The sequence below is a fragment of the Stegodyphus dumicola genome, chromosome 1 (genome assembly GCF_044657685.1).
Source record: "Stegodyphus dumicola isolate Sdum_Otavi_A_Nest chromosome 1, ASM4465768v1".
In the NCBI taxonomy this organism is placed as follows: Eukaryota; Metazoa; Arthropoda; class Arachnida; order Araneae; family Eresidae; genus Stegodyphus; species Stegodyphus dumicola.
Window position 1 is genome coordinate 194,255,350 of NC_140768.1, and position 288,358 is coordinate 194,543,707.

The 288,358-nt window shown below is 32.7% G+C and overlaps 1 protein-coding gene and 1 pseudogene across 8 annotated transcripts; both read right to left on the minus strand.

Moving 5' to 3' along the window:
• Window positions 1–27,095: 27,095 nt before the first annotated feature.
• On the minus strand, window positions 27,096–231,626 carry LOC118198053 (uncharacterized). Of its 8 annotated transcripts, none has more exons than XM_085824477.1 (16): window positions 231,486–231,626; window positions 196,984–197,148; window positions 178,760–178,933; window positions 171,587–172,011; window positions 151,743–152,053; window positions 144,689–144,810; window positions 112,633–112,716; window positions 109,755–109,865; window positions 83,663–83,767; window positions 71,059–71,166; window positions 65,941–66,048; window positions 58,523–58,872; window positions 47,674–47,975; window positions 43,778–43,935; window positions 33,106–33,551; window positions 27,096–27,972 (listed from the first exon to the last, which is right to left on the minus strand). In XM_085824477.1, the coding sequence occupies exons 2-16, from the start codon at window positions 197,140–197,142 to the stop codon at window positions 27,849–27,851; spliced, it is 3,087 nt and encodes a 1,028-aa protein (XP_085680603.1). In that variant the 5' UTR covers window positions 197,143–197,148; window positions 231,486–231,626; the 3' UTR covers window positions 27,096–27,848. The 8 variants fall into 8 exon arrangements, with proteins under 8 accessions (XP_085680603.1, XP_085680586.1, XP_085680605.1 ...); XM_085824460.1 differs by having other exon boundaries at window positions 231,505–231,527; XM_085824479.1 differs by lacking the exon at window positions 231,486–231,626 and adding an exon at window positions 231,259–231,283.
• On the minus strand, window positions 131,592–131,669 carry LOC146999430 (small nucleolar RNA SNORD36; annotated as a pseudogene).
• Window positions 231,627–288,358: the final 56,732 nt, after the last annotated feature.

The following is a 288,358-nucleotide window of genomic DNA, read 5'->3' on the forward strand; positions in this document are numbered from 1 at the left end:
AAACAGGCTCATGTTGAGACATAGGGCAGGACTGGAAAATATTTTTTTTTAGAAATTTGAAAAAATATAGAGTGGTAAGACACAAACGTGTCTTCTTTTACCACACAGAGTTGTAAAATATCCCTCTATATATTTCAAAGTTGTCACGCGAACTCTGTCGAATACACTTCTTGAAACCCTTCAGGAATATCGTATCCGCTACGAGGAAACAATTATCCAGGTTGGATGTATCTTCCGCAGCTTGGATGTATCCTTCTGAAGCGAACCTCGGAATACTTCTACAAATAATGTTGAGTGGATTCTTGACCCATTTCTAACGGATCTCAGAAAAAATTTGAGACACGTGAAGAAAATACAAATGTGTCGTCTTTTGGAAAGGGTGAAGCAGGCTCATGTTGAGAGATGCGGCTGGAAAAAGAATTTTTTTCTTAGAAATTTGAAAAATATAGAATAGTAAGACACAAACGTGTCTTCTTTCGAAAATGAGTAATGAGGGTCATTTTGAGATGGGGTGGAAAATATTTTCTGAGAGATTGGAAAAAAATTTCTAAGAGTATATAATATATATTATATAATATGAAAGCTTTTTGTTAATTTTTACAATGTCTTCAGACATTATAAAATTAACTATACTCTCCTTTTTTGTTCGAAATATATCTTAACATGTCTCGTCCTGTTTCTAAAAAACAGACCATTCCTTTCTTGAAAATCTATTTTTTAGAAACATAAGATAACAGATTGAGACATCCTTCGAATAAAAAGGAGAGTAGAGTTCATTTTTATAATGTCTAATAAACAAAATATTTGTATCGATCTTCGTTGTACACTTTTTCTATAGTTGAGAAACAGGTCTCCATTGTGCTCAGTGGGCGACCCTTTGTTCACCCGTAGACAAACTCAGATGCTCTAAACTTTCTGCTACCTCAACGGTGTCGTGTGAAATGAATAGGATAAACAAATCGTCACAGCTATGAAATGAAACACAAAAACAGTGGACACTTTCTAGAATAAGGACACTTGTACCCAGGTCGGTGTACAGAAAGGACTGAACGGAAACGAAACGGGAAAGGCTTCCATAGATAACAGAGAGTTTATTCTTAAAAATAGGGTTATGTCTCGTGGATCGAGTCAGCTGGAAAAAATTCCTAAGAGCTGAGAAAATGTTTACATACCTTTACAGAAGCTCTTTCTAGGAGAGAGAAGTGTGTATCCAGGTGAAATCCAAAGCACAGAGAGATTTGAAGTCGAAACTCGAGTGGTTTAAATAGATAAGCGTGAATTCCTTCCAGCAACAATTTGGATATGTCTTGTTTTGATCATCAAGTCGACTGGGAGAAATTCTCAGAGCACAGAAAAAAATTAACTACTTACCCTTTTTGTCTGGCAATGATGTCTCACCTTTTCTAAAAATAGACCGTGACTCATCATTTCTAAGAATAGAATTCCAAGAAAAGAATGGGTTATGGTCTAATTTTAGAAAGGGTGAGGCATCATTCCTAGACAAAAGCGGTAGGTAGTTAATTATTATAATGTCTAAAAATGTTATAAAAATTAAGAAAAGTTTTTTTTTTTGTTTTTTTTTTTTACAACTCAGAATTTTTTTTCTGAGCTCTGACAATTTTTTCCCAGCTGATAAAATTTCATATTTTTACTTTCACTTTCAACTCTTCTCTTTTTTATGAAAGCATTCCGAGTTTCTGTTCAGAACAGTGTGGACTGTTGAAGATGCAACATCTCTCTCTCTCTACCCAAATCTGCACCCATGATGTCCTTAAGAAGAATTCTTTGAGAATATCTTACCATTTCTCAACTTTAAACAAGCTGGATCCGTAATTCGAAGCTATTTATTTATCAAAGAAGAAGATTTCGATGGAATGACTTTTGAACACGTCACCTATTGAAAATTGTGGGGAAAATATATATCCTTTGAGTCGACACCAGAGCACCCCGAAAGCCGACATCGTTCTAGGATAAGAATGTTTTTCGAGATCTCTTCCTGCTTTCGTCTACACAGAAATGCTTTTCACGAAAGGTAAGTCATCTTTTACATTTCCTTTTTAAATAATTGCTCAAAGTATTCTTTTAAATATTTTCGATTTTTCTGTTACTAGTCAAACGTTTTCTGTTTGTAGTGTTCGAGTAAAGCAATGTAAGATTTTGTGTTTGTCATGAGCGTTTAAAAATTTTAGTTCCTAGTATGAATGCTATACCCGACATGATTTATATGTTTTTTCCTATAACATTTTAAATGAGACCCCTTCTTAAACATGAGTTTCCTATAGAGAATTGAAATGGTTTTTCTAAAGGTATGAGGATTTTAAAAAAAAATGGACGTGTGTAAGTATGTGTGTGATGGTTAGCTCTCTCTCTCTTAGGAGAGAGTCTTCCTCTATTCTCCTCTTCACGTGATGATTTTAATCTTCTCCAACATCTCGTGGTCGTTGAAATGGGTCTCAAGCGAAATGGTTAGTTTTTTTTTTTTTTTTTTTTTTTTTTTGAGTCAAGTGATTTTCGTTCTACAGATCCAGGGCGCCCCACTTCACGTTACCACTCCAAAGCTCTTTTTTAAACCATTCACATATACAGCCACGAGGAAACCGGATAGTGCTGATCTAAAGCGGAATGTCTGTATAAATTACGTTGACAAACCCATTTCTAAAGGATGTCAGTGTCTTTGTGTGTCTTCTCAACTGTGTTTTTTTTTTTTTTTTGGATATCTCAACGTCTCGCGGAATTCTTTTCCCTGAAATGGGCTGATCAGAGGAAAAAAATTCTCTCAGGCGAAACGAAAGTGGGTTGGTTTTTGACTAAAGTCATTTCCGTTCGGTAGATCCAGAATGGAGGCTAGACCCCTCTTTTACATGAACACCACACGGAGTTGTAAAAAAAGTAGCCATCTGCATTTCAAAGCTGTCACGCGAACCCTGTCGAAGAGTCTTCTTGAAACCCTTCAGGAATATCGTATCTGCTACAAGGAAACCGTTATCCATGTTGTAGTATTTTTAGCAGCTCATGCTCTTTGAAGTGTAGCTCGGAATACTTCTCTAGATCATCTTGAGTTGATTCTTGACCCATTTCTAAAGGATCTTAAAGAAAATTTTAATCACCCATGAAGACGATACAAACGTGTAGTTTTCGGAAAGGATGAAGTAGGTTCATGTTGAGAGATGGGGTTGTAAAATATTTTTCCTTAGAAATTTGAAAAACAAAATAGAGAGTAGTAAGACACAAATATGTCTTCTTCAAAAAATGAGTAAAGAGGGTTATTTTGAGATGAGCTGGAAAATATTTTCTGAGAGATTTGAAAAAATATCTAAGAATATATAATATATATTATATAATATAAAAGCTTTTTTATTTTTTATAAAGTCTTCAGACATTATAAAAATTAAACATACCCCCCTTTTGTGTTCGAAATATATCTCAACATGTCTCGTTCTGTTTCCAAAAAATAGAGTATTCTTTCTTGAAAAAATCTATTTTTAGAAACCTAAGACACCAGGTTGAGACATCCTTCGAACAAAAAGGAGAGTAGAGATCATTCTTATAATGTCGAATAGACAAAACACGGGTAGCAATCTCCGTTCTATGCTTTTCCTATGGGAGAACAACGAGTTGTCATTCTGTTCCGTTCGCGACCCGTTGTTCGCCCATTGATAAACACTTATGCTCGGAACTTTCTGCAACCTCAACCTCAACGGTGCAGCTTGAAATGAATAGGCGAAACAAATCGTCACAGTTATTAAATGAAACGCAGAAACAGCGGACGGTTTCCAGAATAAGGACACTTGTACCCAGGTGGGTGCACAACACGGACTAAACGGAAGCGAAATGGGAAATACCTCCATAGATACCAGAGAGAGCATTCTTAAAAAACGGGCTGATGTCTCGTCGATAAAATCCACTGGAAAAAATTTCTAGGAGCTGAGAAAAATGCTCGCATCCCTTCACAGAATCTCTTTCTAGGAGAGAGAAGTGTGTATCTAGGTCGAATATACTGCACACAGTGATTTCAAGCTAAAACTCGAGTGTTTTAAAGAGCTAAGCGAGAGATCCTTCTTTTCTAGAAGGACACGTCTGGGTTTTCATTCAGCCGTCTGGGAAAAATTTTCAGAGCTCAGGAAACATTTCTGAGTTGATATATGGAAAAAAATTGTTAATTTATATAATGTTAGACATTAAAAAAATTAACATTATAAAACTTTAGACATTATAAAAATTAACTACCTACTCTTTTTGTCTGGGAATGATGTTTCACCCTTTCTAAACATAGACCAAGACTCATTCTTGGAATTCTGTTTTTAGAAAGAATGATTCATGGTCTATCTTTAGAAAAGGTGACACATCATTCCCAGAGAAATAGGGTAGATAGGTAATTTTTATAACGTCCAAAGACATTGTAAAAATTAACAATTTTTTTAATAATACTGACTCAGAAATTTTTTCTCGGCTCTCAGAAATTTTTCCCAGCCGATAAGATTTCGTTTTTTTACTTTCACTTTCAACTCTTCTCTTTTCTATAAAAGCATTCCACGTTTCCGTTAAGAACAGTGTGGGCTGTTGAAGATGCAACACGTCGCTCTCTCTGCCCAAATCTTGACCAATGATCTGGTCTTAAGAAGAATTCTTTGAGAATCTCTTACCAATTCTGAACCTTAGACGAGCTGGATGTTTCTCTTCTTATTTCGAAGCTATATATTTATCAAAGAAGGAGATTCCAGTGGAATGACTTAGGAATTTTGAACATGTCACCCGTTGAAGATTTTTGGGGAAAATATATCCTTTGAGTGCATACCCGAACGTCCCGAGTGCCGACATCGTTCTAGGATGAGAATGATTTTCGAGATCTCTTCCCGCTTTCGTTTACACAGAAATGCTTTTCACGAAAGGTAAGTCATCTTTTACATTCCCTTTTTTAAATACTTGTTCAAAGTATTTTTTAAACACTTTCGAGTTTTTCTATTAATAGTCAAGTGTTTTTTGTCTGTAGTGTTCGAGTAAAATATTGCAAGATTTTCCTGTTTACCATAAACTTTTAAAAATGTTAGTTCCTAGTATGATGGTTATACCCGACCTGATTCATATGTTTTCCTATACATTTTAGATGATTTTAGATGAGACCCCCCTTCTTAAACATGACTTTCCTATAGAGAATTGAAATATTTTTACCAAAGTCATGATGATTTTAAAAAAATGGGCGTGTGTAGATATGTGTGGGATGGTCAGCTTTTTCTCTTAAAAGAGAGTCTTCCTCTATTTTCCTTTACATGTGATGTTTCTTGGATATCTTCTCCAACATCTCGTGGTCGTTTAAATGGGTCTTCAGCGAAATGGTTAGATTTTTGAGTCAAGTGATTTCCGTTCTGGCGATCCAGGTTTCCTCCGCTTCACGCTACCAATCCAAATTTCAAAGCTCTTCGCGAAAAAAATAGGATCGCGAAAAAAATAGGCTCTCCAGCATCCAGTGAACACAGCTCCAACGACAGTTGATAGCTTTTTTTGTTTTTCAAGAGATATCACAGCTTACCGATAGGTTGTTCAGCAACATGGGTGTCGCGAAAAGGCACACCATGCCCGTTTCCCTCCCAAAATGTTTCCTCAGAAAAGGGAAAGTTTTTTTTTCCAACCTCTTTCCGACTCGATACCCAAACCAATCGGCAAGAAAAATAAATTTTTTAAGAACTTTTCTACTCTTTAAGCCCAATATAAGATACGTATTAATTCTAATATTTTTAATAAATTATGTATACATTATAAAAATTATTATAAACGAACTTATTCATTATTTCTTACAATGCTTCGTGAATCTTACGTAAAATAGCTTGGAAGAACCGTATTATTATTTCTTTTTTCTAACCTCTTACAACAATACTGTTTAAAGTTTCTAAGGAATTTCTAATACATTGTATATACCATTTAGCTAAAGCCTGTGACAGGAATATATGAATTTAATTCCCCAAAACAATTTATATAGAGCCAGTTTGAGTTTGCTAGATCCGTGGAAATAATTAGATAATATTTATGTCACGTAAATATTTGCTAGCATGTGTTTCCTTCTTATCATGGTATTTTAACCATTTTGTTTAGCAATGATCCATGTCAAATAAAAAGGATTTGACGAGAGACAAATAATACTTAAAAGATTGATGAAATAACACTAAAATCTCATGTTGTTGGAATCATTTAAGAAATTTAGAGTTTACAGATTAGTTCATCCAATGAAGGTAAAAATATTAGAATTAATACGTATGTTTGTAATATATTTCAGAAACGGTAAGTTCTTAAAAAAATTATTTTTCTTGCCGTTTGGTTTGGGTATCGAATCGGAAAAGGAATCTCCAAAGGTTGGAAAATAACATTCTCTTTTCCGAAGAAACATTTTGGGAAGGAAACGGGCATGGTTTGCCTTTTCGTGACAATCATGATGCTGAACTACCTACCGGTAAGCGGTGATATCTCTTGAAGAACAAAAAAAAGCTATCAACTGTCGTTGGAGCTGTGTTCACTTGATGTTGGAGAGCCTATTTGTTTTCGGGATCGATCTCTCTTTCAGCTTTCTCTGAGATCTTTTAGAAATAGGTCACTCCATGGGATCTATATAGACATTTTCGCTTCCGATCGGCACTGCCCGGTTTCCTCGTAGCTGCTCTCAAGAAGAGCTTACAAATTTGGATTGGTAGCATGAAGCGGAGGAAACCTGGATCAGCAGAACGGAAATCACTTGACTCAAAAATCTAACCATTTCGCTGGAGACCCATTTAAACGATCACGATATGTTGGAGAAGATATCCAAGAAACATCGCATGGAAAGGAGAATACAGGAAGACTCTCTCCTAAGAGAGAAAGCTGACCTTTTTGTTAAATCATCATGCCTTTGGGAAAAGTATTTCAATTCTCTATAGGAAACTCATGTTTAAGAAGGGGGTCTCATCTAAAATGTATAGGAAAACATGTGAATCATGTCTGGTATAACCATAATCCAAGGAACTAACATTTTTAAAAGTTTATGACAAACAGAAAAATCTTACAATATTTTAGTCAAACACTACAAACAGAAAACATTTGACGACTAATAGAAAAACTCGAAAGTGTTTAAAAATACTTTGAACAATTATTTAAAAAAGGGAATGTAAAAGATGACTTACCTTTCGTGAAAAGCATTTCTGTGTAGACGAAAGCGGAAAAAAATCTCGAAACACATTTTTATCCTAGAACGATGTCGGCACTCGAGACGTTCTGGTATCGATTCAAAGGATATATTTTCCCCAAAAATCTTCAACGGGTGACATGTTCAAAATTCATAAGTCATTCCATTGGAATCTCCTTCTTTGATAAATAAATAGCTTCGAAATACGAAAAGAAACATCCAGATCGTCTAAGGTTCAGAAATGGTAAGAGGTTCTCAAAGAATTCTTAAGATTATCATGGGTCCAGATTTGGATAGAGAGAGAGACGTGTTACATCTTCAACAGCACACACTGTTCTGAACGGAAACGCGGAATGCTTTTATAGAAAAGAGAAGAGTTGAAAGTGAAAGTAAAAAAATGAAATCTTACCGGCTGGGAAAAATTTCTGAGAGGCGAGAATAAAAATTCTAAGTCAGTATTATTTAAAAAAAAAAAGAAAAACTGTTTTGTTAATCTTTATAATGTTTTTAGACATTATAAAAATTAACTATCTACCCTTTTTGTCTAGGAATGATATCTCACCTTTTCTAAAGATAGACCATGACTCCTTCTTTCTGAAAAATAGAATTCCAAGAATGTGTCATGGTCTATCTTTAGAAAGGGTGAGACATCATTTTCAGACAAAAAGAGTAGGTAGTTAATTTTTATAATGTCTAAAGTCATTATAAAAATTAACAATTTTTTTTTTACAACTTAAAATTTTTTTTCAGAGCTCTGAGAATTTTTCCCACTCGACTCGATGATCAAAACAAGTCAGATCCAAATTGTTTCTAGAAGGAACTATCGCTTAACTATCGCGTTTCAGCTTCAGGTTAGTCTGTGCTGTGTATTCGACCTGGATACAAACTTCTCCCTTCTAGAAAGAGACTGTGTGAAGGTTTGCGAGCATTTTTCTCAGCTCCTAGAAATTTTTTCCACTCGATTTGATCGACGAGACATCAGCCCATTTTTTTAAGAATGGACTCTCTCTAATCTATGGAGATATTTCCCGTTTCGCTTCCGTTCAGTCCGTGTTGTGCACCCACCTGGCTACAAGTGTTCTTATTCGGAAAGCGTCCACCTCTTTTACGTTTCATTTCATAGCTGTGACGATTTGTTTGTCCTATTCATTTCAAACTGCACCGTTGAGGTTGAGGTTGGAGAAAGTTCCGAGCATAATAAGTGCTTATCCATGGGCGAACAACGGGTCGCGAACGGAACAGAATGACAACTCGTTATTCTCTCATAGGAAAAGCATAGAACGGAGATTGATACCCGTGTTTTGTCTATTAGACATTATAAAATTGATCTCTACTTTCCATTTTGTTCGAAGGATGTCCTAACCTGTTGTCTTATGTTTCTAAATATAGAGTTTTCCAATAAAGGAATACTCTATTTTTTGGAAACTGAACGAGACATGTTGAGATATATTTCGAACAAAAAAGGGGGGTTATATTTAATTTTTATAATGTCTGAAGACATTATAAAAAATAACAAAAAGCTTTTATATTATATAATATATATTATATATTCTTAGATTTTTTTTTCAAATCTCTCAGAAAATATTTTCCAGCTCATCTCAAAATGACCGTCCTTACTCATTTTCGAAAAAACAGATATTTGTGTCTTACTACTCTATTTTTTTTTTTTTTTTTCAAATTTCTAAGGAAAATCTTTTTACAAGCCCATCTCTCAACGTGAGCCTACTTCACCCTTTCCGAAAACGACACGTTTGTATCGTCTTCATGGTGTTTCAAATTTTCTCTAAAATCCTTTAGAAATGGGTTAAGAAACAACTCAACATGATCAAGAGAAGTATTCCGAGCTACACTTCAAAGGGCATGCGCTGCTAAATATACCTGCAACACGGATAACGGTTTCCTTGTAACAGATACAATGAGACCCATTTCAACGACCACGAGATGTTGAAGAAGATACAAAGAAACATCACGTGGAGTGGGGAATAGAGGAAGACTCTCTACTAAGAGAGAAAGGTAACCATCACACACATATCAGCGACCACTAAATGTTGCAGAAAATATCAAAGAAACATTACGTATAGAGAAGAATAGAGGAAGAATCTCTCGTAAACTAGAAAGCTAACCATCTCACACATACTTCCACACACCCATTTTTTTAAAATTCCTCATGCCTTTAGAAAAACCATTTCAATTCTCTATAGGAAACTCATGTTTAAGAAGGGGTCTCATTTAAAATGTATAGGAAAAAACATATGAATCATGTCGGGTATAGCCATCATACTAGGAACTAAAATTTTTAAATGTTCATGACAAACACAAAATCTTACAATGCTTTACTTGAACACTACAAACAGAAAACTTTTGACTACCAACAGAAAACCTCGATAATGTTTAAAAAAATACTTTGAGCAATTATTTAGAAAGGAAATATAAAAGATGACTTACCTTTCGTGAAACACATTTCTGTGTAGACGAAAGTGGGAAGAGATCTCGAAAGACATTATTATCCTAGTAAGATGTCGGCTTTCGGGGCGCTCTGGTGTCGACTCAAAGAATATATTTTCCCCAAAAATATTCAATGGGTGAATGAAGACACCATGAAGACGAAATGTTCAAAATTCATAAGTCATTCCATTAAAATCATCTTCTTTGATAAATAAATAGCTTCGAAATACGGAAAGAAACATCCAGCTCGTCTAAAGTTCAGAAATGGTCAAAAACTAAGAATCATCGGGAGCGCGATCCGTTGGGCTCCGGCGCAATTTAAGCTCTGATCGTAAGGGGGGGGAGTTTTCTTATCATCTCAAAAATTAAATATACTTAAAATATAGCTGATGAAAATTCATATAATGCTAAAAAGAGGGCGAAGCTGAATGAAGGCGTGAGGGTATGAGTGGATGGAAATAGAAAATGAGGGGAATGTTGGTGAGAGAGAACGTTCTCTTTGACCGCGCCTCTTTGCTGATAAAATTATAGCCATCCAACGGATGTGTGTCAGGGGTAAAATGAGTTCTGAATCTGACTCCTAAGGATGAATGTAAAGTTGCTGGTTACGCGTTTCGCCCCCCGTATTTGGTTACATTAGTGGATACTCTGAGAAGACGATGCATATGACTGCTTGAGCAGTTTATCTCAGTATTTCACTCTTACTGTACTCGCTGTCACTTAACGCACGTTTAAGAACACAAATTTTCCTTCCTCCGAGGATAACTAACTGTAACCACCGATAACAATACACTAGATACGATGGCATAGCGAGAAATGTACGCGTTCCTAAACAAACTCCCCAAAATTTATCGCCCTTCTTAAAGGAAAAGGTTTCTGCATGTGAGTGAGGGGACGTCTCATGTTCTCATGAGCTCGTATTTCTTTGGAAACAGAGTATTGCAAGATCTGCTTATTGTTAAACTAAAACGTTAGGAATTCTATTTTTTTCCCTTGAAATTATGGCTCAGTTTTATAAAAAGAAGTGCAGGAGCTCATCTTATTTAGGGCTTCGGTGCGCTCCGGCTAGAATTGTAATTTATCTTAAAAATTCAGAAGTACCGGAGCCGGGCTCCGGTGGGCTCCGGCGCAATTTAAGCACTGAAGAGGACAATAGAGGACTCCAGGTGTCACTGAAAAAGTCAAAGACCCTGTCCTTCTGCCAACCCAACATGTAATTTTATTACTAAGGTACTCCGTAAACGCCTTTGTTTTTCGTCCCTGTAAGTGATGCCTAGAGAAAAGAATCTATATATCTTTCCCTTCAACTTCTTTGCTTAGAGTCCCTCTGTTGTCCTCTTTCCTGGCGGGAATATTCAAATGAAAAACAGAACGATAGTATAAAGGCGCCTTGTTCTTATACCAACGCCTCTTGCGAAATAAATGGAGAAGCATTGTAAATTGTAACTCTTTCCTAACACTCAATAAAATTAACCTTGGACCAATGAAATAATACAAATTAACCTTGGACCAATGAAATAATACAAATTAACCTTGGACCAATGAAATAATTCAAATTAATATACGTCGAGAATATACAACAGAAATGATTAAGGCATTTTGATTTTTTGCAGCCAGTCAGCAACCTAGGTTTTTAAAATGCATTTATTATTTTTATAGGTTTTAAAGTTTTTTAATTTGGAAGGATTTTTTGTTGTCTCATTTTCTTTTAATATGCTTGCTTCAAGTATTCGTCACTATATTTAGCGAGACGCAAACATTTAGTTAGCGCGCGCGTCCGCAACGCTCTCCTAATACTGTTGAATGTAATTACGTCAATTTTTAGCTTTTCTTATTAAGGCAAGTTATACTGCATATTATTTAGGGTGCAAGAAATCACAAAAGGGTCTAGGAAAAAACTCTCAGGAGCAGAATATAGAACCTGAGCAAATGATAGGATCGAACAGAGCAAACAAATTGCAGCTGAAATGAAATATGGCTTCACGGAAAAGACGAACCATCAGACCTTGCGCAACTTCCGATGGTGCCGAGATTCTAAACGATATTGATATTTCTTGAAATTTTCATGACCAAGATGAAGAATCTTCATCTATCATCCTCAAACAGACTTCATTTCAGCAACTGAGAGAATGACTTTCTTCATAGACCCCAAACGAACAGAGGACATGAAATTAGGATATAAAGTATTTTCTCATTTAGGTGAGTATGGGCAGCAGAAAGAAGATTTAAAATCTTTTGATTTGTCGGACCTAGGTAGTTGGCCAATCGCACACAAAATGAACGATCTTTCTTAGCTGTCAAGCTGTATTATTAGCCGAAAATTATCCAGAAAACGTAGACCTTAGGTACACTGAACGTGATGGAAGCCATTACAGAACATTAACAAATAATGAAAAGTTAAAAGATCTTGGCTAAAACTAAAAATTCAATTTTTTTACACCCTGTGAGATTTACCAGAAACATGCCACTGCCGTTACATTAGCATTATGTACTGCAGGATTCACTATTTGAAAAAAAGCTTCACAAAGGTTAACTGAGCACGAAATATCTGAAATCCACAGAGAGTGCATGATTAAGTGAAAAATTCCACTACAACAAATGAAATCGTGTCAAGGCATCTATCATGACATTAAGAGACTAATTCACACAGAGAAAGATCCTACAGATGACTTTGGATGCTGTATTGTATCCTTCAACAAACTGTCTTTCTTTCCGTGGGTCTGATGAAATCCCTGGCAGTCTGCTCACAAAGTGTCCTCGGCCTAGTCAAGGCAATTTTTTTAATTTAATGGCTCTGCTAGCCAAACATAACTCTTAAATACCAGTTACAATAGCTAAAGAAGGGACAAGTATCATATTTAACAAAGATAAATCAAAATGAAATTACTGATGTAATGGCTAAAACAGTTCGCAATAGCATTTTAAATGATATTAAAGAAGCCAAATATTATACAATAATGTTCGATTTCATTCCAGATATGTCGCATACAGAACAAATGAGCCAGGTGATTCAATACGTAAAACATATGTGGTGATGTGTGTTTAATAAAGGAGAGCTTTTTTGATTTCATAGAAATTGGAGGAAAGACAGGAGAATGTATTTCTCAACGGATTGTGGAAAAACTGACATTTGATGGTTTGGATATTGACAATGTCGTGGTCAATCTGAGGATAACGGATCTAATATGGCCAGTACTTACCGGCCATATTAGATCCTGGAGTACAAGCCAGGATTACAGAAATGAATAAGCAGGCCGAATATGTGCGATGTTTGGCTCACTCTTTGAATCTTGTCTGTGTGTATTCTGCCTTGTCTGGTCCCAAAGCAGTTAACTTCTTTAGAATTATCCAGAAGATATTTAGCTTTATTGTCGGATTCGCTATACGATGGAATATTATGAAAAGATGTACAAAAACCAACTCAAAAGGAATCAGCCAGACGAAACGGTCGGCAAAATATGTGGCTGTGAAAGCCCTGCTAACGAATTTATCAGAAGTGGTAAAAATCCTTTAAAGAAATTAATTACCTTTTAAAGTACTATATTACTATTTCAAAATTAATTATGTATCAAAATACAAAGCAGAACATCTGGTACATGTTGTAAAAATTTTGAATTTATTATCAGATAATTTGGGCTAATATTCTTTAAGAAATCAATCGAATAAATACTGAAATTCAAATGGAAGATATTATTCTTGCGCATTCCGTCGCATTAATGGAAGGTTTGACCAAAATTTTGCAAAAAATGAGAGAAATTCCTACGGAACATTGGATAGAAGAATTTAAAGCATCAGCCGAAAAAAATTGAGCTTGAACCTATTCTGACAAATAAACGAATTCTAAAACGCAAAAAGGAATTTGATGAATTGTGGAAGGACGAATCACGAACATTTCATCGTGTTCAGCTACTTTCTAATGCAATGAAAATTGTATTTGATCGAATCTTATCAGAAATTAAAAGGAGGGTAAACAAGGCTGTTACACTAAATTCAAATTTCCATTTCTCAATGGCCGTGAAATATTGAATATGTCAACTGAAGAACTGCAAAAGAATGGAGCAGATCTTGCACGAAAATATGAGCGAGATCTCTAAACGCATTTGAGTTCTATCAGGAACTTGACGTTTTTAAAGAACAAGCCCCAGTGCTATTCATCGACATAAAAAAGGCTACAGCTTTTTATCTCTTGCAACAGATCTACACCTATGATTTACTTATGCCTAAAAGATACTTATGCCTAAAAGAACGAAAGGCAATGCTTCCAGCCATGATTTTGATTCGAGTAGATGACATTTGAGACTTGCTTTTAAAGTTCGGTGTTGTCTTTCGATCAGGCTATTTGCCTGTGGATGGTACGCAGTTGTAGTGTTTGTATGAAAACCAAGATATTTTCCTAAAGCTCGAAAAATTTGGCTATCAAATTGCCGACCTTGGTCAAATGTTATGCGATTCGGAATTCCAAAGCGTGAAAACCAAGTATAAATCAAAGCTTTAGCAATAGATTCTGCTGATTGATCTTCTAACGGTACCGCTTCGATCCATCGTGTATAACGATCGATGATGGTTAGAAGATATTTGAATCCTTTGCAAGGAGGTAGCGGATTCACCAGATCTATGTTTAAATGCTGGAATCTGTGTGGAGGTACTTTGAATTCTCCCAAAGATGACTGTGTATGTCTGTGAACTTTAGATCTTTGGCAAGATAAACATGCTCTAGTCCATAGTTGGCAGTCTTTATTCATATTGGGCCATATGAAACGTCGTGTTATCAATTTTATCGTGGATCTTATTCCAGGATGAGATAAATTATGGATTGAAGAAAATATTTTCTGCCGAAACTTTGCAGGGATGTATGGTCGATTATAATTTGTAGAAGTATCACAGTAAATTTTCTTGTCGCTATCCGGTATAGGGATCTGTAGGATTTTTAAGTTTGGGTTGTTTTTTAGTGTCTCCAAGTCGTCATCTTCTTGACAGTCTACTATAGTTTGTAAGTCTATTGCAGATGGTACAGAAATGGTGTCTATGCGAGAGAGAGCGTCAGCGACGGTATTTTCATGCCCTTCTATGAATCGGATATCGGTTGAGAACTGGCCAATATATGACAGTTGTCTAGCTTGTCGTGGCGAAGCTTTTTCCAAATTTTGTTGGAAGGCAAATGTTAGTGGTTTGTGATCCGTGTATATTGCAAAAGTTCTCCCTTCTAAGATGTATTTGAAATGTTTTACTGCTGTATAGATGGCTAAGAGTTCTCTGTCGTAGGCACTATATTTTTGTTGTGCTGATGTCAAATTTCGGGAAAAGAAACTTAAAGGTTGTTTTTCATTATTCACAATCTGACGTAAAACGGCTCCAATGGCAGTATCGGAAGCATCAGTTGTTAGCGATATTTCAGCCTTTTCGGATGGGTGAGTTAAGTTTGTGGCATGAATAAGTGCATCTTTTAAGATCTGGAAGGCGTTTCTTGTTTCTTCCGTCCAGGTTATTTCTTTTCTGCAGTTCTTTTTAATACCACTGAGCTATGTTGTTAAAGGTTGTTGCAGTTTTGCACAATTTGGTATGAATCTGTGATAAAAATTCACCATACCTAAAAATCGTCTTAAACTAGTAAATGACTTTGGTTCTGGGAAATTTTTGATGGCATCAACTTTCGTTGAAAGAGGTTTAAGTCCTTCAGCTGACACTTCGTATCCCAGGAATGCAAGTTTTGTTTGACCAAATTTACATTTTGCCGCATTAATACACAGGCCATATTCGTTTAGTCTCTCGAGGACTGCTTGTATATGTTTTCGATGAGTTTCTTCATCTGGAGAGGCTATTAGAATGTCATCCAAATAGCAAAACACGAATTCTAGTCCATTCAACACACTGTTCATGAAACGTTGGAACGTTTGGGCCGCATTTCGTAGGCCGAACGTCATGAATGGGAACTCGAATAAGCCAAAGGGAGTGAGAATGGCCGTTTTCGGTATATCTTCTTCGCGAACTGGAAATTGTTGTCATTACGGCTCTAATGAGGTCTATGGATGAGAAAACTCTTTTTCCAGCTAAAATGGAACTGCAATCTGTTAAAAATGGGAGAGGGTATCTATCAGGAATCGTGACGTTGTTTAACGCTCTTTAGTCTCCACAAGGTCTCCAATCACCTGATTTCTTCATAGCGAGATGTAGTGGGCTCGACCAGTTACTTTTGGATGGCCTGCACAAACCCATTTGGAGCATAAATTCAAACTCCTTTTTAGCCGCTTTAAGTTTCTCAGCTGACAGTCTCCTGGCTTTAGCGAAAACTGGTGGACCTCTGGTTTCGATATAATGTTCGATGTTATGATTTTTAACTTTATTATTAACTACATTCAGTTTTAACAAATCAGGAAAATCGTTAATGATACGTTTATATGGATCATTTACGTCATTTAAAATCGGAATATTATTATTGTTATTTTGAAAACAAGGAGTTCCATTGGTTGTTAAGAATGTAGTACCATCAATCAACTTGCGATATTTAGAATCTACCAAAAGGTTAAAATTTGCAAGAAAATCCATGCCTATTATCGGTTTGTTTACGTCCGCAATTACAAAAGGCCATGTGAATGATCGTCTGAGTCCAAGATCAAGTTTGAGTAATTTTTGGCCATATGTTTTAATTTTCGTACCATTTGCAGCAAAAAGTTCTAATTTTGAGATTTTTTTTATTTGAAGGCAAGGGAGGAATGACAGAAATTTCTGCCCCAGTATCTATTAAAAATTGAGTAGCCGATTCTTTGTCGTTGATGAAAAGACGACTCAGCTGCATCCCTTGTCCCTCCGTCGTCAATGAGAGACGGGGAGCTTGTTTTCCGGACTATTTGTCTGTGATGTTGATGAGTAGTTGCAGGGTTGTTTACACTTAAATGACTTATCACCGAATTTTTTATGATAGTAACAAATATCACTAGATCTGTTACCACTGTAACTCCTATCTCTTGATTTGGATCGGTTACGACAATAAGGACGACTGTGGTGTTGCTTGTTTAAAGCAGAAACTTGTAAGCTAAGTTCACTAACCTGTTTTTGTAAACAGGTTATGGATGATGCAGCAGCTATTTGGGGAGTAACAGGGTTTAATTCCCAAATCTTATCGGCCATTGTAGCCATTTTTGACAAATCTTCACTACTAACAGATATAATGCTACGCATATTAACGGGTAAACGTTGTAGCCACAATGTTTTTAGGAAAGTATCTGTTACTTTATCGTCAGCCAAATTACGCATCTCACACAGTAATTGAGATGGCTTTTTGTCACCCAGTTCTAACTCACTCAGTAATTTTTGGGTTTTTTGAGTCTCTGAATCAGCATATAATGAAATTAGTCTATTTTTAATTGCCTCATATTTATTATCTTGTGGTGGACTTAGCAAAATATCAGATAACTGTGACAAAATATCGGGTTCAATGGAACTTATAACATAATCATATTTTGTTTGATCTGCAGTAAATTTGCATTTCTAAATTGTGCTTCTAGTTGAATAAACCATATTTTAGGATCTGGCTTCCAAAAAGGAGGAACTTTAACGCTTACCTTGGCGACAGATGCAGTTGTTGCTTTAATTTCGGTTTCGTCTTCGTCAGCCATTGTAGAATTCGATCACGCCGGGATACACCAGTGATGTGTCTGGTGTGCAAATATAGAAAAATAACACTTCTCTGACTCCTATGGAATCAATATTTTATTCCTTACGATGTTAGAGATTCTTATTCATAAGATTTATTTACATTTTACATGCACGTAGCATCGTGTGACAAAAACTCGAAGTTTGTTTACTTCGTTCTTCGCGGAGACTAGAAGGTGTTGCCATTCAGCTTTAACAAATTTAATTAGAAACTTAACGGAACTGAAGCGACACTACAGATAAGAACTTAAAATTATTATTGAAATAAGAATTATGAAAAGAAGTACAAATACTAACATTAGCCCGTACAAATACTAGCTAACGGGCTAGAAGAACAAATACTAACAATACGGGCTAATACTAACATTAGCCGGTATTGTTGTTATGTATAGCTAATGAAAGTTAGTTACGTAATTAATCAGCTCATCTATTGTCTTAACTTATGTAATCTATTGTTTTTAACTAAAGATTATTTTTATTACGAGTGCATAATCAAGGGTATCGAAAGACGTATATAATTTTAAAGGTACCGTAAGGTATTTTTCATTCTTTAAGCGTAACAGTTTTGCTAAAATCTTCTTTAAATATAACATTTTGCATAAGCATAACTATACAAATTGCTATTATCCATCACACAATGAATGTTTCTTTTATGCGGAAGTGTCCCGTTTTTCGATTTATATGGAAGTGTCGTGTGTCGAAATACTATCAATGCGCTGTCAGCACTCCATCTGGAGATCGAATCCCTCGGAGCAGTGCTTCACTCTCAGTGCGGGGTTGCCCTCTCCTTTCTTTCTTACCTCCATGGTCTGGCTAGTTATTGTTGAAAATATTGCAAAATTGCGTATTTCAGAGAAAATGTAATTTTGATTATTACAGTACAAAAATAGTCTTTTGCGCGAATATGTAAATATTTATTATGTTATCGGGCTTTGTGAGTACGTAGAGTTCTTGAGGAGGCTGCATGAAGGCGTTATTGTGAAATGAATATTTAACGTGCTAGGTAACATTACTGTTAGTATCGAGAAATTGGTACAAAATTATCAATTGTTAGTGATTTGTAATTTGCTTATATTTGTTTAAATGATTTTTTTTATTATTTAGTTATGTCTGATTCCCATTTTTGTGCTGTGCTGAACTATTTTAGTATTTAGTTCTGACTCGTTTTCTGTTATCATCATTTGTTAGTTATTCTTGCAAAAAGACCTCAGCGAAAACATCTCCCCTCTTATGCTTTGCCATAAGTAAAGAAACTAAACCATTTGTTATGTATATTTCTTTTAGAACAAAATTGCCACATAAAGAATTTCTTACTATATAATGGATTTCACATTTTATCTCGAAAACTACCTATTTCTATGTTTATTTAAAAAACTAAAATTTGTTAACAGAAACTTAGGAAGATGGGTAAGGGCGGCAATTTTAAGTTTTTGCCCCGCCTGGGAAACATGCTAAATTCGGGGCTGCCATATACGTCAGTGAATCGCCAAAAATATTCCTCCAAAATGCTAATTCACACTCAAAATGGCAGTCGTAAAAACAGACAGAAATTTCAGATGATTAAAATTAAGGACCTTCTACTGATTTTGGCCAAAATTAAGTACCGAAAATAGATTCCAAAAAATTTAAGGACTCTTAAGAACCGTACGAACCCTGAAAATAACTTGCAATTCATTGAAAATTGTAACAAAGTGAGTAAACCACATTTGCCATAATTATCGCTTTTACAAAATGCACCAATATATGAAATCACATATATCTTCGGAAATTTTGAATAACAACTTTAACTTTTTGCAGGGATGTTTTACAGGTTATAATTAATATATATATATATATATGTATTTTATATGTATATATATATATAGAGAACATAACCATACCAAAATAGAAGCAGCTAATATCTACTCAACTAGCTTAAAACTAAATAAAACAAATACGGTGCAAAATAATGTTGTATACCTTGACCTAAATATTATTGATTACAAGTCTACGACAAGAGGAGAGAATTCACCTTTTCTACACTAAAGTTAACCAACTGGAATTCTAATATTTCCAAAAGAATCATCATTAACACAATTTTTTCACAGCTACTTAGAATAAAAAGAATATGTAATACTACAGAACACTTACAAGAAGAAATACTTTACTTCGTCACAATTTTGTAAAATAACCAAATTCCTCATAAAATAATTAAAAATACCTTAAAAAAAGCTGGCATTAGCCTTACCAATTTTTAGATAATTTGTTTTGGATAATGAAATTTTATGCTTAAAGCCCAAGGGACGGCACAAGGTGGATGGCTGATTCAGATTATCTAATGTAAAAATTGTATAAATGTACAAATTATTCTTCTACATACATTTTCTTTCCTCCAAAGATATTGGCACTATACTTTAATACTATAATGTAATAGTTTTAATTTACTTAGAAGGCCAAACTCTACTTTTATTAACAAATCGGGCCTTTTCATTTTTCATAGTAGCTTGACCTCCCTCTAGCTTGAAGAATGACGACTTTTATTAACAAATGACTTTTTTCCAATTTACTCTTTCTATTGTGGCCAAAAATAAGTATTTTTAACTGAATTAGCCATTTTCACTTATTTTTCACAGTTTTGTTCTTCTAACAACTTGACTGACGCCATTTTGAGTTCTTTCCGTGTCTTTTCTCGTCTGTCGCCCCCTACTGTAAAAAAAGGGGGGGACAAGATTTCCCGCCAACCTACAATCTCAGCCCATTGGCCTTTACAGTTTTTATTGTTTCGCCCAACGACGTCACGAGACGATAAGAAAAGTTGGTTTGAGGACTGAGGGGTTTTGCACCCCTTTTTCCAAGATCATTTTTTTCGGATGCAGAGGACGGAACCACTCAGGTCAGTTCATTCGTTTCTATTGTCTATGTTTTTGGTCCTAATAAGACCCTGCGACGTTTGTTTTCTTACAAATTTAATTACTTTTTTTATTTGTTTACAGCACCATTCTCTTTATAAAAGTTACATCTTCTTTAAGGTCTAAAGGACCAGCTCGTACGTTGTAATTTTTGACTAATAGCAGACCGCTATTTATTTTATTTTTTATTTTATTCTTTTATTGTATTTTGTTTTTGATTTAAATTTTACATTGCTCGGAGTTGCAATAGCTTTTGACACCTTAATGTGTATTTCAGCGGACACGTCGGGAAAAAGGAACAGAGCAGTGAAGCTCCAAAAAAGGATTTATTCCAAAAAAGATATATTCGGGAATACTAATGTTCTTTTATAAAAAATTTTTTCGCATTAAACAAGAGCTTCAATGGTCTGTTTCGGCGAAACGCGTAATGGTATTTAACCTAGTTCAGCAATCAGTTTTTTTCCCTTGAAAAGCCAATTGAGAGTACGAGTGGGTTAATTTACCATTTTCCGCTATTTAATTATTGTATATTGTATTGTTGCATTTTGTGTCTTCATTTTAAATTTAAATTTTGCTTTTTTTATGTATTGGCATATTTTAATCTATGTTGTTGGTACTTTTTCCGTCGATCTAATTATCATGTGAGTTAATTTTTCCCATATCACAACGGACGGATTAATTTTTTCGTGCATTAGCAAGTCTTCCAGCATTAATTTTGGCTTTTTTTCGCGTGTTTACAGTTTTTCCAGACAAATTTCTTTTTATTTATGTATTACTGCGTTATAATATTTCGTGGAGCTACAGCTTCTGGTAGCTTTTTAGCAAGATCGCTGCAATGTTTCTACCTACTACTATTATTTCATATCTTTTTGCAGCATTATGAGCAAAAGGTTTTGAGACCAAATAGGTCTTACGTCTAATTACCAATTAGCTTTACATTTTCTTTTTCAATTATATATATGTATATGTATGTATATCTATTTGTAATTTGTATTTTTATGTATATATATATATATACATATAAATTACTTAAAAATGCAAATTTTAAAAATAAACCAGAAAAACTGCATGAACTTTATGTAGATTAAATTTCGAATTATGACAGAAGAAATTAAGTAAATTTAATTTAAAAGTTAATACAGTCAAAAGTCTTTAATCCGGACTCGTCGGGACTTCGGCGATTCCGGATTATAGATCATCAGTTTAAATCTGGTAAGATGGCATGCAGAAATTATAAAATTAAAAATATGAAACCGTAATTTATAAAATAATGAGCAATTATGATCTAAAGGGTATCAAAATTTACAAAAAAAGAAGCTTAATATTTATTTGTTTACTTTATTAAACATTTCTTTCAACGCGCATGCGTACAGCATACCTTACGCATAGCCGAAATTAGAAAATTGCAACCAGAAAACTATTTGATTTGTATTCGTGATATTTATAATGATGAGGAATTTGATTTAAATCATATCAAAGACGGAGTACATCGAGATTAAATATTACATTTAGTAAGGAATTATAAGCCGAATAAAATAAAAACATCTACCCTGAAGATAACGATAGTGCTGACAGATCAACTTCCAGTTCATTGCGCGCCGCGACGTCCCCCCCCCTGCGCAGACCAGCGTGAAATTGATAAACAGATTTCGGAACGGTTAGATAAACAAAGGATATGCCTTTATCCATTTTTTGTAGGAATTCGTTTTTTTGTTTGATGGAGATCGAAACATACTTTCGTTTTCTAGATCCTTTGGGAGCTCCAGCATCGGAAATTCTATTTGACATAATCGAAAGTTCAAGCTGACTTTTATAAAATTGCTCTTACAGTCTGCAAAAGATAATAAGCCGGATCCAATTCGAAGATTAAGGAACAACGCAATCATCAACATTATCTGAAATAGATAATTAGATAATTTTAGCTTATCCCGTCCGTTATACATTAAACGCGCTCGCGAAAACGTATTCTGCGCTTGCGCAGACGCATATGCGCAGTCGTAAAGGTCTTGCGCGCACGCGTAACCGCCTATGCGCATGCGCAGAAAGATTTTAGCTTTGAGGTCCGGATTATGGGTGTCCGAATTAACGACTTTTGACTGTATATGCAAAATTCAATTAACACTGCAGGGTTAAGATTTTGACTGCTAATTTAAAACAAAACTGCTCCTGAGATTTTCATAAACCTTTTCACTCTGACCAGTGGCGTAACTAGAACTCTTGGGCCCCTATGCAAAAAATTTTCCTGGTCCCCTTTCCCAATAAATGTAATGTGCTTAAAAAAAAAAAAAAAAAAAAAAAAAAAGAGAGAGAGAGAGATTTTTATCACATCTGGATTAATTGTTAAAAAATAAAAGCACGTTCTTAGGGAACCTTTTGAAAGGTATGTAACATGAAGAAAGAATAAAAAGGAAAATAATTTCTCTTGACCAACTGGTGAAATGAAAATTTGGTTTAGTCTGGGTATTTGACGTCAGATGATTTTAATTCAGTTACTTAAGACTTTTTGTGTGAGAAAAAAATCCTTCTTTTAAAATTTGTCTCCTAACCTTCATTTGCGCAAAATTATTTATCAATACTTGGACATCCATTTTCTCAGCCATCTCAGCTTCAATGCTCAATAGTGAAAGGTTTGACAACCGATCTTGTGTCATACAGTTTCTTAAATATGTTTTGATTGAAAATGACCTCTCACTCGTGGCTGTGGTTACAGGTAATGATAAATATAAGTAAATTGCACACTCCCGAATAACTGCTTTTCATGTCATTATATTTTACCTTTTCTAATTTAGCTAAATTAGTTAAAGGATTACATTTTGGATTTCTGTTCTGAAAGTATTTATAAATAATAAAAGTTGTACTTCCAGGGCAAGTCTTCTTTATATGTTTTCTGTATTTTTAAAACATTACTAATAATTTCCGTATTTGTTAACAATGACAGTGTTTTAGGTTCTTAATTTCTCTTTTATTTTTCAAATTTAGTTTCTATGCCCCATTTATTTGCAATAAACTCAGCTTCTTTCATAATGTCTTTAAACTTGTTTCTCATATCTTGCATATTAATAGAAATACTTTTTAGATGTTGATGAACTCCATTCAAGTCCATTGATTTTCGATTGTCGAGCCGATTGATTTGTTGATCGATCCTGCACTATAGCGCAGGACGTATTTAAAAAATTTTGCTTTTAATTTTGGCCTGTTATGATGTTCTTAATGTATGGAAACATAGATTATATTTATATTTCATATTTATCATAAAAATATTTCATGTTAATATAACAATACGTTATTAATGTTAGTAGACATTTGCATTGTTAATGGTGATAATTTTGGATTTTTCAGATAAATGGATTAAAAGTTTAGCTGAATTGAATTTTTAGTAAGTTTTAAATTATAATAATTTAGTTTAAGATTAATTTAGATATTACAAATCAATAACTGACCTTTATAATGAAGAAACTTCTGTTTGTTCTCGTCATAGTTAGAGAAATGGCATTAGAATAAGAGCAAGTTTAATGCAGCTGTTTAACGAAGAAAGGGACCCTGCCTCGACTAAAATTAAAATTAGATAAATTTCCAGTGTCTCCCCAAGTTGAGTCACAGTAAATCTTTCATCCAAGACATTATTGCAAAGATGTCCATTGACCATTTCCCTTTTAAAACATTGAAACATCTGTTTTTTTCTTTTTCCCTTCAGTCAAATTGTGCTATTATTATTGTCACATTCCAATGATACATAATACATCACCTGCAATATCTTTCTACATTTTTTCTGTACTATAAATGCATTACAGTTAATGTATAATTATTAAATATTTAACAGTCAAAATTATGGATATTCGAATATTTTTAGAAAATTCTTCACAAGTTTATGATGAAATGATAAACAGGTAGAAACAAATTTTATTGATATGTATCCAAAGAGCTTTGAAAATGATCGTGTAATATGAAATGGAAATTTTAAAATTGATCTAAATTTAAATATCCACCGTAGCAAAATATGACGATTCCCTTCCAAGTTTCAAGGTCCCAGAAATGTTTAATAATTTAGAGTTAAGCTTATTGATACTAGCATATATTTGAAGATGAGTACTCACACTCATCATGGATTCTAAAAGTAGTACACATAAATATTCTTTTAGGAAACAAGTAGAAAGTTTCTTCATAATTAGTAAAAATAAAATTGTATGAAACAAGTTTTGCGTACTTCGTAGAGAAATGCACAAAACTTCATTTATGAAAATAGGTTTGTTGTATCCCAGGTGGATCAGAAAGCAAAAATCAGTTAGGAAAAGCGGATATATTTTAGGAGCATTAATATTTATGATTATTGTTATGTTTCATTTGCATCTTAGAAAGCTATTTATGTCTCAAAAATTAATGACCTCAGATTTCCAGTCTTTAAATTGCTTATAAATTAAGCAGTATTAATTTTTTTATCTTAATCATTAATTTATTAATGACAAAAATATAAAAAATAAATATAATGTATGAGAACATATATTAACAGAAGCTATTTATATCTTAGAAGGGTTATGCAGAGATGCTGAAATGAAGGAGAATAATGTACAAAGGGATTTTTTTAGCGAAAATCGCATCATTTACTATTAAAACGTGTTAATTAAATTTTTTAATTTGCAAAAATTATTGAAATGTTGCAATAGCGGAGGAGCATTCTTTTCTGAAATATTCCTTTTCGTTTGTGTAGTGAAAATAGCAATGTAATTCGCGTTCTTTCAAATGTTGAAATGCAACTTAAAACTATTAGGGCAACGCTGCCATTGATATGTTTAATATTTTCAGTAATTAATTTATCGAAATTTACGAAGTAGTATATACTTTTAGTTGTGTGATGCCATTTTTACTTTCATTATTAGATTATTATTGATGATTTCACGTACTGAATGCTGTGGAAAGTAAATTAAAAGCAAAAGTAAAGTAAATTGTAAAATTTCATTTCAAATAACAATTAGAAAGTACTCCATGAAGTCGTTCTTCCCCTTAGGCAAATAGTCCTTGAGTGCTTTATTATTATATAATAATTCAATCCAATTCCGTTTAAATTACGTACAAATTATTGCGCATTACTCAATTATACTCTTAAACGTTTCACATCGTTAAAAAAAAATTGTAATTTATGATATTTTTTTCAAACGAAGAGAGATTTAATAAATTACTTTCAAAACAAATTTAATGTCTTCAGAATTATCTCTTACAGAGAAGTGTGAATTTTTGGTAGATGGGTAATTTACAGGTTAAGAAACACTACAGCTCTTCTCTTTTCAAAAGCAAATCAAATAAATCCTCAAACGAGTTCTGTGCTTTCAGATTTAATTCTCGATTAGGGATTTAAAAAAATTCCTAACCTGCATTTTATCTGCAATGTGCAAATATTTTGAAAATTGTGATATGAAAAATTGGATAAATATTTATTTACTCATTATTTCAAGTAAAAATATTCATCCATTCCCATTTCCTACCCCCATGAGTGAAAAAGTAATGAATTTCAATAAATTTAATGAAAAAAATTTCATTAAATTTACGCTGGAAATTAACTGAAATATTTGGCTGCTTAATGTTTGAGCATCTGTGTGTTCGTAGCCTGTAGTAAAACTTCCCCCCTTTTTTTCAGACCTTGAATTCATTCAAAGATCCCTAAGCCAAACGGGAAATTTCTCCTTTCCAAATGTGGTGTCATAAATTCTTAGTGTTTCCTTAGAACGGCATTTCGACATGGGGGTGGGGCAAAGTTCTTTCATGCCACAATGGCTCAACTTACATTAATGATTTTGCATCCTTAAGAAAGAAAAGCATGTATTCTGGAGTTATCAATTAATATTTACTAATGATTCCCCCCTCCAGCTTATTAGTGTAAAAAACAGAGAAAAAAAATCCATCCGCCTTTAACTTTGCCATTTTGTAATGTCATTTGTGCTTCTAAATCCAAAATGTTTCTGTCCCTTACCTTGCCTCTTGGTGCGACTGCACAGGTTGCAAGTACCATCGTTTTTTACATTGTGAGAACTATACATTCAAACATGCAGATTCTTCCTTATTTCATTTCTTTAAAAATAATACAGGGAGAAATTATTTGATGGCAACAATTTGAAAAGTGATATGCCGTTTATAGCAAACCAACGTGATGCATGTTATATTAAATTGTAAGAATCATTCACATTAATAAATTCAATTTCAAATTGAATATTAGGACTGATTTTTGGACTAGAGTTTAATGGAAAAGCTAGTAAACGATTCAATATATGAACAAAATTAAACACTACGGAATGACATATTATGAAAATTACAAACTGTAAATAATATGATTTCTCTTAACTTGCAAAGTTCATTCCAAATTAAGTACCAGAATCCTGCCTAGTTACTTCTTTGATTTATTACATTTAATTCTGAATACCAATTCAAAAAGGTTAGTTACAGCGAGTCTACACATATCATTTTCTATTATCATCTTACTGATATAAAAAAGAACTAAGCATTTATTTTACCACAAGACAATTAGTGGTAAAACACATATGCCGGTCTTTTTCATGAGTTGCAGTTTTTTTTTTTTTCCATATAAATCTTCCAGCTTTACATAACAAAGGCATTTAATTTTTAATCTAATAAATAAACATTCACATTTCCTCTTTAAATTATATATCAAACAAATTAGCAACTAAAGATTCAAAAGTATTAATAATCCCCCTCCTAATTATCTTTCCTATAGTCAAGCAGGCAAGCTTGAAGAAGTTTTTGTGGTTTTCCTCAATTATAATGTAAATAAGAGACATTTTCACTTAGACTGCATCAAATAATCCATCCCAACTCAATTTATTTCAAGACAATAAACTGTTAGAAGCTTTAAGATTAAAATCTGTGGCACAACCCAAAATAACACCCATAAATTATAGACAAGTTTTTACTGTTTTAATTAGGTTCTCAATTCAATAAAAAACAGTATGCAAATGATAAAACAGACAAAATAGAATAGAAGTATATTTTAGATAGAGCTTCAAATCCATGAAATTTTCACATAATATATAAAACATTATCATAAATTACTGGAAGGAAATAATTACACAAAAGTATGGTTCCTTTTTTTTTAATTGAGGGCAACATAAATTTTAATAATTTTTACAATACACCATACATAATACTAAAAATAACAGTCAAACTCTGTATGGTGGGATGGCTAAAACAAATAGTCTGTACTGTAAACATACAAAAATGGTTCAAAATTTAGTAGCAATTACAAACTAGTCACTACAGAAAATAACAAATGTAGCATGATAACCTTCATGTTCAGGGTTAAATTGTTAATGCTAAAATCACACCATAAAGATAGAATGAGAGACAGATATTTTAATCATAACTTTTTACACAAAATATTATTGAATATTAATATGTCAAACGAAATACTCTTAATACACATTTTTGACAATGCTCCTAATATAGCAATATTTTAAAATAAAATACAAATTATGTTTGTTTACACATGATATGAAAATATTTATTTTATTCACAAAATGTAAAGATGGTACATGATGATCAAATAAAATAATTTACAGTTAAGATGACAAAAGATTTTTTTTTTTTTTTTTTTTTTAGTGAAATACAAATCTACTAAAAACAAGTGAAATTTCTTTACTCAAATAACAATATAGTTATATTATTTTTTAAAATACACTGTCTTATGTATTTAAGGTTCATTTTCAACACACTCTCTATTTTGATTTGCCAGTTATTTGTTTCTTATCAAAACTAAAATCTTCAAGTTTTAAGGGTGACTTGGTTCTGGCTAAATAAGCAGCAAGATCAGGTTTTGAGCGAAATTTCAGACCCTCAGGACTGTAAAAGATTTTTAAAAACACATTAAAAACTGTATATGAAATATTTAGACACATTTACATACATTACAGACAACAGTTTTATATTTTTGACATTGAATATGCATTTAAATAAGCACATAAGAAGTAAAATTTTTAAATGATGGTTTGCAAAACTTTAACAGGATACAAGATCAGAGCTAAGCTAGATGTTTGATAAGCATATTAGCACTACCATTTAGGCTTCAAAAATATACTGATACACCTTTAAACATATGCAATTCAAAAACACTCCAAAAATACACCTTTAACCATAATAATAATAAGGATTTCATTCTAGTAAGGTTTAGTCTGAAAAAGCATATTGAATTTTTTATTGCATACTATCAAACTAATAATAACTTATTTTATTACTGATCTACTCCATATAAAGCTAACAGCATAAAAAAAATTTTGATGTATTAAGATTTGTTCATTATTGTGAAGTTTCTACGCTGGGAGGAAAGCAGGACTATACACAAAAATACTGCAATCTATGATACTGCACTACAGTGGTTAAAGGTTTTTATTATTTACCAATACATGCAGATTAATACCATTAAAATTACATATTGAGACCTGCCTAAGTACATATTTACTCTGACCTTTTGCCTGCTTTTCTATAAAACTTACTTAATAATTAATTAGGATAAAATTATGCAATGTATAGCACTTTTGATGGGAAGCAGGGAGGGGGAAAAAAAAAAAAAAAAAAAAAAAAAAAGCCATATTCTCGGCGGATTAAAAATCAAATGTATTATTATTGAATTATTACTACTGAATAATATATTTCAGAGATGCAATTATAACTATTCCCTTTAATTCTATTTTTTTATTATTATTATTCTCATTTTGTACACTGTTACCCATCCTTTGGATAAATGTATAAATGAAGTTTCTAGTTAGAACATGCTTTTATTATTCATGCATGTCTATTAACAATAAGTTTCCAAAGGGTCTAAGATTTTAGCAACCTTCTTTTTCTTAATTTAAAGAGAAAGATGAAAGTTTCACAAGTGAATCAAAAGTTTCGACTTTATATGAGAGGAATATATGAAGGAGTAGAAATAATGCAAATAAATAGATATACAGTATTTAGAACAGTTTATTGTACAAGAATAACCATTATGAATTGTATAATTCAAAGTTAAGTTTATAAGCTTGCTTCTTATCTTTCTTAAATTTAAATCAATAAATTTCTAATTTAATTAATTTATCTATCAGTTAATGAAAAAAGATAAGAAATTTTATTTACTACATATTTTTTATATTTTAAGTATTAATCAATATGATGTACACTCTGCACATGCACAAAAGGGACAGTTCTATATCTCCATTTCTACAGAGCAGAATGATGAAATTTAACTTGCGTTTTCCAAGTTTCAAAAGTGCGATTTAGGATATACATTAGATTTATATACAGTATTGTTCTAACAAAGGTATTTTAACACAAAATCGAACTTCTTTCGAAATGACATATAGATTTTTTTTCATATCCATAATGAACAAGCATACTTCCTCGCAGAAAGAGGTGTCAGCTTACTACAACATCCTAATACAGCCATTTCTTACTGGAGGATTAAACCATTTTTAAAAAATTTATTTACATCTAATATTGTACAAGATCTTCAAACAACTTAAAAAGTAGGAGAAGGTTAAGTTATTCTCTTATTCTTGACAGTCCATGATGCAATGCAGTTGTGGCTTTTCATCTGTCTACAGGACATGATTGCCTTGTCGCTCACCAGCACCGCATAAGCATTTCAAGCGATCCTATTTGTCCACTTAGTAATTAAGGAGAAGAAGTGGGGTGGGACTACCTGCTCTGATGTAGTTCTCTTTGTGGTCTTACAGAAGAGTTGAGACACTGGGAGACATGAACACTCTTTAGGCAATGACTTCAGTCTTTTTGTCCTCAGTTCTATTGCTTGTAAGCTCTGTTTATAAAATTTTAGTTCTTTGTAACTTTTTGCCTAGCCATTGGAAATATATACATAAATTTAAAAAAAAAAATCCCCATATTTTGATTCTCTGACTCAAGTTATAACGCAGTGCCAAGTTTTGTAAAAATCGTACAAGAAGTTTTTAAAAAATCTCAGAATTTTAGCTCCTCAATTTTGATGCATATTTTGGTTAACTTAATTTGGTATTATCTCACTCTCTTTTTTTATATTAAACTTAATTTCTTCTTTCACAGTTTGAAATTTAAGTTCAATCCAAATAAAATTTGCAGATATTTTCTGACTTGTTTTTAAAATTTATATTTTTTGTAAATTTTTTGAAAAAATTCCTGAATGATAACCTATAAAATTTTTACCATCACCTTACACTAGATGTATATCTAGGTATACCTGAAAAAAATTAAAAGTTCTTATTCAAAATTTCTCAAGATATATGCAAATTTATGCGTAAGTGCGTTTTAAAATTTGGTATATTTGTTATACCTGATAATAAAACCAAATGTGTTTTACACTTTGTTAATATTATTTGAAAAAATGAACGATGCAGCTTTTTTTATGTTTGTGCACAATTAAAAGGAAAGTAAAATATAAGAGGCAGTCAAATGAAAACGAGACAGACTATATAATGGGCATGGCATGGAATTCGGTAATGCACGTAGATTTATGTATAGAAGCACCCTCTATTGGGAATAAGGAAGGAACAGTGCGAATGCTCACCACTGTGTCATTTGTCTGTTAGACGTACTCGAAGTGAGGTAAATGAGTAGTGTTTGTGCCCACCTTCACTATGGAGGCCAGGAAAAAGGAACAGCGTGCTGTAGTGCATTTTTTTGACTGCAGAAGGTAAATCAGGAAGTAAAATTCATGCCCGCATGTCTGCCGTATATGGTGAATACAGTATATTACATGCATGTGTGTTTGAATGGAATAAACAATATCGAGAAGGTCGAGTGTCACTGAAAGACAACAATTGGCCAGAGCAAGCTCATCCTGTCGTTGGTGCCATCATGGAAGACCAATGGAGAACAGTGGAAGACACTCGGCTCATGTTGGGCATTAGTCATGGCACCGCTCATGCAATCTTAAACATCTGAAGTTCTGGAAAATCTGTGCACAGTTGGTTCCCCACAGCCAGTAGAGTAGCAGAAGTTGAACAGAATGTCGACATCACTGCAGCACATGGAAAGGTAGCACGAAGAAGAATATCGTTTCTTGCCCAATATTGTCGCAGGAGATGAAACATGGTGCTTTGATTTGGAACCAGAATCATAGTCAACAATGGAAGCACACAGGTTCACTCCTACCAAAGAGATCCAAAGCCATACACATCAGCTCTAGGAAAGCTGACCTTTTTCTTTGACTGCAAGGGAACCCTGCTCATTGACCTTTCTGGAACATGGCACCACAATTAATGCACTGTGGCACTTGGAAACTTTGCAAAAATTGAAACACGCCATCAAGTCCAAATGCCCAGGATTACTGATGGATGGCATCATTCTGTTGCAGAATAATGGCCACCATGTTGCCATGGTTGTTAAGGCTATGCTGCAGAAGTTTCGCAGGGAAGTGCTTAAGCAACCTGTGTATAGTCTAGATCTCTCCCCTTGCAATTTCCATTTTGGAGCCCTGAAAAAAGACATTCATGGCTATAGATTTGCTTCGGATGAAGAGGTGCATGCCTGGGTACAATCATGGTACTGCAGCCAATTGAAAACATTTTTCCAAGATGTCATTGATCGTCCTATCTCACAATGGGATAAATGTATTAACAGTTACAGTGATTACTTTTGAAATAAAAAAAAAAGCTTAATTACTTTTCCCCACCTGTCTCGTTTTCATTTGACTGCCCCTTTACCATAAATTAAGAATTTTTGCCAAGTGAATTACTCTTGGCACAAACTCAAAAAAGTGTACCACGATACATTTTTAAATTTCTCGGTGAGTTTCTCACCCAATTTTACAAAATTTAATATTTAGACATAATTTTAGTCATAGAATCGAGATATCGCTATGTAAAATCTCTATGTCAGTTCAGAAAAAGTCCGATTTTGTGTCGTCATGCTTTTAAGACATGAAAAATGCAAATTAAATCTTGTCAATCAGTCAAGTAGAACAGGAGATACAGAACCGCTCCCCTCTTTTTTCTGCAAAGTGTACCATAATATTTCATTAACGAATGGATATCTTATTTTATCCAACTGATGTATTATACATGGTGTGCCCAAAAACTAATGGGGCAAGTTAAAAGACTAAGTGATAAAATACAGAAGTGAAAGAATAAATGTATGTTTATATGTCTAGTAGGAGTGACATCTCTTGTTAAAGCAGTTTAAACTAGTCATTTTGTCATTCGCATATCAAAATGCCAAAGTCATTAGTGACATCTCCTGTTAAAGCAGTTTAAACTAGTCATTTTGTCATTCGCATATATCAAAATGCCAAAGTCATTTTTATTTACTGAGAAGACATCGCACGCACGCACACGCACACGCACACACACACACACACACACAAAAGAAAGCTTTCAGATTTTACATTACACACAAAGAGGCATTTTTTTTAACATTTTGTGGGTTACTTTTATTTATTAAATATCATGTTCTTCGCACTTAAACCATTAAATTCAATTCAACAGCAATATCACAAAATAAATTTAAAACAAGCACATCTTCAGAATTTCCGTGAATTTTATGGTTTAAGTGCAAAGAACATGATATTTAATAAATAAAGGTAACCCACAAAACATTAAAAAAGAGCCCATTTGGACGTAATGTAAAATCTAAAAGCTTTCAGATTTCCCCCCCCCTGCTTATTCAATGGATTAACACTATGCAACTATGTTTTATTTTTTAAAATCTATGCACCACTTGAAAACTGCTACTTTATTGATATATTTACCACCCAAGAAGCTATTACAAGGCCTTAAAACAACATCTATTTAATTACTTCTAAACAACAAGAATTCTATGCGTTTTGTCACAGTGCACAATACATAAATTTCAGAGAAAAATATTTTAAATAAATTAAGGTTAGTATTTCACTGCAGTAATTCATTATTTTTTTATACAGTATCAAGTGCTAATAGATTGTGTTGTTATTACAGCAATTAAAGGTGTGAATGAAGCACTGTCAAAAGATTTTAATGAAATACTCACCTATAAATGTAAACATCAACTAGGCCTGCAGTTTTCCCAGATTTGCGTTTTACCAGGTTAATCATCCAACCTTCTGGCACATCTCTTTGATAACTTTTATCGTCGTCCAACAATGGCGATGAAGACGTTGCAGTCAGACTTTCTGGTGACTTACTTACATTATTTAACCTCTTTGGTATTTTTTTAGAAATGGTCAATGGTGTACTTTTCCGTTTTCTAGTAGCTCTGCTGTCAGGTGGTGATGGTCCAGATACATTTCCTTCTTCTTTCCCATTTTTTAACTCTTCGCTGCTGGGCTCAAAGATAACATTCTCTTTCTCTTGAAATTTTTTCTTTTGTCCTCTTCTTCCAGCTTTGATGGCACTGGGATAATTTTTCTCATACTGTACTATCTTATCGACATCACAACGCATAAGTTTTATAGAAATGTTTTCCATAGCTACCATCTAAAAACATTAAAAGATACTCAGATTAAAATTCTCTATCTCTTTTTTGTTTAAAGGAACATACTATGTGACATTTCAAATTAATGATCATATATAGTAAGAAATTAAGGTTTGTATTTCTGTTAAAATTACATGTTTCTGTTATACATAATCAGAATTTAAAAAAAAAAAAAAAAAAAAAAAAAAAAAGGGAACAAAGTCAATTTTAAAATATATTGTTGGGCCACCTGGAAAGTTTTGTGATTTTCGAAGTCGAAGCATATTTTCATTTAATTATTTTGTTACTGCTGATAAGAAGTGACCTCGATCAACACAGCTGTTTAAATACAGTCTTTTTACATTCTCATGTCATAATTCTAGCCTGGGCTGAGACATAATTTTTGTTTCAGTGCAGTGCTAAGAATGGAGAACTAAGTTCACTTTTGTCATATTATGCTCCTTTATTTTAAGAAAGGAAAAAATGCTAATCAGACTGCTCATAAAATTTTGGTTACATACAAACAAAGTGCTGTCTAATGATGCATTTCAAAAGTGGTTTCAGAATTTTAAGAGTGAAAATTTCAGCTCAAAGATGATGCTCACTCTGGATGACCATCCTCTATAAACAGGGACGTGTTAAAAGGAGCTGTCACTGAAAATTCACGTAATACAGTCTGAGAACTATCAGACAGACTAAATACTCCAAATAGTACAGCACATAATTATTTGAAGATAACTGGGTGCATGGGTACTAAAAGCAGAATATACTTGCTTGAATTTCAATATGCGATTCTTGGCTCAAAAGAAATAAATTTTTTTTCCCCTATTTTTTTTACACGGCTCAGTACTGGAGATAAAGAAGTGAAGACTATACAGTACTGTTACAAGAAAAAGGACAGTCCAAAAGAACTTCCTTTAGCAAAACTGAGAGTAATGCTGCATCCCCCAAAAGTAATGCTTTGTGTATGGTGGAATAGAAAGAACTGTACTCTATGAAATGTTTCCATGAAATGAGATAGTAAATTTCGAAGAATAGTCTTCATTTCAAAATTTTGTGAACGGTCTTTGAAGACTCTCAAACAGCACCTCAATACTTTCTTTAAAAAGAAACCTAATAATGGTTTTAAAAACCATTAGTAGGTTTAAAGGAGTTATTAAAGGAGTTTCCAGTTGCTGGAGAGATGGCAAAAAGTCATAGAACAAATCTGCGCTTAATTCAATAAATTTTTTTTATGTTTTGGTAGTGCTTCATTTGTATTTATCATAAAAAGAACTCAACAACTTTCCGAATGACCCAACAGGATATATTGGATATTTTAACACTAATTTATTACAAATAAAAACTTGTTCAAAAACATATTGTTACATGCCAATGTTTTCAAATGGGAAGAGCTGAAAATCGCTGAGAATTTTTTTTCCCCCCAAAAATATCTTTTTCTGTAGTTCTTATGATTGTGTTTTAATGTAATTTTTATTGCTAAATAACATTTCTTAGCCTTTGATCATAGTGTGGTTCTCAAATGGTTAAAAGCAGAGAATTTATGCTTAAATTATACCTACTCAACAAATACAACAGCTGTAGCAGCAGGTTTCTGACTACCAGATTAATTCTAGGATATTTGTACCATATTAAGATCAGAAATTATACTTCCAAGAAATTAGTTTCTGTTATGGTTGAAGTACAGATTAAATGATACAAATATGGAGAGATTAATTCATCAATGTGAATGATTCTAATGGCCCAATCACATTACAGAATAAGAAGACATTGTATATGCAAGGTTATTAGGGATTACATAAATTCTAACTACTCTCTAGGCATAAGGTTCAACAATGTTTGCAGCATCAAGGAATTTTTGAAAGATTGCTTCATCTACTCTGATTATTCAATGATTTGTCTACAACTGAAATGGTGATCTAGAATGTAACAGATGGAGAGAAGAATGAGATATACAGTAGAAAAGGTCCTTTTTAGATGAATTCCATTCTGTCTGCAGTGAATGATTCGGTCTGCAGCTCATAGTCTTTGATAGCATAGCAAAGACTTATATAAATCTTTCAACATGCAGTGCCATATCGGACAGCCACTTAATGTTACAGTATACAGTGCCATAAAATTCATTAAACCTTTATGGCTTTCAGGCACACTGAACAGCTAGTATTTCAATCTCTGAATAGCTATTGCAACTTGCTGCATTTTCTTTCCTTCAGACCCTGATTGAGGTTAGTTACCAACCGGACAATACAAGACCACACATATTATGGTCAACAATTCCTGGATGGCCACTTAATTTTACTTCTTCCTCAGCCATTTAGACGTTTGCTAAATGAATGAGGCAGATTCCTAATTACAAAATGCCTGCCATACAACAGATACTTGCTGCTACAATAGATTATTCTGACAGTACACAAAAATTGACATACTAAATGCATACGTCTCCTCTTATCAGCCACCAAGCAGCAGTTACTATCGTCTGTGCTAACTACAGGTAACATTTTTATGTTCTGTATATCAAACTGAGCTGTAATTATAACCATTGCACTTTTGTACAATTGTTTACTCTTTCCAACAAAAAGGCTGCAATAGTTTATGATAATCAGACCTTAAACTTGAAAATACAATCAAATCCCAATTAACTGGATTGCCGAGACAAGTTAAGTTTGTTTATTATGGAATGACAGAAGAATTACTATCACAAACATTCAGAATAAAGAAACATTTTTATGAGAAATACAAAAAAGAGAAGAAAATGTGTCAGATAGCAGATAATTTATCAGTATTTAGGAATTATTTTAGTCACAATAATAGATGACCTGAAATATATAAACATTGTTAAATCACCCATTAAAAAAAATTGCTAAACTGTAAAACTAAGTTAAGTGCACTGCCACTTACTTTTGTTTCCCACTGACTTTTACTGAAACCCAAGCTAAACAAAAACATTGTTCTTCATGTTTTGAATGCTGATTTACTTAACAAAATTAATTTATTTTTCAAATTAAACTGCTTAAATATACAGGTAAATTAAAAACAGTATTTCTCTATTACTCATAATATAGGTTATTCTTATTTCTTGTGTTTGTTTTAACGCTGCACATTTTTCCTTGTATTATGCCATTTAATTAGGAGTCTACATTTTTCCAGTGAATTCTATCAATAAGCTTCATGACAAGTACAGCTATAAAGCAAATCACTGCAGATGTAAAAAATGTCCTCTCATTATAAATAGGGAAATCCCTTGTAATCAGCACCCAATTAACTGGTAACATCAAAAGAATGAGACATATGAAGGTTTAAATTCGGAATTTATGCCATGAGATAAATGTATAATGGGATAGCAGTCAGAAGATATAAATAATGAAAAAAATCTGTATTGTGTTTCTTCTGCTCAATATAATAAGCCTTATCCATAAACTGCAATCTACAGTAAAGTTTCTCAATAATCAATGAACGACATTTTTACAATTTCAAAAATGCACATGTAAGGCACATTTTAAAATTAACCATTAAATGAAATAAATTTAATTACATTTAACTTAAAATCCATAAATGCAAAAAACTAAATAATTAAAAACACTTCTTGTGAATTATATGCATAACTTATTTAATTAGCAGTTTTCATTTTTTTAAGCATAAATATCTCAAAATCTACTATTATATTATTGCAGCAAATACTTAATCACAAATAATTTCACAGCAAATTAGAATCCATAAACCACATATCCTTGAGGTTTTTAAATTCTAATTTCTAATAAAATAAATAAATAAATAAATAAAAATAAATTCTAGATAGAGACAAGGAACACACATATAATTATCAATAAAAATACTTATAATTCATTTAAAAATTACAAATATAAAGATTTATAAGCAGTGTGCTTCACAAGCTCAAATTCTGAATTGGATAATACTTTCACTATAACACCATTCTTCATTTACCTTACTTACTTGTTTAATATTCAAATGAGAATGGCTTCAAGAATTTTCATAAGATTTTTTTTTTAATAATAAAAAAATTATTTAACAGGTTGCATTTGAACGAGGTATTTTTTTGCTTTAAAAGTTGCTCCAAAACTGAAACTGGTAGTTTGTGTTCAATCAATCTAATTAAATAGCATTAAGCATTTATAACATTGGTTTTGCTGTTTTTTATGACAAAATTGGATATTTCTTTCGATTTTATAGCACTAATTGAAGGAAAATACACGCCATTCACAATCACCTTTTATCTTTTTATTCCTACTCTCTCAAGAAGTTGCAAAATAATCAGACATGTACTGTTAGAGGAGATGATAATGAGAAGGAAGGAAAGGAATTTGACAGGTAGACTAAGACAGTTACATGGATGCTGATAAGAACTTCAGATTTCATAAGATTTGACGAAAAATATTTATATGTCAGTACATGATGTAATGAAGCTTCAGTGTATATACAATGACTTTTTTTTAAAAGTATGGTGACAATCTTGTAAGCAGACAGACATTCAGAGTTACATGGTATCATGCTAAGAAATTTGTAACTTTCATGTGATAATATATATGACAATTTTAAAATATCACTTAATTTCATTTTTTTGAAATATAAGATTGTGTATATGTTTTAATTTTAAATAATTTGTATGAATCTTGATATTATTTAATTGTAACTCATAAATAAAAAAAAATATGGCCACGAAACATGAACAGGCAAGTTTTAGAAATATATAATCCATAATTATCAATAAAAAACAATTTCATCCAGAATCGACAAGGTCCTGCTGCTGCCAATTAATAGAGATTTTAGTGTACATAAAAATATTTCATGAGCTATCTGATGCATCAAAAGTAAGTTTTTGTATTTATTTGCAATCAATGTTACTATATTCAAATTATATACATTCTGTTACAAAAAAATATATGCACTCTGAAAAAAAATCGAGCCACAACTCAAAATGCAAATGTGGTTTGGCAAGTGATGAGCACTTATAGCTGCACTGATGGCTTGGATACACGACACTGTAGCAAAAGATGCCTTTGAGACATACTTGACAAACAGTTGTCAAACTTTGAGAGGGGTGGCATCATAGGGCTAAAAGAGGCTCAAGTGGATCGATCCACTTGCAAAGTGATATGGTCTTTGTTCGTTGTTGGAACCAGTGGCTAAACGAAAGCATATTCAGCCACCATAGTGGCTTAAGGTGTCCCCGGGCCACCAATGTGCGATATGATTGTGTAATTAGAAGAGCTGCCATGACTACACCAACAGTTAAGCTATCATCAACTCAATGTTATTTGTCAACCTGCAGGGATCCGGGGTATCCAGGGATACAATTCATAGAAGACTAGGTGAGACTGGACTCTGATCTCGACGTGCATTAAGTTGCTTGCCATTGACACTCCACCATAAGCAGTGTCATTTTGTATGGTGCCACTTTTGCTTAAGTTGGACAGTGTCCGATTAAAGAAATGTGATCTTCAGTAACAAAACAAGCTTTTCTTTTAATGCTGATGATCACTGCATATATCTGGAGATGGAAAGGTGATCAGTCCAATACATCATTTGCTACCAAGTAGCACACAGCTAGAATACAGGGATGTGGCAGTCTGGAGAGTGATCAGCTGGGACAGCCATTCATCATTAGTCATGCTGTGAGGTATTCTGACTGCTCGCAGATTTGTTGATGAAAATGGAAGCCTGAAAAATATGGTGCAGGATTCTCACCTGGGTCCATCAGTCATGGAAAACTTTAAGTCACTCAAAATATAATACAGCAAAATTGGTGTAGTATAATCAAGAAGGTAGCATCAATGTTATAGTTGATCATATCATTCATAACAAGTTTCACAAAGTATGTGTAGGATGCACTTAAGGGTTTGATAACTAAAATGATTGAAAAGTGTACCAATGTTTGCCCAGAGCTTTACCATCAGTATGAGACTGATGACATGGGTGTAGCCAGGATCGGAGTTGGGGGTGCAAACGATCTTAGACAGAGAAAACAAAACTATGATATGGCACGAATTCATCAGTGGTAGAGTAGAATAAATTGCTGAGTACTTCCTTGGTGCTTGATCCATGTGCAAGTGTTTTTCGAATAGATTAAACGAATTATTATATTTTAAAACGTTCATTTTTAAAATTATTTAATTTTTAAAGTATTTTGTCAAACTTGAAAACATTATAATGACTCGAATCAGGAAAAAGTTTTGCAATAAGTTTCTTTGTCATTCATCCAAAAAAGAGATCTGGAAGTTGCAAATGTCATCGTTACAAAGAAGCCTATCATTAGCCCCCCAAGGTACTAAAAATTATACTTAGACTGGACAAAGAAGGAATGCTTGTTTATAGGAAACTCTTGGAATTACTTCTAGACATCTATTACGTATTTATATCGTTTAAGGTGAATGTAAGCAAAAGAATGTCCTGGGCAAAGCTGCTTCAAGAGAAGTGTTGTCACCCCCATATTACAATCTGCCGGTTGACTGCAGTGCCAATCCAGTTTGCAGCAGTTGTGCTGTTAACTAAAACTCTATGCTCCTCCTCCTCCCCAACTCAGTGACCTGAAACTAATGGATTTACTAAATTAATTAGATTAATTTTATATTTGAAGAAAAAGTGTATCTCTTTACATTAAAGAAAAAAATTTTTTTTTTCTCTCACAAAAAATTTAAGTTGTAACTTTTGCAGATTTGTTTGAAATATCCAATAAAAAAGTTTAAAATCAGATGGAATACATTTCTACAGATTTCCTATAGAACAGAAAAGGTTAGTACTGGATTATTTTACACTTTTTTATTTGTAAGTGGATTATTTTATATTTAAAGGTGAGAATAATTTTATCCTGCAAGGTATGGTATATTATTGTGTGTCCATTAAATCTACTGGTTTACCATACACTGCAGAAAAATTAATATGATTTACAGTAAGCATTCTATCAGCAACATTTAATGTTATAGAGGTGACTTGTAAAAGTAAGCGAGTCAGTAACTTTTTTTATCTTAATTTTTTTAATGAAAAATATACTGGCTTTAAAAATGGTTTTAAATACTTAATCATTTAACGCTTTAATGCACATTTCCCAGCTTTTACCAATTTATTTTTTATAAAAACTTAATACGCCGTTCTTTAAGATCGTTTTAGATCTTATAATTACTGACAGAGAAACATGAAAATGACTGCATCAGAGTGATACAAGAAGAAAATATTATGTATAAATATAGCAAAAGAGGCCAAAAATATTTTCATGGAAGTGATAAGTATATATTTTATGAGTGATCATCATTTTAATAGCAATATGTCATTCCCTCATTTTTGTCAATAATCAGAGAAACTATCTGGATCATTTTTTTTATGATAAATGCATTAGGAGTATTTAGAGGAAAATTTTCATAATTTTTTGAGCAAAATTATTCTTAAAAATTATTTTTCTCAAAAGTATCGGTTTTGAGACAACGACTTATTTTTATAGCAAATCTATTAGAGTAAAAGCTAGAAAATGTGCATTAAAGTGTTATAAATAATTCGAAATTTAAAACCCTTTTTAAACCCAGTACATTTTCCATTAAAAAATTACTACATAAATTAAATAAAAAATATTACTGAAAAAAACTTATTTTTAATGCAAGCGTCTCTGCACGATTAAATGTTGCTGATAAAATGCTTACTGTAAATCATATGAATTTTTCTGCAGTGTATGGTAAAGCAATAGATTTAATGGACACATAGTCATATATAAACCATGCCATGCATGATAAAATTATTCTCACGTACACATTTCTAATCTGCTTACAAATAACAAAAGTGTAAAATAATTAGGTACTAACATTTTCTCTTCTATAGAAAATCTGTAGACATGTATTCCATCTGATTTTGACAAAATTTTCTTGTTCCTGCAACCTTTAAAACGGCAGTAACGATACGCCATTTTGGCCAAAGCTGAATAAAAGCTGTGACAGGAAAAGAAGCGAAACAAATTCAGACTGAATATTCAATGACTGAAAAGAAAAGCAGCATGCACAGTTTTACTGATTGTGTTTTCACAGCGCAAATGCTGCAAGCGCTGTGGTCTCTTCGAAGCGCAAGTCTCTCCCATTGAAGTGACAATGCTTTACTATACATACAGCTTTGGTCCTGAGACTAGGTTGTCCTTATTTGCATAATAGGGGATTTGTATGTATGGGAGGGGGGACCTTAAAGAGTAATATAAGAAACTGAGACAACGTTTCACAAACTTTTTAGTTGATATATATAATAATAATAATAAATAAATAAAACAAAAAGAAAAAAAAAAAAAAAAAAAAGAGTGTTGCATTCATTTAGGGGGGTGCAAGTGTACCTCCCTGGCTATACACATGACTGATGATGAGTCATTCCTGCAGTACAGTATCACTAGAGATGAAAAATGAATACACTTGTGGGTGAAAAACGCTATGGGATGAAATATTCAATCAACAATGCATGATTGGTTGTGTAGAATCATGCAACAGAAAGAATTCATTTTTGGTAGTATCTACATGCTTGTCAAGTGCTGGTATATTCAAACAGACAGGGATTATGTTAGAAAGCAAAACTGTAATTATTTTAGCATTTGCAATAATAAATCCTCTGTAAATAATAAACTTTGGTTTTCTACTGACTGCTGTAACACAGTATTGAGAAATAATATTTCTCATTCTAAAATATTATAAAGCTTGTTTAGAATTACAGTAAGAAGGTCATAAGCAAAAGCAGCAAGTTCTAAGAAAATATTTTTAATTTTATTAACATGACTTTTAAGCAGAAATGCAGGTCAAATCTCATTTGATTTTAATCTACATTACGTGCTTAAATCATTGTTTTTGAAAATAAAATCATTGTATCTTTTCATCAGAAACAGAAATGGTAGACAAAATCTTTCCTTAATCCCCATGAAACTGTGTGTGTGTTGAGGAGATTAAATTAACACTTTTTTTTTTTTTTTTTTTTTTTTTTTGAAAATAGAACAGCTATTCCCCCTCCCCACAAAAAGGATGACTGGGAGGGGATAGAATACATAATATAAAACCACATTCTGAATTTTTTATATTGAAACTTTTAGTATAATGCTCAGTATGAGCTCATTGCCATTTTGCTGAAGATACACAGATATGTAGCTTAGAAGCTATTTCTTAATATGCATAAAAAATGATTGCTCTTGCCATATGTATAAATAACACAAAATTTAATTCAAATTCCTTTAGCAGCCTACATTTTCAGATATTATATTTTTATCACCGATTTTAGGCATTTGTGTTTCCTAATCATTAATTTATTTGATTATCATATTTTTCTTTTTTTAATCAATGACTTTAAGTATTAATGTTTCATATGGGTTAACTACATAGTTCTCATCTTTAAGAACATCAACTGAACACATACATTTCAGGATTATTTTCTATTTCACAATTATAAACATTTTACACTTGATATCACATAAAAATTGAAAATTTGGGGTTTAATCATCACATTCAGTTCAGCTACTTCCATTTTTCTTAACTTTTTCTAACAATTATTATCATAAATTTAGTACGATATATTAATCAATTATAGTGAAATAACTGAAGATTTACCAGCTCAGTAGAAATATCTTTATAGAGAACATACTTAGAGAAAGCAGCTGACTCATATCATATACTTTAGCCCAGAATGTTCATTATTATCTCGATAGGTTTATAATAATAGCTCACGATAGGTTTATAATATGTGAAAAAGATTACTGAATGCCTGTAGTCCATCTCGGTGAACTAGCCGACTGCCCGCAGTTTTCGAGAATTTATCCATAAGTAACATAATTATGAGTCAGTTTCACTGATATAGTCTACTACAATATCTCTTCTATAGCACACAAGTCTCACATACTTTGCCATAATCAACTACTTAACAAACCTTGTACAATAATTAACTTACATAGTGTAAGAAAATGTGCATAAAATCACATTTATTCTTTGGATTTCACAATATAATCTTGACAAGCAATAGCTTAATTATACTCAATATCAGAATTATTATTTCAGTTACTTTTAAGCCTCTGTTTTCAAATTAAAATATCTCACAGATTATTAATATTTAGGAGCATATGAACATTTTCAATAGGCAGCTGATATTTTAAATTCACTAAAAGAATGGTATAAAAATGGAAGCTAAAGGTTTCAATAAATTATAACAAAGAAAATAGAAACTGATACAGAATAATTTTAGCTTTTCGTGAACATGAAGCAAAAGTGAAATTATAAAAACATATTTAACACACCTCATTTGTTTTTCCAGAAAGTGAATGATTTTCAGATGGCTCAGTATTCTGAGTTTGAGTTTTGGGTGTTGCCTCTTGATGATTCTCAAATTCTGTATGCCCTCCTGTATCTTTGTTTTGTGGTCTACCACTTTTAAAGATGCTACCAGATGAGTCTACTGGAAAAAAAGTTGAAAATACCCCATGAAAATTAGTTTACAGAAAACACCTTGGGGGGGTATCCAAAAGGTGGGAAAATAAGTTCACCACAACTAAAATATGAAGGTGTTTAAATTAAATTTGTTGAAAACTGTACACATTGTGGTGTTTTCTTTGATAATAAATTTAATTTTGAGCACTATTTCAATTATATTTATAAAAGAACAATCTCCATTCTGATGTATTATAAAAGAAATTTATCAGCTCATAAGCACTGAAAAGTAACATTATTAGATTAATTTATAAAATAGTTATTATTCCCATCATATTATATGACATTGGGGCTTGGGGTTCCAAAGCAGCGGTCCTGAAGCGAATCAAAAATAAATTAGATACAATACAACTCTGGCTATTGCATCTGAGCAGTTTTAAAACAGTTTTGACAGAAGTCATCTGCATATTGGCTTGTATGCCACCCCTCTCAATATTTGATTGCTTGTATTATAAATTTAATTATGTTCCCAAATAATGATTTTATTACTTTTGCAGATTTTACCATATATTGCATGTTTTTCTGTTTTTAATATAAACCTTACACATCTTGCATTATCCCTCTCAGCACCATGACCAATTTTATCTGGTCATGAGAATTTTTGTGACTTCGTACATATTAGCTTATAATGTAAGACATTTTGCTTTCATTCTTTCTTTAATAATGTAAATGTCACCTTAATGAATGTAAGTCTGTGAAAACAGAGACTAAATTAGGTAATTATACTCATTTAAATAATAAATTCTCTTTAAATGAAAGTTTTCATGACAGAGCAGAAAACCCACACTTCTCAGAAGGTTAAGAAAAGAAGTGAAATATTAGAGAATAAATGTCAGCATTGGAGAACTGGATATATTTACAGTTGGTTTGGGTTTTGACAACAGAATTGGTGCAGCATATATTGTTTATTTGTATAGTACAGAACTAAACTGTGTCACAATTAGACCTGAAATTTACAAATGAGTTTATAAAACCAAACTGGTTGCAATCATATTTACAGGGTTGCCACTTAAAGAGGAGAATGAAATTCCCTGACTTTTCCATCTTTTCCAGGTGTGTTTTGAGAAAATTCCAGTCTATCTGCATAGTGCACGTTGGCTGCGCTGAGAGGTAAATTAATTATGGTACCAAAAAATTTGCCACTTGCATATGACTTATTATATATATAATCCTGAAAGCATTACTATTATAGCTATAATAGGAGTTGTTTTCTCCACTGAAGACTGAGATTAGAATCTGCCCAATCTGTATTAAAAAATGAGTTTTTTTTTTTTTTTTTTTTTTTTTTTGCAGACATTTTGCAGCTAAATGAAAGAAAGAAATCTATTTAATGATATTTTAAAATAAATTCAGGTATTTTATATTTATTTAGCAGCATACATAAACAAAAATATGTGCATTAAATTTTGTGATAGTATGTCATCATACTGCTAGATTTAGTTTCAGAATTATGCCAGAGAAATTTGCCTGAAATTTGAAAGTATTATTAACTAATAATAAATAAATTTAGAGGAAAGAAGAACATTAAATGATATAAATAACATTAAAATGAAGTAAATCACTTAAAAATTGAATTACAATAATCAATGCTATTTTGGCAAATATTAAACATTAGCCTAGATAACTGATTACTATTTTTTTTTTTTATTTTACTGCAAAATGAAAAATAAGGCATTTATTAAAATGAAAAAAAAAAAGTTTAAAAGATTTTGCGGTAAAATCCTAGTTTTCACTATGGCCTTTGTACAATTTTGAAAGCTGCCGCCAACACCAAAATGACCGGTTTACTACCCAACACCTTCTTAAACAGAGACTAAGAAACAGAAAGAGGCAACTGTTGTTACTGCTCATCATAATGCCACCAAATCCCATATGTACCGTACATGGAGGTTAGAATAAAAAAAATATGTATTGTTAAGATAAAAAAACTTCTCTGCAACAGGAATGGCTCCGCCCCAACGTAGAGGGAAACAGCTGCGTATGCATGAAATATCTGTCGCCGAAGCTTGCGAAGTTCGAAGGTTAAGCTTATCAAGAGTACATAAAACGAATATAGTTTTAAATTTCCTTAAACTTTAAAGGAAAAGAAAATATTTTTTGCACAAGTAAACTAATTAATAGATTAGCTATTTTGAGCAAAAAAAGTATGAAAATCCGAGTATGAATTATCACGAAAGTAAAAGAACGTTTCTTCTTAACACATGCTCCACAATTTCCTGTACACATCGCGGAGGGTGAAATTCTCGTCGTCAGGTTCCGTTGCCAAATTCCTTGGTGAGTTTTTCTCCCTACATTTTCTAGCGGCACTCTAGCAAACTGATTTACATTACGTCTATGGAACTTTTCTTTCTTTACATAGACATTCTTACATTAGAACAGAATACGTGGGGGCTATTCTAGCCTCCATGGTACCGTATATTAGAATTAAACCTATTTTGTTGTATACAAGAATGGGAAGGTATTTTCTTTAGTTAAACATAACCTGCCCATGTGAGTCTAAGATTCTCGAGATTACTGGAAAACAAACTGGCCAGAAACTTACTTTGCCTTTCTAAAAGACAATCTGATTGGAGCTGCGAAAAATGGCTCTACGCAAGCTGCCTGAATGACGCTCATCCGATACATAATTCGCCAACAAAGCCATCGCTTCCAACATTGGCACAAAACTTGCTTTTTGGGGGGTCGTCATATGACATTTCCTGACCTTTCCAGATTTTAACTAAAATATTTAAATTCCCTGACTTTTTCTGGTTTTCCAGGTAGTGTGGCAACCCTGTATTTACTCTTAAATAAACTGTTAAAAAGATGACTTAAAAGAGGCATAATAATATATATATACAGACTCCCTTTCTGGTTTGAAAGCACCAGTAGAAGCTGATAATACTTACATTTTGGTCTAATATATAAAAGAATGCCTTGTAAAAGTTGAAATTATATGAAATGAAATGGTTATTGGCAACAAGAGGTGCATCATGCTGGCCAAAGAAGCTGATACAAGTAATACCGGGGATGCATTTGATGTTCAGGCTTAAAAAAGAATTATTGTTAGTAACATCAGAGATTTTTATAATGATTGTTGGAAAGAGTAATGAAATATTTTGGAAAAAGAGAAAGGTCATTCTTTAAACTTTGGATTTTCCAAAATATAAGAATTATATGCGATACTGATTATGATCAAATAATTACTGGGAATAGGCGCTTCCAGGCATATCTGAAAAGATTTAATTTAAAAACTAATAATCTCTGTAATGCTGAAGGCAATGCATGACATTTCTTTGAAGGGATGCAAGGGAAAAACACGGCAACACTATTAAAAAAAAAAAAAAAAAAAAAAAAAAAAACTATTGACACAAGAAAGAATTTAAATTTTAGGAGTTGGTGAGTTGTATAAATGGTAACAGAAAGTACTGAGAATCTTAATTTGGTGTTTTTAATCACATATGTTTGATTTTAATTCTTGTTATTAATAACTGGTTTTTGAGTTTCAGTTTTGTGATTTATTTATTTATTTTTTATGTGTGTTTCGGTATGCTATGTTAACAATGAGGCGATATTAATCAGCCAGGAAGGTTGCAACTTATTCATATATTACATTACATTAGAGTATATTACTTTTTGAAAAGCTCATGACACAAATAACCAATATATAATTAAAACAATTTTTAAATTCTTATTTTTACTAAAAGATTAAATTAAAACTGCTTACGGCTTTCTAAAACAGGTCTAGATTTTCTGCCATTTTTTACTGCAATTTTTGGAGATTTAGATAAAGTAGTCTTGGAAACTCTTCTTGAATTCAAAGCTGAGGAATCTGAGGATTTTGATCTAGAATCACAAATGTTATCAGGTTCAACATGCTCTTCAGAAGTTTTTGCTGGAATTAGCACATTTTCTTGCTTTGTCAACTGCTCATGACTGATATTAAAATCCTCCAAATTTAAGGGTGAATTAGTCCTCTTCAAATATTTAGCAATTTCAGCTTTTGAACGAAATTTGAGACCATCAGGACTGAAAACATAAATTACTTTAAATAAATAAATAAAATATTATTTAATCAATGCAAATCATTATTTCATGAAAAATTATCAAAATTTTTGTTCTAAATGTATTTTATTAAAATTATTATCTTCTACATTAAAAAAGTATTAGCATCAACTATAAAAAATTCTGATTAAATGCTAAAGCCCAAAATAATATCTCAACCAAGTTTTTTTTTAGCTCTTGAACAATTTTTTAGATTCTTATTCCTAATACATGCAAGTTCAAGATACAGTTTTTCCTCATTCACAACTATACACATTAGAAAACAGGACTGCACTCATTGCAATTCTTGTATATTTAACAGGCATGAAGAAAATGACAATACATTGTAAGGTATATCCTACGTTTATAACAGTTATTTTTAGTTTTATTTACCCTCTCTATCTCTTCCAGCTTCAGCTTACAATTCCTTACCAGAATGAGTTTTTAGAATTGCGTTAAATGCAAATGGGAAGGAGTAGTATTTAAGTTGAAGTTCCACTAACAGAGATAATTAGGATTCCTGGATAGCGCACGTTTGCCTTTTGGCTACGTCTCTCTAAGCTGTTACTATGCTTGGCTGTATTACGTGTCCTCGATAGCTTCGCTAGCTATTTTAACATTACGGGCCAACTAATTTAGAAATTGTGTTAGCTTCGGCTAAATATCTTTAGTTAGCCTTTAGTTAAGTTCTTATTTCTTACATTTTTGAGTTTAAATTCAAATGGAGGTTTTGCTATAAGTCCTGAGAAAGGATCCATCAGTGCATCTTTATTTTGAGCAATAAAGGATAATTAACCCTTCTTGAGTCTATGTTTCTATATTGGACTTTAGCAATTATTCGCTTAGTTCACTAGGTTCTTCAATACTTAGTTAATAGATAAAAGGGCGGATTCCTACATTGGTGCCCAAAGCATTTTGATGAACTATGCCACTGGAAAATGGGAAATTTATGTTGACCCCTCCACCTTTCAAATCCCTGAGCCACCAACAAATCCCATGGAGAGATGTGGTTTCATCATAGAAACCATGTGAGCAGCTATGAAGCCAGCCACAACATTTGAAGGCAAAGGTTGCATGATGACTTTCCTAAAGCCAGCTGGACCTGCATTTTACTTTATATCCCATAAACCAGTTGCAGAAAGTTACAATTGCTACTGCTAATTTAAAAGGCCAGGCCCTGAGTTGGTTCCAGGGTATCAGAAAGTTCGTATTGGATGATCCGGGATCAGAAACCTACACATGGGAAAACTTTAAAACTGCACTACTGAAAGCATTTCCTGTAGTCAGAGATCGAACGAAGCTGGAGGCAGAGCTCTTTAGTAAATATCAGATGAACGTCGAAGATTTGGCGGACTTTATTCTTAGAAAAATCCAACTACTTCATTTAATGTATGGAAAGAGGCCAAATAGCAAATTAAATTGATTTAGCTGCGTCTCCTTCTGTCGATTCAAGATGTTCTGGAAGTAAGATACCCCCAGCAGAAAAACAGAAGCAGTGGAAAGTATGGAGGAAAGGCAGGTGGAAAGTATGGAGGAATCCAGCTGTGATTAGGTCCAGTGCCAGTGGAAAAGAGAAAAAGGGCAACAAGCAAAAGGCCAGTAAAGTCCCACTGCAACGAGTTCCAGTGGCAGTGGAAAAAAGGAAAAGAACAATGAACAGAAAACCAGTGAAACAAGTGGCACCACAGAGGAGTCCCGACGCAACGAAGAAATAGTTGAGTAGTCAGATAGTCATTGTTGTGAAATGAACAGAAGTAATAACTGGCACGAGGCACTGTTGTTCGTGACGTCAGCCTTCGTGCTGAGTGTTTTCGAATGTTTTGCTTGTAGCAAAATGAAAGCTTATTTCGGAAGAGTAAGACTGTTTTGATGAAAATAAAAAATGGCTTATTAAGAATTTTTTGTCTTTATTCATAATGCACCCAGCCTCAGGTCGAGGCAGCCCGCAACTGAATGAATATATTTGATTTATATATTTTCTGTGTTCTTTGTAACATAGTGGTACCCTCGACAGGACCGGGTGCTATGGATTAGTATTTTCCGATTGAACTTTTGATTTTGAATATACTTTGAAGATGGATTTGATCGCTTTAAAGGCCCAAAGAAGAGGACCTAGAATTGCATTTTCTCAAACCTCAAGGAAAATCGAAAGTGAATTAACTAAAGAAGTAAGAGATTTAAAAATACTTTCAATTTTGAAGTGTTAACTTTGTGATAAATTCCAGAGACTTGACGTATGTCAGAGTGCTATCTCGCAGCAGATTTTGCAGACTGAAGATGGAGAAAAATTATTTAGTGATGACTTTCAAGAAGCAGAGGATTACCGAGATAAGTTTCTAAAACAGAGTGCTCAAATAGATGCAGAAATACAAGCTTCCTTTCTTCCAAGTAACTCAGAATTGAGGAAATTTAAATTGCCTACAATTGAGCTTAAAAAGTTCAGTGGTGAAGCTAAAGATTACCTGACTTTTTGGAGTTAGTTTCAGAAAATCCATGACGACAAAAGTATCGTTGATGAAGATAAAATGCAGTATATGTTGCAGGCCATGGAACCCAAATCGAAGGCAGAACGCCTAGTTCTTAGCTTTCTGGCAACGGCAGCTAATTATCCCAAAGGCATCGAACAACTAAGAGAGCGTTTTGGACGCGAAGATTTACTTGTGCAAATCTATGCGAGAGACTTGTTAAGCCTACTGATGAAGAACGCTGTAACCAGAAGAGCAAAAACTAATCTACCCTCCCTTTATGATGAACTAGAAGGGAAACTGAGAGTGTTGGAAAGTCTGGGGAGAACCCAAAAAAATATGGCGACTTTTTGACCCCCTTAGTGGAAAGCTGTTTACCAGAAGAAGTACTGATGGGTGGGAAAGAAGCCAAAATCACAACTCCATTGAAACTAAAGGGACTAGATCCTTGCAACATTTAATGAATTTCTTAAGGCAGGAAGTTAATTGCAGAGATGGTTCTACTTGCAAGAACTGATTTCGCTTCACAACAGAATCACCGGAAGAAAGACTTTAACCCCGAACAGGTAAAGCAAAATGAACCTGTAACAGCGTCAGCTCTAGTAAGTCTTGAGAATTCAGGTAAGAGTATTCCGAACTGTAATTTTTGTGAAAAGAAACATTCTAGAGAAAAATGTTACTGTGGTTGCGAGAAGGCTCTGAAAACTGGCCTACTGGTGAGATTATTTGTTTGCATGAAGAAGTAGAATTGGAGAGGATAAAATCAGTGAATATTGATCTATCAAAAGACGCACCCCCCTTGGCATCGAATCAGTGCATCCAATTATGATAAAATGATTAGAAAATTTGCATGGATATTTAGATTTGTAAATAATTGTAAAGATGGCTCTGAAAAGAATAGAAACATCGAACTTTCACAGTATGAAATTGAAAATTCTGAGAAGATTTTAATTCGTTTGGTTCAAAATTATTATCTTACTGATAAGAAATCTTATAATTTTATTGAAATGCTCATTGATGATGATGGTATTCTGAGAGTTAAAACGAGAATACTAAACAGAGATGACCATGAATATTTTCTGTATCCAATACTGTTACCAAAAAAATGTGATTTTACTAAGTTATTAATCAGAAATGTACATAATAAGAACTGTCATGCTGGTCTTCAGATGATACAATGTATATTACGACAAAGATTTTGGATAGTCAGAGCTAGAATGGCCATTAAAAATGTCCTCTTTAACTGTATCGTTTGTAAAAGATTTAAAATTAAGGCTATGTCAAGCGAACCGACACCTCAGCCACCAGATCGAGTTACGGATTGTGCGCCGTTTGAAATCATAGGGATTGATTTGGCTGAACCCCTGTTTTTAAAAAATGGAGGAAAGGTGTGGATTGTGCTGTTCATGTGTGCTGTATACCATGCCATTCACCTTGAACTTGTAAATTCTCTTTCTACTGATGTGTTTCTCCTGGTGCTTTGATGATTTGTGGCTAGGCACGGATGACCTAGAATAATCTATAGTGATAACAGGACAAATTTTCGGGGTGCATCTAATGATTTATCACAACTAAATTGGGCTAAAGTATTAAAGGACACAGGAACTGAAAAGATACTCTGGAAACTTATTCCACCTACTGCAGCTTGGTGGGAGAGGTTGGTTCGTACAGTAAAGAAATTGCTGAAACGCATTTTAGGTAAATCAGTGTTATCATATGAAGAACTTTATACTATTATTTGTGATTGTGAAACTATAATTAATTGTAGACTTTTAATGTATGTTTCTGAAGATCTGCAGGAATTTGTCCCTCCGACACCCGCCATGTTTCTTATCGAGAAGAGAAATTCCAATATTGAAGATCTTGATGAATTAAATTCGTCAAGTCTTAACAAGAGATTAAACTATAGAACTAAATTGTTAAATGATCTGCGACAACACTTTAGAAAAGAATACCTTAGTCAACTGGTTCAAAAGCATAATGAGAAATGATCTCGGGAACCTGTAGTTGAAGAAATAGTACTGATGGGAGATGATAACAAAAAACGTTTATTTTGGCCCTTAGCACGAATTACATAATTGATCCTTGGACGTGATGGAAAGGCACGCACGGTTTAACTCAAGACCCTGCATGGAACAGTTGTACGACCAATACAATGCAGCTTTCCTCTGGAGATACAGGCCTATGACAGAAACATAATTTCTGATAAGAAACTGGGTGCAGAGGAATCTAATTCTAGTGCTGGATGTACGTTAAAAGGGGGAATTGCACCTGATAAAATGGTAATGCAACAATATTCCTCCTCTGGATGACTTGTAAAAGCTCCAAAAAGACTTGATCTTTTAAATAATGTTTGTTATGAGCTTGATACTCAACCTGAGTCTCAAGGGGGAAGATGTTGTGAAATGAACTGAAGTAATAACTGTCGTGAGGCGCTGCTGTTCGTGACGTCAGCCTGCGTGCTGAGTGTTTTCAAATGTTTTGCTTGTAGACAGAACGAAAGCTGATCTCGGAAGAGTAAGACTGTTTTTGATTAAAATAAAGAATGGCTTATTAAGAATTTTTTGTCTTTATTCATAATGCACCATCCTCCGGTAGAGGCAGCCCGCAATTGAATGAACTGTTTTGAATATATTTGATTTATATATTTTCTGTGTTCTTCGCTACCCATCGACAACCACCCCAAAGGAGTTCAAAAGAGATCCAGGGCAAAGAATCATCAGCAGCAAAAGAACAGTCGATGTAGTATCCATGCCATTCCAGCAATCTAGAAGTCAAAAAGGAGGTTTAAAGACCAACAGGAAAGGAATGTCCCCCAGGAAACCAAGAGAAGGGCCAAGTCACAGAACCCTCAATCTAAGAAGAAGTGAGCCTGATTCATCGCCAAAGGGAAGAAAAGAGAAGAAGTTTCGGTGGATGAAGCAAGCTGCCCATGGAGGAAGGTCAGACAAGAGACCCTGGAGTGCCCTAGGTGGAAAGCCTTCTGCCAAAAGAGAATGGGAGAGTACAAAAAACAAAAAGATAGGAGAAAATTTCCTTTGATTTCTCATTTCGAATAGAAGTTCAATTTATATCATTTTGTGCAAATCTGCTTTTCTCAAGTGTTAAAAGCTGTTAGAAGCATGAATTCTGAAAATTCGCAAGTTGCAAGAAATTATATTGTAAATATCTTTCAATCGAAAAGATATTAACATCAAATTAAATAATCGGAAAAAATTGTACACTATGTAGGTAGCAACTGTGTAACTTTTGATGTAAAATGAATTTAAAATTTTATATGTTAATTGTGAAAACAATTTTTGAGCCGAAAGTAAAATTTTAAATGTCGATTGTAAAAGTGCTTTAACTTGTTTACATTTAAACAAGTTAACATTAAAACATTTATAAACAAGTTAAACTTTGTTTAAATGCAAACTTTGTATAAATTGAAAACCTTGTTTAAGAGAACAATTGAAGAGAAAGTATAGAATGAACGTATGTTACAAGTTAGGCTCTCAAGCCAACACTTAAAAGTTTAAATAAAGCTCTCTTTAGGACAGTAGGTGCAATTTTGTGAATACAGAGTCCTTGAGCTTTCATATGCTAAATTCTAATAACTTGCTGATGATGGTTAATTGGTAGCGTTGATTCACAGTAACACAACACCGACACGCTCAGTTCATACCAGAACAAATTTCTGGAGAGTGTTGGGGGGAGTTAAATGTGTGTGAACGAAATCTGTTTGAGGGCCAAATAAATGTAAAAATAAGAAATTGGAAGGGAAAATAGAAATATTTCTTAGAAACAAGTACTAATGCTTCTTCCTTCCAGATATTTTGGAAGGACCAAAATATGTATCAGATTCATGTCAAGATGAAGAAGATGTATGTGTTGAGCAAGAAATGTTGTAAAAATTATTTTATCTTAGTTTTAAACTTAGCTTTAGATCATTTGTAACGTTGGCCCTAAAAGAAAGTCAAAACATCAATAATGAGATTGAAAGTTTTAGAAGTTAAATTGTTAACTGTTAGGAAGTTTTCTATAATTTAAACTCTCACCAAGGTCGTTGTGAGACCATTTTTTTCTTCAAGTACTGAAATTCTGGTCGAGAAAGATGTAAGATATATCCTAAGTTTATAACAGTTATTTTAAGTTTTATTCACTTTCCCTATACCTTCTAGCTTCAGCTTACAATTCCTTACCAGAATGGGTTTTTAAAATTGTGTTAAATGCAAATGAGAAGTAGTATCTAAGTTCCACGGACTTCCTCAGAGAGAATTAGGATTCCTGAATAGCACGCGTTTTCATTTTGGTTACGTCTCTCTAAGCTGTTACTACACTTGGCCATATTACATGCCCTTGATAGCTTCACTATCTAATTTAACATTATGGGCCAACTAGTTTAGAAATTGCCTTATCTTCAGCAAAATCTCTTTAGTTAGTCATTAGTTAAGTTCTTATTTCTTTTAGAGTTTAAGACCAAGTGGAGGTTTTGTTGTACACCCTGAGAAAGGGACCATCTGTGCATCGTTATTTTGAGCAATAAAGGGTAATTAACCCTTCTTGAGTCTAAATTCTGTTTTTGGACTTAAGCAACTATGTGCTTAGTAGTTCACTAGGTTCCTCAATACTTACTTAATTGTACAGTACAAAGTCTGTAATCCGGACGTCCATAATTCGGAATGATCTATAATCCGGACCTTAAAGCTACAAACTCTATGCGCATTTAATGTACATATAACGGTATAAGCTAGGCTAAAATTATGTAAGGCATTTCAGTTAATGTTGCAGATTGCGCTGTTCCTTAATCTTCTAATTGGATCCGGCTTATTACCGTAATTTCTCGCGTATAGTCCGCGGACTATCTGTGTTTAAAATGCAAATTTTTGAAGCTGTGGACTATCCACCAGCGCGAATAATACGCTGGTTGTTCACGGTTAAAATCATTGAAATTTAAAAAACACGTTGTCGTGAACTGCCGATGATCAAATATAAAAAAAGCGCTAGATTCCAAGAAAACATTCGTATGTATCGTATCTATAGTATTCATAGAGCATAGTGCAGAACGAATGAGTAGTAGCAAGTAGAGCTCCTAAAATCCAGGCTGGCACATCAAGTGATGCCGGGATATGAGCCAAAGAAAGTCTTGTATGAGCACACTTAGCGCAACCAGTCTTGTATCCCAGTTATCCTTCGCACTGCTTTAGCGCAACTGCCGGGAGGGGGAAAAGTAGTTGATGCATCAGCTCGGGTTTAGGAGCCATAGTAGCAAGTACCTGGAGTACGAAAAAAAAAAAAAGCATGATTCATTTACTTATAGCGCGGTTTGGCAACACCGAGTGAGTGGGGTCGAAGGTCACATTTCATTACCACTTATCACGAGGATAGCACGTTGCACAGTATTTTGTCTTTCATCTTCGATAACGTTGATGAAACATCGCCGGAGTTTTACTGCTGAGTTAAACTCAAGGTAGTTGAGAAAGCTGAAAAAGATGGAAATAGAGAAGCGGGCTGTTATTGGTTTAATCCTAGTATCCGGTGCACACGGGATTTGACTACTTTTCGCGACTTTATGATGAATAATGAAAACGGGACATATACGATGAGTAGTTAATGGGTCATTCAAAGAAAATATATAGTTACACATGGTATATACTATGTATATAGTATATATACTATGTGTGTATATACATATACTATGTGTGTATAGTATATATATAGACGTTCTTTGCAGAGTCGTAGCTAGGGTTTTCAGCACCCAAGGACAACTGAAGATTTCGTGCCCCCTACTGCTTGCCAAAGATGGAAAACATTTAATTCTAAAATGCCGTAACATCACTTTGGCGCCCCTTGGATTCTGCGCCCGGGGACAGATGCACCCCTTTAGCTACGCCCCTCGATCTTTGGATCATTTTTGATGTTGGCAATAATTTTCAAAGTCGAGCCAAGGCTGCACCGTATACTAGGATTTTACCCCGTTATTTTGAAGTGGACGAGAAAGTGGTGAGAAATTGGCGCAAACAAAAGGATGTGTTTAAAAAGCATGGGAATATTGCCGTATTAAAAAAACGTAATTTCGGACGTATAGTCCGCGGACTATCTGACGATTTTTGAAATTTTTTTATATAAAATCGTGTCTGCGGACTATATGATGGTGCAGACTATACGTGAGAAATTACGGTATTTTTTGCAGACTGTTAGAACAATTTTATAAAAATTAAGCTTGAACTTTCAATTATGTCAAAAAGAGTTTCCAATTCTGGAGCTGACAAAGGATCTACAAAGCAAAAGCATGTTCCGATGTCCATTAAACAAAAAGTGGAATTGCTGCAAAAAATGGATAAAGGCCTATCCATCTCAAAATTATGGGAGAAGTATGGCATTGGAAAGTCCACTATATGACACAAGAAAAAGGAACTTTTTGAATTTTTTGTGGAAGCACCTTAAACAACTTACATTGAAAGAAATGTTTAATAAAGCAAACAAATAAATATTAAGCTTTTTCTTTTGTAAATTTTGATACCCTTTAGATCATAATTATTCTTTATTTCATAAATTATGATTTGATATTTTTAATTGTATAATTTCTGCATGTCAACTTACCAGATTTAAATTGATGACTCCTAATCCAGAATCGCCGTAGTCCCGATTACGGACTCTGTACTGTATAAGGTATTTCTCCCGCCTACTTAGCATGCCTTCATAGTGTAGTAGGTCAGCACGCTCGGCACATATTTCGAGAGGTCTGCGGTTCGAGTCCCAGCGATGGCACTGCTCATTTTTCATCTCTCCTGCTTTAAAAAAATACTTAATGTCTTTATAGTGGTGCCCAAACTAAAAAAAAGGTGGTGGATAATGATTCTCCACCACCAGAATTTGGCGAATGGGTCCCCTAATCCCCAGTCACCCCTTAAAAGAAGGAGTATATAAGGTGTTTCTCCCGCCTACTTAGCATGCTTTCATGGTGTAGTGGTGAGCACACTCGGCGTGTATTTCGAGAGCTCCGTGGTTCGAGTCCCGGTGAAGGCATTGCTCATTTTTCATCTCTCCTACTTTCAAAAAGTATCTAATGTCTCCACAATTAATAAAAAGGAGGATCCCTACAACATTATGGAACACAATCTAAAACAAAAATGAACGGCAGAGAATATTTGAAATAATACAAACACTTTAAGTATGCTCTTGCATTGCAATGATAAGCCTCCACATTGAACTGAAGCCATAAAGGTCTTAATTTTTGTAATACTACAGAAGCTGTGAGTAACCAAATTACTACAAGAATGAGTAAAACAAATATAAATTAAAAAACTTTTATGCAAGCATTTTATATACTTTTAATAATTTTGCCCATAATTATTCACATAGTTTAAAAACTGTTGTATATATTTTAGCTTATTCAGAAGACAATTTTACAAGAGGGTCCAAATTTTAGCAGATTTATAATTTTATTACATCTTTCTTTACCAACCATTTCAAAACTATTCATTCTGTTATAAAGTCAGGAGACGTGAAATTTCCAAATAACACAACATTAAATACTGTGAAGTTGTATTCCTATGAAGCAAAATTTTGAATTCTCCTAGAAGATTCACAGCAACAAAACTTCAAATGCTGACTAGGCATGACTGACTCACTTATTTCAGTTTGAATTGACCTGATTCCTATAGCAATTTGGACTTTGGATTCTTAAATATTACATAACAGCAGAAAAGAATGATGGCTTGTCATCTTAAAGAATAATTCGTGCAAACTGTTTGCAACAACCAACACATCAATATTAAAAAGCTCATTAGTTATCAACAAATAATAAAAATGGTTTTAAATAAATAATAAATATACTAAAGTTATTATAGGAGTACCTCAACTGGAAAGCTAGTTAAAGACTTACTTCTTGTATTTATGCTGGTTCATTAAGAAAACACAAACAATATCAAGATTTAAAAAACATGAAATGGAACAAACTTCTTAAAGTTGAAAATATATCAGAAATAGAGTAATTGAAAATTAATGCTTTAAAATCAAACAATTTGTGTTTTTAATAAAAGAAGTTTACTTTGCACTAGTGTGAAAAGATAGATATATAAATACCTGTAGATATACAAATCCACATTGCCAGCTGTTTTTCCTGACTTCCGAACAATTGCTTTAGATGACCATCCTTCAGGTAAACAAGGCTTATTTTCATTGATATGATCATTATATAATTCTTCTTTGATGCTTTCCTTCAACTCTGAAGATCTGTTTCTTTTTTTATTTGATATAATTCTTACACACAAAGAATTAGAAGCAGCTTCAGAAATATTCTGAACTTCTTCAATGATAGATTTGTTAAGTACATTATCCTGCATATCAGGTATTTTCTTCCTAAAACTTCTTTTCAAGGGCGACACTTGAGATGGATTTTTTGTGTTATGCTGAAATGGCTTCAAACTACTTTCCTGAAATAAGGACGTATCATTCAGGATAAATGATACTCAAAAATATCATCAACAGGATAAATGATACTCAAAAATATAAAATTGTTTTAAAAGAATTTCAACATGTACATGTTACTAACAAAACATAATGCAAATGATTTTGAAAAAAAGATAAATCATTTTCTTTAAAGAATAAAAGTTCAAATTAAAAAAATAAATAAAGGCACAAAAACATTGCTGTAATGCACAAAACCATTTTAAAAACTTCAAAATACATAACCAAGATTATAAATTTCTAAATTCATAAAATCACAAAAATAAAAGTTTAATTTCTTATCTTATTGTTGCACTGGTAAATCTACTTAAACATGTGTTACAGAAAATATATTAATCAAAACCTCCACCTGCAGGCAACGTACATGATTTCTAACTGCTATAATAAATCACAGAACAATGATGGGGAGAAAATCTGAATACTTCAGATTACGTTATATCACCTTAAAGAAGGATTTATCAATAAAAATTTCTATGAATTAGAAACATTTAATTTTTTTTAATATAAGATATCATAAAGATTCTGTACCAGTTATTATAAATTATATTCCTGACAGCAGTACGATTTATGTACTGTTGGTCACAAAGTTTTTTTATGGCACATAAGCTTGGCACTTTGATCACTGGTAAAACCAGGTACCAAAATATATGTAAAAATTAGTCTATTTTATCATTTAATACCATAAAAATATATATATATATCTATTATAAAAAAGCTATCTTTTAATGCTATTAGGAAGAACTTGGAAATGCAAATAGAAATGGGGAAAAGAGCATAAAAAGTACATTTAAAAACTAGATACATGGTATAATTTGCTTTTTTGTTCCGACATTACACAGCAAAAGCTTGACAATCCAGAAAGCTTGAGAAATACCAAATTCCAGATACATCAAAATTTTGGATAGTTGAGTGTATAAAAGACATAATTTATTGGGAAATTATGTCTTTTATACACTAGTTAGAAAATGGGAAATTTTCTGCTCTTAAATTATAAAAACAGTTATCTTATTTATTATGTTCCCTTATGTTAATCTAACCAGTTACTATGATTTAGATCTTTACTATCACTTCTACTTTCCATTTCTGTACCAAAATGCAAATCAGATTAAGAGTATTTCAGGCGAGATTTTTAGATTGTAAGATCGATCATGTTTCTGCCTCTCAAGGCAATATTAGTAAGTTTCTACTAGCTCAGCTAAGATTGCATTCTTCGGCTTTGCATTACAGTTGCTGATTTTAAATTTACCATTACTTTAAGTTTTACTGCCACAGAAGGTGGTTGTTTGTTAAGCACGAGTCATGCACTTAAATCAAGTTTTGATTGAATGAATAGGTTGTTTATATTTTTTTCAAGATTATGTCATTCTTTCCAAAGAGATAATTCGCATAAAGCCTGTTAGGGTTTGATAGCAGTTTATGCCACTAAAACAAGTCAAACTCTATTATTCAAACTCTAAACCAAAATCCTAAATTAAAAATTAAATAAGTTTTTTTTTTTTTTTTTGGAGGGGGGAATCATTTCAGACATAAAAGCCAATGTATTTCATAAACTTAAATAATTTATTAACCTATTTAATTCAAGCCTGTAGTGTATTTTTAGATTTTTTTTTTTTAATTGAAAGCCAAAATGCAATTAAAATTCATTGCAAAACTAAGTAATGGCTATGGAAAACTGCACAAAAGATACTGCAGGGCATCAACAGTATACTGATATGGAGATATAAGTTTCAAGAGCCAAATAGAGGTTTATGATGGAGAAAAGGTAAAGAAAATCTGTGATAGCTCATGACTTCCCTCAAATTATGTGACACACTGGCTCAGTGGCCTAAAAAAATACTAAGTTGTGACACATATGACAAATGATTTAATCAGAAAGTCAAATATGTAGAAAAATAATAATATGCATCTCACTTTTTTTAATATGCATCCAATTTTTTTACATATTGAAACTTTTTTCTTCAATTGCATTTATATTTGCAAGCTCTCCAGAGCCTATCTGAGAAGAGCCATATATTATACTTCAAAGATACATAGAGTACTTATATTATAGGTATATAACTTATGTACACTGCTCAAAAAAAAAAAAAAAAAAAAAAAAAAAGGGACAGTCCTATATCTCCTGATCTACTGGGCCGATTGACAAAATTCAAATTGCGTTCTTCATGTCTCGAAAGCGCGACTTAGGATATATATTAGATTTATATATAGCACTATTCTAACATAGGTATTTTGACACAAAATCGGACTTTTTCTGAAATAACATACCAATTTTTTTACATATTTCGATTCTACGACTCAAATTACGCCTAAATATGAAATTTTGTAAAATTTGGAGCGAAATTTACGGAGAAATTTACAAATTTATGTTGGCACTTTTTTGTCAGTTTGCGCCAAGAATACTTTACTTGGCGAACTTCTTAATATATGGCAACCTAGTTTCCTTTCCCGTGAGAGGAAAAAAAGTCACCATCGTTCCTTTTTTCCAAATAATATTCTTTATATTATATTTTTAATTATAACTTATTATTTTAAGTAATTTTTTCTTTTTCGAATTTCATTTTAATTGTTTAAGTTGCACGTTTTTTTTTTTTTTTTTTCGAATAACTGTTTTAAAAATTTCTATTTACCTATTCGAACTGCGTAAATAAAGGTGCAGCGTTTATTTTTTTCAAATAGTTTTCTTTATATATACTTTTCTTCATAGTTATTATTTTAGGTAATTTTTAAATTTTTATACTTTTACTTTAATTGTTTGTGTTGCATTGTCTTTTCAGATAATTGTTTTAAAATTTTCTATTTATTCCTTCGAACTGAGCATTTTAAAGATATTTATTAATATCAATTTTCCAGAATTTGATTTTATTTATTTGAACTGCGTTTCTTTCGGAAGAATACTTTGTAACCCAGACTACGATGAGTTTGAAAACTGCATACTATATTAAAAGAGAAAATACAGTAAAGCACAGTTTTACACGCCTTTCAATGTTCCGTTCAGAAAGGATATATATAAATAAGAGAGATGTATAACCGACATTTTAACTTAGGATGACTTGCATACACTACTTTAAACAGTTTTATCATTGTGCCCATTGCTTTACACAATTTTATCCTACATTTGGTTTCTTAAAATGTTATTCATATTTTAGTCAAATATTTTATTTTTGAAATTGGAAGAATCAAATATCATAACACTGAAAAGTTTTAAATTAAAGAAAAATACAAATACTAAATTTTACAAAAAAATTTATTTTTCTTCTCTTTTTCTTTAAGCATTCTGAAAGTATATTAAAAAGTATCCCACTTTTCGAAACATTTTGGTATTTCTGACAATCTTTTTAAATAAAGTTATCGCCTTCCATTTCATAAAGGCCCACAAACGGCCAAGCGGTAAAGACGCTGATCACTGGTAGTTCGGTCCGAGGTTCGAATCCCGCGAACGGGCTGGTCGCATGGGTGTTTTCGTGGTTTTCCCGATTTGTAACATGTATACGAGCCAGTTTTCCTTAGAAAGTCCTCCACGAAGGCATCCCTCCCTTTAGGCAGATAGCCCTCGTGTGCTTTGCCATAATTAAATAATCCAATCCAATCCAATAAAATCCTTAATTAAATATAATTGATTTGTAACTTCTACTAGAACTGACGTTAAGAATTGAAGTGCAAATAAATAATATCGTGTGCAATCTTGATTAATATAAAATTAAAAATATTTGCACAGAAAAATATTTGCATTCAGACAGAAAGTTTTTTGAAATATTTGCAATTACTTTATAACAAGGATTTATTAATAACCGTAATAATTACTTATTATATTACTGATGATTAGGAATCAGTTCTTGACAATTACATTCTAAATTAGAATTTTAAATTAGAATAATGAAAATACGCTACGCACAAAAATACATTTTAGGATAAAAAATGAGTCAATGTTTTATGTTTTAAAACTTCTTGAATTCATTTAATAAGCATCATATCCTTGTTGTTAATTGAATTCAGAATGTTGGGTGTCGTTTATATAATTATTCTTACTTGTCCACGGAATCTCCTGACTTATCCAGCGATTAAGTAGCTGCAGATCATTTCTACATAACCATTGAACTTCCATTAATTCAGTCTCTAGAGGGTTGTATATTTATATCATAATTTGACTTTTATAAAGATGATTATTCTAAATCTTATGTTTCTATAAAAGTATACTGTGCTTTAAAAATATGGATGATAGTACCAGCCGCTCTTTCAGCCACTTCAAAAGCATCAGTTTGTTTAGAAATAAATTGTGCAGTTAATGTCATAAAATTCAAATAAACATCTAACAAAAATTCTCAGTTTTAGACAATTCGATTTAAACGAAGTAAAGTAGCAGACGATAAAACGCCGAAGGTAAAAATTTACTCTTATTAAAAAAAAAAAAAGGGGGGGGATAGAGAAAAATTAAAAAAAATATTAAAAAATTTATTTAAAAAAATAGCTTTTCATATAGTATTAATAAATATTTATTACGCATCATTGAGGGAAAAAATGTCATATAATAAATTCTCCGTAAAATTTTACTTGAAATTTAAGGTTAAAAATAGCTGTGGCAATACAGTGTAACAAAAATCCATCGACCACATTTGGCGTTATTATCGCTCAAAAAAAAGATGTCAAATTTCAAAACGTGAAATATGTAAATTTGTGTATATCTTAGAAAATTTTGAATAAAAAAGTCTAATTTTTTGCAGATATGCTTAAAAATATACCTACTTTAAGATGATGGTAAAAATTTTATAGGTTATAATTCAAAATTTTTTTCGAAAAATTTATAAAAATTATTTAAAAATAGAAATTTAAAAAATAAAACACAAAAAATGGGTAAATTTTATTTGGAATGAACCTAAATTTCGAAATGTGAGAGAAAAAATCAAAAAAGTTTAATAAAAAAAGAGATATAAATAAATATTTACCAAATTCAATTAACATTGATGAGCTAAAATTTTGAGAGCTAATATTTCAAAAACTACTTGTACGATTTTTATAAAACTTGGTATTCTGGCATAATTTGAGTCGTAGAATCGAAATATGTAAAAAAATTGTTATGTTATTTCAGAAAAAGTCCGATTTTGTGTCAAAATACCTATGTTAGAATAGTGCTATATATAAATCTAATATATATCCTAAGTCGCGCTTTCGAGGCATGAAGATTGCAATTTGAATTTCGTGAATCGCCCCAGTAGAACGGGAGATATAGCACTGTCCCATTTGTTTTTTTTTAGCAGTGTACATAACTATATGTACATAAGATACATATAGCTTAGATCAATACTTTCAGTACTAAACCTATGATGTTTTCTGTGTTTTTTATTATACATGATGAAATACCAAGGCGTTTAATAATCAGTAACTGTCAGATTTAGCTACCAGAAATAAATACATTTTAATTTTAAAATACATATTAATGTTCATGTGAGAAAAATATCAAAAATTACACTGCAAATGAAAGCTTACTACTTCCTGGAAAACTTTTATTGAAACATACAAAACAATGAAATACATGGTATTACACAGTTTCATTAATTACTAGAACACACCTGGCTAGAAGCTATCTACAATTTTAAAGAATTTCCATTGACTGAAAATGAAGTGAAAGAAATCACACATATTACAAAGGCAATTGGCAGCGAAAGATTTTCAGATAGGAAAGAGAAGTCAAAGAATTAATCAAGAAGTGACAAATAAGAACTGAATGATCATCAGTTGACAGTGAAGCAGCTATAAGGAAAAGGTAAAGTGCCTTTAACTTACAACTAGTTACACGAATTGTTATAAAAGACATAAGAACTGTCTTGAACTGACTCAAATACTGAAACTTGAGGACACAGGGATATTTATATAGAGAAATATTTATTTATATTTATATTCTTTATAGAGACATTGAAAAACTCTCCTTACTGTGAAACTTTTAGAGATATGTCAGTCATTGTCCCAAGGAAAAATCCCCAGCTTTTTATGAAAATAATCATATCCCATTCTTATTTTTTTAGCAGAAATAAAAATCCTTTGAATTAAAATTTGCTTCATTTTATTGCTTTTAATTACACATACTTTCTTAATTTGAATTATACCTAACACATTTTTTCTGAAGAAAGTTAACTTTTTGTAATGCAATTCTGCTGTGTGCGGATTGGATTGGATTATTTTAATTATGGCAAAGCACACGAGGACTATCTTCCTAAAGGGAGGGATGCCTTCGTGGAGGACTTTCTGAGGGAAACCGGCTCGTATGCACGCTACACATGGGGAAAACCACGAAAACGTCCACGCAGCCAGCCCATTCGCGGGATTCGAACCTCGGACCGAACTACCAGTGTTCAGCGTCTTTATTGCTCGGCCGCTGGTGGGCCCTGCTGTGTGTGAAATATATTAATAAAGAAACCACCATGTTCGGCAAGAGTCTACTGTACCCAAAATGTTTAGTAGTTAGTTTTCATTCTAAACTTTCCTTAAAAAAATCCTCTTATGACATGAGCATAATCTATGCGATTGCTAGGAAAGTACTTTAAATATTTCTAAAACGTAGCTTGCAGAGAATTTCAATATTATTTGAAATAATTTTTTGAGAATAAATTGTGGCAACTGACTCATCATTGTGTATTTTAAATAAAAATTATCAGAATTGTGGAATTTTTACATTTATGCATTTTATATTTGAGAATGAAAGCTTAAAAAATTAATATATTCATCACATTTTACATTTAGAAAGGTAAAATAGCTACCAAGTGATGCAAAAAAATGTGTGTATGGTGATGATGCACTAACGGAACATACATACTAGAAATGATTTCCAAAATTTTATTTCAGTGATTTTCAGTTCAAGATGTATTATGCTTTAGTAGATCAACTGAGACATAAATGATAAATTAAAAGCCTTACATGGAGCTCTGCCTATGTAAAATTGCTGAGAGTCCAAAATAGGAAAACTAATGAACATTTAAAAAAGATAAGCAAAATAATACATTTCCAAAAATGTTGCTACAACTCTGAATATCATAATAACAAACCTCTGCTATTAGGCGACTTGGAGGCACTGATACTCTTTTCCTTCTAAAAGCAACTACACTAGATAAGCTATTTTGCACAGGAGGTGATAATTTGCTGAGACTATTATGCTACAAAGAAATTAATTAAATATAAATTAGCTAAAATGAAAGGAAATATGAAAGAAAAAAATTAAATGATTACTATAAAATACTCAAACATTTCTTTCCTCTCCCCCCCCCTTTTTTTTTTCAGAGGGAGGGGTTAAAATTAAGAATGATTTTCTTTTTTATTAAATTTTTCAAAGACAGTATTTTCAGTGCTTAAACTGTTTCATAACGTAAACAATCTTAGCAACAAAAAGACTGTATTTTAGCAAATTTCTGCAGCATTCACTTTGCATACATTATGGACAAAATGTATTAAATAACTTTCTCAGTATTAAGACAGTGCAGTGTAAAAATAATTTAATAAACACTTAAGGGCTAATGGAAACTAAAAGAAAAATGAAAAATATAAAATATCAATACAGTAGAATTCCAATAATCCATGACCACTTACTTAATCCACAATTCATGCTCATTTTTGGAATAAATACATAAAATTTCAATTTTCAGAAAAATCAGCAGGGCAAATTTAGCAGCAGTTTGGTCCAAAAAGTATATGTAATAAGTTTTTTTTAACAAAAATATATTGTAATATATTTTGTTTGAAAATGCATAAAATTTTCATCCACCAGTACTTTCATTTTATAGCAAATGTGGATCATGAATTTTTGATTTTTTTAAAAATAAATCATTCCTTTTGTATATATGTTCCATTGTCTTTTAAAATTAATTGAGTTTATGTGGTTAACATATGTAAAAATCTTACCATACCTTTCCAGATGTCGAATTCTGATATAACTCTACAGCTGGTTTGTTTACATGCTGGGCTATGAACAGGCATTGGTAGTGAACTGGGATAAATTAATAAAACCAGCACCCATAGTTTACCCAAACTATAGTTAACCCATAGTTTAACTAGCACCCTATTCTGGTGTCTTTACATTTAAAGTAAATAAATACATAAATAGTAAAATAAAATAAAGGAGGTTCAGTTCATAAAGAAATCCAAAATTTGAGAACTTTTTATAAATAATACATACATGTAATGTCAGAATCATCACACAGATTAGATTCAGGAAAAACTTTACAGAGTGAGGTTCTTGTAAACAATGTATTTATTTATTTTTCTCTTATTTAAGAATACAACAGTTACTCAAAATATAATTGTTTGGGGTTAACACATACACCACTTAATAGTTTACTTCAGTACAATACTTTTGAAGCACTCTGAAATATATAAAGCCATCACATAACAACCCACTCCTCTTTCTGTACTTTCAAGATACCTTGAAAAGCTTTGTAGTATGTTTCTTATATGGCGTAAGTGGGATACAATTGGAAAGTGTGAGAATTCATGATGACAGATATATGCCTTTTTTAGGGGGGGGGTACATTTATTACTTCAAGTAATATATTTCTTATATGTAGCAGTTAATAAATATTTTTCTGGAATACTTAATCAGAAGTTAAACTCATGTTCAAAAGCATTCAAAGGAATAACCAAGATGTAAGGAAAATATATATATATATATCTCTTTCAGAATAAAAAAGTCGCAAAAATCGAAAACGAATCAGAGATCACGTGATATTTGTGCCATTATAGGTTCGCATGCTCATGTGACCTCTGATATCATCACAAATTTAGTATCTATTGGTTCCATAAGTTATTGCATTCAATTCTTAGTCTTTTTAATTGCGTATCTTAGCTTCAACGAAAATTTTAAAACTATATTGCTCATTTTCAATTATTTAAATATCAATTTCTTTTTAATTAATTCTCATTTAATTTAGGTTTCTATTTTTGAATTAATTAGTGCATAACCACTCTTAAGAGATTCCTCACGTTTAGACTATTAGCGCTTTTGTACTAAACTATTTTCAGATTGGCAGGTTAATTTTTCTTTCTTTTTTCCAAAGGAGTGTTAGCTCAGAAGGGCTATTAATTTCGTTTTGGCATTTTGTGTCAATTCACTATAAATGGCAAATCACTTTTGAAATTCTTGCCACCAAATAGACATGTTCCCTGACCTGAACTTCTGGCAGTGGTTTGTTTGTTAATGGCATCATCCACAAATGTCTGGCAAATTTGGCGACTTGATTCTGCTGCTGACAGGCCTACTTCTAAATCATATAGCAAACAATTCCGAACGAGCGCCTTTGATGCGTCCATTTCAATCAGTCACTGTGTGAGTTATGTTTGAAGTACCGATGCAATGCACTTTTATACTCTTGGTCAATGTCCGGACTCCCATCCTAACCACTTCATCGCCAGATTTTGGAGACTATTTTTATGTTGGGGTTCACTCTTCCAATGCCATATCAGAAACGGCAAGAACTTTTTTGGTTACCTTGTAATATAAATTATTTGGCATCTAAATTGAACAGTAAAAATCACACTAATATTTTCATTATTAAATATATAGAAAAACTGTTAATGTTACGATTGCTGTATAAATGTCTGGTTGCAAATAAATGGTATTAATGTAGAAGAATTTGGTTTTATTTATTTTTTTCATTAATCACTAAGTTAACATTGTATATTAGCCAATCACAGCCACATTAAATATTTCATTCAAAAAAAAAAAAAAAAACTGGCATATAGATGTATAAAAGCTTGCTATCTTGGGTCTATATGTTGACCTTCATCAACATAAGCAGACTGTGACATAGTGAACAACTGACCAGCATTTGGAAAACAAAATGTTTATTTTTAAAAAGCTATACATCTCCAATAAAGGTTTCATTAACTTCATCATTATTAATACAACATTATTAAAAGCCAATACACCACACTTCTAATTCAGCATGTTTCTTTAGCAGATTCCAATCGAATGGAATAATTATCATCTAAAGCAGTGGGGGTGCGGGAATGTATTTTTGGGGGTGCGGGAGAAGCCCCTACCTAACTATAAAAATTATTAAATATCATTTATTAAATTTCTTATAATAAAATATTTGAAATCTGCAATAGTGTTCCCAATATTGAAGCTCATAAAAATTGGTAGCCCCTAGCTCACTTATCGGCAAAAGACACAGAAAACAGTCGGTGCCGATAGGCATATACACTACGCTACGAAAAGGCATGAAACGCTACAAACAAACGTGAACAGGCAGCTAGGTGACGGAGAAAAGAAAAAATCTTTGTGAGAAGACAAGCGTGACCTTCGAGAAACCTCAATAGCCACGATACAACCCTAAACAGTTTATTATTTATTAGCCTAAATTGTTTATTATTGCCTAAACAGTTTTAGATTCGGAAGCACATAAAAAATCCAACAGATTCCATCATCGAATGATATTATACGATCGCGAATACAAGATCTCAGTGAAGATATTTTAATGCAAGTAATTGAAGACACAAAAATCAGTTCACTAAAATAGGCATGCAACTAGATGAGTCAACTGATGTTGATTATTGTAGCCAACTTTAGGTATTTGTCAGGTATGTGAAGGAAAAAGAGGTGATAGAAGAATTTCTATTTTGTGAGCCACTGGAGGTGAATACGAGAGGAATTGATGTTTTCAATCGCATCAAAGATTTTTTTTTTACTAAATATCAATTACCAATGAATGTGATTGGCTCAATATGCACTGATGGAGCCCCAGCAATGTTAGGCCAAAAATTCAGGATTTTTTTTTCACACATGAAAAGAGAATTACCGGAAGTTATAATAACGCATTGCATGTTGCATTGTCATGCGCTTGCGTCGAAAGCATTGCCAGAAAGTTTAAAACAACATCTAACTACAGCAGTAAATGTAGTAAAATACATCCGAGGGCGAGAGCTTGATCATCGCATTTTTCGTGCATTTTGCGAAGAAATCGGTCCTAATCATACCGTGCTCCTATATCACACCGAAATACAATGGTTATCTAAGGGTCGAATGTTTAACAGAGTTTTTTAACTGCGTGAGGAAATTATTCAATTACTGACTAGTCAAAACTGTTATTTAGTAAAAGATTTTGAGAGTAATGATGCAATGCTGAGGCTGGTCTACTTAGCAGACATATTTAGCCATTTAAATGAATTGAATCTATCAATGCAAGGATTTGGCATAAATATAATAATATCTAGTGAAAAATTATCTTCCTTTATCGCAAAATTAGAAATTTGGATACGTTGAGTAGAAAAGGGGAATTTTGCAAACTTCCCCTTGCTTGATTCTGTTTCTGCGAAAAATGAAAAGAATACAATTATACCCGACATTGTAATACATTTAAGACGATTGAACGAATCATTCAATGGATATTTTTTCTACCGGAAATATTACCAAAACTCAAGAGATGGATACTGGATCCATTTCTATTTGACTTAAATTTGATGGATGATAGTGATCTGAAAAAAGATCAACTTATTGAAATGCGAGCAACTGGACATGTTCAAATGGAATTCGAACAATTAGAATTGCAACAATTCTGGCATTCACACTTATAATGTTATCCAGAGTTGGCGAACGGAGCACTGCAGTTACTCTTACCCTTTGCTACCACCTACTTGTGCGAAATGGGATTTTCATCGCTTTTGCATATAAAAACTAAAGAGAGAAATCACTTAAATGCAAGTGATGACTTACGCGTATGTCTTTCAAAAAAGGAACCTCGCTTCACCAGTATAATAATGAATAAACAACAGACTAGTCATTAATAAAAATAATATTGTTTTGTATTTATATAAATTGTACAATGTTTTTCAATAAACAATAAGTTTCGCAAAAAATGTATTTTTCTAGACGAAAAAAATTAAAACACATTTTTCAGTGGGGTGCGGGAGATATATTTTCAGATTCAATGGGGTGCGACTAGCTAGAAATGTTAAGAAACACTGATCTAAAGTGACCAACTCCACAAAAGATTAAAAACATCTGTCACCACAGTTGGTCATCATTGAGAAAGCTCAATATATTATTTTCAAATAAGAAAAACTCACTATAATAAAATCAATAATGCTTTAAAGAAATAACTTTTTTAAATACAACAGAATAAATCAGAACATAATAATTGTTTATAAATTAAATAAATATTATAATAAACTACCTCTCTAGAATGAATACGAGTTGCCAGTTTTCTACTATGTGTGGCAGGAATTGTATTAAGGTTATCAGACTGTAGAGCTAGATAGGATGATTTGTCAGAATCACTTGCCTAAAATGAAATAAACATTACAAATTTAGAGATGTTAATCCTCATCCAAATAATACAGAAGGAGAAGATGCTTGGCAAACTCATCATAAGTTTTTTGAAGAGAAACAAAAGTACGATTGTAACTTAGATGAACATTTTAACTTGTTATAATGAACTAAATCTCATTCACTCACACACACTTTTTTTTAAACAAGATTAGCAGTTTCATATACAATTTTACACAGAAACAAATACTTTATCTTCATACCAAGGACATAGCCTCTGATTTGGCTTGACACGGTTTCGACTTGAATATGAGGTTTCTGATTGCATAGCAACCAACTGACCAACCAAATGCAAATTCCGCCCCACCCCAAAAAAAAAAAAAAAAAAACCATATGGGATACTTGGGAACAAGCAAAATCATATCAGTATGCGAAACTTGTCTCTCCTATACTGATAATATAAAATAGTTAACTAGTGAATCTACATAATGAGCACAGATTTTATTTATAGTATAAGTGAATTTAAAAGCTAAAGAAACAAAGCAAAAGAGCTGAAAAAGAATAAAAAATTCACTCATGACATAAGAATAAACTATTTTATCATTTTGAAAAAATAATGTTACCTGAGTCTCTCTGTATTAAAGTGGGTTCAAATGGTATAACTGTAGTGGCCTAGTTATTGCATGAAAAATAATTATTTTTTATTTCATATATTTGTTATGTGTTTAATTATTTTATAAAATTAACTTTAATATTTTGTTAATATTCATATTTATATTTCTTTTATGCTGAATGGCAACAAGTACTTCATATTTATATTTAAATTTCTTTATGCTGAATGGCAACTAGTTCTGATTCATGATTGCTTGTTTTTGGTTTCAAAACGTTGCTGTTCTAGTAGCCTCACATTTCAACAGCTGGAAAATAAAAAGCAATAAACTTACCTATTTATTTATAATTCATGCTGTTCCTAATCACAATTTAGTTTTGAACATTAGTAGCCAAGGCCACATATCTACAAGTTCAAGAGAAGAAGGAAGTAGATCTGATAATTCAAGTATGAAAACACAGGGAGTAATTTGTTATTAGTGTTAGAAAAAAAGAAAGGATTCTATGAAAAAAGCCATTTCTACATTTCTATCAGCATAATGAATACCTTCAGTGGGTTTAGCAGCAAATTCAGATGTCAGGAAATCAGTGGAAGCAAGTTATCTGGAATATTTGAAATTATTTGAATTTAAACACTGTTCAGTCCAATACTCCTTTGAAGGCCTCAGGCAGAATTCTTTAAAATGTGCCTTTTTAACATTTTTATCAGCAAGAGAATAAGTGAATCTTTTCCTGCTTTGTTTTTCGTAATTTGGTCTCCTTGCAACATATATAAAATTTTTGTATTTATCATTTAGTCAATATTCCATCTACTTGCCTTAAACTTTATACATAGAAAGATCAGATTCATGAAATATAACAATCCCACTTATTTTCTATGGCATCAAATGGTCTGATCTGTAATCCCCTTTTATTTATAAATTCCATCTAATACTAAAATTATTTGTGATCTGCTTTAGTTATTTAAAAAAAACTTTTGCTTCTTGACCAAAATACAAAACTAAGTTTTTCCACTTTGAAACGTGACATATTTTAGTTAGTTATTATTTATGTCTAACACAAGCATTATAACAACTAGCCAACAGAAACTCCAAGAAAGTTCATAACTTAATTATACTGTGTTAAGTTAGCATAAATTTTTATGTTTCAAATATTTAAATTTGTTTTTATAATGAATTTTGCATTAAATTATACTTAAACTGACATAAGAATATTTATAATTAATAAAAACAGCAATTTTGTAAGTGTAAAGAGTCACAACACGAAAATTTTAAAGTGTCCATACTTTGTCCAATGTCCTATAATGCAAATACCTAATTCAATATTATACATCAATTAGAAGGAGAGAAAACTTTATCAAGTTAGTTGCACACTGAATTCAGAATGGAATAGTCTAATATTTAATTGCTTTACCCACTCAAACAGAAGGGTCTAAGAAACATCATACATTAGGTCAAGAATTTCTGTTCACTATAGATTAGCTTATTTAATCAAGCATTCAAGAGTGATCTGCCTTAAGAATATACTTTCATGGAAGACTTTTAGAAGGAAATGGTGTTATACATGAAACAGGGTTCGTACATATTTCTGCAAATGGAAATTAAGGACCTACAAGCAAATGGGAACTGAATAAATTCAATTGAAAATATTATCTATGCCTGAACTTCATTTTTGTACAACAGTCCTAAAAATAAAATGGATCCGTAAGTAGAATACATTATTATTAAACATTACTTAACCCTCTGAGTAGCTCGGGTTTTTGGATCTGTCATAGAGATATTCAAAGAGTCTTTATTAGCTAAATCTGTCTATTTACTTACTTTAGCCTCCATTTTCATAAACTTATGTTTATTAAGATGACATTTATATTATTAAGGAAAGTAAGAAAGCAAAATATCATAAATTATAAGCTAATATATACCACGTGACAAAAAATATCATGACCCGATACTGGCCATAGCGCTCAGAGGATTAATTAACATAATTGTTTATAAGTTTGAGAATAAAATTAATTTTATGAAATTTATCAAGTGGCATTAAATATTTTACACTTATAATAGCTGGACATATTTAAAAGAAGACACATGACATTTTATTTACATTTTACATACAGTTAGTTTTTTTTTTTTTTTTTTATCTCATTTAGTCACATACATAGAGGCACGGTTGGCAAGTTTTGAAAGTTAGCTGGACTCTGTCTAACGCAGTTAGTGCTGTAGCTTTGTGTTGAATTTCAGGGGTTGTAACCTAGTTACTATATTTTAGGATACCAATAAGCCACTAAAGCACCAGAGGTGATAAGTTGTTTTGTATTATTTTCAGTCTCAATAGATGTGGAGAATAAGTTTTTACATCAATTTTTCCATTTTTGTGTTTTATCTTGTGACCATGGTAAGGATTAATGAAAGGCAATAACTCACTTTAATATGCAGATAAAAATTTTAAAGGTAAGCAGTTAGTTATAAATAATTAAATTAGGTAGTTAGATAACCTTAGTCAATATGGATTTACGTGGCCACAATTAAATTTTATTTATTTTTTAACATTATTTTTTAATAATATTTGTTAAAAAAGCCCTATTAAAATCACAACCTAATAAAATTTCACAGTTTAAAAATACATGTAATTTATGACATTGATTCTTAGACGATATTAAGATAATTACACATTAAAAGCTACAAAACATTTATGTTTTGTGGTAACAACACTCAACAAAATATTTGTTTGAAACTTCCCAGAAATTTTGGCTAATTTATATGAAATTCCTTCTCTTTAAGCATCTTTTCTAACAATTAGAAATTTATCTCAATATACAGACCTATGTTCTCATTAGTTTCTGCATACTTTAGCTCCTAATTTGTCAACCTCTCCACAATGTACCTTTGAGGATTTACTTGATAGTTAAATAGTCCGAAATCTCCCGACAGACATGAAGCAAATTAACACCATGTCTGAAAATAACTACAAAGTGAGAAAAAGGTTTAAATAAGCCTCTTATTTAAAAAGAACTTAGAACATAAAGGCATGTTCTTATGCTAACAAAATCAGTTACAGCTCATGATGTAATTACGCAAGTAATAATGTTTGTAGTTAAACATGTTCAAACCAAAAATGTGGACTAGTGATCAAAGATTATACAATTTTAATTTAAGATGGCTCAGTAACTCTATCATCATAACAAATTCAAATGTTGGCAGCAATGATGCAAAGGCGAATAATTATAAATTATCAGACCAGGCAGGAACTAATGCAGAAAGCAAATGGAGGTCAGAAACACACTCTCTGTCTTAGACTCCAAAAAACCTCAATTTAAAACTGTCTAAGTGATTTGCATTCTGGTGAGGAAATAGAAATAAAATATTATAGTAAAGGCTGAAATCATAAACAACTGGGTAACTTACATAATAGTAAGTGTACATATCTTTAAATAATAAATTTTTTCTCTTTATGTATTCAGTTTCTTTCTTCAACACATTTCCTCTTCATTTTAGAATTTTCGTATTTAATTAAAGATTTTTCTATTATTCCAAAAAAACTAAATACATTTAGAATGTATAGAAAAAGCAGCTACTTCAATTTCATTAGTAATATGAATATTCAGAAGAAATATGAAATATATATGGTAAGGGCCAGTTACAGAGCTGGTGTGGCAGAATTTTTAGAATTTAGTGACACACTGAGCAACAAAATCTAGAAATGGCAAAACGTTTAGAATTTAGAGAAGATTCTAGTATCAGAAGTCAAACATTAAAATATTATGTTTTCATTGTTTTTCCAGACATTCTATAATTAGTAAGAAATTCATCGCAAACTTTCTTAAAATACATTTATTACATGTTAATATGATGGAGATATTTTTCATTTTGTCACATTTTTCTGGAATCTTCTAGAATCATGAGTCTATAAATGTTGCCTTCAAATCTTTCTAAACTTTCCAAGCTGCAATGTCTAAAATCCTACAGAAAAATTACCCCTAACAATTCTGTTACAGCAAAAAGGCCAAAATATTTTCGGAAAAAAAAAAAAAAAAAAAAAAAATCAGAGCGGGAAAAAGTGTAAAATTAATTTTATAGAGAAAACTGATGCATATTCTGAGACAATTATATGGGAAATTTTCTTACCATGAAAAAATTAGAAAGGAGACTTTTTAATTAATTACATAGCTATTTTGCTTTTGCTAAGAACTGCTTCGTAAATTGTGACCATTATGCCTTGTTTATTCCGATTGAAAGTACTGTATAATAAGCGGCCAAAATGGAACATTATAATATGACAGTAAGAAATAAAAAATGTTTTAATGTTTCTTTTTATTCCTATTTAATGTTATTTATAACTTCAATATATTACCATTATTTTAATGAAATTTATCAAAGTTACAATGTTTTTAAAAAATGTCATCAAAATATTCCCAGATCTCAAAATAAAGAATTTTCTACAGAAACTGATCTTAAAATCGTCAAAATGCTGGTAAGTCGCCAAATTTAGAACCGTTTAATAAAAGAATTCACATCCCCAAATGCAAAAAGTTGTTTATGAGCTCTTCATTAGAAAAAATGAAATAATTTTGAAATGCTTATGTTTCACTTCTTGTTCAGAAACGCGAGTATCCCATCATCAATATTAGAAACAGGAACAAATTATAACCTATGGACCCATTCAAAAGATAGCCATATTAGTCAGTGAAAAGCCAAAAATATTTCTCCAAAATGCTAATTCAAACTCAAAATGGCAGTCGTAAAAACAGACAGAAATTTGAGATGATTAAAATTAAGGACCTGCTGCCGATTTTGGCCAAAATTAAGGACCAAAAATTGATTCCAGAAAACTTAAGAACTTTTAAGAATTGTACGAACCCTGATGAAAGCAAGAGGAATAACTAGTAACTCAATGCAATGGACATATTCAGTTACTAAAGAATGAAAGAAGTATTTCGTATTCTTTCAGCATTCAATGCTATTATCCATTCAGATGTGGTAGATTATTACGTTAGCCTATTCAAATTTAGGAATCGCATAACTTTTTTTTTTTTTTTTTTAGTTCAATATACATTCTGAAATGCTTCAATATTACAGCAAGTAGAGGTAATTATTGACTACAAGCTCTTGCCATCTAATAGGTAAACATGCAGTTTTCTTTTTGTGACTAAAGATTCAAACTGAGATTGCGTGAAAGAATGCAGTTCCCCTATTAACCTCGTCGCTGCATAATATTTTTATGCAAAATAGGTTTAAATGTTGCATATTTTTTTAATTACATATTTCAAATCTACATACATTTTAAAGTGAAAATATACAAAATATTTTTTTTTTTTTTTCCCAATATAGAATTAGATCATAAAAAAAAAGGTTGTCGGAAAATTGAAATTTAAGAATAATCATATATAAGCAAAATTTTGAAAAATCACTCTCCTTCAAATTCTGATTTATTTTATGAAATACAAAGGTAAAACATATATACTAATGAAAACGTGCAAAATACTTACAAAACATTTTTAAAAAATAAAGTTTAGCATGATAAACTTTGAAACAAGGCTCGAGGCAAAGTCCTACCTTGCAATCTTTGCACCAAATTCGCGTTTCTTTGCGAATTTTTTTGCTTACTTCAGATTTTTATAGCCACAAACAGCACACTGTCTATGAGCCTTTTCTTGATGGGATTGAGTGTATATGGCTATCAAAATGTGGAGCAGTTAGTCTTATGGGACTGAGAGTTGAACTGAATCTGCCAGGGTAAATGCTCGAATTTCCATCCGAATACTTCTAAATGCTTAGCGGAATAATTTTCAAACAGATGTGTTGTATTTTGCAATGGATTATCCTTTTTATAAAGGATATAAGCATTCCACAGTCATTGCCAAGAAAAGTAAATGAAGCAAAGAGCTGGTGGAATATTTTGCATTCCTGTCGATTGTTTTGAAAAGAAAATGAATCTTCAGATTCATCACTAGCCACAGAGAAATCCGAGAAATTCTCATCAGTTTCACTATATTTATCTTTAGTATACTTCAAATCAGAGTCAGAACTGCTATCGGTGTCGTAAATATTGTCAGGAATGTAGGTTATATCACTTGAGAAACACATCCTGCCAGACATCTTCGGGCTTTAAGAGGATCGTGCCAAATGGAGCAAAAACATGCTTGTATATTTCTCAGAAACATGGACGACTAATGTCATCTGTTAATCCAAATCTGGATAAACAATTAAACATCACAGAAAAGCTGAAATGAAACCATGAACAGAAAAAGAGTGGGTTGCGCAGTTAAATGGACAGAAAGAATGCATCCCCACGGAAATGGTTGGTTGCTCAAATTGTGCTACTTCTATTTTGCCAATGGAAATCGTGGGATATGCAGCGAAAGGGTTAAGAAGTGACGGAATCATTTCTTCACTGTATTAAAGAATACAGTTTGCACAAATTTTCTCAAAATAGCTTTGTTAAATTTCCTACTTTGAACTTATTAAACATTAGTTTCAAATATTCACATGTCAAATCCATTCTGTAATTTATTTTTTTAAGACAGATAACAGTGATAGCCAAAAGCACAAATTTCATAAAAGTTTTGAAAGTTTTTAGAGCACACAAATTTTTTCATTGAACAGCCTGATACTGAAGAGAAAAATAGCTTGTCAGTGAACATATGTTATAACAGGTAACATACAGAGAGGTTATAATTAAAGTTACCTATTCAGACTTAATGTAGAGCTCGTTCGGGTAGATTTATTTCACTGTAACTTGGTATACATATTATATGGACTATGGGGAAAAGAAAACTGCAATGAAAAATAGTAGTTCAAATCTCGACCAACAGAAATAATGCAGAAAGAATATTATGCAAATTTGGAACATTTAAAAAAAAATCTTTTTATACCACAACCCTAGAGAAGAAAAACTGAGCTTTACTGATTAACTTATCAGTACAGCAGCAACTGAAGTGAGAAAATATCGATGCTTGAAAGGTTTATAAAAAGGGCCTATGTTGAGGCAGGGTTTGGAAATGTATGATTACTAAATTTGAAAAGACTGGGGAGTTGTGTGTGCTCCGAGTAAGAGGACGGAAATGGATTTCAAATGAAACTGTGGAAGATGTCGCTCTTACTGTGGTCGAAAGAGTATCCAATTCTCAGTATTCTCAGACAAGTGCTTGAATGGTGTCGCATGATTTCTCTCTCTCTTGGTTGACAATATAAAAGTTTCTGCAATCCATTGCAAAGTGGTACCCATACAAGATCCAGATTCTGAAAGAACTGCATCCTGACGACAGTGACAAATAGACTGATTCTGCTAGCTATCTTTTGGCCAGAATAGCTGTTGACAATGCATGACCCTGGAACATTTTGTGGTTCGACAACTTGCATTTTACCCTATAGAAAAGTTAATACTTAAAACTGTTATATACGGTGCACTGCAAGTCCTAATGTTGTGTATGAATAGTCTCTGCATCCTTATTACAATACTGCATGGTGTGGTTTTACTGCTGATTTCATTCTTTGGCCTTTTGTACTTTGAGGAGGACATTTCTCAAGGTCCTCAAAGGTGTTCCATTGTGGCTGCTTGTTTCAGTGAACTTCTTCAGTAGCAAGTCATTCTTGCATTCCAAGAATAAGATTAGAGACTACTATCCTAATGCAACATGGTGCACCACCTCACATTGCTGGACCAGTGAGGGTACAACTTCATGCTCACTTTAGAGAAAATTTCTGACTGCTTGACTTCCTTGCTCTCCAGACTTGAACTCCTGTGACTTCTGATTATAGAAATTTCTGAAGATTGAATTTGTGCACGAAGCTCACAGACTATGTCTAAATTGAAAGCAAGCATAACATGTCATGTTGCTGCAACTGATTGAGAAACACACTACTGTTGAACATGCTATAACACACTTTCAACATGTGTTTGTTGCAAATGGAATACACATTCAACAAATGCTGTGATTAAATAAAGTTTGTGTTTTCTGTTCTTCATGTGCCTTTCTTCTCACCTGGAAGTCGAAATTTGAACTATTGCTTTTTAATGCAGTTTTCTTTTCCCCATGGTCCATATAATGTATATGTACCAAGTTTCAACCAAATAGGTCTACAAGAATGGGATCTATTTAGGTCTAATTAAGGAGGTCACTTTAATCTAAATAATACATGCAAAGAATATTAAATTGAGTTCTTTACAGATAATAATATGCTTTACAATGACAAAATTGAGTGTGAGATAGCATCAATATTTATGACATACAAAGTTATTAAATTAATTAATGACTAAATATCAATCTCTTAATTAAACTATAATAAAATTCTTATTTACTTAAGCTAATTAAAATACAAACCTCTGATACAGAACACTTTACAAAGAGTGACTGTTATAAACAACTGCATAAAAATGTTGATGAAACTGGTTCCCAGACAAAAACCTATAGAAGATATTGCACAGTCATGATACCCTACATGACAAATATCCACAAGAAGGAAAGCCCACATAAGTAAACAAACACATAACTGTTATCAATGCAAATCATAAGTGTTATTAATATAAAATGTATTTATGTTTGTAATTACAATAAATGGAGTAACTGAGTCCTATGAAACTGATTTTTGATGTCTCAAAAGTGTGCTTGGTATATATGGAAGAGATAAACTCTACAATGCAGTCTTACTCATCTAAGATAGCAACCTAACAAATGAAAAGTGTGTTTCACAATACAGTCAAAAGTCTTTAATCCAGACTCGTCGGGACTTCGGCGATTCCAGATTATTGATTTTCCCAGATTATAGATCATCAGTTGAAATCTGGTAAGATGGCATGCAGAAAGTATAAAATTAAAAATATGAAACCGTAATTTATGAAATGAAGAGCAATTATGGTCTAAAGGGTATCAATATTTACAAAAAAAAAAAAAAAAAAAAAAAAAAAAAAGATTAATATTTATTTGTTTACTTTATTAAACATTTATTTCAATGTAAATTGTTTAGGTTGCTTCGTTTTATGTGATAATACTTTCTCTTTAATTCTATAAACAGACATAATTTCTTGTTCAGTTACAAAGTTCCGCTGTTCAAGTCCTATAATTGCTGTGTCGAGAATACCAACTAATTTGTCAATAACCTCTCTGTCATTTTCTTCACTATCGGAAGCGATATTTTCTGGATCTAGAACCATACTACAGATTTCGCTGTCCATTAATTGACTGATGATTCGGGCATTGTCGTCGCAATGAAAAACTTCTTTTATATCATCTTCATTTATCACCGCTTCTTCACATTTCTTTACAAAATCCAATAACTGGAAAATTTCACCTTTAGTTTGCGATGTCCGAAAACCTTCAAATTCGCGGCTATCATCTTCATCCTCCTCACCATGAAATATGATAGATGGCCATAAATTATGCCAAGCACTTTCTGGAGACACATCCTCCCACGATCTTGCGATGCTCCACACAGCAGATTTTATGCTAGAAAATTTCAAAAAGTCTTGAATAGTCTTGCCACTGTTCAAGAAATTTAACATAGATTTTTAAAATGCTGCTTTATATTTTCATTTCAGCACGTGCACTATTCCCATATCCATAGGCTGAATGATAGATGTACAATTTGGAGGGAAGAATAATACGGATACATTATCTTTCACTAAAACTTTAAGTGAAGTATGCGCAGAACAGTTATCAACAATCAGGAATATTTTTGAGTCATCAGGTAAACCAATCGAATTCAAATGTCGCCGAGCCTCGGGTATAAAATGATTTTCAAACCAATCATTCATCAACACTTGTGTCATCCATGCTCTTTTATTTGCACGATATATAACAGGGAAAATCGTTACTCCTTTAAACGCTCAAGGTCGTGCATGTTTTCCCATTACGAAAAGTTTGCACTTGTGCATTCCTGCAGTATTTGCACACGCTAAAATTGTTAGTCACGCTTTAGAATCTTTGACACCAGTTGGAGCCTTTTCTGTAGAGGTTGCCAAGGTATTTCACGGTACATATTGCCAGAAAAGACCAGTTTCATCAGCATTGTAAATTTGTTCTGCAGATAATTTTTCACTAGTAATGAATTCAATGAAATCATCTGCAAATTGTTCGGCAGCTTCAGTATCAGCTGAAGATTTTTCACCTGAAATTTTTCATTGTCTTATACCATGGCGATTTTCAAATTTGGTTAACCAACCTGTCAAATATGTGCACTCTCCATTTAAGTTCATGTCTTCATGAAATATTTTGGCTTGACCCATTACCATTGGAACCGTCAATGGCCCGCCCTCGCTGCGATGCTGTCTGACCCATTCAATCAACACTTTGTCATGATCATCACTTTTAGCATAACAGACCCTTTTTCTGTTATTCACTGCAAGTGATGTGTCAGAATCCACAAAAAATTCAAAAAGTTCCTTTTTCTTTTTGCTTATGTCATATACAGTTGACTTTCAAATGTTATACTCCTCGCATAATTTTGAGACGGATATGCCTTTATCAATTTTTTGCAGCAATTCCACTTTTTGTTTGATGGACATCGAAACATGCTTTCGCTTTGTAGATCCTTTGGCAGCTCCAGCATCAGAAATTCTATTTGACATAATCGAAAATTCAAGCTTGCTTTTATAAAATTGCTCTAACAGTCTGCAAAAAATAATAAGCCGGATTCAATTCGAAGATTAAGGAACAACGCAATCTGCAACATTAACTGAAATAGATAATTTTAGCTTAGCTTATATCGTCCGTTATACATTAAACGCGCATGCATAAACGTATTATGCACATGTGTAAAGGTATTACGCGCATGCGTCAACGCCAGGATTATAGATCATTCTGGATTATGGGCGTCCGGATTAATGATTTTGACTGTATTTATGTGAATGCAAAGAATGTGAATTGATCTGCTTACTGATTAAGCAGTTAGCTATAATGCTTTGATGATAAGTGTGAAGCTTTAACTTTATTTCACTTATTATTTTCCAAATTTTATGGATTGTTTTCCTCTTCTCCCCATCATGAAAATGGATATGAATAAGTATGGATTACTTGGATTCAGTAAAGCATACTAAGGGTGTCTACTTAAATTACAATGAAAAATATCATTGTGGTGTACCTTAGAAGTAATTTAAAATAAATATTAATACTTCTGAAAATTTTGCAGACAATTGTTATAATGATTAAATGAAAATTTTCAAGTTGCAATGATATTAAATTATGAAAATCATAATAGTTAAAATGTAATAGCTTACTAAAGCATAATATTTAATTAAATTACTTGAAACCTTGCTCTAATTCACTATCATAACAATATTTCTAATTGCACACACACTTATTTTTTTTTATTACAATAGGATACTCTCTCTTTTGCTGAAAAAAAAATCAATTTTAATTCTTCTTTCTGCATATTAAATTCAATACACAAAAAAATTTTCTGCAACTATTAAAGAATTTAAATTAATTACTCTCTGTACAGGATGCATATTTACAAGCAATTTATACAGTTTATAATTTTATACATTTCAAAGAAAGCTGTAGGACCAGCACCTCCTGTATTCTTCTCTGGTCAGAGTTATTCAAGGTTAAAATATATTAATAGAAGTTATATATATATATATATTTATACATACAATTTTAAAAAAATTTAAATACAATGCGTAGTTTTGAGAACATGTTTCTATTTTGAAGCACACTAAATTTTGACATAAGAATTTGCTGCATAATTTCAGCATAAGCTGAAAATAATGCAAGAACTATTTTCTTGTGCATAACATATATATCTGTGCCGGTTTTTATAATTGTAGGCATTTATCAATAAATGCTTTTATCCACTGTGTGGGTTTTTGCCCTGTGGGCAATCATGACTGTGTGGTTTCTTCTGTGGGCTAATATCTCGTCATTGATGAAATTATATCACTATGTAATGTTGTGAAGCTTTATGACAAACCTCTTTTGCCTGAAGATTTGAAGATTTTCTTTTAAGTTTCTCATCAGTTACACTTAGAACAGCATTTTCTTCAGGTGATAAAAATAATTTTTCAATGTCAAAATTCTGAAACAAAATTAAAAAATAAGATATATAAACTACTTCAATCAAAAGAAAAAAAGTCATTAGATTTTAGAAAATTCTAAAAAGTCCACATAATAATTAAGTTACATTATGCTGATGTGTATTAAAGTGTTTTACTGGTGGAAGCACTAAGGCTTATAGTTATGTACAGAACACGGTAAAGGGATTTTCTAAAAATCTCCCATCTAACACTTTGGTTATTACTGAGAACATTAATTTCTTAATATTAGAATGTGTTAAACATAGAAAATGCCGTGGTTCGCAAAACAAATATTTATTACTGAGATATGCAGAGTAATACGCAGAGTTACATGCAAGCAGAATAATACTAAGTACAAGCAATAGCACAGGTAAATAAGTACAGGCAGAATAATACTAAGCAAGCAGAATAACAGAATAATACTAAGCAAGCAGAATAACAGAATAATACTAAAGAGCGATAAGTGGTTACAAAGGTTATATATATAACTTTACAACAGATCATGGTTTAACAAATCATAAACAAGACACAATAACTAACCAATCAAAAGTAACATACAGAATGAGATTTAAGTTTCAGAATAACTCGGACCTGGCTGAAAGCTAATGAATGTTTCGAACTTGACAGAAAGCTATACTTCCTTTTAACCAGTAAGAATGCGATTACAAATATCTCAACACTCCCCCTTAATCGCACATTATACAAAACATAAAAGAATTGCACAATTTTTAAACAGCTTAAAGATAACAGTTCATAGAATTTTATTTTGGACAAAGCCTTAGTTAACATATCTGCAATTTGTAAACCTGATTGTACATATTCAATTCTAATATTATTTTCCTTAACAGTCTTACGAGTGAACTTTATTTTATATCTATATGTTTCAACCTACCTGAAAAGTTTTCATTAACAATACTTTTGATACATGACTGGTTATCCTCAAAAATATAAACATTTTTAACACTGGAAATTTCATTTACTACATTTTTTATCCATAAAACATCTTGAATACCTTTACATAAAGCAATTATTTCAGCTTCTGTTGATGAAAGTGCAATACACTTTTGCTTGTTACAGCACCACATAATAGGACAGTTTGAAAGCATTACAAAATAACCAGTAATTGATTTCCTATCTTGAGTATCTCCCCCCCCCCCAATCTGCATCTACATACAAACACAAGTTTGCCCTTTCCAAATCACCCTTTTTGTATAGCAATTTTAAATTTAAGGTGTTTTTCAAGTACCTAAGAATACTTTTTAGAGCACACCAGGCAACATCAGTACGATGCTCCTGCAGTTGGCTCAAGCAATTTACTGCAAAAATAATATCTGGCCTTGTGATATATGCTAAGTAAAGTAAAGATCCAATTAATTCTTTGTATGGGCCATGAAATGCATTTCCCTTCTGAAAATCAGCTGCTGTAGATTTTGGTTGAATGGGAGTTTGGGCTGTTTTACAATCAGACATTTTAAATTTATCAAGTAATTTTTCAATATATGGTTTTTGATCTAAATATAAACAACCAGACTCAAATTTCAGTCTAATACCCAAAAATTCCGAGACACTTTCAGATTTTGACATTTTAAATTCATTTGATAACAATGATATTATAATATTTGTTTCTTTTACATCTGAACCTGCAATTAATAAGTCATCTACATAAAGAGCCATAATTACTTTCTTACAATTTAAATTTCTTATAAAAATACATGGTTCAGAGTCCAATTGCTTAAAATCTAATTTAATAACAAAATTAAGAAATTTCTGATATCATTGTCGAGGAGACTGTTTAAGACCATATAAACTCTTTTTAAGTTTACATTTCTTACCACTCATATCATCATATCCTTTTGGCTGGTCCATGTAGATGGTTTCATCTAACTTACCGTTCAAGAAAGCTGTCTTGACATCTAACGTAAAAGTTTGCAGACCTTCATTATTGATAATTACCAGGATTAAACGTAAAGAGCACATACTAATCACTGGAGAAAACGTTTCTGTATAATCTATGCCTTCTTTTTGCATAAAACCACGAGCAACAAGCCTCGCTTTGTAAGTTCCATCTCGTTTTTTACGTAGAACCCATTTGCAGGAAATGGCTCTTTTATCAGGGGGTAAACTTTGTAGATCCCAGACATCGTTATCTTCCATAGATTTCATTTCCTCGTCCATAGCTCTTTTCCATGGTTCTTGTTCTACTTGTGGTAGATTTACAATATCTTCAAATGTCAGAGTGTCTTGTGCAAACATTACTTGGTAAATCTCAGGATCAGGATACCTAACTGGCTGTTTCTTTTCTCTTGAGGATTTTCTTTGTTCCTCCTTCTTATTTGCAGCATTTAATTCGCCGTTATCAGTGTCTGAAATTGATTTGTCTTCATTTTTAATGTCATCATTGTCATTTTCACTCAAATCAGAACTATCGCAAATATATTTTTGATTTTCTACTTTCTTCTTTTCTTCATTAAATTTAACATTTCTGGAAACAATGATGCGTCTTGTTTCTGGAATCATTAAACGATATCCCATTGTGGAATAACCTACAAATATCATTCTGACAGAATTTTCATCTAGTTTCTTTCTTTGCGATGGTGGCACTAGAGTATAAGCCTCACAGCCAAATACACGCATGTTTTTTAAATCAGGATTTTCACCATACTTCAGAAAATAAGGAACATGATTGTCAACTGAACTATTTGGGAGTCGATTATTTATGTAAGCAGCCGTAAGTACTGCTTCACCCCAAAGGAATTTTGGTAATTTTGCCTCAAGTATCATTGCTCTAGCTTTTTCCAGTACAGTTCTATTTGCTCGTTCAGCAACACGATTTAGAAAAGGTGTATAGGGAGGTGCAGGATCTAATTTTACACCTGCTCTTTTAGCAACTTCATGCAATTCTCCACTGACATATTCTTTGGCATTGTCACAGCGCAGTTTTGCAACAGTTGCATTCAATTTAAAGAATAGCTTGAGTTCATCAGCAATGTCACTTTTTCTTTTGAGCAGTCTGATTTCCATAAATCTCGAATAGTCATCAATTATAGTCATGAAATACCTTTCCCCATGGAGTGTTTGAGGTTCTATTGGACTACATATATCAGTGTGTATAGTTATAAGCGGTTTGGATTCTTTTATGCGAGGACCCTTTCCTATAGGCAAAGCACTTTGTTTGGCACGAACACATACTTCACAAAAGGATTCTTTTGCAGGAAGATTCATCAGTTTTAATTTTTGATCACAGCAGTGTCCTAGCCTTCTGTGCCATAAATCATCATTCTTTACTGCTAAAGCTGTAAATAAATTTGGTGAAAAATCACTAAAATATTGTCCGCATTTATCCAAGTATCCAAATCTAAAACGCTTGTTTTTGTTTTCAATATAAACTATTTCATTTTTAAAAATTACACTCAAACCTGCTGCTTCAATATTTTTAACAGAAATTGATTGTCCGTTTAATTTTGGAACGTAAAGAACATCTTTTAACATTATTTCAACACCATTCTTAGTTTTACCACAAATATCACCAATTCCTTCCACTTGTAAAACCGCCGACTTAGACGCGCACTTAACAGTTCCAGTCTTAGGCTTAATTGAGGTGAACCATTCCTTGTGAGAAGACATATGAGAAGTTGCACCAGAATCAATAATAAATTGATCATGCACAAGATTTCCAGCCATAAAAGATATTGCAGGGGAAGCATACTTAATACTATTTGAATTTGCCTGCTTTTTAGAATTATCAAAACATTCATTTTTAAAATGACCAGTTTTCCCACAGTTATGACAAACGCAGTTCTTTTTCCTACAAAATTTAACAGAATGTCCTTTTCTTTTACAATAAGTACAAAACAATTCTTTACGAGCACTAATAAAAACAGAGTTATCTGTATTTGGTTTAGAATACTTATTTTCATTTTTATAATCAAACATAAGAGATTCACAATCAATAAGTCTACTTGTAACAAAATCTAAACTCAAATTATCGCTTGGCTGATTCTCTAGAGATGCCTTAATATTTTCATATTCTTTTGGCAAAGACATTAAAATGTAAATAATAATATCAAAATCGCTTACTTCAGAGCCAGAGACGCGTAAACTACTCACCAGGTTCATTATGCTATCGATATGCTGTCTCATTGACACATCCTTGGATTTCCTTATGGTAGCTAGACGTTTACGCGTTAAAATTTGACTCACTGCACCTTTAGCGCTATAAGTAGCTTGTAGTTTCTTCCATATTTTACATGCAGTGTCTTCACGTTGAAGAGAAGCAATAACATTGTCACTTAGAAGGGCAAGTATTAAGGCATAAGCCTTTTTTGATTTCAAAACATCTGCAACTCTGTTCGCAACTGCTTCTGTTTCCAAACACGTATCCAATTCCCTTGCCGTAAATACTGCTCGAACTCTTCGACACCAAACAGTAAAGTTATTAACGCCATCAAATGGCGCTACACCAAACGCTTCCCTTTCACCTCCGGAAAAAGCCATCATTCACAATAAACCAAATCAAAATCACATAGAAAATGCCGTGGTTCGCAAAACAAATATTTATTACTGAGATATGCAGAGTAATACGCAGAGTTACATGCAAGCAGAATAATACTAAGTACAAGCAATAGCACAGATAAATAAGTACAGGCAGAATAATACTAAGCAAGCAGAATAACAGAATAATACTAAAGAGTGATAAGTGGTTACAAAGGTTATATATATAACTTTACAACAGATCATGGTTTAACAAATCATAAGCAAGACACAATAACTAACCAATCAAAAGTAACATACAGAATGAGATTTAAGTTTCAGAATAACTCGGACCTGGCTGAAAGCTAATGAATGTTTCGAACTTGACAGAAAGCTATACTTCCTTTTAACCAGTAAGAATGCGATTACAAATATCTCAACATAATGTTAATAAAAATGTCATACCTACTTCTGTAAGACACTAGACAGAATAATGATCATAAGATAATATAAACTGCCTTTAATCCGTTCAGTGCTGCTCCCAAGTTAACTCGGGCCGAGATATTGGCACCAATGTGCCTCTTCCTAGTTAACTCGTTTCTCTCTGGGAACTTTTTTCTTTCTGATTGCCTGGTTTGGCTACTGATTTTTTGAAGCAGCATTTATCCAAGCCTCTATCCTAACTTTCAAGCAATAAATATGTGTTTCTGTTTCCTCTTTCTTAACGCTTCAAGTTAAAATGCGGCACTGAACAGGTTAAGTTATATTACTTTGCTACTTACCCCTCCAAAAAAATCAAAGTGATTTTTATCAGTTTGATTTTAGTAGCAGGAAAAATTATTCTGCACATGAAGTACATTACACATGGCATTCAAAACATGTTTTATTAATTAAATAATGGTATAAGTATTTACAGACAAACTATTTATTAGATATTTTATAAATAACATCAAAATATTATTAAAAATAAAATAAAGATACAAAATGTTAAGGAACGCATTTATTGTTTTTTAAGTTTCCCAGTTTTTACACTGCCATAATTATAAGGATGCTTTAATGACAGGCAAGGCATGCACAACAGTATGCTGGCCCAAGTTACGTTACACCACAGAAGTGAAATATAATGTGTCACAAAGTTTGTTCATTGATAACCTCTTGTGCTGTCATTAGAGAAGGTTGCTTTTCATCTCACTTGGAGCGCACACCTGCGTTTATACGACTGGGAATACCACCTGCCGTTCTACGGATAACAGCTGTTGTGCCTGTTTACTGGCAAGTATAACTCATTAGATTGCTTTCTTGTTTTTGTAAGTCTATAGAAAAGATTCAGGATTTTTAATAGCTTACAGCTTTTTTTAACTCTCTAATTTTCCTTATGTGCACATGACATCTAAGGATGTCAGTTCTTCTATTCAGCTAGGTTCTGCGTTTGCGCATATAGCAAACATGAACACCTCTACTACGTCACCTGATACTTCCAACAACAATTCCACAATTGTGACTTCTGAATTGCAACTGATTCATGTTTTTTTTAGTAATAAAATTACTCTATATAATGATGCCTCTTCAACCAGACAAATTGTCATTGATATCAAAAATGCTCTGAATCAAACACCTTCTGAACGTCCAACTGAGATTACAAACGAACTTCATCTTTTATTTGCAAAAGCAATTAATCAACTTCATGAACAAGAAAATGCACAAGCTGCCCAAACTATCAACGAGCTTAAAACCAATAATGATCAACTTCTGAAACAAATTCAAGACTTAAAACAATTCTGCGAATCCATACAAAATGGAGGAGCTTTTTCTAAACAAAGAAAAAGACATTATAAACGATCTACCGACTCTTCAGATAGTGAAAATGAAGACAGTAATTTGAAAATTAAAAATTAATTTCAACACTTGGAATCAAACGATGATACCATGCAACTTGAAGAATCTGTGGATAATGTGGAACCAACTATCAGTCAGCAAGGTATAAGTGCTTCTACATCCAAAATAAATAAAAAGAAACCAACAGAGAACAAACATTCAACAGAAGGACAATCTCGTAATAGCAATAAAGTCCCACCCATTATAGTGGATAACGTGACTAAAGCTGATGAGTTTCTTGTTAATTTAAGCAAACAAACTGGCAAAAAGATTATGGGAACACTTAAAGGTGAAAAATTACGTATTGAGCTCCCTGATATTGATACTCACCGCTACATCCGAAAAATGATTGAAAAAACTAAACTAAAAGCTCACACTTTCCAACTACCTGATGAAAAAGTCCTCAAAGTTGTTATCCGAGGTTTACCAACTACGATGAACACTAACTATATCGTCCATGAATTAAATAACCAAGGATTTAAAGTTAGCTATATAACCTCAATGCGTAATAGAAAAGAAAATAAACCAATGCCGCTCTTTTTAATTTGCATTCCAAAAACGGACTCTGCCACGAAAATCTCTGAGCTAAAACACATCGGACATATGAATATTTCTGCTGAATACTTGAAACGGAAGCCCGGCCCACCCCAGTGCTACTGATGTTAGCAATTTTTTCATAGTTCACTTCTGTGTACTACAGACTGGGTTTGCGTGCGTTGTGGAGATAACCATGAACCCAAAAACTGTCCTGTTGACAGGAATAAACCAGCAACGTGTTATCACTGCAAAGGGCCACATCCGGCAAATTTCTCTCAGTGCCCAGCAAGATCTCAACATAATAGATCAAAATTTACTCCCAGCCAACCTCCTATCAGAAATTCATGGAATCTGCATAAAGAAGATTTTCCTCCTCGCAGCACAAATCTAGAAAATAATCAAAATGTGCACATCGCTGAACCCCAAGAAGCAAATAATTCGCTCTCAGAAATTTTCAATCTTGGATCTTTAAAAACTATATGGACTACAATAACCGAAGGCCTAAAAGAAATGAAAAAACAAAAATCTACTATTGACAAAATCAGCATCATAGTTAACATCATTGATAAAATCTGCAGTTACATTTAATATGCCTAAAAACGTCAATATGAGAAGCTTTAAAATTATTTCCTGGAATGCAAATGGCTTAAATAACAAAAAGGATGAATTGGGTGATCTTATTCTTGAATTAGATCCGGATGTTCTGTTAATACAAGAGTCTCACAACCTGCAAACAAAGTACTTTATGCAAATTATGCTACTTTCAGATCTGACAGAACTACAGGGCGAGGAGACGGAATTATTACTTTTGTTAAAAGGAATATACAGCATCAACTTAAACAAAACCAATCTACTTCTTTTGAGAGTAATTCTATTGAAATTGAAATTGAATCTAACAAATTCATAATCTCCAATATTTATATTCCACCGAATCATAGACCAATTATGGCTGAAATTGAACATCTCTTGGACTCTAATTATCCCTCTCTTGTAGGTGGTGATTTTAATGCGAAACATCAATGTTGGAATCCTGGTGCAAGCAATAGAACAGGCACTGAACTTTTCAATTGGATCCAGGATAAAAATTATGTTATACATGCTCCTGATTAACCAACATGTTTTGGTTACCATAGCTCCTCCATCATTGACTTTTTTCTTTCAAATAACCTCAGTTTCAATAGTCAAACTTCTGTTATTCTTGCTTTATCTTCTGATCATAATTCTATCTTGCTTGAAATTAATATCAACTGCTTCCTTCCTGCATTAGGTCGCAGCATTGGAATTACCAACTGGAATAAATATTCTCAAATTCTGACAGAAACTATACCAGGAACTCCTTGCGTTAGCAGTAAAGAAGCCTTAGATATGGAAATTCAAAATTTTACCAACAGTGTTGAACAAGCTTTACGTTCTGCCACCAATAAATTCATTAGTAATCATCCTTTTCTTCCTCTTCCGAATAACATCAGGCAAAATATTAAATATAAAAATCGCATCCAGAAATTATGGCAATCTACTAGAGACCCAAGAATTAAAGCTCACTTAAATGCTCTTCAAAGGACCATTAAAAAAGATATCAGGGAATTTAAATCTCAACGATGGAGCACCTTCTTAAACACTCTTGCTACTGAAGACAATTCTCTATGACATTGCTCGTAAATTCAAAAAGCCTTTCAAGCAGATTCCTCAACTTCATGGTTGCAATGGACTTGTTTATTCTGATGAAGATAAAGCCAATACTTTCGCTGACATTCTTGAAGATACCTTTACTCCCAGTACTTCCCCATATGATAATGATCATATCACCAAAGTCAATAGAACAGTATATTCTCTCCTTAATAGCCCTGCACAGTGAACTCTATAATGACCTTGAAGCGCAAAAGTCACGTGATCCAGATGGTCGATGTGTTCTGACCAAGGAGGTCAGAAGTCTATTCTAACACCCTTGGTTCTTATGGTAGTGTGTGGCTATGAAACTGTGGTCGTCAATTTTGTAGATATATATTTTGCCAATAGTGTTACGTAAGTAAATTATTTTGGTATTCTAAGTGATTTTAAATTACGTAAGCTTTATGTAATGGTAAATAATAGTTTTATCTATATTTTGTTTTATATATTTTTAATTTTTAGCTTTATTTGGGAAAATATGTAGCTGTTTTCAAGCCTATGCATGTGTTTCATTTTAACAGCGAATGCATTTACTCTAGTTTGAACACTTTGAGTAGTATTGTTTTGACTATTTGTTTGGAAATCAGGAATTCTTTATTTTGATTATTTGTTTCTAATAACATATTGGAATACAGAATGCCTCGACATTGCAGTGTATTTGGCTGCAAATCCAATTATGACAAAAATGAGAATGTCATTACTTACTCTTTACCTAAATCACCTAAAAGAAGAGCTGAGTGGTTAAGGAAAATTCCGAGAGATTTAAGCAAATTAAAAAACCCCGTAATTTGTATAAAGCATTTTGATGAATCACAGATAATAAGAAAAGACTGTAATCTATAAAAATGAATATAAAGAATATGACAGAAAAATCCCTGGTCTCATTCAAGGTGCTGTGCCATGTATATTTGAAAATGTTCCCTCATATTTAAGTACAAATAAATCCAAACCTCGCAGACTTGTTGATATAGAAGAAGTAAATTATACGAAAGCCGTTCAGGAAAGTTTACTTCAGCAGAAAGCTGATTTAGAAAAAAGTACATTAAAATGTCCTGAAGATGTGGTCAATTGCTTTCGGGAAAACATATGTAAATATAAAAATAAATGGTTTTACTTATATGACAATGATGATATGGTTTGCTTATGTTTATGTGCAACTCATGAAAATTGTCCAAAAATTTTGGGATGCATCATTATAAGTACTGACATGAATTTTGAAGTATACATTGAAAATCGGAAAGAAAGTAAGAAGAAATTTTCAAAATCACCCGTTGTTGATACAATTTCAGTATTATATGATTTAATGAACAATGTTGAAACTTCTGTTACTAATACAACATTTCCATCTGTGTTAGAATCTGCAATTACATTACTAAATTCTGTTGATAGTAATTCAGATATTTCTGAACATATTTCTTTTATAATCGAGCAATTAAAGTTGTTAAGAGTATCAAAAAATAATAGGCATTACAATAATAGAACTTTAATTTTAGCTTCAACATTATTTGTGCAATCTTCTTCTGCATACAATGCTTTACTAAACTGCAACTATTTGTGTATTCCAAGTACTCGAGTTTTACGCAATATTATGAGTAGTTATTCATTGTCAAAATTAAGTCTGGCTGGCAGCATTAATTATTTAGAGAGGAAAAAATGTTTTCTTAATAAACAAGAACTTATAGTAAATATTTTATTAGATGAAATTTACATTCAGCCTATGTTCAACTTTAAAGGTGGTTCTATTTATGGAGGTTCTCATGATAAACCAGCACTTGCTGCCAAAACAGCTCAGGTTTTCATGATAACATCAGTTTTTTTTTTTCATATAAGGATGTAGTTAGTATTGTTCCAGTTAATTGATTGCAAGCTAATGAGCTACAAGATATGATTCAGCAGATTTTAATAGCATTAGAAAATACAGGATTTAAAGTTGTTTGTTTGATTTCTGATAATAATGCTATGAATAAATGTGCATTTGAACTAATGACCCTTAATAAAACTTTGCAGCCATATACTAAGCACCCTTTAGATGATTCGAGGCTTCTTTTCTTTCTTTTTGACACAGTTCATATGTTAAAATCAGTATGCAATAACTGGTGCAACAAAAAATTAATTACATTTCCTGATCTAAAAAATAATAATATTTTAAAGAAAGCTAACTTTAAGCATTTGGAAATCATGTATGATACAGAGAAATCTTCCATTGTTAAATATGGCCATTTACTTACAAATAAAGCTCTTTATCCTTCAACAATTCAGGAAAAAAAAAAAAAAAAACCGTGAAACTAGCACTTCAAGTCTTAAATGAAAAAAAAACATAGCAGCATTAAAATGTATATCAAAGGATCATGCAGATGTTTTCAATTGATTCCATATTTGTTTCAAAAGTATGAGGCTAAATACATATTATTAGGAAAATTTCAAATTGATGCTCTTGAATCACGTTTTGGAATGTATCGGCAAATGTCAGGTTCAAATTATTACATAAATTATCTACAATTATTAGAAAGTGAGAAGAAGCTTCATTTTAAAAGCAATTTTATAATTTCATCATCAAATATCAATATCCCTTTAACGTCTCTTTTACCAGATTATGATAAGGATTCTATCTTTACCTTTGTGAATATTGAGGATTATTCAAATTTACTAGTTAATGATTTTTCTACAGAAAATGTTCCTTCTGATATTTTACCAGTGCTAGTTTATGTTTCAGTGCTAGTTTTGTACCAGTACCAGTGCTAGTTTCCCATGAAAGAATTAAGGGTGGTAAAATGCAGTATTTGCCAGGACTGGTTGCAAAGTGTTCACTCAATAGATATAGCAGATGATATTTTTGGTTTTCTTAAAGAATTAGATAGGGGGAAATTAACTTTACCATCTGAAGTTGCTTTACTAACATCTTCAATTGTACATTTCTTATTTGGTGAAATTCTTGAAAACATGGAAGATACATTTCTTATATCAGGAAAGCAATTGGGTACTTTATATAAGTTATCTTGCATACAGTTAGGTAGAATTAACTTTAATTTAACAGATTCTTGCACTTGTGGAAGGACTTTGCAAACCCGATTAGAAAATATCTGTTTGATAACTTGTAAAATAATGTTAAATAATTACACAAAATATAAAAATGACAAAATTAATATAAAATGTTCTTATAAAAAAGTTTAAAAATTTACCAGTTAATTTTAGTTAATAAGTCACAACTGTTTGTTTTTATGTATGCTTCTGCATAAATGATGTATGATATGTAGGATGTGTGTATATGGTACAGCTCCAAGTTTTATGAATCTACTTTTGATAGTGGAATAGGCCTGTAATTTGGGGACACCACTCTAAAAAACAAACGAGCCTAATCACTTACCTCTTGGGTGGTTTGGAAAAAGTGGTGTGGTGTATTTAATCATGGCAAAGCACACTAGGGCTATCTGCCTAAGCGGAGGGATGCCTTTGTGGAGGATTTTCTAAGGGAAACTGGCTCATATACACGTTACACATGGGGAAAACCTTGAAAACACCCATGTAGCCAGCCCGTTCGCGGGACTCGAACCGAACTACCAGCGTTCAGCGACTTTACTGCTCGGCCGCTGGTAGGCTGGAAAAAGTGATACAACATAAAATTGGAGCTGGCACAAATAGAAGGTTGTCCTTTTATGAATGTAATTAGCATTTAATTTTTCGAAAATTTCTTGAAAGATTTATTTATAGCATAACATGCATGTAAGTTTATTTTTATACACAAATTTCCTAGCATTTAAGGAATTTTTAATTCATTTCCCTGTTTTGACAAAATTGTGATATTTAAGTTTTTATTAGTGAATGAAGTGATGAGAGATGACTATGAATATTTGCCTTCTAAAAATTTATATAGCTGATGCCATGGTAGTGGCATGAAATTTTTACAAAATATTCTGCCATTAATATTTATTTTAGTGTTAAGAAAATCTAAATAAAATTTGCATCTATAAATCTATTGAATTTTTCCCCTTTTGCGGATTTTATATTATTTTGGAAACAAATTTGATTTAGATTACATAAATAGATTTCATTTTTATTAAAATTGCAGAAATAAAGTTTGTATGTGGTGATTCTCAATGATATTTTTAGTTACATAAACAAAGTACAATTGTTGTAAAAATTATTGAAGATATTCATTTTACCACCTGTGAAAATATTACACTATGAAAAATTTAACGTAAGTCATGCGATTTAGTCACGTTTATTAATTTTACTTATATTTATATTAAGAGAAAACTATTATTTTCGGCAAGTTAAATTTCGCGCTTATAGCGAAGAGAAAAAGATCGACTATTTTGATCACGTGACCTTCCGAAACTGATTTCGCTTCAAGGCCATGATAGAGTTGGCTGTGATAGCCCTGGACCACCTAATTTCACTTTTCTTGCTTCTCCGAGAATTGTTGCGAATTTTATTAGCTCTTTAAAAACTAAAAAAGCTGCTGGTTGTGATGGCATTTCTTCCACAGCACTCAAGCATCTTCCAATTAATGCAATTACGTGCTTAACTAAAATAATTAACTCCGTTATCAAGCTCTCTTACTTCCCAAAAGTATGGAAACATGCAGTTGTTGTTGTCTTCCCTAAACCTCATCAAAGTTCTACTTTTCCTCAAAATTATCGGCCTATCAGTTTACTTAGTCAAATTTCTAAAATTGCTGAAAAAAATTATTTTGTTTTATATTAATCGAATCATGCCTCCTAGCTCTTATACTCCTGATGAACAATTTGGATTCAGACATCTGCACAGCCCCAATCATCAGCTTCTCCGCATTATCAATTACATTACTGATGGATTCAATTGCTAATTTCCTACTGGTGCAATTTTCATAGATATTGCCAAAGCCTTTGACAGAGTGTGGCACCAAGGAACTTATATTCAAACTAATTCAGCTCAATTTTTCCGAATCACTTTATTCGACTTATTGCCTCTTACCTCAGAAATCACACTTTTGCTGTCAAAGTTGGAAACACCCTCTCAACTACTAGAAATATTACTGCAGGTGTCAAGGCTCTGTTCTCTCTCCTTTTCTTTACAATATTTATACTCAAGGCATTCCAAAAGAATCTCGTATTACTATCGCTTTATTTGCTGACGATACCGCTATCCTATCTCAAGCTTCAACCATCAATACTATACAAATTTTTCTACAAAACTATTTAGAGCTTCTTGAAAACTGGGCGACACTGTGGAGAACTACCGTTAACACTGACAAAACCAAAGCCATTATTTTCAGAAAAGGACACACAAACTTCCTTCCGCCCAATCCCATCTTCTTTAACGACGAAATTCAGCGGACGGATCAAGTGAAATATCTCGGGGTCACACTTGATAAAAAAACTCACTTTTTGGCAACATTTACACGAAACTGTCAGGAAATTCAATATCTCAATAGCTACTCTCCTCGGCAGACATAGCAATATAAGCTTATTTTATACAAGTCCATCCTTAGACCTACTTTATTTTACGCCAGTCTGGTATGGGGACACGGCACTAAAACCCACATAAAAAAGATCCAAGTTATTCAAAATAAAACCCTTCGTGAAATTATTAATGCACCCTGGTTCATCCGAAATTCATATATTCATAGAGATCTTCAAATTGATACTATACAAAATTATATCAAAAAACTTGCAACAAATTTTTTCCTTTCTGTACTATTACATCCAAACAGCTGTATCAGCTCTTTGCGATGCTCACCTTTTCCTACAGCAAAACACAAATATCCTTCGGATATTCTAACCTAACATTTTGTTAATTATTTGAAGCACCTACTACCTTACTGATCCAACTTTTTTTTAACATTGCTGGTCTTTTTTCATTCATTTCATCTTTCTTCGGACTGATGGCGGCTAAGTGAAATATCTCATTCTCCCATCTTGATTCTTCATGTTTTCCTTTTGTTGTTCCAGACATTCTTTTACCTGATACAGAGTAAAAGCGCGCTGTCACTCTCTTTACATTCGACACAACAAAGTTTGTAAAGATAAGACTACAAATGCTTCTAGCATAAAAAATGACCAAGTGTACTATGAAGGATATTGATTACTTGTTAAGAGATGTTAGTTCAGCACTTTTTCATTTTGTTTAGGTTGAATGTGAATGTAAATGCAAAAATTACCAATAATTCAGGCTATCTAAAAGGTATATAATACTTAAAATGAAATACTTAGATATATCATTTTTTTAAATATTTATTACTACTACTCCTTTCAATGTCACACAACAGAAAACTATTACACAGCTATATAAATATGGCTCTAAATAAAAAATAATTGCTGGAAAATACAAAAATTGTAAACTTATATATTCAACAGCTAATAGTAAAATATGATGAAATTTGTTCAATGCCTATTCTGTAACAGATAGCCATTATAAGGAAGAAAGCAAACTTCTCATAAATATGACTTACTAGAAAAAAGAAAACAGACAAAATGTAGTAATATATTATTTTATCAGCAATGTCTTGAGAAACACCACAATCAAGATTTGAATAAAAAGGTTTTATAAAATATATAACCAAATAGTATAAAGACAAAAAAATTACACTAGTCTACAGACATTGAAATGAAAGATGAAGTTAAGGTAGAATGTTTACCAATAATAAAAATGTTTGCGAAAGCAATGTTTTAAATTAAAATACCTGAAATTATTGACTTGGTTTCAAAACTCTTCTTAACATAATGATAACTAAAGTATAGGCTTTTCTTGGTAAATTTGTGGATTTACATGCACTAGTGGGTTGTGATGAAATTAGTGAGTCCATTGAAGGTTATTTTAAAATGAGCCTGGCATGACCAGGCAGATTTTAATAGGTGGTGCTAAAATAACACAAAATGGTAAGTTTATTTAATTAAACTGGTGACTGGTATATTTTGTGTTTAAATTCTTCTCTGGTGTCTTGTGTTACTGCTTTTCAAAGAATTAAACTGAATTTAAATTTGGTTGAGCTATCTCTAGTAAGGAGTAATATGTACTGATATTATGTGTTTACATGAAATTCAATTTTGAGACATAAACTGGTTTAACAAAGATAGCTACTTTTAGAATTCTGAAAGGAAGTGGAATTTCATTATTACTGGAAATTATACATGTTTTGAATTTTTATTCAAAGGCACTTGACTAGACAATGCATTTTACCTGAGTTTCAAGATAACGATTTAATGAGTCTGAATTTAAATAAATTCAATTTACTTTACAAAAATAATGTGTTTATTTCATTTTGGTTTTAATATTAATCATTAGATTCACAGCTAGGAGATTCATTTTAATTTGATCTGAGCCAAGTTATTGAGTTAATTAACAAGGTTAACAAAACTCAAAGTTATTTTACCTTTGCAATGAAAGCTGAATACAATCAAAAGTCGTTAATTCGGACACCCATAATTCGGAATGATCTATAATCCGGACCTCAAAGTTAAAAACTTTCTGCGCATGCTTCGCGTTGACACATGCGCATAGACGTTTACGCGTGCGCGTAAGACCTCTTACGACTGCGCATTTGCGGTGCGCAAGCGCAGAATACGTTTTCACGTGCGCGTTTCATGTATAACGGACAGTGTAAGCTAAAATTATCTAATTATCTATTTCAGTTAATGTTGATGATTGCGTTGTTCCTTAATTTTCGAATTGGATCCGGCTTATTATTTTTTGCAGACTGTCAGAGCAATACTAAAAAAGTAAACTTGAACTAGAATTTTTGATTCTGGAGCTCCCAAAGGATCGTACAAAACGAAAGTATGTTTCGATGTCCATCAAACAAAAAGTGGAATTGCTGCAAAAAATGGATAAAGACATGAAGAATGTGACAGAGAGGTTAGTGAAAACGAAAAAATTTCGATTGACAAGTTAGTCGGTATTCTCGGCACAGCAATTAGCGGAACTTTGTAAGTGAACAAAAAATTATGTCTGTTTATAGAATTAAAGAGAAAGTATTATCACATAAAACGAAGCAACTTAAACAACTTACATTGAAAGAAATGTTTAATAAAGTAAACAAATAAATATTAAGCTTTTTTTTTTTTTTTTTTTTTTGTAAATTTGATACCCTTTAGATCATAATTGTTCTTTATTTCATAAATTACGGTTTCATATTTTTTAATTTTAGAATTTATGCATGCCATCTTACGCGATTTAAACTGATTATTTATAATCCGGAAAAATCGATAATCCGGAATCGCAGAAGTCCCGACGAGTCTGGATTAACGACTTTTGACTGTACTAGTAACCTCACTATAAAATAAACTACTCAATTAAAAATGATAAATGCTTGAGGTAACAAAAATTCCATTTCAACAATGGAAAAAAAAAGAGCGATGTACTTCACATAGCATTTAATACTTATTTAAATTTAAATTTTTATACATTTATTATTTTAAATTTAGATTAAAACCACCATATACAAAGAAGAATAAAGCAATATTAAAGAAATCATTTGTCACATACACAGCAGAGATAATTTTGATATAATGTGATTAATATTTCTACCATGATATTATGATGATAATGATTATTTGATGACAATTTTCACTAGTATTTTTGCCTAGAGACAAAAACTCTTTTCATTATTTCATTATCATAGAAATTCAAACAGAATTCTATTTTATTAATGAAGAACAACATATTGGCTTCAATATATAACAACTCTATTTAAAAGACACTCCAGCGTTTTTAAAGGTAATTCACTAAGGGAGGGTGGGATTTTTAAAAGCGACATCTTCCGAGTATCTATTCTAAGGATCTTAAGTTTTACTAACATTTATTTTATTTTAAATCTTCACTATCACTTCTTATTTTCTACTTCCGGCCAGAATTAAAAGCGTTAACTTATTTATGCAAAATTTGTCTGGCGAACGCCAAGTACTTAAGTTGTGGCTTTTTGCCAAGCGAGAGAGAGGAAGGAGTTAGTCGAAGCAGGGCGCTTGCCTTAGAAGTTTTACTCGGTTGCTGTTTGCCTTCCAGGCCAGAGGTTTAATCCTTGTGATAATTTTAAACGTATTGTAGTGTTAACAGTTCTCTGTACTACATACGGCTTCCTATTAATATCCGGCCAATCTTACACGTAGGCCCTTGTTGATTATTCCAATTCCTTGTTGATATTCAAATTTAAGTTAGAGTTTAGTTATATTTTTACATTCTTACGTTCAGACCACAAGTAGTTGGTCTCTGTATTCCGAAGTACGGAAATTATTGTAAAGAGTGAAAAATAAAGGGTTTTGTATACCCTTCCTGTGTATCTTGTCTACTTCCCACAGTTATTGAACATAGCTTTAGTAAGCTCCCTGTTCCGAGTCAGGTCCTTGCATGTTCCCAAAGAAAGTATGGCGGAACATTGAACCTGATAGTGGCGCCCAACGAAGAAGAATAACCATGGCCGAGTTTCAAGAAGAACCTGTGCTGCCTGCAGAAGCGGCTCAGAATCCAGAAATGCCAGCTGCCGCCCTGGAAGGATTTGGTTACATCGTCCAGACCATGCGCGCTTCGATGAAACCAGAAGCAACATTTAATGGAAACTCACCGGTAACCAGTTTTTTGGAAAAATTGGATGACCACTTCATGCTCTACCCTGTGCACAAGTTTCAAAAAGTTACCTTAGCATCAGCGCTTTGAGGGGCCAAGCACTTAACTGGTTTAAATGTATAGGCAGAAGTCTCTTGGGTCAAGCAGGAAGTCCCACCTATACTTACGAAAATTTCAAGACTGCCCTAGTAAAAGCCTTCCCTGTCGTAAGGGATCGTGCGAAATTAGAAACGGAACTTTTCAGCATATATCAGCAAAGAATCGAAAATCTCTCAAGCTTTATTTTAAGAAAAATTCACGTCTTCAAACTCTTGTATGGAATCCGTCCGGATCCTGAGATAATTCAAGTGGTTTTGCCGAGGTTACTTCCCCAAGTGCAAGACTTTATTGAATTAAGGAATCCAACTACACTGGAAAAGTTATTTGAGCTAGCAATCCAGTTTGAAAGTAGAAGAACGGCGGACATTGAAAGAAGACGCCAATATCAACAACGAAACCAATTTGGTGCGCCAAGACCACAGCAAAGTCAAGCACATGGCTACGGAAGCAAAGCGAATCAGTGGGCAAGGAAAATCGAGCATTCAAAAACAGCCGGCGAATGTCGACAGTTCAATAGCAATCCAGGAAAAAAGTCTCAAGGCCAGTGGAAAAAGAAGGAAAGCATGGAAATGAAAAATGATTTAAACTAAAATGGATTTCTGCTGACGGGAGGGTGCGGAAATCCAAGGGCCAAGAAAACCCCTCTTCCTTCAAGTTAAATACAGTAATGGTGAAAAATTTGACTCTTCCGAAGATTGAAGTGTTGGTGAATAATATCCCAGCCACCACACTCCTGGATACAGGCGCGCAGTGTTCCTGTGTGGCAAAAGATTTTTTTAGAAAGTATTTTCGGAAATACCGCATATATAATTCGGATAATACGACAGTGCTAGCGGCGCAAGGAGAAAGATGTAAGTGCATAGGTAAATTACCGCTATACATACGTATCAAGGACGAACATTAAAGGTTATGTTTTTCATAGTAAAGAATCTGCAAGCACATTTAATCTTAGGAATAGATTTTCTTTCAGACGCACAAGCAACGCTGGATTTTAATGAAGCGTCCCTTAAGCTGACGATGAAACCAGTTCGAGAAGAAAAGGCTGAACCGCCGATGTTAAACCTTGACCACCTGCCTAATGAAGAGCAACGAAGAATCCGACAAGTGGTAAGTGAATTTGCTTCGTTATTTAGTGATATTCCAGGATTTACTCAGGTTACTAACCATAGTATTGACACCGGAGATTCAATGCCAGTTCGCCACAAAGCATACCGGTATGATAAGAATAAGGAAAAAATTATAGAATGGCATATCACCGATATGCTACGTAAAAAGATCATAACGCCCATCTCAAGTAGTTATGCTAGCCTGGTGGTTTTATGTAAGAAAAATAATGACTATCCATTGACACCTCCAAAAAGGTGGTGATTCGCAATTGACTACCGTAAATTAAACTCCATAACTAAATATCCGGTATATCCGTTACCTATTATTGAAGAAATTCTAAGGAACATAACATCCACCAAACATATGACAACTTTAGACTTAACGACTGGTTATTTTCAAATAGGGGTTAGGCCTGAGGACGTGCCTAAGACTGCTTTTATAACCAAGTCTGGCACTTATGCATTTCTGCGTACGCCGTTTGGCCTTTCAGGGGCACCGGCAACATTTCAGCGATGTATGGAGATTGTGTTAAGGCCTGTTCTTGGAAAGTCCACATTTATCTATTTAGACGATATCATTATTACTAGTGATAATCTCGACCAACATGTACAGGATTTAAGACAGGTGTTTTCTTTATTAAATGAGGCCGGTCTAAAAGTTAATGTCGAAAAGTGCAAATTTGCAGCCCCTGAATTAAAATATTTAGGTTACAAAATATCTCAGAAAGGAATCGAGACAGACGAATAAAAAATAATTGCTGTACCGATAATAAAAATAATTGCTGTATCCGACTCCAAACATGGCGAAGAAGCTCTCTTCTTTTCTAGGACTTAGTTCATATTATAGGTCCTTTATAAAAGATTTTGCAGCTATTGCTGAACTATTGTTAAAATTAAAAAGGAAAAAGGCAAGATTCTCGTGGACGGCCGAAGCCAATAGTGCATTCGAAAAATTAAAGGAAGCATTAACGCAAGCCCCTGTGTTGAAATTTCCTGAAAAGGATGAGAAGTTAGAAATTTCAGCGGATGCTTAGGATTATGTGGTAGGAGCGGTACTTTCGCAAAATCAGCAGCCCGTGGCATTTTTTAGCCGAACTTTAAATCAAACACAAAGAAACTATTCCGCGACCGAGAGAGAGGCACTTGCAGTTCTGTTAGCAGTGCAAAAGTTCCGAGTCTATTTTGGAAAGGCGCCGATAACAGTGTACTCTGATCATGCGGCGGTAACTAGATTGTACTCAGGGAAAAATTTATCCCCCAGGTTAATAAGATGGGCACTCAAGCTGCAAGAATATAATCTGGTAATCAAGCATACCCCTGGAAAGGAAAATATCGTAGCAGATGCCCTATCAAGAATTAAAATAGACGAACAAGGAAATACTGTAAAGGTGGCAATGCTTACAGCATGTACAATAAATGCCCGAGAAACTGTAATAACCGAACTGGGTAAGGATCCTGAGTTTGGAAGCATTTATGAGTATTTAAAGGATCCTGAAAATTTTAGCCTCCAAGATATTGTGGCGATAAGAAATAGGGCGGCCCATTTTGAACTAATAGATGGTCTATTATTTTATACAAAAGCTACGAATTCCAACAACGAATTTCGACCTGTTATCCCAGCTAGTCTTAGATTAAATATCCTACAGGAGTAGCATGACAGCCCTTTAGCTTCTCATGCTGGTATTCGAAAAACTATACAACGCGTACGCGAGGCAGTCTATTTTCCTGAACTGCAAAAGTTAACAAGGGCGTATGTCCAGTCCTGCCCAACATGTCAAGCAGTTAATTATATTAATTTCCGTCCGTCCGGTTTTCTAAATAGTATTAAATCCGAATTTCCAAATGAAATAATTGGCATCGATTTATTGGGCCCTTTCCCAAAAAGTCAGTTAAATAAAAGTCGCTATCTCCTTGTTATGGTTGATCATTTTAGTAAGTGGACCGAAATTGTTCCCTTAAAACGAGCCTCCGCAAAATTAGTTACTGATTCTATTTTAAATAAATATATTTTAAAATACGGGGCGCCCCTAAAAGATATATCGGATAATGGTCCTCAATTTGTAAGTAATGTATTTGAAGACATGTGCCAAAAACTGGGCATACGTCATTTAAAAATGGTCCCGTATCGGCCGCAATCAAATATAGCGGAACGGGTCAATAGAAATATAGTGAAAATTATCCGTAGTTATGTTAAAGATTTTCATAAAAGCTGGGATAACTATGTCAATGAATTTGCTTTCGCCCTTAGGACCGCAAAACATGATACAACGGGCAAAACTCCTGCTGAGTTATTTTTAGGTAGAAAGATTATAACGCCGTTAGATAAATTATTTTATGTGCAACAAAGAGCCCCGGAATTTAAAATGGGTGATATAGAAAAATTAATTAAAGAAGCAAAAAAGAATACTGAAGTAGTACAGAGAAAACAGAAGCTTTATTATGATAGGAAATGACGGGGAGTAACTTATAAAGTAGGGGATGAAGTGTTAAAAATTAAGCATTCACTTTCTTAAGAACCAGAAGATAAAACTGCCAAATTTTTTCCACGATTTGAAGGACCATATGTCATAGAAAAAATAACTCATGCTATAGTGGTGTTAAAATCCAGAAATGGTGAAACATGCTCCGCAAACATTGATCAAATAAAACCCTACTATGATCGTAATAAAATGCAAATTTTCAAAGATCTTTTGCAGGATCCGGCATGGCAGACACGGCAGGCACAAGCTCCAGAGGTGGAACAACGTCAAGCACAAAGACAAGGCATTAGGAGGCAGGAGCAATTGAAAAGAAAGTTTCCCCGTTGGAAAATTGAAGGTAACAAGAAAAAGAAGCCGTTCCACCGTCCAGAAAAGAGAGCTCACGAACACCCCCAGAATGAAGAAGGGAGAAGTATGACGAATGCAAAGAAAGCCAGGAGACATAACGGCAACTATAACCCGGCTCCCAAACGGAAGATCGACTCATCGGACAGGACTCTCCGCAGCAAACGTCACCAAACTGCGGAAGGGCCACTAGCGGCCGAGGAAAAGATACAAGGAAAATTTGAACGGCCAGCAACGAGGTCCAAGCAGGAACGCGAAAGAAGTGTCCCGGTTCCGCCAAGACCAGCTGCCGTCAAACGACCAAGACCACAGGCAGAGGCGAAAAAGAAGGTATTCAAGGCTGACCGAGCTGGAGGAAAAAGAAAGCTTCTAGAGGAAGGCTCTGAAGGGCGAGCCCGCACAAGAAGGAGGATAAATCAAACCAGAATCTGCACTACCTTCCAGGACTGGGCTCAGAAAATAATGTCCGAATATCACAAAGATAAGTAAAATTTTATGTTACTTTGCAAACTTAAGTTAATCTTTCATTCTTACTGCAAGTGGCAGATTTCAAGAAGTTTTACCTCATGTGAGGTCTACCTTTATTGCCAAAAAGGCAAGAAATGAGTTGTTACCGATTTTGGTATTATGTTTTTCAATTACTCGCGCGTAAAACTAAAGTTGATGTATAATAGGAATGTGTAAATACTTAAATATTGTAAAAGTTATTGTATAAATTTTATTTAAAACATTCTGGCAAGAAAGAAGTTTTAGTCTGAAAGACTTTTTGAAATGTAGTATTTCAATGTAGAAGAATTGGCACTTGCTTGGAAAAGAATAGAAGTTAACAATGTACTACTAATGTATGTTTTAAAATGCGTAAAATTAACGGCATGTTAATATGTTCTTATATACAATGTGAACTGTTATTTTAAATGAAATACTATGATATGGTACTATGAGAAATATACTATGATATGGTACTATGAGAAATATACTATGATATGGTACTATGAGAAATACTATGATATGGTACTATGAGAAAGAAATACTATGATATGGTAAAAGTGAAAGTAATGCAAAAAAAAAAAATTTTTTTTTTCGTGTGACTGTAAAAAGACCAAATTATGGTGAATATGTGTTAAAGGTTGAATGAATGTAGTTAGGCTCTCTGACGCTACACTTCAGAGTTAGCCACTTTCAGAATAGTACCTCAGGGTTTAGAGTTGAAGATAGGGTGTGTTACGAGGTCTTGTCATGTTGAATTTTAACACGTTAGTGTTTTGATTGTAGGAGGCAGTGTTGAACACGTATACATACATTTGTGTTCTTTTACAACACATGTCAGAGAGCACGGGGAGAGATAATTAAAATAGTCATGAATGAAATAAGAATGTTAAGAGAAATATAAATATGCATGTTACTTGCCATTTCATTGCGTAAGATTTCATTAAACTAGTTTTCCTTCCTTAACCAGATTTGAATAAAAGCTCCTGTTTAGATGGAGTACAGATGAAAAATTGGGTGTCCATGGAGCTGCTATTGTAAAAAAAAATTTTTTTTTTAATTTCTAGTTTCTAGGGAGAAATGTTTGTAAAAGATTGGCCTCGCGTTAGATTCTAGAGCTAAAAGTTTTCAACAAGGTCGTTTTAGACCTCAGTTTCAAACTAATTAACTCTGGCGGGAAGTATGTAAGGATCCTAAGTTTTACTAATGTTTATTTTATTTTAAATCTTTACTATCACTTATTATTTTCTACTTCCGGCCAGAATTAAAAGCGTTAACTTATTTATGCAAAATTTGTCTGGCGAACGTCAAGTACTTAAGTTGTGGCTTTTTGCCAAGCGAGAGAGAGGAAGGAGTTAGTCGAAGCAGGGCGCTTGCCTTAGAAGTTTTACTCGGTTGTTGTTTGCCTTCCAGGCCAGAGGTTTAATCCTCGTGATAATTTTAAACGTATTGTAGTGTTAACAGTTCTCTGTACTACATACGGCTTCCTGTTAATATCCGGCCAATCTTACACGTAGGCCCTTGTTGATTATTCCAAATTTAAGTTAGAGTTTAGTTATATTTTTATATTCTTACGTTCAGACCAAAAGTAGTTGGTCTCTGTATTCCGAAGTACGGAAATTATTGTAAAGAGTGAAAAATAAAGGGTTTTGTATACCGTTCCTGTGTATCTTGTCTACTTCCCACAGTTATTGAACATAGCTTTAGTAAGCTCCCTGTTCCGAGTCAGGTCCTTGCATGTTCCCAAAGAAAGTAAGGCGAAACATTGAACCTGATATACTATGAACAAGATAATGTATATATTTCAAACAGAAAGAGGATTAACCCTTTGCGGCATGGTGTGCCTGGTCTGGGCACACCTAAAAATTTCCTTCTGTACGCACAGAAAAATTGAATAAAAAACGATTTATAGGTTACTCTGAACCTTTTTTACTTATAGCAGATGGCAGCTCAACACAAACCAGTTCATATATTTTGGCCATGTTTAGTTTTTTAAGACCCTCATTTTTCTAAGAAATCTTCCAGATTTTTTTTAAGGTAGAAAAGGAATTGTTTGAAAAGAAATTTCTATGTTATTTTTTTTATTGTACGTTAATCTTCTTATTCTATATTAGTTTTAAATTTTCCCCTTGAAATCTTGCGTAAAATTGAACCACAGGTGTTCACAAAGTGGGCTCACCGAGACTCTAGGACAACTGAGAGACTGTATTCTTTGTTTCTCCGCATCTTATCGGTCAATTCATTGACAACAGAAAGGTGCGTCCACATCTGTGTTTCATTTCCTGTTTTTCTCTTTCTTCTTTTCTCTCTCTTCTCCCCCCCCCTTACATTTGGTTATCAACTAACAAATTGTTGGGGTGATTTTCTGAAGGTCAAAGGTAATTTTATCAGCTGGCTGTAACCTTTTGCTTTTGTTCAGTTTCACTAGCGCTATGTTTAAATAGCTTTAAGTTGTAGGCGTTTATTTAATTTAATTTTTTTTTCAGATTTTTAATTATTTACCAAACAGATCGGAGACGGCTGACCATTTCTGAAGCACTGAAAGTGCTACACGAATTGCTTTCAGATAGTGAATCTAATACGGATCCCGGTACATGTGCAAAACATGCAATATTGGGTTGTGCTTTTTTTAAATGTGGTGTCACTTTCTTTGAAATGACCACGATGAAAAAATAGACTAAAGTGTAAATATGAAATGTAAATAATGTAAATATCATATACTCAAGTTGCTTTTTTTACCCATCATCATATAATCACAAAAGAGCTTTTTAGGGATGTGTGTAGAGTAGCAGGTCTCCCCGTGGCACACCCTGGGTAATGCTAAATCTGCTACAGTATTCAGAATCTAGTGTTTTTTAACTGTAGGCAAAATCTCTTACTCTTTCACACGCTTCCCAGCAATGCTCGCTTCAGCACTCTTTTTGAAGCTCTATTCAATCAGTCGGCTGCTTCGGGCACACCCACAGAACTAAAAGAATAAGTGCTATCTTCACAAAATTTTACTTGTGTACTTCTCTAACCCTAATTAGACTGCTTAAATTTTTTTTAAAATCAAAATCCAACTTTAAAAGGTAGCGTGCCGGAAAGGGTTAAATAGTTTAAATACCCCATTTTTAAGTGAAGCAAATCTTTCAACCTAAAAGCATAATAATCACAGCATAAACGGGAAACCGTGTTAATATGTCTTAAACATTTGTCTGCATATATATCACAAAGATGGCTTTCAGTTAAGTATTTAAATCAATATGGTATATTCAATATGAAAATTATATCTGTTATATATAAGTATATTTGTATATTAAACAATTTAGTGAAACGAAACATTATTATATAATATCTATTATAATTACACACAAATTATTATAATTTAAAATATTGCAACAGACCTCAGGTATTAAACGACTTGGAGGTGTTGATTTCCTTTTATGTCGAGCAGGACTATGGCTGATATTGGCATTTTGCATACGAGGAGATGATGGTATTTCATGACTATTATCCTAAGATGCAATATATTAACACAAATTAAAATTTATATTTGCAAAATAATATTAACTTAAGGTTGATAATTATACAGATGGTTGTGTAAGTGAGGCATTTGCTTTAGTTAAAAAAAAAGGGGCATGAAATTAATATATATATATATATATATATATAAAATAGCCACAAAAATGAAAAAAAAGTATTTAAAAAACTTAAAAAATTAAATATTAATGGGAAAGTGATCAAGAAGTCCACAGATGCACAATTCTGAAATTGCCTCAGACACTAAAAATCCATCTGTATTACTCTGAATATAGTGCAGTCAAAAGTCTTTAATCCGGACTCGTCAGGGCTTCTGCGATTCCGGATTATAGATCATCAGTTTAAATCTGGTAAGATGGCATGCAGAAATTATAAAATTAAAAATATGAAACCGTAATTTATGAAATAAAGAGCAATTATGATCTAAAGGGTATCAAAATTTACCCCCCCCAAAAAAACCTTAATATTTGTTTACTTTATTAAACATTTCTTTCAACGCACAATGCGTAAAGCATACATTACACATAGTCGAAATTAGAAAATTGCAACCAGAAAACTATTTGATGTGTACTTGTGATATTTATAATGATGAGGAATTTGATTTAAATCATATCAAAAACGGAATACATCGAGATGAAATACTACATTTGGTAAGGAATTATAAGCTGAATAAAATAAAAACATCTGCCCTGAAGATAAGGATAGTGCTGACAGGTCAACTTCCAGTTCATTGCATGCCGCAATGCCCCCCACCCCCGCTGAGCAGCGTGAAATTGATAAACCGATTTCGGAATGGTTACAGAAACAAAGGATATGCCTTTATCCATTTTTTGCAGCAAATCCACTTTTTGTTTCATGGAAATCGAAACATACCTTTGCTTTATAGATCCTTTGGCAGCTCCAGCATCGGAAATTCTATTTGACATCATTAAAAGTTCAAGCTTAATTTTATAAGATTGCTCTAACAGTCTGCAAAAAATAATAAGCTGGATCCAATCCGAAGATTAAGGAACAACGCAATCTGCAACATTAACTGAAATAAATAATTTTAGCTTAGTTTATACCGTCCGTTATATATTAAACGTGTATGCGTAAACGTATTATGCGCATGCGTAAACACCTATGCTCATGCGTTGACGTATGTGCAGAAAGTTTGTAGCTTTGAGGTCCAGATTATAGATCATTCCGGATTAACGACTTTTGACTGTATATATATAAAATCATTAAAAATTCAGAGAGAAAAACAACAACAGCATTCCATTATTGTTACGCTGCTAAATACATCTTAATTTTGATATTACATGGATATTGCTTTAATTCACATTGAAACAATATAGTATTAAAAAAAAAGGCAAATTAACTTTAATTTAGAACAGAAATTTTAAAATGTAAGAAAATTGAGAACAAGAATGAAAAGTTAGCATGAAATAATAAAGGGCACTTTCAAACCAAGAAGCTGTGATTAGGATAATGAAGGAATTAGACGTTCAGAATGTATATTGTGTTAAAACCTTGTAAATGCTTGAAATTTTAATTTTACCTTATATTCAGAAATGTACGTATTATTGGTTGATTATTTGTGATGTGTTAGTATTCCCTGATGAGACAGTGCATAATAGATAATTTCTATTATCAAAAATTTTTCCTCCACGTCATGTGGTCTACTAGGAGCTTCACCACAATACACAAAACCGCAGTGACTCGAAGAAGCAACATCTATAATCACTTCATTTAAAAGATATACAGGGAGCATTCCAATTTAATGCAAGCACAGGGGTATAAATAATCATAAATACAAGATAGCTTTGATGAGGATACATATTAAATCGAGTTCTTCAGTTTTAGAAATTTAAATGACATCAAATAATTTCTTTTCTGTCAGCTATGTATGCTGTCTTTCTAATTCAAAATTTAAGCACTTAATTAAGATATTAAATGAAACAAGTTGAAGTTTTAAAATGTACATTACTGCCAACTTTGGGAAAAAAAGGGGGGGAAAGATTTTTATGCAAAAGAATGTTTCAGTGCTCCACAGCAATACCATTTTTAAAAGATCCATAACTGATTTAAATTCACTTTATTATGCATGACTGGGGTTATCGAAGTATTTATAATATAAATCATAAAGTAAAATATATTAGTATTTAATTAGAGATTCTAAATTTTATATTTTGCTGCCTTCATTTCATAATTTTCTTACATTTTTATAGAGAAAATCCTGAGTAGGGAAGAAAAGCTTTTGTTTATCTAACTAATTTTAAATATGATGAAAATAAAATTAATAATTCAGGTACATATCATTGTGGGGATAAACTTAGCATTATATCATTTATTGATGCAAAACAAAATTTAGTACAAATATTAATTGATTCAGCATTAGGTAGTTCTACAACTGCCTATAATAGATTAAGACAATTCAAATCAAATAAAATTTAATAATAAAATTATGCTGAAAGTCACTAACTTAGATAAATGAACTTATATCACTATTAAAAAATCATAATCTACATAAATACAAATTAGATAGAATTAAATTTATTAAACATATTTTTGGTTATGCAGATTTTTACTAACAAAAATATTATGATAAGCTACTACCACAAAACATAAGAGGCCATCTTCTTTCTGTAACTATGCACATTTATTTCAAAGAAACAAAAATTTTATCTACATATATATAGATATATAAAAATGGGGGGAAAAAAAACTATACAGAATGGAAATTTTAGAACATGCCACAACCTCTTCTATTAGACGTCGAGGAGGCAGCGATTTTCTTTTAGATGCAGCTGTGCTTCCACTGGTCACTTTTTTAAGGCTGTTATCCTAAAAATTTAATATCAAAACTTAATATTAAAAATGAGTAATAATAAAAATTAAACTATACTAAAAGTACCACTGAAAATCAGAATCATAAAACAGCCAGAAATTTATAATATTATAATGATATATAATAAAATAATATTAAATAGTTCTCAACAGAAACTTGACAGCAATCATTTGACCTTCCCATTATAATGTAGTACTTATAAAATAAATAAGATTTGTAAAGTAAATATGAATTACACTAACTACTTCCTAATCTGTAGCAATTTTAAAACCAGCAGAATAATTATTTTCAAAGTTATCGTTTTTTAATGTGGAAAGGAGATTAAATTTCCAGGATGAATCAGTATACTTTTCATTCCATAATTAACACACTAAAGTTTTTCCACCAATTCATTTACATACTCTTAAATTGTAATTTTACTTAATTTGCCTATCTGTAATTTCTTTCATTTCCTTATCCCTAAAGCCCTCATCATTATATAAATTTTTTTTTGTCATTTGCTTTAAAAAAATTTCTTTACCCACAGTTTGGTCTCTAAAGCTGTAAATTTATCATTGGTAGTTTATTAAAGCTCTTCAGAAAATTCACAAAGAGAAAAATGTTTGCAAGTTACAAAACTGGTGGTAAATAAGAATGTTTACAGTATCCTCAAACACAGCAAACTAAGCATAGCCAGTATTTTCTACCCAATGACATCATGATCACCAACATAGGTTATGCTTGTGCAATTTGAATTACTGTTTTCTAGTGCTTATGTACAGCCTTAATGGAAAAGCATAACATTTATTGTTTTGCCACTCCTTTGAACTATATATGAAAGTATTAAGTGTAGTATCACCACATTAAAAAAAAAAAAAAATTCTGAATCAATGCTTCAGAATTAGATTAAAACATCAATAAAATCCTTTACAATTAAATTTTAAAGAATTTAGAGAAAATGAAATCAATGTAAATATACAAGGTGTGACACACACACACACACACACACACACAAAAAAAAAAAAAAAAAAGAGACTGGTCCAATAAATCACTGCACTTAAAGAATCAGTTCTCCGTGACTTTATCACATTCAAAGTAGTTCTCTTCAGCATTCACACACTTCTCCATTCGGCGCTGCCACTGCTGGTAACAGTTCTGGAACGAGGTTTTTGGAAGGCCCTTCAGGAGGTTCTCCATTTTTGCCTGAATCTCTTAAGCTGAGACAAAATGGGTTCCCTTTCAGTAAGATTTAACTTTAGGAAATAATAATCATAATAAAAAAAATCGCATGCAGCCAAATCAGATGAATAAGGGGGATGCAAAATCACAGTAATGTTTTTGCTGGTCAGAAACTGCTTGACAGATAGGGCTACGTGAATGGGTGCATTGTCCTGGTGCAACAGCCATCCATCACTCCATAACTGCGGACCTTTTTTTTACTAATTTTTTCGCAGTCTTTTTAGTACTTGAATGTAGTAATATTGATAAACAGTCTGACCACTGGGAACCCATTCAATCATGATGAATGTGCTGGGCACCCTTTCCACACTGTCCCTTCCCCCTGAAAACCTCTTATGTCATTCAAACACATGTGCATTAAACAAAGTTTCATCTCTCATTATCTGTAAGCATCGGTTAACATTTGAAATGTTTCCTCTGTGGCTGATTTCTTAATTTTCACAAAAAACTTGATGTTGATTCGCTGTTCGGTTTTTACATTTGACATTTTTCCGGCAGAATGCAGTTGCACCTGCTCACTCAATGACGCAGTCTCCTCACTGCGGCGGGCGGTTAAGTTGAAACTGGCCGCACAGATAGAAGAGGTATATGGCATGACATCATCAAAACAGTAGTTGTTGCCAACTCCATTCTGTTTTCAAGCTATACAGTCTCGTTTTTCTTTTTGTGTCACACCTCGTATACTGGTCATACAAATTAAAAGATGATTTCAAAAAATTTATAAATATACTCACTGATCACTTGTTATCAATATACTAACAATTAGCAAAAGAATGGAAAATTAGACTTTTGTGTATAGATCAGAACAAAGGAAGCGACATGTCACACAATGGATACATGTTGGAATTTAGTTCAAATGTGTAATACTGTTCAAAGCAGGGCTGGTTTTCTTCCAGGACAAAGGAAGAAACTGGGAGGAGGAGAGAAGGGGTTAAAAAAAAGAATAACAACAACAGTGATGCAGTTATATGCCTGTTAATGAGGATAATTTTCCTAATAATTATTTAACTTACTTGAAAATAAATATTTTATTATTTCTGCGTTAAAATGCAAAGTAATTAAATAATACCCCCCCCCCCAATATAGCAAAAAGTGTGGTAAAAGTCTTATTTATTTACAATACTAATGTGATGTTGCTATAGATTCAGTTTTTAACAACAAATCCAATTTTGTTTTCTGCTTTTTTTTGAATAAATACGTTATTTTTCTCTTTTATTGCTGTTGGAAGTGAAATCCAGATTCATAGATGTTAAACCAGTATCTCACAGCATGCACAAAAACATAAACTGAGTCAAAACAAATAAATAAACAAATAAGGTTGCTTTATATTAGAGATGGGCAAAACTGCTCTTTTAGGAGATCGGATCAGAACAATTTGTTCTTTGAAATGAATTGATTACTTTTTATGACTCATCACTCATTAACAATAACCTACATGAAAAAGATCACACACAATGGTTAACTCAAGAGCAGTCAATGAGGAAGGAGCAAAGAGTGGAAAGAACCAAATGAGAAGTGGGTTTGGAACCAGTTAGCGAAGTTGCAGCAAAAGAGTGAAAAGATTTGAGCAAGCTGTGGGATTGGAAAACCTGACTCAATCAAACATTAATTACCTGAACTTAACTGTAGTTTTGAAAGCCTCTTTTACACAGAACCAACAATAAAATTATAGAATAAAAAATTTTCAAAAAGTTGGGAAATGATAAAAATAAAACTAAATTTCAACATGGAAGGATAAACATTCTTTCCTCCCCTAAAATGGTAAGTTGACATGCTTCCAATTTCCTTCCACTCATTTTACACCAACTAGGCACTTGTTCGCTCAGTAAAATGAATAAGTTCGTGAATAGCAGATCTCTATTCCCAGCATGCTTCCAACAAAAACTGTAACTCTGCTTTCTAGAAATGGAATAAATCTGCTCGGTAAAGTGCTTCTTTGAAGCAGTTACAGTGTGGATCGTTCAACTGATGAAATTCAAATTTAATTTTCCATGTTTCAAAAGTTAGTCTCAGGATATATATTAGATTTATACATACTGTTGTAATATACACAACAATTTTCATTTGAACAGAAAAATTTGAAACAAAACCAAACTTTATATAAAATATGAAGACTTTTTTACATATTTCAACTCGGCCCCTCAAATTATGCCAAAGTGCTAATAGGTTTTCAAAAATGACTGCACCATTTTTTAAAAATTAGCGCTCAAAATTTTAACCCCACAATGTTTATTGAATTTGACAAATATTTAATAATACAATTAAAAGTCGTTAATCCGGACACCCATAATCCAGAATGATCTATAATCCGGACCTCAAAGCTACAAACTTTCTGCGCATGCATCAACACATAATGTGTTCACACAAGCGCGTAATACTTTTACGCATGCACATTTAATGTATAATGGACAGTATAAGCTAAGCTAAAATTATCTATTTCAGTTAATGTTGCAGATTGCGTTGTTCCTTAATCTTCGAATTGGATACGGCTTATTATTTTTTACAGACTATTAAAGCAATTTTATAAAAGTAAGCTTAACTTTCGATTATGTCAAATAGAAATTCCGATGCTGGAGCTGCCAAAGGATCTACAAAGCGAAAGTATGTTTCGATATCCATCATCAAACAAAAATTGCTGCAAAAAAATGGCTAAAGGCATATCCTTTGTTTCTCTAACCATTCCGAAATCTGTTTATCAATTTCACGCTGCACTGCCAGGGGGGGGGGCGTCACGGCGCGCAATTAATTGGAAGTTGATCTGTCAGCACTATCCTTATCTTCAGGGCAGATGTTTTTATTTTATTTGGTTTATAATTCCTTACTAAATGTAGTATTTCATCTCGATGTACTCCATCTTTGATATGACTCAAATTAAATTCCTCGTCATTATAATTCGCTTCCGATAGTGAAGAAAGTGACACAGAGGTTATTGAAAACGAAAAAATTTCGATTGACAAATTAGTTGGTATTCTCGACACAGCAATTAAGACTTGAACAGCAGAACTTTGTAACTGAACAAGAAATTATGTCTGTTTATAGAGTTAAAGAGAAAGTATTATCACATAAAACGAAGCAAATTAAACAACTTACATTGAAAGAAATGTTTAATAAAGTAAACAAATAAATATTAAGCTTTTTTGGGTGTAAATTTTGATACACTTTAGATCATAATGGTTCTTTATTTCATAACTTACAGTTTCATATTTTTAATTTTATAATTTCTTCATGTCATCTTGCCAGATTTAAACTGATGATCTATAATCCGGAATCGCCAAAGTATCGACTAGTCCGGATTAAAGACTTTTGACTGTATTACTTTTTAAATTAAACGTCCTTGATTTCTTCTTTCATGTATCAAAATTTAAGTTTAATCCAATCAAAATTCATACATTGTACTCTTGATTATCTAGGCTAACGCCAGAGAAGCAGGTTGTGAATAACTGGGGGGGGGGGAGATGATAATCCAAACTACCAATTTTCATGCATATTGTTTGTGTTTATTTCTTAAAACCAGCAATTCTTCTTTGTTTTTGAGAATGCTTAAATATTGTTGAATTTCACTGCATATTTTTTTAAGTGTGGTTTCATCAATGCATTCAAATCACCTTTGGTTGACAAAGCCCAACAGAATTTCAACAGAAGTCATTGTTATCTTGAGACTAATGTAATTGCCAGTACTTTCTTTACTTGTGTTTCCAGTATCACTGTCTGTCTCTTCTGTTCTTGTGACATTTAAAACGATATCTGCATCAAGCAAGCAATGAAAGCCTGGCTCAGTTGAGTTGCCATCAAACCATTACTCAGTGTTTTGCTGATCAAAATTTTCAATTTTTTGGCATACAACTTCAGTTATACAACTTTCTTGCACTTAGCATTTGTAGCATGCCCAATGGTGTAGTTAGAGCTTTTCCTGTCAGGGGCAGTTCTTGAATTTGCGACCCTCGTGATATACAAAAAAGGCCAATGGCATGTAAAAACTCTACATATCTACTAAAGGCAAACCTTAATTCCAACATTTTAAATTATGATTATTATTTTGCTTTTTTTTTTTTTTTTTTTTTTTTTACAAAACCATTAATGAAATTATAGAGGTATATCTGATTGCTTTTCTTATATGCAGACAGTACAGAACGACTTCTTAAATTCAAAATATGCATTTGTATTTCCTAAATACATCTTTGAATGATTTTTAATTAAAAAACTCTTCTCACAAACTAGCAACACTTACTGCAATTGATAGGAAAGTTAGCAACAGTATTTACAGTATTTGGAATTTTTTTCTGAAGATTGTACTTAAGAACAAATACATAAGGTATTTTCTCTCCTTTTTGCATGCCTTTATAGTGTAACTGGAAGCACATTGAATGCATATTTTTGAGAGGTCCAGAGTTTGAGTTCGGGCAAGGGGCATATTTTTCACATCTCCTACTTCAAAAAACAACTTATAACTCTACAAGCAGTGCCCAAATTAAAAGGTGGTGGACAATAATTCATAATCACAGTCAAGGTTTGGTACTTAGGTCCCCTAATCCCCAGTCACCTTTTAAAAGGGGAAGTACATAAGGTATTTTTCCCCCTCCTTTCCGCATGCCTTTGTGGTCTAATTGGAAGCATATTTGACAGGTCCAGGATTCAAGTCCCAGTGAAAGCATTGTTCATTTTTCATGTCTCCAGTATAAAAAACCCTAATGACTCTTCAATCTGCAAAAATTCAAAAATACTGCCCTCACATGTTTCAGTTTCCTTAGGAATAACAAAAATGAAACTCTGAAATACTTCTTTCTTAATAAAGACTTCTTGTTTGTTAAAGTTAGTAATCATAATTTAGTTGATATTCATAATTTGCATTTAAAAATTTCAATAGAATAAAAAAAAAATATGTAGCTATAGCAATCATACGATAATTTCTTTGAATATTTTATCTTTTTCTTCTCAATTTAATTTTATATGGCAATTTAGAATCTAATTAGTCTTGAGTTCACTCGACAATTCATCTAACTAACCCCTATAAAATAACATGGTAAGAGAACAATACTGCCCTGGGTGAACTACCACCCCCCTCTAGCTATGCCACTGAGCATGTTCTTTATTCATTTTTAGTTCTAACACTTTAATTCAATTTCTAAAAGAATAAGAAGAAAATGTGTGCAAAAAATGGATACAAAACAAAAACAAAATATCTCAGTCATCATCCCAAACTATGCCCTTGACTATGTGCAGGTAGAAAGAATTGTAAGAGGTAATTGTTGAAACTAAACCTAAAAACGCAATTCAGTGGTTTTGCTCAGACTTGTATGTGATAAATAATAGATATATTAAAAAAATATATTAAACACAGACAGGTAAAAATCTCCAAGGCCTGGTGAAATTTTTTCCTAGCAGTTGAGTCTCTGCTCTATACTAAGGCATTTGAGGGGAAGGGGCAAGAAGAAAAGGACCAAAGCAATTGTTTTCAAAAGTCACTGAAAGGGTAATTCATGGTCTTGTGTAAAAATTAATAGACTAGTAATTTGTGAAAAAATGAATGTTAAAGATTGCTGTGAAGTTAAAAATATATTTTGTTTGTTGTACAAGTAGAAAAATTTAATTTTTAATAAAATAATAAAAACTCAAGAAATAAGTCAGCTGTCTGTTTTCAATGAAGACACTGTTAAATGTACACATTATTGTGTGTGTGGAGGGGGGGAATACACCTTTTATACATAGTATGTTCAACAACAAAATGTAACAGGGCTCTATCATTGAGAACACCCCCTTCCTCAAAAAAGTGCAAGAAATTCATTTGTTCCAGTAAAAAGAAAGAAAGCTAGGGTTCTCAAGACAGTCTTCATTAATAAAATCAAAGAAAACATTAATAAAAGAGCTATTTGTTTGTGGGGTTCATTGAATTATATTTTCACAGCTGTTGGTTCATTACAAAATTAAAGGATAAAAACTTGGAACATTAATGTGCAATAACTAACTCTAATTGCATAGCGGAACTACAATAACCAGCTGATAATAAAATTGCCATATCATCAAACACCGCTATGATGAAGTTCAAAATTTGGTTTATTTTATCCAATTGCTAAAAAAAAAAAAAAAAAAAAAGTGTGAAACTGATTTATAAATGATCTAAAAAGAGTAATTAGCCTTGTCACATCTTCCAAAAGACGAACAACACCAATTAAAAAAATCATATTACAGATAAATTACCATTATTATCAGGTACAATTACTGAACTTATTTTTTGTTCTTTTACTGTTTTACAATATGTTAACAGTTTTACACATTAAATTACTTAGCCTAAAAGTCACGGTTTAGGCCCGTCCCTCCAATAAGACATTTCCATCTAAAATATGCATAATCATTTCATCCAGAAAAATATAAGAGCCTTAAAAATGAATAAAAAAATTATTTATTAATTTATTTTTAATTGTTGCAAAAGTTCTAAGTATAAAAATTATCTGAAATTTTATGTTGGTGTGATGCCGAATATAGGAAAATTTTATCTACATTTTCGTCCAAGAAATGCAAAGACGTAAGCTTTTGTACAAAAGTTTTTATGAACAGCAATTAATAACATTCATCAAAGTTAATTGGGAGTTCATTTTCATAGCAGGGAGTTTCATCAGTATCAGAAGAAACTTTGACCACCGCATTTCCTCATTTTAATTTCTGTCACAATCTTTGCATGTAAAAACATCAATATCACATGCCTGGAAATTCTAAACTTTGAACCCTTTCAGGGGCAGCATATAAAACAATTTAAAATTTTGCATGAATTATAACTTATGGACTCTAAGAATGCAAAATTGAGGCTTTGAAAAAAAAAAGTATAAAGTGTAATCCTGAATTTTGAAGGCCAGTATACTTTTTATACAACTGCCCCTCTTAAGACTTTTTTTTTTTTTTTTCCCAGATAGCTGCCAGCTGTTAATTTTTGTTTTTTAATCTTTCTGTATGTACTTTTCATATGAGTCTATACAAATGGGTTCTTGAATATAGATATGTGAGTTTAAAGTCAAAAACACTTAAAATTTTGCTAGAAATTTAAAATTTAAAAAAAAAAAAAAATGATGTTTTGAGGCACTTTGATGATGCCACCCAGCAAAATATACTTATGTAAGATATGGGTAAAAATCTTTTAAAAGTGATTTAAATTGAATATTATTATTTTATGAAAAAAATTAGCAAATATAATATTACATGCTGTAATTGAACTAGTATAATGTTACAAGAAGCCAAAAAATAAAAAATAAAACACTGCGACTCAGCTGAAAAGTTAAAGTTGTATTTTTGAAGTTACTATATTTTATAATAACTTTAGATAATATATAAAAAGAATGTCCCCCCATACACTTTCAATTATCGAACCCCGCAAGATCTCACTTTTTAATTTTTTGCAAATATAAGTTGTAATATATAATTTTGATCAGGAAGAAAATGACAGTTAACGTTTTATTTAATTAATTACTTAACGTAAAATTTATTATTTGACACACCTCAAAGCCCTAGGGTCAATTTTCAGCCCATTTGGCATCTTATGGGCCAATTTTTAACTTTTTGATAAATAAGGTAGTAATAAAAATTTTGCTCAGGAAGAATATCTATAATCATCTTTTAATTATCAGTTCTGACTGAAATGCAGTAAATATATAAGGTTAAGCATGCGTATGTTATATATCTGCAGATTTCGAATTTTTTCTCCCCCCTCAATAAAATTTATGGATCTTCAAACAAGATACCTTGGAACAAGGTATATTAATTTCATAACTGCACAATACTAAGCATTCATAGAGTAGTGTTGCCATTTAGAGTCAAAAGGAAACACTAGAAACTTACATTTACAGTTTTTGGTGTAGAAAAATTAGCATTTTTAGGAGGTTAAAAAATTGACAAACATCTGATATAGTTTACATACCGATGTCCTTTAAAAGGTTAAAACAAAAGCAGGCACAGTTATGTTCTAAGTTTAAATTTATTTTACCCCACCACTTGTGAGGGTTAAAGTAAAATTATAGAATACAAAAGAATAATCAAATTATATTTAATATGATTATTACCAAATATTCAGTCACCTAGATCTGGCTGAAACAGAAAATTAAAACTGCTAAGATTTCAGTTTTCTAACTGAGGATACAAGATTCGCTATAACTGCAACAGTGATTCAAGCTTTTAACTTACCAAACTCAAAACTATCCTAGTGCTTTTCTATGTAATTTGAGACCAGCCGTGAATTCACCAAGAGAGAGAAAATTTCTGCAGCAAGTAACATCACTGAATACTAAAACTCCTACATTTAACTATGCATAATTCTTCTAAATTAATAGTAAAACTGATTGCCATTCAAATCTATATCATTCTGCAATGAGCGAAACTTGTGGTGAAATGAGACAAATGGGAAAGACGTAAATTAAATAAACATTTGTTAATGAAACTCAAACATAATGGCAAAAATACACTGCTCGACACTGAAAATGCAAGACCAAGAAGGAGTGGTCAGAAAGTGATGAAATTTGGAAAAAAGACAGAGACAGCAAGCAGCAATAAGGGATCTTTATTTGAAAATGATAGTCAGAATACAGAGCGAGAACGACATCGGCTCAGTAGGATGTAGGACCTCCGCGGACAGCGACGCACGAAGAAACACGTCTAGGTATAGAGTCAGAGTGCAGATGGTGTCCTGAGGGATGGCTCTCCATTCTTACTTTGCTGATTTTAAATTGTCCTTCATATACCCTTTCAACACTTCTAAGTATATCAAAAATATTAATAAAACACGTTATCTTCTGCTACAGAAATAGTTAAGAGTAGTAAAATTTACTAGACTATAAGAATTCTTAGCTTCTTTTTCTGTGTGCACAAAAGTGACGAATAAAAATGAAACTGAAGATTTTTCTGCCCAAAGTTATTGGTCTTTATTGCATTGTAAATTTTTTAAACAAGCTGTTGTTTATATTTGAAAGGGCTCCTAATTATCACCAAAGACCCAATGAAACTGAAGATTTTTCTGTCCAAAGTTATTTTGTGGTCTTTATTGCATTGTAAATTTTTTAAACAAGCTGTTGTTTATATTTGAAAGGGCTCCTAATTATCACCAAAGACCCTTTTTTCGTATTAAAAAATATTTTTATGTATATAGAGAAATTAAAAATAAATCTAATAAACAATTTTTTCGAAAACTTTTATTCACAGTCTGATTGTTATCTTTCCGATATTTATGTGCAATTGCTTGTTGTTAGATACAACAGTAAATGTACACCATTTTGTCCATTCATCAACTCATCTCTACCTAAATAATCTCTCAAAAATTTAAACACAGCCAAACAAGTTTATTCTTTCAAAATAATAATGTTTTTCAGCTGTAGTCACTCAAGCAAAACTAAAAAGGAAATTAATACAGTCAAAAGTCTTTAATCTGGACTCGTCGGGACTTCGGCGATTCTGGATTATTGGTTTTTCCGGATTATAGATCATCAGTTTAAATCTGGTAAGATGGCATGCAGAAATTATAAAATTAAAAATATGAAACCGTAATTTATGAAATAAAGAGCAATTATGATCTAAAGGGTATCAAAAAAAAAAGTGCTTAATATTTATTTGTTTACTTTATTAAAGATTCCTTTCAACGCGCGCATGCGTAAAGCATATATTACGCATAGTCGAAATTAGAAAATTGCAACCAGAAAACTATTTGATGTGTATTCGTGATATTTATAATTATGAAGAATTTGATTTAAATCATATCAAAGAAGGAGTACATCGAGATGAAACACTACGTTTAGTAAGGAATTATAAGCTGAATAAAATAAAAACATCTGCCCTGAAGATAAGGATAGTGCTGACAGATCAACTTCCAGTTCATTGCGCGCCGAGACATCCCCCCCACCCCCGCAGAGCAGCGTGAAATTGATAAACAGATTTCGGAATGGTTAGAGAAACAAATCACCTCTCTGTCACTTTCTTCATGCTTTTATCCGTTTTTTGCAGCTATTCCACTTTTTGTTTAATGGACATCGAAACATGCTTTCGCTTTGCAGATCCTTTGGCAACTACAGAATCGCGAATTCTCTTTGACATAATCGAAAGTTCAAGCTTTTGTTTTATAAAATTGCTCTAACAGTCTGCAAAAAACAATAAGCCGGATCCAATTAGAAGATTAAGGAACAACGCAATCTATAACATTAACTGAAGTAGGTAATTAGATCATTTTAGCTTAGCTCATATCGTCCGTTATACATTAAACGCGCATGCAAAAACGTATTATGCGCATCATGCGTTTACGCATGCGCAGAAAGTTTGTAGCTTTGAGCTCCGGATTATAGATCATTCCGGATTAAAGACTTTTGACTGTATTGCACTAGTTGAATGTAGATGAACAATGCTATACATTACATACTCCCTTTTGATAACAGGATTTTTATCAAAACAAATATTGAATTAAACTAAAACTTAACCTAAAAGTTCATTTTGAAGTCTTAAAAAAAGGTCTATTTTAATGTTCACTTAGCCCTTTAACGGTTTGACCCGGATTTTCTCGTTCATTTATGCAAGCTCCTTAACGGTTTCTCCTGTAATATTGTCATTTTAAATTTCTCCTTGAAAACGGACTGACTCGTCTTTTTGTTAGACTTAAAAGAAACGTCAAAAAGATGTAGCCCGGATTTTTGTCTCACTTTCACCCCCAAAAGCCTAAGGGGACAAGTGTCCCTCCAACCCTGATGACGATAGTTAATGAATGACCCTCAATAGCGCGGAAAGTTTTACAATCAAGAACGCTTCTTGATGTTTTACGATAACGGCAACATTACACTGGTTCTAAAGTAATAAGAAATTTGTTACCAGTTAGAAAGTTAATGGAAGAGGAAATAAGAATTTCTGTTTTAGCCGTTGTTTAAGAAATAAAAAAATATACAAAAAGGAGATTTTTATAGAATAAGCTTTTATTCATAACTCAAGTGATTAATAAATTAAAAGAAGAAAAGTAATTTAGCTATTGTTTTGCTAACGGAAGGGATTCAGGAATGTAAGTATGCACATCATGTGCATGTGTCTGTGTATTTATATGTGTGTAAACACATGTATACGCTCATATGTATATATATGCGCATACATGAACACATACATCTGTATATACATGCATACATACATACAGTTTTTAATCCGATCCTGATAACAGAAGAGTACCGTAATTTATTATATAGATTAATAGCAATAAGAGATTAAATAATATTCTTTGCAAAATTCATTTACAAATTTATATCATGAGTAATAAAAAAAAGTTGCGCCCTATATATATTTTCGACATTGGAAATCGACTGTTTGATTTTGTTATTTAAGTGTCTGCACTTTTATAATCCTTGATATAAATTGCACATAAATATTGTAAAGAAGTTTAATTAATCTCTTGTTCCCATTAAAATATGCCATAAATTATTTTTTGCCTTTGGCTTCTTAAGAATTTTATACGTTTTGAATAAAAGCTTATGTTATAAAACTTTTAAAATTTTTTTTACATTTTTATCTTTTTAATCTTAACTCATTTTCAATGAAAATTTTCAATTGAAAAACCCTTTTTCAAAAATGAATAAAAATTTTTTTACTTCCAACAAAGTAAATGAATAACAATGAATAATATTTTTTTTACTTCCAATAAATGCCTCATAATCGAAAACATTTTCTGACTTTTCACTCAGAAATCAGAAGTTATGTTAAAAATATCATACAAATTTCAATTAAAAGAATATTTTACATCAGTGCAAACGTTAAAGTTTTGACTTTTGTCTTGCAAATGAAAATATGTGCAAAAATCGTGTCAACATTAAATTAAAAAAAAAATTAATGGAATTTTATAAAATTTATTTTACCATATTGTATTATCATCCGCAATCAATATGTTTACAAAATTTGAACTCGATAGCTTATCAGGAAGTAATATAAAAATCTTCTGTTCATAGCTCCAAATACCATGAGTTAACTAAATATGTGCTACTTCTTTGCAGAAATATTATGCTGTTTGAAAGAGGTCATCAGAAGAAATTTCACATATTTTTAACTATTCATATAATTACTTATACTTCATGCATTTTGCAGCAACTCTTTCATTTAAAACATTTTTATTGCCTTTCCCACACTTAATGATCTTATCACCATTCTGATGAACCTCGAAGGCTCTGAAAAACCAAACTTTGAATAGGTTCTCATAAATTTAACTTTATAAATACTATAAAAATAAAACTGTTCTTATATGAGTAGAATTTATCACCCGATGGAAAGGTTTTGCTAGATTGCTTTAGTAATCGGTAGAGTTTTATACTGATTTTAGGTTCTTTTTTCTTAATTTTCAGTTGTTGTTGCATTACCACAACCTCTCGAGAGGACTTTCGGTTCACTGCATATTTAGAGTGCCCCCATGCTGCACAACACTATACATTTACAAACATTCATCCTTCTCCGGGATTCGAGCCGGACCCTTGGATATGGCGGTCAGCGACGCTAACCACTATACCAGCTGGGCTGCAATTTTAAGTTGTTCATGAGTCCACTAAAAAGCTCTGCAGTTTAAAATGTCAACTGCTTAAAAATATTTGCAGTCTAAAGCAAATTTGATATTTACATGTTTTTACCTTAATATTTCTTTACAAAGATAGAATGATAGCTGTCAATACAGACAGGTTTAATGTATTTGGATTACGGGGAAGCACGCAATTGTTTATCTGCCCAAGAGGAAGGAAACTTTCTAAGAGGATCTGACTTATATTCTCGTTTCACTTGTAAAAAAAGCCAAGAAAATTTCCATGCAACCAGCTCGTTGGCCAGGATTTGAACCCGTGTCGAGCTAGCTGTGCTTAGCGATTTTAGATGCTCTGCCAGTGGGAATCCGGAGTCTTATTTAAAATCTTGTTTCGAAATCTTCTACCCTAATTTAGTGTGACAGTTGTCGTAGTATGAGGGTTAGGGTTATTTAAATATAACAAAGCATACGAGAGCTATGGGCCTTTGTGGAGCACTTTCAGTGGGAAACTGGGTTACACATGTAGAAAACCACGAAAAACTAACAGGCAGGAATCTCGTCTCTGAGATACAGAACTGATTATTTTCCTTTAATCTGAAATCTAAAACAAATAAGATAGAAAACAGCACTTTTCGGAGGAGTTGTATTCAGTATACGAAATTTATTTAAAATAAGCTGTAAGCTTTAAGTGCAGTTTTTGTATAAGCAAATAGTAGTTTGCCTATGCTAACTGCCCCAGTGGATTGGCTGCCTCACTGTCGGTGGAAAAAAAGAAAGTAGTTTAGCTTTCGTATGTAACTAACATGCTAACCAGCAGCTCACCCTGTATCATTCTCTATTAATTCATTAACCCTTTGACGCACGGTGGTCACGCTCTGAAACCACCAATTTTCGAATTTTTTTCTCCTCTTTCTTCAGAAATTTATGAGTGAAAATAAACTGATTACTGATCTTTGATCTCTAAATAACACAAAATGACTTCAGAATCATACATGTTTTAGGTCTTAGTACTTCAAATCGGATGCCTTTTAAAATTCGTTTTCAATGAGACAAAATAAGTTACTTTTATTAATATAAACAACTTTAAATTTCAAAAGTTATTCATCGCACATCATGATTTCTATCATAAACAATAAAAAATAGCAATAATTAAACTGCATGTATAAAAAAAAACCCTCTATATGTATGGCATTTGCTTTGTGGTTTCAGGGTAATCATCATAAATATTATTCATTGTTTCAGGGTTTCATTCACCACTGCCTCACTAGAGCAATGTGTCAAAATGCTCTAGAGGCTTGGTGGTCGCACCTTGAAACCACTGCTCTTTACAATGGCGTTTGCTTGCTTTTCAAATAGAAATGTTTATTTTTACCTGGATATAGATAAGGGGTTTTGAAATCACAGAGTTATTTTATTACTAAACAATACACGCACCTGCCCAGTAAAAAGGTCTTTCTTTTCCAGAGACTTTTCTCTGACCTCAACACACTTGCTCCCCAAGCTAGTATCGTGATTTTGTAAATTATTTCCTGTGGTTTAAATTTAATGTAAATATACTTTGCTGTAATTAAAAATACAAATCGTGTAAAGTTTTATTTAAATTAAAAATATTTTGAGACAAAATACGAATAAAATAAGTATGAATGGGAAACGAATGATGCGTACCAAAGGCAAAAAGACCAAGCCCTCCCTCTCATTAACATAAAAAAACCACAAATGTCATGTGCCAGATGAAGAGAAACTAAATAACGCTGGACATAAACCGGGGAAATTTAGATCCAATCAGTGTACATTTTGTAGCACAAAGAAGAAACATCATGGAAGATACATGTGCAAAACATGCAATGTGGGTCTAGGCATGTACTAAAAAGACAAAACATGCTTTGAACAGTGTCACAAAAAATATTTGTTCTTTGAAATTAAGAAAAAACAAACACTAAGTCTTTTTTTTTATCCTTATTTTACTGAGTTTTTTAATCCATGTAGCCAAACTTACTTATTATGTAGATACTTATACTTTCACTGCTATAGAAAAATTACATAAATGTTTATTTTAGAATTTTTTTCTGACGATTTAGTTTGTAAAATAATGTAAAATATATATATTATGCAATCCTTACATGCATTTGTTTTAAAAAATCTGTAAATTTCGTCATTTATTGGAAACGCGCACAGAAAAAGGTGAGTTTTTTTCCCCTACTACCTAGGTAAGTTTCAAAGTCCTAGACACTCGGTGGTTTCACAGTGCGACCACCACCCACAAAACAATGGGCAAGAGTAGATTTTTTTAAATTCATATATTATTTGTCTCTAGGATCATAATATTCAATTTCTAGAATTTTTAGTTAAAAAAATTATAAAAATAGCATCGCGCGCGTCAAAGGGTTAAATGAAGATTGAATTATCAGATAAATTTTGCTTCTTCCAGTGCCAGTTACAAATCGTACAGCTGTTCAATAACATTTGAACTATATCATTAGCGTTGCATATTGCTAAAATGTACTTGTTCTTTAAAGTCCTTGATCTATTCTAAAAATAGTACCGCAGAAGTTTCAGAAATGAAGTACAATTTAAAACTACTTAACGTTTCTATGCATATAAAAAAGTAAAACTGTTTAAAATGCATATCGTTTAACGCTTCCTGTTTTATTTGGAATAATATTTTAAAAATAAAACTCGTGTTGGTTATGACCCAAGCAATATTTAATGGGATAAAGAGCCGTAGTTTGATAATGCTAGGATCATGCATTCAGTTTTCGTCGTTTTAATAAAATCCATTATGATACTTATGCTGGTAATTATAAACTGCCTTTACATGTACAGAAGTATGATTAATACAATAATATCACAGAATATACGCTTTTTATGCTCTGACAAGTTTGGTCAAGATACCAATTTTTAGTTCATATACAAGTCATAAATTCCCTAGCCAGATTCCATTTTTATATAAATAGATGCATAAAGGACAAAATGGAACAGCTAATTATATTTTTTATTCTTTTACAAAATTTAATTCTTTTAGATATAATTTTTTAACAGTAAACGATATTCTGCTAAGCTATAGTATAAAAATTATTACTAATAATAATTTATATCCTAATTTATATCACTCAAAACAGAGTTGGAAAACTCATTCAAATCATATTTAATCAAAACTTTTTACGCAGTTTTGGGAAAAAGGAATTTTGAGGTTTGTTTGATTTTTAATGGTGAATTCAATCATTAAAACATTTTTACCATGTTTCCTCATTCATACAAAATTAGCAAACTAATTTACTAAATAATTTTTAGATGTAATAGTATTCTTGTTTATCTTTTGTTATATGACTAAAAATAAATAAAAAAAGTGGCTGGTATTCAATATTTATTTTCATTTAATTATTTAATTACAAATACTTGGCTATTGGTACTTAAGACATGGTCTTTCCATATTATCACTTTTCTATTAGGCCTTGAAATTATGTTAAGGACCGAATAGAATTCGAAAAATCCTATGATTGCCTATAATCCTATGATCCTATCCTTGCATAAAACTGCGGGAGGTACTAATAATGACAAATTTTAAATGAAAATAGAAATTTATTTAAATTGACTATAATTATTCTTAAATTCTATGCCATTTCAGTACTATAATTTCAGTTATTAGCTTAAATACTGCAATTTAGTCATATAATTTGCAAGTGGAAGTCGCACAATTTTAAATTTATACATAAACGAGCAAATATATTTTGAAAGTTAATATATATATATATTACAATTCATTTAACTGAAACCGTAAGAATCAAAAGGGATTTTTGTGCGAGTCTGCTTTATGCATTTAATGTATAAAATGCAGGAAAGTGAAAAAATCCATCCAACACAGAGAAATAAATCTTTCTAGTCTGTGGTAAGACTGTATCAAATTCATTTAAACTTCCATTTAAATTCGAAATGCGATCTCTCAAATCAACGAAGGAATACATTTTTTGTTTTAAATTACACATTAGTAGCAACTGTATAATAGCTAAACTTACCAAAATATTTGTAGAAAACCACCAAAATTCAAAAATTGCTATAAAATCCCGAAAAACATTGGGAAGATTATTGCTTGCCAATTCCATGCTGAAAAGATCAAGCGTTTACGAGGATGAGCTCAACTGTTAACGAACAACTTGTGGAAAAAATTCAACGCTAAAATATAAATACGTATGCCAAATTTTCCAAAAATTCCTGATAAATATTATACTCTCATCATAAATATATATGGACTTATAATGTGAAGAAAATTGTGTCGGTAAAAAAATGGATTAAAATTTAATTTCCCAAAATAAATTGGCCTACTAAAACTAAATAAAATAAATTAGTAAATAGTAAAAAAAATGTGTAACAAAATAAATAATGATCTTTCTTAAAATACTGCCCAATAAAACATGTCGAATAATTCAAAATTTACAAGTTTGGAAGCTAAAATTCTAAAAAGATTTCGGAAAATTTGGACGTCACATATTAAAAGGACCAAGTCTACAAGCTACAAGTACAAAGAAAGAGGAGTGACGAAACTAAAGCAACAAGTACTTCTTGCCATTCAATAGCGGGGAGGCAATTTTATGGCTTATCCATCACACTAAGGGGAAGCAAACATATTGCCCTAGGCTGGGCCATCTTAGAGAGATTTCAAAAAACGAAAGCGATTTTTTTGGAAGGGTTTGTTAACTGACAACACGGCCATTTTCAAAGCATTTCGTTCCGAGGGGCGGGCTCGCTAATGGGTTAAACGTCTATTTTAAAGTTCAAAGTCCTTGAATCTAAAAGACACTATTATAGCTCGATTACTGCATAATCTAATCTAATCTATAGCGCTCATCCAAATAGTCATCAAACATTTTGACATCTGGATCAAAAACTGGTTTAGGTTTAGAAATTACTTTATCAAATAAGGATTTCTTTCTAACCTTTATCCTTCCTGTGTGAATTGATTCAATCATTTCTTTCCAGATTGTGATTTAGAATAACTTTTGGAATTCATAATCTCAACACCTGATGTTTCAGAAGCACTTTTTTCAAGCTGTTCTTCATTACACTCGTAACTTTTACTTGGTCCAATCTGATGGTTCCAATCTTCATTATCGGAATCCTCATCATATGTAAAATTTGGACATCCTTCTTCTCGAATAGAATAATAATCATATTTAAAAAGCTCTTTCGTTTTCTGGTCAAGTTTTTCAGGATCAAAATCACTTTCAATATCATCTTCGTTAAGGTTCAATTCATTTTGCCCAGGCTCTTGTTTCAACTTAAAAAAAATTTTCTTTAAGTTCTTTTCTCTTTAAATCATTCAAACTTTTTAGATCTTCCTCTTTTCTGCTCTTTCTTCCTTCTTATTCTTTCAACATATTCTTCATGGTTCTTCTTTCTTTTATTATCAACACATCTGAGAGAATCTTCAATCATCTTTGGATATCGTTTAATAAATTTTGAATCCGGCTCTTCAAATCGGAAAGTATACTTACGTTCAAACAATTCTCGCCTTTTCATACCTTTTTCATCCTCACTTGACACTGCAATATTTGTTTCTTCATAAGTCGGAATCTCACCATATTTATATTTTCCTTTACACATCTTATCCAAAATAAAATCTCTGAAAATTTTCTTATTCTCATCCAGGTTTGGATCATTCCTAAACTTCTTCAAAAAGGACATTTCTTTCTTAACATCTTTTGGTACTTCTTTTTCTTGACCTTTTAAACATTTTAAATAATCAGCATCTTTTCTTAAATTTGCTATAAAATGATCATTTACGACCTTACCAATTTCACTTCTAGATTTCAATTCAAAGGGATCTGTAATGCCAATGGTTAATTCCCAAAGGTTCCTGAATGATTGTTTCATTGTGAATTAAGAGGGAGGTAACAACAGCAGCAATAGAATTTTCACCTCCAGTTGCTGGCGATTTACACATCAAAATTCATCCGAGCAGTGTTTCCATGGCAAAAATGCATGTACTTAATTTCTGTATTTTTCCTGTATAAATATTTCCTGCAAAGTCTGAGCCAATCAAAAGATCAATCTGTGGGTTGACACAATCAACATGTGTGATATGAATTCCCTTTCCAGCTAATTCTGATATCCAAGGTCCTTTCTGTAGGCTAGGTATAGATCGACAAATTATAGGCTAGTCTAACACAGGAATCTTGCAGCTATAACCAGTATGCAGATTCTCAAGATTTATTTTATAACATTTATGATTCATGTCAAATGTCTTTCCTCCAAACACAGCATGTGTTAATTTTTTATGAGCTTCTGACCTTATTCCTAAGGATTCTACTGTTGATTTTAAAATATAGGAGTATTCAGATTCAGTATTGATCAACACTCGAAGAAGCTTCTTCGAGTTTGATTTCCACTAAAGTTTCTTTCCTTCATGTTGAATAGCAACCACTAAAGTTTGAAGCAAAACTCTTCCTGAAGTGCCTGTTGAAGAAAAAGTGCTAATTTCACAATTTTCTTGATTGCACTTGACAGGAACTTTTGATTTCTGCTTAAATTCTGGATAACAAACAATGTAATGCTTCCTGCCACAAAACATACATAGAACTTTACTTTTACAATTTTTAGCTCGATGGTTTGTTTTCAAACACATAAAGCAACATTTTTTCTCTTTCATAATTTTCAATTTTTCATCATGACTTAAATTTTGTGCTTTGTAGCAATCTTTGCTTTGATGAGATTTTTCACAGAATATACAATTTACAACATTATTGCTATTAATTTCTTTTGCTCCCGAAAACAAATTGCTTGCAATAGGTATAGTAATATCTCCCCTATCCTTATAAACTTTTCTATAGGGATCATTTTGTTTCATACCTGACTTTGCTAGAGTTATTCTTTCTTCCCCTTCGACCTCAGCCCCTAGAAAATTTAAAAGTTGGCTCAGTCTCGCACAATATGATTTCTCTTCATTTACTGAGTTCTCAACCAAACTTTCAACACGTCTTCTGGAATACACGACTCCACAAGGGGAAGAGCACTGCAGAATATTTGTCTGATGTCATCCCAATGGATTCTAAAGATCTGAGGTGGGATTCAAGTTTATCACATAATCGAGTGATACTAAGCCTTGATTTGGTAGCCTTTTTAACAATTAAAGTTAATAGTTCACGAACATAGTATTCCACTAACAATTCCTCACGGCCAAATCTTGCTTTGAAGCTTTCGCTTTTGAATAATTTTCTGCTGTAGGTGGATAGATATCGATAATCTCTTTCGCTCTTGTACCTGGCGACATACATTGTATTAAATATTGGAATTTGTCTTCCAATTCCATTTCTTTATGACTATGAATTCGTTTAAACAGACTCCAGAAACACAACCATTCTTTAACTTTACCGCTAAATTTCATTAGTCATTTGGGAAGTTTTATTTCTGATTTCTCATTACTTAATATATTCCTGTTTGGCTATGATTTACTTTCTATAAAAGAACTCACACAAACTATAGCTTCATCAAATTTGACTTTGCATTCTTCTATAGATTCAAATTCGTCAGAATAACTTTTACCAGTATTGTCTGCATTTAAGGCTTCTAAAATTTCATTATCAAGAGTCATTAAATTAGCACTAATGCATTCTAAAGTAGCTAATTTAAGCTTAACATCACTTATCTCTATATTTTCATCATCAAACAGAGACATTAAACTTTTATACGTCTTAGTAAACTATGTTCATTATGGAGATTACTTCTTAACAAGATGCTCCATTGCAAACCAAAACCAAAATTCAGTTAATTATTTCTTAAATAAAATACTCACCTCTTATATTTAATCACGTACTGAGAGTCACCAAATGTTAGATACGACAGTAAATGTACACCATTTTGTCCATTCATCAACTCATTTCTACCTAAATAATCTCTCAAAAATTTAAACACAACCAAACAAGTTTATTCTACCAAAATAACAATGTTTTTTCAGCTGTTGCCACTCAAGCAAAACTAAAAGGAAATTAATATTACACTGGTTGAATGTAGATGAACAATGCTATACTTTACACTTGTATAATTATGTTGAATGATGTACAACATAGAGAAAAATGTCAAGAGGTCGATGAAAAAAACTATGCTTGCAAAGGGGGTCGATGCACGAAAAGGGTTGGAAATTCCTGATTTATACCATAGAATTAAGCATCAATTAGCAACCCAATATTCCAAAAATGTAGGCAAGATAACACAAATGTTGGGTGCACAATTGAATGTTTACTCTGAAAACAGATTTGCTATACTTGCTGACTCTTAACACGTTGAGCGCCACGCGTATTTCTTAGGCAATCCCGTTCAGGCCAACGCGCGCTGCTTAAAAGCGCTGCTATTGTAGGGCCTGTGATTCTTATCGCAGTAGAAGATAGTTTACGTTTGGAATGTGATTCCTATAGCATTCATTTAACACGTTACGCGCCAAGTCTGTTTTGTAAATAGTTACATTCTATACAAAGATATTATGAAACAGAAAATTAGCATTACTGAATTCTGGAAAGAATTAGCGCTATACCTTACAAGCTGTGAAAAAAAAAGACATTCCATCAAATAGAAATGCAAAAATATCTAAAAAAACGACAACATAAACTCCAAAGAAAACCAGGAAAAGCCTCTGAAGAACGAAAATATTGTAAATTATATTTTGAGAAAAAATGCAACAGAAGCTGGTATACTAATGGCCAGATAAAAGACTAAGAAAGTTGTCACATTTTGTAATAGCTGTAATGGAGAACTGTTTTTATGCTTACCGTGTTTCAATGAAATCCATTAATCCTGTAATGAATCAAATATAGACTGGGTTACATTGGTAATTGTTCACAATCTGCTATTGGAAAAAAAGTACATCAATATTACCATTGGGTAAATCGGAAGAGGTTTTACAGGCTATATCACAAACAGTCCATGTCTTTACTTACTATAATAGGGTATTAATTCCATAAAACAGTGTAAATTTTATAGTTATATATCATGTTACACGCTGTCAGGCAGCGGCGGTTGACGCGGCCTAAACGGAAAATCTAGTGTCAGCCACAGATGCCTGATGCGGCCTAAACGGAAAATCTAGTGTCAGCCACAGATGCCTGATGCGGCCTAAACGGAAAGTCTAGTGTCAGCCACAGATGGTCGATGTGGCACTCAACGTGTTAAATAAGATTTATTCCAGTTGCTCATTTTGTGTATGAAGCCATCAGCTATGGGCAAATGAACAATGAAAATAGGTGTTGGAAAAACTCATTCAAAATTTAACACACAAAGGTATTGTGTGTATGTTTAATACTTCATAGCACATGAAAGGTGAACATCCAAATCATAAAAAACAAACAATGATAAATTGGCTGATTAAGAAAGTTCACATAACAGAGGTTTCATGTTTTGGTTTGAGTGGTAATTACCTTGATAGAGTGCAATCGCCCTCAAAAAGTTATCTAGAAAATTGACAATATAAAAGAGATGAGGCATGATGCTGTTCAGCTACCTTCTCACTACTGTATTCTAAACACAACTGAATAAGTTTGGTCATTAATTGAAAGAGAATTTAACAAAGTAAAAAAAAAAAAAAAATGTTATTTTAAGTTTAGACAATCTGAAAAGGTTATTGCTCTAAGCTATGGAGGACAAATATGCGATCCAATCGATTTGCCATCCAAGCTATGGATGGCAAATGTTAACCTAATGGAGAATAGAGTGGGTAGGACTACTGAATCACGTAAACCACCAGATCCATTTCAGTATAAATTACATAACTTGACACACTCAAATATTAAATTTTCTTAGTATAATCCAGGATATCAATAATTTTCACCAGATGATTAAAATCTCAAGATCAAATGGCAGAATTTTTTTAAAATCAATGATTAGAATCAGATATTCCCTCATTTTATTAAATGATGCAAAATGTATTAAAATCAGCATTATTGAATACAAAAAATAATTTTTAAAAAAGTAATATTGTTTAAAATATTTTAAGCAAGTCCATGTTACTACAGTGCAGTAAAGTTTGTCATTTCAAGGTCTGAAAGTGTCTCAATAATGAGTAATTCAAAATAAAAGATGTCTGATATAAGTAAATATGTTATGAATACAAATTTTTCTTAAAAATCTAAAATAGACCATTCAGAAGGTAAATTCTTTATGCGACAAATGCATGATTTTGGTGCAGAAACACCCCGATTTGATAAAAATAATGCATCCATATACAAGCTCCTGCCTTAAAGTTATTTTAATGGTAAATTATTAAATGATACATATGAAGAATAAATAGAAAAATGGAGAAATGTTTTAGTTAATCAAACAGTAGGTATGATGCTAGATGTTTGGTCTTACATAAAAAATTAAATTAAAATCTTGATGTATATTTGTACATTAAATGGAAGTGTACATTTAAGAAAAATTATTGGTACATCATTTACACCACATACATATGTAAATTTAATTATCCTTGCTTACCCCTGGTGTTGTTTATCGTACTGCCATTAAAGAGGATCTGTACTCTAACAATATTGGCTTCTAGGAATACACATGAACTAGGTTCCTATTTTGATCCCCCAGACAGAAAACCCCTCATGGAATGCCACATTGCCTGCACCATACCTTGCGATGACAGATTATTATGTCAACAAAATGGTTAATAGCTATCTTTGCTGGCTATGCCATTAAAGAGGATGGAAACAAATTTAAATGTAAAGCTTCCAGTTTTGTAACTGATAATACAGCAAATCTTAGAAAAGAATCAAATCAATTTTCAGTTTATACCTTATGACTCTTCTCCCCTTCCATAATTTATTGGCCAAAGATTTAAATATTACTGAACATCTTATTCAAGTTATAAAATATTTTTGAAATCTCCAGCTTCTCGAAACCAAATTTAATGAAACCGTTTAAATATAGTCAAAAGTATATATCTAATATGCAACTGCATTTAAACCTAAAGATCATGCCAGTTTTCTTATAAATTGTACGATAAAACTGAGATGCAATGGACAAGAATATTTAGTCAAAAGTTCTTAATATAGCAGTCAAAAAAAATACAGAGGATCCTTTACTCGTATAAAATCAGTTTCAGTTCTTTTGGATAAAATCCAGAGGATAATTGCAGCATTACTGAAGTTTGAACATATCTTTAAAAACTCTTGGTTCATGCATACAATTATTATAATGAAGATATAAAGCTCTATTAGCAACTGAAAAGAAAGAGATATTAGAATTAGTACAAGTGAAAAAATACAGAAATTGTAAAATTAGGCAAAGCAACATCTTCTGCTTGGCATAGATTTTAGTCAAGACTACCAATAAGGGTCTTGACTAAAATCTATGCCAAACACAAGGTTGTTGTTTTGCCAATTCAGGGTTCGTACACATTTCCTTACATGAAAATTAAGGACTTTTAAGGACCATCACAGAAAAAATTAAGGACCTATCAGCAAACAAAAAAAACAAATAGAATAAAGCAATTATCCATACAACCGACTTTGCTTGTAATTTCACTTTAAGAAACTAACAGAAGTGTGTATTATGCACTATTATTAAATTCACTTTAATACTTACCATAAAACAATTTTGAAAATTAAACTAACTCCCTACAAGTTATGAAGTAGATAACATTAAATTAGGAACATAATTTCTTTAAAAACATGTAAGTGTATTTTACAAAGTAAATATGTAATAAATGTATATAATGTAAGTGTATTAAACAAAGTGTATTTTACACTAATAACAGTCACTATTTTAGAGATTTATATGATTATTATTAACTTATTTGATATTTATTTAAACACAGTCAACTACTATTATAATCACAATGTAAGAATATTTTGCAGATTAAAATAACTGATTTGTAAACATACAATTTATTTCCTTGGTTTTTTGAAAGATACTAGAATAATAAACTGTACAATAAAAGATACAAAACATTTGTGCTTTTTTTAAATCTGAAATCTTTTCAGCTATTTTAACATCTAATTTATTTATGTCTATTTCCTTTTCTTTAACTATTCTTCTAAGTTCATTTGCTTTGATAAACAAATCAATGTTCATGCTGGTCTCAGCTTCATCTGCTAAAGCATCTACTTCTTCATTAATATCTTTAATGTCCCTTTGAAGAAATTTTTTCTTCCGCTTCATATAATCAATTTCTTCCTCAATGATATTTCTTTTCCTCTTTGAATTTTCAGATTTAAAAATTTTTGTTCTTCTAAATACTGCATATATTTAGACCTTGCAGAAGCTGCTGCTGATCTCATTTCTTTATTAATTTCGATATTAAGAACAACTCCAGAAAATTTTATGTAATCAAATTCTGTGCGTTGAAAAATGTATGATGAGTCACTTAAATTTTCAATTTCAATTGTTTTATTTACAGAGAAGCCCTTTCCACAGAGGCCTGTCCATGTGACAAGATAAGAATTATTTTCACTACTTTCCATACTTTTGAATAGTGAAAATCATGAAAATAAGAAGTGAGAAATGTGTCAAGAGAAAGATTTTGAGGATCAAAAGTAGAAAATTCATGTAAATTTGTCTTAACTACTTTGTCTAAAAACTCTCCAAGCTGCAGCAGAATTTCATCCCAATCATCTTGTAAAACACGTTTATTCTGCATTAATACCGTTAGAACTATTTTCATTTTGTTCTGGGCTTTTTCTGGACTTTTAACCATCAATCGCGGGTCTATACAAGATGCATTTCGAATAAGAGAATAATTTATTGGACATTTAGACATCATTAAGTGTTGTACTATTGTTAAGACACATTGTTGACCTTGTTTCAATGCAAAACTTTCAGCTTGTGAAATGTCCTTCTTGCGGCATTTATCATTCATTAACTGCTCAGCAATGAATCTCAAATAAACTTTACTTTTATCATTATAACAATTTGGATCATTAAAATTAAATTTATAAAGATTTTCTGCTTTAGTTATTTTTGAATATTCTAGTTTCAAAATTTTAAAGTGCTGAAGGCAATCATTTACAAGTTTTAAGATATCTTCAGCAAAAAAGGGAATAAGTGGTTTATCACTTTGATAATATTCAAGGAAAGGCAATAATATTTTCGACAGAGAAAGATAAAAATTTAATTTTATAAGAAATGTTTTGTCTTTAGTTGCCTCCAAAATATTTGAGTAGGATTTCGATGAATTTTTTTCAAACTTCCCCATTTCAACTTCTTTAATGTACAGTAGCAAGTCATCCAATATTTCAATGGCTCTTTCAACTGCTGGGACATTTTGCAACCATCGGTAAAAGCAGAACTTCACAGATAGATTTTTAAGCCAGATATACTTAAAAAATCTTCACGTCTTGCAGGAGAATCTTTAAAATCCAATATATGGAGGATAAGAATGATGGAATTTCCCAGCCAGTGGATGACATCCTATGCTTGAAAGCATTGTTAAGAATGTGTAACCACATGTCCCTAATGTCAAGCATTGAATGTTATATTCCTTTGTCAAGTCCTGTTGCAATAAATCATAAACCTTCCAGTTTACTGCAGGACCATCCATCGATATTTGTAAGAGTTTTGACAAGTCTAGTTTTTCAACACATTCACAAAATTTGGATAAAATAATTTCACTTTTTGCATGCCCTATAAATGCAGAAGTAAGGTACTAAGTTCTGACCTTATTTTCGTGATGCCAGTACCTCACATAAATATCTAGTTGCTTCTTTATATTTGTCAGATTAAGAGTCTCATCAAATAGTAATGTAAAAAACTCAGCATTTTTGCAATGCTTTAGTAACAAAGTTTTAAAATAAGGGCCAAGACCAAAATAACAGATATAAGCACATTTCTTTTCACCACATGAAAAGTGTTTTGCAATGGAACTATCTGGGAACATTTTAGTGAATAACGGCCCAATATCATCGCACGATTTAAAAGAATAGTGGCTTTTGATGCACTTAAAAGCCCACAATATTTCTGCATCTGGTAACTTCAGATTTGAAAAGAAAAGAATTTTTTTTATTATTTCTACACTTATTGATGTTGAATTAGCAGTTACATCTTTTCCAGAAGTAAATGGTTCTTCTAACTTGACAAAATTCATGATACTGTTAGAAGAAACTCTGCAGTTGAGAAGGGAACGATGTTTTGCAGCTAAAAGGGGCATTACATGCAAGGCATTAGTAAAATTAAGTATCGCATATATATGTATATATGTATATAATAAGAAATGTATACTGAAAATATACATTTTTTACTATATGTATATATATTATATATAGTACATATATATTATATATATATATATCAGTACAAATTCCGAGATCCGGACATCCAATATCCGGAATGATCTAAAATCCGGACCTCAAAGCCACCGCCAACCAATTTTTTAGGGCTTTTTTGGAGGGAAGGGGTATGCTTTACGCATGCGCATTAGATTTTTTAACTCATCATAAAAAAACATGCCAGAAATCCTGATTCTTAATCTCAGTTTGGTGCTAAATAAAATATCTCATTATTGAAGAAATAATTATTTTAGCATAAATTTGTGTGATTAGTAACTTGACTCCAGAGCTGCGTATCTGCTTGGCATAATCTCAAACCGAAACATTTGTTAATTTTACACCAACTAATATTTTATATCCTTGATGCCGAAATCGCGAATCATTATTTATTGTATTTAAAAATTTTTTAATTAGTTAGTTATTTTCAACTAATAATTGTATCGCCATTAGCAAAAATAATGCATTACTATCAACAGCACAGGATTAAACCAAATACTTAATTGTCTATTGAAGCTTCAAAACGTATTTCCGAACTTCACTTTTTCTCGGCTAACGTTACCGAATTTGCCCTTGGCGACCTAAAATCGAAATGGAGCCAACAGATTTCCCGCGAAATCGATAACAGACCCTCTGCAGAAATAAACTCATAATCCTGATATCTCATACATATAGTATGTGAAAAATCAATCTGCCTAAATTTATGGATAACACCTGTTTCGAAAGATTGGGTGAATAGTCAATCAGACACCAATACTTTTGTTCGGGTAGCTAATTTTTTTTTTTTTTTAAATCGTTTGCAATGCAAATCCGCCAACAAATTGGTTAAGAGCCGCGCAATTTTAGTTCCATATTCATGAGAAATCGCAATTCACACATAGAATGGCAATCATTAGAAATGATAAGAAATGTCGAATGAGCAAAATTAAGGACCGTTTATTCATTTTGGCCAAAATTAAGGACTTTTAAGGACCAAAAATCATTTTTGGAAAAATTAAGGACTTTAAGGACCGTACGAACCCTGTAATTTTTTCTCTGGGATTTTATCTTCTGCTTCAATGCAGAAACCGCTATGAAATTTATAATTTGTGCCTCACATTTGTGGAGAAATCCTTCCTGAAAATGAGGCAAACAAATCACTGACAACATTTGGGGATCTTGAGAAAGAATGTGTAGAGAAAAAAAGAACTGGATATCATTGAAATGTTGAGATCATAATCAGAAGGGATTGAAAGATTGTTTTCTATTTTAGGAATTGTACACAATAAATTAAAATCAGTCAGGGGTTTCAAAGGCAACAAAACTCTTCATCTGTTATATAAAGCATTAAATACAAATACAGTGTGCAACTATAATGCAAGAAACTTTTGAAAAGGTTATGTAGAGTGCAAATGCAAGTGCCCTTCCTACATTACACATACTTCGATTTTTTATTTGTATTTATAGAAAAAAATAACTACAAAAGGGCCTTTTTTGTTTATTACTATGTATGCATACTAGTTTATATTTAAGTGATTTTGCAAGTTACTAATACCAAAAAGCAGCGAAGATATTTCATTATATTTTATGTTGCAAATTAATAAAATCATGTATAATTTATATTGCCTCTATTTATTAATTATATTAATTTTTATGAAAAATATTTCTTACACTTCTTTATATTATAAAAACCGAGGTTTAATTATTTGAAAACCACAAATGCATAGAAACCATTTAATATGTTAATATAAGAAGGGGATTAAAAATATCTGGTTTAAATGCTCTTTTTCTTTTTTTACAACCTGTTTTGTAAAACCATCTATTTCCAATATGTTTTCAACAATGTCTGTAATATATGCGGCTGAACAGCTAAATAATATAAAAACTCTAATTTTATTGTTATTTGAACATTTTACCAAGTTACTTAATATAGCGTTTAAAAACATGCATAATACTTTAAACTGGATTAAAAATAGAGCTTGGTAATTAGCATAAAAGTAATTTTGATTTCCCTGTGAACATAACCAGCTATTAATTTTATTAAAACTTGTGGTACAGGCAAAGAAATACTGTTCACGAAAAGTACTTACTCAGAGTACGCTATGATAAATATTTTTACTTTTGAAGTAATTACTTATATATTTAATTATTATGAAAGTAAACAATACAGTATAAAAGTTATTAAATAATAATAATAATAAACAATAACAATATCATTTGGAGCATGAATATTCGATTTTGAAATTGAATGTAATGATGATAAAATAATACTATTTTACTTTAAGTAAAAATCAAAAAATGAATATTGCCATTAAATATATCAAGATGACAAACTTAATTATACTTGTTCAAGACAGTCCTACCAAAGTTTGTTAGAACTTGCTTTTTCTACAGCAACAGATATCTGCAAACTTCTGTCGGGAGAGGTTCTTGTGGTGACCGACTAGCTATCCATTTTAATTATTAAGATAGTTATATTTATAAAGCTAAAAATATTTGTTGGCAAGTATGAGCAAAATATCAACACATTAACCAAATAGCTGTATTAAATTAAATCATTCTGTTAGTTTTAAATAAATATATAAGACAACAAACAGTTGAGAAAGTAATTACAAAGGGTGACTGTTTATTAAACCCATGATTATTATTTGACAGTAGAATCTTGCAAGTTTGAATAATTTACACCACCACAGAGGTTTGTGCCTCAGCTAGATATCAATATGAATTTTTCATAATCTTTTTGAAGGAAATGCCATTAAAAGAACCACTTCAAAGTTAATTATGTAGGTCAAAAGAGATCTTCCTAACAATCAGAATAATTTCAGAAAACAAGAAAAGATAGAAGAAATCAGAAATTATTTCATTCCTACCAATGTTTAACATACACAGAATTAATTAATATTCTTACTGTGCATTACAGAATACAAAAGATCACAGTGAAAAATAATTCACAAAGGTTTGAATTCCATATTTTCCACCTTAAACCTGACTGTCAAGACTGTCTGAATCTTGCTCTTTGAAAAATAAAAAGAAGCAGAAAGCAAACACTGAACTTATTTACACCACTGAGCAAGAAAATAAAAAGGCTACAGTTATATCAATATGTCAGTTATTAGCCTGACAACATTAGACACATTTTATCGCTTAAAAACGCACACATGTTCTTTGAAGATTCCACACTGAAAACACTACTTACACATGGATTAAATGCAGTCACCCTCTGCATAAAATTTTCAACAATGTGGACATGTAATTGAAAGTAAATAGAGTTTATAAACTCATTTTTCTAAAGGACAAATAAGGGTGTTTCATTACTAAGTTGATTTGATAAATTAATTATTACAAAATTTATTTATTAAATTTAGCTACAGTAAAATGTATTTCAATAGATAGAAAATTAAATATCAGGCATACTGTTACACTTTCTATCACTAACTGACATCTGGCAGTGTATGACGTCTCATACACACACACACACACACACATATATATATATACCATGGACCTGATTTTTAACAGAAATTAAATAGCAATGTATATATAGAAATTTTCAAACAATTTGTCACATAATCAGATGATGAAAGCTTTCTCTAAATTAACTGCAAGATGGCTCTGTTCTTTAGATTCCCCAACACCATAATCTCTTAAGAACTGAATACCTCTATTCCCAAAATGTTGAAGGAAAGGGTGTACAGGAAAAAATCCACACGACCTGGATGAACTGAAATGCACTGCAATTACCAAAACTGCCCATATTAAAAGATGCTATGCTTGCTGCAACTTCTGTATGTATCATAAAGACTCATCACTCCGCGTTTCAAACAGAAAGAAGACAAATTTCAGCACTTTGCTGGAATTACACTTACTTTGATGAAGTTGAATTTTTGTACAATAGATAGGACTTTTATAATAAACTGTTACGTCATACTATCATCCTAGTAATGAAACACCGTGTAGTTCGGAAATGCTTAATTTTCAAAAGCTTTGCCTACATAATTAACAGCATAAATAAGAACATCAAAGTTCAAAATGGGAATTCACGCTCACCAGTACAATACATGGCTCTTTAATCACTGATTTTTCTTTAGAAGTTTTTCCATCCAGCTGAGGCAGCTTTGCAACTTTTCCATTTTTCGGGGAAAGCATTCCATAATTTGAATTTAACTTTTCTGTTTAAAAAGAAAACCGTAATGAAACACTCGCAGAACTAATAACATAAATAATACAAATTAAACGGAATTTTTTTGTATTAATGCTTGCATTTCAATTCTTTTTCACTAATATTAAAATATTTTTCAAAATGTTTTCTCAAAGGGATTCATTTGGTTCATATATTTATAAAAGCAATAAATATTACATATTTAATTACATAGTCTAGAATAAAAGTGTCCAGAGCACAAAATGCTAGAACAAAATTCACACGAGAATCCATTCTGAGAAATCAGACAATAGAAAAACTGCAACAAGAAAAACAAGAAAAACTGCTATGTACATTATTTGTACATTTAAGCATATGGAAATGAATGAGCAATGGAATTCCTGAGCATTTATTATAAAACTGATAAGCTTTTTTTTGAACAATACTACTGCATAGAAACAGAACCCAAAAAATTGATAAATGTCTTTTCAACTGAAATATTGCATGGAGACAGAACCACACACACACATACCAATTTTTTTTTTTTTTTTAGTTGCAAGAGAAGAAAAAGAAATTGAGAAGAGAAATATCCGCGAAAAAGATAATCATGCAATAAATTATATTAAAATGAATCATGCTTCACTAGTATTATACACTTCCGGTTATGTTTCATTTGAACTATGACCTTTACTCATTCTATTATGATTGGCTGTATACAAAATAAACTTATAGTTATTTCTGATAACTAAAGACAAACATTCATAAAAGATTTTAAAATTATATAGACTTTATAATTATTTACTTGCTACTTCCCCCTTCCCCTCAGTATATGAAGTTAAGAAATTAAAATTTGTGTATCTTTGTGACACAACACAAAATGAAATAGTCAATGTAAAATTTTAAAATTTAATTTATATAGGCACAGAATCACATAAAATAACCTTAAATTTGCTATAGTATTAACATTTTTGTAAACGAAAAACAAAATCTGAAGTAGAAATTACTGTAAATATTCCTATATAATATCATTTGAGAGTAATAAAATTATGATTTTGTCCTTATGACTGAATGGTTAAAAACTAAACATGTTTTCAAAATATTATAATAAATTAAACAACAGAATAATAATGAATCAAATATGAAACTAAAATACATGTTATGCAAAAATTTGGTGTATACTTAAGAGGCAGCAGGAAAGAATACAACATTAAAAAATCACAGTTGACTACTATAATCTAAATTTAACTTTTCATAGAAACTCAATGCAGAATTAATTAACAAGTCTTTAAAAAAGATATCTTTATAAATACAAATAAATATTACAAGCAATTTGATACAGTGCTGTGAGATTAAAATGGAGTGCTTGAGTACTTTATTAAACATTCAAAATTTTTGCAAATGATACAAATACAAACAGATGAACAAAAATAAAGATGATGTTTGTTTAAAAAACAACATATAATTGCATCAGTGTGTCTGATTACTCATATTATCTATAACCCACAATTATCAATGTGAAAGTGTCAAAACACTACTCACTTCATTAAATAATTAACAATCACATTTATAGTAAGAACTGCAAGAAAACTAAAACTGATATTTTTACCGAAAAGGTAAAGTCAAATACAAACATTTATGTACGCTTGATTTCTATATATAAAAACCTACATAAATAATAGAAAGATCAGAAAATATAAAAGGTATTATAATATATGCTTAATGCATCAGAATATGCACATGCAAGTAGCACATGAATGTCAAACAGGTGATTACGAATAGTCTAAATCAAATATTGTACTGTAACTATACAGGCATAAAAAATGAAGTTTATCACAAAAAACATGAATGGAGGAATCAGAAAATAAAGGAAAGTCTATATTATTGATATACTAACCTTAACAGGTTTTAATCAATTTTACAGACATTGTAAAAAATTCTTTACAATAAGGAAGCATTCTCTTTGTACTGAGACAAGCAATAGTTTATTCTGAATACAGGGTTGAAACAGCAAATGTAAATATTACACTCATTTGAAAAGAGTGAAAAAAACAGAGGCTTCAATAAAAATGCTCAGGAATTAACTTTTGAGATACAAGTGCTAAGTGTCTGTCCAATTTTCTATGAAAAATTTTCTTTTTAATCATTGTATACAAATAATCATTAAATTTTAATACATCTGCAATCTGCAGGGCAATCATATTATGAGACAATGTTTAAAAAAGCAAACACTGCCCTGTAATAAGATAGTGCAAAGATCATTCTATGTCATGAAATTGTACTCATCTGACCTTCATAGATGGAACTGTTCAAATGAAACAGCTTTACCTAACCTTACCTATACACTTAGGACTTAACTGTCTGAAAGGAACCTTCATTTTGTGAAATTAGAAAGAAAGTGCAGACAACAGAAATTCTAGCTATACAAAAAGCTACAAATTCTAAAACAAAAAAACCAAGGTATATATATAGCAGGACAGGATGGTTACTATATTAAAACTGAAAATAATTTATTCTGATAAGAAAATTCCAGTCTGCTTTTAAACAGCTATGTTCATAACTTTTGACAGACACTTGTCAACTTTTAAACAGCTAGCTGCTTTTAAACAGCTATGTGACAATAATTTAAAAAGAACTAATAATAATAATCCTCTCTCCCAAAAGAGATCATGTTTGAAAATTTCCACACAGCCCTAATTTCATATTCAAATTTTTTAAATTTCATTATAATTAGCAAACCTAGACGTATAAGTGAAAATAAAATTGCACACATTCTTTAAAAAACTTACGTTCTAACTAAAAAAGTGAAAACTTTTGTATATTATATCAGAAAGAATATTTAGAAATGTATTGAGTTATTGTATGAAGAAAATAAATCAGTTCTTTAAGGTATAATGCAACAGTCTATATGAAATTTCATAACTAATTTTTATAAATGTGGTTTTTCCATATTATACACACAGTAACAATTAAACTATTATATAATCAGCATAAAATTGTGCAGATATTTAATTGTAGTTTAATGAAAAATCTGTATGAAATTTTCTGTCATATTTTCAAATATATTTTATTATAAATTTAATAAACAAAATATTGCAACAGACAACTGTCAACTACGAGAATTCACTGAAAACTCATAATCTGAAGTTTCACAATTAAATATTTAAATACATTAAATTATAAAAGATAGGGCCATAAAATTAATTTTCCCCTCAATATATATAAAATATTAACGTCCTTACAACAACATTATGCTAATAAACTACAGTTATTAGGTAATTACAGATGAATCATATGCTAATAATACTTATTACACTTACAATTTAAAACAGTGGCTCGCCAGTAAGAAATCAAATAGCTCAAGCCAGAAAAATTTTTAAGGAACTTTTCCTGCTAACCCCCCTTTATATATATATATATATATATATAAACACTAAAGAAAATATAATCCGATAGCAAACATTAACACACATAGATGGGGGAAATCGCCCTTAATTCATATTGAAGTATTAACAATCGTAAGACTGCCCTACTGATTCTTCCCAAAACATAAAACTCATGCACTTTATTCAAATAGAAAAGAATGCAGTGTATATAAATATATTTAAATCACCAATTAATATCTTAAAAGATATCAAATTTATGTTAAATCCTGGATAAGCCAAACATTTCCCACTATCCATACCAATAAATATTAACCAATATTTTAGTATAATTTTTTTCATAACAATTTTTGAAAGATTGACAATCACAAGAGTTAATTGCAATTACCATGAATATACGTAGGATGAATAAGAGGAAATAAAACACTCTAGGGATTGGTTATGTACAGCTGTTTTTAACAGCTATACAAAACCCAATAGGTTTCTAAATTCTACATCATATGTAGCAAAAACATACTACTAAACTCTGATAGTATTTTAAAATTAATTTACAATAACTAAAATGTATTTATATGTGACTAAAATAATTATGTTTATGATACTAAACAAATTTTTTTAACTCTTATTCTCATAAAAAGCAAAGAAGGACCCATTTTCTAAATTTCACATCATATATCAGCATCATACTGCTAAACTCGGAGAGTATTTCAAAATTCATTTACAAAAATTCAAAATGTATTTATGCAAGTGACTAAAATAATTATATTTATGACACTAAAAATTTTAAGTCTTATGCTGATTTAAAAAAAAAAGAGAGAGAGAGAATTTATACACAGAATGTTTATCATATAAAAAATTTACAATAGTGTAAACCTAGGACTGAAATTAAGTATCCCTAAATATAAAATACTAACGGTAATAAAATCTGCAATCTGAAAATTTTAGGTAACAGTCTAACACTTCAGAGATCAGTTCACCATTAAAAAATTTTAATTTTTTTTAAAAAAGGGGCCAAGCAAGCCAATCTGATTCAGGTACTCAGGTGTTAGAGGTCAACATTTAAAATAGTTTTAATTAAACAGTTGCAACAGGCCTGCCATTTTAAGAATTAACTCAGAAATTCAAGATACTGACATAAAATATATATTTAAATGAGCTATTTAAAACAGCAAAACAAAACTCTAGGAAAAAAAAAAAAAAAAAAAAACATGCTGGACATCATTTCATTATCAATTAAGGCCATGCAAGAGATTTTGAAATTATTAAATAAACAGCACTTTAATCATTAAGATGTAGATGAACATGCATCTTTTTTTCTCCTTTTTTTTCCAGAGGATCACACATGCAGAAAGCTTGCAACAAATATTTACAAAAATAGTATAAATTCCAATTTTGCCAGGATAAGGAAATTATGTTTGGAAAACAGTAATATCTTTGTCGATGTGTTAATATGCAAACAACAATTAAATTTCATATAGCAGAGATCAAAACTCTCCTCTTAAACATTGTCAAAAAGACTAACTGCTTTCATTTTAACAAAGTAATCCAAATTTAGTTTTGGATTAAAAAATCAAATCTGAAAAGGCAAAGTATTTCATTGCATAGTTATATATCTATAAAAATAGTTATTAAAAATGTGATCATACATCAACAAATAATGTCAGCCAGTAGTAATATTACTGATAACATTCCCTTCACCTCCAAAGTACAAATGTTATGTTTTCATGCATAAATAAATACTTCCTTATGCATCACAAGACAAGGCAAAATAATAAAGTATTTATTTATGCATGAAATATGTTAAACAAAATATAAAAATTAACATGTACATACATAAATGAGACTTTTAATTACTTTAGAAATATATATGGTATATGAAACTGGTATATATTTTTAATTTTGAAATACCATTATCATTTTTTTAAAAATTCCACCTCAATTTTAAGGTATTTTATATTGACTTTAGGTGAATTAAAATCAAAGATGCTTGCGAAAACCTACAAAATGACTGTCAAGTATCATATAAAAGAAAGTGGGGACATTTATTTATTTTCAAAAACAAGGATGTTACAGCATTTTAATTACATATTAAATACAATTAATAATAATAGACACGTTTTTTCTGTTAATATGCAATACTTAAATCTATTAAAAATTCTATACGTTATGAATTTAACCAATATGTCTAGCTTCATGTACATAATAAAATCACAAAATATCAAATTTCCTATCTTAAGAAATGAATGTTTGTCTTAGGTAATCAGAGTAGTGTAAAGGAAGTCTGTACCATCCTTTACAAGTCAAGATAGTATAAATTTTAAAATTACTCTGATTCACTATTGCTGGAGATAACTAAAATTTTACATAAGATATAGACGCATCCATTAAGTAAATATATAAATACTTGCATTCTAAATCCAAGTTACAAAAACCTGAGCCAGAAAGATCAGAAAATGCATTTAATATTAAAGATAAAAAAGGATGAAAAAATAAACATTTTTAATATAAAAGAGAGAAAATGCATAAATTCTTAACTAGAATTAATTACTTTTTCAAAAATCAATTCTTATTCAAATGTAAGACTTGAAATGAGAAATTTCTGGCCATTTAGAGAAAACAATTTGGAAAATTCTAAGATTTTCAAAAACTCCATTAGGGCAAGGAGAAACATAATTCAGAAAAAGACGGAAGCACAAAAATATTCACAGATATTACAATAAAATCGATTTCAATTTGAAAAATCCTTAAAATCAAGATTATGTACATCACTGTACCAATAGATTTATGTACATTACTGTACCAATAGATTAACTCTGACCATGAAGAAAAAATCCCTCCTTTTCTAAAAATATTTTAAAAGTTTCCTTTTACCTCCCCACTAATTTAAAAAAAAAAAAAAAACTCCCTATAATTCTACCACCTCTAAATACTGTATGAATAGATTAAGCACATTCTACCTCAATTTTATAGTTAAATAAACAATTTGCTAACAAACATATATAACAGTTCTTTATTATAACTGTTTCTTAAATTTTAAAAGAAAAAAAATTTTTAATAAAAATTTTATTTAAAGGATTTTAAAAGATAGACATTTGAAAATGATTTTAACTATAGCATTCCTTGATTCTATGATATGAATTATGCAATAAAATTTTTAAAACACATTTTTCAACAAAATCTGTCTGCTGAAATTTCTAAAAGCTAGAAATAATTTTTTATAAAATTAATTTTGATTAAGTGCCCGCAGAATATCTATATTTGCTACTTTAGTTATTTAAAAGAGATTGGGAAAGCAATTGAAAATATATTTCTAAAATTACTAATCTACAATAAAAACTAAAAATCTTAATCCTGACATATTTCATTCACAAAGGTACATGTTAATATTTAAGTTGGTGATGTAACAATATAAAATTTCACATTTAACTTATAAAATGCATAAAGTCACTGTTGACTTTTATTTACAAAATGAAATTATGGTTTTTGCATAACATTCATGAATTATCTGATTTTGCTATTTATGCATTCTATGCGGATTTCTTTTTTTTACTGGCTTTAGAGCTTGTTGCAGACACTTTCCCACCTTTTACTGGAGACTTGCTTGCTTTTTCTGCACTTTTTTTAACATTTCTCTGTTTAGATTTTCCAGCAAAATTTATTTTCACCAAAAGTTTTGGACTCTTTTTTGGAGAGGCAACTGACTGCTTGGCTTTCTTTTTAGCAGGCGATGCTAGTTTACTAGACGGCAGTTTTTCTTTTTTCACAGCTGGTTTCACTGAAGAACTGTCAGATAATTTCTTGCTGAAGCTAAAATCATCCAATTTCAATGGAGATTTTGTCCTTGCTAAATATGCAGCAATATCTGGTTTTGAACGAAATTTTATCCCTTCGGGACTGAAAAAGAAATTTATTTTCATTAAAAAAAGTACTAATTTTACTATTAAAAATACTCAATATTTTTCTAAACACTCCCAAACAATTTTATCACCACACACAATAACTTTTGCTAAATATATGACATAATTTCACTCTTCCTCCCCTACATTAACTTGAAAATGTTTAGCGCAATAAATCTTAAATAACACATACAAAGTGTGACAATTATACTGGAATCAATGCAAGAAACAAGGAGCAGAGAAAATAATAACATTTTAATAAAAAGTTTAATTGCTTAACAAACACTGTAATATATTTTTTAACAATATTTCCAGTACTCTGCTTATGGATGAAATTATAATGCCATACAAATTAAAAAAGCTCTATATTCATTGCATTTATCTTGTTATACATAAAGCAATCATTTTGCAGATTGCAACTAACAAGCATTAAAATTTATATTTTCTTATGAATGCACAAATTTTTTAAGTTGCAGCATTTTCTTTTTATAGTTCAACCGCCTCATCCGCGACCACGAGCGCAAACACACATGCGCCATTCGGACAGAATTATTCTCAAAATAGGGTAGAAGGATGGGGACTTTCTTTCCCTCCAGCATAGCTCTTTTTGGAGAAGAGAAGAACTTTCACTTCGCAGCAAGTAATGCCGCCCCTTTTGGACGAGTCTATATGTTTTGGCAGAATGCCAACCAGGGTTGCGCTTGAGACGGTCGAACTATATTATTAATATCTAGAATATGTTTATTACATTATTTGAATATGGTAAAACACATGAGATAAGGGCTATATGTCTAAGGACATGTTGCTCTTATGGATTATTTTCTAATGGAAACCGGCATGCAGGATTGTATTCATGTTTTTATGAAAGGAAAACCATGAAACCAAAAATGCAAACAGCTCATTAACCAGGCTTCAAATCTGAGTTGAACTACTAGTATATTATTAGAAGTTTATAATATATACAATAAGTAGTAGGTATAAAATCTACAGCAATTCTTATCCAACAAAATAATGTTGATGTAGTTACTGAAAGATAATTCACCTTGGAAACAGGTGACACAGACATAGGATACTGATGCATACTATACAGTACTTAACATATATTTTCCTTCTTCCATTTCAATTTATTTTATCATTAAAGTGTAGGAGAAAAAATATGCAGTACAGGGTAAGCCAAAAGTTCATTAAAACTTTAAAAATTCAAAACAGAGGAAGAAATTATGATAAAAAAGTGTGGTTTGCAAGAAAGAAAGAGCTCCAAAGGAAGTCTTTATTTATTTATTAAACAGAAAATAAATTTATTAAAAAATGTCACTGGAAGAGAGCAATGGCATGCGACAGATTCAGCAAAATTATGCAAATTAATCTTGCAATTAAAGACTGCAACTATTGAGGTAGAAACCACTACGAATAATATAGCAGCGGAATCATCCATGCGCTGTAACAGTGCTCACAAAGCTGGAAGGCTACTGCATGTGCCTCATCGATCTGACGTATCCTCCACAGGATATTGTATCTCTATCCCTACAAACTGTAATCACTCCATGAATTACAACCAAAAGACACAGCTAATGAGGCATCATTTGCCGAATGGGCTATGGAAATAATTGAGAGTTACCCACAGTGGTTGTTCAAAGTTTTCCGGATGGATGAGGCACATTTCACACTACACGGGGATGCCAACACCCAGAACACTCGTACATGGGAGATGTCAAATCCTCGTGAACACACAATGAAGTCAGTGCATCCAGCCAAGTCGACAGTCTGGTGTGGCTTCATATCATCTTTCATTGCTGGACCATCGTTCTTTGAAGAACAGTGCCCCATATCTGGCTGGAAAAAGCACATAGTAACAGCTGGATGTTATTTCACTCTTCTATGTGACAAAGTCATGCCTTCGTTAAATCAAAGAGGTGTATTATCTGTAACAAGCTTTATGCAAGATGGAACACTGCCACGCTAGGCCAATCCAGTAAAATGATCCCTAATGAGTGCCTTTGCTGAAGACGGAGTGATAAGTTGAGGTTGGAAGATCGTGTGGCCTCCACAATCACCCGATCTCACTCCGGTTGACTTCTGGTTAAGGGACTATTCATTGCGTAATGTTTGGTTATCATTTGTGTACTGTTCATCCCATTCAAACCTGGCCAAATTCAAAGATTCTATCTGCCGTGAGGTTTCTGCAGCTCATTCCGACATGTTGCATTTAGCTGTAACGGGCATTGTGAATTGCCTTAGTTGTGTTGCAAAATGTTCTGGAGGTCATGCTGAACAACTGTTATTGCAAGAATAAATTAAAGCAGCATGCTGTTGTCTTGTTCACTGTGTTTCAGGTCGTCAGTGTCCTCTAGTAGTGACATATTTAACTTCAAATATTTTTGCTGCTAAAAAAAATCCAACTTCTTTGTGAGCCCTTTCTTGCAAACTGCACTTCTTTGTAATAATTTCTTCCTTTTTTAATGAATTTTTAAAGTTTTTCACTTTAACTACAACACAGAAAATGCTCTGCTTACAAGCATAAAATATGGCAAAATATTTTTGCTAAGCTTGTGCTTTTACAAATGAGAAGAAGTAAAAAAGCACTATCTCTTTTCCTTTCCAGCAAAGAAAAATGCCTGTATTCCTTCATATTATTTTAATAATGCAAACTTCCCAACTTAAATTAAAGAAGCAGTAATATAACAAATTAATGAATAACTTCATTGGCACTTTTTAAAGCAACTACCATGAGCAATTTTCAAGCAACATTCAAAATGAATCAGGAAAAATATTAGAAAACACTACAGCAATTTTAAAAAAATAATAAAAAAAAAGCTTTATTTAACATATATATATATATACACTGAAGTGACAAAAGTCATGGGATACCTCCTAATATTTTGTCGGTCCTCCTTTTGCCCGGCGAAGTGCAGCAACTCGATGTGGCATGGACTCAACAAGTCGTTGGAAGTCCCCTGCAGGAATATTGAGCCATGCTGCCTCTATAGACAGGGGGCGATAGATCATTCGCTGGAATTGTCCAGAATGTTCCTCTAACCAATTGCGAACAATTGTGGCCCGGTGACATGGCGCATTGTCATCCATAAAAATCCCATCGTTGTTTGAGTATCTGAAGTCCATGAATGGCTGTAAGTGATCTCCAAGTAGCTGAAGGTATCCATTTCCAGTCAATGATCAGTTCAGTTGCACCAGAGGACCGAGTCCATGCCATGTAAAAACAGCCCAGACCATTATGGATCCACCACCAGCTTGAACAGTGCCTTGTTGACAACTTGGGTCCATGGCTTCATGGGGTCTGCACCACACTCGAACCCTACCATCAATTCTTACCAACTGAAATCGTGACTCATCTGACCAAGCCACGGTTTTCCATTCGTTTAGGGACCAACTGATATGCTCAGCCCACGAGAGTCGCTACAGGCGATGTCGTGCTGTCAGTAAAGGCACTCGAGTTTGTCTTCTGCTGGCATAGCCCAAGGAAGACAAATTTTGCCGCACTGTCCTATCGCACACGTCCCTCGTACGTCCCACATTGATTTCTTCGGTTATTTGACGCAGTGTTGCTTGTCTGTGAACATTGACAACTCTACGCTGACGTCGCTGGTCTCGGTCGTTAAGTGCAGGTGGTCCGCCACTGCGCTGTCCATGGTGGGATGTTATGCCTGAAATTAGATACTCTCGGCACACTCTTGACACTGTGGATCTCGGAATGTTGAATTCCCTGACGATATCTGAAATGGAATGACCCATGCGTCTAGCTCCAACTACCATTCTGCGCTCAAAGTCTGTTAATTCTCATTGTGCGGCCATAATCACGTCAAAGTGTTTTCACATGAATAACTTGAACACAAATGAAAGCCCTGCCAAAGCACTTCGCATTTATACATTTTCTACGCGATACTACTGCCATCTGTATATTTGCATATTGCTATCCCATGACTTTTGTCACTTCAGTGTATATGTTGTATGACTTAGTGCGAAATCGAGTTATTCTACTACTTGCACAATTGCTGCAAAGTAAGTTAATAATAATTTATTTACTAAAGAAATATTGATTATATTATCTCCTAAGATTAATTTTAGTAGAATTATCTAAAAAGAGAGAATCAATAGTTAGTAAGTTTAATTCCGAAACTTTTTTTAAAGTAACTTGAATGTAAATTGTTAAAAATGTTTAAAGCGGACTTAAATTAAATCATTAATAACAAAATTTCAATTGTAAAAAGAAATTAAATTAAAAGCAAGTAATCATTGCCACTGATCGGAAATTACTGTATTTGACAGCATATAAGACGCACTTTTTTTCCTAAGTTTGGTCTCAAAAAAGTTACCTGCGTCTTATACATGAAGGACACAGGTTAACTTTCAATACTGAATGCTATTTTTAGCACGGATAAAGGTCTAGACACACATAACTTTTCCTACATATGCCATAATTATTTTGCGCATGTGTGAAATATCTGTCGCCAAAAAGCGCTAAAAGTTCGAAACTGATGTCAAAGTTCGAAGAGGTTCGACGGTCACATTACGTCTATGGAGCCTTTCCTTCTCTACATAGACTTTTCTTTGACTCAGCCAATACACGTGTCGGTATCGGTGCTACTCAGTATAAACATGTCGGTATCAGTGCTTAAAACTATTTGTTTAAAAAAAATGCCCTGGAAAATAAGACTACAGGAAACACGAGATTAAGCTATACAATTCAGTATAAACTAGGAGTGTTAAACTACGCCAAAGTGCATGGAAACAAAGCAGCAGCAAGAAATTTTGGTCCACCACCTACAGGAAAAATGATACGTACTTGGCGACTGCAGGAAGATCAACTGAAAACTGCTAAAAAACAAAAACATAACCTTTGATGCCTTTGATTGCTTGCCGTTCATTCAATTATTCATTATGGAAATTTACATATCATGTTCAAAATAGCTTGCCGTTTGTTAATTTTCCTTATTAAAATTTATTTCATAATTGCATTCAATGATTGTTTATTTGGCTTTTACGAAACATGAGAACTAAAAGAAACCCCATTTTAAGTTATTGTAGCACGGCGCTATTGCGCGGACTATTGAAACTTTTTTTCCTTCTGTGTGGCCTTCTAAATAAACATGCGACTTATATGCCGTCAAATACGGTAGTTGACTTTTCAAAGGGAACAAACAAACTCCCGTCCAATGAACAATAATCAAGATATAAATACAAAGGTGTTTTGTCCTTTACTCAAGTAATAAGGCAATGTAAAACTGGCAATTTAAGTTAGGCCAAATACACTCGTGTCCATAAATTAAGGATAATTCGGAGTCACACGGAAATCGAACTCTAAAATAAATACATCACCTGTAAAATCACTACACACATCTTCAAAAATCATATGCAAATTTCAGGAAGTAACCAGATAACACCGACGGTACGTCACAATGACGAGAGTGTAAGAGAGTGATATATAAGGAATACAGGCAAAGAAGTAAAACTGTTCACAGGCGCTTTATAAGCATTTCAATGCAATAACCGAATAATTATGACACAAAGGACGCATTTGGATGATTTTTTACATGGTAGAATTATCGGCCGTCTGGCATGTGGGCCTACACAACTGGAAGTATCAGACGAACTTGGAATTGCCCAGAGTGTCATCTCCAGGCTTTGGCAACGATTCCAAGATGAGGGTAATGTGAGTAGACGTTACAGCGCAGGTCGCCCCAGAGTTATAACGCCGAATGAGGGCCGGTATTTGACAGTTACTGCCAAAAGAAACAGGCAGAGCACAGCCTCAGACCTGTCTCGTCAGCTCTCTTCAGCCACTGATACGACAATTTCAAGGCAGACCGCGTACAGACGCTTACAGCAGATTGGTCTATATGCTCGTAGACCTGTCAGATGTGTTCCACTTACTGCAACTCACTGTCGCCTGCGGTTAGCCTGGAGTAGAGAGCATGCATTGTGGACACTGCAACAGTGGGCTTGTGTGATATTTTCCAACGAGTCCAGGTTTAGCTTGCAGTCTGATTCTCGCCAGACTTTCATATGGAGAGCTCCAGATACACGTTACCACCAAGAAAACATCATTGAACGACACTGTTACGGTGGTGCAGGAGTACTTATTTGGGGTGGAATTATTCTGGGTTCCAGAACTGACCTGCATGTTCAAATTGGAACCATGACAAGCCAAATCTAACGGGACGTCATTTTGGAACAACATGTACATTTGATTCGGAGCACCATGGGCGCACAATTTGTATTTATGGATGACAACACCCATCCTCACCGTGCAAACATCGTAAGCGAATACCTTCAATCGGAGGATATTACCCGTATGGACTGGCCAGCATTCTCACCGGACTTGAATCCAGTAGAGCACGTGTGGGACATGCTTGGCTGATGAGTTGCAGCCCGTCAACCTCCTCCTACATGTCTACCGGAACATCGGAGAGCATTGTTTTTTGAGTGGTGTAATATCCCCCAAGATCAGATCGATAATTTGATACTCAGCGTGCCTAGGCGTTGTACGGACAGTACTGCGTCGTCTGGGAGACATACAATGTATTAACACCTTAACTGCCGCGGGCGTATATATACGCCTTGCTCAGCCGATGCGTTAACTGCTCCCCAGATGCGCCGCCGATGCGTTAACTTTGCGAATAATTTTAGGTGTAGCAGCGCAAAGCAAATGATAGCAGTTTGGAAGGACGTATATATATACACCTGGGGCAGTTAACGCATCGGCTGAGTAAGGCGTATATATACGCCCGCGGCAGTTAAGGGGTTAACAGTCATACCAACCATGTAATATTGGTTTTTTGTAAATAGGTATTTTTTGCAATTAGCTCCAGGGAGGAAAAATCGCTAATTTTTTTAATAATATCAAACATATAGCATCTTTTTTTGCCCTTTACCTTTTGTTTAATAAATAAGCTTTACAAATAAGTCAAATTTGTTTTGCTTCTAACTCTTCCTCTGCCTGATTTTGCATTATCCTTAATTTATGGACATAAGTGTATTTCCATCAATTGAAGGGATCAAGAACCAATGCAAAGCACTAAAGAACTCATTCTGATTAAGCATTTTCACTAATTCAATTTTGAGTGAAAAGAAATTTATGCAGTAAAATTGATAAATTACTTCAATAATTGTCCCCCGACACCCTCATGTTCATGCTTTTTAATTTAAAACTATTTGTAAAAATTAAACATTGAAAATTCGCATTATGAAATAAAACTCAAAGTAATTGAAATGAACATTAGAAAATTACGAAATATAACAAATATAATGCAATCTTTGCAAAAATAAATAAATAAAAATTTAAACTTAAAATATATATAAGACTCAAAGCTACAAACTTTCTGCGCATAATACGTTTACGCATGCGTGTTTAACGTATAACGGACGGTATAAGCTAAGCTAAAATTATCTAATTATCTATTTCAGTTAATGTTGCAGATTGCATTGTTCCTTAATCTTCGAATTGGATTCGGCTAATTATTTTTTTACAGACTCTTAGGGCAATTTTATAAAAGTAAGCTTGAACTTTCGATTATGTCAAAAAGAATTTCCGATTCTGGAGCTGCCAAAGGATCTACAAAGCAAAAGCATGTTTCGATGTCCATAAAACAAAAAGTGGAATTGCTGCAAAAAATGGATATCGGAGGCATATCCTTTCTTTCTCCAACCATTCCGAAATATGTCCTTATCTTCAGGGCAGATGGTTCTATTTTGTTCGGCTTATAATTCCTTACTAAATGTAGTATTTCATCTGGATGTTTTCCGTCTTTGATATAATTTAAATCAAATTCCTCGTCATTATAAATATCACGACTACACATCAAATAGTTTTCTGGTTACAATTTTCTAATTTTGACTATGCATAATGTATGCTTTACGCATGCGTGTACTGAAAGAAATGTTTAATAAAGTAAACAAATAAATATTAAGCTTTTTTTTTTCTAAATTTTGATACCCTTTAGATCATAATTGCTCTTTATTTCATAAATTACGGTTTCATATTTTTAATTTTATAATTTCTGCATGCCATCTTACCAGATTTAAACTGATGATCTATAATCCGGAAAAACCAATAATCCGGAATCGCCGAAGTCCCGACAAGTACGGATTAAAGACTTTTGACTGTAATAAGAAAAGGGAATGTACATGAAGATATAAAAGACAAGAAAAGGCATTAATTAACTTACGTTCTTTCTAGTGGAAGTGGGCAAAGTATTCTCTTTACGTCTTACTCAGAAGGGTTGCATTTCCGAATTCTTTATCGGCAGCGGGGGCTTTGAATTATATCAGTCGGCGAAAGTTGTGTGAAGTAATTTATGGGAGAGGGAGTGACTAGGAATGCTTGAGGGAAGTATGTTGTGGAGTTCTTATTTGAGCGAAACCATGTGTTAAAATTTTTGAAAATACTAGTGAATGGAAATTAATTAATTTGCGGCTGATTCTCATGCCGTAACAAGGAAAAAATTAAGAAAATGAAAAAAGGAATTTTCACTGTCAAAGAGCTATTTGACAGAATAAAGATTATGAAATAGGCCCATTTTTTTAGTAACAGCATGAATCTGAAAACAATTAGCTTTTTACATTATATAGAACTTTGTAATTACACTATGTACAAATCCTCCAACTGATAGTCATCCAACTTATACCGCCTTTTCAGGTTTAGGAACAAATTATCATATCCCTATCAGTTAAATGATTTAGAGTAAGTATTTAACACCTGCTCTTTTAAGACAATGGTTAATAAATTGATTAGGTATCAGATTATTTTTGAGAATTTTAATAAGGAGCAAAATTTCGTGTTGTAGATCTATCGTATCTGTGCAAATATTTTTATACGTTGTATTTGGTTTATTATTGTATTACTTATCACTTATTTTTTTGGAGATGTTGGAATTCCAATTTATTAATTTGTTAGTATTGAAACTGAAGTTTCTTGTTTTGTCAAACAGTAAAATCTTTTTGTAGTTAATGATTTGAAGATCGAGACAGTCTATGTAATTTTGCGAATTATTAGTTTTATTAAGTGTAAGGCAATTTGGATAAATCTCAGAGTATTCAATTTTATTAAAATTATTAATTGTAATAAGATAATCAGTGCAAGTGTGCTTGTAGTAATTTAATTCTTGCAGTTGTAGGTTTTTTTGGAAGTTAAATTCTTTGATAAATAAAAAGATATTACAGAGTGAGATACTGGAATGGGACCCCATTGGAAGACCTCTGACTTGTTTAAAAAGTTGATTTTGAAATTTAATGTAGTTATGAAAAAGCGTGCATTTTAGGTAGGTTTTCTATTTGTTAAGATTCATAATCGTGAGTATATCAGGGAAGTTTTCAGTTTTAGTTAGGCAGATCTAGTAGACTAGTATAAATTTCTTCTAGAAGAAGTGAGGTATATAAGTTTTTAAAGTCATAGCAGTTAGTGTTCTGTATGTTAATTGTTTGAATGGCATTAATGGCAGGAGTGTTATTACGGATGATCCAGTAATAGTTATGATTAGTGTTACAATCATTGAAAATAAATTTACAGTTTTTTTTAAGTTGAATTGAAAAATAATAGTCTACATGTTTCTTGTAATTATTAATTCCATTTGCTATAAATCTGAATTTTAATGGTGTTTTAAGGAATTTGGGAAGTGCATAGAGGTTAGTAAATCTGTTGTAGCTTGGATTTAAAGTAATATTTAGTTTTTTATGAAAAGTTTTGATTCTGTTTATTATAGATGTTTCTGTAAGGTTTGTTAATTGATAAGTAGTTGCGTTTTGTAATAGTAAAAATTTTTTAAAAATTTTTAATATCTGATGTAAGTTGCGGCCAATTCAATGTACTTTTAAACTTGAGGTGATTGATGTTGGTGGATATGCGTTGAAGAATTTCATCTTTCCATTTTAAAAAGGTACCTATAGGTAAATTCAGTTGATAGCTTGCTTGAACTATAAATTCATAAAGTTTACTTCCCAGTTGTAGACACCATACCATATCAAAGGACCTTAAGCAACTTGCTAACTAACCACCATGAAATAGATGAGTCAGCAGAATGACATATCAAGTCACCAGTTTACAGTACTTATGTAGATTCTCATCACTAGCACATAATTACTGGTAACCTGAATATCATACAAAACCATCAACTAAAAACACTAACAAAATTTAGACCAATCAGAAACATAACTAAAAATTACTGTTGCAAGACTTTCGAAAACATCAACAAATTTATAGTTCAAGAAAGCTATCAACTGAATTTACCTATAGATACCTTTTTAAAATGGAAAGATGAAATTCTTCAACGCATATCCACCGACATCAATCGCCTCAAGTTTAAAAGTACATTGAACTGGTCGCAACTTACATCAGATATTAAAAATTTAAAAAAAACTTTTTACTATTACAAAAATAGATAAAGCAAATAATAACTTTAGCATTATATTAAAACAATTCTACTCAGAAATTATTCATAAAGAACTTTTCAACGCAACTACTTATAAATTAACAAACCTTACAGAAACATCTATAATAAACAGAATCAAAACTTTTCATAAAAAACTAAATATTACTTTAAATCCAAGCTTCAACAGATTTACTAACCTCTATGCACTTCCCAAATTCCATAAAACACTATTAAAATTCAGATTTATAGCAAATGGAACTAATAATTACAAAAAAAATGTAGACTATTATTTTTCAATTCAACTTAAAAAAAAATTTGTAAATTTATTTTCAACGATTGTAACACTAATCATAACTATTGCTGAATCGTCCATAATAACACTCCTGTCATTAATGCCATTCAAAACTTATATACCTCACTTCCTTTAAAAGAAATTTAGACTAGTCTACTAGATCTGCCTAAACTCTTCCCTGATATGCTCATGACTATGAATCTTAACAAATGGAAAACCTACCTAAAATGCACACTTTTTCATAACTACATTAAATTTCAAAATCAACTTTTTAAACAAGTCAGAGGTCTTCCAATTGGGTCCCATTCCAGTGCCTTGCTCTGTAATATCTCTTTATTTATCAAAGAATTTAACTTCCAAAAAAATCTACAACCACAAGAATTAAATTACTACAAGCACACTTACAGATATATATATGATCTTATTACATTTAATAATTTTAAAAAGATTGAATACTCTGAGATTTATCCAAATTGCCTTACAATTAATAAAACTAATAATTCGCAAAATTACATAGACTATCTCGATCTTCAAATCATTAACTACAAAAAAATTTTACTGTTTGACAAAACAAGAAACTTCAGTTTCAATACCAACAAATTAATAAATTGGAATTCCAACATCTCCAAAAAGGTAAGTGATTAGTAATACAATAATAAATCAAATACAACGTATAAAAATATTTGCACAGATACGATAGATCTACAACACGAAATTTTGCTCCTTATTAAATTTCTCAATTTATTAACCATTGTCTTGAAAGAGCAGGTGTTAAATACTCACTCTAAATCATTTAACTGATAGGGATATGATAATTTGTTCCTAAACCTGAAAAGGCGGTATAAGTTGGATGACTATCAGTTTGGAGGATTTGTACATAGTGTAATTACAAAGTTCTATATAATGTAAAAAGCTAATTGTCTTCAGACTTACGCTGTTACTAAAAAAATGGGCCTGTTTCATAATCTTTATTCTGTCAAATAGCTCTTTGACATTGAAAATTCCTTTTTTCACTTTCTTAATTTCTTCCTCGTTACGGCATGACAATTAGCCAGAAATTAAATAATTTCCATTCACTAGCATTTTCAAAAATTTTAACAGATGGTTTCACTCAAATAAGAACTCCACAACATACGTCCCTCAAGCATTTCTAGTCACTCCTTCTCCCATAAATTACTTCACACAAGTTTCGCCAACTGATATAATTTAAAGCCCCCCCCTGCCGATAAAGAATTTGGAAACGGAACCCTCCTGAGTAAGACACGAAGAAAACACTTTGCCCACTTCCCACTAGAAAGAACGTAAGTTAATTAATGCTTTTTCTGGCCTTTTATATCTTCATGTACATTCCCTTTTCTTATTATATATATTTTAAATTTCAAGTTTTATTTTTTTATTTGTTTTTGCGAAGATTGCATTATATTTCTTATATTTTGTAATTTTCTAATATTTATTTCAATTACCCTGAATTCTATTTCATAATGACATACCGTCAGTTATACGTTAAACACGCATGCGTAAACGTATTATGCGCATGCGCAGAAAGTTTGTAGCTCTGAGGTCCGGATTAAAGACTTTTTATTGTATAAATATTTTAAGTTTAAATTTTTATTTTTTTATTTTTATTTATATATATATATATATATTATGTTTCTTATATTTCGTAATTTTCTAATGTTTATTTCAATTACTTGGAGTTTTATTTCATAATGCGAATTTCCAATTTTTTATTTTTACAAATAGTTTTAAAGTAAAATGCATAAAAACGAGGGTGTTGGGGCACAATTCAGAATGAGTTATTTAGTGCTCTGCATTAGTTCTTGATCCCTTCAATTCATTGAAATATTTGGCCTAACTTAAATTTCCAGTTTGGCATGGCCTTATTACTTGAGTAAAGGGCGAAACACCTTCACATTTATTTCTTAATTATTGTTCATTGGATAGGAGTTAGTTTGTTCCCCTTGAAAAGTAAACTAATTTCTGATCAATGGCAATGATTACTTGCTTAATTTCTTTTTACAATTGAAATTTTGTTATTTATGATTTAATTCAAGTCCCCGTTAAACATTTTTAACAATTTACATTCACGTTACTTTAAAACAATTTTTGGAATTAAACTTACTAACTATGGATTCACTCTTTTTAGATAATTCTACTAAAATTAATCTAAGAGATAATATAATCAATATTTCTTTAGTAAATAAATTATATATATATATATATATATATATACAATGAAAAGTCTTTAATCCGGACTCGTAGGGACTTAAGCGATTCCGGATTATAGATCATCAGTTTAAATCTGATAAGATGGCATGCAGAAATTATAAAACTAAAAATATGAAACCGTAATTTATGAAATAAAGAGCAATTATGATCTAAAAGGTATCAAAATTTACCAAAAAAAAAAAGCTTTGTATTCATTTGTTTACTTTATTAAGCATTTCTTTCAATGCGCACATGCGTAAAGCTTACATTACGCATAGTCGAAATTAGAAAATTGCAACCAGAAAACTATTTGATGGGTATTTGTGATATTTATAATGACGAGAAATTTGATTTAAATCATATTAAAGACGGAGTACATCGAGATGAAGTACTACATTTAGTAAAAAATTATAAGCCAAATAAAATAAAAACATCTGCCCTGAAGATAAGGATACTGCTGACAGATCAACTTCCAGTTCATTGCGCGCCGCATAGGTTCCGCCCTCCCCCCTGCAGAGCAGCGTGAAATCGATAAACGTATTTCGGAATGGTTAGAGAATCAAAGGATATGCATTTATCCATTTTTTGCAGCAATTCCACCAGGTATTATGCACATGCATTGACGCATGCGCAGAAAGTTTGTAGCTTTGAGGTCCAGATTATAGATCATTCCGGATTATGGACGTCCGGATTTTGACTGTATAATGATTAGTATGTGCAATGGCTGTGCATGATACTAAATTTCTGCAATTCTCTGATTTTTTTTTTTTTTTTTTTTTTTTTTTTTTTTTTTAATGAAGCAGAACGCTGCACACATGGGGAAAACGAAGTACCACTTTTCTTGTCCTATATACAGCTGCCACATAAAGATTTATCAGCCAGTATTATCAACATATAAAAAGAAAACAATTTAAAATACAAACATGAATTTTCAAATATTGATTGTATGATACATTAGACATTATACGTACTATATTGCAATATATTTTAGTGTTGTTCTTATGAACACAATGATCTGTTTTTGTTTAAAAAACTCACAAAATTACACAAATTTGGCATTGCACATATTAAAATATGTGATATGACATATTACTGCCATTATAAGTTTAGTATTATTACTGTTATTAAAAGACTGTCAATTCTGGCAACTAATCGTATAATTTTTGGCATTGACTGAGGTGGCCACTTTAAGAGGGAAGCGAGGAATTGTCACTTCAATTATGTTACCAACTACTAAGAGTTTTAACCATTCGTTCAAATTGTGCCAAAGGTCTTTTGCATTTGTTTAAAATTCAGTGGGTGCTCCTCTTAGCACCCCGCCCACAGGCGAAAATGGTCGTATTGGTAGAGCCATGAGGTCGAGCGAGAAAAAGTTCTCTCTGCTGTCTTTGAAATCTTCTCTTTAATCAGTCGATGGTGGCTGGTCGAAGCCAGTCACGTGGGAGGTCATTCTCAAAAGAACTGACCTTGGCTGCTGCTTGAAAACGGTGGCTCTGTGAGAAGTGTTGAAAATTGTTTTAAAATGATTTTAAAGTCCATAATTAATCTTCATGGGTGGGTTTTGCAGTTAATCTTTTTCTTCAGCAATCTTTATTAACAACATAGCTGCTCAAAATTAGGCTGCTAATTTTTCTGCTACTCCTTTCGCTGCTCTGATATTTTCTATCTGATCAATCATGTTACCCATAAAGTTCTGAAGTTTTGGGTCTTGTAACCAAGACCTCGCTTCGCTATCCTCTTCTGGTATCTTAGTAATTTTCTTTTTCACTTTTTCACTATACTGTGCTTTATTTGAACTGCTTGCTTCATTTCTGAGAGCTTCTATAAGCTGTGGGAACTCTTCATCATTCTTTACAAATTCTTTTGGCTTTGCTTTTGGTTGCACTGTTCTCTTCTCTAATTTCTCAAATTTTTTCTTATAAAATTCACACCCGCAGTAGCTGCAGACGTGACTTTATTTACAGAAAATGCAAACAGGCTTTTCTTCAGGTTTAAGTGGGCATACGTTGCTTATGTGTTCTTCTCTACATTTTCAGCATCGAACAGTATTAGTGCATAAGTGTTGCGAGTGGCCCCAGTCTTGGCATCTATAGCACTGTATTGGTCTTCTTCGTGGGTTATATTTTTCCATTTTAATATTTATGCTGAACATATTATTTAATTGATGTATTGCATAACCGCTTTTATTTTTCTTTAATTCAAGGAGCCAGATAGGCACTTTTTCATAGTTGTTTCTTCTGCTTTAGATAAATAGTTTCACTTTTATAATTGGGAATTTTCTTCTTCTTTTATGTCTTCAGGTAATTCTTTCAGTATTACCGCATTTGATGGCATATAAGACGCACCCTTATTTAGAAGGCCATACACAAGGAAAAAAAGTTCCAATAGTCCGCGCGACAGCGCAGTAGCACAATAACTTAAAATGTGGTTTCTTTTAGTTCTCACGTTTCATAAAAGCCAAATAAACAATCATTCAATACAATTACCAATCATAATTTTATTAAGGAAAATTAACAACAATTACCAATCATAATTTTATTAAGGAAAATTAACAAACGGCAAGCTATTTTGAATGTGATATATAAATTTCAATAATGAATAAATGAATGAACGGCAAGCAATCAAACATAATACAAAATAAAGCAGAAAGAACAAAAAACACAGAGTCAAGGAAAACATTGCCTATCAAGAAATTACACTTTAATCACTTTCAAAACCATAAAAATTGTTTTCACTATCATCATCATCAAAAACAAGAATATCATCATCACTACTGTTTCTGTCATCGCTAGTATCACCTTCTTCAAATAATGCATCGTCTTCTGTTCCGTCAAGAGTATTACTAACTCCGCACTTCTTAAAGGACTTAACAATTACTTCAGCCTTTACGTCCTCCCAAGATCTTTTTACTCACTCGCACACTTGTGAAATAGAGGGCTGCTTCATTCTACCTGAGGGCGTGATGTGGCTCTCCTATCCACTTGTTCTAATGTTCTCGCACTTTTTCCTTAAATGGTTTATTCATTGATACATCTAAAGGCTGCAATTGGCTAGTCAGTCCACCAGGAATGACAGCTATCTGGGTATTTAATTCTCTCGCTTTATTCTTTATGGTTTCAGTTCTATGGGCGCTAAACTGATCCAAAACCAAAAGAGAGGGTTTTCTTAAGAGTCCACCAGGTCGCCTCGCCCATAGGTTCTGTAATCACAGTTTCATTCCAGCTTCGTCCATCCAGCCTTTCGGATGAACATGAACAATTACACCCGTTGGAAGTTTTTCTTTCGGATGAGTTTTTCTTTTGAATATGAAAAACGGCGGTAGTTTTGTGCCATCAGCACAACATATTAGAACTACTGTATATCGGGTTTTTTCATGACCTGTGGTTTTTATGTTATTGATTTAGACCCTTTAATACTCACAGTCTTGTTGGATGGTACATTAAATGTGAGTGGAATTTCATTTATATTTCCTATTTGACCGAGCTCAAAAGAAGTTTTCTTGCGTGCATTTATAACAAACCTATGAAATGCTAGTATTTTTTCTTCATAATCTGCTGGCATTTTCTGTGCAATAGTTGTTTTGGTGCGCATTGATAAGCCTTGCCTTTTCATGAACCTATAGCACCAGCCCTCAGACCCTGAAAAGTTCTGATTCCCATGTTTTTCTGCAAATCCTTTGGCCTCATTGATTATAATTTTGGTTGAAACACTTATCCCAGATTTCCTCTTATCTATCACCCACATTTTTATGGCATTTTCAAGTTCAGGCCAAGATGGAGCTGGGCATCGAAGGTTATGTTTTTGTTTTTTAGCAGTGTCCAGTTATCTTCCTGCAGTCGCCAAGTAAATGCCTTGCTGCTGCTCTGTTTCTATGCACTTTGGCGTAGTTTAACACTCCTAGTTTATACTGAATTGTATAGCTTAATCTCTTGTTTCCTGTAGTCATATTTTCCAGGGTATTTGTTTTAAACAAATAGTTTTCAGCACCGATACCGACACGTTTATACAAAGAAGCACCGATACCGACATGTGTGTCGGCTGAGTCAAAGAAATCTATGTAAAGAAGGAAAGGCTCCATAGACATAATGTGACTGCCGAACCTGTTCGAACTTCGACATCAGCTTCGAGCTTTGGCGCTTTGTGGCGACAGATATTTCACGCATGCGGAAAATAATTATGGCAGATGTAGAAAATATTATGTGTGTCTAGATCTTTTTCCGGGCTAAAAATAGCATTCAGTACTGAAAGTTAACCTGTGTCCTTCACGTATAAGACGCAGGTAACTTTTTTGAGACCAAATTTCGGAAAAAAAGTGCGTCTTATATGCCGTCAAATACAGTACTCTAAGTGGCTTTTCATGAGACATTTGAAATGGGATTTCTGCTTCTTTCAATATTCTCGTAACTTTTTTGTGATCGTCTGGGGTTTTAACATTGATAAAAATGGATTTTGATTTCATTTGGGCTTCAAATTCTTCTGTGCATATTTCTCGTAGTAGTGCTTCAATTTTTAGCCAGTCTGCTTTACCTTGTTATAAAAGAATTGGAGGGGGTAACTCATCATGGTTTATAGTTGCTTCTTCATCTGTATTTAAAGTTTTAAGTTTTTTAATCTGTTTTCTTTACTGATTTCCATGGGTTCTGAGCTTAAGGGAGGTTTTGCGAATTTCTTTGGTGATTTCCAACTTCCTTCTTCATCTTTTGTTTCATTATCTTTTTCTTTCTCCATCTCTTCAACTCTTTGTTTTGCTTTTACTTCCTCAATATATTTCATGAGTTTCCTGTTCAGATGTTCTTTCTGAGCCTGAGTGATTGCCTCTAATCCAAAAATCTGTAATAATTTGTATTTTTCCGTACCAGATATTTCATGTATGCTATCCATATTTTATTTCATTTTCAGCACTTCAAGTTATTCTTCCTGAACATTCTTTGAGGTTTTAGCTTTCTTGCTTTTCTTTTTCAGAGATTTGATGAAATCTTCTTTCCTTAGCTTGTGCGATTTCGTTGACCTAAATGATCTATCGAAATCCGTATCCATGTCATCTTCCTCCGTTTTAGACATTGGTGTCCTGAAAAAGGACATTTTCTTGTATCCGAGGGTACCTGATCAGAGTAATTAGTAATAAATGCAAAATCTCAAAGACTTAACTGTCCGCCTACGGGACTAAAACAGTCTTCGCGAATGTGAGAGAAGGAAGTGCTAAATTATTTAATTTCCAAAAAAGTATCATTCATTCTTAATAATAAAAACATTTAGAATACAGTAATTACAGCTGAATATATTCCTGTCAATTTCAACACTAAACTGGAAAAGAGCATTATAGCAAATACTTGGAATTATTTCTTTTACAATTAAAAGAAAATGCTTAGCATATAGAGCAGTAAATATTTTAAGCAGTGATTAAAACAACCATGGGCATAAGGAAACTAAAAAAGCACATGATTTTTCTGTAGCCAAGTGTATAATGTTAGAAGTATCCGTACTATTTCGTTTTGAGGACCGTAAAAAATTGCCAAACTATTGCTGCCAAAAATAATTCCGGCAACTCTAACGTAAGAAAGGAAGTATAATAGTAAATAACTATCTAAGATTATTGTTTTAATTTAGATGAAAGATTAATTTCATGTAATACTTTTTTTATTATTATAATTTATATATAAAAAGGCTAAACATAACTGAATGGATTCCTGCATTGCTATTTCGCTACCGAGTAATCGCTAAAGTTTAATTTCATCTCGTTGGTTATTCAAACAATTTTCTATAATGAATGATGCCTTTTCTTTGAAAAAATTCTATTGCAGACTTTTCATCATGAACAATTCCCAAATTATTAAATCCACAGGATATCAAAAAAGGATTTAAAAATTAAACTAGTACTTCAATGGCATCTTAAGAAATATAGAACTAGCTAAACTTAAGCAATTTGCAATCAGCGCTTACGCTAGATTTGGCACGCAGTTAAATGGGTGCGTTTGCTAGATTTGGCGCTTTTGTGCACACAATTTCGCTGAAATTTTTTTACAGTCCTCAAAACGGAATAGTACCAAAACATCATTTATTAATTCAATCAATGTTGCAAATATTTATACAATCACTTATGAAATTAGACATAAATTATATCAAATATATAACTTCCCCCTCCCCAAAAAAGGGGAAAAAATATTAAGAAAGACATATATATGTACAAATTAGTAGTATACAAATAAAAATTAAATCTATTCCCTTACGATATTGGCAATGGCAATACACAAATGTGCGTAATTCAAGGTGGGAACTTTCTTATCGTAGTAAGTGCCTGTATTCATGCACTTATGTATTTCTTATGATAAAAATTCCTGTATTCATTCATATTATTTTACTAATGCAAACTTGCCAACTTAAATTGCAACATTTTGATGACTTCTTGCATTTAGCAACTGTTTGATGTTTTCATTAATGGGAAAGTATCATAAAAAATTAAATGTATAATTTTAATACCAAGGATGCTGATGTTCCTAATCACAGCAAAGCTCCAAAAAGAATTGTATTTATGTACATTATGTCACACTTTGATGAATTTGCTTACACTCACTACTTTATTCAAAAATAATATCGCTTTTTTCAAATTAAAGTTAAAAAATAATCATCATTTAAAATTTACAATAGTTACCTGTATATATATACATCAACTTGTCCAGCAGTTTTGCCAGATTTTCGTACCACAGTCTTCCGCACCCAGCCTTTCGGCAAATTATGCTGATCTTCAGCACCATCACTTGCTAACACTTTTTTTGCTTTCGCAACCTTCTTTGCTTTAGTAGCTTCTTCAGCATCAGCTGCATTTTTCTTTTTAGTAGCATTTTCATCACTTGAATTATTATTTATTGCTTCTTCTGATATATTTTCAACTTCCTCAACAATTGAATGATCAAGAACATTTTCTTTCTCTTCAAATTTTCTTTTCCGACTTTTTCTTTTTGCTTTTGACTGTTCTTCATCTGCAACTGGTCCTTGCTTTTCATTACTTTTCTCTTCATCTACAACTTCACTTACTGTATTGCCTTCATGACTCAGAACTTCTTTTTTTGTTTGACTCTATTGAAAAATAATAAATATATAAATAAAATTTGCTGTTTTGAATTCATTTTTAATAATAAAAAAATATATTTATATATATATAAACTTATTTTTTTTAATTTCATGTATTAAGGGCCTTTTTTAAATTAAATTTTTTAGAAGGTTATGAAAAATTCAATTGAAATAAAAAATATACATAAAATTCTTGATTAATTTTTTAAAATTAAATGTAGCAAAAATGAGAAGATGGAACACATTTAACAGAGTTACTTTTAGTGTACTCCATTCCATGGTATATAAATTTAAATAAGATGTAGGCCAGTCTACTTGCTGGAACACTTTTGCCCTCAAGGTAATCAGTTACAAGAGTAGCATGATGAAAACACAAATTACTATCCATTAGGAGGAAATTACTATCGATTTCACCTCTAAACAGCTTGACATTAGGATAAAGAACTTCTGTATACTTCAACATTCATAGTTGCACTGGTAAAAATCTATAGGTCAGTGCAGAATGCAATATGATACCTGCCAATATCATGATTCTACCATCTTGGAACCGATACCTTTCACAAATCTTTTCAGGCTTATTGAACATTATGCTTTCTCCAGATTATAACACATCTGAAATCAGTCTCCAAATAAGAAGACTCATAATAAAGCTACAGCTTGTGGCACTCTAATCAAAATTACCTCTGCATAACTGCAAAAGAGCACATTTTATATCCAAGTTAATGCAACACAAATCATGGATTTTCTTGCATATAGCACTCTTTTATGCAGCCTGTCACTCATAGTATATTTGGATAGTTGAGTTCTTCTAGCTGCAGCAAACATCCTTGTAATCTGGGCTGATATCAGCTGCCTGTTTCTTTTAGCAATCGGTAATAATAGTTCTGGGAATCCATTTGAGCAAGGTTTTTGACCTTGACACACACACACACCACAAAAAAAAAAGTCTGAAACATCCATTTTTACCCATTTCCTCACATGCTAAAAGAGAAAGTGCAAAAACCTGCCCATTACTGTATAATGAAGGTGAATCCAACATGAACATGAAACATAAACCTTGGGATACCAATTAACTATATTTCATAATTCTGTCCATTGGTATGTAAATCATTCATTAATCTTTCATTAATCTTTCATCCCATCATTTATTAATCTTTAACACAGTTTGAAACAGTTAATAATACAAATTTTCCTAGAAGAGTCACACAACCTGTGTATCATGAGGGGTGGAAATCTTTCAGTATAGCCATGTGGATTTGTAAATATCAGTTTGGCAATCTAGGTTTAAGAATGCCAGTCACAGAAGTTCTAAGAATAGCACTTGAACAACATTTTAACAAAAGGAACCAAATAAGCAGGCAGACCAGTGAGAGAAGAAGGGTTGAAGATGGGGGGGGGGACTCTACAGAATGAACACATTCTTAGGAAAGACTGGACTGGACTGAAAGATGGATGACAAAACTGATGAAACACAATTCAAAAATTAAATTAAATAGTTTTTCCCCCTTCCCTTATCACATAAGGCAACAAGTTGTTAATATTTTACTATATATTCCAACACTTTCTCATCATCCCAAACCCTGCAAAAAGTCATGAAAAAGCATTCATGAAGCAAAGTGCTATACCAATGAAGTAGTTTTAAGCAATGCAAGATATCACCAAAAATGTATTTATGTAGCAATCCGGGTGTGCGTGTAAGCACATGTCTGTTTTGGCTGAGCCATAATACCGAAGTTCATGGATGCCAATTTTTTTTATTTCTTTGATTTTTAAAATCAAAAATAGAGATAAAATAATAGAGACAACGGACGAACACAGTAAAAAAAGGGGGGGATTTCTTGAAAAACGTCAGAGTTCTATTACAGATGTTTCTTGCCTTTTCAATTTTACTGATTGATTGCTCTTGTATGGAAACCTTAGTGTGTTACTATTTCTTTTGAAAATTGCTGATGCCTTTCGAACATTAGCTTGCTGAAAACAGGGTTCATAGCCACATTTTAGTTTAAAAAATAAGCACCTATAAGCACTTTTCAAGCACATTTTAAGAAAAAAAATAAGCACTTGTCTAATTACATTATACACAACTGCATAACTTCAAAAATTAGACTTGTAATTTAAAATATGAGAAATGCGGTATTTATTAAGAGAGAATAAGCATGGAACCTCAACCATGGAAAATAATTACTTTCTTTTTAATTTTAAATAACAGTTTAATTTACAGAACTAGTTTACAATAAGAGAAAAAAAACTATGCACAACTAAACTATATTACAAGATTTAATAATGAAATTTCAGTTCAAAATAGAGGAAATAAATAATAATAAGGCATATTTATTCTATTCGCTTGGAACTTAATAATAAATGCAATTTATTTTCCCGCTCATATTGATATTTAACTAATTTAAATCTAAATTCTGAACATTTTCTAAATTTTCATCGTATATCAGTTTTTCCTTAACAGATATTGCAAGCAAAGTAATTTAAGTAAAAAGAGAGGAACATTTCTGAAATCACAAGACAGAAATTTGCTTCATGCAGTCATCCTTTAACAGTAAAAGCTTAACTACCCGCATACTTGAAAATTAGAGAATATTCGGACAGTCGAGGGTAACTTGAAAAAGAGGAGTGGAGGGGGGATAGACTGTAGCCGTTCTTTAGATTTTCCCCCTAAATAAATGCTTTTGACATTTTGATATGTGCATCATATAAAAACAAACCAACGGAACAGAAAAATATTCTGCTTAGCAAGCAGAGTAAAACTCTTTTAAGTGTTCATAAACAAATCTCGGACCGAACATCAAAATTAATTATCTCTGCAAAATATCACAAACGTTATTGCGCAATACGTGCACTGTAACTCTTCCCTACATGATTTACGCAATCGGATTCAACAGCTGCCGATATTGGGAGAATAAAGAACTAAATCAAGGAAAAGAAAGAGAGTGTTTTTTATTCTAATTTTCAACAGACTGCGTTAAATTTCCGGAATAGAATCATTCTTCGCTTGGGTTGGCAGACCGCAAAATTTTTAGTCCTATTCAATCCAGATTGGAAAGTGACTAACAAAAAAAAAAAAAAAAGTCCGCTGCTTGTTTTGCAACAAACTGTAACAGATTCAATATTCAAGATTTTGCGGAGAAAGGGGAGAACCTCCAACCTTCGTACTGTATAATGCATTGACCAAAAAAATGAAATTATTTTGACTATTTGATTACTTTCCCTTTATTTACGCCATTCCGAATATTATTAAATAGAAAGCTAATCTGTGTTAAAACACAACCATTTTTGGAAGTTTACTATACTTCAGCAGTTACTGCAACTATGTTATTATAAACATTCATACATATGCTCATAATAAACGCATAACGATCATAATAAACATGAATATGAACTGACCAAGCAGAACGAGAATGCAAATTATTAAGATCTTGATAGAAATTCAAACGTATGTAGTAATTGGGTGGGAGGAAAAGAATGGCAAATGTACCGGAATTTTCTACTGCTTTCGCAATTCTTTGACCAACAGAACCACGGGCACCTGTCTGTACTTTCCGCGCACACCAGAGGTTGTGTTAATACAGAGAAAGGGGGAAAAGCTATTTCTGGGAGTATGATTCACAATCTGACATTTCATATTAGGAAGAAAAGTTGTTTATTTAGTTTCGGCTTTGGTACCGGGAAAAATTGCGCGTTCATTTAAAAAAAGCACCAAAAGCAAAAAATAAGCACTAAAAACAAAAAAATAAGGGCTTTAAAGAAAAAGTAAGCACCTATAAGAGCCTTTATATTTTATTTTCAAATATAAGGACTTATAAGCACTTGTAAGGACCGCTACGAACCCCGTGAAAAATTATGCCCCAAAATTCATAAAATTTCCGAGAAAGTACCAATATTTTCATACCATTAAAAATAGATATACATATATTTATCTGTTTAATCTCTATGATGCTAAATTATTACAGAAAAAAAAATCCTACAGTTAATCCTTTCTAAGAAAATGGTCTGTAATTTATTTTCTATGAAGGTTAATTCATTTTCTTAAGGTGAACCCATCATAAGAGGTAATACTGGACCTTATGTATTAACACAACCACCTTGGAGTAATTTGGTGCTTTTTACAGATGAGAGAGAAGTTACTTATCAGAAAGTCCTGCCCCCACTTTTAAAAAAGATTCGAAAACCATCGAGATTTATCAGCAAAGAATACTAGCATATCAAAAGAAAACAGACTTTAGTAATTAAAAAAATTAATTGTTAAATAAGAATTATATAATACATTAAAAAAATAAATGCTTAAATTTTTCGTGAAATATTCTGTAATTTCCACTGTTTTCTCTGTCTTCACCTCCCCCCCAAAAAACCCACAGAGAAACACTGCATAAACTCGGCATTCCATGCAACCAAGGCACTTAACATCAGCTATTTACCAACATACACACACTTCCAAAAGTTAAGCACGAAGATGTAAAATGCAAAAAAATCAACAAATACTGATTTGATTGACACAAAATTCGGCAGGAAAGTAGCATATATATTTATGCACAAAACAAAATCAATAATTATATACAGAAATCAAAACAATATTAAATTTTTGTAAGTTATCAGATCATGACATACTGAAGACTTAAACAGAATTATGTATAAAGTGAAAATAAACAGCATAAAATGAAAAAAAGGAACATTAATAGGGTATGTGATCCCCCTCCCTTATCTGTATACAAAGTTTACAACTTGTGACCATGCTTTCAACTAGGTGGTCAACCACCGCAGAATTAAGCAATCGCCATTCTTCTTGTAGAGCAGTTTCCAGCTCAATAAAGAGTGGATGGAGGTGAAAAACGTGAAGATACAGCACGACCGAGAGCATCCCAAAGATTTTCAATGGGATTAAGGTGGCGCAAATATGCTGGCCACGCCATACACACAATCCCTTCGCTCTCCAGGTAGTCATCGACGACGTCAGCTCTATGAGGATGTGCGTTATCGTCTATTAAAACAAAAGTAGGGCCAACTGCTGCAGTGTACAATCTCACAATGGGTTCTAGGACTTCATCTCAATACCGCACAGCCGTCAGAGAACCCCGTTTAAAGATGTGCACGTAGGTGCATTATCCTAATGAAATCTCTGCCCACACCATAATGCTTCCGCCTCAGAATGCGTGATGTTCAGTGATGTTTTGGCACTGATTGCGTGTTTGTTTTTCACGCCATATCCTTATACGCTTGTCATCTGGTTCCAGAGCAAATCTTGACTCATCAGTAAACATGACATTGCCCCAGTCAGACACATTCCAACTGACGTGTTCCCGGCTCCACTGTAATTATGCTCTTCTTGATTGGACGGATAGAGGAACACAAACTCGAGGTACCCAGGCGTACAGTCCACTCATATGTAATCTTCGGCGTACAGTAGCTGCAGATATCGCCTTATCAATGGACGCTATAACCACAGACGTCACACGTGTGGAGGTCGCTCTGCAATTCTGCTTGGCTACAATAGCAATATATCCATCTTCCACAGGGTTGTAACCCTTGGGCGACCGGCTACGGGCCTTCGGACAACTGTCGTTGTGGTTTGGAATTGTTTCCATAAACGTGAAATTACAGAATGATGAATGCCGAAGAAAACAGCAACATCTGTGAACGACTGTCCTGGTTCAATAGCAGCACACCAGTGCTCATAATCTTCCATTCATCTTCTGGAAGTCATAAAAACACGTATGTCTTGAAAACAAATTGTACAAAAGTTTTAAACACCTTCTATCAACACTTATGATCAATTTCTGTAACCCTTCATAAAACTGGCTTCTTATAAGACTGCCTTTTTTGCATATTTATTGACATCAAAGCACGATTGGCTGTTACCTAACATATTTGCATACTTCCAACTACCTCTGCAGCGAATTGCATCCTCTTCAATTCTGATTGGCTTCCAGAAATTAGCATTTTCCTCTCCATGCTTAACTTTTGGAAGTGAGTGTATATCAACACTGTTCTCTTTAGCAATTTTTTGACAAAATACCGTATTCCTGCATAAATTTTACCATAGTTTCTTTCTTTACAGGCAAATTTCATAGCATATATTTTAAAATTGAATTTAAGGCAAACAATATCATGATTTGTCTATGAAAAAGCATTAGAACTTGAAATGCAGCAAAATGAATGCATATTATGCAATGCTACTACATTAAAGAATTGTAATTGCTGTCTGAAGAATGGTTATGCGTGTGGTTGCCAAATTCTGACAATTTGATGACTTCTACCAAGGTGGTTACGATAATACATAACTACCATGATGCTGAACGCTAATGCTGAAATACTGAATACAAGTGTGCAGAAACAATGGTCACTTTCAGTGCCACAATGTTCAAGTGCATTTCATTAGCATGCTATTTTAACCTAGCAAGCTGAAACAGTGCTGATATGAATTCACAGCTTAAGTATATAATGCATTAAATGATAATCATGGCTAGTACTGCTTCTGGTTAAATTTAAATCACACAATTTCTTCAAAGAAAATAACAACTGATCAGGAATATTTTAGAGATAAAATAGTATTACTTTCAAAAGAAAAACTAATTAATTTAAACACATAAAAAAATCTTTTCACTTTTTTCCTGATAAATCTTCACAAACCCCAGAAGCATTATATTTCACAATTACATGATATTATGATACGAGAAGCAAATTTATATGTATACAGTTAATAATTTTAATTACATATTTAAATTACTAATGTAAATTAAAATATTACTTTTTTTGAAGATGCATTTTTCTTTGGAGACTTCGATTTAGCTTTGCTAGTTAATTTTTTGGTCACTTTCTGAGCTTTTGTACCTCTAGATGCTCTAGGTTTCTCAGCTGTGGCATGATCCTCAGCACCGTCCAGTTGATTTCCAGTAGTTTCAGAAGATTTTGTAAGGTCACCCTAAGTTAGTTAAAAAAAATCGTCTTTTAATTTTAAAATGTCAAAAACTGCATTAAAATACCATAAATACATTCAAAAGGGGACATGATATTTTTCAACCAAAATTTATCTTTAAAGAAAGAAATCTGAAAATAATCTGCCACTTTTTTGGTTACGGCTGGTCACATTTCCTTAGTTACCTTTTCTGTAACAAAACATACATCCTATTTTATGGATCACGACTTATTTTACACATAAAAATATAAATAGCAAGAGAAAAAATAACATAAAGAGGGTACATAAATAAAAATTATAAAACAACTGCTTTCTATATGTTAACCCTCCGCGTACAGCGCACGCGATTTGAGCGGGTTATCTGTTTCATCCCTCACTATGAGTGACGTTGGGTTTCCCCCCGATTTCAATGCGGATCCTGCCATTTCTCCGTGTATGTTAATAAATTATCATCTGATGCTTATTTTCACTGCTAGATAGCAATAGAGGGTTCAGGATTTTTTTTTAATTGATTTTTTTTGGCTTGGATTTTTTTCCCATGTATTTGTGAGTTTGCATGCTTTCTTTTGTCTTTCACGCGATAAACATTTATGAAAGATATGGATTTGCCGAGTGTCAGCGGCGTTATATGTAGGAATAGCAAATGAAAATATCTTGATTATAAAGATAGTGATTCTGATTGGGAGTATTCCATAAATCTGGGCAGTGATGATGGTAGTGAAGACTCATCGGAAAGTCAGTTATCTGGAATTGAATCTGAAGATTCCGATGATGATAGAACAATTAAGAATGCTCATTCATGGATGAGAATAAACATGAATAACCCGCCTCATTCTCCCCCTAGATTTCAGTTTTCCAGTGATCCATAAGTACTCACGAATATAAAGTGAAGAAAACGGACCTTTGGAATTTTTCAGCTTATTTACGGATAGAGACTTACAAGATTTGATAGTAAATGAAACAAATAGATTTGCCTCTCAACATCCCTCTGCTAATCTAAGGAAGCGTAAACCCTGGATTCCAACAAATGTTGATGAAATGATGCTATTTTTTGCCCTTTTATTTTTGCAAAGTTTGGTAAAAAAGTCAGATTATCACTGGTATTGGTCGAAAAGAGAATCTATAAACACTCCAATATTTTCAAAAATTATGAAACGTGATCGTTTTTACTTGTTGATGAGGGATCTCCATTTTGTCAATAACGAAAATTTTGATCCGTCAACGCATCCTTGCGCTAAGTTATGAAAAATTTATGATGTTATTGAGCACATTAGAAAGAAGTTTTGTGAAATAGTTAATCCCGAAGGACAGCTCACTGTAGATGAATCACTAATGCTTTACAAAGGTCGTTTGTCACGGAAACAGTATATTCCTTTGAAATGTTCATGGTTTGGGATAAAATTTTTCATGCTATGTGAAGCTTCGTCAAGTTACATATGCGACTTCCTTTTGTATACGGGAAAAGGTATGTCTCTGTTACCGGAATACTCATCATATCCACAATCAACTGCTGTTGTTCTTCACCTGTTACACCGATTTCTAAACAGAGGATTTTGCGTAACTGTTGATAATTACTATATGTCGCCAAGCTTGGCAGATATTCTTGTTCAAACGAAAACAGACATATATGGTGCACTCCGTAGTAACAGAAAAAATTTACCTCCAGGTTTTGCAAAAGAAAAAGTAGAAAAGGGACAATCCATTGCATATCAGCGTGGAAAGGTTATGGTACTGAAGTGGAAAGATAAAAAAATAGTAAATATGCTTAGTACTTTCCATGATACTTTGTCTGTTTCAGTCCATTCTGGGACAACAAAGGAAACACTAAAACCGAAAGTGATTTATGATTACAACTTTACAATGAGTGGCGTCGACAGATGCGATCAGGAGATGTTGTATTACCCAAGTACCCGAAAACAACGAGAGTATTATAAGAAAATGTTTTTCTTCTTATTGGATCAGTCATTGTGGAATTCATATATAGTATACAGAAAAATTACAAAAACAAGTAAATCTCTCCTTGATTTCAAATTAGCTGTGATCGAAGAAATTTTTGACAAATATTCTTCTTCTATATATGCATCAAATTGTACCAGCAATGCTAGCAATAGCTGTATTTGGCTTATAGAAAGGCATTTTGCTACCCACATTCCACCAAATCCAATAAAAAAGGAACCTAGGAGACAATGTGCTGTATGTTGCTCCAAAAAAGACAAAAATGGGAAGATACGCAAAGAGACTCGCATTTGGTGCGAAGAGTGTCAAGTTGGACTATGTTTAGAGCCATGTTTCAAAGTGTATCACACTCAAAAAAACATTCCATAATAATGATGTCAGTAAAAATAATACAATCTTTATTTCTAAGATCAATATAAGTAAGTTGTAATATTTACCAATAATGAAAACTTTTTTTTCATATTTATGTATATATTTTAATAAAGTAAAACTGATTTTTTTCTTTTATTTTTTCTGTTTCATTACAAAATTTCTGTAATATTTTTAGAGACAAATTGTTTAAAAATTATATTCATCTGAAAATACAAATATCGCGTGATTTTTTTAACTTATAAACCACGCCCGCTGAAATAACGAGTGCCGTATTATGTATTTTTTTGAAAATGGAAAAGATATTAAAATTATTGTATTATTTTAAAACAGCTGATAAAGATGTGAATTGTAACATATGTAGATAAAGAAAATATTTAAAAAAATCACCCCGTATTTCAGAACCGGAAAGTATAAAAATGAGCCGTACGCGGCGGGTTAAGGCTTTATAGAAAACACACATACAACTATAGTTTCTGACAGAAGACAATCTAATTGCCATCATCACAGCACCAAAAGAATTTTCTTCTTTCAAATTTTCCTACACATAAATTCTGCTAAATATCAATCTAAGAGGTGTCTAACAGTACCCTGTTACTTTCTGCTTTGCCACTTTGAGAAGTTACATAACTTTTTAAGATTTCAGGTGTGTGTCATTGTAATACGATTAACAAAATTATGTTTGTCCCTTATTGCCCAATAAATGTATCCTGCGTCCTCAAACTGTTAGGTTGAATAACCTTTCCAGCAAGCCATAAATAACACTGAACTCTGCCATATTTTCTTTAATCACTTGAAGTATTAATTTTTTTTTTTTTTTTTCCTTTTTTTTAAATCAGCTTCAAAAATTTATTTTGCAACAAATACCCCTGAAAATTTACTGTTTCTTAGAGCATAGTTCTTCTCCTTAGCAAATAAGCTTTCATCAACTTCTAAGATTTTATTGTCCCCACTGATCTAGTGATTTTCATCTTTCAATGGATTTGGAATACAGTTTCATGTGAGCAAATATACAAATTAATAATACTTTCTGGCAACATATAAAGTTCTCTTTTTTAATATTTTATGAAAGTCATTTCAAAACACCAACTATAAACAAATCATTATGCAGCTGCAGACAATTATTCTTGACTAAATTTAGATTCAACATGATGGTATTCCGACAAATTTTTAACTTAGGAATTATACAAAACTTTGGAAACAGCTATACTTTCTGGTAAAGTCTGCAGCAAATTCTTTGTAAACATATTAATATCCGATTGTCATAATTAAACTCTTAAATGACAAAACAGCAGAAAAAGCAAAGCATAAAAATGGTGTGTTTAGCATTCACAAGTAGCTACACATAAAGAGATTGAGGAGGGGGAAAAAAGAGCACAGAAAACACAGAAAAAAGTAAGTGGCGCAAAGGATATTTGTTTTTGTCCCCAAGGAAATGTCACCAGCTGTAACAGATACATACGAAACATTTTCTAAAGCTATGCCACTCACATTAATGGTTGGAGTAGAGTTTAAGGTACCCCTTGTATTATGCCGAAGTTGTTTTATTTATCGCCAAGCTGTTGTTTCATTAATGGTAGTCTGAGTAGTTGAATGTTATGGAAACCCTATTGTGGCGTAATCGGGTGCACGATTCTGGGAAATCTTGAATCATGGGATGTTTTGTAAGGACTTTTGTAGTGTGTTTTGGTTTTATTGTTTAAGATGGTAGAATGGCTGAATGTAGTAAGATTAATTTGAAGTTTCTGTACGATTTAGAACGAAAGGGGAAAAGAGCGTTAATTAACTCGTGTGTAAATGAAGGTTTACTTAGTAGCCATTATAAGTGTCCTGTATGTACGAAGAATATGCGTCTAGTCGAACGTAAAAACCATTTAGATGGATTTGAATGGGTTTGTAGGAAGAAAGGTTCAGATGTGGCGACGCCAATATACGGATTCGAGTTCAGATAATCTTAGAAATTTTTGGATGCTGTTAAGGAATTTTGTATGCCACAGACTAAAGACGAAGGAACTTCTAAATAGGGTAAGTGGATATTTGCTTTTTGTAGTGCTTAAATGTATAACATGTTTTTCCTTTTTTATGTTATTTTATTGTTGGTTTAAAATGTAGTTTATTGAGATTATGCATTTTTCTTTGCCTGTATTGCAGAATTGGGTGCTCCTTTGACTTTTCAAGTGAAAATATATTGACGTGTACATGGACAAAGTGAAGGGAAGTTTGTACAATTCTTGGACTTTTTTAAGTGAAAATAGGTCAACGTGTACATGGATAAAGTCAAGGGAGTGTGCAATGCCATTTTTGTGCAATTTGGGGATTTTTTTTAAGTGAAAATAGGTCGATGTGTACATGGATACCGAGTTTGTGCAATTCTTAGTCTCGTTATTTTGGCTTTGTGTAGCGGCAGTTATGCAAGCCAAAATAATAAGTCAAAAAATTGCACAAACTCGGTATCCATGTACCGCCAAAAATCGCCAAAGGGTACCCTAAAATATACTTTTACCACATTCAACTTCAGAGCGAATAAAACAATTTTTTTTTTTTTTTTAACTGATTGACAATAATTGTTTCTTATGACTTTAGTTGTAGCACTGTTAACCCATGACAACGAAAATTAAGCTTAATGTCAAAATTCAGGAACTTTAATGGTATTTTCACACTATAATAATTTCAGAATATACTATGTGAAATGCCAAAGCACCTAACTAGAATATTTTATTTAAACACCCACCTTTATACTAAAACAATTAAATTAACTTAATTCAAATCAAAATACTGCATATTTTTCATACTTTGGAAGCAGTTGTTGGAATGTAACATACATCTTGGAATACAAATGTTGAGAATTCTTAGCAATTTTGTTATTACTAAAAAGTAGAGATCAGTTTATATCCAAGTTCAAAATGATTTACAAATAATGAAATAAAAAAATATTATTAAAGGACAAAATACAGGAATTTTTTTAAATAATACAATACAAAGTCCTTATCTTCAGAGCAGATGTTTTTATTTTATTCGGCTTATAATTTCTTACTAAATGTAGTATCATCTCGATGTACTCCGTATTTGATATGATTTAAATCAAATTCCTCGTCATTATAAATAACACAAATACACATCAAATAGTTTTCCGATTGCAATTTTCTAATTTCGACTAGGCGTAATGTATGCTTTGCGCATGCGCGCATTGAAAGAAATATTTAATAAAGTAAACAAATAACTATTAGGCTTTGTTTTTGTAAATTTTGATACCCTTTAGACCATAATTGCTCTTTATTTTATAAATTACGGTTTCATATTTTTAATTTTATAATTTCTGCATTCCATCTTACCAGATTTGAACTGATGAGCTATAATCCAGAATCGCCGAAGTCCCGGCGTGTACTAGTAAGAATCAAAGCATGAAAGGGTTACCAGAATTTGAAAAAAACCAATGGAGAGGTGTGAACCATGTGTTATTGCTAAATCTAGTAGAATAACTTTTAAAACTGTTCCGAAGAGATTGGATAAACCATTGCAGTTGGTTTATTTAGACGTTTGTGGCCCACTCTCAGTTCCATCTAAGGGTGGGAGTGAATATTTCCCCGCTATTGTGGATGACTATAGTAGATTAGTAACATTGTATTGTATGAAAAATAAAAATGAATCCTTCAACAACTTTAAGAATTATCATAGGCAAATGGAAAGACTGACAAATAGAAAATTAATAAGTATACGTACCGATAACGGAGGGGAATTCTGTAACAGGCGATTCGAAGGGTACTTAGCCAAAAATAGAATTAGTGTTGAACGCACAAACGCATATACCCCGGAAGATAACGGTGTGTATGAACATTTTAACCGAACGGCATTAGACGCAGTTAAAGCTATGCTTAATGATGGTAAAATGGGAAAAGAATGGTGGGCAGAAGCTCTTGGCTGTTTTGTACATACGTGGAACAGAGTATGTCATAAAAGCAACCGAACCCCTTATGAAATGTTCCTAAATAGAAAACCCAGTGTTGTTTATTTTAAAATATTTGGTTGTAAAGCCTATGTTGGCGTGCCAAAACAGATTAGAAATAAATTACAAATGAGGTGCAAAGAAGGAATCGTAGTAGGATATGCGAAGGAAACTAGGGGTTATAAGATATGGCTACCAGAAGAATGCAGATTAATAGAAACTTGTAATGTGAAGTTCGATGAAAAACTAAATGCAGCAAATGTTATCCTGGAACAGAAATCAAAACCTAAATTTAAAAGACTAGAGGAATGAGCTATTAGCAGAATCAGATGAAGAACAAGAAACTTCTAGAAAAGAAATAAAGTTGTCAGATGACAAATCTACCCCAAAAGAAGTATCAGACTTAAACTGGCAAAGAAAAGCAGTTAAAAGGCCAGATGGAACACGTACAGACATATATTATTATGTAGAGGGAATGGAAACCCGTTTCGGATCCCATAATGATATTGAAAAGTATTGTGAGGCAAGAAATATTAAATTTGAAAAAGATAAGTTCGATTTTAGTGGAAAAAACAAATACTCGGGATAAGTTAATTTTGTAGAACAGGAGACTAGCTCCGTGTCTGAAGAGGCAAATTCTGTAGAAATTGTTATACCACAAAATTTTAAAGAAGCATGAAAATCAGTAAATGCCGAAGAATGGGATAAGGCAATGAAAGAAGAAATTGACAGAATGAAGAAAAGAAAGGTTTGGGAATTAGTCGAAAAGCCAGAAAATAAAACTATGCTAGGAAACAAATGGGTGTATACGCTAAAAAGAAATGAAAGGAATCAAGTGATACAAAGCATATTTAGTAGCACAGAGATTCAGGCAGAAAAAGAGGTGAAGATTTTGATAATGTTTACAGTCCTGTAGTAAATTTTTCAATCATAAGAATGTTTTTCACTATACTGTTATGTTTATATGGATGGACTAATTGTCAGTTACATGTAAAGAACACACATTTATATGCAAACCTAAATGAAAAAATATATATGACCCAACCAAAGGGATTTATTGAAGAGGAAAATAAAGAATGTTTATTACACGAGGCCATTTACGGTCTACATCAAAGCAGCCGTGAATGGTTTTGGGAATTTGAAAGTACTTTAGAAAATCTACACTTTAAGAAAATACAATAGTGTAATTGTGTTTATAAGGGTTCAAATGTAATTCTCTTGTTATATGTAGATGATATTGTGATTTTTAATAAAGATCAATATAGTAGTATAGTATAATATCAATTTCACAGCTGAGTAAGTTTTTTTATCTTAAAGTATTAGGCAAAACTAAAACGTTACTTGGAATTGAATTCTTAGAGAATGGGGTTTTTATACATCAGCAAAAATATATCGAAGAAATTTTTGAAAAATTTAAACATTTCCAGATACCAATAACTTCACTTCCCATAGCTAAAGGCACTATTCTTACAAAATTAGATTGTCCATCTACAAGTGCAGAAATGCATACTTTAGAAAACTGTTGGGATGTTTAGTTTTTGTAGCTAACAGGACAAGGCTTGATATTACATATGCAGTGAATATCTTACCACAATTTCAGGAGAATCCTGGAATTAGGCATTGGGAAGCATTGTTGAAATTGCTTGGTTATCTCAATAGCACTAAATTGTATAAGTTAAACTTATTGAAGATTAAACATCTAAATTTATATTGTTATTCAGATGCTGATTATGGATGACCGCGTGTCCATGGGAGGATTTATATTATATTTACATGAAGTACCGATAATCTGGAAAACTGTTAAACAAAAATGTGTAAGTTTATCAATCATGGAAGCGGAGTATATCGCCTTATCGGAGACAGCGAAGGAATTAATGTGGACGAAAAATGTCTTACAAGATGAAATTTTAAAAGTTTAATTTAAGAGAATGTAAACTATTTTGTGATAACAAGTCTGCCATTGATTTTTCTAGATCGTCAATAGAAAATTTCCGAACTAAGCACATAGACATAAACTATCACTTTATTAGAAGACTACTAAATGATGGAGTGTTTGACCTTGAATTTATCACCAGTAAATTAAATACTGCAGACTTATTTACAAAAGCGGCGACTGCTGTTAATTTAAGGAAGTTTTGTTTGGATGTTTTCAGTGTTTAAAGACAATATGTGTTTTCGTATAGTAGAACTGAACTATGAACTTCTGTAATTCTGTTAAGTTTTATTTTTGTATTTGCATGAGAAAAAGAGGGTCGTTTGTTGGCTTTAGTTTTCCTTACGCAAATTTTGGTTGGAGGTCTTTCGGCGGTAAGCTAACGTGGTTGCCGCTGATTGGCCGAGGATTATATATATGTATGCTGGTATTGGCGAATGTGTTTTTACGAGTTAGCATAATGCTAGTTTTCTTTCACTCAAATGATTTTAAATGTAAAGGCTACAGTCTTAGCTTATTTTTTTGTTTTAATTTACGGAATAAAGCATGAATTTTATTTAGCTTTATTTAGGGAAGCAAAATATGCTTTGCCTTTACCGCCACTGTCAACATGGTATACATCTCAAACTAAAACATTCTACATAGATACATCATTGATTTTATATCTGTAATAATATTTTATATCTCTGATGCCAACATGGAGAATCATTATTCATTATATTTTGCTTTCATCATAGGATGTTTATCAACACATGACAACTTGAGTTAATAATTCATGTAACAATGAATAAACATTTTTTTTTTTATGTTAGTAAATGAATAATAAAGAGTATGGTAACCTTTTTTGTTGACATTACGCTTGGCAATGATTACAGATTTAAGTTAAGTGTGCTACAAAATGCTGTCAAGAAAAAATTTAACAAAAATTTCCATATGCTTAAAAATAGATTTTCTTAATGAAAGGCCAAAAGATAAGATTTAGTGCTATTTGAATTAAGAATAACGGATTTTTTATTCACATAACCCAGAATCAGTGACAGGGCTCATATGGCCACACCGGGCGGCAGAATTTAGGGAAGACAAAAGCAGGCACTTGGTAGTAGAATTTGGGATCCACAGAGACTACACAAGGCAGTAAGATATCTAGCGCCTGCCCTCAATAAGCCTTAAGTATATGTGGGAATTTATTTATTCAGGATTCAGATAAGCCTTAAGCATGTGCAAGAAATAAAATATGTATAGTGAGCAATAACTAAATTTTATGATGACAGCCACGAATTTTAAAGGTTTTTGGATATTGCAAACCGAAAAAAAAATAATATAAAAGAAGATTTTTATTGTGATGACAAAACTCCTCAATCATCAATCAATTAATGGATGGCAAAATCGGTAGTACGGTTCTGGATCAAGAAAATACCTCTACTGATAATGAAGAGAGAGAGAATTTACTGAAAACGAAAACATTCTATTGAATCGGAATTCTCGCCACAGCAATTACAGGACTTTAACAATGTAACTAACCAAGAAATTAGGTCTGTCTATGGAGAATTAAAGAGAAAGTATTAGCAGCAAAAAACGAAGCAACTTAAACAATTGACATTGAAAGAAATATTTAATAAAGTAAACATATAAATATTAAGCCCCCTTTTTTGTAAATTTTGATACCCCCTTTTTTAATTTTGAAGGATTTATGATTTTGATCATAAATGCATCATTATTTCATAAATCATGATTTCATATTTTTAATTTTATAATTTTTACACCATCTTACTTTTTGGTTAATTTAAACTGATTATTTAATATCCGGAAAAATCCCAAATCCAGAATTATGGAAGTCCCTACGAGTCCCGATCTCGGACTTTGTACAGTATATGTTAAATCAAATTTTTCTATACGTATATCTGGATCAACGTTTTCTAGTAATTCTTGGAGATCTTTACTAGAGGAAAGTTAAGATCACAGATTCTCAACCTTTTTTGCCCCATGCACCCCTTTCATAGAAGATTATTTCCTCCCCTTCCCCAAACTTAAAAAGTACACATAGTTATTTAGATTTATATTATTTTATAACCATGCTTTATAAATTAAACAACAAAAAGTGAAACTGTTGATAAATACCAAAGCTTGAATAAAGGTGGTTCCACCCCCATTCTTAAACTAAAATGAAATACTTTATAAATTAAACAACAAAAAGTGAAATTGTTGATAAATACCAAAGCTTGAATAAAAGTAGTAAGTGTTTTTTTTTAACACATTCTTAAACTAAAATGAAATACTGAACAACTAAATAAAAGGCTGACCCCAATCTCATCCTGAAGCTATGAAATTCTTCCCTATTCCCTCTGGTTGAGAATCCTTAGATTAGGTCTAGATGAATGTTATCTTTATTTATCCTGTCTCATAGATAGTATCATCATCAGTTCTGCCAATGGTACTGCTCAACAAGAATGATAAGTTTTAGTTCAAAGCTGGCAGAACATGGAGATCTCTTTTTGCCTAGGTATTTTTAATGACACTTACATATTAATGCAATCTCCTTGGGAAAATCTGGTATTTTTTTTTTTTTTTTTTTTGAGATAAAAGACAAAAGTTACTTATCAGGTGCAAGTTGGTGGTTTTTACAACTTTTTTTCAGAAAGATTCTCAGGCTATCAATATTTATCATAAGCCGATAAACATTATCAATATATACAGAGAAAACATACTCTGGCAATTTAAAATACAAATTTTAATTATTAAATAAGGATTATATGATACATTAAAAAAATTGGTTAAAATTTACGGTACTCCTTGGCGAACCGTTTCTTTTTTGATGCCAAGATCGGCGCCAGGAAGGATTGGCACCAATTTCAAGATTGCCGCTACACAAAACCAAAATAAGAAGCCAGACTTGCACAAACTCGGTGTCCATGTAGACATCGACCTATTTTAACTTAGGAAAAAAATAACAGAACTGCACAAACTAGGCATTGCGCAATGCCTTATCTTTGTCCATGTACACATCGACTTATTTTCACTGTAACAAAATCAGGAAGCTAAAACAACATTAAAACTATCATGGAAACCAGAAAAAATTCGCCGCTGTCTTAACACACAGACGAACAAATAACCAAAAAGACACAAACAGAGAGGAATAAATAACCTAAAATGCATATTTCGTAACATAAAAACATTAAATCTTTTAAGAAAAATTAACACACAGAGAAGAATAAATAAATGAAACGTCAACTTTTTAACATTCCTTTTTTCATATGTATACTTTTCGGCTTCCCACCACCATTTTCTCCATCCTCCAGGTAAGCAATTCAATTAAATGTTTCATCGTTTCAGCTCATTCATATCTATCCGCAATTAAACCAGATTCCATGCAAAAATCAAACGTCTTTTGTTTATCATCCAACCCATACAAAAACTTCAAATTCACAATTTCATTATAATCCAACTCATCAACATTTATCCTCTTAGTCACCTCAGACATACTCAAATGATGGTACCCACAGCAAAATAATAGCAAGTTCAAAATACAAGACCATACCATGCACGTGCTACCAAACACAGCAATTGAAAAGAATGGTAAGAACCAAAAACCCGGGTTCTTACGAAAGAGTTACAAAAAATAGCCAAAATCTAAATTTACCACAACACAATTGGCAATATTCGCAGAAAAACCTCTTTTTAATGGGGAGGAAAAAAGGAAACTTTCCTTAAGGCTTGTTTTGCCAAAACTATCAACATTAGGATTACTGAAAAACCTATTGTACGCAGCGAGCTTCCAGATTTCACAAACAACCAACATTACTTGGCAATTTTTTAAGACAAAAACCAAGGGGTTACGTACAGTAAAGATCAGCCAGCATCAGCAGATTTCTTCTGATCAGTAAAGATCAGCATTATTCTTCTGAAGTACACAGCGATCTGTTTTCAGTTAGAAAAACAGAAAATTTAAAGGATACCACTTCGTACAAATTCTGTATTCCTGCAGAAATTTTACTGCAGTTTTTTCCATTGCTGGTAAATTCCACAAGCTGATATTTAAAAAATAAGTTTAAGGCAAAAAATATCATGATTTGTTTATAAAAATTGTTGGAACTTGGAATACAATGAAAATGGCAGGATTGCTTGACTGAAGGATTGTAATGATCATGATTCCGAAAAAACAGTTACGCACTTGGTTACCAGAGTTTCGTACATTCTGAAAATTTGGCAACTTCTAATAATATGGTTTCAATAACATGTACGTAGCTGTTTAATATACAACATAGATTAAGAATTCTATTTTACTTTTAAAAGCAAGTGCACAATTGTTGTGAGAAAAGTCTAACGATTGCTTAGAAAAGTTTCTAAAACATAAAACTAAAGCAGCATTCACCACTCTATTGCCAAAGTATATAACAGGGGTGTTTGTGGGACCCAAAAAAAATCCCCTGAAACTTTTACGGACGTACTACCGACATTTTGGAGTTTCGAGAAAGGGGGGAGAGAAATGAAAAATTACAATTATGAAGTATTGAATGACCTAATTATAAAAGTTCAATGAATTACTTTTTTTGAAAAATTAATAACCATAAATTTTCAAACATATAAACTACTGCATTTTATGTTAATATTTTAAATTACCTGAATTAATTCTTTATTTACATGAAAAAATTATCTAATTTCTGCTGCTTTTTTTTTATTTTCTGATGTTTGTGGGCTTGTCTTTCTTTTGTGGTGAACTTCATAATTGCAGGAAGGTTGACTTTTATTTTCCTCATTTACAGTTGAAGAAATTTCCTCGAGAACTGCACATGCAGAGGTAGAAGCAGTTTGCTTTTCTGCTAATGTAGAAGGTTTTTCAGAGACTTTTATAGGTGACTCATCTGAAATACATGTTTTTAAGTCCTCTTGATATGTTTTCCAACTTCTGTTCATATTCAGTTAGAGATCTTTGTGAATTGGATCAGTCATTGGATTTTTGGAGCCATATTTTTCACATGAGGTTTCTTTAGAAGCCATTAAATCATATTTAATAGTCTGCACTGCATCTAGGGAATCAATCTTAAGAGAGGTTCTATAGTCAGTGACAAGTGTATCCATTAAGTTGAATGCACTTTCCACTAATGGACCATGGAAGCAGCTAAGGCAGGCTTTGAGCAATTTAGCCAATGTAGGATACTTATAATCATTTGTGAAATCATCTTTTAAATTAAAAACTTTAGACCAATATTTATCAATTGTACACTTGACTTGATTTCCACTTTCATCAGATGTGTAGAGCATTTCTTTGGTGATATCAATATCACTCTGGTATAACCTTATTTCAGCTTCTACTTTTGACTTTTCATTATCACTAAAAATATGCGACATAAAAGTTGATAATTTTTCAAAAGCTAATATTTTACTGGTTTTACCTCTTAGCTCTGGATCTAATGCTGTAAAACTAATTAGATATGAATTTTTAAGGGGTAATTTCTGTTTCATATGCTGTGCTGTATTAGTATAAGCTTTCATCAGAGAAATTTGGAATTCTTTTGCTATTGGATGATTTTTTGATAATTTCTTCAGGAGAGTGGAAGCTTCTGCACCAGTAAATATTACTTTGCTAGGTAGATGGAATTCTGGACTTGTGACATCAACCTTTAATAAATCATTATAAGATGTGCACTCTATATTTTCTGGCTTCATGAAAAAAGAGAAAAATTTTGCCATCAATTTATAAATACTGGAATGTATTAAATGAAGCATTGTTTTTTTTGTTTCAAATAATTTAATATATGCGTTGAACTCTGGTAATACTGCTGAATATAATGCCATATACAATAAAGTTTTGTTTTGCATAAGAAATAACCCATTTAGTATTTTTTTTTTTTTTTTTTCCGAGCTAAAGCATCCTTTGTGAGTTGTTGGGAATACAAGCAAGAATACAGCCCTTCAACAATTTTTTTCTGAGCTGCAGAAATATTTCTTTTATTGCATACAGTTTCAACATGAGAAAAATAATCCCCTTTTTCAGTTTTATCCAAGTAGTGAAAATAAAATGCAATAAGAGCATCCCACAGATCTTTGATTCTTTCTAAAACACATAAAATGTACACCCACCTATGTATGGTCTGGTCTCTTCAAGGGCTTAAGTTTTTTAATGGCAAGGGATTCACAGATTTTGAAAAAATTTTCTCTTTTACTGCAGCTTTTCATATCAAAATAGATGTGATCAAACAAATCTTCTAAGTATCTATCAAAACATGAAGCAAATTTTTTTGCACAGTTATTAGCTGTGTAACATGTGTCACCATCAATATCTAATAAGTGGGATGCTTTGTTTGATCATAGTCTGGTTTCAACACCTTTTTTTTTTCCCACGTATGGTGTTACACGAATCCATTAATACACTAATTAAGTTTTCCCATGGAATATTATCTTCAATAGTATTAACAACTGCTTTAAAAACAGCTTCTGAACTGCAAGATTCCATCTTTAGAGATGCAAAATGATGAACTACAACTTCATTTTGATTGTTGTCATATAACTGCACCAATATTGCCAGTATACTTTCTTGAGCATTGCTAGTACTTTCATCCAAATTTAGAGAAAATGGAGTCTCCTTTAAAGTTTTAATGATATTTTCCTTAATAGTTTTTACAAGCCCATATTTCATCTTATAACATGCAGTAGTCCTGGACATTTCCAACGAGTTTAGAGCCATCTGATCACGGCTCAACTGTTTGCAGAGTTCAATTAAATTGGGAGCTACATTGAAAGAAAGAGAATTCTCGGCGATAAACGAAGTTATTAATACCTTTTGGCGTGCTTTTCTTGTCACTTTATTCAATGGCCGAGCATCAGTCTCCAGTAAGTCATCAGTATTTTTTGAATTAGCATAATTACTTAAAGTCATTGAATGTCTAATGCACTTTGAATATTTTATGTGCATTACAGTTTTAGAATGATTTGTGAAAGCCTTGAATCCTTCCCCACCATACTTCAGCAGTGAGTTACAAAAAACGCAATATGCTTGTCCAGCAACATTTATTTTCTTGCACCATGTGCCGATGGTATCCCCATTACCATCTCTCCCTTCAATCCAATTCCTCCTAAATGCATTCCAGACACCTTCTTCTAATTGTATAATATCACTATTTATATTGAGAAATTTCCTTGAAATTCTCTTGCGTACATAAATAAAAAAATATTTCAATAAACGAAACGAAAAATTTACCCGTGCATCAATAAATGAAACGAAAATTTTACACAGCGGAGAAAAAAAAGTTGAGAAGCGATCAATGACAAATAGCTGATATGGCGAAAAATCTCCCTTCTCTACTTATTGGCGCCACGCCAGGAGAGATAAGACCTTTGAACCCAGAGTCACGTGATCGCACATCTGGTCGAACGAAGTCTCTCCCTTTTTTTTTCTGCCGCGCCTACTTGCCGAAAAGAATCCAGAAGAGAATGTCCGAGAACCGGGGTAATAAGTCATAACTTGCAATAAGGAAAGAACAAAAAAGAAGTTTTTCCCCCTTTTCACGCATTATCACTGCCTTTGGAGAAAGAAAGGAAAAGTTTTCACCACACACACTGACCTTGCGTTTCCTGCTTTCAAAGCAAACAAAATTACCCAGATCAAAATAAATAATTCATTATTATTCCTACTTCCTTTTGAACGACGATCCCCGGAATTTCTGGGTATCGAAGTTCAAAATCCCCGGAATTCCGGGGTTTCCCCGGAGCACAAACACCCCTGAATATAATAATGTGCATGCTTCAAGAATGGAAAAAATATCCTTTATTTTTCAAAAGAAAACTAAAGATAAAATTCTACTTTCAAAAGAAAGTCACTCACTGGCAGTTTGTGTGATAAGTCTAAATTAGAAGACCACACTTTTAGTGAAATGTTTAACTGCATTTATAGAAGGATCCTAAAATTCAGCTTATACAGAGTTTTCTAATTTTGCATGAAAATCTTATTTCTTAGGTCATAAATGAATTGATTCAAATTCAAAAACATGGAGTAATTATAATGATATTTAAACCAAATCTCAACCATAAAGTGTACATTATCATGCTGAATTTAATTTAATAATTTTTAATTGATGCTAAAATAAAATTTTCAAAGAGATAAAAAACTATTATTGTTCAGCAAATCTTTAAAATGGTGAGAAAATTAATAAATTTCAAGTAGGATACATAGAAGCTGGCAAATAAGCATTATCTGGTATCAGGTCACCCTATAAGTAATGCCGTTTTTCAAAGCATGTTTTGAAAAAATAAAATAATAAGAAAGATACTTATTTGATCAATTATGTATTTCCCCCCTGAAATCAATAAAATTCTTCCAATGCTGAAGTATTTTCCAATGCTTGAATATTTTGAATAGCATAAAATATCCAATGCTGAACTTTTTATGCTATTCATGAAGAAATCAGCTGACTTATTAGAGAAATGGTCTTGAAGGTTCATTTCAAGTGCCTCTTGGGTATTATATGCTTTTCCATCAGCGGAATTCTGCAAGCTTCAAAACACCAGTCAGTTTTCATCATCAAGTACTAGACATTTCGAAAAAAGAATTATTTTGCACATAAATGAACAGCATGGCAGATGCTTACACAATCTCTTCAATTAGTATCACTAAATTCAAGTGGAAGCACCTGCCAAACTAAGGCACAATTCCAAGTTCCTTAAAATAGCAATGGACCAATAATTGATCATGATGAACTAACTACTGCACAGTTGTCAATTCCTCAGTATAGATTTCTTACAATTGTAGATCTCATCATATATATATATATATATATATATGTTACGGTGAAACACCGAAATCTGGAGAATATCGACTTTCACCGGTGAATGTCAACATTCACATAGTCTCTTCGTGTATGTCCGAAATATTTTCCAAATATTTCGGACATACACGACTTACACGACATACAGACTCTTATTTCTGACTTACACCGGTCAATGTTGACATTACCATGTACTAAAGGTGAATGTTGAACATATAACAATATTATATTTTCTCCTCCGTAATTCAGTCACAAATAAACACACTTGAGACTTGAAATAAGAACATGAGAACCTAAAACACACAATACATTCAAAATGAGAAAGGAAAATAATAGAAGTTAAAAACTTGCGTAATTACACAGTACGTTCTAAATGAGAAAATAAAATAACAGTAATAAAAAACTTACTAAATTATATAATTCAAATCTTATTTATTGCAACAACTTAAACTATTATGGCACTTTATGACCTCTCTTTTCGACTTTCACCAGAGCATATCTGTGATTGTCGACATACACCGGTGAGGGTCCGAATATACAAGAATGTAGTGAAATATTTGGTCTTTCACCGACGTATTTGGTGAATGTTGATATTCTCCGGTGACAGTCGACATTTTCCAATTTCGGTCTTTCACGGTAACATATATATATATATATATATATATAATAACAAGGTGCTCACAGTGGTTGGCATCTTTCAAACTAATGTCTTCTAGCTGAAATTCACAGAAACATTGCTGGCACTTGTGAATATTTAAAATGCGTTTACCACACACTTCCTTCACATTTTTTACAGCATTTACTGTGCTACTGCTTTATATATCTACATCTCTCTCTATATATATGTAAAGCATAATGTATCTGATATGTTTTTCTGTGTCTGCCATTTTCTCGATAGGCTATTAAAGCAAGAAATCAGAATTCAGATGCTTGCAAGTCAAAACTTAAAGAAGATGTACACATCTACAAAAACCACTTATTCAAATGAGTTAAAACATTTTAACAAGCTTATACATGAAGAAAAACGACTTTACTTATGGGATGATCTAACAAATTTCTTTTTATCACATATTTATGACAATAAAGAATAACTAACCTCTAAAACATCTGGTTCTTTTGTGTAAGTGTGATCTTTAGGTAGCTCAGAATCTACTTGAGTAGCCATTGTAATACCATTTTCGTCACAATTTTCCAGGCCAAAACCAATGACTTTTTCATTTTCAGTATCTTTTACTTCAAAGGTACTACTAGACATGTTTACCTAAAATATAATTTTCAAATAACTAAAAATTCAAACGTTAAAAAAAGTTGCCTATATTTCTTAACAGTCATTAAATATAACTACAAAATATATTAACATTTGAGATCCATATAAGTTAAATGAACAATAAAAGTTCCAAGAATAAAATCACAAATTTTAAGTGACTATGATACCAAATAAATAATAATGACAAATTGTTAAAGCATACTGAAAAATATAATTTAAAAAATTTGCTTCCTTAACAAATTTTGATAATTGCATGTTTATATTATTTTAATCATATTAATTTAATTGTTAGTTACATTTTTATGCTATAATCAGCAATAACTTGGCAGTAAAAATTTGTCTATCATAACCATTTTGTGACAATATGAAATGCATGCCACATTCTTTAACTCATTTCATTTCTTATATTTTTACAATTTATTCACATTTACCCATACTATGTAGCTTACTGCTGTGCTCAGGCTGACAATAGGTGTAAGGAGGTGCGGCGCACGATGGCGCTGAGTCAAAATGGCGCCGAGCAATCATTAAAACAAGAAGTTTGTCTCGCTGCCTGTCTGAACAAGAAAATTCTTGTTTTATTTGAACACCCCTCAGGGAGTCGACTCAAGTGAAACCTGGGAAACTACTGATTAGGATCTGTACTTAACGCAGTCTCGGCCATGGGTGTTTAAATTCAGTCTCCGCAGGACTGAAGTCATCTCTGGCAATGGCTGTTTCAGGCTCGGCAGGGACCATTGTTACTGTCTTGTCCGTTGGTTGTGGTGGAGCTATATAGTCAGATATTCATGGCTGTCCGGGGTGAAACACACCCATTGACGGAGGGTGCGAATTCAGCGATCCTTTAAACTGCTTAAGGTTTATAGTGGGCGCCTGGTGCCTCAAAACTGCATATTCATATCCTTCCTTGGCCTCCCCCTGAGGTGCCTAAAGCCGACATTTGTATACCATGACAGTGTTAGCAAGCCGGATTGGTGGCCCAGTCTATATGACAGTGTTTAAGTGACTTCATTCTCCTGCCCGGGGTTGGAGTCCCTGTTGATAGCAGATGTTTTTATTATCCCCCTTCCAGAACGGGGACATGGAATGTGAGTTGCTGAGTATTCCTGTTGACTCAGCATCGGCTTGACCGAGGGGTTGGGGCATTTAACTGTGTTAAGGCAGCCTGGAGCTTGCCAGGTCTGAGTGCTCCTTCCTCCTAGCACACTGTCTTATTTGACCGCAAGTTTTAATCAGAGCAGGAGTTCGTTTCTGGTGTTCTCTTCTGTCTTGTTTGAACGTGAAAATGCTTGATGCCAATGCGTATGTCGAGGGTAGACACATTCGACAAATCGCTTAATCCTTATTTCGTGTCTACTGTAGTAATTGTAGTAATATGTGCAACATTATCTTTTTTTATGATTGTTTGTTGTTATTGTTTTTCTACATTAAAAAAAGGTAAGTGTAGTTACATATTATGTTAAACTCAAGTTAAATTTTTAATTCGGAAAAGCAATAATTTGAGCATAATTACTCGAAAAATGTTTACCTCTCATGTTTTGAACCATTGTTGTATTCTTGGCCGCGTAAATTACTAATACCTAAACCACTTTCCTCTAAAAGCCTTTAATAAGAATGCTGTTTGTATTTGTTGTAATACAAAATACTAAAAACCTTTCTTCAATACTCATGTCCGTATTTTCTAAATTAAGATACCTCATACAAATAGATATCTGCTCTTGATGCCTCACATCAAGGGTACAATCAATAGAAAATAGAAAAACAATAGAAAAATGCTTTGCCTGTTTGGCTTTATTTAAAATAATTTGCTTTATATTATCTCCTAATAAGCTAATTGTTTCATTTTGAATTTTATTAATATGAAGCATATTTTTTTCAGTTTGAATTTTATTAATATATACAGACATGATAGGGTCAAATTTTGTGATCATTTCTATACACTTTAAAAAATTATTTCTTTCGAATAATTTGCTACTGGAACCATGGAAGGCTAAGTTTTGTTTGGCTAAAAACTGGATGGCATAAATAATTCTTTCAATAACATCATGCCAATTACTTAGTCTGTTTTTACTTCCTTGTACGAAGTAAAAAGGAAGTATTGTAATCGCGAAAAGTTTCAGACAACATATTTCAAAGAAAATATCCATTTTGACCGCTATCGAATGCAATTTAACGATGTTTTTGCGCGATATCTGTACATAAGGACAGAATAAAATACTCTTTTCCTCCAAAAAAATTATAAAACTGCTTTAAAATGAATTCTGAAGAGAATTTTTGTGGCGTCTGTACGAACGTATGTACGTACGTACGTATCTCGCATAACTCAAAAACGAGTAGCCTCAGAATGTTGAAATTTTGTATATAGGACTGCTATAACATGTAGATGTGCACCTCATATTTTGGTTGCAATTGGCCGCACCAAACGTATATAAATATATTTATATAGTATATATCCACTCTATTACCCGGCTCTGTGATCTCAGTTCCTTTACTCTTATATGTTTGTAAATTGTACATTTTTTGCTTTAAAAATGATTGAATTATCTTGTTTTTATCTTCCGGTTAAGGTTTTTATGCCTTTCATAACTCTAGAAGCAATATTTGTACAATTATCAACAATTTAAAATCTGTTTAAGTGCGGTTAAGTTTTAAATATCATGGCAGGCATATTTGTTTACATTTGAAACAGCAGAATTGTAGATTCGTTGCCAATCTAGAGAAACTAAGCTTCGCAACACAAAAATAACACCTTCATTTATTATTGCGAATTAAATCATGCTTAATCCTTTCTGGAATTTTTTCGAGGAAATAAGTGTTTAAGATTTACTTCATAATTTTTAATGCAGATATTTTGAGTTTTCATGTATTTTTGCCTTGTCGCGAAGTGAGAACTGAATTAATTGAATGAGAAATACTAAATCGTCTGTGAAAAACTGTTTCTTTTCTGTTTTGTTTGCTTAATTTCTTTCATACACTGTTTTAGCTTTATTATAGTATTTGAATAGAACATAAGGCAACGATAATTCTTCAAATGATATAAATTTTGGACATTTAGAGTGTTGTTATAGTAAACAAATATAGTGAATTTTAAAGAGTGCATTTATTCTATTGTGGTTTATGCGCTGTCGACGAAGTAGATTTTCAATCCAATCAATTTAAATGAAATTAAAGAAAAAAATTCGTATAATGTAATTTAATATTCCGTACAAGGAAGTCATGTGGTGTACACATCAGATTTTTTTTTATAAAATGTGAAATTCTGAATTAACAGGTTTATTCTTTCCTAATTGTTCTAAGAAATTGAATTAACTCTTTCATTGTTTGGCAAGATTCGACAAAAGTACATCTTAAAAAATTTACGTTCATTTTTGTCTTTTGGGAAACTGAAACTCGAAATCAGGTTTTGGTAATATCTAGGACCATTTTCTATTAAGACTTTAACTTGGAATAGTAATAATGTACTTGGGCATAATCTGGAATCATCAGGCACAGGCAAATGCATATCTAATGCAGAAATTGTATATTTCAATAGTATTTCTTCTGTTTTTTTCGTCCGGCTGCATTGAAGTTAAAGGTAATTCCCACATGAAAATTCTTTCTAACTCTTTCTGATCATTAGCTTCTTTTGGTAATTTCCATGGTTAGCTGAGAACTAGTGCTAGTAGTGTCAGCTTGGGTAGTCTTTGGGTTTTTGAAAAACCAAGTTATTTTAAAGTTCTGGCTTACTAAGTCTTCGTCTCACTTTCTTTTCTTCATAACATTCTGACGCTCAGAGATTTTTTTTCTGTTTTTCTTCCAACATATGCGGAAAAGTGAAAACAGAAAAAGTGTAAGTAAAAATAAAAGCAGAAAATAATTATTATAAGAACTACTGCGTAGAACACTTCTTAATAACAATCGGAAAGTCAATGTTTGAAATATTTCACTTTACTGCTGAAAAAGTGAGTATATCTTAAACCATTGCTTTGGAAATACAGCCAAAAGTCTTTAATCCGGACCTCAAAGCTGCAAACATTCTGCGCATGAGTCAACGCATGCGCATAATACAATTACGCATGCACGTTTAATGTATAACGGATGGTATAAGGTAAGCTAAAATTATCTAATTATCTATTTCAGTTAATGTTGCAGATTGCATTGTTCCTTAATCTTCGAATTGTACTCGGCTTATTATTTTTTGCAGACTGTTAGGGCAATTTTATAAAAGTAAGCTTGAACTTTCGATTATGTCAAAAAGAATTTCCGATTCTGGAGCTACCAAAGGCTCTACAAAGAGAAAGCATGTTCCGATGTCCATCAAACAAAAAGAGGAATTGCTGCAAAAAATGGACAAAGGCATATCCGAAATATGTTTATCAATTTCACGCTCCTCAGCGCAGGGGGGGGGGGACGATGTGGCGCGTAATGAATTGGAAGTTGATCTGTCAGCACTAGCCTTATCTTAAGGGCAGATGTTTTTATTTTATTCAGCTTATAATTCCTTACTAAATGTAGTATTTCATCTTGATGTACTCCGTCTTTGATATGATTTAAATCAAATTCCTCGTCATTATAAATATTATGAATACAAATCAAATAGTTTTCTGGTTGCAATTTTCTAATTTCGACTATTACGCTTTACGTATGCGTGCGTTGAAAGAAATATTTAATAAAATAAACAAATAAATATTAAGCTTTGTTTTTGTAAATTTTGATATTCTTTAGATCATAATTGCTTTTTATTTCATAAATTACGGTTTCATATTTTTAATTTTATATTTTCTGCATGCCATCTTACCAGATTTAAACTGGTGATCTAAAATCCGGAAAAACCGATAATCCGAAATCGCCGAAGTCCCGACGAATCCGGATTAAAGATTTTTGACTGTATATAAACTATTAGATCAATATGGAATAATTCAAGTGGTGGTACTCTTTTGTTTATTAAAGTAATTAAATCAAATTTAAAGTTATGTATTTAAGAATTAATGAAATAACAAAGCATTTTCCTTCGGTTTTCTGTATAGCTAAATATCGGAAAATGACCAATTTTTAATTTCAGAATACCTTGTATATTTTTACTTCACTTCAAATCTCAAATAGGCATATTTTAAATTCGTAAATATGTCGATCCTTTCTTCTCCAAAGATAATACACTCACTTCCAAAAGTTAAGCACAGAGAGGACAATGCAAATTTCCGGGAGCCAAGCAGAATTGAAGAGGATGCAATTCACTGCAGAGGTAGATGGAAGTATGCAAATATGTTAGGTAACAGCCAATTGCACTTTCATGTCAAGAAATATGCAAAAAAAGCAGTCTTATAAGAAGCCAGCTTTATAAAGGGTTACAGAAGTTGATTGTAAGTGCTGGTAAAAGGTGTTTAAAACTTTCGTACAATTTGTTTTCATACATGTTTCTATGACTTCTAGAAGACGAATGGAAGATTCAGAGTACTGGTGTGCTGTGAGGCGCATTGAAGCAGGACAGTCGATCACAGATGCTGCTCTTTTCTTCGGCGTTCATCATTCTGTAATTTCACGTTTTTGGAAATAATTCCAAACCACAACGACAGTTATCCGAAGGCCCGTAGCCGGTCGCCCAAGGGTTACAACCGCTGTGGAAGATGGATATATTGCTATTGTAGCCAAGCGGAATCGCAGAGCGAGCTCCACATGTGCGACATCTATGGTTGCAGTGTCCATTGGTAGCACGATATCTGAAGCTACTGCATGCCAAAGATTACATACGAACGGACTGTACGCCCCAGTACCTTGAGCTTGTGTTCCTCTATCCATCCATTCAAGAGGAGCATGATTATAGTGGGGCCGGGAACATGTTGATTGGAATGTGTCTGACTGGGGCAATGTCATGTTTACTGATGAGTCAAGATTTGCTCTGGAGCCAGACGAGAAGCGTATAAGGATATGGCGTGAACAACAAACATACAATCAGTCCCAAAACATCACCGAACATCACACATTCCGAGGTGGAAGCATTATGGTGTGGGCAGGGATTTCATTAGGATAATGCACCGACCTGCACATCTTTAAACGGGGTTCTTTGATGTGCTGTCTGGTATCGAGATGAAGTCTTAGATCCCATTGCGAGATTTACACTGCAGCAGTTGGCCTACTTTTGTTTTAATGGACGACAACGCACGTCCCCATAGAGCTGACATCGTCAATGACTACCTGGAGAGTGAAGGGATTGCGCGTATGGCGTGGCCAGCATATTCGCCCCACCTTAATCCCATTGATAATCTTTGGGATGCTCTCGGCCATGCTGTTATCTTCATGTTTCCCACCTCCTGCCACTCTTATTGAGCTGGAAACTGCTCTACAAGAAGAATGGCGATTGCTTAATTCTGTGGTGGTGAATTGAAAGCATGGTCACAAGGTGTAAACTTTGTATACAGATGAGGGGGGATCACATACCCTATTAATGTCCTTTTTTTTTCATTTTATGCTGTTTATTTTTACTTTATACATAATTCTTTTTAAGTCTCCAGTATGTCATTATTTGATAACTTACAAAAATTTAATATTGTTTTCATTTCTGTATATAATTACTGATTTTGTTTTATGCAAAAATATATATGCTACTTTCCTGCTGAAATTTTTATTAATCAAAGCAGTATTTGTTGAAATTTTTGCACTTTACACCTTCGTGCTTAACTTTTGGAAGTGAGCATAATTTTAAATTTAATAAACAAATGGTTTATGTTAAAAGAAAAATCCAAGTAATTATGCTTAAATCGTCGGTTTTCTGAATCAAAAAGTAACCTAAGTTTAACATAATAGGTAACTGCATTTACCTTTTTTTATGTAGGATAATAATAACAACAAGCAATCACCAAATAAAAAACAAAAAAGATAAATGTTGCAAAAATTACTACGATTGCAACAGTAGACATAAAATAAGAACTAAGCAATTTGTCCAATGCGTCTACGGCGCCCTCTGTACCCTTACATACGCATCACGTATTTTGGTTCAGCATCACGTATTTTCGTTCACATATATTTACAAGATCAGCTCTACTTATGTCAAAAACAGCAAAAAGCATTAACTGATAAAAATCAAAGGTATATAAATAGTATAGATCTTATGCATGAACTGAAGTTTTTGCAAACTTTTGGAGAAAATGTAGCATCGTTGATTGAAACTCCAACGCTATATCGTTGTCAACAACATAGCAGTGTGTAGAAAGGAATTTTGATATATCCCTAGATATCAGCCCTAGAGCACTTTTTGTGTCCTGTTGTAATCACAGTTTGAACCTTGTCATAAACTATGCTGCGTACATTTATTCAGTGCAAACTTATTATATATGCACATTAATTTGTTTTTAACTTTAAGATAATAAATAGTGTTAAGCAAAATAGTTGGTATCCAGTGCGCTTAGTATATTAATTTCGCTTCGCTTGCAGCGTTACTTTTTTAGAAAATGTTGCTGTTGTTGACTAATGCTCATTTGTCTGACCTACAGTCAGCCCAAGCCCACAAAATTCCTTGCGCTAAGGCAGGCAAGATACGCCGGCCGTTGGCAACAGCCTCGAGCAATTTACAGGTGACAGTGCGATTTAACTCGCCTGCAATTTTCGCCTGCAATTTTTATGGAGGAAGGGTTTGAGCGTCCGCTCTTCTCTTACCACCAACCTTTCGAGAGAACTTTCGCTTTGCCTATTTAGAATGCCCCCATGCTGCATGGACATTATACACTTACAAACATCCATATCTTCTCCGGGATTAGAAGCTGGTCCTTTTGGCACGACAGTCAGCAATGCTAACCACTATACTTGTTGGGCGGCTTTTTATAACAACAACGTATGTATAATCTCTACATATAGTAAAAGAAAGAGTCTGTGTGTGTGTCTTTCGCTCGCGCAAGCTAATAGAGACCCACGGCTACGAAATTTGGTACATAGGTGCATTTAGACAAGAGCCAGTGCACCTCGAAGCGATTTTTTCTAAATTCGAATTCGAATTTTTTTTTGTGACAAAACTGCGTCATTTTGAGACATAATGTGCTATAAGAAAGCGAGATTTTACTCTACACACTCCATTTTCACATCTTCATGAAACCTAGGCACTTAGCTATTTTACGAACTTAAAGTAAATTTCGTGATTCAATAAATCGATTAAATACGAATTTATTTAACAAAGGGAGCTTAACACCTTTTCAATGGGATTTTTTCTAAAAAAGTTTATTTTAAAAAATGTACAGTTTATTTTTCTTTGATTTTTGGACACGTTAAAGTTTCATCCTTGCGACTGCTTTTACAAAAAGAGTTTTGGAAAAATGATAATATTTTGTATTTTTAAAGAATTTTTTAAATGAAGCTTCCAAGTACACTTCTCACATCTCACATCTTTAAAAATGTGATTTTGGCAACAATTTTGCTGTCTTATTGTTGTTGATAGATTTTTGATGAAATCGCATCATTTTGAATAGTTTCGTTCTTTTAGAAATATGAGTTTGGCAACAATTTTTCATCGTATTTCTTATGTCAGTTTTTAAGAGACTGGCATATTTCACAGTCATTTTTACATATATATAATACATTTTTACTGATTTTTTTGGATAAAGTTGTTTTGCAGAGTAAAATTCTGCGAGAAATTTTATGTTTTTTGAGTTGCTTTCATGTTATTTTTTGCTTATTTCACTGTTTGTAAAATATTGAAAAGTTTTGCACGATTTTTTTCCTTCAACGGCAAGTTGGTTAATTTTTTAATTAAGATAATTAATGTCTGTATTAAGGGATATAGCTTATTTCATCGTAATTTTTTTCTCTTGAAAATATAAAATAAAATATCATTAATTATACTTTGCTTTTCAGAATTTTTTGTTTTTTGTATTCTTTTATGTTATTTATTGCTGATTTCACTGTTTTTAAGATATTGAAATGTTTTCAGTGATTGTTTTAGGAAACAAAGTTCTTAGCCTCCTTTATACCATTTGAGTTCTTAAGATTTTGCAAAGGGAAGTTGGTTAATTTATTTATTAGGATAATAAATATTTGTATTAAGGGATATTGCTTATTTCATTGTAATTATGTTATACTTAATACCTTTTTTTTATGAAGTTGTTCTGCCGAATAAAATTCTACGCAGTTTTTAAATTTAACGTTTGGTGTTCCCTTCAGCCATTTTTCTGGTACATTTAAAAGCCAGACGAAGGATGGCAGCGAAGCTGCTAGTTCTTCAATAAATATGTTTGAGTGAGGGTATTAACAAAGCACAAAATATTTGTATATTTAGCCAAAAGATAAAATGTAATTTTTTTTTAGTCCAAAGGGGCTTTGTTCCTGAGGAACTATTGTTTCTGTTTAGCGATTTTGTGTTGAATCACTATAAATGTCCATTTCACTTTTCAAACTGCTGCCACCAAATGTTAAGAGTCCTGCATTATATTTGAAGAAATTAAATAATGAAAAATTTGCATAAATGTATGTATATTTCTCGCATTGTGATAAAACAACGGTACATACAGCCATCGAATTTTGAATGGCGTAATCCTCCTACGAATATGGGCTTGTGGAAGACCAAATTTGAAATTTGTTTTATGATCAATTTCATATTTTGTAAAACTTTAATGAATTTTTGATTAACAAACTCAAGGATTTCAAAGCAAGCAATGGCAACACTTTACGGGAGAACCTTTTTATCTCCAGTGCGCGGAACTGTGTATTGGAAGTTCTAAGATATGCTCATTTTATAATTATTTTGCGACATTGCTATTGAGCTGAATTTTATAGTTTAAGTGCAAAGAACATGATACTTGATAAATAAAGGTAACACACAAAACATTAAAATGCCCCTTTGGATGTAATTTAAAATCTGAAACCTTTCAAATTTTTATGTTAATAATGCTTCATTTTAAGAGTTAACCCTTTAATAATTAAATTTATAACTTTAATAATTTAATTAATTAAGTAATGTCCCTTTAATATCATCACTACATAAAGACGCTCGCTAGACATTTGCACGACAGCGCTGATTAGGTTTGTCACGCGCCTGATAGTGCTATCATGAGTAAATACTAATTTCATCATATGTGAACACAGCATAAACTTTCATGATCCAGCTTCAATCAAACCTGTTTGAAAACTTTAAATAAACTACATTTTAAAGGGACAAAATAAAAATTTCTGAAAAATTAGTACAAAAAATTGTTTTTTAATACATAAAAAACTAGTCTCTTTGATTTAAATGAAAATGTACAAATAAGTTTTCATCAAAATGTTACTTTACTGATCCAACCAATGGATCATGGTGGAAATGTGATATTTAGACCTTGATCAGATCTATTATATGAGCTGTACCTTTTTAAAAGGTATAGAAAGATACAATAGGAAAATCTGCAAAATAGTTTTCTGGAAAGGTTTTAAAAATACAGGCAAAGTATGCGATGAATTAACAGCAAGCAATTATGAGGATATTACGGAAGCGTATCACACATGACATAAATCATTCCATTGGTTTTATAAAAAATCATTTTGAAGAAGTAACTTAATAATATAGAATATTATTGTGCATGATACACAGGGTGTTTCAAAAAGAAACCTCCAATTTGAAATGTGTATATATTATGAAAAATATTAAACAGAAATTAAACAGAAATTTTGTATTAACATGGCTAATCATAAAATTTCTTTACAAACCAAACTAAAAATAGTCAATGTCCATGGTTGGATATACAGCATATGTCTATATGGTTGTTAAATTTATCACTAACTTTTGCAAGCATACCTGCATCCACAGCTTCCATGGCTGTTCTTATGCATATCTTAAGTTCTGCTAATACAACTGAAAGTGGGAGCATATAAACGGAAACTTTTATAAACCTCCATAAAAAGAAATCGCTCACTAAGAGGTGCAGCAATCTTAAAGGTCGGTGGTATTTAATTGAATCAAGTGATTCTGAATAGCCAATCGATCATTGAGGAATGTGATAGTTAAAAAAATTTTCGAACATCCAAACTCCAGTGTAGTGATGCTCCATTTTATTGAAAAACGAAGTTATTGGAATCAGTTTCAAACTTTGGGAAAAGCCAGATTTTGAGTACATTGAGATACGCAATTCCATAACAGTGGCCTCTATGGAAAAAATATGATGTGTACACAACATGACTTCCTTACGGAATATTAAATTATACGCATTTTTTCTAATATGATGTGTACATCACATGACTTCCTTGCGGAATATTAAATTATACGCATTTTTTCTTCCATTTACTAGGACTTTAGTACTAGTAGATTTACTAGGTTACTAACTAGGACTTTAGCAGTGTACATGGATAAAGTCAAGAGTGTGCGCAATGCCATTTTTGTGCAATTATGGGATTTTTTTTAAGTGAAAATAGGTCGATGTGTACATGGATGATACAGTGTATGTGCAATTCTTAAAAACGCAGCAAGCAGTAGGCAATTCTGCACTTTCTCCCAATTTCGCACCTAATATTCATCATGATTAAGCACTTTTGTTCCATAAAAGTTCTAGCATAAGCGTAATTCGGCTAGCAGATTGTTGGAAAAAATGTTGAATAAAAAAAACATGCCTTTACTTTGTGAAAACAAAATGGCATCCAAAACAAAACTAGCAGGTTGCTGTTGCAGGGTTGGTTGCCAAATTTTCGCCAAAAAATCGCCAAGTTACCATAATCCAAAGATTTACCAAAACGCTTAAACGGAAGATAAGAACAACATAATTCAATCATTTTTAAAGCAAAAAATGTACAATTTACAAACATATAAGAGCAAAGAAACTGACATCACTGTGCTGGGTAACAAAGTGGATATATATATAAATATATTTATATACGTTTGGTGCGGCCGATTGCACCAAAATAGGATGTGCACATCTACATGTATTAGCAGTCCTATATACAAAATTTCAACGTTCTCAGGCTACTTGTTTTTTATTTATGTGAGATACGTACATACGTTCATACAGACGCCACGAAAAGTTCTCTTCAGAACTCATTTTAAAGCATTTTATAATTTTTTTGGAGGAAAAGAGTCTTTTATTCTGTCCTCATGTACAGATATGCAAAAACATCAGTAAATTTCATTCGATAGCGGACAAAATGGATATTTTCGTTGAAATATGCTGCCTGAAACTTTTCACGATTACAATACTTCCTTTTTACTTCGAACAAGGAAGTAAAAAAGGGGGAACCATACATTTTTTTAGAGTAACAGTGCAAAAAACATTAACTTTTGGCAAGTCTCATGCTGTACAATTTGATGTGGCAGCTCCATATCCCATATTGTAACATTCTGGTGGATGACTTTGCCACTTACATGAAAAGTAGCCGTGTCACTAAGCATGTTAAAAATTGTCATCTTGTGACACTTCTGAAAGACAAATTCACAAAATTATACACATAACATAGTTCTTTGTCACCTGTATGAAGAACTTGTAGCAACTGAATCCCATATGGTTTGAAAAAAAAATGTTGCAAAACATATGAGAGAAATATTACAAGAATGTCAAGTTTCCTGCCAGCATAACAAGTGGATTTCTGTGGACTACATGCAAAATTCTGCTACATGCACTCCATATTTTCATCTGACATATGGGAACAGGTAGGTGATTTCCTTTCACATAGACGACCCATGCCTTGGAATTGTTTAAAACATTGCCTAATGCTCTAAGTGCTATCTTATTGAACATCAAAGTACTGCTGATGAAAATTATGCTGAACAGTTGTTATGGACTCATACTTTGCAGAGTACAGAATATAAAATGTTTTCTATTGCGCAGTCACTATCTAATGAACACTGAAGTGGCAAGTATTACAGCTGACGAGCTTAAGTAGCTAATGGGAGGAGGGTTAATTCAGTTTACATCCAGAACATGTTGGCTTGACAGCAGCTTAGTAGCACTCCCACACAGGGCAGCTCCAAAGAAATCGAAAAGCAGGAACACTTCTGCACAAAAGAAACAATCACTACTAATGGACTAAAAAATATGTAAAATGTTTATGTTATGTGTAAATAGTCATAAATACCTAAGATACCTTTAAAATGTCAAAATATTGCAAATATAACACACTTTGAAGCTAAATTTTCTTATACCTGATATAAGCATGAGAATTTTTATACTGTTTTCGATGCCCTTGACAATGTATTTCAACAAAAGTGAAAAGTTAAAAATTTAAACAAGGAAAAGAATATAAGAGATGCAATCTTTACAAGGAGTTCATGAAAGCTCTGGCATTCCAATATAGTTTATTTATCTCACTACGTTTCTGAGACTCTTTATCTAGTTCTGGGCATATAACAAGATGCTCTGCATTCATGATGCCTGAATTGCAAATTTGGCATATACTAGATGGAAGTATGCCAATTTCATTAAGATGACGTGCCATACAATCGTGACCTGTTTGCAGTCTGAAGTTTGCCACAGCCTCTTTACGGGATTTTCAACAAAACTTTTTCCACATGCCTTAAATATTAGCCCAGGATTGTGGGCTGATGCCTGCTACGCATTCAAACTGACCCTTTTCTATTATGTTCCAAATATCAAAATGTATTAAACAAAATGCATTTTTTTCATCAACATAATACTGTAATATACTCTTTTTTAAAATTTCTAGGACAGAGGCATAATAGTTGCTCATTTCAAGCTCACTTAGGGTTTATATAATTGAAAAATAATCACTTCGGTTGTTATACAGTTTGACTGCAAAATATTACCTCGAAATTTCATTTGATTCTGTTCGGAATTCCTAGCCTTTGATTACATTCAGAATGATATGTTATTTAAAAATGCATTATGGAATCTTAGGCCTCTAAAATATTATAGAAAAAAGAAATATATATATTTCTACTTATGTCTACGATGTAATTACAAAATGTTTACTTCCAAGCATGTCAAAACCTACTGACCTTAATGGTGAGTCACTTAATGTTTGATAAATAAAAGGGGTATGTCACTGCTTTGAAGAAATGTATGCCAAAAACCAGTTTGGGTATCTCCTTTCCTACCTCAATAAGGAAAAGCGTTAGCACTACCTGTCCCTAACTGCATGAAATTTGAGATTTCCCTCTTTCTACCTATATATTATTCGATTAAAACGAATTAAAAGCTGAACAGTTATAATTTTTTTTTTTTTTTTAAATCGGTGAAATACCATGTATATTTTTGGATTTTTAGAATAATTTTCGATGTGTATTTGGTATCCTTTTCTTTTCTTGCTATGTTTTGTTTTCGATTGTATTTTCTTATGTAAAATATTACCGTGCCCTTGAAATTCCATACCAATCTTTACCAGTTAAATATTCTGTAATTTTTCTGTGTCTGTTTTACCAGCTCAACAGCTTGCCTTTTTATTTTATGGAGGATTTGAAATGTGGTGTTATGTGACTATACCATTTTTGTAAATGTATGCATGTTAAAATGCTTTAGCACCACTTATTGTTGACAACCTGGGATGCTACTTCTCAATGGAGACTGGTTCTCAAGGCATAAATTTATTATCATACCTACACTCAAGATTTGTTTTTAGTTTTCCAATTTCACTGACAATATCAGTTGCACTCACTTCCCCCCCCCCATAATCAAAACAGCTTTGCTAAACAATCTGAGCTGCCCTTGCACAGACAACATATATAAAAAGTTAATTGCCAAATGACTAGGTTGCACTATTTTTACTTCTTGTATATAAAGCACGTTTAAAACTCTACCAAATACCTGGGATGAAATAACAAATGCAGATGCAGGGATGGCATCGTCAAACTGGATCAATCTCAGTCACAGCAAGTATGATGAGTATTTATCATATTCAACTTTTAATACATCCTTATATATACAGTATATACTTCACACAATATGAGTTATCAATGTTCTGCCCTTTTCTAAGAACAAGTTCAAACAATTTAATAAATGTTCTCGTATTTACACATAATATGAATACCATGTTCTTAACAGTAATACCTTATTTTATGACATTTCTAAATTATTACCTTAGTATCATTTGAAAATACAATTTAAAACCAGCTTTTGATACCGCATTATTAATTATTTTGTCTTCCAATAAATAATTTCATTTGGTAGCATTTTCTACACTTTTGATCAATGTGCAAAATTTTGTGCTCTTGGGGAAAAAATTACAGATTCTTTTTTTGGTTGGTGATAAGTTCAGATTCTTTTTTTGGTTGGTGATAAGTTAAATATGATTAACATTTTTAAAGAGGAAAAATAAAGGAAGATAAAAAAAAGAATCAATGATATAAAGAAACTAGTGCTTATTTTGCAACTAATGGCAAGTTAAAAATGGTCAACATTTAAGAGAGAAACTAGTTAATAAAAGAACAGTACCACAGAATTTGAAACTAGCATAAAGATCAATTATGTTGCACATTCTAAAGATCTAAAAAAATACGTTTTTTTTCCTTATTAATTATAATTTTAAAATGGTAAATATTTTAGAGGGACAAAATACTGAATTGATGATATGATGTATACAACAACAAAATCCAAACTCTGAAAATCAAATAAGCTTTAAGTTAAGCCTGCCGATTAACCCTTTCGTCGTCCTCTCCTGTCCACGAAAATTTCTCCCCAGCGGCCCTTTGTTTTTTGCATCGTGTAATGTTGTTTTCTCTGTACATACATAACTTTTGTAGTGGATGAATGTAAATGAATATTCAGTAAAATTATAAAGAAGTAAAGCATAATGGAAAAGTAATAATATCTCTGCTTATTTCTAACAGCAGGATTAATTTTATAACATCTGATCCAGGCGGTCCACTCCTCCCATTTTGTTGTTGTAATCTTTTACAATTATTGGTTTTTTTACAGTTCTTTTCCCTGTTTCAACATCAATCATAGAGTTATTATGGACTGTACCATCAAACATATATCTTTCTTGTCTTCTCTATTCACAACCTCATTCTTTCTCTTTTTCTGCTGAGTAGACTTTGAAGATCTCTCACCGTCTTATATCTTATGTAAAATGGCCGCGAACATTCATAAATCCGCGGGAGGGGGGAATTCAATTAGAAATAGAATGCCTGATTAGTACTGCCCTCTAGGAGGTACTAGAATAAAATAATCATAACAAAAATAAAAACTCAAACAAGTAAACATTTAGAAAGTGTTTTAAACGTTTAAAAGTTTTGAAATGTAGAAAAATGCTTGAAGTGCGTTACAGCCGCCCTTCAGAAGTTTCACTTGAACGTACTAGACGTACAACAAAGAGGTTAAATTTACCAATGCTGGCAAGTAATCTTCCGATTTTGGAAAATAAGAAACAGCACAATAGATCTTGAAACATACTAGCTGCCCATTTTGCATGGATAAATGTAGGGCTCCTGCACATATTGTTTTCCACAGTGTAAATAAATGAAAGATAGCCACAATGTGTCAAAAGCAGTGCATAATATAATATTAACTTAACATTTGGTAATCAATGCAACGAGATTTTTACAAAGTACACTAAGGGAATCAAAGATTACCATTAAGCAATAAAAGGAAAATCCATGTCAAATTTTCGAGGAGGTGATTGCCATGCTGAATATCTGCCCTAAGACAGCTGGCAACCATTTGAAGGCTACAGGAAAGTTAAAAATTCTCAATCAGCATATAAGTTTCATGGGACACACATACACAAAAAGCTTACCGGGAACATGTTCCTTCCTGAGCTGTGGTAAATGCTATAACTTGCTTTTCCAGGTGGTTAGCTACATGCTACTTAATCCTGCATAAACTTTTGGAGAATAACCAGCTAAAACAACATGGTAATTTCTCCCACAAATTCAAAATTGGTCTCCCACATTTTTTCCCTACAGGCAGAAAAAGTTCAGTGGTGGGATTCTCATACTACAGGACTGACTAAGCTGCTAGAGATGAAATTTCACATATATGCTTAAAGCTCACACACAAACAAAACTAATTTTCCCTTTTTTATTTCAGTCTGATGGTTGCAGAGATCTCCCATTTTTCTTATATTATTCCTGACAGACAAATATTGAAATGGTGAATGTTCATTCCTGCCCAGATAAAAAGAGTTGACTTAACAAAAAGAAAGAAAAAAAAAAAAACAGAGGCGAAAAAAACAACTGATTATGTCACCTGTCTGACCACACGGTGGCAAAGTGGCTAGCGCGTAACGCAGCTGCACCACAGGTGCGGGGTTCGATCCCCGGGCTGGGCAAGGTTGACACAGCCTTTCATCCTTTGAATGGGTCGATAAAATTAGTACCTAGTTTGCTTGGGGACTAAACGCCGGAGATTCTGCAACAAGCTGATCACTTGCCCAGATGCTGATGTACTCCGGGACACGAGGTCAAGAAAGCAGATTTCGGAACACTGCAGGCCGTGGCCCACTAGGGCGGTTACACCATTGAATTAGTTATGCCACTTTTCTAATGGTGTAAAATATATGCAAAGTATCCTCTGCTACAATGTCTAGGAATATGGCTCCACTATTACAAAACCATAATGCTACAAGAGTGAAACAGTATATTAGAAACTTGCTAAACAGCAACTATCCTCAGTGATCAGAAATAGCCTTCTATTTATGATTATACATGTCAAAGATACAAAACATAAAGTTAAATAAACGACACGAAACTCTTCTTCATTCCCATACGGTCAAAATTTAAATCCAAATTATTACTTTTTTGGGGGGCGGAGGGGCCTAATTTGATAATGGACAGGAGAATAGCGCACGGTCAAAACTCTGAGGAAGAGGGCATCACCTTTCCCCCCCCCTCTTTAACAGATCTAAAGGTTCCAGGGAAATTCTTATTCGCCTGAAAAAATAAAATGCTGATTATTTTTATTAAAACTCTTTCTGGATATCAATAATGATTCCTGCACTATCATAGCTTTTTCTTTTCATATCTGACATTACATACTACATAAGTAAGCATTAAAGGCAGATCAGTACATTCTGATTATCTGCATCCCTGCTGAAAAGTCACACACACACAAACAAACAAAAAAATAAAAAAAGGGGGGACCAACCTTTCATCAGGTAAAGCAGTATGGCACCAAACTAGTAAGATGACAACCCCCAATATAGTCAAAAATAAATTTATGTGGCAATCAGGGTTGCACATAGGACATGCCTGTTTGGCTGGTGTGCAATGGCAGCTTGTATAGATGATCAATCTGTGTAATTTTTTGGTGTTTTTTAAAGCAAAAACAGATTGCTACGAACATGAGGAGAACAAGAGTGCAGAAAAAAAAAGTATTTCTCAAAAACTATGCTTTATAAATCATATATTTTGCTTTTGCACTGACTACTGATGCATGGAATTCTTAGCATGCCATCACTCTGAAAATGACTGCTACCTTTCGTGTATTAGCTTGGTGAAAAATTATTCACGAGTTCTCAGATGCTCTCCAAAGATCGCAACGAGTTTGCATTTTTTGGGGGGGGGATAAACAGAAAGTACCAGAAGATCTTTTCTCTTTTTCATTTTCAGTTATTAAAAAAAAACTGTTAAGTACATTATAACTTTTGACACTACTTACAGCAAAATCAGGAAAGCTGCATAATATTGGAGAACAGCTAATTTTGCCAGCCGCTGAAGAGGTTTTAAAAACAACTACAGTCAAAAGTCGTTAATCTGGGCTCGTCGGGACTTCGGCGATTCCGGATTATCGATTTTTCCGGATTATAGATCATCAGTTTAAATCTGATAAGATGGCATGCAGAAATTATAAAATTAAAAATATGAAACTGTAATTTATGAAATAAAGAACAATTAAGATCTAAAGGGTATCAAAATTTACAAAAAAAAATAGCTTAATATTTATTTGTTTACTTTATTAAACATTTCTTTCAATGTAAGTTGTTTAAGTTGCTTCGTTTTTTATGTGATAATACATTCTCTTTAATTCTATAAACAGACATAATTTCTTCTTCAGTTACAAAGTTCTGCTGTTCAAGTCCTATAATTGCTGTGTCGAGAATACCGACTAATTTGACAATTGAAATTTTTTCGTTTTCAATAACCTCTGTCACTTTCTTCGCTATCGGAAGCGAATTATAATGACAAGGAATTTGATTTAAATCATATCAAAGACGGAGTACATCGAGATGAAATACTATATTTAGTAAGGAATTATAAGCCAAATAAAATAAGAACATCTGCCCTGAAGATAAGTATAGTGCTTACAGATCAACTTCTAATTCATTGCGCGCCCGCGGCGGCGTTAAAGATAAACAAAGTTTAGATAAACAATTATTAAAGTTTAGATAAACAAAGGATATGTCTTTATGCATTTTTTGCAGCAATTCCACTTTTTGTTTAATGGATTTCGAAACATACTTTCGCTTTGTAGATGATTTACATATTAGTAAATATATATCAGAAATTCTATTTGGCATAATCGAAAGTTCAAGCTTACTTTTATAAAATTGCTCTAACAGTCTGAAAAAAATAATAAGCCGGATCCAATTCGAAGATTAAGGAACAACGCAATCTGCAACATTAACTCAATTAGATCATTTTAGCTTAGCTTATACCGTCCGTTATACATTAAACGCGCATTTGTAAACGTATTTTGTGCACACGCATATTCGCAGCGGTAAAAGTCTTGACGCATGCGCAGAAAGTTTGTAGCTTTGAGGCCCGGATTATAGATCATTCCGGATTATGGGTGTCCGAATTAACGACTTTTGACTGTACATACACCTGCACTCAAAAGAATTCCTTTGAGCAATAATACAGTTCAAAGATGTTGTGATGAAAAGATGCTGAAAAGCTTCTTGTGTATTCATCTGCAAACAAACCATTTTTTCATACAGGCGGACGAGTCAACTTTACCTGATAAAGAATAACTATTATTGGCATAAATTCATTATGGACCAAAAAATTCTTGAAGAATTGCTCTTCATGAAAACTTTGACAAAAGACACTAAAGGTGAATCAGCATTCAATATTCTGAGAGAATAATTGATCCCATTATTTAATATAATGTCAGCAGCAAATGAAGCACCTACCATGTTTGGACACAATGGTGGTTTTATAAACCATTTAAAAAATGTGCCGCCTCGGGCATTTGAAGTTAATTGCATCATCCATAAACAAAATTTAGCTGCTAAGAATCTGGGTGGCAGATTTCAACAATCTCTCCAATTAATCCGTAACACAGTACAAACCAAATTCAGAGCACCGCATTGAAGTCTGGGTTATTTGCCCAATTGTGTGAAAAAAATGATGAAAACTTTCACATTACTCCTTACTCCTTCACATTTAAATAGGCTGACTGTCTAAAGGCTTATGTTTGACAAGTTTTTTTTTTTTTTTTTTTTCTTTAAAAGATCTTTTAGAGTTTTTGGATGCTAAAGACTCCATTTTAAAAATTAATCAAATCAAAATAAGACATTGCATATTTAATAGATTTGTTAACTACATTTAAGGAGGCTAACTCGCAGTTACAAAGTGCTAGTCTTAATTTAATAAAAAACAAGTCAGCTTTGTAGCATTTATTAAAGTCACCATGCCAGTCTTTGTGGCATTAATCTAATAAAGCAAAACATTGGGTGGGGGATTTTTCCCAGTTTCCCAAATTGTAACAAACTGCCAGGATGATGACACTTCAACCTATGCTCAATATTTAAACAACATTTAAAAAGTCTTGAAAACTAAATTTAAGAATGTTCTGGCTATGGAAATACCACAGTGGATTATCAATCCATATAGTGACATTGAAGAATTGAATGTCATGCTACAAGATGAATTGACTGGAATAAGCATTAACAAAGAATTTAAGGTGCAGTTTAAAAGGGAATATCAGCGATACTGGCTCCAAAGATATATAAATACGTGTTACTTATCCTGCATTACGGGATACTGCACGTTTTTGACAGCATTTCCATTGGCATACCTCTTGCAAAGAAGTTTCAATGCAGTTGCCAATATTCGTACCAAAGAAAGAAAAGGGGCAAAAAAGCTGTTTGGATACCACTGGCCAAGAAGAATATTTAATGTTAAACCTGATAAAAAATTTGGTATTAAAACATCAAGTTTTCCTGTCTCATTAAAAGCAAAAAAAATTTTTTTGTGTATTTATTTTATGTAAGAAAGTTACTAAATTTGTATCTTGTGCTGTTTTTCTTTTTACACTTTCTACTTTGCAGTAAACACTATTAAAGAGAGTAGCTCTGTGTCAACTGTTAAAAACATGTTTAAAGTTGACCGATTATTAAAAATTCAGCATTAGGCTACTGTTCGAAAACCACTCAGTGTAAAATTTCATCTGAAAGCTGTAACTGTCAGGTAAATTTCGCACTTGTGATGTGACATTTCCATACATTTTGCTTTCTTTTGAGTATTTGAGAATGCCTTGGTGAAACTTTACCTTTATTTACACTCTTTTTACTTCCTTGTACGAAGTAAAAAGGAAGTATTGTAATCGTGAAAAGTTTCAGGCAGCATATTTCAACGAAAATATCCATTTTGACCGCTATCGAATGCAATTAAACGATGTTTTTGCATGATATCTGTACATAAGGACAGAATAAAATACTCTTTTCCTTCAAAAAAATTATAAAACTGCTTTAAAATTAATTCTGAAGAGAATTTTTCGAGGCGTCTGTATGAACGTATGTACCTACGTGGGTACGTATCTCGCATAACTCAAAAACGGGTAGCCTCAGAACGTTGAAATTTTGTATATAGGACTGCTATAATATGTAGATGTGCACCTTGTATTTTGGTTGCAATCGGCCGCACCAAACGTATATAAATATATTTATATATATATCCACTCTATTACCCGGCTCAGTGATCTCAGTTTCTTTACTCTTATATGTTTGTAAATTGTACATTTTTTGCTTTAAAAATGATTGAATTATGTTGTTTTTTTCTTCCGGTTAAGGATTTTATGCCTTTAGTAAATCTGTGTGCAATATTTTTAGAATTATCAGCAATTTTAAAGTTGTTTAATTGCCGCTAAGCCTGTTTTTAATGGCGGCCATTGATGTTTACATTTGAAACAGGAGACTAGTGGATTTGTTGCCAATCTAGAGAAACTTAGCTTCGCAACAACAAAGATAACACATTCATTTATTATTGCCAATTAAATCATGCTTAATTCTTTCTGGAATTTTTTCGAGGAAATAAGCGTTTGAGATTTACTTCGTAATTTTTAATATAGATATTTTGAGTTTTTACGTATTCTTGCCTTCTCGCGAAGTGAGAACTAAATCAATTAAATGAGAAATACTCAATCGTCTGTGAAAAACAGTTTCTTTTTTGTTTTATTTGCTTAATTTCTTTTATACATAGTTCTAGCTTTATTATAGTATTTGAATAGAACATGTGGCAACGATTAGATAATTCTTTAAATGATATACATTTTGTGCATTCTGAGTTATAATACGAATGAAATATAATACTGTTAAGTCAACCTAGCACCAGAGTGTCGCTATGGTAAACAAAGTGGATTTTAAAGAATGCATTTACTCCATTGTGGTTTATGCGCTGTCGGCGAAGTAGGTTTAATTCAATCCAATAAGTTTAAATAAAATGCAAGAAAAAATGCGTATAATTTAATATTCCGTACAAGGAAGTCGTGGTGTACACATCAGATTTTTTGAAACGCTGCAGGATAAATATTACACTGCCCGACTGTTTTTGCAGCAACCCCTAGGAAGGGGGTCTATGAAAAACAGAGCTGGGAAAAATATATTTTAAGCAATTTTTTTGGCTCCATTCCTGTTTACATGCAGTGCCCTCCTGAGAAAAATAGCATTCAAAACATAATGCAGTATAACATAATTAAAACATAAAAAAACTATAATCTCAAAAATCTGCATTTTAAATCAAAATAAAACAAGGAAATAACATAAAAATGGAAATACATGTTATCTAATCTGCGTAGTACAAAAAGGAAATATCGACTTAACTTATTTTAAAAAGTCTATGACTCTAGCATGTGGTATACAGAATTCCTTACCACCATCCAAAAAACTGAAACTATCTGAACTAGAATCTGTATACTGCCGTCACCATATAAATTTGCAAATGTAAAAATAAAAAATATTCCAGTGGCACTTCTTTCGAAAATCCCTTTTTTATTACACCACACATACCTTCCATCCACAGTGTTCATATGAGCTCATTTCCAAATGTCTAAATGTCACTGCATAATTTACTGAGAGGTGATTAAACCATTTAAATCTTCATTTACACACCATTCAATCAAGGTTTTCTTTCATATTCATTCCAAATTGTATTGAACAGAGGTCGGCAACTGGTGGTCAGTGAAAATGTTATGATGGTCCGCAGAAAAAATGGGACATTATTTAACTGTAAAATAGCATATATATTATGAAGATTCAATTTAAAAAATGAGTAACAAAACCTATTATGGAATATGAATAATTTCCATAATAGCAATTTCCAGAATTTTTAGAATTTAGTGACACACCAAAGAACAAAATCTAGAAACGTTAAAACTTTTTTAATTTAGAGCAGGCATTGGAAGCAGAATTTAGAAAAGCACTATGCAGTCGATTTTAGAATCCACATAGATCGCATCAGATGGGAAAATGCCTAGTGCCAGCTCTGTGTATGGTCCATTAAGACATATTAGATAGCTTTTTTAAATTGTAAGTTTTCAATTTCTTTATTAATAAAAAAATTCCTTTCTATATTGCCTGCCCAAATGATAAGATTAGAAGCATATTTTCCATGCTTGTGACTAGTGAAAAGTAGGGAAAATAAACATGTTCAGAAAAAGATTCTAGTATCAGGAGTAAAACTATGAAAACTATGAAAAAATTTAAAAAGACATTTTTAATTAATTACATAGCTAATTTTGCTTTTGCTAAGAGCTGTTTTGTAAATTATGCTTTGTAGCATTATACCTTTTTTATTTTTCAGATTCAAAATATTGTATAATAAGTTACCAAAATGGGTACTACAGTCAAAAGGCGTTAATCCAAACTCATCGGGGACTTCAGCGATTCCGGATTATCGATTTTTCCGGATTATAGATCATCAGTTTAAATCTTATAAGATGGCATGCAGAAATTATAAAATTAAAAATATGAAACCTTAATTTATGAAATAAAGAACAACTATGATCTAAAGGGTATCAAAATTTACGAAAAAAAAAGTTTAATATTTATTTGTTTACTTTATTAAACATTTCTTTCAATGTAAGTTGTTTAAGTTGCTTCGTTTTTTATGTGATAATACATTCTCTTTAATTCTATAAACAGACATAATTTCTTTTTCAGTTACAAAGTTCCGCTGTTCAAGTCCTATAATTGCTGTGTCGAGAATACCGACTAATTTGACAATCGAAATTTTTTCATTTTCAATAACCTCTGTCACTTTCTTCGCTATCGGAAGCGAATTATAATGACGAGGAATTTGATTTAAATCATATCAAAGACGGAGTACACTGAGATGAAATACTACATTTAGTAAGAAATTATAAGCCAAATAAAATAAAAACATCTGCCCTGAAGATAAGGATAGTGCTGACAGATCAACTTCCAATTCATTGTGCGCCCGCGGCGGCGTTAAAGATAAACAAAGTTTAGATAAACAAACATTAAAGTTGAGATAAACAAAGGATATGCCTTTATCCATTTTTTGCAGCAATTCCACTTTTTGTTTAATGGATTTCAAAACATACTTTCGCTTTGTAGATGATTTACATATTAGTAAATATATATCAGAAATTCTATTTGGCATAATCGAAAGTTCAAGCTTACTTTTATAAAATTGCTCTAACAGTCTGCAAAAAATAATAAGCCGAATACAATTCGAAGATTAAGGAACAACGCAATCTGCAACATTAATTGAATTAGATACTTTTAGCTTAGCTTATACAGTCCGTTATACATTAAACGTGCATTCGTAAACGTATTTTGCGCACGCGCATATTCGCAGCCGTAAAAGTCTTACGCGCATGCGCAGAAAGTTTGTAGCTTTGAGGTCTGGATTATAGATCATTCCAGATTATGGGTGTCCGAATTAACGACTTTTTACTGTATTCGGTTTTGAGGGCCGTAAAAAATCGCCAAACTATTGTTGATGCCAGTGCTGCCAAAAATAATTGTGGCAACCCTAATAAAAGAAATAAGTATATTAGTAAATAACTATTTAAGATTGATGTTTTAATTTAGATGAAAGGTTAATCTCATATTATACTTTTTTATTATTATAATTTATGTATAAAAGGCTAAACATGACTGAATGGAAGCATAAGAGTAAATAACTATCCAGATCATTATTATAATTTAGTATATAAAAATTGCTAAACATAACTGAATGGATGCCTGCATCGCTATTTCACTCCCGAGTTATCGCTAAAGCGTAATGTCATCTCGTTGGTTGTTCAAACATAATTTTCTATAATGAATGATGCCTTTTCTTTGAAAACATTCTCGGTAAAGTGCAGAATCGCCCACTTATTTGTTTGTCGCTTTTTACAAGGTTAAAAACAATTCGATTTTTGTCATTTTTCTTTTACTTTTTAAGTGACAATAGGTCGATAGATGAAGTCAAGGGTGTGCGCAGTGCCATTTTTGTGCAATTCTGGAATTCTTTTTAAGTGAAAATAAGCCTATGTATACATGGATACCGAGTATGTGCAATTTTTAAAAAACGCGTCAAGCAATGGGAGATTCTGCACTTACCCAAAATTCTATTGCAGACTTTTTGTCATGGGCAAATCCCAAATTGTTAAATCCATAAGATATCAAAAAAGGATTCAAAAATTAAACTAATATCTCAATGGCGTCTTAAGAAATATAGAACTATATAAACTTACGCAATCTGAAATCAGCACGTATGCTAGATTTGACAGTCTGTTAAATGGGCGCGTTTGCTAGATTTGGCGCTTTTGCGTATACATTTTCGCTGCAATTTTTTATGGCCCTCAAAACGGAATAGTACCCCAAAATGAAATTTTATAATATGACAGCGAAATATAAAAATGTTTTATTTTATGTTATTTTTTAAATATAATTACAATATATTACCATTATTTTAATGAAATTTATCAATGATGTTTAAAAAAAACGTCAAAAAATTCTCAGATTTTGGAATTAAAAATTTTCTACAGAAACTAATCTTAAAATCGCCAAAATGTTGACAAGTTGCCAAATTTAGAACCGTTTAATAAAAGAATTCTCATCCCCAAAAGCGAAAATTGTTTAAGAGCTCTTTATTACAAAAACGAATTTCAAAATGCTTATGTTTCACTTCTTGCTTAAAAACTCGAGTATCCCATCATTTATATTAGAAATAGAAACAAATTATAACCCATGAACCCATTCAAAAGATAACCATATACGTCAGTGAATAGCCAAAAATATTCCTCCAAATTCACACTCAAAATGGTAGTCAAAAACAGACAGAAATTTCAGATGATTAAAATTAAGGACCTTCTACTGATTTGGGCCAAAATTAAGGACTTTTAAGGACCAAAAATCGATTCCACAAAAATTAAGGACTTTTAAGGACTCTTAAGGACCGTATGAACCCTGTAGATGTTTTGATGTATCACCTGACATACGAATGTGAATGCAGAGTATTTTTGGCACTTTTCTGTTAAGACACCATTGAAAGTAAATGCTTGCGTAAAATTTAACTAGATAGCAGTAACCCTAACAACATATAAAGCTTAATGGAAAAAACTAAACTTACAAAACAGGAATGCATCATAAAATATAAATATATATAACGTTTAATGTGCACAGTGCCAGACTGTTATGTATACGGGAAGAACTGTTATTTTCCACATTTATATAACAATCTGTTTTCGCTTAAAGAAAAATCGGTCAATCTTTGGATTATGGTAACTTGGCGATTTTTTTTGCGACCAACTCTGCTACAGCAACCCTCTATTTTTTTTTCGCCGCCATTTTGTCTTCACGAAGTAAAAACATGTTTCTTTTCTTTTTATTTACTGAACACTTTTTCCAACAATCTACTAGCCGAATTACACTTAAGCTAGAAATTTTACGTAACAAAACTGCTTAATCATGACAAATATTAACTGCAAAATTGGGAAAAAGTGCACAATCGCAAACTCCTTGCACGTTTTTCAGAATAGCACATACACATAAACCATTTACACGTCGACTTATTTTTACTTAAAAAACATCCCAGAATTGCACAAAAATGGCATTGCACACACTCTTAACTTTATCCATCTACACTGCTATTTTCTCATAAATTACGAAAATTTGCACGAAAATGCAAAAAAATTCTGTGATTCTTTAAACTTGGTAAAAAGCACATACAGTCAAAAGTCATTAATTCGGACACCCATAATTCGGAATGATCTATAATCCGGACCTCAAAACTAAAGACTTTCTGAGCATGCGCCGCGTTGACACATGCGCATAGGCGTTTACACGTGTGCGTAAGACCTTTTACGACTGCTCATATGAGTGTGCGCAAGTGCAGAATACGTTTTCGCGTGCGCGTTTTATGTATAATGGACGTATAAGCTAAAATTATCTAATTATCTATTTCAGTTAATTTTTATGATTGCGTTGTTCCTTAATTTTCGAATTGGATCTGGCTTATTATTTTTTGCAGACTGTAAGAGCAATTTTATAAAAGTAAGCTTAAACTTTCGATTATATCAAATAGAATTCCCGATATATATTTGTTAATATGTAAAGGATCTAAAGCGAAAGTATGCTTTGAAATCCGAAATCTATTTATCAATTTCACGCTGCTCGGCGGGGGAATCGCTGCGGAGGGCGCGTAATGAATTGGAAGTTGATCTGTCAGCACTATCCTTATCTTCAGCGCAGATGTTTTTATTTTATAAAATTATTTGTAAACATGTATTTTATGGCTTATAATTCCTTACCAAATGTAGTATTTCATCTCGATATGCTCCGTCTTTGATATGATTTAAAACAAGTTCCTCGTCATTATAATTCGCTTTCGATAGCAAAGAAAGTGACAGAGGTTATTGAAAACGAAAACATTTCGATTGACAAATTAGTCGGTGTTCTCGACACAGCAATTATAGGACTTGAACAGCGGAACTTTGTAACTGAACAAGAAATTATGTCTGTTTAATAGAATTAAAGAGAAAGTATTATCACATGAAACGAAGCAACTTACATTGAAGGAAATGTTTAATAAAGTAAACAAATAAATATTGAGCTTTTTCTTTTTGTAAATTTTGATACCCTTTAGATCATAATTGTTCTTTATTTCATAAATTACGGTTTCATATTTTTAATTTCGTAATTTTTGCATGCCATCTTCCTGATTTAAACTGATAATCTATAATCCGGAAAAATCGATAATCCGGAATCGCCGAAGTCCCGACGAGTCCGGATTAACGACTTTTGACTGCATATGAAATTACTTGATCGCAAAAAGTATATACCCTTACCAAAGATGAACATTTCCACGTATAAAATAAATAAAATAACCAAAAACGTTTACCTCTAAATTATCTATTATATTATAAACGTCACCAACCAATTCATACAGCAAACATTACAAATGGTTACAAATATTTACTGTCAAATATTTAAATTACTTCCATGCACGTTTACTTCAACTGAAACGTATACCAAATTCCTACAAACATAAAATTCACAAAATAACTATCATTTAATTAAAATATCACTAAACCATGTACACGTCGACTTATTTTTACTTAAAAAAACATCCCAGAATTGCACAAAAATGGCATAGCGCACACTCTTCACTACATCCATTTACACTGCTTTATTCTCATAAATTAGAAAAATTTCATGAAAATGCATGAAAATACTCAACGTATTCTACTCAAACGTATTCCAAAATACTACAAACATATAACTCACAAAATCACGATCATTAAATTAAAATATAATTAAATTAAAAAACATGGCTGATCTTTGGAATATGGTAACTGGTAGTTTGGCGACATTTTGGAGGCGATAAAGGTTACTACCTAGGACTTTGGTAATAATGTGAGAAGCACTCAGTTCAGATTACGCATTATTTTGTGTGAGGGAAATGAGAGATCATGAGATATGTCATGTGACATTAATGGACGGATTACAGTTGTTTAATCGGAAAAGGGGGAAATCTGGAAATTTCGTATTTAGCTATATTCTGTGTTGTGTGAAACGTGACATTAATGGACGAATTACAGTTCTTTAATCAGAAAAGGGGGTTAATTTGGAAAAGCTTCATTGTGTGTTGCGTGAAATAGTGTTGATTAATTTTCGGATTGCATGGCACTATGTAAAGTGAATTCTAAATTTTTAATGCGTTTATCTGATAATAATAATAAGTTGAGATTGTGTGAAAAGAAGGATATTACAGTTAAGTTTAAATGGTGGTGCAAGAAATATGGTGAAAATGGACATTTTGTGAAAAGGACTGTAAGGAAGGGTACGTGGTTTGCTGAAAGTAATTTGAGTATAGGTGAAATTTTATTAATTTCTTATTACTTGGTGAATAGACTTCCAGTTGACTACTGGATTTAGGATTTAGAAATTAGCAGTAGTGCTGCAGCCACGTAATGAAGATTAGGTAAGTTAGTATTTTTAATCATTTGAGGATATTTATTATTTTTATGCATTGTTCTAAACGTAAGGAGTAAATAAATTAATGTGGTATTATTGGAAAACTGTTATTAGCAATGATTTAGTTTAAAGTAATTAGGATTGTAATCTAATTTTTATTAATTTAATGTATGTGCTTATTTATATTTTAAGTAGTGTTTTTTAATTCAATTATATTTTAATTTAATGATCGTGATTTTGTGAGTTATATATTTCTAGTATTTTGGAATATGTTTGAGTAGTATACGCTGAGTATTTTCATGCATTTTCGTGAAATTTTTCTAATTTATGAGAAAAAAGCAGTGTACATGGATATAGTGAAGAGTGTGCGCTATGCCATTTTTGTGCTATTCTGGGATGTTTTTTCAAGTAAAAATAAGTCGACGTGTACATGGTTTAGTGATATTTTAATTAAATGATAGTTATTTTGTGAATTTTATGTTTGTAGGAATTTGGTATATGTTTCAGTTGAAGTAAACGTGTATGGAAATAATTTAAATATTTGACACTAAGTATTTGTAACTATTTTTAATGTTTGCGTATAAATTCGTTGCTGACGTTTATAATATAATAAATAATTTAGAGGTAAAAATTTTTGGATATTTTATTTATTTTATACGTGGAAATGTTCATCCTTGGAAAGGGTATATACTTTTTCGCGATGAGGTAATTTCGTATATGTTCCTTTTACCGGATTTAAAGATTCACAAAATTTTCATGCATTTTCGTGAAATTTTTCTAATTTATGACAAAAAAGCAGTGTACATGGATATAGTAAAGAGTGCGCGCAATGCCATTTTTGTGCAATTCTGGGACATTTTTTTAAGTAAAAATAAGTTGACGTGTAAATGGTTTATGTGTATGTGCTATTCTGAAAAACGCGCAAGGAGTTTGCAATTCTGCACTTTTTCCCAATTTTGCAGTTAATATTTGTCATGATTAAGCAGTTATGTTACATAAAATGTCTAGCATCAGTGTAATTGGGCTAGTAGATTGTTGGAAAAAGTGTTGAGTAAATAAAAAGAAACATGTCTTTACTTCGTGACGACAAAATGGCAAGGAAAAAAACAGTAGAGGGTTGCTGTAGCAGAGTTGGTTGCCAAATTTTCGCCAAAAAATTGCCAAGTTACCATAATCCAAAGATCAACCAAAAACACTACTTAAAATATAGATAAGCACATACATTAAATTAATAAAAATTAGATTACAATCCTAATTGCTTTAGACTAAACCATTGCTAATAACAATTTTCCAATAATATCATATTAATTTATTTACTCCTTACATTTAGAACAATGCATAAAAATAATATCCTCAAATGATTAAAAATACTAACTTACCTAATCTTCAGAATCTTCATTATGTGGCATGCACACTTCCACTATTTCACACAACACACAACGAAGCTTAATACAAAATAATATAGTACTACAGTTTTAGAAATTCCCCCCTTTTCCGATTAAAAAACTATAATTCGTCCATTAATGTCACCTGATATATCTCATGATCTCTCATTTCCCTCACACAAAATAATGCGTAATCGAAACTGAGGACTTCTCATATTATTCCCAAAGTCCTAGGTAGTAACCTTTATCGCCTCCAAAATGTCGCCAAACTACCAGTTACCATATTCCAAAGATCAGCCTTAGTTTCCACTATGAACGTCAAGTTTGTATGAAAGATATGCATCTGTTTAAGGTTCGATCAGGTGGCTATGAATGGGTTTGTCACGAGAAAGTTGCTCAAAACTGACACTCATATCAACACCATTGAGGGTATGTGGAGCCACTTTAAGTGCGAGTTTAGCAGGCAGGGCTTTCAGCAGCCGTCAGATGACATTTTGTATCCCTATTTTGTGGAGATTATGTGGCGTCACCAATACCGGAACAACAGGATCTGCATTACGTATGGGTAGCAGTCATTTGATGATGACGATGAGACACAGCTAAGAACACATGAGGTGACTATTTTTGTTACTTTTGAAATATAAATTTTCAAGATTGTTTTAGGGGATAGCCATCTTTGAAACATTGCCTTTCGGCACTATTCTTGATGACCTGAAAAAATCACCAAAAACAACAATGGTCACCTTAGTGTTAACCTTTACCGAAACACATAAACAGAATCAAACTCTACGGCAGCAGAAAGCTATGTCGATAACTTGCTAAAAACGGTAAAAACTGCAATATGTTGTGTATCATTATACTAAAATGTTAAAATTTCCATAGATTTTTCCATAAATTTTCTGCGGTGATGCAGGTAAAAATATCTGAAGAAGTCAAAAGCTATATGGGGATGCTATATGCATACCTGGATTGCCACATAGTTTTTGGTGACATCATTAGTTACAGTAACAAATATTTTTTGGTGGCATGGTGCGTATTTTCGTGGCTTTCAGTGGGAATGCGGATAACCAGAAAGCCCCAAATACAATACAGAATTTTGAGATGTTTATTCATTTTAAGAACAAATTTACTTGAATGAAGTGCGCTGAGAGCTACTGATACGACATCCATATCCGTTCCAGAGCATATGCACTTCACTACAAGTAACACAATGTGTCAGAATTACAAATTTCTTTTATAATGCTTCATTAGGCAAACTGATTATGGTAAAAGTATAGTTTAGGGTATACCCCTTGGCCAAAATTCGCAATTTTTGGCGGTACATGGATACCGATTTTGTGCAATTCTTTGAATCGTTATTTTGGCACAAAGCCAAAATAACAAGACAAACAATTGCACGAATTCGCTATCCATGTACACATCACTTATTTTCCCTTAAAAAAAATCTCCAAATTGAACAAAAATGGCATTGCGCACTCCTTTGACTTTATCCATGTACACGTCGACCTATTTTCACTTAAAAAAAATCCCCAAATTGCACAAAAATGGCATTGCGACCTCTTTTAACTTTATCCATGTACACGTCGACCTATTTTCACTTTTAAAAAAATCCCAGAATTGCACAAACTTTGCAGAAAATCAGAATTGCATTGCGCACTCCCTTTAATTTGTCCATGTGCACATCGATATATTTTTACTTAAAAAGGTCAAAGGAGCACCAAATTCTACAATATAGGCAAAAAAAAATACATAATCTCAATTAAATACATTTTAAACCAAGAAATAAAATAACATGAAAAAGGAAAAACATGTTATACATTTAAACACTACCAAAAGCAAATATTCACTTACCATGATTTTCCAGTTTGCTTCGTACACCCAGAGCCACGTAAAAATCAAAATATCAATCATACTCAAATGACTTTTTTCAAACCAGATACTCTTTCTGATCTGAACGCTTCGCATAGTGACCATCTGAATCTTTCTTCCTACAAACCCATTCAAATCCATCTAAACGGTTTTTACGTTCGACTAAACGCATATCCTTCCTACATACAGGACACTTATAATGGCTACTAAGTAAACCTTCATTTACACACCAGTCAATTAAAGCTCTTTTCCCCTTTCGCTCCAAATCATACAGAAACTTCAAATTAATCTTACTACATATCGGCCATTCTAACGTCTAAAGAATCAAACCAACGCACACCACAAAAACGCTTACAAAACATCCCATGATTCAAAATTTTGCAGAATCATGCATCCGATTACGTCACAACAGGGTTTCCATAACATTCAACTACTCAGGCTACCATAAATGAAACAACAATTTCGCCATAATACAAGGGGTACCTTAAAGTCTACTCTACCCCTGATTACTTATAACTGCCAATACAGTAAACGAATAAGATCAGACATCATACCATTGTATAAGGCAAGTATAAAATTAAGATAGTTGTAATAAATATTTAAGAAAATTTTACTTAAGTGATGAGATTCTAAATACACAACAAAATGACTAGTAAGCATTTAATCTAAATGATAAATGAATTCTACTTCATCATATTTATTTATCTATAAAATTAAAATGTTTAAGAACTAACACACATTTTGATATTAAGTAATACATGGCAATGCTGAAAGTTGACTCTTAAGTGCATTCATTCTTAATAAATTTGTAACAATCAAATAAAATGGCTGAGAATATGTACTTTATTTATTATTTTATAAATTACCCTCCTCGATTTAGCTGTATGCAATTTTGAATTACAACGGATATGCGATTTTTTAAATAGATAAAAAGGCATTTGTAACTGCATCTGCTTAAGAACATGATCATAAGCATATATAGCAAAAGTAAATATAACCACTATATAAAATAAGTATAAAACATTAAACTACAATATTTAAACAGAAATATTAAACTTAAAAACACATACCCAAAATACAATTTACATTTAACGTCGACAAACGGCGCCAATTTACAGACACATACGCCACCTACAAAACAGACTTTTTACCTTTGCAACGTCTTCTTCTGCTGCAAATTTTTCAAAAATGATTTTAACTACCTTTTTCATCCGATTCTATTTTCTGAAGAAAAACTGCAGTCTCATTTCATTATTACTTGACATATTAAAAATTCGTTACAACTTTCTATAAGTTTAGCAGCAAATACGTTTGGTTATTTTCAGGATTTCAGAAAGGTCGTTACATCGTCTACGCACATAGCCTCTAAATAAACTTAAATAATACTTACACTAATTAAAAAGATTAGATTTTTATTTAGAAGGATTCATGTTGTATATTTTCACTAAAGAAAGCTCTGATTTGCCATCTGGTGGCAAATAGGTGGAAACATTAAAAACTGGTATTTACATTTGACAATGCTACGTAGTTTGTGAAGCGCGTTTTGATCGAAAAGAAATTAAATGTTTATTTTTTATTGTTATGGGCATTATGTATAACTTAGAAAGAAATACAGACCACACGCTTTGTTGTGTACCTCAGCGTAAATCATGAGCTTGCAAGGAACCTGAGTTATGCTTCTATCGCATTCTTGGTTCGAAAATATCGAACAAGATAGCAAAACGAAGAACGGAGTGGAGCGTATTTCGAATTGGAAAGAAAGTTGGACGTTATATGAACGTGCGGGATAAGGTTCGGAGAACAGACTTGGTTGCGCCAACTTGGCTTTTTTAAGGATATGGGCGACATTTTGTTATGCCAACGGAAGTAAATATCATGTGGGGAAATGGTGCTAAGGAGAAAAGGAAAATACATGGGGAAAAACGGGATTAAGATGTGTTTATATTTGTTTGGCATCTGATTCCTAATTTTGTTATGTTGCTAAATTAGCATTAAAAGTCAAGTAATGTGCATCTATTGCGAAAATGCAGGGCAATTACTTTTCGATCCGATTTTATACATGTATTAATATATCACATTCCTGCTCATATGATCTACTCTGAGGTGACAAAAGTCATGGGATAGCAATATGCAAATATAACACATGGCAGTAGCATCGCATACAAAATTTAGATAAGGTTCCGAGAACAGCCTTGGTTGCGCCAACTTGGCTCCTTTGATATGGGTGACATTTCATTATGCTAACGGAAGTAAATATCATGTGGGGAATAGGTGCTAAGGAGAAAAGGAAAATACATGGGGTAAAACGGGTGCTAATTTTGTTCTGTTATGTTGCTAAATTAGCATTAAAAGTCGAGTAATGTGTGTCTATTACGAAAACGCATTGCAATTACTTTTCGATCCGATTTTATATATGTATTAATATATCACATTTCTGCTCATATAATCTACATATGTATCAGATAACTAGCTCCTTTTGACACTTATTTCTGGATGTGTATTATTTTATAACTTTTTCTGCTTTGAAAACCCAAGTTTTGAAACATTATGTGTATGCTTGTGAAAATATTATTTCAGATATTCTCGTATAACTAACTATACTATAATCTCATATTAACCAGTTCTGTAAAATCCTAGTATACGGTGCAGCCATGGCGCGATTTTGAAAATTATCACCAACACCAAAAATGACCCAAAGAACGTCTGTGTATATACTATACACTATTTACTATCACTATATACATAGTATATACTGTGTATAACTATATATATTCTTTGAACGACCCGTTTACTAATCGTATATGTCCCGTTTTTACTGCTCATCATCAAGTCGCCAAATTCCGTGTGCACCGGATACGATAGAAATATGCTTCTATTATTTACTTTAAAAATGCTGTATTTGATAGCCTTCCACATAGTAGCCATTCTAGAATTAGCTCTCTATAGTAATATAATGTTAATTGTCTTATGCATTATTTTGTCTAAGTATTCATTTTCATAAAGAATATATAATCAATGTAGAGAATGCGAGTTCAATATATTTTAAAGACAGAGGTAATAAATAAAAAATAAAAGGGAGACTACACATGCAACCAGATAAAAGTGACCATATTCTAAAGAAGTTAACAAACTCAAAATGATGTGAAAGTATAGCCTATGCCACAAAATTCACTTAAGTAATTCCATTATTTCTGAGTGGTAAAGCAGAACATATATATCTGAGTGCATTTTTTATATCTAAAATAAAATCTGTTATTAGTTGCTGATGAAAAAGTAAGAAAACAATTTTTATGAATAGAAATTTATGTAGCTGAGTATTGATAGTCTGATACTTCATCGACACTGAAATAGCAATTTATATATTGTATGAAAGTGAAAACAAAGTGTTGTTTTTTGAAAACTTCAAAAATCTGAATAATTTTCAGAACATATTCTTAAAACAAATTAAAAATATACTCTTTCTTAGAAGTTATTTTTTTATAATTATATGCCATATACTTTATGTACAGATCAAGCATGGCCAAACTGAGACTTGGAATTCATAATTTACTCACGTAATAAGCAACTCACATTGTTTTGCTTTTGAAACAGAATTTGTGTGTCTTTTTAATAATTACTAATTTAATTTTTTTCAAATCACGTGTGTATAATAATTTCAAACTATGCCATATTTGCTAATCTCTGATAAGTAAAAACAACTTAGTTGTTATGTGATGCAGTAGGGAGGTTTGATTCCTATATTGATCCTGAAGTGGGCTGAAGGCCCACGCAATAGCAAACAACTAACTATACTTTTCCATAAGCCCAATAGTTTGACAGCTTACAGTCTCATTCCCCTCTTTTTTTTATGCTTTTTACCATTACCATGAGGAGATTGTATAGATTAAGAGTGGAGTAAAAATCCATAGTTTTCAAATTACTGCTCTATTTTTACATTATTGTAAACTGCAGTATGTTTCTTCTTTTATTTTCAGTTTACTGCTATTAAAATCTGTTTTTAATTATAACCGAAAAAGAAAAATTGAAAATTTGAAGGAAAAGCTTTATTTATTAGCTATAAAAAGTAAAGTATAGAAAAGTTTACAATTCATACATCCAAGGAATTTGCTTTCTCGGATACTGAGCAAAAGCAGTAACAGTTATTTTGGTACTGTTCTATTATCAAGAGCCTGGATTCAGAAATGTATGAATGTGTGTTGGTATGTATGTGCTTATATGTGTATTTGTATGCACACATATATTTGTACTTATGCATATAATGAACATATACATGCATACATAAACCCATACATACATTTCTGAACTCGATCCCGATAACAGAACAGTACCGCTATTTCTTTATTCGTGTAAGTAAGCATTATTGTTGAAATAAGAAACCCATGGCAATTTACTTAAAATATTTCTTTTTTATTGAAAAGCTTTGCTAATTTTGAAACATGATAAACACCTAATTGTGTTTTTTGAATAGTTCTGAATTGTAACATGCAGTTCTTACTGACATGATGTCTGATGACTTTGAAACAGAATTAGCTAATACAGGAATATAACTGTCTATGCAAATATTCTTAAATCTTTGTGAAACTTGTCCAGTCTTTATAAACCAACATGTACAAAAGATCATTAAACACCAACAGGTGGTTTCTGGAATCGGTTGCATAGTATGATTTTTACTGTTTTCAACTTTTCTTAATTTTTAGTATCTACTCAACATTTTGTGAACTTATAAGTTCTGTGCAATAAAACATTTGTTAATTTATTTTTCTTTTTAGTCAAACTAAAGTTGTAACCTGGAAAATGATAGTACAGTGCACAGGTTTTGAGAACATAAATGTTACAGTAGCATGACTAATCTGAGAATACAAAGGAAATACAGTACTTTATTGCCTTCCCTTTCACAAAAAACACAAAAATACTTCCTACGTACACATTTTAGATGAATATTTATGATGGTAATGTGTTTTTGAATGAAGATTAAAAGGATATTACTTTTATTCATCAATTATAAAAGTATCTGAAAGCCATGGCTTTAATTATAATAAATACTATAACATAGATGTATTAAAAATAATAAAACAACCTATTCTGCCCTATGCATCTCTTTCGCCATTGCTAGAAAATCCAGTACTTTTCTGTTTCGCCGGCACAAATCTCATTAAGCAGACTTTGTTGGTGACAACATGCAGTATACACATAAAAAAAATGTTAATTCTAAGAATTTTTTTTTATTATTTTGAAGGCATAAACATTTTAATTTGTTTTAAAATTTTGTAAAAAGCCAATAAATAAAGACAATAGATTTGTAAAAAGACATTAATATAAGAATTTACTATGATTTCATGGTTCAAAATCCTGATTCGCCGGTTCGTATCACGTGACCCCAAGTGATCTCATCTCACATAAACTACGCTACTAAAATCTAATTCTCTCAGTAATTATCTACATTAATTTCAAGTTAAATCTTAATTTGGAATACAAGAATTACTTCAATTCGTACGAATAGCTTACTCAGAAATTATGTAAAACCGTAGTGCTTTACTTCGCTAATGCATTCTCATTAGAATTGATGAATTTAACACTTGATTTTGCCTTTGGATGAGCAGTGTAATTGCGTTCTAATTGACTTAATTACCATGAATTGTCTTATGGGATAAAATTTAAATATTGTGTAAAAATTCTATATTATTGTATGCCACTATTGAAAGAAACAATCTGATAAGAAGTGGCTGCAACTTGTTTTGAAACTGAGGCGTAAAAGGTTACCAGCGAAGATATTCCGTCTGGCGTCAGTTAAACCATTATTGGCGACTTTATCGTGTGTGCCGGCAAAACGGAAAAGTACCGAAAATCCTTCCCCCCTCTCCAACTCTTGAAAAATGCATATACATTTATTTAGATTCAGACTATGTTTCAACTTGTTTTATAAATTAAACAACAAAAGTGTAGAAAATGTGGTACTTTTTCGTTTCGCCGGCACAAACGATAAAGTCGCCAGTAATGGTACAACTGATGCCAAACGGCATATCTTCGCTGGTAACCTTTTACGCTTCATTTTCAAAACAAGTTGCAAACAAGCATTTCTTATTAGATTGATTGTTTATTTCAATACTGGCATACAATCGCATAGAATGTTTACAAGATAGTTAAATTTTATGCACTAAGACCATTTGCGGTTATTAAGTCAATTAGAATGTAATCACACTGTTCACTCGAAGGCGAAAATATAAAAAAGGCAAAATCAAGGGTTAAATTCACCAATTCTAACGAGAATGCACTAGCGAAGTAAAGCACTGCGGTTTTACATAATTTCTGAGTAAGCTATTCGTACGAATTGAAATAATTCTCGCATTTCAACTTGTATTCCAAATTAAGATTTCACTTGAAATTAATGTACATAATTACTGAAAGAATTTGATTTTTGGAACATAGTTTAGTAGTGATGAGATCACTTCGGGTTACGTGACACGAACCAGGATGTTGAACCATGAAATCATAATCATAGTAAATTCTTATATTAATGTCTATTTACAAATTTATTGTCTTTATTTATCAGCTTTTTACAAAATTTTAAACCATATTAAAATGTTTATGCCTTCAAAATAAAAAATTCATAGAACTAACATATTTTATGTGTATACTGTATGCTGTCACCAACAAAGTTTGCTTGGCGAGATTTGCGCCGGCGAAACGGAAAAGTACCGAAAAGGTTGATAGTTTCAAAACTTGAACAAAAGTAGATTTTGATATTCATGAACTAAAACTAAATACTTAACATATAAATAAAAGGCTGACCATGTTCTTTCCAATGAAGCCTCCTTGTTTGAAAATCCCTGTTGTAGAAGATATATCAAGATAGGAGAGGAAAGAAAATTTTTTAAGAAGTAACATATTTTTCAAATCAAGTTGAATGTTTATCTCACAAAAGCATTCAAGGGATGGCTGCTATGAAATATATGCCTGGCTAAAGGGTTTTTTTCTAAGGATTATTAATATGTATGTATGTTAATTTTTTTGCCACTGGGAACTGAATGTTTTATCAAGTGAAGTATACTATTTTGAAAAATATTTTAGCTAATGGAGATCAATTTCATAAAATATTTAGAAAGTTTCAATTAGGCATTAGCAGTTGTTACCTGTTATATACAGTGATGAAATTATATTACTGGATATTCACTAATGATTATTAACTTGTTTAATTATGAGTACACATTCAGTGTATGCGACATCATAAATACTGGATCACAGTATCACTAATAACAATCATGGTAATACGGTAAATTTTAACTTCTCTTGAAATCAGTAATCTATATTTGTAACATGTAATACATTGTAGCATTTAATGGTGTTAAAATTAACCAGCTCTATTTTCTAAGTATAATGATGTTGGTACTGTTATAAAGGACTCGATTTAAAATTTTGGAGGCCATCCGATGTTTTGAATTTGGCAGATGTGACTAATGCATGTTATTGATAGAAAAAATCTGTCACCTTTTTGAATGTTTTGTTTTTATGGTTTCAGTTTATTATCTACTTATTAAATATAAGCTTACACATTTTTAACACTTTTTTTTTTTTTTTTTTTTTATCTGAAAGAAAGAGAAAATGTGAAGTACTTTAAAATACATACTGAATTTGTGCTAAACTTTTATCAAGTTACAGATATGTGACAGTTTAATGCAGTTAAATTGTTTATCAATTCAACAATGAAGTCTATGAATAAAATATAAAATTTAAAAACTTTTTTTTTCAACTGTGAAAGAAATAATATTGTCTAATGAATCTTCCTTTCATATTTATATATTAAAACCATCTTAATTAATTTTGAATTATTTAAGAAATCATGTTATTTTGCTTTTCATAATTTATTATATAAAAGTTTAAATGAATAAGATGGCAGTTCTTTTTATATTTTACATCTCTATAATTAAATAGTCATCAATTAAAATTTTAAAAAATCCTTAAGTAAGTAGAATATTTTAACAAAAATGGTCAGTTGAAAAAGGGACAGTGATATAGATTTGATTAGTCTTTATTCAAAAATATCACTGCCCTGCAAGAGTACGAGATAAAAATACAAATTTTGACATTTCATACCTACTTCTTGTAGTTTTTCTAAGTAGCCCACCAGTGACCAAGTGAATAAGAAAGCTGAATATTGTTAGACTCGTGTTCAAATCCCAATGAGCAGGCTGACTGCATGAGTGTTTGGATGGCTTTCCATATGAAACATAAATACAAACCAGTTTCCTCTAGAAAGTCCTCCATGAAGATATATGTCTCCTTGAGCAGATATTCTCATGAATTTTGCTTTAATAAATTAATTTGACCTAACCCTAATTATCAGTATACCCCTATAGAGACTGAAATCTCAAGCATACCTGAATTCTGTAGATGTTTGTGTCTTCCATACTACAAGCAAACATCCACCAGTGGCGAAATCCCTAAATATGGATGCTTCAAATCCTTGTAAATGGGCTGGCTGTGAATAAGAGTTTTTGTGGTTTTGGACATGTTTAAGGTAATACAAGCCAGCTCACCTTAAGAAAGTTCCACACAAAAGTACCCTTTTCTGCAGATAACCCTCATGTGCTGTGCAATATAAATAATCTAACCTAATTTAGTAAAAAAATATCTATTAACAACAGTTTTTTCGTATAACTGTATCAGGTTCAGTGTTCCTCCGTACTTGCTCGGGGAACATTAAATGACCTGACTCGGAACAGGGAGCTTACTAAAGCTATGTTCAATAAATGTGGGAAGTAGACAAGATACACAGGAAGGGTATACGAAACCCTTTATTTTTCTCTCTTTACAATGATTTCCGGACTTTGAAATACAGAGACCAACCACTTGTGGTCTGAATGTAAGAATATAAAAATATTAATTAAATTCTAACTAAACTAACTTTGGATTAATAAACAAGTGTCTACTTGAAGATTGGCCATATATTAACAGAAAGGCCGTATGTAGTACAGAGAACTGTTAACACTACGATACGTTTAAAATTATCAAGAGGATTAAACCTCTGGATTTAACTGCAATGGCAAGTGGCCCGCTCCTAATCACTCCTCCCTCTCTCTTGCTTGGCAAAAAGCCACAACTTAAGTACTTGGCGTTTGCAAGACAAATTTGCATAAATAAGTTAAAGCTTTTAATTCTGGCCGGAAGTAGAAAATAAGAAGTGATAGTAAAGATTTAAAATAAAATAAACGTTAGTAAAACTTAAGATCCTTACACTTGTGGCTCAAGTCTATGGTATTAATAAGGAATTATCACCTTTTTTTTTTTTTTTTTTTAGAATTAAAACTATTCTGTCTTTTTTAACTATTGCCTGTATTTGTGTGTGTGTGTGTGTGTGTGTGTCATGGCTTCAGACATAACATGACCATTTTGATTTTGTATTCTATCACATGCAGAACAACAAAGTTCTTTAATATTATCAAAATACATTGAAAACCTTGTGTCATTACGAAACTAAATTTAGTGACAGTTTTCGCACAAATTGAAAAATTTTTGTTATTACCAGGTAGGTTCTTTAAACAATCTCTGAAAACAATACATTGTCACTTGTGAAATGTGGTGTTACATAGTTTACTGCCATATGAATTTTTTTTTTCGGAATTTTGTATAATCTTTGTGTTATATTCTCATATAACAGCATTAGTGCTATGTATTAAACAATTTTTATTGCTTGCATATTGAAATCTTGCTTTCATGTTTGAAATCATACACACTGGAAAGGAATGGAACATAGGGAACACACTGAGATGGCATAAAATCCATAAATGTGATTAACAACTCTATCTGTAATATATACAGCCTACCATGGACTGGTGGGTAACATTGATAGTTAGACAAACTCCAAATTAATGGTGAACAAATTCGCTCCATGGATGCTTCCGTGGTTTTCCCTATATATAACATGAACAGAGGCATTCTTCGTAGAAAGTTATCCATGAAAGAATTTTTTTCCTTCATAGCCCAGTAGGTAAGACAGCTGAGCACTGATAGTTCAGCCCAAGTTCAATTCCCAGGAAACAGATTGGCTGCATGCATGTTTTCATAGATTCTCCCTTGCATAACATGACTACAAGACAGTTTCCGTCAGAGAGCCCTCCTTAACAGCATTATTCCGTCAAGGAATATACACTAGCATACTTTTCCATAACTTAATAAATCCAAATCTCTTTAGGCAGACATTTTGTGTCTGAAATCTGAACTATAGATAGTAAGGTCTTTTCTGCATATATATTTAAAAATACCTCAGAAAATAGAATATTAATTTTTTAATGTTTCTTGTATATTTTTAAGTGTATATTTAGAGATTGATAGATAAAAACTATGTAAATCAAGATTCTAATTAAAATTTGTTTTGCCCTTAACTCATCATTTTAATTTAGGTATTTTCAGTTTCTGTACTAAAAATAGTAACTGCTTATAATAAACATATCTGAACTGCGTCATTCCTCTATGAATCCATGTCAAGTGACTTCCTACATACACATTTCTAGTAATGTTTGTCTACATAATGCTGGTGATGTTTTGTAATTCGAAACTTAACCAACCAATATTATTTTAGAGCGCTATTTATCAATCAGTCAAACAACGTCGAAACTAATTCACTCTGAATTAAGATTTTGTACTGACCACAAAAAAAAACTATATAAATCATTTTGGATTCTCTCCACACCCCCCCGCCCACTGTTCATTTTTTTAATCATTAATTTAATATGAGGACTATTAAGTTTAAAAACACTCTTTAATTTTATGGAAATAAATCTTTTCACATATTCTATCATACAGAAGTTTCATTCATAACATCCCAACTGGAAAAGGCAGTTGTAGGCTAAGTTAATCGGTAAGCACCCGTCCATTCCCGAAAGTACATTGTGTATTGCTGAGACTTGTTAACTGCATCTCACTTTTTAATGGAAGATGGCCCTGCGGGTATTCCGAGGGTTCCCAACTTTTATTCCTGTACTATCAGCTTCTCGAGAGAATTTTGGCTGGCCTTGTATTTTGAGTGCTCACTTAGTTCACGCATGAAGAAAGCATGGATGATTGTAAATTTATAATTGCTTCACATTATAAGCTGACAAAAATCTATGCACATGGTGGCTTATAATGTGAAGATATTATGAGTTTAACAAAAGCTACGCCTTCTTCGGGATTCGAACCCAGACCCTTCACTACGGCATTCAGCGTCATCAACCATTATACCGCCTGGGCAGCCCGATACATACCAACAGCATAGAAACACCGAATTCATACATAACCAAGTGTTTGGATTTTATTCCTTAAAATACACTATAGGTCGAACTAGGGATCTGGTGGCCTTTTTGCATTCACGCACTGCGCACTTAACAGAACTGGACCTGAATATGAGATAGATTCTGATATAAAGATGCAAATATCGACGGTTCAAAAAATTAGATTGTAGTACAGATTCCTAAGAAGATAACAAATACGGTGCTGTTCATTAAAATTTCTATACCAGGAAGCAAAGCAAATAACAGAATCATATTTATCGTATGTATTGTATTTATTAATATAATGAGAGGAAGATATGATTAAATTAACAAGTGGTTTGGTGTTCATAACATGCAGAATTCAAGCTGACACATCTGGCAGCCAGTAACATCTGTAATCCGGTTGGTATGTTCCTAAAACGTACTCGCTGTACCTCCTGCTGTGATAGCTGCTTCGCTGCTATTGGTTAGAAGAATACAGACGTAACATAGAGCTTTCGGCGTCATTTGTTTTGTCACGTGGTAAAGCTTCTCGATCCCGTGTGTTAAGTTAGAATATAGCGCCACCTATTGGATAGGGAGAGAAACTCTCACTTGGCCATCTGGATTCGGCTAAGCAACATGCCAGAGCATGTATTAGATCTGAATAGTTAGTTAGTGTAAATAAATTAGTTAGTTCTTTTGCTATACAGTCCACTTATTAGTTTAGAATCATAGTACATGGTCAGCAGAGCCGGAGAAGTGAACAAAATGCTGGCATTAGATAGAAACAAAACTTCGTTAAAAGGGAAACTAACTAGGTTAGAAAATGTAGTGAAGGAATATGATGATAGTTCGAATAAGAATGAAATTCAAATAAAGTATAGATCGCTTCAAAGCATTCAAATGGATATTAGAAACTTGAGGATTAGATATTTCGAAAGCGTTGATGAAAAAGATGTCACAGACATCGATGAAGAAATCGCCGAAATGGAAGAAAGAACGGAAGTTCTAGAGGTAAGAATTATGGAAATTCTATCATCTATAGCACATTCTGAAAATGAAAATGATTGTAGTAAATTTGATCCTAAAGTACAAATACGTTTGCCAGAATTACCAATTCCTAAGTTTTCTGGTAAATATACCGAATGGAATAATTTTAAGCTTCAATTCGAAAACATCATAGCGAATAACACGTAATTAACAGAAGTTCAGAAACTCTACTATTTAAAGGCTGCATTAACTGATGAAGCAAAAAATCTTGAAACTGTTGATGATACTTTTAATTCTCTATTTAAAGCTCTTCAAGATAGGTATGAAAATAAAAGAATATTAGTTGAGACGCATATAAAGTCAATAATGGATTTACGTACTTTAACATTCGAATCGTCTAAAGGAATAAGATATGTAATAGATAATGTTACTAAAAACGTTAGGGCTTTGAATGTTTTAAAATATGAGAAAAATAATTTATCGGATATTCTGTTATTAAATATCGTACTTCAGAAACTAGATTTCGAAACGCGCAAACAATTTGAACTAAGCATTAATGCTACGGAAGTTCCTACGTTTGATGAATTAATTTCGTTTTTAGAGAAAAGATGTCAGTTATTGGATAACATTAACCGTAGTATTAATAAAATGAAATATCCGTTAGAAAAAAGTTCGAAATCAAAGGCTCTGATGGTTAAAACCGATAGTGTTTCGATTTGTGTTATATGCAAAAATAATAATCATCCATTGCATAAATGTGATTCATTTTTGAAATTAAATCCAAATCAAAGATATGAAATAGTTAAAACCCATAAATTGTGTCTAAACTGTCTCAGTAACGAGCATTTAATCGCAAAATGCAATTCTAAGTTCAGATGTTCGGAATGCTATAAAAAACACCATTCATTAATACATCGCCTGCTCAGAAATGGCGCCATTCAACATAAGTTAGACAAAACAAAAACGGAAGCAACGAGTGACGAAATTATAAACAAGAACGCAGATGTCTCTAATAAAAATCAATCAAGTTGTCTTTTGACACGCAGAAAAAACGTTATTGGCGACTGCAATAATATATATTTTCAATTCCGAAGGAAAAAGAATCCCAGTTCGCGCAATACTTGATAACGGCAGCATGAGTTGTTTCCTGTGTGAAGGAGTTGCTAATTTGTTAAATTTAAAGAAGGAAAGAATTTATGCATCTGTATCCGGAATTAATGAGAACGTTATAAATATTAATTATCAACTAGATGTACAGATTTCGAATAAGGATTTAACATATGTAAGATCAGTTAATTGTTATTTCTAAAATAACCAATGTAACTCCATCAAGGTGTTTAGATGTGCAGTCATTAAATATTCCCATTGATATTGAATTAGCGGATCCGCAATTTGGAACACCTAACAAAATAGATATGTTACTAGGGGCCGAATTGTTCTTTGAGATTTTAAAAGAAGGAAAATTTCAATTAGAAAATCAACCGTTGATATTTCAAGAAACAGTTTTTGGATATATCACGTCTGGTGCATGCAAGAGTGACTCAGAAGTAAATTATTGTGGTTTAGTTCTAAATAGTGAAGAAAGAGTTGAAGAAATTTTGCAAAGATTTTGGGAAGTTGAATCCATTGGAAATATCGAGGATGCTTTGAGTGAAGAAGGAAAATACTGTGAAGAACATTTCAAGCGTACTCACTATAGACAAAATGATGGAAGATACGTAGTTCAGTTACCCATAAGGGAAGGTGTAGAATTAGGAGAATCGAAAACGATGGCTGAGAAAAGATTGCATCAAGTGTGGAATCGACTAGAAAGTGATTCGAATATGAAAACATTATATAAGAATTTTATTAAAGAATATAAGGATCTAAATCACATGGAAGAAGTTCAAGAAATTGAAACATCGACTTGCAATTATCTTAGTCATCATGGAGTTTATCGGCCAGAGAAAGCTTCTACCAAGCTCCGCGTTGTGTTTAATGCATCCGCGGCTACTAGCAATGGACAGTCACTGAACTCAATATTAATGAAAGGGAGAATACCTTAAGAAGATTTATTTTCTATTATTATTAGATTTCGAAAGTACAACTATGCATTAGGAGCTGATGTTCAGAAGATGTACAGACAAATACTTATTGAACCATCTCAACGAAACCTCCAGTTGATCTTGTGGAAGGAATCAGTTGGTAGTCCTGTGCAGACTTACCGTCTAAGGACTGTAACATACGGAACAGCAAGTGCACCATTCCTTGCAACAAGGGTCCTGAAGCAGTTAGCAATGGATGAAGCGACAGACTTTCCTCATGCCTCAAGAGCCATACTGAAGGACTGTTACGTGGACGACATTATTACTGGAGCTAATACGATGCAAGGAGTTGCAGGCACAGTTAACCTGTCTTCTAGAACGTGGTGGAATGCAGTTACACAAATGGTGTTCAAACAAACCAGAATTATTGAAGAATAAAGAAAATGCTACTCAGGATTACTCCTTTCAAGTTACGGATAAGCCTCAGATTACAAAGGCCTTAGGAATGTCATGGAATACGTCTACAGACTGTTTTTCTTACGATCTAAAGGTACCTGACTTTGAAGAAACAGGCACGAAAAGAGATGTCTTATCAACGATAGGTCGCCTGTTTGATCCGTTAGGTTTAATTGGACCTGTTACGACAAAAGCTAAAATATTTCTACAAAAACTTTGGCTTCTAAAATTAAATTGGAATACACCTCTTCCTAAAAATTACTCTGAAGAATGGAAGGCATTTCTGCATAGTCTCAAAATAGTCAACGATTATCGCATCCCTAGATTTGTTCTAACCAATGGATTACAACAAATAGAAATTATAGGATTCTGTGATGCTAGTCAGAAAGCCTATGGTGCTGCAATTTATGTGAAATGTATGTCATCTTCAAATGAATGTTCATCAAGACTTCTGTGCAGCAAGTCTCGTGTGTCACCTCTGAAGTCAATTACCATTCCTCGTTTGGAGCTTTGTGGTGCAGTTCTGTTGGTAAAACTAATGAAAAGAATATTAGAGGCCATTCAGCTACCTATTGTCAAGGTGTATTACTTCACTGATTCGTCAATAGTATTAGCATGGATTAAGAAGGAACCTTATCAACTAAAGACATTTGTTGCTAATAGAGTATCTGTTATTCGAAGCATGACTGCGGTTCATGAGTGGTACCATGTTAACACTCACAATAATCCAGCTGATTTGATATCACGTGGAGCTGAACCTAAAGATCTTCTTCATAATGATTTATGGTGGTATAGACCAACTTTCTTGACTAAGGAGAGGTTTTGACTAATCCTTGTGAATTAATTTCATCTGATATGGAATATGTCAAAGAACTCAAACTTAAGATAATGACTTAGTTAATCTAAATGTGAACTCTAATTCCCTTGTTTTAGATCATATTCTTAACATTAGTAATAACTATATTCGTATTATTCGTGTATTAAGTTTTGTTTGTAGATTTATAGCCATTTGTAAGGGAAAACATTTAATAGGTTCTCTAACTGTTAAAGAATTGGATGACGCTGAGAAAATCATTATCAGGTATGTACAATTACAGCATTTTAGCAAGGATATTCTGTCTTTAAAAAATAAGAATTGTGTTTCTTCCAAAAGTAAGTTAAAATTTTTATGTCCATTTCTAGATAATGATTCTCTTCTGAGAGTAGGAGGCAGACTTGCCAATAGTAATCTTAATTACAACCAAAAGTTTCCTTATGTAACGCCAAAAGATCATGTATTTACTAGATTAATTTTTCAGTATTACCATGTTAAATATTTACATCTTGGTGCTCAAGCACTATTGCATCAGGTTCGTAGTAAATTTTGGGTTATTAATGGTCGAGATATAGCTCGAAAGGTTGTACATGAATGTGTAACATGTTTTAAGGTTAAACCAATTGTATGTGAACAACTTATGGGAAATTTACCTAGTGAGAGAGTTAATCCAGGGTTTGTATTTAATACGTGTGGACTTGACTTTTCTGGTCCATTCCTCATCAAGTATAAAAATCAGAGAAAGGGTAATTATGCAAAAGTGTACGTTGCTATATTCATTTGTTTAGCTACTAAAGCAATACATTTAGAGGTAGTAACTGATTTAACCACAGATTCATTACTTGCTACTATTAAAAGATTTATTGCTAGACGTGGAAAATGTAATACCATAATGTCAGATAACGGTACTAATATGGTTGGTGCAAAATCAGAACTGAAAAAATTACATAGTTTAGTCCTTAAATCTAATTCTGATATAGCAGATTTCTTAACATCTGAAGGTATAAAGTGGAAACTAATTCCACCTAGAGCACCAAATTTCGGTGGTTTATGGGAAGCAGGTATTAAGTCATTTAAATACCATCTTCAGCGTACAATCAGCAGTTATAAATTAACTTTAGAAGAATTTTGGACTGTTGTCACACAGATTGAAGGTATTCTCAATTCTCGTCCAATTTTACCCTTATCAACAGATGCAAATGACTTTGAAGCCGTAACGCCGGGTCATTTCTTAATTGGACGTTCCATTACTTCATATCCTGAACCAGATTTGTCTCATCTTACAGATAATAGACTGTCTAAATGGCAAGTTATTACCAAGTTCATTCAAGTTATTTGGAAACGTTGGCAAACTGATTATTTAAATCATCTACAACAACGCACCAAATGGTTTATTAATAAAGAAAATTTAAAGGCAGGTATGTTAGTTGTGTTAAAGGAAGATAATCTTCCGCCATTTAAATGGTCTTTAGCAAGAATTCTAGAAGTTTTACCTGGTAAAGATAATAAGGCCAGAGTTGTTAAAGTGAAAACATCAAATGGTGTGTATATTCGATGTATTAGTAAAATTTGTTTATTACCTATCCAGGATAATAATGCTTAGTTTACATTATTATGTTCTTATTGAAAATTGTGCTTTACATTAAAATGGAACTGTTTAAAGAATAAGGTCGATTGTAGAATAGTGAATGTTTATGTTTTTAAAATGTTGCATTATTTTATATTATATTCATGATGAAATTATCTATCATCTTTCATATTGTAGTGTAGAATTAGTTTTTCTTGATTGTTAAATTGTATGTATGTTAGTAATTTGTAATTTCAACGGGCGGCGGCATGTTAAGTTAGAATATAGCGCCACCTATTGGATAGGGAGAGAAACTCTCACTTGGCCATCTGGATTCGGCTAAGCAACATGCCAGAGCATGTATTAGATCTGAATAGTTAGTTACTGTAAATAAATTAGTTAGTTCTTTTGCTATACAGTCCACTTATTAGTTTAGAATCATAGTACACCGTGTAATAAAAATCTTTTTATGGCGTGCATCGGTTATGTTTTAATCCTTTAAAAAAATCAGTTAAGAAGTCAGAGGTGATTTTATGTGCAACTGAATTAATTCACATGTATATATTTCTACTTTATGAAATACACACTTGAGAAATACCAGATCATTACAAAGGAAGGAAAATGGGCTATATCCTTATTCTATTTCGCTAATGGAATGTTGGAAAAACAATATTTAACATAGTTTATTAATGTTTTATCGTGATACAACTACATTTTTAAGAACAAGATTACAAAGCTTACAATTATACACCTAAATTTATCTCAGTTTTCACTCTGAGATGGAATCCCAGGGAAAATATTGTTAATGATGGACTAGATTAAAGTAGTGATATAGAGAAAGCACACGTGGGATCTTTTCCTTTACTGAATAACATTTGTCAGTCAATTTACAGCAAAATATACATGCCTACATTGCCTACTGTCCCTTAAATTAAATATAACCTTTGAATCGCTCTTAATATTATTATTCTTTTAAAAGTCACTGTTGTCAGTTAAATCTATCAGATACCTATAGTATGCATAAGGTAGTAAGGAATATACTTTTTACACATATAAACATTGCTTGGATTATCCCAAATTTTCATTTATATTTTAAAATACACAGTGCCATTTCCATTATCTATTTCTACTTAATTACCTTTTTTTTTTTTTTTTTTTTTTCCCCTAAAGATGGGGATGATCTAGAACTGTGACAAATTATTGCATTTTGAATGTATTTTAAATTTACCATTAATATTTTAAACTACATTTTGCACCAATATTTATGTTTGCTCTCCCATTAAGGGAAACATAGAAATAAGTTTTTGTGTTTAAATATAAGTTATTAAATTAAAATTCCTGTGTTTAATTCCATCTTTAACAAGAGCCATAAAATATATGGAATTTACATTCTTACCACAGATGTGGTAAGTCATGAACTCATTGGCAACTTTGAAGAGTATTTGCAAACTTGTTGTTGAGTTAGGAGAGGGATGTTTGCATATCTTTAAATTTATTTCAACGATGCATCCACCACCACCACCTATTGTTTTACATTCTTCTTCAATACAAGACATGCACAATTCTAGGCCTTTTTTTCACCGTTGTTCTCCCTATAAATCATTTTAATAAAAATTTTTTTTAAAAAAAAATCAGAAAATTGCAAAATTTTGGCACCAGAATCCTAAATTGAGAAAGGAAAGAGGGGCATGTGATGCCTTTTATGTTGTATGCATGCAGAAAGCTACATCGGCAAAGATTTTACCAGAGACAACTGAAACTGCAGTATGTGGTCCACCGCAATGCTGAAGTACTGAAATTCCCATAGGAGGGATCATAATCTGCAACCACACTGGTGAAAATATCTGGAGAAGTGCTGTCTGGGAGAATGTTATAATAAATGATTTTTAGTGACATGTGTAGCCACATAAATTTTTCTTCGCAACATGTTTTAGAACATCAATAATTTTTCACAGCATTCTGGTGAGATCCAGAAAATTAGAAAGTACCAAAATTCATAATGTTAGATTTATTTTGAGTAAGTTATACACTTTGTGAACTGTAATGAACAAAAATTAATAAGCTGTGCTTCCCTCAAACCAATTTCCTTTCTTTCACATAATGATTTATTTGCATGTATCAGAACTTTACTAGGATTGCAATATTCTTTTGGAATGATTATTATTTCATTCTATGAGATTTTTACAATCCCATGACATAGCAGACTGAAACTAGAAAAAACGAACAGTTTTCTGTTTTCATTATTTTTAGCAAATCAAAAAGACCCATATTTATAAAATGAGAACATGGTTAACAAAAATGAATATAAAATTACATATACAATTATCAGAAGTCAGTTATGATTATACATGACTGTTACAGTTAAATACTATTTATTGGCACTTTTCCACCAAAGAAAACGCACAGACATCATTGCTGGGAAATAACTACCTCTAAAAATCTGAGATGTAGTAAATAATCAATAAGTACCTTTGTCACAATTTGAATTATCATTTTAAAGCACATTGATACTTAATTATGTTTAAAAAAAATACACTATCCTACTTGATCTGGTTTTCCTAAAGCTGGTGAATGCTTAAGCAATGAACTCACTAGTTTGACTCATTGATTAAGATAACATAATCTGTATGTATGGCTGTTTCAGTTATATTATTCTTCAGTTCAGAACTAAGTAGGTGCTACATAGCAAAAAATTAAAGTAGTTTTTTTAAAGTGACCATTGTTTCAGCTAACTTTGGTAGAAAAAATAAGCAGCCCTTAGATGCTTTGCCATATTCAAATAACCTAACCAAACCCTCGTTAGAACATTATAAGTGACTACAGCTATAGTTGTGCATAGAACTTTGCAAATAGAAGGATAAATAATATAAATTCATTTTTTCCAGATGAATCTTAATACATCAACACCATCAAGGATCACATCCATGGTCTGCATCAACAAAATGCCACATTATGTCATGCATTATGCATCCCCATATAGGTCTGAAACCAAGTGTAATCGTATGGTCCATTACATTCCAGTTGCCTTCACGCTTAATGCTCATCGGTGGTCAGGGCAACCTGTATGAGTGCAATGGGCAGCAAGACATAGGAGCGTCAAAATGTTTAGAATTTTGGCAGGAATGGGAACGCATAATTTGCAAGCAACAGTTATTCTATTAGGTGATAAAATGTCTAGCTTTGGCTTCGCTAGCAGTAAAGCAGCTGAATACTGATAATTCGACATGAGTTCACATTCTGGTGAACGGGTTGGCTGCACGTATGTTTTCATAGTTTTCCGCATGTATGAGAGCTAATTTCTCTTTGAAAGTATCTCTACCCTTAGCCAATTTACTATACTGTAATCAAATAAATTAAACACCCCCCCCCAAAAAAAAACAGCCTCTATGTTTAATGTGCAGTTGAACAGGTGCCATTGTTTAGGGCTACTCTGTAAATGATTTATCAGATTTAAAAATTCTAATATTGAAAATATTATGCATATTATAATGATTGAATCTAAGTAAAGAATGAGAAATTATCCAAATTTTCTTTATGTACAACAAATGTTTTGCTGTGTATGTTATGTGAGCACTAGGTACATTATGTACAAAAATACCAGGTACATTTTGTACGTAATGTATTACTAGCACATTATGTACAAAAATGTACTCCTTAATGTTTGCCCAACGGAAGACTTCAAATGCGATAGATGATGCAGTATGGAAACTCAGGATACAAAAAATGTGAAATCAATAGCCATTTGGAAGTGTGCTATGTGATCAATGTTCCATAAATTAATTATTGTATGTATACTACTTATGAAAAGGCAGTGTTTTTAAAATCTGATGAATCATTTATTACAGTCAAAAGTCGTTAATCCGGACTCGTCGGGACTTCGGCGATTCCGGATTATCGATTTTTCCGGATTATCAGTTTAAATCAGGAAGATGGCATGCAAAAATTACGAAATTAAAAATATGAAACTGTAATTTATGAAATAAAGAACAATTATGATCTAAAGGGTATCAAAATTTACAAAAAGAAAAAGCTCAATATTTATTTGTTTACTTTATTAAACATTTCCTTCAATGTAAGTTTCCTCGTTTCATGTGATAATACTTTCTCTTTAATTCTATTAAACAGACATAATTTCTTGTTTAGTTACAAAGTTCCGCTGTTCAAGTCCTATAATTGCTGTGTTGAGAATACCGAGTTTTCAATAACCTCTGGGTCACTTTCTTCACTATCGGAAGCGAATTATAATGACGAGGAACTTGATTGAAATCATATCAAAGACAGAATGAAATACTACACTTAGTATGGAATTATAAACCAAATAAAATAAAAACATCTGCCCTGAAGATAAGGATAGTGCTGACAGATCAACTTCCAATCCGCTGTGTGAAATTGATAAACAGATTTCGAATCTCAAAACATACTTTCGCTTTGTAGATACAAATTACATATTAGTAAATATATATCGGGAATTCTATTTGACATAATCTTTCTAATCTATCATAATCTAATAATGACGTTTCTGCCCCCTTCCCCTCTGCCGCAGAGCAGCGTGAAATTGATAAACAGATTTCGGATTTCAAAACATACTTTCGCTTTGTAGTAAATATATATCGGAAATTCTATTTGACATAATCGAAAGTTCAAGCTTACTTTTATAAAATTGCTCTAACAGTCTGCAAAAAATAATAAGCCGGATCCAATTCGAAGATTAAGGAACAACGCAATCGGCAACATTAACTGAATTAGATAACTTTAGCTTAGCGTGTAACTCCGTTACAATTTAAACGCTCATGCGCACAAACATATTCGCAGCCGTAAGGGTCTTACGCGCTCTCGTAAACGCCTGTGCGCATGCGTGAACGCGACGCATGCGCAGAAAGTTTGTAGCTTTGAGGTCCGGATTATGGGTGTCCGAATTAACGACTTTTGACTGTATTACTCTGAGGTTTTCGAAGCTCACTGCTGTCTATCTTTAGAGGTTGTCTAGAACTAGTGATCAACAAGGAATGTCTGGCACATAACAGAGAACAACTAAATTCCCACCATTTTTTTACTGATCTATTTATCCCTTGATCTATGATTTCATCAGATCTGTTATATACTGAATATATCAGGCCTATGATTATAAAAACACTAACACACCACAGTCTACCCATGGCTACATCAGCTGAACACTGGTAATAATTGAAATCTCATTTTCTCACACATTCTAGGTGCACATCCAGTATCTGTTTATGTTCATGCAATGACTGTATGAAAAGGTATATTCCAACTTTAACTGTTTTTTAAACCATGTACTTCAAGTCTAACTGATTTGCTTACACATGTACAGTTAAGTCAAGTATTAAAAGTTATCTGCATAATAAATATGATTTTACCTACTGTATTCTGTAATGCTATGCTTCTAATGGCTGTCAATGTTTTATGATTACAACAGTTATTTATATTAATGTTAACCAAAAAAAATTTAATCACTGTGGAAATCTACAAATTTGACAAACTGCAATTATCATTTTCTTCTAATATTTAATCTAAAGCAGCAGTTCTCAACCTTTTGACTAACGCGTACCATCTAAAAAAAATTGAAAAACTTTTAATACAGTCAAAAGTCGTGAATTCGGACACCCATAATTCGGAATGATCTATAATCCGGACCTCAAAACTAAAAACTTTCTGCGCATGCGCCGCGTTGACACATGCGCATAGGCGTTTACACGTGCGCGTAAGACCTTTTACGACTGCTCATATGAGTGTGCGCAAGTGCAGAATACGTTTTCGCGTGCGCGTTTTATGTATAATGGACGTATAAGCTAAAATTATCTAATTATCTATTTCAGTTAATTTTGATGATTGCGTTGTTCCTTAATTTTCGAATTGGATCCGGCTTATTATTTTTTGCAGACTCTAAGAGCAATTTTATAAAAGTAAGCTTAAACTTTCGATTATATCAAATGGAATTTCCGATATATATTTGTTAATATGTAAAGGATCTAAAGCGGAAGTATGTTTTGAAATCCGAAATCTGTTTATCAATTTCACGCTGCTTGGCGGGGGGATCGCCGCGGCGGGCGCGTAATGAATTGGAAGTTGATCTGTCAGCACTATCCTTATCTTCAGCGCAGATGTTTTTATTTTATTTGGCTTATAATTCCTTACCAAATGTAGTATTTCATCTCGATATCAAAGATGATATGATTTAAAACAAGTTCCTCGTCATTATAATTCGCTTTCGATAGCGAAGAAAGTGACAGAGGTTATTGAAAACGAAAAAATTTCGATTGACAAATTAGTCGGTGTTCTAGACACAGCAATTATAGGACTTGAACAGCGGAACTTTGTAATTGAACAAGAAATTATGTCTGTTTAATAGAATTAAAGAGAAAGTATTATCACATAAAACGAAGCAACTTAAACAACTTACATTGAAAGAAATGTTTAATAAAGTAAACAAATAAATATTAAGCTTTTTCTTTTTGCAAATTTTGATACCCTTTAGATCATAATTGTTCTTTATTTCATAAATTACGGTTTCATATTTTTAATTTTAGAATTTCTGCATGCCATCTTACGAGATTTAAACTGATGATCGATAATCCGGAATCGCCGAAGTCCCGACGAGTCCGGATTAACGACTTTTGACTGTACCACCAACACTCCTGAACTCAATCAGGATGTTGGGTTTTAATTTTTTTAATTTAATAGTTAAAAATACTTTTCTTCTTTGCATACCATCGGTTGAGAACTCCTGATCTAAAGAAATGTTCCTATGTTGTTTAGATTCATCCACACTCATTCTGCAAACAAATTGTGGAAATTTTTATATTTTTATCTATTAACAGTGAAATGGTAAGTGCATTAAGTGATAATATCAGTAGAACATATTCGCTGTACTGATGATTTTCATACTCTTTCTCAAATGTACACATAACTACTAATAATTTATTTATAGTAAATCATTAATAGAAGATTTTACTTTTTGATGAAATGTATTTTACATAACTTGTTAGCTTCATCATTTCCTAGAAACTGGTATTGCTGTTTCTCATTAATTTTTCATTAAAATGCATTCATAAGTTTGTTTGTTTTTTTCTTCTCAGAATTTTACTTCATGTGATGAATAAGCATTATTTCCATTAAGTTGGCAAATTTGGATCTAGGAAAATATAAATTTTGTCCAGTTTTGTCTGACATCATTCTAAATCTCAAAGCAGAGCTATAGCACATTACTTCAGAGACAATTTTGATGAAAAAATCTGTGCAAAATAACATCAACAAGTGAAGTTATCCTAGCTGTATCTAAGCAAATGTTCTGTGATACATATTTATGTAGGTATAATATATTTATGATATATTTTATTATAAAGATTAAGAGTTTTACTAAACATACATCACTTAACCTAGCTTCATATTTAAAGACACAAAACATTTGTATGCTGATCTCAGGCAAGTCATGGCTGGCTTGGTCTTTCATGTATTTTCTAATCGGAAAAGCAGGTATGAGACAAATATCATTTATTAGCTTCCATGAGAGCATCTCTCAAGCAAAATACTTCTCAAAATTAATTAATTAGCTTTTAAAGGTACATTAAAAGCATGATGTTATGAAGAAGAGAAAAGTTCCACAAAGCAGAAAAAAAATCTAAAGTACAAATTAGCAGAAAATCCAGCCTTAGTCCTACAAAGCTTTATTATAGCACTATTAGATTTATTGTTTTAAACTCTAATTCATTTACTCAGAAAAAACATTCTATTAAGAAATTTTATATAATCATCATTAAGAAAAATACATGTTTTTTATAACTACTTCATTTTAGACAATATATTACTTTATGAAGCCAAATACAGTCAAAAGTCGTTAATCCGGACTCGTCGGGACTTCGGCGATTCCGGATTATAGATCATCAGTTTAAATCTCGTAAGTTGGCATGCAGAAATTCTAAAATTAAAAATATGAAACCGTAAATTATGAAATAAAGAACAATTATGATCTAAAGGGTATCAAAATTTGCAAAAAGAAAAAGCTTAATATTTATTTGTTTACTTTATTAAACATTTCTTTCAATGTAAGTTGTTTAAGTTGCTTCGTTTTATGTGATAATACTTTCTCTTTAATTCTATTAAACAGACATAATTTCTTGTTCAGTTACAATTATAGGACTTGAACAGTTGTTCAGCTGTTCAAGTCCTATAACTGCTGTGTCTAGAACACCGACTAATTTGTCAATCGAATTTTTTTCGTTTTCAATAACCTCTGTCACTTTCTTCGCTATCGAAAGCGAATTATAATGACGAGGAACTTGTTTTAAATCATATCATCTTTGATATCGAGATATCGGAGCATATCGAGATGAAATACTACATTTGGTAAGGAATTATAAGCCAAATAAAATAAAAACATCTGCGCTGAAGATAAGGATAGTGCTGACAGATCAACTTCCAATTCATTATGCGCCCGCCGCGGGGATCCCCCCGCCAAGCAGCGTGAAATTGATAAACAGATTTCGGATTTCAAAACATACTTTCGCTTTAGATCCTTTACATATTGACAAATATATATCGGAAATTCTATTTGATATAATCGAAAGTTTAAGCTTACTTTTATAAAATTGCTCTTAGAGTCTGCAAAAAATAATAAGCCGGATCCAATTCGAAAATTAAGGAACAACGCAATCATCAACATTAACTGAAATAGATAATTAGATAATTTTAGCTTATACGTCCATTATACTTAAAACGCACACGCGAAAACGTATTCTGCACTTGCGCACACTCATATGCGCAGTCGTAAAAGGTCTTACGCGCACGCGTAAACGCCTATGCGCATGTGTCAACGCGGCGCATGCGCAGAAAGTTTTTAGTTTTGAGGTCCGGATTATAGATCATTCCGAATTATGGGTGTCCGAATTAAGGAGTTTTGACTGTAATAGATATGCAAGACTTAGTTGAATATGAATTGTGTAAATCTTGTTTTGAAATTTTAATATATAATTAGGTGCTTTATTAGTGTTGGAAACATGATTTTGTAAGTAATTATTTTCTTCTCAGAAGACATGCTGTATTTTTATCTTAAATCTGGATGGTATTTTCTAGGGAAGATGATCTTTTAGAAGACTTTTGCTTACATTTTTGTTTGATTTATCCCTTAGAAAATTTTAATGAATATCATGATGTTGACTGAGCAATGCTACTAAGGCATTAGTTTTATATCATTATGCACAATGACAAATGGTATGAGAGCGACTAAATGGCTAGTCAATAAGACAGTCTGGTGCTTTTTATTAAATAAGATCTGTAGCTTTCATAAGTATAATAAAATCTGAGATAGAGTTAGTAATTCATCATGAATCAACTTGACTGCTTTATGTAATTTTAAACAATGCCTGAGACTTATGGAAAAGCCACTTTAATAAGGGAGTGTACCAAGCGTCTTTCTAAATTTACAGCCGATATCACTCAAAACAGTTTTATGTATCTTATGCACATAAATTATGTCATGATGCAAAATATTTTCCCAACATGATGATAATGTAAGTCGAGCCACCAGCAATGGACACTTCACATTATCAGATATACCCCGTTAATAGACAGTTCCTGATTTCGAAGCAGAGAACCACTGTACACATATATAGAGATCATGTAACTGTCTAGTAAAGGGTGGTTTTACTATACTTCACTTTGTTGTAATGATGCCATTAATTATATCTTCAAAGATATCCCTGCCACTATGATAATAAAAAACTGCAGTTGCTTATGATGGTGTCAAACTTAATTTTTCATCTGTTAAAATATTAATTTGATGAAAGGCACTCTGATATTTATTAGTAACAAAGTGTCATGCACATATTATGCAAATATAATTATTTTGGCTTTGTATATATTGTTAATGTTTACTTCAGGACTTCTGGCTATGTTGTAATTGTAAGTCACTTTGTTTTTTATTTGCAATCTACTGGTGGGTGGGAAACGTATAAAAGAAAATCATCTAATATGAATGTGTTGTCAACTGCATTGATGGCTGCATGAAGTCTTTAGGCGCTATCTATCTTGCATCAATAATTTTTTATACAGAAATATGCAATAGTTTTATAAACTATGTAAAGTACCTACTCTTGAAGTCTCTTAGATAACTGTTAATCAATAATACACTAATAGCCATTAAAATTGCTACAGCATGAAGGAAAGCAAATAAAAAAATATTTATTGTACGTAAATAGTATGGCATGAAGACAAAATGATTAAATTTCTGAGCAGTTTGGGGGTTTACAAGGGTGCAAAATCAGTCAAAACAACTGCTCCACCTGGCTGCTAAAACGACCCTTACCCGGTTAGGCACTGAGTAGAATTTCGCTTGAATGACAGAAATCGGCATCTCATTCCATTCTGATTCAAGTCTATGCCACACTTCATCAATCGTATTAGATGGAGAGGGTTGCTAGGCCATTCCTCAGCAAACCATGAGCAGGTGTTTTCAATGGGTGACAGATCTGGAGACCGTACAGGCCAGGGCAGCAATCAAATACACTGCGTATCGAGGAAGGTCAGAACACAATGTGCAACATGTGGTCTTGTATTATCCTGTTGGAAGATTGCGTTTGGCAGGCCTCAAAGATAGGGCATAACCGCTGGATGTAAGATGTCAGAAATGTACCGATCTGGCATTCAAATTACCATCGATCCAAACTAGAGGTGTGTGTGCCATGTCATCACAGTGGCTGCCCATACCATCACATTAGGGTTCCTATGCCGATACTGAATGCAACCAGGCAATGTGCAGTCTCCTTGGAGCCTCTAGACACTTATACGACCATCAGAATAATGCACACAGAAACGGGACTCGTCTGAAAAGACGACATTGTGCCCTTCCTATATCCAGCTTTGTTTTTGGACACACCACAGTAGCCGTCTCTCTCTGTGCTGCATTGTCAAGGAAAGCTAAAGTAATGGACGCCATGCTGATAGTCCATGCTGAAGCAAACGTTGACACACCGTATGAGCAGATACTGGGCATGCTGCAAACATGCCCATTTTCTGACTAATGGTGTGATGTGGTTGTAAATTTGGAGGGCTGACCTCACAATATGCCTGTCCTCTCGGGTATTAATCATGGGACGGCATTGAGATCCTGCATGCCGTTCAGTATAATCCTCAGCATTCCTTACATGCCATACTCGCTTAACAGTGGTTGGATGTCGACAACGGGCAATATCACAGAACGATAATCCACACTCTCTATAGGCAACAATCCTGGCTCTTTTGAATTCTGACCCTTGCTGGTAAGCATTTCTTCTTATTATTCAAGGCATACCATGATATTCTGAACACATTCCAACCTTACAAAATGCTTTCCGAATGACAAATCCACTACACAACTTTTTGAAATTATTAATTCATCATGCTAAACTCTGCCTAGAAATACCATAATGACTGTTTCCAAGTTTTTGAATGCTTATTTTTTTTCCTGTGATTCACATAACTTAGTATGCAACTGAATACCCCCATCCAAAACTGAAACAATGTTTTTTGATACATTACTGGTGACAATGACAAAGTAGGGTTCTAGTTTGCCGTTTTGTACCTTTTTAAAAGATGGACATCATCAGAAGTTGCTCTATATTTTTAAATAATCGAAAACAATATTCTTTTTCGGAATATCGGTTATTACTGCAAATATTAACAGTCCTCCATTTTTTAATTTTAGTTTCAGAAAATATTAAACTGTTCTTCTGCCAAAAATTTTCAAAAATACAAAACCAATCTTGTTTTATTAAAAATAAATAAAAAAGCGCTTCATGTCAAGCTCCAACTCCCTCATAATTGAATCTCTTATGTTAAATCAAAATTCTCTTACATTATTTCACGACTTCTGATACTTGAAAATCTAAAGTACAATAATAGATACTTTTATGCTCTGGTAACGAAATTTCTTTTACATAATTATATATTTTGTTTGCCGAAATTTGTCTTCCTAGTAAACACATCGGCTAATCTTTAGAATATGGTAACAGGTAGTTTGGCGACATTTTGGTAAGGCGATAGAGGTTACTAGCTGGGACTTTAGCAGTAATCTGAGAAGTACACAGTTCGAATCACAGATTATTTTGTCTCAGAGAAATGAGAGATTATGAGACATGTAATGTGACATTTTCCGGAAAATTCTGATCGTGATTTTAGCTGATAAGTACTTAGAAACAATTTCGCTGCTAAAGTGCAGAATCGTCCACTTATTTGGCGCTTTTTACAAGAGTAAGAAGAATTGAATTTTTGTCGATTTTCTTTGACTTTTTAAGTGAAAATAGGTCGATGTATACACAGATAAAGTCAAGAGTGTGCGCAATGCCATTTTTGTGCAATACTGGGATATTTTTTTTAAGTAAAAATAGGTTCTTAAAAACGCGGCAAGCAGTTTGCGATTCTGCACTTTCTCCCAATTTCGCCGTCATGATCACGGAGTTATTATACTCCGTGGTCATGATTAAGCATTTTTGTTCCATAAAAGTTATAGTATAAGCGTAATTCGGCTAGCAGATTGTTGGAAAAAATGTTGAGTAAAAAAAAAAAAAAAAAAAAAATGCCTTTACTTCGTGAAAACAAAATGTCGTACAAAACAAAACTAGCAGATTGCTGTAGCAGGGTTGGTCGCCTAATTTTCGCCAAGTTACCATAATGTAAAGATTCACCAACATATCTTATGCCGTCCAAATAAAACACTTCAAGCGTTATGTCTGAAGCGTTTATGTTCTATATTCTTTACCAGCTGTACCTTTTAGTGGTTTATTATTAATTCAGAATCGTATATGCATACAAAATTTATTACGTTTTATACAGCAAACTACAAATTACACTTTACAGCAGTTCGATCCAATCCGAACAAGTATGGCTGGAGTAGCGCGCTGCAGCTCATGAGGAGAGCCAGTAGGCACATGACGGTAGGAAGTCTGACGTGGTAGGAGTTAAGAGAATGGTCGCAGCTTTTTCGGATGGCCCAGACTGTCCTTTCCCCATCGATGACGAATACTTGTTTTTTCAACAAATCTCTTAAACATGATGTCAATTCTGATACATTAAGTATAAATCTAGAAACATATGTAATCATTCCTAGGAAAGTTTCTAATTCTTTCACATTTTTTGGTGGTTTTATATCTAGAATAGCCTTAATTTTGTCTTCATCTGGTTTTAAACCATCTTTAGAAAATATATGTCCCATATATTTCACTTCATTCAGCCCAAATTTGCATTTATTTAAATTAAATTTAACATTCTTATCTCTGGCTCTGTCCAACAACTTCTTTAATCTTGAATCATGTTCTTTTTTATCTTTACCCCAAACTAATAAGTCATCTATATATATTTGAACTCCTTCTAAATCACTAAAAATTTCAGAAAAACTTCTGTGGAAAACTTCTGGTGATGAACTCAGTCCATATGGCAACCTTAAAAAACAATATCTACCAAACGGAGTGTTAAATGTAGTAAATTCACAACTTGAATCTGACAGTTTAATTTGCCAAAATGCTTTGTTTGCATCTAAAATACTAAAGACCTTTGCATTTGTCATTTGAGATGAAATTTCTTCAAAGGTTGGTATGTGATAATGTTCTCTCAGTATATTTTGGTTAAAGTGCTGAGGATCTAAACACACTCTTAAATTTCCATCCTTTTTCCTTACTACCACTAATGAATTCACGAATTCTGTTGGTTGGTTAACTTTCTTTATAATACCATCTTTTTCCATTCTTGCTAATTCTTTTTTTAATGGATTTAATAAGCTAAGTGGAATTTTCCTACAGGGTTCTATTTTACCAACAGCTCCTGGTTTTAATTTAATATGATATGTACATCCAGTTAAATTCCCAGTTCCTTTAAACAAATCTTGATACCCTTTTAAAAGTTCTGGTAACTTTTCATTAGAATCAGGATTTACTGTACAAATCCTTTGTATTAGGTTTAATTTTTGCAATGTAGGTAAACCTAAAATAGCTGGAACAGTTTTATCACATGCTACGACTTGAAATTCTATTTCATCCTTGTCCCCTTTCGATGTTTCACATAATAATTTACATTTTCCAACTACATCAATTGTAGTACCATTGTAATTATTTAAAGTGACTTTTGATTTAGTCAAACATTTCTCTCTTAAATTTAATTTTTTTAAATTTAGGCAATGGTAGCACATTACACTGAGCTCCAGTATCCAACAAATAAATATTTAGATATGTTTACTTTTAGTTTTTCAAACCATTCGGTTTTATTTTTAGAAAATGGATTTGTATCTTCTACTGACCCTAAAATATATTCATTACCATTATTATGTAACTCATGCTCTAAATTATTCTGTACAACATTAACATTTTTAAAAGTGCACATTTTAGAAAAGTGATTTTTCTTTTTACAGTACAAGCAAATCTTATTATAAGCAGGACAGTTGTATAACTTATGAAAAGTTCCACATTTTCTACATGGTTTTGGATTATTGTACTTATTTCCATGATAGTTTGAAGAAGATTTAGTACTTTGTTGCTTTTGTTTTACATGAAAGTCTTTCTTAGAAGGCTGACTTTTTTTCTCTGAAGGTCAAAATTTATTACGTTTGATAGCTTCTATTTTATTTTCATCAGTTAAAGTTTTCAGCTGAAGTTCTGCTAATTCAGAAGTTTTACACATTTTAACACATTTCTCCAATGTTAACTGATCTTCCCTTAATAATCTGTCTTTGAGATTTTTATTTAGAATTCCACTTACTATTCTATCCCTTATTAAACTATCTTTTAATTCTCCAAATCCACAGTTGCTACTTAATTTCTTTAAATCGGTTAAGAAATCATCAAACGATTCACCTACATGTTGTGTTCGACAGAAAAATATATGTCTATCGACACTTTCGTTTGCTTTCGGTATGCAAAAATTTTCAAAAGCTTCAATTACTTTGTCAACATCCTTCTTATCTTCTTCACTTAAATTAAAAGTATTAAATTTTTCAAGTGCTCCTTCACCAATTATATGCAATAAAATAGCTACTTTAATTTCAGGTGATTTAGTAATACCACCAGACGCTAACATATAAATTTGGAATTTTTGTTTCCATTTCTTCCAATTTTTGCCTAAATTTCCTTCAAAACTTAGATTACTTGGTGGCTTTAATCCATCCATATTTAATTTAGGACTTTGAATAGTTTATATATACGTACTTTTAGCCACTTCCAATAAAAATAAACAACTCACTTACCAGCCATATAAGTTTCGATTTCAAAGTAAACAACTTCCCATGATGTTTTTGTTTAGAACATCTTTACCGAGGCTGCATGGTTCTTCAAAAAAGATTTTCTTTTTTAATCAACATTCGCCATGTGTTGTATTTTAGATGTGTTGGGTACGTGCTCAGTGATGATTACAAGATGTACACAAACATCGTTTATTCTACATTGCTCATCTACTATTCTATATTACAGTTATGGTTAAAGATAATAATAGATACAGTTACAGTTACATATATAACATTAGTGTTGAATGATTGACAAGCTATGGAGCTCACTCGGAGCATGCAGATGAAATGGATAGCTGTGTCAACATCTCTACACTCCACTGCTCTGCCAACTAAACTATGGACAGATGGTACATAAAACGGAAGATATTCCACTGATAATGCATAACTTCCAAGCAAGTATGGGTCCGTCGATCTAGGTGGACTGTACCAATGTCTCGTAGATGGGTTCGTCAAAAGTACGAGCAGATATCACTATTTAAGAATAAAGGAATGAGGGTGGCCGCAGGCTTGCTAGATATTTGGATCCAAGTGATGCGACCATTCTATGATGTTGACAGGAATGGGTGAACCATGGTTATAGAGAGCGTAAAGAATGTAACGGTAGAGCAAAAGCGACTGCAGAACGCAAGGACAAAGTGATCATCCGAACACGCTCGGGGCTGAAGTCACAGAAGGCATTGCCCCAGCTACCCATCGTCATTGCACACCGTTACGCATGTTTGCAGCGGTGCCGGAGGTATTCGACCTGGGATCTAACAGACTGGAATATAATAGCTTTCAGAAATGAGTCCTGCTTCGAAGTGAGTTTCGATGATTAGCGAAGACATGTTTGGAGACGTTCAGAACAGCAATGCATACTCATCTGGATACTGTCAACGAGACAGCCAGGAGCTATGGTATGGAGTGCCATTTCATTTGACAGCCGGCCTCGTTTGGTGTGGCACACTTATAGCAGGGCAGCACTTCGGTGAGAATCTAGCCCTTTATTTTTGCCCTTCTTTTCACGGATCTTTGGGCTTACATTTCAGCAGGGTAATGCTCGGACGCACACATGCCTTTCTGCTAATTGTTTTCGTGCGTCTCGAACACTTCTCTGGCCGGCGCGATCGCCAGATCTCTCCCCAACTGAGCACGTTTGGGCTCCGAGGAGCCATATCCGACCCTCCCTGGATGGCGCCGATCTATCTTGCCGGTCTGAAAGTATATGCCAAGGAATCCTCCAGGAGCACATCCACCAACTCAAGGCCAACTAGATATCTACGGGCCTGCTCCACCGATTTGTGACGTCACAATCGAAGGCGATCGTTCCTCGGTAGACGCAGCCGACTGATTCATTTATGTAGTATGCAGCGTTTTATTTCAAACTCAAGTCAAGTTAAATTAATTTTTACAACTAATATTTCGAATTTTAGGAATAATAACGTACTATGTTACATCGTAATGATGGATATTTAAATACTAAATACCGTTCTACCGATTTATCAAACAGAAAATAAAAATAAGATTCGAGTGATATTGTAAATATAGCAGAGCTGATTTAAATAAACTGAAACATATCTGAACTTTTATACAGAAATAAAATGGACACAAAATTATTTATAAAAATTATACGGTATGTTAATATCAATGAAAATATAACATATGTAATGAACTAAACATGAGATGTTTTCATTTTGTAATAAAAATAAAAAATATGTTAAGGCTCTCAGATGATTTTATATTGCTTAAATTATGAAGACTGATTTATACTGCTTGAATACTAAACAAACATATATAGTATTTCATAATAAAATTAATATCAATTCATTAATTCTAATATAATAAAATATTGCTTTATAATTATTTTTCGGTGCAATGATATTGAAGCAAAATGAACTCTCTTTTCTTCATTCCCATAAAGATTTTTCAAGATTCAATCAGAGATCCTAAGATGCTTTTTAATAATAAATACACATGTGGACATTAAGTGAAATACATAAATCTTATTAATACATTAATATATTAAAAGTATATCTGAAGTTTAGTCTACATATTGAAAAAAAGGTTCATTCTAAAGATGTTTTATAGCAAAACCATTACACAGAATATTCAAAAATATATTTCAAATTCTCTTAAAAAAAGCAAGATCATAACTATGCAATCAATCCCAATGAGCATCATATCATGCTCCAAAAAATTCGTATGAAAGAAAATCTGATTAAAAATACACTCTTAATACATCTCATTAAAAATCACAATATTAAGCAATGAAAAATCCTGAGAGTCATTATGATAGTATAAGATACTGATTAGCCAGTTGAAATTATCATTTCACATCTGCAATAAGTTGTCATTTGAATTGATGTGAGGTCCACAAAAATAAACTTCAAACTTGAATAAGTTTCTACGATTCACTGATATTACAATATATCATCTATATCATTCTATATGCCAACATGGATATAGTTTACAGATGCTTAGTATTCAATTAATTTAGACATTCTTCTTTTTTTTTTTTTTTTTTTTTCTTTTAAAAATATTTAAACTCTTTGTACACCACATACTACTACATTAATTTGTATTGCTTAAATTAATTAGATTGATTTATACTGCTTAAATATTAAAAAGATATGTGATATTTCATAACAAAATTCATAAACATATTAATTTTAATAAAATTTTGATTTACATTTATGATTTTACATGCAATCCTATTGAAGCAAAAGCCAATTTTTTTTCTTTCTCATAATGACGTTTCAACATTCAATCTAATATCTTAAGGTACTTTGGTACTTACGTATTATCGCAACCAGGTTGACGCTATTTGTAAGTTTGAGTAAAAAAGTATGAATAGAAAGAAAATGTACATTTATTAATTACAGATAATTTTTAATACAGTTTTTTTATATTATTTTCTTTTAAAATATAAAATAGCAATTAAACCCTTCTGGTTTCGAATTTGAACAAGTTGCAGAATTATTTTTTCGGCGGAAATCTTTTGGCTATTGCTTTTAGCACTGATTAAAAACCGTATTCGCCATAACCATGTACACGTCGACTTATTTTTACTTAAAAAAACATCCCAGAATTGCACAAAAATGGCATTACGCACACTCTTCACTTTATCCATGTACACTGCTATTTTCTCATAAATTACAAAAATTTGCACGAAAATGCAGGAAAATTTTGTGAATCTCCACATGCTCTTTTTACAAAACTACGTATAACACGTAGGGTTGCCAAATTTCGCAATTTATGCGAATTTTGACCTAGTTGCGATAATACGTAAGTACCGGTACTTTTTAATTATAAACGTACAAGTGAACATTTTGGGAAATACAGTCAAAAGTCGTTAATTTGGACACCCATAATCCAGAATGATCTATAATCCGGACCTCAAAGCTAAAAACTTTCTGCGCTTGCGCCGCGTTGACACATGCGCATAGGCGTTTACGCATGCGCGTAAAACCTTTTAGCACTGTGCATATGCGTGTGCGCAAGCACAGAATACGTTTTTGCGTGCACGTTATATGTATAACGGATGGCATAATCTAAAATTATCTAATTATCTATTTCAGTTGATGTTGATGATTGCGTTGTTCCTTAATCTTCGAATTGGATCCGGATTATTATTTTTTGCAGACTATAAGAACAATTTTATAAAAGGAAACTTGAACTTTCGATTATGTCAAATAGAATTTCCGATTCTGGAGCTACCAAAGGATCGTACAAAACGAAAGTATGTTTTTGTAAATTTTGATACCCTTTAGATTATAATTGTTCTTTATTTCATAAATTAAGGTTTCATATTTTTAATTTTAGAATTCCTGCATGCCATCTTTTGAGATTTAAACTGATGATCTATAATCCGGAATCGCCGAAGTCCCGACGAGTCCGGATTAACGACTTTTGACTGTATATAAGAAAAAAAGTTTTATTTTAAAGATGTTTTAAAGCATGAACATTATACGAGAAATCGGTTAATCTTTGGATTATGGTAACTTGGCGATTTTTTGGCGACCAACCCCGCTACAGCAACCTACTAGTTTTGTTTTGGATGCCATTTTGTTTTCTCAAAGTAAAGGTATGTTTTTTTTTTTTAACTCAACATTTAATTACGCTTATATTAGAACTTTTATGGAACAAAAGTGCTTAATCATGACGAAGATTAGGTGCGAAATTGGGAGAAAGTGCAGAATCGCCCACTGCTTGCCGCGTTTTTAAGAATAGCACATGCAAACCAACCTTCAGCAAACCTTGTCAGTAGTCAACGCACGAACGACATTTTTACAACTTTGAAAATGTGCGCGTAGCGTATGTTGTAATTAACCATTCATTAATTTTAAATTAATAATTAATTGTAATCAATTTTATTACATTTAAAATCCATATACATATAAAACTGAATAATTAAAAATATACCTTGTAAATTATATGCACATTTAATTAGAAATTTTCTTTTAACTCCTCAAGCATTCACTAATAAAAAGTACTTCAAATCACTACTAATCATAGAAAAAATCAGAAGCTATAAATCATATCTTTATTCTGGATATGATTTCTACAGGGAAATAAAATTTAAATAACCAAGAATGATACATATAAGTATTAAACAAAATACGCATAATTTATGAATGCAAAGATTTATATGTAGCATGCTTAGCAAGCTTAAGTTCTGATTTTGAGAATGTTTTTTTATAACACAGTTCTTCATTTGCCTGCATATTTATTTTTTCAATCAAAACTGCTTCAAGAGTTTTAAGACCTAAATTTGGTCGAAATTCCGTCTGATTTTTTTTAACAATAGAAAAAATTCTTTTGCAAGCTGCATTTGAATGAGGTATTATTAAGACAGCAAGCATTACAGAAGGCAATACTTTGTATTTAATACACCCATTCATATTTTTTAATTTGGCAATTTCTCCCCATGCTATATCAATACGCAAATCTACAATTTCTTTCAAATCATCTACTTGATACATGGAAAATTCAATTTCTACTTGATTAAGACATTTTTCATCAATAATGGATGGAAAAGTATTCATCAAGTAAAGAACAGATGAAAATGAGACTTCAGTTCTCAAGTTGATGTCAGCGACTTCAGTTCTCAAGTTGATTTCAGCAACTTCAGCATGTTTTAGAAATGGATCACTCAGTGGAAATTTATCAATTATATATGAACATGCAGTTACAAAAAAAGCTCGCACAGAATTGAAAAATGATTTCACTTCACTTTCATTCAACTTGGCATTTTTTAAATATAGTCTTGTTTCCGCATCAATCACTAAATTTTCATTTTCTTTTTGTTTACTATACTTCTGAAATGGAATAGACGTTAGAGTAACATCTTCATTTTCTTTAGAAATTACTGATGGTTTTACGAATCTAACAAATAAATTCATTAAAAGTTCAAAAAGTTCTCTTCTCAATTTATGTATATAAGGAGCTTGTTGTTGCAAATTAATATTTACTGTTATAAACAAAGGCAAAGTATTTTTCAAAAATAACAAGTACAATTTGGTGGTCGGTGACTGTAAAATTTTTTTAATGTTTTGCAATCTCTTTCCTTCATTCTCACTGTTATCTGGTTTATCTCCAAAAAAATTTCTCACAGCATCCCACTGTTCCAAAATCCTTGTTATAGATTCTAAAAGAGACAACCATCTCGTACTGCAATATTTGAAAATTTTATGAGATTTTGCATTCTGTCCCAAAATTTGTTGAGCAACTTTGAAGCTATGCTTCCGTTTCGAACTTTTCTCCAAGTAAAAATATATATCTATTATCAACATTTCAATTTCTGAGCCAATTAATTTTTCAGTAGCTTTTTTTGCAGCTATATGCAAGAGGTGGCACGGACAACCTCGGGTGATTATACTTGGTTGATGCATTTTGATAAATGATGCTACACCTTTAAACTTTCCAATCATATTACTAGCATTATCTGAAGAAAATGATAAGCAATTTTTCCATTCTAAACCTTTGTTTTTAAAGTTTTCATTTATACAATTAAAAATACCTTCTCCTGTATTGTTATATATGTAACTGTAACTGTATCTATTATTATCTTTAACCATAATTGTATAGTAGATGAGTAATGTAAAATAAACGATGTTTGTGTACAACTTGTAATCATAACTGAGCAGTACCCAACACATATAAAATACAACACATGGCGCAGCCCGTCGTTGATTAAAAAAGAAAATCTTTTTTCAAGAACCATGCAGCCTCGGTAAAGATGTTCTAAACAAAAACATCATGGGAAGTTGTTTACTGTGAAATCGAAACTTATATCGCTGGTAAGTGAGTTGTTTATTTTTATTGGACGTGGCTAAAAATACGTATATATAAACTATTTAATGTCCTAAATTAAATATGGATGGATTAAAGCCACCAAGTAATCTAAGTTTCGAAGGAAATTTAGGCGAAAATTGGAAGAAATGGAAACAAAAATTCCAAATTTATATGTTAGCGTCTGGTGGTATTACTAAATCACCTGAAATTAAAGTAGCTATTTTATTGCATATAATTGGTGAAGAAGCACTTGAAAAATTTAATACTTTTAATTTAAGTGAAGAAGATAAGAAGGATGTTGACAAAGTAATTGAAGCTTTTGAAAATTTTTGCATACCGAAAGCAAACGAAAGTGTTGATAGACATATATTTTTCTGTCGAACACAACATGTAGGTGAATCGTTTGATGATTTCTTAACCGATTTAAAGAAATTAAGTAGCAACTGTGGATTTGCAGAACTAAAAGATAGTTTAATAAGGGATAGAATAGTAAGTGGAATTCTAAATAAAAATCTCAAAGATAGATTATTAAGGGAAGATCAGTTAACATTGGAGAAATGTATTAAAATGTGTAAAGCTTCTGAATTAGCAGAACTTCAGCTGAAAACTTTAACTGAAGAAAATAAAATAGAAGCTATCAAACGTAATAAATTTCGACCTTCAGAAGAAAAAAGTCAGCCTTGTAAGAAAGACTATCATGTAAAACAAAGTACTAAATCTTCTTCAAACTATCAAGGAAATAAGTACAATAATCCAAAACCATGTAGAAAATGTGGAACTTTTCATAAGTTATACAACTGTCCTGCTTATAATAAGATTTGCTTGTACTGTAAAAAGAAAAATCACTTTTCGAAAATGTGCACTTTTAAAAATGTTAATGTTGTACAGAATAATTTAGAGCATGAGTTACATAATAATGGTAATGAATATATTTTAGGGTCAGTAGAAGATATAAATCCATTTTCTAAAAATAAAACCGAATGGTTTGAAAAACTAAAAGTAAACATATCTAAATATTTATTTGTTAAGTTGGATACTGGAGCTCAGTGTAATGTGCTACCATTGCCTAAATTTAAACAATTAAATTTAAGAGAGAAATGTTTGACTAAATCAAAAGTCACTTTAAATAATTACAATGGTACAGTCGGTCACAAAAGTATTCGAACACCGGTACCCTATCGGAAAATGACAAGATGGCGTTTTTTTTTCTCTTTCTCTCTGTGTGTCGTGTTATTCCATCCTAGGTTTTCTTCTCCCCCCCCATCTTGGAAAAAACTGGAAAAAATTGGTTACGATCTCTTTTTGAATGGGGAGATGCCATTTTGAGAAAAAGCTGACGACCCTATCTTGGAGAATGAACATGACCGCTCTACACACCCTTTCACTCTCTCTCTTTGAATTGGGAAGCCATTTTGGGAAAAATGCAGACGACCCTATCTTGGAGAATGGAAATGAACGCCTCTCCCTCTTTCTTTGAAATGGAAAGCCATTTTGGGACCTTCTATTCTTGGTGAGGGAGAAAACTGAAGTCTGCACTTCGCTGTCTCTGAAAAGCGGACCCTCTTCTTCTGATCTTGAAGAACTGAAAATGAACGCTCTACACGATCTCTCTTTGAATTCAGAAGGTATTTTGGGACCTTCTAATGTTGGAAAACTGAAATGAACGCTCTACGGATTTTCTCTCTCTCTCTCTCTCTTTGAGATGAGTAGCCATTTTGGAGGATTCTCCACCACCATCCTAACCTTGGAAAACTGAAATGAACGCTCTACACCTTCTCTCTCTCTTTCTCTCTTTCTCTGAAATGGGTAGTCATTTGAAAACTCCCTAACTTTGAAAAAAACAGAAATGAACGCTCTACACCATCTCTCTTTGAAAATGGGGGGGTGTCATTTTGAGACCTCCCTCCCCTAAACTTGAAAAAAAACTGAAATGAACGCTCTACACTTTCTCTCTTTGGACATGGGTAGCCCTTTGGGGACCCTCTCCTCTTGGTAGGAAAAAAAAAGAACTGAAGTGAAGGCTCTACACAATCTCTCTTGGAATGGGATCCATATTTCGGGAAACGTGGATCACCTCATGCTGGAAAACTGAAGTGAACCACCAAGATTGGACTCTATATAATATTTTTTTTAATTGACATCATGACCCTCCTCCAATTTGTTATTAAAAAAAATTGTTTTTTTTTGTTTTGGTTTTTATCGCATTTCCGATGTGATTTCAGAAATGCAATTCCATAACAGTTCAATTTCATTCGAGGTTAAATGATCTAAACAGTCTTTGACCCACCCATCCGTATGATTATTTTCTTCTCCTTCCTGTTGCACCAAATTTTGTAAGTCCATATAATCATTCCATACGGGAAGGGCTGGATCCTCACAAGGCTGTCTTCAAACACTTGGAGTCTCTTTGGGATGAGGGGAGGGATCTAGGATGTCTGGACCCGGCTGCGATTCTACCTCCATGATTTCTGGACCCGTTGGAACTTGTTTACCCGGCTGAAATTCTACCTCCATGATTTCTGGACCCGTTGGAACTTGTTTACCCGGCTGTGATTCTGCCTCCATGATTTCTGGACCCGTTGGAAATTGTGGACCCGGCTGACATTCTACCTCTACGATGTCGGGACAGGTTGGAGGAGAAGAAGAAGAAGAAGAGGATACTGGAAGAGGTTCTGTCTGTGAGGAGTCCGAAAGAGGTTGCCTGTTTGAACAAGTCGTGGAAGAAGAAGAAGAAGCTTCTGGATTCTGAAGCGGATCTTGCACGCCAGGTAGGTTCCGGTAAGTCGACCGTTTTTTAAGAGGTAATTTTTTTTCTTCCTCCTCATCTTCAATTGTGATGACTTCAATTTCATTCCGTTGCCGGGTCGATTTTGTTTCGGGAAATAACGGTTTGGTCCAGCTCCTCTTATCATCTAAGGAAGGGATGGGTAAAGGTGGCGGAGGGTTTTCTTCTTCTTTTTCTTGAAACATCATCGGCGATTGGAAAGAAATCTCCTCTTTCAATTGTTTCCAAAGCGAGTACGAGCACCGATCGACGAGAAAGAGACTCTTCTGTGTTGTGATGATGAGATATTGCGTTTTCGGGGGAACGACATAGTTTTGAAAAGGTCTTAGAATATATTTCTTATATTTCATCCTGTCGCTGACTTTAAAACTTCTTTCCTTCAGATTGGGGGCGATGATTCGTAATAGGCGAGAGGAGCAGCTGTGGTTTGAACAATATGAACTTCGTTCTCAGCCGTCGTTCTCACTCCAGACGTAAAATATCGTTTCGTGAGAAAAATATTCTTCCACCGAAAACTCGTGCGCGGATCTGTATATCGCCGGTCTGTTTGAATGGGCCGTCTCAAAGCTCGATCCATCCGATTCCAAGAGAAGGGAGATTCCTCTTTCGTTTGTTGCGATTCGAATAAATTTCTTTATATATTCTGAACGAGCAGGTTGGAGGATTCGACATCTTGGTTGAAAGAAACGATCGCTTGATGAGGTGGTAAATGCGGAATAAATGTCGCACAATGACACGCCAAAAAAATTTTCAAGTTGGAGATTTGCTTTAGCGTCTTCAAATCCTCCCCGTTCGAAATCCGTTGAGTTGGAAAAACGTCTAATAGCGACATGGCTCCCAATGGAAAAGAAATGATCTCGCCCAGTACTCTCGTCTTTTTATATATCTATATAGACACACACAGACACAAATAGAGGCTCTATGACGTCCGTTTTATTTGTTTTTTTTTGTTTCTCTCTCTCTCTCTTCTTTCCAAGAAATCTTATCTCCATGACCTCTTTTTCTTTTCTTAAAGAGATGAATGTGTGTGGGAATGAGGAAGTGAAAGTAATAATTTAATAAACAAAAAATTATCCAACCATGACCTTCTTTTTTTTTTCAAAGTCACCCTTTCCAATCCAAGGACGTCCAGAGATAGAGGAAGCAGGGAGAGAGGAGGAGGAGGGATGGGAAGGTCACACTCTCTTTCTCTCTATAAATAAAAGGGGAGAGCCCCAAAGTCGTATTTTTGTCCAAGTGGATCATGAGGAGGCATCCCCAGCTCACTACGTGTTTCCTTTCAAATATAAATATGTTGATCTTTCCTTTTATATCATCCAAGGAGTCATTTACCTGAAAGCCTCCGATTTTTCAAAATGTGCGGGTTATTATACCGTGGGAAGTTATCAAAAGATGCGGGACGAAGTTTTATCCGACGAAAACGTGTTGATGGCTCGTGACATTCCACCTTTGGATGCACAAATTTTGTTAATGAAACGAGCCAAATATTTTTACACGTCCCACTTTCTAATCGTCTCGCAAATGAATAGGATTATGGATCGTCTTGAGAAGACAAAAGGGATTCTCGTTCATTTTAGTGAATGGTTGCATAAATGTTTGCACGAACCTCTCTCGATCGAGAAGACTGGGAAGAATACCTATTATATTCTTCTCGAGGACTCTCCTCGTTCGTCTCATCATAGAGAGGCTACGACTTTTGAAAAAATCCTCGAGCAAGAAAAAGTAGAATGGTGGAACAACTACCCCATCCCTCTCCCCGAGCATCAAGAGGAGCCTGTTCAGAAGAAAAAGAAAAAACCTTTCCAAAAGCCTATCCTCATCCTCCTCGATAATGATGGGGATGAGGAGAAGCCTGTTCAGATTCCTCTCCGTTTGTCAAAACCCGTCGAGGATGAAAAACCTCTCCCTTCCTCAAAACCCCTTGAGGAAGAGAGACCCCTCGAGATGGAGAAATCTCTCCCATTGTTAAACCTCCTCGAAGATGAAAAACCTCTCCATTTATCAAGACCCCTCGAGAAGGAGGGACCTCTTCCTTTATCAAACCCCCTCGAAGATGAAAAACCTCTCCAATTATCAAGACCCCTCGAAAATGAGGGACCTCTCGATTTGTCAAAACCCCTCGAGGATAAGGGAACCAAAACTTCTCTCTCTTTCGAAGAGGAGGGACCTCTCAATTTGTCAAGACCCCTCGAGAATAAGGGAACCAAAACTTCTCTCTCTTTCGAAGAGGAGGGACCTCTCAATTTGTCAAGACCCCTCAAGAATGAGGGAACCGAAAATCCTCTCCCTTTCTCAAGACTTCTCGAGGAGGAGGAGGACGAGAGACCGCTCCATGTCTCAAGACAGGACCCCCCTCTATCTCTTGAGGATCCGAGAGAAACGATTCCTATTGAAAAACCATCTATCGACAATCCCCAGAAAAGGTCTTTGGAGGAGATTAGACTTCCATGTAGAAAAGGAATCTGCCACAGTCATAATAATAATAATAATAATAATAATAATAATATACCCCATTCTCAACAACAGAATCCTACAACATTTGCAGATAAATGCATTCAAACCAATCCCTTTATAGTAACCCTTTTGATTGGAGAACCCGTGCATTAGCCTCGAAAAATAAAATGAGATTCTAGACTGTTTCTATGACCAGAATGTTAAGCCAATAGATAGGTCTAGCTCAGAATTTTTCTTTTTAAAAGAAAATAAATAAATAATCCAAAGACTATTCGTAAATATAAATGGTAAAGTCTCGAGTCGGCTGGAAAAAAATTTTCAGAGCTGAGAAAAATTCTCCAACTCAAAAAAAAAAAAAAAAAAAAAAAAAAACATTTTGTTAATTTTTATCATGTTTTAGACATGATAAAAATTAACGACCCTCTTCCCTTTTCGTTTGGGAATGTTGTCTCACTCTTTTGAAAAACAAATCGTGATTCATTCATGGAATGATTGCCATTAGCGAAAGGATGAGACATGGTCTATTTTTAGAAAGGGTGAGACATCCTTCCCAGACAAAAAGGGAGGGTCATTAATTTTTATCATGTCTAAAGACATGATAAAAATTAACCAAAAGTTTTTTTTTTTTTTTAGAGAATTTTTATCTCAGCTCTGAGAAATTTTTTTTCTCCCAGCCGATTCGATACTTTACCATTTTATTAAGAATGATTTCTCCCTGATCTATTATTTAAAAATTCCAAGATTCGCTTCAGAACCATCTGTGCTGTTGAACAAGTAACATGATATATGTATTTTTTTAATGAGTTCTGTCAAGATTGAATTGTGCAGGATCGACCTTGCGAATTTTTTCTCTGTGTCTTTAAATAATAATGATACCGAACCGCTTTTTGTAGAGCGCAATGGGAAAAACCTTTTGTATGGTTAGGACAATTCATGTGTTCGATCCCATTGTATTTGAGAATCTCTTGCGTCGATCCCGAAATGCAATAAATGGATCTTTGCAACCATTTCTCTAAAAACCGCCGTTTCATTTCTCCTCGCACCCAAATCATGGAAAAGGGTTCCGTCAACATCGTTAACACCCATGGAAAATAACGGTACGGAATTTCTCCTTCGTACCACGACAAGCCGTGATAATAATCACTCGCCCACACAGCGGTTCGTTTTTCTTTCTCGGTGAGCATTTGCCATGGAAACGGGGGTTTAAAAACAAATACCCCTCGAGAAGTACCGTCCAATGTGACGTAAGCCAATTCTTTCACAATAAAGGCTCCTTGAGAATCGTAGAAACCTTCAAAGTCGAGCACGAGTTCCATGTTTTTTATTTCTTTTTCTTTCCAAGGTGACCTTTATTATTATGATGTTGGATGTGTATTGAGATACGCACGATATTATTCAAAAAACAAATATATATATACGAATGTGACCTTTCCCAGAATTCATACGACCTGTCACGTGCAACCTTCTCTCTCTCTCTCTCTCTCTCTATAAAACAGGAGACGGCGAGAGAACGCTATCCATTTTTTCCTTCAGGACACACAGCGAGAGAGAGAGAGAATTTTGTTTTCTTTTTTTCCTCAATTGAAGAAGATGGACATTTTGAGTGCCAAACCTCTCAAAGATTTCTACATTATTCTGGACATGGAATACTTTCACTGTTATGATCCAAAGACGGGAGATATATGTTTCATCTTGAAAGAACTCGGCTACGTCACTTGCGATTTAACCTTATGCGGATCCATGATTTTTCTCCCTCCTGTCCATTACGATGACTTATCGTCCCGCAATCAAGCTGTGGTCAACCAGACTACAAATAACCGACACGGCCTGCAATGGACCGAGGGTCGTCTTTCCTACGAGCATCTTCCTACGATCCTGAAAATGCTGACCGAAAATATGGAGGTGATCTACGTCAATGGATACGATAAAGCCGAATTTTTCAGCAAGCTCTTCAGGGATCCGTTTACGAGTTTTACATTCCAGGGAAAACCGAGTGGCGGAACAAGTCGAAATGCACGCGACACCAATATTTCCAAAAGATGATTCATTGTGCCGAGAACAAGGTGAGAAATTTTCGATACCATTTGATGGAGGGTAGTTACGTTTTCCGGAAATTACATTGTTACCCCTCCGAAAGCAAAGCTGTGGAAGAGGAGGCGGAAGAATCTCCCCAGGAGAACTCGTGCGACGATGAGGAGGAGGAGGAGGAGGATGAACTTTCTAATAATAATAATAATAAATGTCTAAGTTGGGATGCTTTAGAGACCCAAGAATATTGGTCTCAACCCTTATCTGACCTAGACCTGAAAGAGGATCCTCAAGTGTACTCTTTGTGGTCCTCTTCTAAAATTTGGTCTTGGAGAGAACCCTTGAATGTTTATGAATGAAATGGTATGTAAATCGTTAGAGAAAAAAAAATAGAAAAAAAATGTTCCTTTTTTTGTATTATGCTGATTTCTTTCCATCCCATTTCTTTTCTATAACTCCAGCCCAATCGACGAGAAGGAGACGAATTTTCCAAGTTACACAAGACGAATTTTCCAAGTTACACAAGACGTAGAAAGATTTCACAAGGATTTATAAATCACACGCTCCCACATGATATATGTATAGAGAGAAAAAGACCCTCTGTTCTCTAGCCAATACGTCAAGACTTCCCTAAACTAAGAGAGATCATGAGTACCGAGGAAACCTTAGCAGAGCAAGTGGAAAGACTTTCAAAGAGATTAGAAGAGTTAAGACGGGATAGATTTACAGTTCCGCCGACTAAAGAGGAAACTATTATCGATTTCAACAAACCGCTGTACTTTCATCCCCTACCCCAAAGAATGAGACGAGTGGACTCGCCGTTGAACAGTTCCAATGAGAAACAAAATGTCACTTATTCGAATAGTCAATTTCAACACATGAATATTTCATAAGTATTTTTTTCCCTAAAGCGTAGGGAGATCGGATGAGTAGTTTTTCCCTTTTCATCGTCGAAAAAGATTGGGAGGAAAAATCTTTCTCAGCTCTCTCAGAAAAATTTTTCAGCCTTAAAAAAAAAAAAAAAAAAAAAACTTTTTGTTAATTTTTTTCATGTCTTTGACATGAAAAAAACCCCCCCTTTTTCTGGGAATGTTGTCTCACACTTTCTAAAAATAGACCATCACTCCTCCTTTCTTAAAGAATAGAATTCCAAGAATGGGATCTGGTCTATTTTTAGAAAGGGTGAGACCCTATTCCCAGACAAAAGGCGGGTAGAGTTAATTTTTATCATGTCTAAAGTTCAGGCTCCATCCATCTTCTTATGTGAAACGGTGACCCTGACAAGATCGAGATAAACAAGTCCTGTGAGTTGTTTTGTAATCTTGACGCGATCCAAGAAAGACTTTTTATTATTTTTTTTGAAATAGGCGGGGGGTGGGGAGAGAAAATGTTCTCACGACCCTCAGATATCTTTTCATAAATATATTTTTTATCAAAGTGTTTCTTTCATTCCGATCCTTTTAAGAGGTTGGAATGACCCTGACATTTAGATGGGGTCGCGATCCCGACAGATGTCGCGCGAGTATAAAAGTGTGTGTCCTCCGCGAGATTTCTTCATAGAACAGAAGAAGACGTGAACTGAGCTGGTAAGTCCCTTTGGTCCTATGAATATGGTTATCTATAAACTCGATTTGATTCTTAGTTTTTTTTAATAATGATAATAATCATAACTTCATTTAAAAAGACCTTTGAAACTTCTTAACCCTTTGAAAAGAAAAATGTCTCTTTCAAGACGACGACTCTAAAACGTTTTATTGTTTTCCCCCCCTTTCTAGATCTTCCCTGTTATACATATATACCTTTTCGATTCTCTTTTTTGCTCCTGTTTGTGGAAGACATCACCGTATTCATCGCCATGGCGTGTTCAGAAAACTTTATCGTGCTCGATCTAGAGGGTTTCCAGTCCTACAACCACAAGAAGGGTGAATTTACCTACGTTTTAAAAGAATTGGGCTATGCGACAAAAGATTTTTTGACCGTGGGATCGTTGACGTTTACTCCTCCTCACCCCTTCCACCAACTGAGTGAAAAAAAACCAAAAGACAAATGCCTGGCTGACAAGAAACCGGCACGGACTTCGTTGGAACGAGGGTCATATTCCCTACAACCATTTAGGACGCATTCTCCAATCGCTCACTCACAGCTTCTCCACGATTTATGTGGTGGGATGCCAGAAAGCTAAATTCTTTGCTAAAGCCTTGGATTATCAAAAACCCGTGACGGAAATTTATGTGCCAGATGGAATCATTTGGAAGTATCGGGAAAAATGTGCCCGACATCATCAAAGGATGAAATATTTCCATTGTGCCGAAAACAAAGTGCGCAACTATCGATGGCATATTATGGAAGGAGATTTTCATATCAATCACGTCTATCCAGACGGAACGGAGAAAGAGAAGAGGATTCAGGAGGAAGCAGACAATCCTCTGCAAGCTTTTGATAAGGCCTACGATCAGTTAGAGAAGGATCCGTCCCCAAAAGCGTACGATAACCTCATCCAGAAATGGGATAATCTGTCCTGTTTCCAAGTGATGGAACATCCGGATGAGCATACGCCTTTAAACTTGATGGGCTCTTCTACTTCTTCTTTGTCGTCAACTTCCTCCAATAACTCGAGGAAGACGGAGGGTTGGGGAGACATACCTGAAAATATTCCCCATTACGATCCAGCAGCCTGTTGGGACGAACCTTCCAAAGAATCTCATGAGACCCCCAAAATATCTTCAGAGGATCCAGAGACAAAATCCACTGAGTGTTGGGACGATGAAAGGACGACTCATGCTCCAAAATCCATTAGGACTATATCCACTGAGTGTTGGGACAATGAACGGACGACCCATGCTCCAAAATCCACTGAGACTATGTCCACTGAGTGTTGGGTCGATGAAACCGAAAAGACGACAGAGAATTTTGATGATCGTTCTCAAAAGTATTTGAATTGATATATACATAAACTCAGGAGAAAAAAATAAAGAAAAGATTTTTAGAAATAAGTAGGGAAAGGTTCTCCGCTTTTCCTATATTTATGGAAATGGACTGAGAAGAGAGAGAGAGACGAATCAGGAGACCAAAAAAAATTGGTCTTGGAAGGAATGAGTGCAAATGCATTCGATTCCTTCCAAGACCCATTTTTTTGGGTCCCTCTCTCATCCAATCTTGGAAAAGAACTTTGTCCTATTTTTCTAGGTCCATTCAAAAAGAAATGAATCTATCCATAAATTTTCTTAAAAGAAAAAAACAAAAAGATCCATTACCTCTTGACGGTCCAAAGTCGAGAATCTTGGAAAAAGTCATCCACTCTCTCCATCCAGTCAAGCTTCTATGTAGAAAATCTAGTAGGTGCATCTGCATTCTCGAACACCCGGCAGTTATTATTGGACGCGAAACGTCGAATGCTGAAATAGTTAACAGTGATCCCATTCTTAAGGAAACGGGGATGTTTTATTCATCCAGTCGAGTGCGGAAAAATTTCTGAGAGCCGGAGAAAAATTTCTCTAGCTGGGAAAAAAAAAAAAAAAAAAAAAAAAAAAACCCTTTTAGTCTGAAAATTGATGTCTTCAATTTTTGAAAAATTGAAGACATCAATTTTCAAATTTTCAGACTAAAAGGGGGGTATTTTTTTTTTTTTTTAATATCTAACTTTGAACCACAGAAATTTTTTCCGGCTCTCAGAAACTTTTCCCAGCCGACTCGATGTGAATAAAACTTTACTGTTTGTTAAGAATGTTATTTAATGGATCGATTTCAACCTATCGAGTTTCGCTTGAGTTCCGGCCGTGCTGTGGGCCCACCTGGATACAAGTTTTCCCCTTTTGGAATAGAATAAAACTTTACTGTTTTTTAAGAATGTTATTTAATGGATCGATTTCAACCTATCGAGTTTCGCTTGAGTTCCGGCCGTGCTGTGGGCAAACCGGGATACAAGTTTTCCCCTTTTGGAATAGAATTTCCGTCAAGGTAGGCTACTTTTCCTCTTTTTGCATTTTTCATGCCATTTCATTTGTATTACAATATACTGAAAACGGGCGTTCGATCTAATTTCTAGGCTATTTCTATACAAATGGAGCTCGATCAGAGAAAGAAATGATGTCTTTTTTTTTATTTTGTGAACTGCCAATTTGTATTGGAATATACTGAAAACGGATGTTTGAGTCGGTTTTCAGTATATTTCAATACAAATAGAGCTCGGTCCAAGAAAGAAATGATGTCTTTTTTTTATTTTGTGAACTGTCAATTTGTATGGAATATACTGAAAACGGGTGTTTGAGTCGGTTTTCAGTATATTTCAATACAAATAGAGCTCGATCCAAGAAAGAAATGATGTCTTTTTTTTATTTTGTGGACTGCCAATTTGTATTGGAATACACTGAAAACGGGTGTTTGAGTCGGTTTTCAGTATATTTCAATACAAATAGAGCTCGATCCAAGAAAGAAATGATGTCTTTTTTTTTATTTTGTGGACTGCCAATTTGTATTGGAATATACTGAAAACGTCTGTTTGAGTCGGTTTTCAGTATATTTCAATACAAATAGAGCTCGATCCAAGAAAGAAATGATGTCTTTTTTTTTATTTTGAGAACTGCCAATTTGTATTGGAATATACTGAAAACGGGCGTTCACGTCGGTTTTCAGTATATTTCAATACAAATGGAGCTCGATCCAAGAAAGAAATGATGTCTTTTTTTTATTTTGTGGACAGCCAATTTTGTATTGGAATATACTGAAAACGGGCATTCACGTCGATTTTCAGTATATTACAATACAAATGGAGCTGGATCCAAGAAAAAAATGATGTCTTTTTTTATGTTGTGGACAGCCAATTTTGTATTGGAATATACTGAAAACGGGCATTCACGTCGGTTTTCAGTATATTCCAATACAAATGGAGCTGGATCCAAGAAAAAAATGATGTCTTTTTTTTTATGTTGTGGACAGCCAATTTTGTATTGGAATATACTGAAAACGGGCATTCACGTCGGTTTTCAGTATATTCCAATACAAGTGGAGCTCGATCCAAGAAAAAAATGATGTCTTTTTTTTTATTTTGTGGACTGCCAATTTTGTATTGGAATATACTGAAAACGGGCGTTCACGTCGGTTTTCAGTATATTACAATACAAGTGGAGCTCGATCCAAGAAAAAAATGATGTCTTTTTTTTATTTTGTGGACTGCCCTATTTTGTATTGGAATATACTGAAAACGGGCGTTCACGTCGGTTTTCAGTATGTTACAATACAAGTGGAGCTCCATCCAAGAAAAAAATGATGTCTTTTTTTTATTTTGTGGACAGCCAATTTTGTATTGGAATATACTGAAAACGGGCGTTCAGGTCGGTTTTCAGTATATTACAATACAAATGGAGCTCCATCCAAGAAAAAAATGATGTCTTTTTTTTATGTTGTGGACTGCCCTATTTTGTATTGAAATATACTGAAAACGGGCGTTCGAGTCGGTTTTCAGTATATTCCAATGCAAATGGAGCTCCATCCAAGAAAAAAATGATGTCTTTTTTTTATGTTGTGGACAGCCAATTTTGTATTGGAATATACTGAAAACGGTCATTCACGTCGGTTTTCAGTATATTCCAATACAAATGGAGCTGGATCCAAGAAAAAAATGTCTTTTTTTTATGTTGTGGACAGCCAATTTTGTATTGGAATATACTGAAAACGGGCATTCACGTCGGTTTTCAGTATATTCCAATACAAGTGGAGCTCGATCCAAGAAAAAAATGATGTCTTTTTTTTATTTTGTGGACTGCCCTATTTTGTATTGGAATATACTGAAAACGGGCGTTCACGTCGGTTTTCAGTATATTACAATACAAGTGGAGCTCCATCCAAGAAAAAAATGATGTCTTTTTTTTATTTTGTGGACAGCCAATTTTGTATTGGAATATACTGAAAACGGGCGTTCAGGTCGGTTTTCAGTATATTACAATACAAATGGAGCTCCATCCAAGAAAAAATGATGTCTTTTTTTTATGTTGTGGACTGCCCTATTTTGTATTGAAATATACTGAAAACGGGCGTTCGAGTCGGTTTTCAGTATATTCCAATGCAAATGGAGCTCCATCCAAGAAAAAAATGATGTCTTTTTTTTATTTTGTGGACAGCCAATTTTGTATTGGAATATACTGAAAACGGGTGTTCGAGTCGGTTTTCAGTATATTCAAATACAAATGGAGCTGGATCCAAGAAAAAAATGATGTCTTTTTTTTATGTTGTGGACAATCAATTTTGTATTGGAATATACTGAAAACGGGCGTTCGAGTCCTTTTTCCGACTATTTCTACACACATTCCACTATATTAAAATGACGTCATGGTTGAGTCCAAACAGAGTCGTCCCCGGACAATTTTATACCGAATTTGTATAGAGATATACTTAAAATGGGCTTGGAGGGGAGGGCGCTTTCTAGTATATTCCTATATACATTCGGTTGCATTCAGAAACAAAAAGAATGTCTTTTTGAATGGACAGGATGACTATGGAAACCGGATCTCTCTCTCTCTCTCTCTCCCCCAAGATTGGATGAGAGAGTGCCTCCTATTTGTATTGTAATATACTGAAAACGGGCTTTCGAGTCACTTTCTAGACTATTTCTATACAAATGGAGCTCTATTTACGAAAAAAATGATGTCTTTTTTTTATTGTGTGGACAGCCCTATTTGTATTGCAATATACTGAAAACAGCCGTTCGAGTCGGTTTCTAAACTCTTCCTATAGAAATTCCACCATCTATATAGAAATGATGTCATCGTTGAGTCTAAACAAAGTCGTCCCCGGACCATCTTGATGACCAGACATATTGCCTTTTCAACAACCCACATTATTCTGAACAAAAACGTGGAATACTTTTATAGAAAAGAGAAGAATTGAAAGTGAAAGTCAAAAAGCAAAATGGGATCGGCTGGGAAAAATTTCTGAGAGCCGAGAAAAAATTCTGAGTCAGAAAAAAAAAGAAAAAATATATAATATATATATTATATAATATATATATTATATAATATATATATTATATAATATATATTATATAATATATATTATAAATACTTTTTGTTAATTTTTATCATGTCTTCTAGACATGATAAAAATTAACTAATCCCTTTTGTCTAGGAATGTTGTCTCACCGTTTCTAAAGAAATAGACCATGATACATTCTTTCTAAAGAATAGAATTCCAAGAAAAGAATGGGTTCTGGTCTATTTTTAGAAACGGTGAGACAACATTCCCAGACAAAAGGGGGTACATTGAGTCTGTGCTGTAGACCCTGAACAACCTATCGGTTACCGGTAATATATCTGGAAGGACCCCAAAAAGCTATCCACTGTCGTTGGAATTGTGTTCACTGGAGGCTATTTCTTTTTTTCGCAATCTCGCATTTAGTTTTCTCTGAGATTCTTTAGAAATGAGTGAAGATGGGTAGCGTGAAGCGGGGGACACCTGGATCAGGATTCTCGATTAGGGTAAAGAGGGAGGCGTGTTGCCTTTTCAACAGCCCACAGTGTTCTGAACAGAAACGTGGAATGCTTTTATAGAAAAGAGAAGAGTTGAAAGTGAAATTAACTCACCCCCTTTTGTCTGGGTATGTTGTCTCACCGTTTCTAAAAATAGACCAGAACCCAGTCTTTTCTTGGAATTCTATTGTTTAAAAGGATGAGTCATGGTCTATTTTTAGAAAGTTGGAGACAACATTCCCAGACAAAAGGGGGGTGAGTTAATTTTTATCATGTCTAGAAGACATGATAAAAATTAACAAAAAGTTGTTTTTTTTTTTTTTTTTTTTTTTTTTTTTTACATTTCAGAATTTTTTTCTGAGCTCTGAGAAATTTTTCCTAGCCGATCCCATTTCGTTTGTCGACTTTCACTTTCAACTCTTCACTTTTCCTATCCACTGTCGTTGGAATTGTGTTCACTGGAGGCTATTTCTTTTTTTCGCAATCTCGCTTTTAGTTTTCTCTGAGATTCTTTAGAAATGAGTGAAGATGGGTAGCGTGAAGCGGGGGACACCTGGATCAGGATTCTCGATTAGGGTAAAGAGGGAGGCGTGTTGCCTTTTCAACAGCCCACAGTGTTCTGAACAGAAACGTGGAATGCTTTTATAGAAAAGAGAAGAGTTGAAAGTGAAATTAACTCACCCCCTTTTGTCTGGGTATGTTGTCTCACCGTTTCTAAAAATAGACCAGAACCCAGTCTTTTCTTGGAATTCTATTGTTTAAAAGGATGAGTCATGGTCTATTTTTAGAAAGTTGGAGACAACATTCCCAGACAAAAGGGGGGTGAGTTAATTTTTATCATGTCTAGAAGACATGATAAAAATTAACAAAAAGTTTTTTTTTTTTTTTTTTTTTTTTTTTTTTTTTTTTTTTACATTTCAGAATTTTTTTCTGAGCTCTGAGAAATTTTTCCTAGCCGATCCCATTTCGTTTGTCGACTTTCACTTTCAACTCTTCACTTTTCCTATCCACTCTCGTTGGAATTGTGTTCACTGGAGGCTATTTCTTTTTTTGCAATCTCGCTTTTAGTTTTCTCTGATATTCTTTAGAAATGGCTATACAAATTTCACCATTTTTTATAGAGATGATGTCCAAACAAAGTCGTCCCCGGACCATCTTGATGACCGAATATGTATAGAAATAGTCTGAAAATGGGCTTGAGGGCCGGTTTCTGGACGATTCATCTACAAATTCGGCCGCATCCAGAAAAACAAAAATACATAGTTTCTTTTTGGGTGGACAGGAGATGATAAATTTCTTTTCTCTCTCTCTCTCTCTCTCCCAATATTGGAGGAGAGAGTGGCCCAAAAAAATGGGTCTTGGAAGGAATCGAATGCATTTTGAAATGCACTCATTCATTCCAAGACCCATTTTTTTGGTCTCCTGATTCAACTCTCCAGTCTATGGAATAGGGAGAGCGGAGAACGTTTCCCCTTCCTTAAGCGACTGGAGACCATATCGCATCATCATCATCATCATCATCACCATCACCATCGTCCTCTTTCTGATACTTTTCAACGAAGGCTTGATGTCTCTGGATGATTTTGGGGAGATGATGGATCCCGAATTGAGTGATAAAAAAGAGAGGACTCTTTTTCCTTTCTTGTTCGTCTTGCACAGTCTCTCGGAGGGTGATATACGTTTCCCCGTCCTCCTCAATTTTCGTCAGAGGTCTCATGAATATTTTACACATCCAAGGGAAGAGCGACTTGTTATGCAGGGATTTCGAAGCGACGAAGGCCGCTTCATTCGAAGTGAGGACAATCTGGTTCGGTTGACCCCATTCTTTGGAGTAGTCCAAATCGCCTAGTCGAAGAAAATGGTGTCGATTAGGAAAAAAGACTTAAAGAACACTCGTCGTATGCGAGACGTTAGTAGGCAAGAGAGCCAAGATATCTTTGGCATTCCAGTACAGATCTCTTGTTCATATCAGACGAGTGTTTCGCCTTGGGAACGGAAAAAAAATACAAAAGCCATGCTGCTCAAACTGGAATATAACGATGACTATTACGTGCACGCGTATGTGGATCTAGGATGAGTTTAAAAAAAAAAAAAAAAAAACTTTTGGTTAATTTTTATCATGTCTTATAGACATGATAAAAATTAACTCTCTCTTCTTTTTGTCTGGGAATGATGTCTCACCGTTTCGAAAAATAGAACATATCCCATTCTTGAAATTCTATTATTTTAGAAAGGATGATGAGTGATGGTCTATTTTTCGAAACGGTGCGACATCATTCCCAGACAAAAAGAAGAGAGAGTTAATTTTTATCATGTCTATAAGACATGATAAAAATTAACAAAAAGTTTTTTTTTTTTTTTTTCCAATTCAGGAAATTTTTCTCTGAGCTTTGCCAATTTTTTTCCCAGCCAGCTCCATCCATAAAACAACACCTCTCAAAATCTTTTCTCACTTATCTATTTAAACCACTCGAATTTTTTTGCTTCCAATGAGTCCACGCATCTTGGCCTTTCTTCCACTCTGCTCTGAGATAGATAAGGTAGATTGTTTTCGGTGGACCGTCCTGTTGACGCTTCCGATTTATATAGAGAGTTATATATAGATAGGGTCCCTCCTAACTCCCTCTATTATGACTATTAGTCTTTTCTTTTTTTTTCAAAAAATATACAAAGAATGATCCACAGTTTTTTTTTCCGTTAATGAAAAACAAATATGCTTCTACCTTCCGACTTCTTTTTTAGTACCTCTTTAGGTGTCTTCTCCTTCTGGATCTTTTCCTTCTCCTCTCTTCCTCGCGAGCAGGGAATTGGAAATGCTGTTCAGGATGCAACGCTCGTAAAGACTCCATTTTATTCCTGGAGAGGGCGTCTACGGCAAACACCGTCTTGTCATGAAATTGGAGTTGGTAGTAAAGAGGTCCGTGAATAATGTACACGGAGCGAGCTCGCAGTCGATAGGGAATCATACGATACCCGTCGGCTTCTGATTCCATTTCCCATCCATAAAGACGGATAGAAGCTTCTCCGGTTTGAAGAATATGAACCCACTCGGGTGAAACGTAAAACAGTTTTAAAAAGGTTCCAGCATCGACGGCGATCACATTTTCCCATCGCAGATAAGCGTGTAAGCGAAAGGTTCCTGCCTCCATCATCGATTGGAAAGCAAAGTGCTTGAAAACTTCGATGGACGAAAAATAATGCAGGATTTTTCCATCGTAACAGGATAAATAGCACATGGTTTCTTGGACGATTTGTTCCATACGCTCCGGGTCCCGAAACCATTCTTCGAAACGGGAGAGAGGTTCCCATTGATCAGCTACATCGAGATGACAGACGGGCGTGATTTCCACCAGGGTAGGTAGAACTGCAACGGCATCGGTCGACATTTTAGTTTTGCTCGGTTGAGAAGGAAGAACGAGAATGAACCCTGTAGGCAGAAAAACTCGGATCTATATAAATACTAGAGGAAAAAAGGCGGGGGGAAGGGAAATTCTTCCTTCCTCCCAAAGAATAAGAAAAGTGGGTGGAAAGAAAAAAATCATTTCACTCTCAGGAAAAAAAAAGAATTTTTTTTCTTGTCAACATGTTGTCTAGACATGTTTCTAAAAATAGATTTCCAACAAAGGTTCATTCTTTTCTTAGAAATCTATTTTTAGAAAAGAACTGACATATCCTTCACAACAAATTTCTTTTTTTTTCCCCTCCCTCCAGGAGCCAACTGGATGGGCAAGCGTTTCGGGTCAGATCAGTCCGTGCTGACATTATTTTTTTTAAATACAATGGAATTAGTATAGGAATGTACTAGAAACTGACCCAAGGTTGAAATGAAAATATCAAAATCAATACTCACTTCTTGACGATTTCTTTTTCCAAAAACCTGTTGAAGAATTCTTGATGGATTATCCAATCTCTAGACCTGTCTGAAGGGAATTATATCTAAGATGAGCGCGCATTTACCTGACGCGAAACTCGGAATATCTGCATAAATAACAAAACGTCCATTCTTAAAAACTCATCGTCTAGTCCATTGAGTTGGTTGGAGGGGGAGAAAAAATTTCTAAGCAATAAAAAAAAAAAAAATTTTGTTAATTTTTATCATGTCTTATAGACATGATAAAAATTTCTGTGAAGGTATGCGAACATTTTTCTCAGCTCTTAGAAAAATTTTACCAGCTGACTTGATCGACGAGAGACATCTCGAACATTCTGTTATCTGCGGAAGTCGTTTCATTTTCGTGCAGTCCATGTTGTGGACTCACCTGAATATCCATTGCTCCCTCCCCTTCTGGAAAGGGTCGTAGCTTTTTTAGATCCTCGTCGCTCTTTTTACGTTTCGTTGGATATCTAGGACGAACTTTTTTACCTTATTCCTTTCAAACTCTAATATTGCGGTTGGAGAGCCGTCATGGAAAATCAGCCATGATCCTGACGAATCTAAACCGACTTCTTGAAAGCAGAGCTATGTCATGTTTTTTTTGATGACAGATTTCCAAGCTCCGAGTGATGAGAAATTTAGAAATTTTTCAGTGTAGGAGACAGAAACCTGGAGAATGGAAATGAAGCTGAGAAAAAATGCTAAGAGCTCAGGAAAAAAAAGGAGGGAGGAGAAGCGCAATTCTAGGTTGAGTGCACAGCACACACGGATGTGAAGTTGGAAACGCGAGGGGTTTAAATAGAGAAGCGAGAGTTTCTTCTAGAAACAATTTTGATTGTCTTGTTGTTTGGATCACCGAGTCGACTGGGAAAAAAAATTCTCAGAGCTCTGGAAAATATTTTTTAAGTGATTAAAAAAAAAAAAAACTTTTGGTTAATTTTTATCATGTCTTCTAGACATGATAAAAATTAACTGTCCCTCCTTTTTGTCTAGGAAGGTTGTCTCACCGTTTCTAAAAATAGATCATGACTCATTCTTGGAATAATTGCCTTGAAAAAGGGTGACTGATGGTCTATTTTTAGAAAGGGTGAGACATCCTTCCCAGACAAAAAAGAAGAGAGAGTTAATTTTTATCATGTCTAGAAGACATGATAAAAATTAACCAAAAGTTTTTTTTTTTTTTTTCAATGTCATCTAGAGAATTTTTTCTAGCCGACTCGATCGACAAGACATGACATGACCATTGTTTCTTTTTTTTTAATAATGGACTTTCAC

Excerpts from the sequence above, each read along its gene's own strand:
- LOC118198053 (XM_085824452.1), bottom strand. The coding sequence starts at position 231,079 with ATGAAAAAGGTAGTTAAAATCATTTTTGAAAAATTTGCAGCAGAAGAA. Across the intron at positions 144,811-151,742 it reads AAGCAAGTCTCCAGTAAAAG|AAAAGTTAAATTCAAATTAT; the intron begins GTGGGAAAGTGT and ends CTTTTTAAACAG. Across the intron at positions 27,973-33,105 it reads GTTGATGTTTACATTTATAG|TCCTGAGGGTCTGAAATTTC; the intron begins GTGAGTATTTCA and ends AATCTTTTACAG.